General features: G+C 39.1%; 1 long non-coding RNA gene across 2 annotated transcripts; it reads right to left on the bottom strand.

Annotated features, from left to right (window-relative positions):
- Positions 1-140,394: 140,394 nt before the first annotated feature.
- On the bottom strand, positions 140,395-261,357 carry LOC126298985 (uncharacterized). Of its 2 annotated transcripts, none has more exons than XR_007552702.1 (3): positions 261,271-261,357; positions 144,126-144,175; positions 140,395-140,516 (listed from the first exon to the last, which is right to left on the bottom strand). It is a non-coding gene; the product is annotated as an uncharacterized LOC126298985 (long non-coding RNA). The 2 variants fall into 2 exon arrangements; XR_007552701.1 differs by lacking the exon at positions 261,271-261,357 and adding an exon at positions 148,044-148,130.
- Positions 261,358-288,358: the final 27,001 nt, after the last annotated feature.

Here is a 288,358-nt window from a genome sequence, read left to right as displayed (position 1 = left end):
CACTGTCATCGGCAGCCCCAGCGACCTCTGTCGGAAGCCGCAAGCAAAAATGCGCATCTACGCAAGTGCCTTTATTATCCTCCCATTGCCAACAGAATATTTATGTTCCTGGCGAATTGTCATCCGTCTTATGACCAATAGTACTCCTGTCTGCTCTAAGCGACTTCAATATGGCCAGTGCTGGATCCCAAGCTGTACTAAGCTGTCGCAGTACAGGCCATTCTATGAATTATCAACATACAAAAATTCTCACACAAACGAGTTCATACTGGGACAGTGTTATTAAGGAAACAGTGGAAATATGTAGCTCAACGAATCTTGTAAACAGAGACACAGGCTTTCAGCTTAGTACAGCTTGGGGCAGAGAGGAGTACTATTGATCATAAGATGGATGACGATTCGCCAGCAACATAAATATTCTGTTGACAACAGGAGGATAATCAAGGCGCCTACGTGGAGGCGCATTTTTGCTTACGGCTTCTGACAGAGGTCGCTGGGGTGGCAGATGGCAGCGCAGAGCAGTGGCGGCAGCCTCCGCGCATGTGCCGAAGTCTTTGGTTCTTCAACCTGTAGGTCCTTCCAGCTCTCGGTTGATATTGTCGCTATTGGCCATCTAATTTGGTGCCTCCACGCATGCATACTTCCTGCCTAAGACTGGCATAAATATGGGGCTCTGGTCCTGCCTTAGCAGTGTGTTCATCTCACCAGAAGATGTCGGCCAGTTGCGCTGACAAAATATTGTGGAGTTTTCACTATGACATCCGACATCTCACCCGAGAGCCATATATACAACATGTCCATTGGGAAAGCCTCAAGCAACACAAGTATTGTAGTAGTTCTATTATATGTTTATTACCTTATAAATAAAAAAAACATTTTTTTAAATATTAAATTCAGTACATTAATGTGATCTTAGTAAATGAGTGTTTGTAAAATGATTCTTTCATATAGTGTTCATTAAAAAAGTGACAATTATTCAATCTGTGCAAGGTACATGAGCTTATATGTTTCAGTTGTAAATATTTCTCATGTATTATTGTTTTTCTGACATGTTATACATCCTGGAGGACCTCCTCACTATGGATCAATTGGAATGAAAGAAATCTGTCCTAATCTAATCTAATCTCTCTCTGATTTTTACCCCCCCCCTCCCCCCCGGCCTTCCACACACAACACACACACACACACACACACACACACACACACACACACACACACACACACACCCTTCCCTTCAATACTAAATTGGTGATTTCTTGGTGCCTTGGAATGTGTCCTGTCAACGGAGCCCTTCTTTTGGTCCATTTGTGACACAAATTTCTTGTCTCTCCAGTTATATTCAGTACCACCTCATTAGTTACACTACTGACCCATCTAATCTCTTAAAAATTATTCTGTATCACCATATTTCAAAAGGTTCTATTTTGTTATTGTCTAAACTGTTTATCATCCACATTTAACTTCCATACATGGCTATGCCCTAGACAAATATCTTCAGAAAATCTATATTTGATGTTAACAAATGTCTCTTCTTCAGAAATGCATTTCTTGTCATTGCGAGTTTACATTTTATATCATCTATACTTTGGCCATCATCAGTTATTCTGCTGCCCAAATAGCAGCCAAGCTCATCTACTACTTTAAGTGTCTTATTTCCTAATCTAATTCCTTTAGCATCATCTGATTTAATTCAACAACATACCATTATGCTTGCTTTGTTTTTATCAACGTTCATCTTTTTAGAAAGACACTGTCCATTCTGTGGAACTGCTCCAACAAGTTCTTTGCTGTTTCTGACAGAATTACAATGTCATTGTCTTACCTCAAAGCTTTTATTTCTTCTCCTGAACTTTAATTCCATCTCCAATTTTTTCTTTGGTTTCCTTTACTGCCTGTTGAATGTACAGACTGAATAATATCAGAGACAGGTTACAACTCTGTTTCACTTCCTTCTCAACCACTGCTTAACTTTCATGCCCCTTGAGTGACTTCTGTACAAGCTGTAAATAGTCCTTCACTCCATGTATTTTACCCCAGCTACCTTCAGAAATTCAAAGAGAGCATTACCGTCAACATTGTCAATAGCTTTCTGTAAGTCAACAAATGCTATAAATGCATAAGTCATAGGGTCAGTATTGCATTGTGTGCACCTATATTTCTCCAAAATACAAACTGATCTTCAATGAGGTCTTCTTCTACCAGTTTTTCTGTTCTTATGTAAAGAATTCATGTTACTATTTTGCAACCATGAGTTATTAAACTGATAGTTAAGTAATTTTTACACCTGTCAGCAACAGATTTCTTTGTAATTGGAATTACAAAATTTTTCTTGAAGTATGAGGGTCTTTAACTGTCTCATACATCTTGCACACTAGATGGAGGAGTTTTGTCATAGCTGCCTCTATCACGGCTGTCAGTAATTCTGACAGAATATGATCTACCCTCAGGGCCTTGTTTTGACCTAGATCTTTAAGAAATCTGTAAAATTCTTATTGCAGTATCATATCCCCCATCTCATATTCATCTACATCCAGTTCCTTTATGCAATATTGCCTTCAAGTTCATGCCCCTTGTATCCTTCCACCTTTCAACATTCCCTTGTTGCTTGAGACTGGGAAAGTCTGAGCCGTTGATATTTGTACAGCTACTCCTCTTTTCCCAAAAGGCCTCTTTATCTTCATGTGGTTGGTATGTATCTTTCCCAAAGTCAAATATGTTTCTAAATCCTTACATTTGTCCTCTAGTCATTCCTGCTTAGCCATTTTGCACTTCCTGTCAACCTCATTTTCTAAACATTTGTATTCCCTTTCATCTGCTTCATTAGCTGCATTTTTAAAATTTTCTCCTTTAATCAGCTAAATTAAATATCTCTTGTGTTATCCAAGGATTTCTATTAGGTCTTGTCTTTTTAGATATTTGATCCTCTGCTGCTTTCACTATTTCATCTCCTAAAACTACTCACATGTGTCTTCTAATGTATTTTTTCCTCAGTTCTAGTCATCTGTTGACTAATGCTCCCTCTGAAACTCTTAACAACCTCTGGTTCTTTCTATTTATCCAGGTCCCATCTCCTTTTTGTAATCTCTTCAGTTTTAATCTATCGTTCATAACCAATAAATTGCAGTCAAATTATACATCTGTCCCTGTAAATGTCTTGTAATTTAAAATTTGGCTCCTAAATCTCTGCCTAACCATTATATCATCAATCTGAAACCTTCCAATGTCTCCAAGTCTCTTTCATGTAAACAACCTTCGTTTTATCATTCTTACACCAAGTGTTTGCAATGATTAAATTATGCTCTGTGCAAAATTCTACTGGGCATCTCCCTCTTTCATTCATTTCCTCCAGTCAATATTCACCTTCTATTTTTCCTTTTCTTATTTTTCCTACTACCAAATTCCAGTTCCCCATCAAATTACATTTTTGTCTACTTTAACTAGCTGAATAATTTCTTTTATCAAATCATACATTTTTTCAATCTCTTCATCATCTGAGGAACTTGTTGGCACATAAACTTGTATTAGTGAGGTAGGCATTGGCATGGTGTCTACACTGGCTACAATAATGCATTTACTATGCTGTTCATAGCAGCTTATTTACATTCCTGTTTTCTTATTCATTATTAAACCCATTCCTGCATTATCCCCGTTTGACTTTGCGTCTATAACTCTTTATTCACCTGACCAGAAGTCCTGTTCCTCCTGCCCCTGAACTTCACTAATTCTCAGTATATCTAACTTCAGCCTATCCATTTCCCTTTTTAAATTTTCTAACCTACCTGCCTGAGTAAAGGGTCTAAAATTCCACACACGGTTCAGTAGAACAGCAATTTTGTTTCAACTGATGATGACATCCTTCTGAGTAGTTCCATCCCAGAGATCCAAATGGGGGATTATTTTCCTTGTGGAATATTTTACCCATGAGAATACCATCATCATTTAACCATACAGTAGTGCTGCATGCTCATTATATGGAAAATATCTTTATAACTTATAGTTTAATAAATTAATTTGGCACTCTCTCTTCCTCTTAGTCCAAAAACTATTATATATTTCATACAGTACACTGTCCTAATGGTCAATCACAAACAATGTTTACTTATTGACTTAACTCAGTATCCCTCATGATGACTTAATTTCTGGAGGAATCACACAAATGGTGTGCGAGCACTTTGGGAGGTGGACACTCTGACATATGTTAATCTGGATAGGTCTCAGAGGCATGCACAGATAGCCAAAATGGTTATAGTGACTATACATGATAAGCAAGAAATCTGTGTTCATCTCCCAGTCTGGTATAAATTTTTCATGTAAACCATGCAGCTGGTGTAATAAAATATTCATGATTTGTGAATACATTTCATAATTTAATATGACCATAGATCATCAGTGTCTGTTCCTTCACATATGCATGCAAGTCTGCAAGACATTTGCATCAAACTATACACTCATGGTCAAATATAGACACTGCACTAACTGCAAGAGATACGTGTTTCCCACTAGGTCATTTATCAATATCAAGTGAGTGGTAAGATACAGTGTTTTTTTTTTTGGGGGGGGGGGGGGAGGGAGACAGCTGTTTAATTCATGATATGGCCATTCAGATGTGGGTTTCTCACAGTTTCCCCACACTGCTTAAGGCAACTGTAGGCAAACTGTCAGCAACAGAAAATCCAAATTTAGTCTTCCTTCCTCTAATTTATATACCTCTTTCACTATATCTGGAATGATGACTTAAGCTCTTCATCTCCACGCTCATGTTATGAGCAAGAATTACAGTTTACATTAAGTCTTTTAATATCTTTGATGAGTCACTTGTGTATTCCAACATCATTAGTGGTCCAAGTGCCAAACCTTAAGGGAAGCAACAAAATATGTTCCCTGACACTATGTCTTCGTTCCACAGAGAAACATTTAATATTAAGTAGGTTAAAATTCCAGATCAGTATTTTGTGTAAGGTTTATACAACAAAAAATTAGTATATAAATGTTAAGTACTCTTAACCCAATAAAACTGCTTCATTATTAACAAATCATCTATTGGAAAGACATAGTTAAAAGTAACTATTTTATTATGCTGTTTTAATAAGTGTGCTTGATGTACTTACTTTTTCAACACACAGAAATGGCACAGATAAATTGTTTGTTTCATTGTCATCAGCAAACCAAATAAATCGAATATTTGATAGGACAAATGTACCACATGGTTTCTGAAAAAGTGATTAAAGGTGGTTAAATTATTGTTATAATGTACTTGAAATGGCTAATAGTCATTTGATTGTGCACACATGATACCTCAACATAATTCAAGTTCCACACTCCATCCACACTACCAAAAATTTGCTCGTATGGTAGAACTCTTAGTTGCCTGTTTTCAATGAAGTCAGAGTAATACAGAACATCGCGGTAGGATCTTGTAGAAGTGTATGACCTGTAAGTTTGAGTTATTCCGGACCATTAATACAAAAATTTACCATACATTTACAACTGTAATTGTAGTATCTTATGTTCATAATTACAATAACTAGAGCTTTAAAATAGTACATAATCATAAATACACACACTTGGTAATGATGGGTTACTGTCCCCACACAGTGTACATCTAATGAACAGGAAAAACAAGTACACAAATTATCCACATAAATAAGAGGAAAAACAAGTGAATATTCTTGTACCATTACAGACACAGACTTTGCCAACATGATTTATTTGGATTGAGAAATATCTGCCAATACAGCATAGAAAAATGGCTGATTACTGAACTAAACATGAAATTACCTAGTGACTCTGGAAACACACTACAACCATAATCATAAAAGCTTGGACAGGAATCCACACAAAATACAAAGTCACACAACACTTTCCTCATCATCAACTAAATCAAACTGTTTCAGGTGAGTTCTGCCCTCATATCAGAATAAAGAAAACATGTTAACATGTAATACACAGCATTTCATAAGCAATGTACACTTCATGTTGTGGTATCCATATGTGGTATGTGATGTATACTAGATACTAAGATCCACTCTGAATTTCAGAGATAAAAACTTTATGTGGCATTGTGGACTGTGTGAGCACATCATGAGATGAGTGCTGCATGGAGGATTTTAGTGCAATATTTATGTTGTTGGTGATGATGAGAGGGAAGTATGAGAGGGAAACAAATACCAACATATGGTACAATCCTATCCAATAGCATCAATTCAGTTTCTCCATACAACACAGTGTCAGGTACCCTCACCTACGGTACAGATAATTGACTCTTTTCCTCAACACAATGGTGAGAGTCATAAAGGAAACTGAAAGTTGCATTTCTTTCTAATTCTAAGGGTATGCTTTGTTCATTTCCCCAGTTTTCTGTGAACATAGTTCCCAACAAACATACTTCTACTTCCATTTTGGACAAATAAACAATTTCATTTACACGTAACATCTCCACAGCCATCAAGCTCAGTGGCCATGACAATAAATGTGTGGGGAAGCTGAAACCTGAAGATGGAGTCAGCGGAATTGTGCTGAGCAGCCATTTGCATTCCAAACATGTTCATGTATATAAAACTATAACACTGATTGCTAGATAATGCTTACCGACTGAAAAATGAATAAGCTAAAAAGTCTCCAAATTGCCAAAACAGGAATATCACAAACACTAGTGTTACTTTTTGTCAGTAGTAGCCTGCTTGATCCCTTGCTTACATTTATAAAGTATAATAAGAAATTATTACACTCAATATCTGTCATAGACAATACTTCCCCCAGTGTTCCATCATTCTTAATTTGAGAACAGGGGTGGGGGCATGGGGGAGGGGAGGACATAGTCAGTCATTTGGATAGACAAATGGAAAAGCAGGGAGGGTATAGTGAAAGTCAGCAGTATCTTAGTGTTCCTCATGTAAAGAGAAAGGAAGAATAACATGTGCAATGATTGTTAATGAAATATGTATGAATGTATAACAAAACATTACTTTCTCTACAATCAGTTAAATTCCTTGGAAATACAAAAAGAGCACAGTACCACTCAACAACCGAGCTAGGTTAATAATTGGCACCTTTTACCAACCTCCCAACTCAGCAGCATTAGTGGAAGAACAACTGAGAGAAAATCTGGAATACATTTCACATAAATTTCCTCAGCATGTTATAGTCTTAGGTGGAGATTTCAATTTACCAGATATAGACTGGGACACTCAGACATTTAGGATGGGTGGTAGGGACAGAGCATCAAGTGACATTATACTGAGTGCACTATCTGAAAATTACCTCGAGCAATTAAACAGAGAACCGACTCATGGAAATAACATCTTGGACCTACTGATAACAAACAGACCTGAACTTTTTGACTCTGTATGCGCAGAACAGGGAATCAGTGATCATAAGGCTGTTGCAGCATCCCTGAATATAAAAGTAAATAGGAATATAAAAAAAAGGCAGATTTCAGAGTACCTAACAGATCAAAACAAAAATTCCTGTTCTGATACTGACAATGTTGAGTGGTTATGGAAAAAGTTCAAGGCAATTGTAAAATGCGTTTTAGACAGGTACGTGCTGAGTAAAACTGTGAGGGACGGGAAAAACCCTCCGTGGTTCAACAACAAAGTTAGGAAACTACTGCGAAAGCAAAGAGAGCTTCACTGCAAGATTAAGTGCAGCCAAAACCTCTCAGACAAACAGAAGCTTAACGATGTCAAAGTTAGCAGAAGGAGGACTTTGCGTGAAGCGTTTGGTGAATTCGAAAGTAAAATTCTATGTACCGACTTGACACAAAATCGTAGGAAGTTATGGTCTTACACTAAATCAGTAAGTGGCTCGAAACAGCATATCCAGACACTCCAGGATGATGATGGCATTGAAACAGGGGATGACACATGTAAAGCTACATACTAAACACATTTTTCCAAAGCTGTTTCACAGAGGAAGACCGCACTGCAGTTCCTTCTCTAAATCCTCACACAAACAAAAAATGGCTGACATCAAAATAAGTGTCGAAGGAATAGGAAAGCAACTGTAATCACTCAACAGAAGAAAGTCCACTGGACCTGACGGGATACCAATTCGATTCTACACAGAATACGCAAAAGAACTTGTGCCCCTTCTAACAGCCGTGTACTGCAAGTCTCTAGAGGAACGGAAGGCTCCCAGTCTTCAAGAAGGGTCGTCGAGCAGATGCGCAAAACTATAGACCTATATCTCTGATGTTGATCTGTTGTAGAATTTTAGAACATGTTTTTTGCTCACGTATCATGTCATTAATGGAAACCCAGAATATACTCTGTAGGAATCAACATGGATTCCGGAAACAGCGATCGTGTGACACCCAACTCGCTTTATTTGTTCACAAGACCCAGAAAATATTAGATGCAGGCTTCCAGGTAGATGCCATTTTCCTTGAATTCCGGAAGACGTTCGATACAGTTCCGCACCGTCGCCTTATAAACGAAGTAAGAGCCTACGGAATATCAGACCAGCTATGTGGCTGGATTCAAGAGTTTTTAGCAAACAGAACACAGCATGTTGTTCTCAATGGAGAGATATCTACAGACGTTAAAGTATCCTCTGGCGTGCCACAGGGGAGTGTTATGGGACCATTGCTTTTCACAATATATATAAATGACCTAGTAGATAGTGTCGGAAGTTCCATGCGGCTTTACGCGGATGATGCTGTAGTATACAGAGAAGTTGCAGCATTAGAAAATTGAAGCAAAATGCATGAAGATCTGCAGCGGATGGGCACTTGGTGCAGGGAGTGGCACTGATCCTTGACATAGACAAATGTAATGTATTGCGAATACATAGAAAGAAGGATACTTTATTGTATGATTATATTATAGCGGAACAAACAACGGTAGCAGTTACTTCTGTAAAATATCTGGGAGTATGCGCACTGAATGATTTGAGGTGGAATGATCATATAAAATTGGGAGAGTCCTTAGAAAATGTAGTCCATCAACAAAGGAGTTGGCTTACAAAACACTCGTTTGACCTGTTCTTGAGTATTGCTCATCAGTGTGGGTTCCGTACCAGGTCGGGTTGATGGAGGAGATAGAGAAGATCCAAAGAAGAGAGGCACATTTCATCATAGGGTTATTTGGTAAGCGTGATAGCGTTACGAAGATGTTTAACAAGCTCAAGTATCAGACTCTGCAAGAGAGGCGCTCTGCATCGCGGTGTAGGTTACTGTCTAAGTTTCGAGAGGGTGCGTTTCTGGATGAGGTATTGAATATATTGCTTCCCTCTACTTATACCTACCAAGGAAGTCACGAATGTAAAATTAGAGAGATTCGAGCCCGCACGGAGGCTTTCCGGCAGTAGTTCTTCCTGCAAACCATATGCGACTGGAATAGGAAAGGGAGGTAGTGACAGTGGCATGTAAAGTGCCCTCCACCACACACTGTTGGGTGTCTTGCGGAGTATAAATATATATGTAGATGTAGATGTACCGTCCCAAATCTTGCCCACCTGCCTGTTAAGTGTGCACTCATGATCTTACTTACAGTTATTGTGTTATGATCCATTTTTGGCTGCATCTTTTAAAACTAAATCCCAAAAAGTTATTACATGGTACATAATTCTTACCTTTCAAAACAATATTTGTTAGATATTGTATAGCCAATGTATTACCATTCCTAAATTATCTGGCATAATTGTTTTATATGTCACATGTGTTAAGCACAGGTGTGCACATTGTTACAGCACAGAAGAGTAAGATGTAGGAAATGATAAATTTTTATTCAAACTCGTTTACATTACCCGAAGCAATATCGAGTTAAGCCAGAGACAGAGGCTGATGCAGGCAGCATGCCAGTATGTCACAAGTGGATCAGATCTTTGACACATTATGACACTCTCCACCAAGTATGAATACACATTCAGCAGAAAGAAGACTGTGACAGGAAACCAAGGGAATTGAGACGAGCATATTCATTAGCTCCTAAGACGTGCTACAAGAAACTCTATTTCTTACAGATGTACATGTAGCAAGGACCTGATACAGCAGTTAGCAACCTGTTAAGAGAATATGGCACAATAAGGAGGACACATACGATCATACTGAACTAAGCCTTGTGTCATACTCTCATAATAGCACCCTTTAAATGCTCCACTTTTATACAGTTCTCGTTAGCTAATCACTGGGATCGATGGCATACATGGTAATAGCACTCAATTCCACCATTTCGGTATTGGCATGAATCTATGTCCTACATGCCCCAGAACAATTTATGAACTAGTTAAAGATGTATTCAAGACAATGGTCTTTGCCTCATGAACTGTACGCTGCTCACAGTCTACCATCTACTGAAGGAGAAAGTGTCTTTCAACAACACCACATCACAGAATTCTGCCAGCACCTAACTTGGGGTCCATGTTCCTGCTCAACACTCTGGCATCTATGGGTGCTGAAATCTACCAGGTCAGTAGGAAGAAGGTCAACTGACCACACGACTACCAACGCCAGGGTATCACTGATGGATCATCAAGGTTTGTTGTAGAATCTGGAGTGTTACTGAGAACACTCCAGAAACCAGTGTAAGGTCACTTTGTACAAGGCAACAACTGCATTTGCTCACTCGCCACCTGCTGCAGCACCATGGTCACTTACACCATCTCCTGGGTTTGTTGATGCTTAACTAACTGGATGGATGTGTGGTAGAAGCCAACACAATGCTAAATGAGTAACAGATGAGGCTGGTTCAGGAGACCACCAAATTGTAAACACTGTGAATAAAGGATTGACCTCAAATAATGTTTTGTTAGTGTTGAAGACACTTCACAGGTTGCCAACAGCTATCCTGACTTCATGCAGAGGTGTCTCCACTCAGTTCCTATGTAAATTTGTGCAGAAGTGTGCGCTTTGATGCTGGCAACAGAGAATTTGGCATTGGAAGTGTTAGATTCCTATATCTGGAATTTGAAGACAGTGATCAGCACATTGAAGAAATAACCACAATGCAGTATGCACCAAAGACATTTTTCCTTTCTTTGGTGTGATATGGCAGAGTCTAGGCATACTGATTGACATTCTACACACATCAAAAAGCATTTTACTCCTGAAGATAGACATTGGCTGTGGATATTTTATCACAGACAGTGTGCCTTTGACTGTTCAGAGATGTCACCAAACTCACCCAAAGATGTAAACAACTATACATGAGCAGTTCCTATTACATGCAGGGGGTCCGACAGCCCATCACTTCCATTTATTCCATCAGGAAGGAGGTATGTGACTAATTTTGTCTGTAGTTCAACCATGCCTAGACAGTCAATACTGTGTTTGTTACTTTGTGCCAGGAAGGACTCTCAACAACGGGAGTGTCCAGACATCTCAGAGTGAATCAAAGCGATGTTGTTCAGTCAGGGAGGAGATACAGAGAAACAGGAATGCTTGATGACATGCCTTGCTCAGGCCACCCAAGGGTTACTATTGCAGGGGATGACCGCTACCTATGGATTATGGCTCGGAGGAACCCTGAAAGCAATGCCACCATGTTGAATAATGCTTTTAGTGCAGTGACAGTATGTTGTGTTATGCATCATGCGCAACTTCACTTTCGACGACCATGGCGAGGTCCATCTTTGCAACCACAACACCATGCAGTATGCTGATGAGTGCCACATATGCTTTCAACCAGACAATCATTGGAGACATGTTAGGAAGCAACCCGATCAGGTTGAACGCCTTAGACACACTGTCCAGTGAGTGCAGCAAGGTGGGGGTTCCCTGCTGTTTTGAGAATGACTGTAAGATATAAGAATGCCTTACTCTGACCTCTAGTGCAACCATATTGGTGAGGCATTCATCTTCATGGACAATAATTCGTGTCCCCATCATGTACATCTTGTGAATGACTTCCTTCAGGATGACGACACCGCTCGACTAGAGTGGCCAGCACATTCTTCAGACATGAACCCATTGAACATGCCTGGGATAGATTGAAAAGGACTGTTTATGGATGACGTGACCCACCAACTACTCTGAGGGATCCATGCCGAATCATCATTGAGGAGTGGGACAATCTGGAGCAACAGTGCCTTCCTGAAGTTGTGGATAGTATGCCACGACAAATACAGGCATGCATTGATGCAAGAGGATGCACTACTGGGTATTAGAGGTATCGGTGTGTACAGCAACCTGGACCACCACCTCTGAAGGTCTCGCTGGATGATGGTACAACATGCAATGTGTGGTTTTCATGAGCAATAAAAAGGGTGGAAATGATTTTATGTTGATTTCTTGTAATTAAGAAGGTCTTGATGAATCATGCACTAAATTTGTACCTGTAATTTGTTCTACTTGTAGATGGTATGGTAATGCAGCTCACGAGTGTACTGAGTGTTGCTGTGTGATGACCAGCCAAATGAAGTAGTTGAGTCTAGTTTCAAACATTGTACATGGTGTTTTTCTTGTTTGGAATATGTTGTTCTGTTTTATGCAAATGTTTTCTGTATAAATGTAAGATAGTGGTAAAGTGCACAAAAATGCTAGACACAAGGTCAGCTGATGTTAGTGACAGAATAACCACTCTGATGGAGCAAGTGACTCAACTGTCCACCTGTCTTGAACAAATGTGTGAAATATGTCAGTGCAGCCTGGAGAAGATCATTATCAGATGTCATGTTAGACCTATGTGTTATTGTGTTTATAACATTTTTCTTATTGGGAAGATGATGATACAAACAATTCTGATCATATTGTTCACAAGAAAGCTGCCTTAAAAAACTGCATAGTGATGTTGAAAGCATGGGAATTTATAATTCAATTGAAATGGCTATTAAAACTAAAGGCCTTCAACAGGTCTGTAAGTAGTCACAGGTCACACTATATATGGATTACTTTACTTTTATTTATGAATTACCCATGCATTAATCTGCTTCATGTAACATCAAAGTAAAACTGATAAACTGATGTGGTGGTAAAGAAATTGTGTCTCCTATATTCTCTAATAAACAAATGTTTAACTGCAGTTGAAGTTTACTACAATCTACTATTGTTATATCACCTTATTGATATTCAACCCACAATGGTACTATCTGCCATGATGGTGTACAGCACTGGCTATTGGTTGGAATAATATATGTTGCACACTGAATCAGTCATACTACATCATATATAACATGGTACAGTTACTGGCAAAAAATATATTTTCAAGTTCCTATAATAACTATAACTTTAGGTTGCAGACATTGAGTGAAATCTACAAGAGACTTATGCCCAGCAGGGCAGAAATGAATGCTTGAATCTTTTTCTTGATACATATATATGATGGTTGGCTTGCAGTAGATGCATTTGGAGTTTTCTATCACTTCTTTTAATGCTTACTTTCAAATTGTTATGTTATCTTCAACTTTATATTCTACTATAGAGTGTGTTTTTAGAAGCATGTTGCTCATTCTATAGGGCACCTGTGGCATCTCAGACTTTCCCATTTGTTCGATAAATATATTCAGTGTTTCTTACTGTCTAACTAAATATGCTCTGACTTTGTTAGAATTAAAAAGGAATTGTAATAGTAAGTGGTCATTATAAAATCTGTGGAGTAATCTCACAAACTGCTGTTACAGACTGTGAAATTTGTTTTATTGTCCCTGAGTAAAAAGGGAGAATCAAACTGACAGATATATAAATCAGATGCCAATACTGCATGTATGAAAGTATTATATTAATGATCTCTGGTTTACAATTACATAAGAAAAAAAACTCCAGTACATTAAAGTTTAATGCAAATTAACAGTTATAGATACATCACGACCTTATTTATTCCTGGCCAGGTAGGGGATTTTATCTTCCTTGGGACTGGGTGTTTCTGTTGTCCTCATCAACGCATCATCATCATCATCATCATAATTCATGACAGTGGCTGTGTGATGTTCTCCTGCTTTATTTCTTCATTGATTGTTCTCAGTGTTGACATACTGGGTTGCTATACTGTCTGAAAAATGGTGGGTGGAAGTTCAACACTGACTACTTTAAATGATGTAGTCAGCAAGTGCATATTTGTGTTTCACAGTTCTTTACTTTCACTGTTCACAACCCCTGCCCCCCAATAATACACAGTTATATGGTCAGTGCAGTATTGTTTAACTTTCGATAAGCTTCATTAATAGTTTGCAGGCATATGTCAACATACTGCTACCACAGTTCACTGTTGATTATCTATCTAACCACACAGTTCACAGTTCTTGCAGAATGAAACAGTATTTATTGAATAGACACTGTGACTGTTTTAGCACATGGCCTAATTGTGTTACACTTATTTCACAGTTAAGTTGATGCATTGTTGTTGATCTAACCAATATGGATTCCACATCTGAAACTTGACCGTGGACTGACTGTCTCGAGACCAAAAATCAGGCCTTCATATATCATCACAATAATAGGCAATGAAACTATACATTGTTTGATGTTTCATGTACAGAAATTACAATTAAAACATATCTCATTCAATCAACTGAAAACATGGACAAGTTCTTTTTTTTTATATAGGTTTCTTCTACTACAAGGGTTAAGCCAAATTGTTTGTTTAACTCATGAAACTAACAGATATAGTTGTTCAAATGATACTTTTGACAGATCTGGTAATTACTTTGGAATTAATTAAGGAATGGCTTTGCTAACATGTTTTTGAATAGAACCAAATAAATACTTTAAGAATCCTAGTGATTCTTTTTCCAAATGTTTATCATTATTACTGAATTTATATATGTTTGTAAGCCAACAATAAAATTTAAGTTATGAAACAATTACTGATTTCACCCTATAACAAAAGATACTAATTAGGAATAGTCAAAATAAATTAGAAAATCAATTACATATATAAAACTAAGCACAAAATTATTTCTGGTGTTATATTCTTTAAAACTGAGGGCGAACCTTTCTCTTTTATGAAAATACAGGTTATACTCATGTATGTTAATGGTAATTAGCCAGACATAAAAAAATGGATTTTAAGGAGGCAGATGCAAATAAAGATGCTGAGGTGGATGCTCGGGTGAGATACACCAAACAACACTTTATACTCAGGAGTTCATTTATTTACATCTTCACACAAGTAAGGCTTACAGAGAAGTGGATGGCGGATGCACAAACACCAGGGTTGGCTAAATTATGCAGTGCGTTGAAGACAGCTTGACGGAGCATGGTTGGGATGAGGGGGCATAACATGCCCGTACTGTTGTTGCACCAGATCTCACCAGAAATGCCAGGGAAGGTGGTGCGGAAGTGTAGTGAAGAGGTAGAATCTGAAATCAGGTTTTGTGTCTCCTCATCAGCTGGTTGGTGGCTAGGCAGGTCAGAGAGGTCTAACAGTGAATGAATGGCGTTGACTCGTGAAAGGAAATCAGCAACTATATTGTTAGCACTCTTTATGTGTCTGACATCGGTGGTGAACTGAGATATCAAGTTCATGTATCTGAAACGGCAAGGAGGCGGGTCAGCTGGCGGGTTTGAAATGGCTGCAGCCAGGGGTTAGTGGTCTGTTGAAACATAGAAAGGGCATCCCTCAACGTCGATCTTAAAATGCTTGATAACTGCGAGCAACTCCATCTCAAATGGGGAATATTTCTGTTGTGCATTGGTGAGCTTGCGCAAGAAGAACTGAAGAGGCAAAGTTTGGCCATCTACTGTCTAGCTAAGGACAGGGCCGATGGCAGTATCACTCGTGTCTGTGGTGATGGAAAGCTGCGCATTGGGATGAGGATGAGCGATGGTGCAGGCCTCAGCAAGAAGATTTTTGAGGTCAGAGAAATAGTCAGTCATAGAAGGGGTCCACGGAATGGGCCAAGATCCAGAAGTTGTGGTGCCTGCCAAGGCATCCATCAGTGGAGCCTGAGTCTCCACAGCCCGAGGTAGATGACGGCGATAATAATTAACTGTGACATGACATTTCCTGCGCTGCAATTTGTCCTGGTTGGTCTTGATGCTAGGTGCCGTGAGAGTGTCCGTAACAGTTTGCACATGTCAAATGTTGTCCTCAAGCTGAACACAAGAATGTCATCAAGATATGCAAAGCAGAATTTTAGGCCAAATACCACTTCGTTGATGAAGAATTGACAGTTCTGGGTTGCATTTTTTTTAGCCCAAAGGGCATGAATTGAAACTGAAATAATCCAATTGGAGTGGTGATTGCTGTCTTCTCGATGTTCCATGAGCCATGGGGATCTGGTGGTAGGCCCGTTTGCAATCAATGGTCACACCTGCGAGGGAACTGGTAAAGTTGGCAATGTTGGGAATGGGATAGGTGTCCATAATTGATCATGCGTTTAGTCGATGGTAGTCTCCCCACATGCTCCAGGACCTGTCTTTCTTGGATGTCATATGAATGGGCATAGACCAGCTGCTGGCAGAGGGTTCGATGGCGCCAGAGCTTAGAAGTTCAGAAATCTGATTTTTAAGGTCGGAGAGGCGCTCAGGACAAAGTCGACATGGTTTGTTGGACATCGGAGGTCCTGGCATTAGGTGAAGCTTGTGAACCATGCGGTTGGTGATGACGGAAATGTTGCCGGCGGCATGGGAGGTGGTTTTCTTATAATGTGAGGCAGGCAGGACAGGCAAGGCAAGGTCGTGGTATTCGGAGCCATTCTGTGGATCTGACAGGAGCTGAGGTGGCGAAGTATCCCAGGAGTCAACATGACAAGATGGCCGCTGGTCCGAAGCAGTGGCACCGTGCTCAGGTAAGCTCGTCAAGCATTAGTGAGTCCATTGTCTGAGGATGCAGTCTAATGCAGCACGGTCGCGAGCAAAGCGCTAGGCACGAGTGCACTGTTTGTGTTGTCAGTGGCGGTCCTACGGCAGTTCGCAGGAGCCGAAGTTGCATAGTTTGAGTTGCTGTCGGTGAGGGAAGGGGTAGGATCTATCAGTACAGGAGCACGTGATGCTCGTCACGCATGCGCACTTGTGTCCAGCCAAGTGTCAAATGCTGCTGTGTTAGGGGTGTGTGGTCCTGTGGCACTATCAGTACTCGTTATGATAGACTTGATAGCACAGTTGTGAGGGGTAGCAGGAGGTAAGCACACAGAGGCTCGATTGCTGGGACTACAAGCAGATTCGGCACACTTACTGACCTTGCTTTGTCCTTCCTGAAGAGTCTGTAATTCCTTTGCTGCTGTGGATAGCTGGAGCTGAGTTTTGTGGAGCCGGAGGGAAAATTTGAAGTTTTCCTTGCTTAGGCGAGTGACTTTTTGAAGCCTGAAAAGGCACTTGTGCGTTGTTTCTTGTAACATCATCGATATAGCCAAGCGTGTACAGATGAGATGAGCCCAGACCGACGTGTCACATGAGGGGTTTGCTGGACGGAGCACAGGGGAAGTGAGTTTTGGATGGGTGAAAGTTTGTTTTGTCACAAGAAGTCAGTGCATAGTATAGGTTCCTCAATACTGCACACTAAAAAAGTCCACTCGAGTTTGCTGTTTGTGGAGAGTGAGATGATGTGGGAGGTTGAACCCGACCATTATAGTTTAGTAGAATTCACAGATTGCAGTGAAGTTTGCTGAGGGCAGATGTTTGACGACACTAAGGTCAAAAATCAAGTCCTCCTGGTCGTGCAGGGGGGTGATAAGGCACAGAAATCGGGTTGATTCATCAAGTTTGAAATGGTCGAACACTTCATCCACAATTCTGAACCAGGTTTTTGTCCTGTCGGAATTGAACGGTGGCAGCGTCGGTAAGCGTTGTAGAACGTTCGGAAGAACAGGGTGAGTAATTTGTCGGGGCACTGCCTGAAACGAGCTGTTGTTGCTGCAGTATTCCAGGAGAGTGTGTCTCCAGAGTATGTGGCGACAACGCCAAGTCGGGTGGCAGCATGAAGGTAATGCGTTGTTGTTGAGCGTGATCCGTCGCGACACAGAAGATCGACGCGGGTGAGACACTGTAATGTGTCCATTGTGGTTGTCGAAGTTCGACTGGAGGCGGCACGGGGGCGACAGGTGAGAACAAGTTCAAAGTTTGAAAACACGTGCCAGTCCACGGAAAACTTGATGTGCGATCAGAGTCGGAGTTACTTGCATTGCAGGGAGGCTGCAGAGGTACGGGCTGTCCAAAAACACAGTGAGGAAAATGATGTCGAACATTGGGCGGAATCTGTTAATGTTTACTGTTCATAGTCACTTCACTTCAAACGGTGTGTGGAGACAGTTAATGTCATGGCACAAAACGCTAGGGTGTAGCAGTAGGACAAAGATGGAGGTCAGTCACAGATAACAAGCCATTGTTCCTGTTGCAGGCCGATGTATTGAAGCAGGAAGGCACATGCTGATGCTGAACCGAGACAGGCGTGGACGTGGACGGATGCTGAGGAGGTTGACCTGTGAACAAAGCCGTTCCGGCCACATGGCAGGAATCCGCATGGTACTGCACAGATTGCGGCATGGCAAACTGTTGTCCTGGGGTTGGTAGGTTAATCAACAGAGAATTTGCAGATATCGGCATTGATCCACCACTGCAAGGAGATCCGTAAGAGGTAACTGCACCGTCGATGAGGGAGGGCACATGTGAAGGGAACAAAGGCGTCTGATAGCTGGAGTCATGCACACTCCTAACCTCACTTATTGTTGCAGGCATCAAAACGTTCAGCGAAATTGGTGTAATCGATGAGTGAGAGGCATCGTGTTGCACTCCTGTCGGGTGTACTACACCCGCAACATGTTGCATGTCAATCACAAAATCCTGTGTTAGGCATTGGGGTGAAGCCATTGTTCACATGTTGTGTTGATGTAATACACGCAAAAATAACTGACGCGGAGGCCGCGGACACAGTAAAATGGCGAAAATGTAACACGTTACAACTCAGGGTCACCAATGAGTTGGATGCTCAGGTGAGATACATCAAACAACACCTTATAATCAGGAGTTTATTTATTTACCTCTTCACACAAGTAAGGCTTACAGAGAACTGGATGGTGGAACTACACAAAGATAAGGTTTTGCTTAGTTCAAAGATGATGCTCAGTGTCGATCTCATCGGCACCACAAGGGAAAACAAAAATATCCCAGCTTGCTTCATCACATCACCCCCTCATTGGATTGAACAGATAAATATTGCAAATAGCTAACTAGGCAATTCAATGACTACAAGTGACCAGAGACAGTGGTTTAAAAATCTACACACAAAAAAATTACATAAGAAATCTTATCAAAAACTACACTACATATGTTTTAAATTCCAATGTATATGAACTAGAAATATCAAAAACCACATAATAAATATTTACTTAGAGCATATTGTACAATGACACCAAATGTCTACAAGTTATAGTTTTGATGAGCTTTTAATGAGCTTTTACACATTTTCTCACCAAGTTGTCCATGCCTTCAACACAAACAAGTGGCGGTAAGTAAGAAATGCACTGCTATCAGTTCCCTTGGAGGTGGTTGTTCTCTGCCACAGTACATGAGAAAATTAGACAAACTATCCTACTTTAGTACACTTACTTTTTCTTCTAACTGAAGTGTAAGAAAAAAGTGGTTCACACTGAAAATGATAGTCATAACTTCATAAATAGATATGTTACATAGTTCTCATAACATCATAATAACTAGCTCTGAAATTGACTATAGCCCAGAAAGTGTGGACAAGTAAAAATTTAAAAGAAACTGCACATTACACTACACAACATTACTGTAAGTCATAACTGTCAGAAACTGGTTAAACTGGAAAGATCTGGGTCTCTTTCCCATTTGCAAAATAGCAAAAACTTGATGTTCACTAGCATAGTTTTACTAATCATTACATTATGAAAAAAGAATAGAGTCACCATGACATAACTTAATTACTACTCAATTCAAAATTAAGGTGGATGGAAGTTGTACCAAATCATAACCCCACTTCTCTAATCAACTGTGAGCACTTCTCTCATTCACCCAGAAAATTAAATCCTCACAAAATCACAAAATGTTGCCAAATAGTTGACCTGTCAGAATATTCACATCAGTCTAGCAGCATAGTCATCATTTAATCAACAAAATTACTTTTCTTTGTTCCAGTATTCTTCAGAACACAAATAGAAGTTTTCAGATAACCTATAGATCCAACGATGCAGCATTATATAACTTGTACCTCACTAAGTGTTTGCCCTTTCTGTTAAACTCTCATTCTCAGCTGCAGTGTCATGAATTGCACAGCATACACAGTACCCAAGGTTGCCTAGTTCAAAAATAGATCATCAGTATAGTTACACCACATTTGTTTGTATACAGTGAACTTTTTCATTAATCAGTCATATCTGTCAGCTCCATTATTTTACTTACACTTCTTACCTCGTTAGCCAGGGGAGTGCATTCTCACAAAATATCCCTGCTGCAGAGACAGGCTCCCAACCATTAAGACCCCTAACATTAGTCATTATTTCATTATTGCTAGATTGTCTAATAAATTAACACTTGCTCTGTTTATCCAATGCAAATTTGACTCTACTGAAAAACACTAATTTGACTCTACTGAAAAACACTCCACAGTAACAGATCCTTATGCTATAACAAACTTAACTCTCATTACTGATCAGACAAAATTATCACCTAGAAAAACTATTATTTCACTGAATTCCATGAAACAGCTTGATATTCTGGCTTAAATGGAAGATATACATAGAAATCTTGCTTATTATTTCCACGCATTACTCCAGGCAACTATGTTTAAATTTCTATTTCCTTGATATTGGAAAATGCTGTATCATGACATGGATAGATAGTTATATCTACATACTGATGGAACTGAACACAAAACACTTTTATTATATCACAATTAATGTTAAGACCTAGTATTCAAGGTGGTTTTTACTGCATATTGCCTCTGATGCTGCACTCATGAGCTGTTTACTTCAGATGTTTATTATCATCCACATATGCTGACTCCTTTCATTTTTATTTTCACCTTATCTCTTTATTTGACAGAAATTGTTTAACCATGGTACCAATTTACTTTATTCTGTCATCTTGTGATTCCATTACTTATCACTAACACAACATGATATAAATATATATCACTGGAGAAACCGTTTGAAAAATATTCCTATGCTAAAGTACAAAATCACATGAAAGTCAAAGTTAGAATGGTTCTGATTCACTTATAAACTACAGATAGGATAGGATAAGAGTTTGATTGCCTCAGGAAACATCAAAAATCAGAGAGACAGCTGGGGTAAGCATTACCAGCACATAATGTATCCAATACAGAAAGTTGAACCCCCTGATTGATTGTAAGTCTTACTTCTGGTTCAATGCATATTACAGTAAGTTCCTCCTCTCCTTTTATGGAATAAACTTTGCTACCAACACATCATCATTCAACATCTCACTAGAATTAGAATTTACGCTTGTCTTACTACTGTCATTTACATTACTGTTACCTGTGATTACAGAAAATTTATATACAAGTGGTTCTTCATCACTACCTGCTCTAGTGCAAGCCAAAGCTGGAGCATTGCTTAGTTTAAAACGTTTAATCCAGAATTAAAATCATCTCCTCCACTTCTGCTACCTGAATTTCTCCTACTATTTCCATGCCCATTATGGCTATCCTCCACCCAACCATTTCTTGAATTTCTATTAGAATTAATCCTATTCATCCTATTTACCTGAAATTCTCTCCCTGATTGATTATTGTCATCAAAATTCCTCCTACAGTCTTCCACTGAGGCCTTCACCCTCTCCACTTTACCAACACAATTCAAGAAATCACTAATATTACCTCTAGGGGCAGATACAGGGAATCCTCTAACTTTCTGAGGCAACTAAGTATCTAGATCCATAATTATTGATTCACTACCTAGCTCTTTGTCCAAATATTTCAGTTTGTTAGACAGAAACCTTTCACAGTACCCTCCCTAGAGTCAAATTTCTCTCCTCCCCAAAATCCATTCAAAAATCTCTGCTGCTTCTCTTTGGACCAATATTCATCTAAAAACGCTTCCTCAAAGCTGTGCCATGAAGTACAACTATCAGCTACCTGAGCTGCGTGTCCTTAAGCACCTACTTTCAAAAAACCTCTCACAAATGACATTTTCTCTTTGTCACTTCATGTTTCAGGCAAATCATTAAATTCTCTAATGAAATCCAGTGGATAAACTTCTTCATACGATTCACAAGTATACACCTTTTTCTCCATTTCAGCCAATGTTGAGTCTATATTTTTATTTACTTTTACCAGTTTTTCCTCTATCACTAATGTACACAAGGCTTCTACCTCCATTTCTAAATCACTTTTAATATTTGTATTTATATATCTTTATTCATCCTGTAAATCGTGTTTAGGTACATATTTTGTGCACACGATGTAGGACAAGTCAGGCAGGTACAGTATATACATCATACACATTGTTATTTTAAAAAGATAAATAATTAAAAATTATTCAGTACATGTCGACTACTGATGACAAAACTAATATAATTGAAATAAAATGATAGATTGGTTTAGAATATTTGAGCAGTTACACTATACTTTTCTGGTGCTCTAAATACTCAGAAATAGAATAGAAGCCGTGGTCAAGCAAGTACTCTTTCACAGTTTCACTTCTATCCTGTACTAATTTCTTTTTCTTTTCATCAAAATCTTTCCATACTGCCTCAACCTTCTTATTTAATTCTAAAAGGCTAGAGCTACCTACCTTAATTTCCTTTTTAATTTCTTTCTTCAGTTCATCTTCTAAGCTAGTCATGTCAGTTTTAGTACAACTAATGTCTACTTTCATACTACTAATGTTTCTTTCATACTATTTTCCACCCTACTAATCTCGTTTTTCATACTACTAATGTATTTTTTCGAACTCATATTACTCAAACTACTCATAATTTGCCTTAACATTACTACCACTTTTCTGTCTGCCATAAACTTTGCCCTTGCTGACTTTTGCTGATAGATTCGTCGACCTTAACCATAATGATCTCATCCACTTCAGTACAGTTTTCGACCATTTTGCTCACATCACCATACTATGTATATGACACTTTTATCATTCCATTTACAGCAGGACTTTCATCCCTGCCGGCTGCGGTGGTCTCGCAGTTCTAGGCGCGCAGTCCGGAACAGTGCCACTGCTACGGTCGCAGGTTCGAATCCTGCCTCGGGAATGGATATGTGTGATGTCCTTAGGTTAGTTAAGTTTAAGTAGTTCTAAGTTCTAGGGGACTAATGACCACAGCAGTTGAGTCCCATAGTGCTCAGAGCCATTTTTGAACTTCCATCTCTATCATCCAAAGTTACATTCATGTCTGATTTATAGGCACTATCATCTACAGAACCAGTTCAAATTAAGTCCTTCTGTTCATTTAAAAGCTTAACCTCCACAGCTTTGTTATCAATTTTCACATTACTTTCCTGTTCATTAAGGCCACTCATTAGGTACCACTTACTATAAAACAGCTTGTGCTATGAAATTACCTTATCTTTATTCACTCTTCTTCTTCTTCTTCTTCTTCTTCTGCTGCTGCTGTAGTTGTCATCTCGATTCATTGTCTGCATAGCGGCTGCAAGTTGTAATTCTCTTGGCAAGGAGTCTTGTTTATCCAAGTCAGCTGTGCTGATTGGCTGCTCCTGTACTCTATGGCTGCTTCCATAGAATCCGCCCACTTATTGGCTGCTTTCCTACTGTGGCCATGAAACCCATGTGCTGATTGGCTGTTGCGTCTCCTTTGTTAAAACTGTACTGTAAACTGCTCTTGAGTTCACTGTTCAAAGTTTGCGAGTCCTAGTTTATTGTGCCCAGTTACAATATTCCTCAGCCGGGGCTGCATATGTGACGTTGTCCTACTTTATTTCTTCGTTTATTGTCCTCTGTGTCAATGTGCTGCATTGCTATACTGGCTGAAAAATGAGAGGTGGTAGTTCAACACTGACTACATTAAATGATGTAGTTGACAGCTACACATTTGTGTTTCACAGTTATTTACTTTCACTGTTCACAATCCCCCCCCCTTTCCCTGACCCTCAATACTACACAGTTATATGGCCAGTGCACTATTGTTTAATTTTCGAAAAACGTCATTAATAGTTAGCAGGCATACGACAACATACTGTTACCACAGTTCACTGTTGATTATCTATCTAACCATACAGTTCACTGTTCTTGCAGAATAAAACGGTACATGTTGAATAGACACTGTGATTGTTTTAACACATGGCCTAATTGTGTTACACTTCTTTAACAGTTAAGTTGATGCATTGTTGAAAAGTAATTACATATGTAAGACTAGGCACAAAATTATATCTGGTGTTGTATTCTTTAAAACTGAGGGCCAACCATTTTCTTTTATTACGAAAATTCAGATTATACTCACACATGTTAATGGTAATTAGTCAGACATGAAAAAATGATTTTTAAGGAGACACATGGTAAAACAAGGGGGGAAGTTAAAATATCCCAGCTTGTTTGTCGCATCTGGATTGGATGGTGCACAAAGAATTTGACTGTGTAAAAATTGGGTCTTTGCATGGACACTGACGACCACACAGTTTAGTACCCCACAAACCGAACATCATCATCACAACGTTGTTTGGAAAACCCACATCCTAAAAATAATGAGTCATCTTAGTTCAGAAAAATCTGTAGGAGTTGTGATTCAAGAATGGGGAAGCTAATGTATTTTGGATTCTTTCATTCTTATGAAAAATCATTCACCCCTGCACAGAGTCTTTCTGAAACTGTCAATCTTCTTCTCACAGAAATGTGCAGGAGATTTTTCTATTTTTAATGTATAAATTACATGAAGAAACATCTAGTAAAAGAAAAATGTATGTCCTAAAAATATGAAGTCATTGCAATGGAATATATCAAAGCTTATATGAAGCAAGAATAAATTTACATTAAAAATGGTAAATTGTTATATAGCCATACCACAAAATAACATAAAAAATCATCCCACCCTCAGCTCCATCCCCTAGAATTACAGTAACTTTACTTAACATTAATAATACAGTGCAATTTTTACACATTTTATTGAACAGCACAGCTGTTTTTGTAAATTACACAGTTGGAAACACTGCAACCAACACAAGGATTTTTGAAGTGATTTTTTTGTACCATAAGTAGTTTCTGACCTGAGCCCATCGTCAGATGGTAGTGTTGATTTCTTTGCCGAGTTTTACATTTGTGTACTAAAATGTAACAAAGTTTTTGTGATGCATAGTTTACAAAAGGTTTTACCTTTGCATCCTAAAATAGGATAAAGTTTTTATGATTACATAGTTTTTCATGTGTATATGCTTGTTCTGTACACTGTACTTGGAAAGCCTTCCTTTATATGTTATAAAAGAGGTTGGATTTTTATTATTTATTTTTTTTAAAGGAAAATCCAACCTCTGTCTTACAATATGTAAAGAAGCATGTTCCAGGAAGTAAGTACAATGTATAGAACACATATGTGTGAAAAACAATTTAATCATAGAACCTTTGTTATATTTTAGGACAAGAATGTAAAACTTGCAAAGAAGTCAATGCTACCATATGACAATGCCTTTTTGCCTGAAACTAATAATGGTACAATGAAATCATTTAAAACAGAACTTGTGACTGTCTATAGAGTATTTCCTACAATATAATATGGTGCTACCTACTGGTGCATACAAAAGGTTGGGTCATGACATTCACCTTCCCCTCCCCCTACTAAACAAGATTTTACTAAAAGAATTTATATTCTTACCTACATCCATTTCTCAGGTAACTATTTAAAAGTAAAGCAGCATCAATACTTGTGTCTCTAAAATGGCAAGGAATCTAGAAAATTACATAAAAGGCTATGTTGAACATAGCAACTTCTCAGCTGCTAGCTCACGTGGATGACCTTGTAGGAAGTGAACAGCGATTACTGTTAAATAAGCACCCTGACTTTTGTTTTGTGTTAATTATGACAGTGTTAAACTTGTGAGGATATCTTGCTATTATAGCTTTTTAATGAACTATATATCTAAAATTTTCAGATGAATGCGTTACAAACTATGTATTTTCTTAACTGTAATTCCTAGGAGGTTATATTACCTTAATGTGCTGAGTAGTAATGTAAGCTTATTATTAAACATTTTACTCTTATTGTTATTAAAATCCTAGGTGTCTGTGGTGAGTAACAAGTAATTATAAGAATATCTTATATTTAGGGGATGGGAGTCAGTTAAAAAACCATCACGCCTCCCTCTCCACCACAACCACACCCTAAATCTGTCCCAGGCTACCTGTCAGTTCTGTAATTGTCTCACATAAAGTATGAGAACAATAAAAGGGTCACAGAAACATCTACAAAGATGTATAGGGCTTAACATTTACACAAATATTGTAAATTTTTTTACCATATATCAGATACTTAATTACAGGATAAGGTTGTGTATTGAATATTAACAAACTTTTGCCTGTGTATGAGGTCTTCACTAGAAATTAGCGTGCTATCATTGGCATATTATATCCTTATATGAAGAAATAAACATCAGGATATTATCTCTGTCATTTATACTCATTTAATTTTAGCCTATATTCTTGAAAGTTAATAAACAAAAGAAAGTTTTCTGATGAAATGTAATCACACCCATGTTTTTGACATGCAAATATCTAAAGATAGGACAACACTTGAGTCATTTAGATCATAACCAAATCTTACAAAAGTAACCAAAAAACCATCAAAACCATTACAGAGCACAAAATGAAACATAATTTGACAAAATATCTAACGTGAAAATGTTATATAATCCTGAAAAGTCATGAAATTTGGAAAATCTACTAACCAAGCCATTCTTGTACATTCTACTTTCCAAATGCCAAAAACACTTGCCTGTCCACCTGTCACAAGTAACACTTCTGGGAAAAACAATATCACAAGAAATGACTTAGATGGAGCCCACACAGCGATCAGATTTCAGTAAGTTTTTTGTATTTACAGTATGTAAAGTTCAAAAGATAAATATACTTCTTCCAAAGCAGTTTTATGCAATACTAAAAAATACCTGAGGAAATGACTTTACAGTTTTCCTAACATTTTTAATCAAGATATGCTACACAATGCTGCCGTTCTTTTGACAAACAGTGCGGTTATGTAGTAGAGTGCTCATGTGACATGCAGGTGGCCTCTGTTCAAATCCTTTCAGAATCAAACTTTTAAACAAAGGTGTCATTGTACGAGAATTTGTCTGAAGCATAAAACACAAAAAGACAAAAATAAGCATTTTACATTTTTTTTAAATTATTAAATATTGATTAATATTCATTTACAAAAATTGGTAATTAAGAATTTTTGTTTGCAAAGAAAACTAGATTTTCATGTGAACTATATAAATAGAAATAAGGAGATGTGTATTTTTGATACAAATGACGTTTTGGTGTGTTAATATGCATATATCTGATAGATTTTACATTTACATTACTTAGGTATTGAAACTGAAAGAAAAATGGAAAAAAATAATGATTGAAATCAGACAACCTAATGGTTACCACTCTTGTGCACTTTATGTATTCTATTCTTAAATGCTCATAGAACATGTACCTGTTTTTAAAAACTTGATTCCACCTTGAATCAAACCCACACTGTTACTCATTTTGCAAGCACTCAACCACGGAGACACATTGATCATTAAAAATGTTTACCTTACTGTAACATATTACACCTGGTTGGAAAACTTCAAAGTCATTTTTTCTTGAGAATTTTTGAGAGCTGCATCAAATTGCTTTTGGAGAGATATATTAGAGTTCTGAACTTCCCTTATAATGAATATAAAATGTTACAAAACTTTGATCACAATGAGGTCCCCTGGTTAGACAAAATCAATGGTAGTGCTAAAGAAGGATAATTATTCAGATATCATTTCCTGTAATCTTGGCTGTGAAACAGGGATGGATTCTGATTAATAAACTGAAAAGTTATGCTATTAATCAAGTAGCCATCACCTTCATTTCACTGTGGATACAGTTTCACTTTAATAAGAAACAGAAGAATATAACATTATAAGAATGTGCCACAATGAGGCAACATACAATTTAAGAATGAAATGGTATTCTACTGTATGCCATTGTCACTGAGGCACAATTTGTCACAATGTAAGTGAAACACCTTACTTTCACTGACCACAGTTTTTGGTGTGCAATTTGCCACAACCGACATGGATTTTCAGTGGCCCAATAATGCACTATGCAGATTAACATTTTCATGGTTCATAATTGTGACCATGTCAGTAAATAAAATCAAATTAATAATTGTGTCATCCCTCTGAATCTGAAGTTGAGCCCATCGGCAGAATTCAATGCGACACATACAATCCGTTAATTCTTGGTGGAGACTGATATGGTAAGCATGATATTTATGGTGATGCAGAACACAAACAATACTACTCTAGCTCATGTCAGATTCCCATGTGATGTGACGCAAACCAACACAAGGATCTTGAACCACAGTAGCAAGAGTACCAATTTCCGTTTCCTCATCAGTAACTTTACCTTGCCAGAGATGTTTCTGATACGTTACAGATGCAGTTGTTCTCAATTTATCATACATATATTTAAATATATGATGTGTAGGGTGAGCACATTGAGGATACCTTTCAGTGTTTAGGTTTCTAGTTCTCAATAAATTTCGTTGGCATTCTCGGTAAATGAGAAGCCTATCGAATTGTTCTTGGAAGGAATACGTCATTCACATTTGCTTGATTCAATGATACTAGTCTTACCATTCCTATTAGTGTTGTATTGCAAAACCATCGATTGGTGTTTACATGTCAATGGCACGCTAGATAGATACGCCATATTTGGCGAATATATTACTATTTGCCCGATATACGAGGGAGAATTGTCAGAGCATGTGCTTTGATAGGTGTCAGTGTGATAAGGAATACCACTCAATTGATGATAAGAAGATTGGAGTACTGCATTGATACTAATGGTCAGCACTTCAAACACCTTCTGTAAATGGAAGTTCATGCCACCTTTTTGACCTTCACTGGTCTTCAAAGACCTTACTGTTTGTTACACATCATTGGATTCATCTCAATAGCTGCTATCAGAAAATAAGTACCAAACTATAGGATCCCATTCAAAAAAACATGCAACATTTGTCCCACAAACGTTTCAGCTACTTTCATACTTTCGGAGTTATTCTACGTGGCAATAGTTAGTGACTCACCCTGTATGATGTATCAGAGCTGTGGATTCCGGGTGGAGTATGTTCTTTCAGACATGTCATCTTACATAAACTGAAGGTTGCTGATAAGTGGGATATTCGATTTCTATGGTCACACAGGTTCTAGCCTTTTAATATGAGCTTGTTCTAAGGATGTTTGCTCAGTTCCTCAATTTTGAGAAGAATACAGTCACTGACAAAGTAAAGTGCCATGATCAACATTTTGGATACAGAGCTTTCCATCAGAACAACTGAGCGACGTGGTGCAGTGGTTAGCACACTGGACTCGCATTCGGGAGGATGACGGTTCAATCCCGTCTCCGGCCATCCTGATTTATGTTTTCCGTGATTTCCCTAAATCATTTCAGGCAAATGCCGTGATGGTTTCTTTAAAAGGGTAGGCTGATTTCCTTCCCAATCCTTCCCTAACCCGAGCATGTGCTTCGTCTCTAATGACCTCATTGTTGACGGGACGTTAAACACCAACCACCACCACCACCATCAGAACATGAATGTAATTATAGATTATCAAATCACTGTGCAGAAAATCACTTGCAATTTCAATGATGGTGGCACCATGTGAATACATTGACGACCACATTAGGTGATGTGCCTTTTTGGCAATTGGTGAACCACTCAGGCAGATGTGCGGTACTTTCATCTGGGAGATGTTTGAGACTAAATGGTACGTGTCATATATCTGCCATCATCGCTTGCTGGTGAATATTATACTATTACACTATGCTGTTATGTGCAAACATTGTTTGTCTGCATGACTCAGAATGTGACCTATACATTTCAGAAGACAATGCACTACCAGAGTGCTTCCAAATAGTGTCAGAATGGATTGATGAAAAGTAGCAGTGTGGCCATCCAACACATCTCATATCAGTCCTAGTGTTCCGCCTGAGTTTCCATTGAATGAACTGTGTCCATTTTAGCTTATCAATGATATGGAGAGGGCATGCCATTTTCCCTTTCATTACTGATGTTGGGAGCAAAATGTAAAAATTAATCAAGATTTTTAAATTAGTGTGTTTTGTATTTGGAAGTATTACTCATGACTGTAACTTGAAGTGAAACATTGCAAGTTTTATTGTGTGATTTAACTCCCTGTTGTACAGTGTGATTTGCTTTTGCAGCAGTGACGTTAGACAAAATAAACTAATCTTTTGGCAATAGATAGCCATGGTAATATTAGTATCTTATATTTAGTTCATATATCTACCAAAGACTATATAACACAGAAATGTTGTCTGATCCTTGATGAAGTGGGTAGATTTTGTTCCACATCCTTGTGGTTCATCACTATATGGATTCATGGAATTTGAAATAAAAAAAAAATTTATAAATACTTTTGTTATTGCTGAGATATACCATGTTTTATTTCTTATCCCACAGGGTTATCCTGAATAAAGGAATCTAAATTCTACAGGAAGATGAATGAACAACTGATTGAATTAATGGTTTGGTGTAAAGAAAGTGCTTTTGTTAGGTATCGTGAGAGAAGCATGTGTACGAGAATTGCATACAACGATGTAGTCAGAACAGATTTCTGTCAGCATGGATCTTTTTATTGTTGTCAGAACTATAAAATTTCAGTTCTGTCAAGCATTTGGACAGCTTTGTTGCCAGTGTTTCATGCATTTCATTAAATATAATGCCAAGTTTTATTTCACTAATTATATTACCAGTTTCAGCAACAACCCACATACATTACCAGCAGTAAAGCCACCAAAATGCAACTGTTATTTTCAACTGAAGAGCAGCAAGTGTTATGGTCCATTTAGGGCTTAGACTGTCAAACAGTTAACATCAATTTTAATCAAGTAGGGCATATCTGTAAAAAAAGTGAATTCTTTCCTTCAAAGGAGAATAGAAAAATTCCCATTTCTTTATGATAAGGTTCATAACAAAAATGAAGTAAATGAATGCATCAGAAGTTTCAGTAGCTAGATGCTCAGATGATCCAGTTTCATCATCAAACAGAGTTAAGTCAATGGTTACATACACTTCAGAAGAAATTGCAATCGAAGAAGAAAAGGCAGCAGTTCCACCCTTTGAACCTACAGAAACACTACTTGTGCACCAACCTATGTGCACTTCATCAAAAATATCGTCATAAGCAGAAAGGCCAGCTGCAACAGCAGTAAGACCCCTGGAACCCACAGTAACAGCAATCTTATCCCTACTTACAGTCAAGTCAATAGCATCATCATCTTCAAGGGAAATGACAGCATCAGCTCAAGGTAAATCACCAAGCAAGTCAACACCTTCATCATCTTCAGTAATGAAGGCAGCAAGTTCTGAGAAAAATCAACATCCTCTCAGACAACAGCAGGTAAACGTAAAGTTGTGCATCCTCCTCATTTGAAGGATTCTTTAACCAAATGTAAAGTTGTGTGTCCTCGTCATTTGAAAGATTTTTAACCACAGGCTTGAGAAAGAAGAAACCACCAAAATAGGTAATAACCCAAACACCTTCCCCATTTTTCATCAAAACTTAAGGGGAATAAGAAGCAAACTAGATCAATTAGAAGTTAACATAAATGACAAAAACTTTATGAACATCAGATCTTATGTTTCTCAGAACACCATATTACAGAAAGAATTGAAATGTTACTTATACAGGGTGGTCCATTGATTGTGACTGGGCCAAATATCTCACGAAATAAGTGTCAAACGAAAAAACTACAACAAACGAAACTTGTCTAGCTTGAAGAAGAAAACCAGATGGTGCTATGGTTGGCCCACTAGATGACATTGCCACAGGTCAAACGGATATCAACTGCAATTTTTTAAAATAGGAACCCCCATTTTTATTTCATACTCTTGTAGTACGTAAGGAAATATGAATGTTTTAGTTGTACCACTTTTCACTTTGTGATAGATGGTGCTGTAATAATCACAAACATATGGCTTACAATTTAACATGAACAGTAGGTAACAGGCAGGATTTTTAAATTAAAATACAGAATATAGGTATGTTTGAACATTTTATTTTGGTTGTTCCAATGTGATACATGTACCTTTGTGAACTTATCATTTCTGAGAATGCTTGCTGTTACAGTATGATTACCTGTAAATAACACATTAATGCAATAAATGCGCAAAAAGATGTCCAAAAACCTCAATACATTTGGCAATACATGTAAAGACATTCCTCTCAACAGCGAGCAGTTTGCCTTCCATAATATTCACACGTGCATTGACAAAGCACTGACGCATGTTGTCAGGCATTGTCGGTGGATCACGATAGCAATTATTTTTCAACTTTCCCCACAGAAAGAAATCCTGGGACGTCATATCCGTTGAACATGTGGGCCATGGTATGGTGCTTCGACGACCAATCCACCAGTCATGAAATATGCTATTCACTACTGCTTCAACCACACGCAAGCTCTGTGCTGGGCATCCATCAAGCTGGAAGTCCATTGCCATTGTCATGCAGTGAAACATCTTGTAGTACCATTGGTAGAACATTACATAGGAAATCAGCATCCACTGCACCATTTACATTGTCATCGATAAAATGGGGTCCAATTACCCTTCCTCCCATAATGCCACACCATACATTAACACACCAAGATTGCTGATGTTCCACTTGTCGCAGCCATTGTGGATATCCTGTTGCCCAATAGTGCATATTATGCCAGTTTACGTTACCGCTGTTGGTGAATGACGCATCATCGCTAAATAGAACGCGTGCAAAGAATCTGTCATCATGCTGTAAGTTCTCTTGTGCCCAATGTCAGAACTGTGCACGACGTTCAAAGTCATCATCAGGCAATTCCTGGTGCATAGAAATATGGTATGGGGGCAATCAATGTTGATGTAGCATTCTCGACACCCACGTTTTTGAGATTCTTGATTCTTGTGCAGTTTGTCTGCTTATGAGGTGCAGATTAGCCGCGACACAGGCTAAAACACCTACTTGGGCATCATCATTTGTTGCAGGTTGTGGTTGACATTTCAGATGTGGCTGGACCCTTCCTGTTTTCTTAAATAACGTAACTATCCGGCGAACGGTCCAGACAGTTGTATGATGTTGACCAGGATACCGAGTAGCTTACATAGTACATGCCCGTTGGGCATTTTGACCACTATAGCCATACATCAACCCGAAATTGACCTTTTCCGCAGTTGGTAAATGGTCCATTTTAACACGAGTAATGTATCATGAAGCAAATACTGTCCACACTGGCGGAATGTTACATGATACCACGTACTTATACGTTTGTGACTATTACAGTGCCATCTCTCACAAAACAAAAAAAGTGGTCCAACTAAAACATTCATATCTCTTTACGTACTACACGAATAGGTAATACAAAATGTGGGTTCCTATTTTAAAAAATGCAGTTGATATCCGTTTGACCTATGGCAGCGCCTTCTGGTGGGCCAACCATAGTGCCATCTGGTTTCCCCCTACAAGCTAGACAGATTTCGTTCTTTGTAGTTTTTTCGTTTGATGCTTATTTCATGAGATATTTGCCTGGTCACTATCAATGGACCACCCTGTAGACAGTTACAGCCTTGCCACCTACTACTGTGGAGATAGCATGGGAAATGGTGGAGTAGCTATTTTCATTCAAAGTAACTTAATTTTATATATGTAGATGTAAGGAAATATTGCACTGACCAACAGTTGGAAGTATGTGCAGTAGAAGTGACATTAAATGGTTGAAAATTATTAGTGGTTACAGTCTACAGGGTACCAGGAACCAATTTCGTAGTCTTTGTGGTGCAGTTAGAATTGATACCATCAAGTGTATTTTTTTTTAAAAAATAATGACATTATTTTACTTGGGAACTTTAATGTCAACTTTGTAATCAAATGCAACAACAAAGTAGAGCTCCAGAATTTCCAGAGTTCCTGCAATCTTACATCAGTGGTTGACTTTCCTACTAGGATCACGCCTCACTGTCAATCTCTGATAGACAATATCTTTTTAGATGTAAGTTTATACCAGAACTTCATTATCATCCCAATCTTAAATGGCATACCAGACCATGATGGACAACTCATCCCTCTTCATGACTATAGACCTCTCAAGAAAACAGTCCCATCCTGCAAGGCAATCAGACTTATGAATAAAGAGTCCCTGGAAATTTTTAACCATGAACTGCAGCATGAAGACTGGAATTCAGTGCACAGAGTAGATTATGTTGATACAAAGTTTAACATATTCATAAATGAATTACTATCCTGCTTTGAAGAAGCTTTTCATAAAAAGATCCATAAAGAAGCCATGGATCACAAAGGGTATTAGAGTCTCATTTAAATGTAAGAGGAAACTTTATTTTGCAACCAGATGGTCCAGGGACAGAGAATATATCATCTATGATAAAATGTATTGTAAAATCCTAAAGAAGGTTATTCAGACATCAAAAGCACTGTATTATGTAAAAGAAATTGATAACTACAATAATAAAATGAAGACTGTCTGGCAAATAGTTAGCAAGGAGACAGGGAACAATAAAAAATGACTTGTAGAAAACTTAAAAATTAAACACAAAGGGAATCTTGTTCAAAATCCTGAGATCACAGACTTTGTACAAAATGCTGTCCCTAGGATAATCATTCAAATGCATATTAGACCTATTACAGTATCAGAAACTGAAAGAAAAATTGTCTCCATGAAAACCAAGAACTCCTGTGGAGTAGTCAATATTTCTACAAATTGTTAAAACAGTATTGTACTTCTGTAAGCGGTATACTGTGTCATATATTTTGAATGCCTCTTTGCAACAAGGAATTGTTCCTGATAGACTAAAGTATGCTAACATGAAGGCTCTCTTTAAGAAAGAGGAGAAAACTGATGAAACAAATTTCAGACCAATATCTCTCCTGACTGTGTTTTCAAAGGTACTAGAAAAATTTATGTATGCTAGAACTTTAGAACACCTATACAAATTCAATACCCTTAACAAACATCAGTTTGGTTTCTGGAAAGGTCTGTCAGCTGCACAAGTTATATATGGCTTTATAGATAAGGTTTTGGAATCTCAAAATGAGAAAATGGTGACAACAGGGTTATTTTGTGATTTATCTGAAGGCTTTGAAACTGTGAATCACCAAATACTATTACTGAAGGCAGACCATCTAGGAATAAGTGGTGTGGCAAACAACTGGCTTCAACCATACCTGACAGATAGGAAACAGAAAGTAGCCTTAGATAAGTCACACAATTTGTGTGGTGGAATGATTTCATTAGAATGGACAGACATAAATTGTGGAGTTCCTGGGCCTTTACTGTTTGTTCCTGTTATTTATAAATGATTTACCCTATTCTACCAAGATACAGTGTAATTTTAGCATCTTCACAGATGACACGAACACAATGGTTAATGGTCATAAATGGGAAAACGTCCAAGAGTCTGTTAATATTATAGATTTAAGGAAATGGTTTACTGCAAATGGTCAAACCTTAGTAAGACTGATTATATTCAGTTCATCCCACCTGCCAAAACTGAGGAAGAAATGACTGTTAAATATGCCACACAGGTCATAGAAAGAGTGTAATTAACAAAGTTTTTAGGCGTGAAGACTGACTGTAGAGTAAACTGGTCCCATAGCATTTTAGATCTTTACAACAGACTCAGCTCTTCAATTTTTGCAATGCAAATCATCTCTGATGGTACAAACTTAAGCATTAAAAAAGCAGCATACTATGGGTACTTCCATTCTTTGATGTTGTATGGAATTATTTTCTGGGGAATCAACCTCTTGCAAAGAAAATATTCATTGCTCAGAAGCGTGTCATAAGAGTGATGTGTGATGTAGACCCTAGATGAAGTTGCAGAAGCCAATTCCAGAGTCTCGGATTTCGTACAACTACTTCTCGTTACATATATTCACTTATGTGTTTCAGAAGTAAAAACACTGATTTATACAAACAGTGAATACCATCAGTACAACACAAGGAGGAAACATGATTTCCACACTGAAGGTAAAAATTTGTAGGTTGTGCAGAAGGGTGTACAGTACATTGGTATAAAGTTATTTAATGCTCTTCCTCCAGAAATCAAATGTGAAATAGGCAACAAATCTACATTCAAAGAGCTTCTCAGGCAATTTCTTTTAGCCATGTCTTTTTACAGTTTGGAAGAGTTTATGAAACACAGAGAGGAACTGCCTTAACACAAAATAAGATGTATTAGCATATAAATTGAACATTAAACTGTACATTCTTGCCACATATGTAACTCTTTTAGTGTTAATTGCTTATATTTAACTCTGTGGGTTATATGACGTTTTCACATTTAATTTACTATGTTTTATACTTTGTAATCTGTAGGCCAAAGGTTCCTCATTTCATCATATTGTGTTATGTATCATTATAGTAGTTACGTAACTTTCTAATCTTTATGTGTGAACATAGTGTATAAGTACTTGTCACTGGCAATGTAAAAACTGACACACACTACAGCCATGTGAAATTACCACCGTTGGATCCATGGTGTAAGAAATAAAATAAATAATAAATAAATGATGCTGCAGTAATGGTTTGGAAAGTTCATAAGGATCTAAAGTATGCAGCTTCATTATATTTTTGACTTTTTGTGCAATTTGGGAAATTCTGTAATATGTATGTCTTAAGTCATCATTCAGTATCACAAATTTTCACAAGTATCAATCAGTTGATGACATAACTTACCATTGTTGATAGTCTAGAACATGGTGCACTTATAGTAGACTGGAAAAATATGAAGTATTAATTTGTGATATTATTAACACATGATGACAGTACAGATAATGCTTTTGATGTTCAGTGTTCCTCTTCAGACAACTAAATGGAGACTCATAAACACTGGTTAATAAAGAAGTTTGTAAGTTATATCCTAATTAAATGCTTCTGATTCAACATATGTAACACTACAAGTTTAAAGAATAATAAAAAAGGTTTTAAATGTTCATAGAGTCCTTAATATGAATATTTTCGAGGTGGACTAAATGCTAAATATCAGAAAAAAGGTTATACAAGGATGATGATATACCTTCAGTATGTAATAGAAGCCTTGCATACAATACACAATATTACTCACCTAAAAATATCCGGAAGTACTTTAATATGATCTAGATTATACACATCCTTAGCATTTTTGAACACATATTCTCTGTGGAATGGGCTATCATATGTGAGTAAACGCAACCCTGTTAAATGAAATTTACAGTTACAAGACATGCAAAAAGCCATAAAAGTAACAAAATAATCATGTGCAATGTTACTTATTATTATTATTCATCACTGAATAATATTATATTTCAAACTTGAGACATCAAAAGTACTGTACAGTAGATGATTAATATTACACTATTTTGCTAGTACTCAACAAATGTAGTAGAGACCAATATAGTTGAGGAAATGGAGCTTCGCTAGAGGCTATATGCCCCCCAGGGGCTCAGCATTCACTTGCTGAGTACGGGCTTGGCGACCCCGGGGTCCTGAGCTGGGGACTGGTCTGCGCCGCCAGTGTCCTGTCACCGTAACCCCCGGACATGCTTCAGCGACCACCGTACGGCGCGGCGGTGAAATGTTGTGTGCTGCGGGGAATGGTAATCTTGGCTTGACCGCCTGGATTGCGAGGAAGGCCAACCTCTATAAAAACCCCTCAATCTTTCGGTGTGCTCCGCGCCTAGAAGATGCATGGCTGTTGGGGTGGAACAGTCGCAAGCGGGCAACCTCTGGGGCACCTGCCGCACCCCAGTTGTATAAGGCTTACTCAGGCACGCGGGGCTCTGTCTGAGCGGACTTTTAGTTCCCTAGCTGCTCGTGGGACCACAATGGACCCTTCGACCTCTACATTTCCCCCTACCAGTGGCTTGGGTGGGCCGCTGGTAGGAAAACACACCCAATCGAAAAAGCGGCTACGCGCTGCGAGTCCTCCAGGGCCTGGTGTTGCTAGAGATTTAACAGAATGTAGTAACGGAGCACATGCTGATAATCAGAATGTGTTTTTGATTATTAAAAGGAAGGAGGGTAGCTTTGAGAGGGTTTCTCCCTTTTACATCCACAAGGGTCTTGAGGGAATTGCAGGAACACTGAAATCTGTAAAGCGACTGCGCAATGGGACTCTGTTAGTTGAAACTTCTAGTTCCCGTCAAGTCGCTGCCCTTCGGAAAGCAAATTGTCTAGGAGAGTACGCTGTCGAGACCGAGCTCCACTCCACTTTGAACTATAGTAAGGGTGTTGTGACGTGTAGGGACTTGGTGGATATCCCCATAGACGTGCTAAAATCTGAGTGGGCTGACGAAGGAATTGTTGACGTGCAGCACATTATGAAACGAGTCAATGGGGACCTCGTCAAATCTGACTCGTTTATTCTCACATTCAGTTGCCCGAGACTGCCGGAGCATGTTAAAGCGGGGTTCTTACGTTTGTCCGTACGGCCATATTTCCCCAACCCAATGCGCTGTTTTAAATGTCAGCGCTTTGGGCATACTACGTTGGGGTGCAATGGAATAGCCACGTGTGGTAAATGTGGTCAGCCTGCCCATGACGGAGCCGATTGTTCATCTCCTGTGAAGTGCGTGAATTGCTCTGGGAGTCACCCTGTCTGGAGCCGGATCTGCCCCATCTATCTCGAAGAGCGGAAGGTACAGGAGATTAAAACATCTAAGCGCATCCCCTATGGTGAGGCCAAGAAGATCTTTAAAGCCATGCAACCTCCTGTGTTTTCCACATCTTTCGCTTCCGCTCTCAAAAAACCGGTACAACTGGCCACTGTTGCTACACAAACGGAGGTTGCTAGTGTTAGCACTAAAACCTGCGCTTGCCAGTGCACTTGTGCTGCTGCGGTTGTTTTGCAATCTGCGGCTCTCCCCGCTACATCGGACAAGGCCGTGGTTGCTGACATTGAGGTACTTCCAGCCTCCCCCCATATGGCGCCTTCTGCCCAGGCGAGTCAACCTCCAACTGTTGACAAGGCTCTGCATTCCAAGCCCCCCAAGACAAAGCCTCAGAAGATGAAGGTTCTGCCACCTGAGGAGACTAGTCAGCGTCGGTCCGATGATGATGCCATCGTGCTGTCTGACATCTCCCGTGGGTCGTCATCGGATCTTATGGACATTGATGTCGACCGGGGGCGATCTTCTCGCCCCAGGAATAAATCTCCGGCCAGTACGGTCTCTCCTCCAAAGCACAGAGGCAGGGTGAAAGTTCAGCCACCCTGATCACTGGCTCCCATATTACAGTGGAACCTGAATGGTTTCAGGACGCATGTGGCCGAATTACAACTCCTCATACGAGAGTGCCCCTTGTGCTTATGTCTCCAAGAGACACATTTTCGGGCCACTGATTCTCCTTCTTTACGCGGCTATACCGCATATCGAAAAGATGATCTGACGGGGCAAAGGGCAAAGGGTGGTGTTGCAGTTTTTGTCCGTGATGTGCACCCCTCATCTGAGCTCCCTCTCGTCACCGACTTGCAAGCAGTTGCAGTTGACATTCTTGTGGGTCGGAGGCTCACAGTCTGTTCTGTTTATTTACCACCTCCGGATGCGATAGACACTGAGGCTCTCATGGACCTTATTAGCCAACTCCCTCGCCCGTTTCTTCTTCTGGGGGACTTCAACGCTCATAATGTCTTATGGGGCTCTCCGACTACTTGCCCCAGGGGTCGCATTCTGGAAAGCGTCATGATGTCTGAAGAACTGTGCCTCCTCAACTCTGGTGCTCCCACTCATTTCTGTACTGCTTCCGGATCGTCATCGGCTATTGACCTTTCCTTTTGCTCTCCAGCACTCGCGGATTCTGCTCTGTGGGAGGCTGCAGCTGACCTCCATTCTAGTGACCACTTCCCCCTCTGGATTCGCCTCCTGGATGAGGCTGTGGCATTACCAGTGCCGCCCCGGTGGCACCTTTGCAGAGCTGACTGGACACTTTTCAGCCAACTGGCTGTTTTGGAACACCGTACCAGCGTCCACGAATGGGTAGACCATGTTGCAGCCGTGATCTCTCATGCTGCTGAATTGTCCATCCCACGGTCATACGGTCATCCCAAGAGGCGTCCTGTCCCTTGGTGGACCACTGAGTGCCACTCAGCCATCCGCGCCCGCCGTGCAGCACTGCGCCGCTTCAAGTGCCGTCCCTCAGCTGACAATCTTGCGGCCTTTCGAGTGGCAAGGGCCAGAGCGCGGCGGGTGATTAAAGAGAGCAAACGACGGTCATGGCAATCGTTCTTGAATTCCATCTCTCGCTCCACTAGTTCTACGAAAGTATGGGAAGCCATCAGGAGGATTTCCGGGAAACTCAGCCAGCTACCTGTCACGGCATTGCTGCATCAGGGATGTCTCCTCACGGCGCCGAGAGACATTGCCCAGACACTGGCCATGCATTTTGCGGAATCTACCGCCACTATTAACTGTGATCCAGATTTCTGCCGCTACCGCACTGCCATCGAAAGGGGTCACTTGGACTTCCGGTCTCTAAATTCTGAACCCTATAACTGCCCCTTCACAATGTGGGAACTGGATTCTGCGCTGTCTGTGGCTCATGATACTGCGCCTGGTCATGATCAAATCCGGTACAGCATGCTGCGGCACCTGTCGCTGCCATCCAAGGAAGTTCTCCTGAACTGTTTCAATATGATATGGTTATCTGGCACGTACCCTGACTCGTGGAGGGAGGCAATTTTGATTCCCCTCCTCAAACCAGGGAAGGACCGAACGCATCCCAGTAGTTATCGGAGTATTGCCTTGACGAGCTGTGTTGGGAAGACGTTGGAACGCATGGTCAACCGCCGCCTGGTTTGGCTGCTCGAGACCAGGCAGCTCCTTAGCCCCTCTCAGTGTGGCTTTCGGAGATGTCGTTCCACTATAGACAACTTGACCCTGCTTGAGGCCGCCATCCAGCAGGCCTTTCTACGTAACCAGCATTGTCTAGGGGTCTTCTTTGACATTAATAAGGCGTATGACACTACTTGGCGCCGCCTTATCCTCAATCAACTCCATGAGTGGGGCTTTCGTGGCCGTCTCCCCATCTTCATTCGGTCCTTTCTTTCACACCGCCTCTTTCGGTATCGGGTTGGTAATGTGCTATCGGATTTGTACGTGCAGGAGAATGGTGTTCCTCAGGGCAGCGTTTTAAGTGTCACCCTCTTTGCCGTTGCTATTAACAGTATCACGTCCACTATCCGGAGTCCTGCCCAATGCTCCTTGTTTGTGGACGATTTTGCTGTTTTCTGTTCTTCCTCCAGTCTTGTCAGTGCTAGTCGGCAGTTACAGCTTACGATAAAGCGCTTAGAGGCATGGACTGCAAAGACGGGTTTTACCTTTTCTGCAGACAAATCTGTGTGTGTTCATTTTAATCGTTCTCGGCGTCTTTTTACCTCCCCTGAATTGCGTCTGAGGGACACCGTTCTTCCTTTTAGAGACACTGTGAGGTTCCTGGGCCTCACTTTTGATTCCAAGTTGTCGTGGTTGCCTCACCTTAAAGGCCTCAAGGTGCGGGCCCTGAAGGCACTGAATATTTTGAAGTGTCTGAGCCATCGGTCCTGGGGAGCAGATCGGGCGCGTCTGCTGCAGTTTTATAGGGCTTTCGTCCGATCGCGTCTTGACTATGCTTGCACCGTGTATGGGTCAGCAAGGCCTTCGTATCTGAAGATCCTTGACGCAGTACACCATGAGGGTATCAGGCTGGCCACTGGTGCCTTCCGTACCAGTCCCATCCCCAGCCTGTGTGTTGAGGCAGGGGAACCGCCGCTCGCCATCCGGCGGAAACTCCTCATGGTGCGACGGGTGTGTCATTTCCTTGCCTGTCCTACCTCCCCTGCGTACCCTACCGTTGCCCGACCGCCTATGGAACGTCTCTTTTCCAGTCGTCCCAGGGCAACAAAACCATTTGGGATTCGTGCCAAGCATTTGCTTGAGTCCCTTGGTGTGGAGCGTGTGGCCCCCCAACGACAAGGCTTTACTCGCCTGCCTCCCTGGTTGCTCCAGAGGCCCAGCGTCCTCTTAGACTTGTCGGAGAACCGGAGGAACTGCACTCCGGCGTTTGTTTTTACCTCCTTATTTTACGATATTTTAAACCAGCATCCGGACCATGTACCTGTATTCACAGATGGCTCTAAACAGGGGGACACTGTTGGTTGTGCTGTTGTTTTCCCTGATCGAGTAGTCAAGTTACGGCTTCCTGCGGTGTTTACCATCCTCGATGCCGAATTGTTTGCAATACTGCGGGCATTGGAGCAGATGAGATGTGTTCCCAGTATTAAGTTCCTCATCTGTTCTGACTCCCTGAGTGCCCTTCAGACCATTCAACACTTGTACCCAGCGGATACGGTCGTCCAGAACATCCATGATGCCCTACTCCACCTGCAACGGCAGGGGAAGGAGGTTTCCTTCTGCTGGGTGCCGGGGCACGTGGGTATTAGGGGCAACGAACTGGCGGATGTGGCTGCCAAAGATGCATGTTCCCTCCCTCACGTTGTTGAATGTGCCGTCCCCCTCCATGCTGTAACCTCCCTTTTGCGTTTTCGTGTTATGCATCAATGGGAAGAGGAGTGGTTGGCAGTTTCTGACAATAAGCTGCGTCTGGTAAAGGCCACTACGCGACCATGGCGTACGTCCTACCAGTCATACAGGCGGGATGAGGTTCTCCTCACTCGCCTCCGCATTGGACACAGTCCCTTCACGCATGGTTTTTTACTCCGGCGGGAGGACCCCCCAATCTGCAGTGCTTGTGGCGTCCAGATTACTGTCCGCCACATTTTACTTGACTGTCTTTTATTCTCTGACCAGAGGGCGGTGGTTTCCTTGCCACCGGATTTGCCCTCTATTTTGCAAGACGACGCAGCGACTGTGGTTAAGGTTTTACGGTTTTGTGTCCTGTCCAATCTGTTGCCTCGGATTTTAGGGAGAAGGTTTTAATGTGCTGCTGGGTGACTGGCTCACCCAGTTTTTAGGTAAGAGGTCCGCCAGTCACGATTACCTCCTTGTTTCACTTCGGTATCTGTTCTCTTTTCCTTGTGTTTCCTTTCCTTTTTTAGTGTGTTTCTTCTCCTCTTGTTTTGCCTCTGTATGTGCGCATTTGGAACTGCATCAGGCCTGTGTCTTTTAGCCGTTCTCCTTGTTCGGCGTCCGTCTTCGTCCCTTCACCGCCTGTGTTCCTGTTTCTATGCGCTTGGGCGCTGATGACCACGCTGTTTAGCGCCCGTAAACCTCAAACACACACACACACACACACTAGAGGCTATATGGAGAAACTGATGTAGTGTGAGGTAAGGCAATAGCTTGAATAAATAACTGCAGTAATATAATAGACAAAAATTTGTACATAGCGTGCACAGATATAAAACCCTGACATAATGGTAGTGTCATCAGGAATGATGGGAGACCCTATCCTGTACATATTACACACAGAAATTTCTACTAGTTGGTGAGTTTCTTTATATTTTTGAACCAAGATGGATGAAAGGTAAAACAACTGCATTTATATCAATCATTACTTTAGCAAATTTATCTCATCTGCATACTGGTTTAAATATTTAATTTTTTCTGAATATAATATGTGAAAAACCACTTAACATCATTGATGCAAAAATTACAAATGCAGTAGTGTTAAACCAATTTATTTCCTCTTGTCTATACATTAGTGATGTTCATCTTCCACTTTTCAGAAATAAACAAAATTCTGCATCAAACTGCAGACTCTACTTTATCTTACACTTTAACTAAGTCGACCAGCTAGTATTATATACACATAAAGTTTAAAATGGATTCTGACCAATCTGCTGTCAATTCATGTTGCCTACACAAAGAATTGAAAGACTTGTTGGAGGAATAAAAGTCAGGAGAAGTTCCATTACTGCACATGAACTAAATGCTGGACTGTCAATTTTATATTAAGTTACTCACTGAGATAGGGAGATTCATATCACACATATTTTGTATGAGAACAACATACAGCCTTCTTGGTACCCACCCATTCTCAGGTGATGTCTTCTATTGTCAATTTCTGGAATACATTCAGCACAAAGAGTAGAAAACATAGAAGTTGTTGTGACTGACTGAGCCAGTGTGTGCCTGTGTTTTTGTGAGTTTTGTGTGTGTACTCATTGGGTTTTGTTTTATGTTGTAATCTTTCAAAATAACACCTCCTGTTTATCAAGATTATTTAGAACCTCAGGGGGGGAGAATTTCATGATTCTGTATTGAAGGGAGAAATATCTAAGTGGGAGCAGTCTAAAGAAGATTCATATTAAGGTTAGGTGCAGTTTGCTGCAATTCTTCATCACTGATACTGTTGCTACAGACATTGCTATTTTATTTACAGATTCATTTTGTTTTACCTGTCCAAAGCTCTTCTTTTTTACAGATAAGACGTATGATGAATCCCCCCATTCAACATATGACTGGATTCTAAAACTTGTTTCGAGGAGAGGACACAATTTACTTGTGAAGCAAGCAGGAAAGAAACAATGTAGTATTATACTGATTAATACACACCTCTTTGCATGACAGAATACTTCAGACATTTCCATAAAAAAATCAGTTAGGTTCGAAATTTTTCCTTTTTTGTAACGATAACTATAATTTCTGCCATCTTTATTGTAATACATCTATTGTATCAAAGAACTGAAATCAATATGAAAAATAAATCTTCAAGTGTGATATTTTTAGCATGTATTATCCTTTAAGATAGGCAAACACAAAGGCACCAGTAACATTTTAAATAATGGCATAAATGGGTGGATTTCTAATCCGAAAAGCTTTCTAATGGGTTGGACCTCAAAGTGTTAAGAGAATAAACAAATACGAATAGCTCATCCTGTTGGCATGACGCAGATGGCTTCAAAGACCTGTGGTTAGTCAGTATGTACCTTACGTATAGTCAAAATTGCATACACAGTTGTCAAAATAATGAATTATTATGCTACTTCAGATTTAGAAACAGATTCTTGTGATTTAAGGACATCCTGAACATTCACTGAACCAAAATATGGTGTGGCCATGAACCAAATAATAATAATTATAGGAGATGAGGGCTGAGTGGCTAGCATTCCTTGTGCCAATAAACAGACCGCATATTTTGATTAGCTATGAGTGTCATCAAAGTTGGTAGAAGAGTGTTTTGATTTTCTATTTAAGTATCCAAATACTTTTTTTTAATACCTTTTATTTCTGACAAGTATACAAATCATGACTGAGCATGGACTGAGAGGGAGAGACAAAAAAAATTAATTACAGCATTTATGGTTATGAAACTCCTGCTTCTCACAGCATATTGTAACACAGATGGGGTGGAGTAGCAATATATATTATTAGCAATGTAGAGGATAGGATACTACGGAAATGTGGAAGGGTGCAGAAATGTATTATGAAGTGTCCGCTATAGAGATGACAATACAAGAAAGGATGTATTTGCTAATAGAACCATATAGATCTCCAAGCACAGGAGTGGGTTGTTTCTAAAGCAACTGGGCATGATGCTACAAAAGGCTCTGAAGAAATTCTCATACTTAATAGTCATGAAGGACATTAATATTATTACACTAAAAGATAGTTCAATTGACAGACACCTACATGATTGAATCACTAATCAGTATCTAGAAATGCAAGTCAAAAATCCTGCGTGATTCAGCAATAACTCAAGAGTTATTGATACGTGATGTATGAGAAAAGTAAGGTTAATTAAGAACTGACTAAAATCAAGCCTTTAAAGAGAATTACCAAAGTAAATTTGAGAAACTGTAAAACAGATCAATAAGAGTAGCTAAATTACAGTACTTCAAAAATGGTATTGAAATATGTGATAGTGTGGCAAGGATTTGAATTACAAAAACATAAAACTAAATGGAAGCTCTGTCACACTCATGGCAGTACAACTCTGAGAAAGAAAGGCCAAGAAATTTTGGAGCCAAACAAAGTCAGTAAAATTTTCAGTAAAAACTACATAGCACTGGCAGCCAATCTCACATCACAGAATTCCTCAAATGTCACAAACTAAAGGAAAACTGTAAGTGTAACATAATTCAAATTTATGATGTACAGCTGAATGTTTATGGGTTGTTGCTAGAGCATGTGGAAATTGAGAAAAGTATTATTCTGAGCAGTGGCAGTAACAACAAATATTTCAGTGGCAATCTCTCTCACTAATAGGAAGCAAAATAAAAGTTATGGATATAAATGCTACTAGGACAGTCTAAGATGAAAATGCATCAGAATGTATTGTTGTATGAGACAAAAGACTAAATATTTCTGGAAAAAATTGTTAAGACATGCATTACACTGGAGAAACAAACAGACAATGTTTATTCAAAAGTGATTTCAAACATGTCCTTATTGAGGCCAATGTTTACTACAGTGAGTAGGTGCACAGTGCATTTACTATAAGAATCTCTGTAATAATGTGAAGATAAGACATCTGTTTTCAGCTTTCTAGTTCATTGTAGCTCGTCTACCTGAGAGTGCAAAATACTGACATTCAAATTAAGAAATATAAAGAGTAATGGCTCCTAAATGATTTTGACAGCTGTCACATCATCTAGAAATATGTGGAGAAAGAGAGACAGACAGAATTATTAACATGAATGTGTATTTTGTAGAAAAGAACTTAACTTACACAATATATTTTCTGTCTTCCAACTGCAATCACTTTCTCAAAGCCAATAGCTCAAAGGCAAAATTATTTCAGAAATTTATATCAAAACTGTATTAAGTGTCTTAAAGGTAATAGGGCAATGAATGTTAATCTTGGAACAGGCAAAATATTCAAAATATACAGACAAGAGCATGTCATTATATTTATTTATTTACTATTGCATACAATAATATATCAGATACATGTTTACATTTTTTTTACAAAACAAACAGGATGTATAGTAGTGTAATAATATTGTTTCTGTATAGTAAAATAAATTCTATTTTAGTTACTTAGTTAAATGTTGCATAGATCATTTTAATGTTTTACAAAGCAGAGCTTGTTCTGTATAGGAACTGTTCAATACATTGTCCATCTTGAACTTAGGAGAGTGTACAGTGACACATCATCTACAGTCTTGTACATTCAAGTACACATCTAAACTGACATAGAATGTCAACAATTCGTCATTTCCTGCATGTCCCTGATTTGAATTTGTAGTAGTCAACCACATCACTTATGAGAAAATGAAAATATTAATTTTGAGCGTCATGTAATATATGGGAGGCAGCAGAGAAAAGAAGGGAAGGAAGATCATGGGGATGAACATTAATTCATAGAGAAAGAGAAAAAAGTCATGGGGAGAGGAATGGCTGGAAAAGATAGAAAAGCACAAGAGCATTATACGGACCTAGGTAAATCAAACCTATTTTAGGAAGGGATGTTCTGGGCTCATGTACTGTGTTAAAGGAAACGGCTGTTAAAAACAGAGCCGTATCAATCAATCATATTAATGAATGTAGTGCTATAAGTGGAATTGTTTGACAGATGTTGCTGTAAATTAGGTGTCATAACCTACATATTTCAAGAAATACAATATCAGTATGTGAAAGTAAATATCAGTATGTGGATGGTTTGCAAAAGCTATTAGCATATACAGTCCTGCAGCACATACTAGCAGTGTCAGCCATTATGTAAGCAGTGAGCATACAAATGTCATGAAGGTAACAAAATGAGTTATTAGTGCAAACAGTGTGTTTATGTCTAGATCTCATAAACTAGTGCAGGTAGATGTTCATAAGCTAACAATTATAAAATCTAGACCTGCTGGCTGGCTATATATTTCTGTTATTAATGAAGTTGGTTAATTGTTCATTAGAAGTTTGTAAGGAGAAATAGCTTCATACAACATTTGAAATCAATGTTGCTGTTAGACGGGCATTTTATTCTATGGATGATTGATCGAAGAGATTTGGGTACAAGCATTTTGCTAATTGTGGGTGATAGGCTGTTTCACTACAAAGTAGAGTACATAATATTTAATCCTAAAATAGATTTTGCCAATATTTTTACTTCTGACACTCGACACACGAAGTTCATCATTGAACAAATGTACCCTGCACCTGTGGTTCTTACTCACAAATGCTTAAATCAATGCCTACAAGATGTAAATATGTCAAATCCACACTTAAATCGATATATGATCTGTGGTACAATCAGCTGTGTTTTGCCTAAGTAAGTAATTACCATAAAGTATCATTACAAATGAAATTTATTCCTGAAAAAAGAAGCGCATACCTACATGCCAAAAATTGGCAGTTATTCATGTGGGAAATGAACAGGGGCTACATGACCTTTCAGGCCTACTATATGGATTTCCCAGTTGCAATTTCATCAGTATGGACATCAAAGAATTTGAAAAATTCTTCCTTGTTTACTATTTTATATTCTTACAATCTATTATTTGGAAACTGGATGATAATGCAGTTTGAAAGAGGATTAGCCTTGCAGTCCCAAAGGTTCACAGCCAGCCTGTTTGCACAACATTAGTTACAAACTTCCACAATTGAAAAAACGTCATTATCTCTGTTGATGTTTCCCCTTTGCCTTTGACAACAATACTTTTCTTTAAAATGTATTCATTCTGCCATGAGAAGAAATAACAGAAATTAAGAGTAAATAATGATGGAAACCATTGGAATTCTGGCTGTACTTCCTCCCCAAATACATGATGTAGTGTCATTTTGAGAATTACTTGAAAGGCCTACAGTATCTTTCTTCATATTGTTTTTTAAATAAGAACAATATGTCCATCTACTGCATAACAATATAACTCATCTAGTAGAATGTTATGAGTGCTAAAAATGTTAACTTTCAGCCAAAAGACCTCCTTCTAAAGTAGACAGCACAAATTCACACAAGCACAGCTAACACACACATGACCACTGCCTCTGGCCACTGAGTTCTCAGCGGTGAGAAACAGTTGTCATATGTGTGTGAGTTGTGTTCTCTTGTATGTGTAGTGTATTCCTTAGAAGGGCTTTAGGAAAAGGGCTCATGTGTGTACCTGTCTTTTTGTTGGGCGAGTCTACGAACCAACATCTTCTCTATATGGTGAGTAACAATCTATCTTTCTTGTACTACTGTTGCTATTTCACCATGGATTTTTCAGAATATTATGAATGACATATTCAAATCACTTTTATAGCAACAGTTATCCATACAGGTAATACAAAGGCATGTAAAAATTTTATTACTCATTCAATAATTTTATAAATGCCTGTCAGAGTGGAGGTGTGCTAATGAAATAAAAATTTGAATTGTAAGAAGGATTCATGAGTATGGTTTTGAACAAATTTGCAAAACAATGTGAACCTGCAGTTAATGGCATCAGTGTTGGCACACTCTTCACAGTGAGCACAAAGTACAATATAACTTACAAGTGAACAGGCTTATGTATGTTGTATGAAAAATAATATAGGCCCTATAGAGGTGCTATAATCCAAGACAGCCGAGTAGAGTTTTTCACTGATACTAGACTGTAAGTGGCTCACAGCATGTTTAAATAACTTTTCTGACAAATTCCTTTTTGAAAATTACACTAAACTGTCTCCTTTTTGTATGACTAAAAATTATTTACATTACTTTCAAACTCAAAATTCTCTTGAGCCAAGATGACTTCTATTTCCCTCAACTGGTATGTGACAAAGTAAAAGTGCTAGTACATTTAAATTCCTGTAATAATAACTACCTTGATTCACAATTTATTACCGAGATCTGTCACAGCTGAACCAAAAACCTTTTTGTAAGCTTTGTTCGTTTTATGGTTTGAATATTGAGTGGTTATGCACTCCTGGGGTGATGTGAGTGGTTTCATTGACAGCTGTGCCAAGTTTCATTGCACTATTCTTAGGTGTGTGGCATGTGTATATCTCATGAACTTAGAAACTTGTGGCCTGGGTGAGGGTCCATAAATCGTTTTCAGCATCTCAATATTTATTTAGATCCTGCCTGTCTTTAGTAATGGTGCAATTTTCAATCTAATCTTACTGGTTCCCTAAAGATGAAAACACAACTAGCCAGCAAGCACATACACCACAGCATTCTTTTAAAGATGACCAGGCTCACCACATTTCAGTCCATTCTAATACATATGTAAATTCATGTGCAAACACATCCACTAACATTACACATAAAGTTGTACTGTGTATTGCACAAAGTACATTTTCTCATATTAAGAGAGCATAGCTAACATATAATTATTGTGCTAACATGTCAGATAGTTGCTTCATGGAAAATAAGAAGTGCAAAATTTGATATTGAGTCAAATTACTGTGATCACATAGTACGATTCATACAAGCAGCACATATTTGTTATCATTTGACATGATTGCAGATACATACATATAAATGAAGTACAAAGAAACATACAGACAGCAGCTAAAATAGGCACCAGTTCTTCACTTTCCTCAAACATAATGGAGACTTCCATATTAATGTGAGATAATATTTGGTATTATACTAGGCTCTGCTTAATGTAGCAGATGAATGGACAGGGAAATGTGATCCTCTGGCACCCACTTTATAAAGCAAGATACTCACATACATTACGACCAGCGTTGGTCTCAGAATACCAGAACACTCGGAAGTTTGTTGTAAGTAAAGTACCGACATCTCCAGGAAACTTATCCATAATTTCAATTCCCTTAAGACTGCGCCGGACTGATTCCCCAAAGCTCTGCACAAAGCCACTGCAAATAATAAAACCGTATGTAGAAATTCAAAGAACATCAACACAGAACATTAGTTTTTAGTTCATGAAAGCAGTAAATGATAGCACCTCAAAAATTTATTTTAATGTCCAATACATGACATGTTCGTTTTGTTAGTTGGCACTGTACGAACTGATTGTCCTATGCTCTTCATATAAACAAATTGCAAACATTTATCGTTTTCTGTCAAACTACCTAAGTTATCTCCTACTCACAGGAACAAAAGGAAATGACACAAGTGGTCAGAAAAAAAGCTCAGGTATAAAGAATATTTACTACACTTTCAATAAATGGACCCACAGCATAACAGAGATATTTTCTGTATTACAAGTTGTTTGTGTTATCAGACAGTGGAGCGCACAAGGGTGGTACAATAGTCCTCAAAAACAGACAAGGAAAAGAAGGAAGCATTTTCCAATGTGTAATCTTGGACAATGCAGGTATATTATACAGAAGTCCTTTTTTTAAAAAAAAACCATATTTAGCATTTAGTATAGCCTGTGTTTCAATGTAGGGCAGAGGCTGTTTCATTCTCATCACATTTACAACAATTATTACACTATACCATATTTGTACATGCGAGCATCAATTATGTAGGTTTATGTAACATAACTTCAGAAGTTTAAAATGTGAAATGTTTTCATTAAAGGAGAATGATTTTCAGTTTCCAATTACTACAGATTCATTTGATTTACATGTAATAACAGCACCAATATTATCTCTTGCTTCATATTTGTCATACAACAGAGCTATAATAGTTCAAAATGAAATGTAAGTGTGGTAAGAGCTATGAAAATTCAAAACATGTGGACAAGACGGGAAGCGCATCATTGGATCGTGAATGAGATTCTGTAGATCAAAGGGTTAGTTGAATCAGGGGTTATAAGTGGTCAATGTGGTACTTTAATGTTTGGGAAATATGTGGGACATTTTTAATCGTTCATTTTTCTAGTTACATCGCTCTTTGGCTACTGTATAGCGGTGTCAGGTGTTTACTGTCACACTGTGTGGGAAATAATAAAGCTGGACTGGGTAGGAAAATTTTGGAGGTATCTTATGGTTTCTCACAGTGTTGTAATGGCACAATATTATGAACCATTTATTCAGTACTATGTTATGATATGTACAACATTAAGCAGTGTGAAGTTATTAAAAAAAGGTCAGTAGTGTAATATAAACTGAGACTAAAAAAGTTCGATTTAACACTAAAGCTAACAGAAGATTTTTATACCTAGTGCAACCCTCGTAACTGAACCCGATGCTGCAATGTGTTCTAATTACAGTACTATGAGATCTTCTGACAATGTACATGAACATTGTTTGATTTTATAAGAAATACTGCCACTGTGAAGAAATGAGCAATTCTTTCTCTTGCTAACTTATAAATTTTTAAATTTTGAAAGAAGCAGTGGTAACACTGAGCAAAAGTAGCCCAGAGCGCCTCGTAAGTAACCAGACCACACCCGTTTGTAAGTGAAACGGTTATTTTTACAAAAATTAAATAATGTTCACGAGACGTAATTAGCAGTTGACTTGACTACAACTACACCTTTCTAATTGGAGGAATCAACAATTATCATTGAGACTCTTTCCGTCACAGTACCCGTAAGTAGTGAAGAAGCGCAGCCTATTAAAGTTAACTTTTAAAGAAACCTTAATATTCTAAGCAATTTTTCTGAGATGGAGCTTCCTTCAAGTATCGAAGGAGGGATGTACGAAAGCACTCCATGTATGAAATACGGTAATATGACACGGTATATTTGCAGAATCATTTCTGTTCTAAAGACAACAAACGATTCAGATACCTTCGTTATGTTACATAGTAGGTACATTTTGCTAAAAGAATGATGAGTAAATAAATGTAAAAAATGAAATGAAAATTTCTATGTTGTTTGGAGAAACTACTATTTTCGTGTAAGCAAAATTATGACTGAACACTATTTTCTTGCTAGTTTTTCCCGTTATTGTTACATTTATGAAGTAAGTAGTTAAATATAAGTATAATTTGAGAAAACTAACGTACCTCGGCATGTTGTGTCGAACGTATTTGTCAGAGCGAATCTCCATCTCCATTATTATTACAGTTTGGCGACACTGTACATTAACCTACGGTTTGTATTATGGCTGTTGACCTGCTATGAAAGCATCAGCCTACCAGATTTCCCTCTACGTAGAAAAATGATGCGACAGTTATGGGTCAGTCGTTTGTTTTTCAATTGTTAAGACGTTAGGTTGCAGATACAAAACAAAATTTGGCGCTCGTTGAGTGAACACTACATGGGTCACATAACAACCGAAGTAAACGGAAACAAATAAGTTAAAAAGAGTAATATTTGAAAACATTTACGTAACACTTTTTTTACGTTGTAAGTTATTTCGAGAAGAATATTACGTAATTTCAGTTCTTGTATCTCACCGGTTTTCGTCAGAGATGTTGGTCTTTCTGTGACCGTATATAACTTATTTCGAACAGTGAACCCAAACAAAGATAGAGAAGTCAAATTAATAATCCTAAATACCGGTTTGAAATAAAATGAGACCAGAAATGTCATACCTACACTGTAGTCCAATTTCCAGCCACTAGTTCAGTAACACAGTAGGCTATGGCACAATCCTCACCCAAGCCGTCGCTACAACATAGAAACCGACGTGCTCGCGAGTGCCACCCATCGTCGTAGTCTCCAGTGTATTAAACAGTTCCTGAAACGAACCATTCAGCCTCCTCCAGGCACCGAAATCCAGTATACTGCACAAAAAATTCAACAATGCCATGTTTGGACATGTATAATATTCGTCAACACGTAAGAAGTTCCAGACCATAAAATACTGTGTCAGCAAGCTAACAACACCTGTTTCGTGCTTCAGCGCAGTATTTGTTGGATTTAGGCCTACTGCCACCTAACAGAGCTCCATGTAATTATAGCCATTACGCCGTTAGAGGTGTTTGTTTTCTATTTATTTCTACATTCACTATATTGGAACTAAAGTCGTGTTTACGAAGACCAGATAGTCGCCATAGGAATCCGATATGAAAGAATCTCTTAGAAACTGTGAAATTCCTTCTATAACACAATAAAATATCCGACAGTAAAAAGCATCCCATCTTACGCCTCTGTTGCAGACTTTCACAAAGCGGTATCAAGAAATAATTCATGTGACTTGTGCAGTGAGGTACCTTTTTTCACTGCAAAAAAGTTACAGTAAAAGTATCTATTCTAAGACTAAAAAAGAAGGAACAACAACTAGGACAGACAAGAAGGGGGATTAGTCGAGCGGTCTGAGGCGCTGCAGTCATGGACTTTGTGGCTGGTCCTTGCGGAGGTTCGAGTCCTCCCTTGGGCATAGGTATGTGTGTTTGTCCTTAGGATGATTTAGGTTAAGTAGTGTGTAAGCTTACGGACTGATGACCTTCGCAGTTAAGTCCCATAAGATTTCACACACATTTGAACATTTGACAAGAAAGGAGGAAAGAATCTTAGCCTTGTAAAGTATAATAAAGTAAAAGAGGTCGAACAGGCCTTGGCAAAATACGGACCTACCCATAACACAGGATTAGATCCAAAGGAAGAAACAAAATGTAGTGTTTAACGTCCCATCATCGAGCGTATCTTTGAAGGAATACTAGCTTGAATAATACAAGGATGAGGTAAGAAATGGTGCTGTCCGTTTCAAAATAACTATGCTGGTAATTACACTGAGGCGACAAAAGTCATGGTATATCTCCTAATATCAAGTCGGACCTACCTTTCCCCATGACAGAGCATGGACCCTGAAGATATATTGGGCAGTCCTGCGGCTTTTCTCATATTCAATGTTTCGGAAGCCTCATTTACATCTATTTCAGAAATGGGGTCTGATAGTGTGGTGTTATCTTCGAGGTGTCTGTTCACTTCATTCAGTTCGTTCTTTACTGTTTCTTTCATGGTTGGGTCTAGAGGAACCTTCTCAGCTCTTGATTTTATGTGTAGTGCCAGTTCTGATGGTGTTATCTTCGGTTGCTGATTGCGGACGTTGCTTGCAGTGCCAAGTTTTCTTAATAATCTCCATGCCTTTCCGCTTGAATGGGTGAAATTTAAACTAGACGTCAGGTCCACCCATTTCTGCTTTCTTGCTTCATTTAGCTGTTCTAGTATTATTTTACCAGTGTCAGGGTTTTCAATTTGTTGCTATTCTGCACGCAAGTTTTCTATTGTGTCGTCATAGCAAGGGCTGTATTGTTTCCTGAGCCCTCGAGGTATATTACGTTTGGCAGCACCAATTATGACTCCCGCGAATCTTTTGTAGTATTCTGCTTTTGCGGCTACCCAGCGTATGTTGCTGTCAACTTCTCGTGTATATTGGTCCCTGTTAGCTTTCTTGAAATTCCATCTTGGTTTGTTAATGACATTTATTATGGGTATCTCCATCACAGTTTTGTTATTGTTGGCCGGTGCTGGCTTCTTAAAAAGCCGTTGGAGAACTTTCCTAGTATGACTCAAGGGGAGTGTGTTTCTTCGGTGGAGAAGAAACACAGGTCAGAATTTGTGTCAGTGTGCCACCTATAGGAGCGAAAGGTTTTCGGTTCTTTGGCATCACAGCTGAGATAGAGTTTTCCTCCTTCTGCCCAATCCACTAATTTTTCTCCATTTATGTCACTGATTATGTAACCCCAGGTTGTGTGGTGGCTGTTGAAATCACCAAGATATATGCATGGCTGGGGTACAGATGGCAAGAATGGGGTGGGCCACGGGACGACTGGTGCTTTGTAGACTGCGACAACAATTAAGCCACTCAGCTACAGGGTTATCACTTCTATTTCACTGATCACCTGGCAGCACACACCTTTAATATCAGAAACGCTGTTTTTGGCGTACATATAGATGATGACAAGTATCCCATCATTTTGTAACCTGTAACTTTTCCCTTTGCTATATTGTCTTCGTTAAGATGGGATTCCTGGTGGTCTATGATATCAGTGCCATGGTCTGTGAAAACTTTGCTCAAGTAGTCACATTTGTCTTTTGTCAATCCTTTTACATTGATTTCAGAATACTAATAATTTTTCTAAAAATCTTCATACTCTTTGTCTGGCCCTGAGAAGAGCCTTTGTTGTAGTTTGTTTTCTTGAGTTGTTGTCTTGAGTAGCCATGAGAGTCTGATCTAGTATGGTTGCCGGTAGTGTAGACTTTTCGCAGTCCAGCCTTAGCGGTCCTTTGCCCAGGGTACATAAACTTGGAGGTGGTCTACACTTCGCAAGCCATACATTTTTAACAACCCTAGTAAGTAATTAAAAAACAAAAAAAAGGAACTGGCGTATATGTTTAGAGCCATGTGTAGATGATGGCAAGTATCCTATTATTTTGTAACCTGTAACCTCTCCTTTTGCTATATTGTCTTCGTTTAGATGGGCTTCCGGGAAAGCTGTGATATCGGTGCCATGATCTGTGACTAGTTTACTCCAGTAGTCACATTTGTCTTTTGTCAATCCTTCTAGATTGATTTGTAAAATACTAATACTTTGTCCAAAATTCTTCATACTCTTTGTCTGACTCTGAGAAGAACCTTCGCTGTAGTTTGTTTCCTTGTGTTGTTTTCTCGAGTAGCCATGAGAGACTGATCTAGTATGGCTGGCGGTAGTGTAGACTTCTCGCTATCCTGCCTTAGCAGTCCGTTGCCTGTAGTACATAATCTTGGATGTGGTCTACATGTCGCAACCAAGAACTCGTTAAAAACCCTAGGAAGTAAAAAAAAAAAAATATTGGTGTACATGATAGACCTATGTGTTGATAATTGCAGGTAACGTATAATTTTGTAATCTAACAACTTTTCCTTTGCTGTATTGTTATCATTTAGATGGGATTCCTGGAGGGCTATGATATCAGTGCCATCATCTGTTGCCACTTTGCTCAAGTAGTCATATTTGTCTTTTGTCAGTCCTTCTACATTGATTTGGAAACTACTTTGTCCAAAATTCCTCATATTCTTTGTCTGCCTCTGAGAAGAGCCTTTGTTGTAGTTTGTTTCCTTGTCCTGTTGTCTTGAGTAAAAGTGAGATACGGATCTAGTATGGCTCCTGGTAGTGCAGATTTTTCGCTCTCCTGCCTTAGCGGTCCTTTGCCCAGGGTACATAATCTTGGAATCGGTCGACACATCGGACCCAGTAAGTTGTTAACAACCCTAGCAAGTAAGAAAAATTGGAGTAAATGGTAGAGCCATGTGTAGATGATGGCAAGGATCCTATCATTTAGTAAGCTCTAAACTTTCCGTTTTTCTTTATTTTTATCGTTATATGGCATTCCTGGAGGGCTATGATATCAGTGCCATGGTTTGTGGGCAATTTGCTCAAGAAGTCTCATTTGTCTTTTGTTAATCTTTTTACATTGATTTGTAATATTCCAATACTTTGTCCGAAATTCTTCATACTCCTTGTCTGGCTCTGAGAAGAACCTTTGTTATATTTTGTTTTCTAGTGCTGTTGTCTTGAGTAGCTATGAGGGACTGAGCTACTATGGCTGTCGGAAGCGTAGACTTTTCGCCGTCCTGCCTTAGCAGTCCGTTGTGGTACATAGTCTTAGATATGGTCTACACATCGGAGAACGTAAGTTATTATCGACTCTAGCAAGTAAAAAAAATCTTGGGGTACATGGTAGAGCTATGTATAGATGGTGGCAATATCCTATCATTTAGTAATCTGTTAGCTTTCCGTTTGCTATATTGTCCTTGTTTAGATGGGATTCTTGGAGCGCTATGATGTCATTGTCATGGTCTGTGGCCAGTTTTCTCAAGTAGTCCCATTTGTCTTTTGTCAATCCTTCTACATTGATTTGTATTATACTAATACCTTGTCCAAAATTTTTCATTTTCTTTGTGTGGCTCTGATACGAGTCCTTGTTGTAGTTTGTTTTCTTGTACTGATGTCCTAAGGAGCCAAGAGAGACGGATCTAGTATGGCTGCCGTTAGTGTACACCTTTAGCCGTCCTGCCTTAGCAGACCATTGCCAGGGGTACGTAATCTTGGAGGTGCACTACACATCGGACCCAATCAGTTGCTAACAACCCTAACAAGTAAAAAAAAAATGATGTACATGACAGAGCCATGTTTTGATGATGGCAAGTATCCTATCATTTTGGAACCTGTAACCTTTTCCTTTGCTATATTGTCTTTGTTCAGATGGGGTTCATGGAATGCTATGATATGTGTCAGTACCATGGTCAGTGGCTAGTTTGCTCAAGTAGTGACATTTCTGTTTTGCCAACCCTTTTACATCGATATGTAAAATACTAAACTTTCCCCAAAATCCTTCATACCCTATGTCTTGCTCTGGAAAGAGGCTATATTCTAGTTTGTTTTCTTGCTGTGTTTTCTTGAGTAACCATTAGAGACTGATCTAGTTTGGCAGCCAGTAGTGTAGGCTGTAAGTCATCCTGGCTTAGCAATCCCATGCCTGGTGTACACCATCTAGGAGGTTGTCTACATGTCGATCCCAATAAGTTAACAACCCTATCAAGCAAAAAAAAAAAATATCATACGTGATAGTGCCACATATAGATGATGGCAGGTGTCCTATCATTTTGTAACTTGTAAGATTTTCATCTTCTATATTGTTTTCGTCTAGATGGGATTCCTGGAGACCTACGGTAACAGTGCCTTGATGTGTGCCCAGTTTTCTCAAGTAGTCCCATTTGTATTTTGTCAATTCTTCTGCATTGATTTGTAAAATACTAACACTTCGATCAAAAATATTAATATTCTTTGTCTGGCTCTGAGAAGAGCCTTTGTTGTATTTGTTTCCTTGTGCTGTTGTCTTCAGGAACCATGAGAGGCTGAACTAGTGTGACTAACAGTAATGTAGACTTTTGCTGTCCTGCCTTAGCAGTCTGTTGGCCGAGGTACATAACCTTGGAAGTGGCCTACATGTCGCACTCTACAAGTTGTTAACAACCCTAGCCAGTACAAAAAATTGGTGTACATCACACACCCATGTGTTGATGATTGCAGGTATCCTACCATTTTGTAACATAAAAACTTTCTCTTTGCTATTTTGTCTCCATTTATATGGGATTCCTGGAGGTCTATGATGTCAGTGCCATCGTCATTTGTGAGTATGCTGAAGTAGTCACATTTGTTTTTGTCGATCCTTCTACATTGATTTGTATAATATTAATACTTTGTCCAAAAGTTTTCATATTCCTTCTGTGGCTCTGAGAAGAGTCTTTGTTGTTGTTTGTTATCTTGCGCTGTTGTCTTGAGTAGCCATGAGAGACTGATCTAGTATGGCTACGAGTAAAGTAGAGTTTTCGCCGCCCTGCCTTAGCAGTCGATATCTGGGTACATAATCTTGGAGGTATTCTACACGTCGCCCCCTCCCCCCCCCCCCCCCCATAAGTTGTTAACGAAGCTAGCAAGTAAAAAACTTTGCTTCTAACAGCCAGTGACAGTGCAGCACAGTTCTCAATTTCTGTATCATTGCTAAACCAACCTGTGCATAACTTTGCGAGCGTCCTATACATGTGCACATATTGTGAACCCTGTTACATTGCCTACACCACATGACACAAATACTCTTTCTCAGCATAGGACATAGCCTTCAGCAGAGAGAAGGTGCAAAAACACTTGCTTAAATTTGGTAAGATTTTATTATGATTTGCCCCCTTCCCTCACTCTTGATGCTGACGGTAGTCACCAAGTATTCTCACATTCACAGGAAAAAGTCGAAGTTTCAAAGATCTAGTACTCTCTCCTCTATTTCCCAACGAGCTATTCCTTTGTTGAACCTAGCAGCTAAGAATGATGAGAAACACTCTGGGTGGCCTATCTCTAGGCACCTCGTAGCTCTTCCTCTGTCTTTAATGAAACCTCTCTGCAACATTGTCTCCATTTTAATTTGGAACTGACCAAAATGAAAGGGGGGGGGGGGGAGAAATTCGAAGGAACGGACGAGCTGAGTTCCAAGTAAATAATACACTGTGATGAGATTTTCACTCTACAGCGGAGTGTGCGCTGATATGAAACTTCCTGGCAGATTAAAACTGTGTGCTGGACCAAGACTCAACTCGGGAACTTAGCATTTCGCGGGCAAGTGCTCTACCAACTGAGCTACCCAAGCACGACTCACGCCCACTCCTCACAGCTTTACTTAAGCCAGTACCTCGTCTCCCACCTTCTAAACTTTACAGAAGCTCTCCTGCGAGTCTCGGTCGTTCACACAGTTTAAATCTGCCAGGAAGTTTCAATACACTATGATAGTTTGCTTTCACAGAGAGTATAACATGTATTCCAGACTTGTATGGATCAACACGAGTGGTACAGACTAGTACTCTCATTCTAGTAATGTAACTGCATTTCCGTGAAGACTGTTCTGTATGAGTCTGACTCATGTCACTGATCCACTTACACACGATCTCTCTAGATGCTTGCATGATGAGGAATATAGCATTCCTTATTGTCGTATAGTAGATATGAACCTGATACATTTGAGAGTGTTGTGGTGATGTAACAAACAATGAAGAAGAAGAATAAATGTATGATTTATGCATAACTGAGCTCCAGACGGAAGGAGTTTCAAACATTCAACATAAATCTCCTGTGATCTCAACTCTGTGGAATTGTTGTAGTATCTGCGTTCCACACCGTGATGACCGGGTGTTGTGTGATGTCCTTAGGTTAGTTAGGTTTAAGTAGTTCTAAGTTCTAGGGGACTGATGACCATAGAGGTTAAGTCCCATAGTGCTCAGAGCTATTTGAACCATATGAACGTTCCTCTCCGAGAAGGTACTGGGAAGAGAGAAAAAATCATAGAACATGCAGATACACCCCTAAGACTACACAGCTCTACATTTCAGAATGATATAATTTTAAAGCAGTGTGGATCCCGAAATATTAGTTGCATGGAATGAAATGCTGTTAATAATCCAATGCAGGAAATATATTTGCAACACATTACATAAATTGACACTGCAAGGTTTCTATCCCACTCACTATCGTGAGAAATTTTTAGATGATAAAACTACTAACTTCTACACCAAAGAAAAGAAAAACATAGGTTCTCTGTGATCCATGCACTATATAGCTTTCCACAGGTATGTAGGTCACAGACTATGGGTTTCTTTTTATTGATAAATCAAGAAAACGGAATGATAGTAGGTATAAAATGAACTTCCAGAAGTTTCTATATACATAGGTATGAAAAAGTAATTATTATATTAGTATACATAACGCCACAGACAAGTTTGCACAGATGTCAGGTACTCAGCCAGGGAGGATACCTGTGCACATAGACAGAGAATGCGTCTGTCCATAAATGGAAAATTTCAATCCCTTGAACATAATGTTAAGAAGCTAGAGATGTATGCCGAGACCCTTCTGAGACTGATCAATGAATTAGATCCTAGGGTTAAGGAACTAGAGACATACATCCGCATCATTCTGAGAAATAAAAAAGAGGGCTCAGTTGTAAAAGTTGATGGAATTGAAAAAAAAGTACACAACTTAACTGTAAAAGTTAAGTGAAATGTATATAAGGTGCAACCTTTGAAGCAGCCCGCTTAGTACGTAGCAAGCATAAGATCACTGCAGCATGGAAGGCCGTTGCAGAGGTTACGAAATTTGGAGTGAGAGCAGATTCTGCAAGAAACCTTTGAACCACTACTGAATTTCTCGATGAACTCTCATCAAAATTACACAACAACTACCATGATACTATTGCCAATTTCATTAACCATCACAGTTACGCTAGAATAGACAAAACATTTGATGTCAGTGGTGAAAAACCAAATTTGTTGGACATGCAGCCTATGACTTTAAATGAGAAAACAATACAGATGGGGGTTGGGGGATTTCAAAGAACACTAGTTCTACTGAACCTCCTTTTCCTAAAACCCTCAAAAGCAATAAATTTGTTGTCCAAAGATCTGGAGATGTATGGTGAAATACTCTTACTACAATTGACGAGTGTACATAGGAAAGCATTGAACCAATGCTTGCAATATAGAGAGACATTATAAAGCCATTATTATATGACGGTCAGTATAACAGTGATGATGATATTGACATTCAGCTTAAAAGAGTCATTAATCATTATCGTCAGTAGACACACTACGACGATCGCAATGAGCTAATAGATTAACTATGACTGCTAATGGCATCAGCTGCTGCTCATTCCAGTGAAGTTGTCTCAATAACTTCAGAGTATAATGAGAGAGGTATAATCGTATGAGTATGGAGACAGTAGTTTCATGAGCTGCACAAACCAACATACAAAATATATCCTTATAGGCATTTTATGCCTAAAGGTTTGGTTCAAATGGTTCAAATGGCTCTGAGCACTATGGGACTTAACATCTATGCTCATCAGTCCCCTAGAACGTAGAACCACTTAAACCTAACTAACCTAAGGACATCACACACATTCATGCCCGGGGCGGGATTCGAACCTGCGACAGTAGCAAGTCGCGCGCTCCGGACTGAGCGCCTAGAACCGCTAGACCACCGCGGACGGCGTTTAAAGGTTTGAATGACTAATGGCAGGCTGATTTTGTGGATATGAAGGAACACTCGCATGAGAATAATGGACCCAAATATATTTCAATGGTTATTGATACATCCTCCAAATCTGCCTAGGAATTTTCTGTGAAAACAAAAATGAGGAGAAATCTTCAGATGTATTTGAGCGTTTGTTACAGACAGCGACGAATCAGTGCCTGCACAGCCTCCAAACCGATCACGGTGGAGAGTTTTACAATAGATACTTCAAGACCATTATGCGGTGGCATGGAATACATCACTACTTAAAATTCATCCACCTGCAGGTGAGTATCGTGGAACGTTTGAACAGAACAGTAAAGGTTCAATTATGGATATGTTTTAACCTTCACAGCTCGTAGACATGATGGACAGATGTCCTACCAGAAATAACTCTCCGCTATAATCGAACCAAAATTAACACAATAACAGTGAGACCAATCGATGTTCGTGATAATGGACTCCTGGATACTGTCTACTATCGTATTAAAATGCAGCCATGTAGACAGAAATTTAATGTAGGTGATTTGGTACGTATCTCAAAACACAATACAGCATTTGAGAAGTCGTACTTCCCAAACTGGCCGAGTGAGATATTCACAGTTTCCAGAGTACAGAGAATAAATCGCAGAACTTACATCTTAAAAGATAGCAATGGCACTGAAACTTCGGGATGCTTTCACAATGAGGAAATGCAGAAGACCTCAGAACCACATGTGTTTCTCATACAGCATGTCATAAGACATCGAGAGGATAGAGCACCAGTTAAATGACTTACTTTTCCTGCGACACAAAGCAGCTGGATTGAAGCTGATAATTTGCTATATAATAGGGTGCACAGAGCACAACCAGCACAGTAGCATAACATGCGTGATAGGAGAGATCGTGGCATTCTAGACAAACTTCCTCTTGAATTGCATATTCTGAGGTACAAAGCTTCAAAAACGTCTGGCTCCTGGTGATAAGGGTATTAACCTGCTTGACAAGGTGTGTTTGGAACACAACATTGCATATGCAAAACATAAAGCTCTCCCAGGACATCACGCTGCAGATCGAATTTTAGTTGATAAAGTGAAGGCAATACGTTCAAGGAAGGTTATTGGTATACGACAGCGCATTGCAGCATTTGAATTTGATAAAATCATGTGTGGTAAAATTAAGTTGAGCATAGGGGCGATGAATGTCAAGCAAGTTATGAATACTGCATCTCGTGTACTGAATAAGAAGAAGAAGACAACGTTGAAGAAGAAGAAGAAGAAGAAGGAATGTTCAAAAAAACTTTATCCCGACAGCTATGTATGCGGCTGAAATTGCCCTGAAGCATAAAGGACTGGTTAAAGCACTCAGCACCCAGGGTTCTGCCGGTACGTTCATTGGCTGTTTCCAGAACAGTGAAGAACCGACAGAACTCCCAGGAGCAGCTAGAGGAAGCAAGAAGACATAACAGCATGATGGAAGCAGTAGCCACCAGAAAAGGACTATGCCTGAAAATATACAAGAAAGGAATAGATCTTTTCATAAACCAAAAAGTCCGTTAGCTATTCTAACAGACAGATCTCTTACAAATATAGATCTGCACAAGTTTGTGAGGGAAACATTCAGCAGTCCAAGGTTCCGTGCTGTGTTTATGCGGGGTACATTACCGAAGATTATGCGGAAATCCGGAGAATATGGAATTGTGAATATAGATATTGCTGAGGGACCAGGGACCCACTGGTTTTCGTATGTTAAAAAATTCATATAACGTCTACTATTTACTCATTTGCAGACTTTCAGAAGAGTTGCAAAGACACTTCAGCGACAGAAGACGTGAGTTCTACAATTTTATCGATACCAAGACTTAACCTACGAATGCAGGCATCTGTGCATCATGTTCCTCCCAACATTTACGAAGAAGCATATATATATGGTCATGGATTAAGCATCTACCCGTCAGTCAAGGTTCAGATGTAATGTTGTGCATTCTGACTAAAAGAACGATCGTCAGTATTACGAGCGAATTAGTTCCCACCGATTGATTTAAGCAACGGGGAGTGGAGTATTGCGGTGATCGGACTGGAGACTTGCAATAGCATTCCGAATATCACAGAGGCTAACAACAAACTTCATCTTCAAACTAATGGTGGAAAAGAAATTGTGGAATTACAACTTGCTGCATACGATATTGACGATTTAAATGAAGTTTTCAAACAGTCTGGAAATGGGATTGTGCTGCGTGCAAACATCAATACACTGATATCTGAAATAAAGGCGATTGCAAGGATTGACTTTAACCAGAAAGGTTCAATAGGATGGCTGCTGGATCTCACAAAAGGTCAGGTTGACGGATTCTTCCCATCAGTGGGAACATGGCATAAAATCGCTGAAGCCCCTACCAACGCCATTTACCTCCCAGTAACAGTTCAGACAATGGACTATCTGGAGCTGTGTATTGTGGACTAGCATAATCAACTTGTTGATTTTTTCTGGGAGGAAACCACTGTACGTCTACATCTAAAGCAGAACCAGCAGTGACGTTGAACATGAAGAGACCCAGAAGCGGTGGCGACCTTTAACCAGCCGGGACGTGCTGGAGGCACAATCGACAGCCACAACTTCAGGACTGCAAGAGTCGGCGGCGAGCTTCAACTAGTCAGGGTTTACAGCAGCCCTGTGCTGTCAACGAAGATAGGATGGGCGTAAGGTATAAAACCAAAGTGGACATCGTGCAGCGCAGCACTTCACAACAGAACAGCAAGGTGATAACATGTGAAAACTACAAGTTTCTTAAATCAATGGATCTGAAGCCGCGCACTAGCGTCGTCGATGTAGCTAGTGCGTTGGAATATGGCGAGAGTATTTTACGCCAGGAACACTTCTCGCATAAACCTTATGCATCAACCAGATTTGACAAGAACGATGAAATTAGGATTGTCATCCAACACCAAGACTCTTTAACCCTTCCATGTGAGAGTTTCACATATCTTAATGGATCATTTAGGAAAAGAGATGGTGCAGCTACAATGGGATCGAACCTTAATACGTAATGTTTTATCGTTCCTGTTCCATGAGATACGATATAAACTTAAGTGGGTCAAGACTGACCGTACACGCAATGTACTCATAACATCAACTCTTAAAATGTATGTCTCTGATTTACTGCATGTATACCTTTAAAATTAGGTATGGGATACTTTGAGGGCATGCGCCGAATTGTTCTGAATGCTAAACAGGAAGTTATTCTGGTATGGAGGGCAACAGGTAACAACTAATACACTGAAGGAGTTCAAGAGGAGAAAGAGATAACCATCAATAAAATAACATGGTAAATGCCGCACACCGCAGTATTGGATGAGCAGCGCTGGAAGCTTTTAAAAGTTCTGAATGCTGGCGTATTTATACCTCTATCTTTCTGTTCATGGGATGTTTTCGAGTACCAAGTGACACCAACTGCAAGCCGACAAACGTGGTCTACTAAAACCGCCGCTCGGCTGGAGACGCCAAGGTTCATTGTACTTGCGTTTCAGACCAGTAGATTCCATCAAATTGATAATTGCAAGTTAACTAATGAGAGAGTCTACCTGAACTCTGAATTCTATCGTTGGATAATTTACTCTGTAGTAGGATGATAATGTGTACAGTCTAGTACACGACTTGTATGTGAGGTTCTATGCTTCATACGATGAAGAGGATGGATGTCAACTCAGTCAATGGAAATTCAAAGTGCTGCCGCCAATCATCGTAATAATCTGCTCAATACAGAACGAGACAATTAAATCTGGACATAGGTGTACGACTTGAATTTGAATCTTCGTCAAATTTCCCAGAACACACTAGACTGTATGCTCTAGTTCTACATGACCGTGTGATTAACTACTGTCCGCTCATCAGTGTTGTCCAACTAGCTCTACAGAATAACAGGTGCTACACCTTACCTAGGGTATTCCGCAATGGTTTCGCAAGGAATGAAAATCGTTGCAGACTCTCAGGGTTTCTATAGCGATGAGCGTAGACAGTTCATATTTCAAGATGTTGCATTCATAGCGATCATAAAAGATGCCGGACTAACAGAAACATTCTCAGCAAACATCGCGTCACCAAGGCTTTACAAGGATGTGAAGGGCACTGAAACACGGTACAGTGCAAAGTGGTTAACACATTTCTGGGATGATCCTGGGATACCCTATAAGGATATAGTGATGTCGCTTCGATTATTCCACCATACGAGTACCATCATCTATATGAAGTGTAAGGAGAAGATCGCGTCGATGCTGCTATTCAAGGCCTGGAATTCAACGGATGCTTTGTTCTCCATCGACTCAAGAAGAAGATGGGTGGAAATGGCGTTCCTATGTCTGCTTATGAAAATGTAAAATTACTTATAAGTTGAATGAGAAATAAATGAATTTTTACCTCATAATATGCGAGTACTTTTTTACTAATTTCACCCTGTTCCCCCTTTAATAGTATACAGTGTTACCCAGCTACTACACCTGTGGTTTTCTTGATACACAGGAGATATAATTATAGACATATTTGCTATACGTCTTTGGAAGTAGACATGGTCATGTGCCTTTTGCTCTGATAAGGAAATTCATGCTGTATGATAGGTGCAATCCCCGCAACCATTCTATATATTTTGTTATCTTCCATCTTAAACTTTACCTCCTTAATAGCACTCATCTTCACAAAAACTAATGTCATTTGTGTCATGCACAGTCTTTATATGCACAATGAAACAGGGGATAAGTTTCTTTTGTAAATAAAAACATAACGACGTATGGTAACGATTTTTCTCACTTATTCGATCCACATAGATACAATTTGATTTTTGAGATACAGCTCAGTTCTAAACATAAGGTTCAGGTCTTGAGGTACAGTTCAGTTCTTGAGACACAGTTTGACTCTGCTATTTCAATTCAGAGATACTTTTTTTTTCACACGAGGTCTGTGTGTGTGTGTGTGTGTGTGTGTATGTATATATATAGATGTGTACATAGTACACATAAATAAATAAATAAATATTTACACCACACACACATGCACACACAATTACATACACTATGATAAAAGGGTCGACTACTCTGCAGACAGATGCACTCTCTCTGTCATTTATTCCCTCCCTCTCATTCAGTCAGAGTTCCCCATACCTTCTCTCACTACAAGTGAGTAGTGTGAGTATGGGAGAATTTCAATCCCTTCATCACAAATGACTCTTTTATCATAATTAAGCGACAGGCGGATTTTAGACTATGGCACAGTGTACACCTCGTGTCCTCTCAATCAAATAATAGTTTGCTGTACCACAGACAACGGCTGCAGTACAGCACCACGAACACCACTGTACAAGCACAGCAAACTGTCTTCGATAGAGAGATCTCTCGATGCCATATGATGCACACCATTAGCCCACCTCTGGATGCCACCTTCCAATTTGCAATATGCACACATTTTTAGTCACAGATCTGCAAGCTCGACAACCAGCAATCCGTTTCTCTCCTATTTCATAATGCCGATAACCTTCTTGTTCTGTGTAACAATACTGTAAGGATTATCGGCTGTGTTTTAGGACTTGTCGAATTCATCATCATGATACCTCATTATTTTATATGGATCACAGTTTTTCACTCAAAAGATGAGGCTATCCGTATCCATACAAAATAATTTAAGATCTGTGAAATGAGTTTTTGCAAACTCATAATGAAAGCAGTACATGTGGAATTTGGAGAGGTCTGGTATGCACATCCCCACATAAATAGGCTTTGTAAACTGTATTGCAGTCTTCGCCTCTCTACAGCAATAAATCTTCAATTGAACATAGTGACCCGCTTAAAATTTTGTCTGACAACCGATTTTCTCGTCATACACGCACCCCATTCGGTTCTAATCAAAATTTCACGTCGTTCCCTCAAATTCCTCATTGTTTTGCAGAAAATTGAATTATTTATTGATTTATAAAACTCTTTGTCGAAGTCACACGTCGTAGAAGCTCTCTGTCTGGTATTCAAATCAATATACTGCTACAACCAGGGGGACTGCTCGAAGGAGACAGCCCAAGTGATACTAACGATCTCCATCCTCACGCTGTGACACTGCTGGAGATTACGACAATGAATAATGGATCTCCGTTTATTCCCCAGTGTTGTTATCAGTTTTGGGGTGGAGCCTCCTCAAGGAACTAGTTGCTCTGGACACAGTGGCAAATCGGCTTGCTCGTCATGCGAAGTATAGGATATGTGAACTCTGCTTCCACCACATATCCTACATCAGAATCAGCTGCCACACCCCTCTTGCATTAATCTTTGGACACCCATCGAAATTCGCCTATCAGCAGTGATTCTTGCATGGCCTGCCCATAAATATAATTTACGTCGAAGCATGTGATAGAACCTGAATCAAGGAATGTGTTGAACCTGTCACAAATCCGTAGGTTATATGCCTTGGAGTGTCTATAGACACACTGGCAAAGTCTCCCACGGACCCCTTTCTCGAAGAAAAGAAGCATGTCAGCGTCGGTCAACAAAAGGCGAGATCTAGAGGATATGTGGCCATGCATAGACTCTTGAATTTCTCGAAAACGTCCACAAGCAAACAGACTCTCCTAAAGTGGTGATATTGAATTCCCGTCAGACATTCAGGGCATGCTCATACTCTGCGTCCGTTATGGCATTGCCTGTTAAGGTTGCTATAGAATGAAGTCAAGTCGAGTAGCCTGGTTTCGCTGAGTTTTGCCATACTATCCAGACACTCATAAGGGAAAACCCCCTTTCTAGCCACAAGTTGCACTTTTCCCTCGTTGGGAAATGCAGCTAGAGTGATATGCATATCCTCTCGTTCTGAACGCTCATGGGTAGGACACTGACCTGATCTTTCTCCACGCCGAAATCAGCCAAATACTCAGCAAGAAGGTGAGAGTCATACACGCTTAAATTATGGAAGAAAATGGGTATGTGCCTTGCTAGCTGGTACTTCAAACTGCATGTATTGTGAGTTGCATCACTGAACTTCCTGGTAAGATGACAGTGGTTCCCAGGAAGAATCTCCGTTTTTCTGTCTAATGGCAGCCCACAAATATGACACGTCAACCGCGTTATTGTACAAATCTCCTTCGATCTGGTTATGGGAACGTTGTCACTGTAAAGGTAATCAAGCTCCCATGAAAGTATTCTGAGCTATGTGAGCAGCCAAACCGCAAGATTATCCCCGACATAAGATTTGTAACAGTTAAGTCTTAAATCATAGCACGATGCAATTGAGTACGCTGCCACAAATGGTGCGAAGGTTGTGCGTAAATTAAGGCTTCCAGCGACTTTTCACATACCTGACATCATTTTATTGCAAAACCAAGAACAGATTCTGAAAGCTTGGATTTTTAGTTGATTTTCAACGTAATCCCCGTCATGATGGAGGCATTTCTGGAGACGCTCCAGAAGTTGTTTCATACCCAAGTGGTACCACTCTCCTGCCGATTCGTGCAGGAAGGAATGGACAGCTGCCTTCAGCTCTTCATCGCTTCAGAATTTCATCCCCCCCACCCCCACCCTGCTTCAGTGTTGTTTCAAATTGGGGAACAAATCGGGGCTCAATGGAGGATGGTCAATGACTTTCCACCCGAATTTGGCCATGAGATCTCTGTTGTTGCTGGCGAGTTGAGGGCACGCATTGTCATGGTCCAAACAAGCTCCCTTTGTCATCCTACCCTTCCTTTTGTTCTGTATAGCGCGGCATAGCTTTTTTAGTTTCTCACAGCACCTTGCCGCATTGATTGTTGTGCCTCTTTCTAGGTAATCGACCAGGAGAACGTTTTCCTATCCCAGAACACCGAAGCCATTACCTTCCCTACTGACGGCATTTGCTTGAACTTCTTGCTATTTGGAGAACTGTAATGCCGCCATTCTTTTGATTGTTCCTTGGTCTCTGGCGTGAAGTAGTGGGCCCAGGTCTCGCCCCCATTTACAACTAAATCAAAAAATTCCTCATCCTCTTCCCAGCAACGGTGCAGAAACTTGCTGGCACTTTTGATACTCTTATTTTTGTGTTCATCAGTGAGTATCTGCGGCACGTCCCCTTCACAGTCAGACGCTGACCTGCAAGCAAAACTTCTTCGACTTTCGTCACTGTCTCGTCTGAAACTCATGGACGCCCGAAGCCGGTCTCGTCGTGAATGTTTGTATGGCCATCTGTGAACTCCACACACCACCTACGCACATTTCCTACGTCCATATGCTTTTCTCCGTACACATCGGTCAACTGGGGATGGACTTTAATAGGGTTTGACTCCGTAAACCACAGAAATCTAATCAAAGACTGCAATTCACACTTAGTGGGAGCGTCGATTTTCCCTTCCATCGTTAACGACGGCTACGCCAACAATGAGCGTCGCAGAGAGGTGGGGACTGGCAAGAATAGTGGTGTGGGAAGTGAAGAACATGACGCTGTTGTCAGATTTAAGCTAGCTCGCTCCATCTTGACGGGAGCTTGTTGGAGACTTAACTTTACAGACAATCCTTGTATACGTTTTTCTCTAAAGGTGATATGTGAGGCCATACGGTCACCATCACAGTGGGTCACAGGAGCAAAGAGGCATTCGAAGTCGGCATACACTACACACAGGCATTGCTCCTGATGGGAAGCATTTTCAAACTTTGTGAATTTCTGTTCCTCAGTAGCCATAATAACACGTACCACGCGCTTGGAAGTGCAATCTACTAGATGTATTGCCAATAACTTGTCTGAGGAAAAGGCACTGAGCTATCTTAAGCAAATATACTCTTAATCATCATGCTTGCTCAGATGGCCAGAAAGGAGTCAGGACATATCTTTGATCCAAACACAGGGATAATTGTCTTTCTTATTATTCTCATAGCAGAATAAGAGCGTGTTTACATGCATCTTATGCTCGCCAGCAAATTTTGAGAAATGGAGAAGGGCTGGTAACCATATGCTTGTTCTGCTCATCTGTGTTGCTTTTGTTCTCCAGGACATAAATATGACCCAATATTCCGGTATAGTGCACATCAAATTTAGGCATATTCTGGGTCTTGGTCGGGACCTCAGTACCATCAAAGTTATAACACTTATAAATGTCAAGGTATCTATCATATTGATATGTGTGCTGCGGATTTTAAATGTAATTTCGCTCTCAAGCCAGGATTGACCATGCAAAACAAGCTTGAACCTTTTTATTTTCGACATTAATACATACCCTCTTCTCAGTTATATGTCCACAACTCGTGGTCTTGTGATAGCATACTTGCTTCCCGTGCACACGGTTCTGGGTTCGATTCCCAGTGGGGTCAGGGATTTTCCCTGCCTCAAGGTGACTGGGTGTTGTTGTGTTGTCTTCTTCGTCATCATTCATCACCATTATGGTCCGAGGAAGGCAATGACAAACCACCTCCGCTAGGACCTTGCCTAGTCGGCGGTGTGGGTCTACCGCATCGTTCCCTATGCTCAGAGCATGGGACCTCATCATCATCATCACCATTATCAGCTATATCCTCCAGTCAGGCCTAGTAAGCTGCCATTTGAATGTGCACGTAGGTGGGGTAGGAGTCAGCAAATGAATAGCATATGGGAAATCGTCACTTGAGTAGGTGTCAGTAAGATCAGACCACTCGAGATGTTGGGCAAGAAGGGCAGTGCAGGAGGATAGGTCCAAATGGAAATAGGTGTATGAGCAGTCTGAAAGAAACATGGGTGCTCCTGTGTTAAAATGTTAAATTGATTAAAGGGTCAGCGAAGAGAGTATCTCTCAGACAGGTTCTTGGTGAACCCTAAGTGGGATGGTGTGCATTAAAGTCACCGAGCAGCAGAAGTAGGTGAGGTATCTGTCCAACAAGCTGGAGGAAGTTGGCCCTGGTGACATCGAATGATGGAGGGAAGTAATTGGTACAAAGGGAAAAAGTCAAATGAGGAAGGAAAAGGCGAACTGCAACAGCTTGAAGATCGGTGGTCAGGGAGATGGGTCGACTATGAATGTCATCCCATATGAACAGCATGACTCCCCCATGAGATGGAATGCTGACTTTTGGCGGAAGGTCAAAACTGACCAGGAAAAAATGTGAAAGCTCAAAGCGCTCAGAAGGCAGAGTATGAGTGGACACTGAGTTTCTAAAAGCAGCCGTGAATCGTCTTTGTCAGATTGAAGGCCACAAATTTTCCATTCGAGAGGCATCATGACGAGGAAAAAATGAAAAGGTGTCACCTTGGTGACTACAGAGTGCCATCCTGCGAAGACACTCTGCTACTGGACACAGATGTAGGAGCATACTGCTCCATGCGGTCTACATAAAAAAGGGCACCTCCACTAACCTAAGTCATCTGACCACCATCTTCTCCTAGGAATTGGCAGGAAAATGGAGGGTATTCGATTGCTCTGTATTGAATATTGTTTAAACAATTTAGACATAGTATGGAATATATGGAAAGGGTATATTGTTTATTTATAAAAAAATTCAGTTTGTGGGGATTGGATTTCTCTTACTCACCATTCTCTGCCATTTGGAATCATCAAGGTCTTGCAAGAAGCAATTACATGGGGCAAACATGTTGCATACACTAATGTTCGGCACTGTACTCTGGGTGTCTTAACCTAATGTTTGGCCCTTTGTCGGCACTTAACCTATTGTTCTTTTAAGTGGTTTTCCATGTCACCCCCACCCCCTTAAACCATTGTACTGCATTTCACATAAAAATTATTAAAATTAACTTAGTGTTCTGCACTTAACCTGCTGTTCTGCTCCATGTCACTCAGTCACACGCAGCCTACCCTTAACTATTTTACCACTAATACCACGTTGATATAAAAAATTTATGCAAATTAGTTAAATCGATATTCTTGATACGTATGGCTTAGTTTTTTTAAATTAACAGCATCCTATTGGTTCAAAATGGCTCTGAGCACTATGGGACTTAACATCTGTGGTCATGAGTCCCCTAGAACTTAGAACTAATTAAACCTAACTAACCTAAGGACATCACACACATCCATGCCCGAGGCAGGATTCCAACCTGCGACCGTAGCAGCCGTGCGGTTCCGGACTGAGGGCCTGAACATCCTATGGGTCATAGAGTATTGTTTGTCTGTATGGGGGCCCTTACCAGTTGTGTCTGATTAAAGAGATTGAGAAGGTTCAGAGAAGAACTGCAAGATCCTTGATTAGTACATTTAACCATCTCGAGAGCGTTACAACTGTCATTGAAAGTTTGAAGTGGGACACACTTGCAGAGAGATGACATGCTAAATGCAAGGGGCTGCTCACTAAATTCCAAATCCTATGTTCACCGAGGATGTAGAACACATATTACTACCGCCAACATTCATATGGCGCAATGATCTCCATTCAAAGATAAGGAAAATTGGAGCTCGAACTGAGGCGTTCAGACAAATGGAACAGAAAGAGGGAAATATAGCTTTGGTGCGAATAGCGCCCTCCACCAAACACCGCTTGGTGGCTAGCAAATTATATATTTAGATGGAATATAGTTTAAACAAAAGATCGCTAATAATTAAAATCACCTCCTGCCGACCGACTCCTGACTCTGACACCGGAGTCCGGGTGCACTGGCGCTCCCAGCAAAGCTACTCCACGACAGTTCGGCTATGGAAGGATGAGGCGCTGACATTTCTTTCATACTTTACATTTGAGAAATTCCTATCAACATACGTGTTCACCTAGGTACCGTTGCTGGTTTGATGACACATAGCTGTGATTCGGTCCACCGCCTAGAGATGTTGCAATGCTTCAGGACAACCTGTCCATCAGTGTATTTACCCGTTAAATTGCCGGTCTGGGAGCACCATCGGCCGTTGTTATATGCAGACAAAACTTTCAGAGGCAAAATTATTTTGTACAGATTGTTTCATTGCACTGACAGTTAAACCCGGCAAAAGTTGTCTACCGATCATAAAATACATATAAGACTCACAAGAATATTTAACAATCTAACTACAATTAAATATTACGATTGCTGCTGCAGTCTGACACCGATCGACGTACAGGTAATGTTTCCTCTGCAACGAATCTCAGCGCACATAATGTTCCACATAAAAAATCCTCGTGGTTATCAATGTCCTTAATCTTTACGTCCAGCACGATAGGATACACACTCATTTTCTCTGGTCATGCCACAACATAAGCCACAGTAACATTACACTGCAATATATACATATTTTACGCATACAGTGCAGTTATCTTTTATATTTGTACAACGCCAGAAAAAAAATTATGATTTACCTACAGTCCCACTTGCTATATGTCTCCATTCTCCTCAGTCCTAGGAAATTATCTGAGAAAGTCGTTGCATCAGCGCTTCTGGAAGGTGTTGCCAAGATTCTCTCAAACACATGTTATGAAGGACAGGTGTCTGAAACTGTGTTCAAATAATTAATACCGCACCCGCGGCCGTAATGCTTGGAAAGGCATCACCAACGCGGGTTGGTGTACTGTAATCAACATCACTATCGATAGAACAGCAAGGAAAATTCTAGGGTCCACGTAGGGCTGCCGATGAGGGGACGTATTGTTACAGCCGTATTCCCTGTCCGGTTTCTACACTATAGCATGTCCAGTTGAAATCTTGCATTGCTATATTGTGCAGCTGTTTACGAAATGAATCTGTCACCACTTACGTTCGGATGTAATTTCCCCTTGATCACAAAAGCCGCCAAACACATACTAAGTATTGGTTTACTATTTGATCGTTTAGATGACTGCAAAGTGACGATGTGGAAGGAAGGCTCATTCCAAAATACAGTCACCAATTATCCCGGTCCAACATTCTGGCTCCACCAATGCTGACGATTTGCTGTCACCATACTAGGGGGTTCTGCATGCTATCCCACAGATGAACATTACGAAATTTGAAGATCTCAGTCCGCATGAAGGTAGCATCATCTATGAAAAGGATGGATGACAGAAATTACGGGTGCCTGGTGAAGCAACCAGTGACAAAACTGCTTCTGATGCGGAAAGTCGGTCGCAAATAAGGCCAACTACCTGGTACTGACATGGCGGTCGCCTTCCACAGTGTTAATCACATTTTCCTCCAAGTATGGTGTCTGAACATTTCGGATGGTACCTTCATAATTTCCTGCTTCCTGAAATGACCCTGTCGCAGACAAATCGCAAAATGCTGTTGAAAACAATGAATGCTGTGCTTGTTAACAGTGGGGATAGGTTTTTTGACGCATCCTGGCTGCCCGCCTCCCATTGCCATTTGCCTTTCCATAAGTAGACACCATGTCAGCAACCTCTAGATTAAAATATAGAACCGTTGTGTGCAACGCTGTATTGCATCCACTACAAGAAGAGTCAACAAGAGAAGTGAATCGGACACAACATTACCAATTACCTTGGCAGGAGAGGGCAATAGGGCTTGACATATGATGAACAGTACCACCCTATAGGAGAAACCATGCATACTGTAACTGTGGCTGCATGATACAGCACGTATTAGACTGCAGTTACTGTAACAAAATATGATAAAATGATGTGAAAATGGTTAAACTACTTTCGTATCTAGTTATTTTCTAGTTATAACTCGCACTTTATTCAAGTACAACTTTTTAAAGCTACAGAACATTGAAGATTCAAGAAAAACATGTTGTTCTTGCTACGATTTGTTATAATTAAATTTCGGTTAATAACAAATCAGTGTTTAAATTCTTGAAAAGACTGTAACATAAAATAGGTCGTTCATTACAGAGCTTCAGAACAGAGCATCTGGTAGAAGTGCCACATTACAAAACAGCTGGTAGTGGGTTGGTGACCAATTGGGCCCAGATTTTTGTTTCAACTTTCACGTTATCTAATAGGCTAAGGGACTTTCTTATTACATTAACAGATATAGTTTATGTAATATTTCATGTTATGTAAATAAACAAGTGCTCTCTGTAGGAGTGAATTTCTTTGATTGTTTGAACATTTACAAGCTAATATCCTTACTTAATGGACATGTCTCTTCCGTTTTGTCTTATTACACGTTCATGGATATAGAAATTTATATTTAGATGTACCACAGACAGAACAACATGATTAGCACATGGACATGGAAGGAAATGTGCGTTTTAATAGAGCATAAAATGTTTACATACATCCATTTTCGGAAACAAACTGCAAGCCTTGGAAGCTAAATAAAGCTGACAGCTGCCCTTTGCAATGTTGTTGAATTGCCTTTAGTGGAATCCTTCCAATGTGCCAGCTCAGCACATATTGAGCGATTTTTCCAATCAACTTTTTCTAGAAGGGGTGGGGAGAGTGGGAGCGATAGGCAGGAGTGGGAAGTCCTCTGGTGGTGGCACTGTGGACCAACTCGTCCGATCCCCAAATTTTAAAGTGAGCATACACGAAAATTGTCCAATAAGACACAGACTGAGCCTGTCATTTCTCCAGGTAGGTGGTGAGGAGAGGAGAGGAGGGGAGGAGTTGAGCTTTTCCCGCTAATTTCCAAACAGGGTAGCACCTAAAATAAATAAAATAAACTACTTACGTCCTTCCTCTCCAGCAGCTCAGCACAGACTGAGTACTTTCCCGCTAATTTCCAGAGGGGGATGTGGGGGAGGGTGGGCGACAGCTAGGGGTTCTCTAGAGGCAGAGTAGTTAATTACAGTATTTGGTCAGTTCATCATAGTTAATCATATTAATTAGTCAATTAATTTTATAAAAAATGTGTTTTTGCACAAGTGAGGGGGAGTGGGGATTGAGGATTTGCCAGAGGGGAGGTGGTGGATGAAGAGAATGAGGGCGGGGGGGGGGGGGGAGGATGGGAGGTTTTCAGGACAGATTACTTCAAGGGGTTATCAATTCGCATGATGTGTGCATGTATTGGTGAGAGGGAGGAGGGGATTGGGGTTTTTCAGTGGGATGTTGGAACTGAGAGGAATGAGGAGGGGTTGGAGTTTCTCAGAAGGATGGATTATCCCCAGGAGATCATAAATTAGTATTATAATATGTTACATGTAGGAGGAAGAGGGATAATTTGCCCCTGTACGCATGCAAGCCACACAAACAAAATGTGCCCATGCTACTACTACCCCACTATTCATGTTATGCATATTACTGGATCGATCTCCCCATTATGCTGACACGAGCTACAACACTCTACCCTAGAAGTGTCTGAGTTGTTGCATGTACTGTGGCTGTGTGTAACGTTAAGTGTGCTTGTATCAGAGAAGGGGAGGGGCATTTGCCAGAGAGGTGAGGGTTTCCCAGAAGGAAGGATTATCCCCATGGGGTTATAAATCAATTAGCATAACAATATGTTAGGGGAAGGGTTAGAGGGATAATTTGCCCCTAAATGTATCCTTGCACCTGAATCTATACAAGTCACACAAACTCATGTTATGGTTCGTTGGTTGATCTGGGGGAACATACCAAACAGTCACTATCTTCAATCGTTCTCCATACAGTCCTGATTTCACCCCATCTGACTTTCATTTGTTTTCAAAACTTAAAGAACACCTTTGAAGACTTCATTTTGGCAGTGATAAAGCAGTGTAAGTGGAGGTAGGTTGTGCCTCTGACAATGAAGTCAAACATTCTACAGTGACGGTATCAACAAACTGGTCTCTTGTCGGCAGAAACGTGGTTCTTACAGCCTGATCATGTTGGCAAATAAATATGTAAAGATGAAGAATAAAGATGTAGAAAAGTGATGAAGTCGAAAAATCTTTAAGACATTTCCCATAGTCATGTCTGTTTGTGGTAGAAAAGTAGACAGTTTTGGTTTGTCAATAAACTTAAAAGAAAATATGAACTTAAAATGTGCAGTAACCGTTACATTGTGTATATTCATGGAAAGTGTGTCAACAAAATTAGCTTTGTATTTGACTTACCAAGGAAAAGAATTCCACAGATTAATTAAATGAGAGGCCATGGAGACCTCCTGGCTGGTTAGTTCTGCAACATTATTTTGCCTCTTATTGAAAGAGTTTTCTTGATTATTAGTTATATCTGAAAAATTTTAAAGTAATTGTTTTTGAGGTTATATTATTATTTCATACAGATTTATATTTGCGTGTGAAAAAATTATTTTGTTCTCTTACCTTGTTTGTAATATGGACTTTGAATTTTTGGCTGTGATGTAAGTAATTTTAGGATATAAACTGCATATTCACTGAATGATTTTATTAAATGGTATCTAATGATTTGCTACCATGTTCTATTGGACCTGATTAAGACTTTGTAGTTTTTACATATTAATGGGACTTACTTAGTTTGGTTTCCACTGGCATACCATAATAACCAAGTTAATAAACAATATAATACAAATGTCATTAGAGATAATACTGGAAGCACAGATCTGAAGTTTTTATCATGAGTAACAGTATTTTCAGACATTCCTTGTATACTTATAATATGAAGTTTTTATCAGTCACTGCAGAACAACAACTATATGAGAAATCAATATGCTCACATCCTGATCTATATGAACTAGGTGACAAATACGAATGATGTTGAGAATTGTTATCTGTAATATGGTGATGAGGAAGTGAATGTTATTCTAGTGTGATGACATTTCTGTAAGGTAATTTTATTTTTGCTGATGAAATATCATAGTGACTTGTAAAAGAAGAAGATATATGATACTAAAAAGAGAGAAATGCAAATGTGTTATGGCTTTGCATGATGATGATGTTGATTATTGTCATGAAAATGATTATACCTACATACACAGTGAATCACCACAAGTGTTACAGCAATTGAAAGTGATATTGATATACAGTTTTCATACAATTCATTGGTAGGCAGTGGCTCCTATTGTTAGCCAATCAATAGATTGTGATAATACATAGAAAGCATATTTTTTCTGCAAACATATCCTTATTTAAATGGAACAATGTCTATTGACAATAACAGAGAAAAAGTAGGGTAAATCAGAATATCAGTGGTGTTCGTTACAGGATTCTAGTACAAGTCATTTATGAGATATCTCATTTTCAAAAGTTCCCACACCAACAGTTGTTCAATACTTGTGATAGCATGCACTAAAGAACAATGCCAATGCACTCACAAGTTATGTGGATCCTTCCCGCTACAGAGACAGTTGAATATCACAGGTTGTATTCAAAATGAGCACTGACAGAGACAATACATGCTTCCTGTCTGGTATATAATGACTACTGCACATGTGCTAGTATTTCAACAGAGATGCCTGAGCAGGTTGCAGTAATACATTGTCGCGTATCATTGGGTGTAGTTGATATGTCCTTGCTAAGAGCTTTCCCTACAGAAAAAAGTCTATAGGTGTCAGATCCAGTAAACAGGCCAGACAAGGTACAGGTTGAGCTGTGCACGGCTCATGTTTATTCTATTTATTTGTTGTCTTCTTGTGTTATGGTACTGCTGTCTCGTTTCTTATACTATTTACTGGGGTCACTACTTGCTGCCTTAATTGCCCGTAAGCAGCAGGAGCAGTGTGTTTCGATAAGTGTACTGTCATACCACCTATGGAGAAACCGATAGTATTTCGGGGTCGTTGGATGTCTGGCAGTCAGTTTGGGATGGACCAGCAGTGTAGTCGGAATGTGAGGCCCGTGGCTTACCGATATCGGACACAAAAGTTAAGTTATCCTGTCGCTTGGTCCGTTGACTGTCTGTCAGTTGGGTTACCGTCGAATTGTGAATGGTTGGCCCGACTGCCTGTCTCACCTAGGAGAGCATTAGTGTTTGAATTCCAGGCCAACCCTCTAACACCTGAGCGCCCTTGGGTGTACTGCCTTTCTTTTTATTTGTTCTTGTTGTTCGTACATGTATGGTCTCTAGCCGTTATTTTCTTTTTTTATTTAAGGTTGTTTTGCCATTAAGACGTAGAATTCCTTAGGCCTTCAGCTTAATTTAAGGAAAATTTTCATGTAAGACCTTTGGCATTTTAAAAATTTTAATGATGTTGAATTTTAAGTGTTGTGACTTCAGTCAATTTTGAATTTGACTTGTTTTGCTCTTAAGGCCTTCAGCCTAAATTAATGAACTGTTCACATAAGGCCTTTGGTATTTAAAAAATGATTAATGTTATGGAGTTTTAAGTCTTAGGTTTTCAGCCAATTTGAATTTAACTTGTTTGCTCTTGAAGTGTCTGATTCTGCCGGTTTGAATCCTGCCTCACGCATGGGTGTGTGTGATGTCCTTAGATCAGTTAGGTTTAAGTAGTTCAAAGTTCTAGGGGACTGATGACCTCAGACGATAAGTCCCATAGTGCTCAGAGTCATTTCAACTTTTTTTTCTGATTCTTTGGGCCTTCAGTCTAACTAAAGAACTGTTCTAAGATAAGGCTTTTCCTTTTAAATTTCTGTTTTGGTTGACTTTTACTAATGATTTTTTTTAACTAGATGTTGTTTAGCCTTAAGTGTTGGGCTCTGAAAATCTCAGATTCTCTGGGCCTTCAGCCTAAATAAAGCACTGTTGCAAGATAAGGCTTGTCTTTTAAATTTCTGATTATGCTTGCATTTTAATTTATTAGCCATCAGACTTTTTAAATCAGAGAGCGGCTTTCAGCTGATAATTAAGTCCAAAGATTAAAGCTGTGTGTTAAAAAAAAAATACTACCGGTTGCTCCAGAGGTGGCACAACGGTGCACTTATTGATATGCGCTGCTGCTGCTGCTCACAGGCAAGTAAGGCAGGAAGTAGTGACCTCAGTAAATGGAAAAAGACAACGAGGCAGCAGTACCATAACACAAGAAGACAACAAATAAAAAGGGATAAACGCAAGCCGGGCATGGCTCAACCTGTACCTTGGCTGGCCTGTTCACGGGATCTGACACCTATAGACTTTTTTCTGTAGGGAAAGCTCTTAGCAAGGACATATCAACTACACCCAATGATACGCGAAAATGTATTACTGCAACCTGCTCAGGCATCTCTGTTGAAATACTAGCACATGTGCAGACAGGAAGCATGTATTGTCTCTCTCAGTTCTCATATAAATACAACCTGTGATATTCAACTGTCTCTGTAGTGGGCAGGATCTACATAACTAGTGAGTGCATTGGCATTGTTCTTTAGTGCATGTTATCACAGGTATTGAACAACTGTTGGTGTGGGAACTTTTGAAAATGAGATATCTCATAAATGACTTGTACTAGAATCCTGTAACGAACACCACTGATATTCTAATTTACCCTACTTTTTGTCTGTTAATGTCAATAGACATTGTTCCATTTAATTGAGGATATGTTTTCAGAAAAAATATGTTTTCTATCTATTATCACAATCTATTGATTGGCTAACAATAGGAGCCACTGCCTACCAATGCATTGTATGAAAACCGTACATCAATGACACTTTCAATTGCTGTAACACTTGTGGTGATTCACTGTGTATGTAGGTATAATCATTTTCATGACAATAATCAACATCATCATCATGCAAAGCCATAACACATTTGCATTTCTCTCTTTTTACTATCATATATCTTCTTCTTTTACAAGTCACTATGAAATTGCATCAGCAAAAATAAAATTACCTTACAGAAATGTCATCACACTAGTATAACATTCACTTCCTCATCACTATATTACAGACAACAATTCTAGCAACATCATTCGTATTTGTCACCTAGTTCATATAGATCAGGATGGGAGCATATTGATTTATCATATAGTTGTCGTTCTGCAGTGACTGATAAAAACTTCATATTACAAGTATACAAGGAATGTCTGAAAACACTGTTGCTCATGATAAAAACTTCAGATCTGTGCTTCCAGTATTATCTCTAATGACATTTGTATTATTTTGTTTATTAACTAGGTTACTATAGCATGCCAGGCTCTTGTAATGTTTGATGAAATAATAAAGTTGTATGTTCGAGTGTAACTGACAGCAATTATTATGGTCCCTTTACACAATTAAAACTACTTGTCCCACCTGTAAGTAAAGCTGGGGTTTCACTGGCACACCCAAGGCCGCTCAGATCTTTGAGGGTCGGTCTGGAATTCAAACACTATCGCTCACTTAGGTGAGACAGGCAGTCAGGCCAAGCATTCACAATCTGATGGCAAACCAACCGACAGACAGGCAATGGACCAAGCGACAGGATAACTTAACTTCCATGAACGGTTTTGATGAGCCACGGGCCTCGTAGCAATTGGAGCAGCCCCTCATACTCCGACCGTGTGTGGACACTGGCACCTGCCCTGGCCAAACTACATGCTGCAGAGATTTCCTCTCTACTCCACACCAAACGACCAACTGGCCAGGCTCGGAAGTGGTGATTGACCAAATATACATTGGCTGATGAGACAACCAACCAAATGACCAACAAATGGTTGTCCCCCTCCAATCTCCCTCTGTTGGACGTGCATGTTTGTTGCCAATGGTTGGCGAGCACCGGCTGTCGGCACCTCACCGGCACTCCATCCCCAACTTCACTGCTGCTGCCTCCTGACTGCACTGCTGGTCCATCCCGAACTGACTGCCAGGCACACAATGTGCTGGAAATATTATCAGTAGCTACAGAGCAGGTACGACAGTGCACTTATTGATATGTGCTGCTGCTGCCACTAACGGGCAAGTAAGGCAGGAAGTAGTGGCGCCAGTAAATGGAATAGGAAAACGAGGTGGTAGTACCATAATAGAAGATGACAAAAAATAAATGGGATAAACGCAAGCCATGCATTCTTCACAGGTACTCTGTGTCCACCCCAATGATTTCATAACAATTCGTGAAGACACGCTGTAGTACTTATTGCACTACCTGCTGGACAGCCATTGTGTTATTACCACAGGTTCCTCCTATTCAGCTGAGGAATAGCTTCTAGCATCCGTGGAAGGTGTTACATTAGGAGGCTGTGATACTTGTGCACATTCAGTGTTCTGTCTATGAAAAATGTGTCTATGAGCTGAGGGAGCTAACATGCGGTTAAACAGCAACCGCAGCAAAACATTAATTTCCTTGTCTTCTATTGTTGCTTGTTTCCTTCTGTTACATTGTGTAGGTGTTACACTACTGCTTTCACATAACTGTCCGAAGAGTTTGATAAATAACTGCCAATATATTTGTTGTCTATTGGGATATCTTGCCACATACACCCTAGAAGAACAAACTGCATTATTCCTACACTCTCCATACACCAAGAACATTGCCCGCTCATGGTCTACTCCTTGGACTGTCACTCAATAACTGACTAGTATGTCACAATGCACTTATGGAACACACAAGCACACTATTAGCAAATGTAACATTCTACATACCAACTATGCAAGTTGAATGGCACAAACAAATGTTAGTGTGGAAACTTTTCAAAATATGTACCTCATAAATGACTCACACTAGAAACCTGCAGTGAACACCACAGACATTCTCATTTGCCTTTCTTTTATTTTGATAATGCCAATAGGCATTGTTACAATAAAAAAATAATATGTTTGCACTAAAAATACACTTCCTAAGTATTGCTACACTCTGTTTCTTGGGTAACAATGTGAGCCTACGACTACCAATCCATTCTGTGAGAACCAGACATCAATATCACTTTCCATTTCGGAAATATCTGCAGTGCCAGTTTTAGGTAATTCACTGCGTATAGTGCAGACATGTAATGTTGGTTGAGGACGCAATTGCTTAGGGATTTAGTATCAGGTATGGTAGGAAGTTACATTCATTAAATCTTGTGGCATGAACTCATGGTTAAGTATTCATAACTGGAGAAAGTGGTTATCGGGGTGCACTCAGCCTCGTGATGCCAATTGTGAAGCTACTTGACCGAATAGTAGCGGCTCCGGTCAAAGAAAACAATCATTTCGACAGGGAGAGGGGTGTGCTGACCACATGCCCACCTATCCGCATCCTCAGCAGAGGATGACATGGCGGTTGGATGGTTCCGCTGGGCCATATGTGGCCTGATGACCGAGTGCTTTTTTCCCATCCTTTATAAATGAGTTTATGCTTAATTATGTAACAGTTGTTGTATCATATGTAATTATGCCCTGTATTAGATCCACAACATTGTATGAATAATTTTTTTCAAGTTTAGGAGTAATACATATTGCATTACAGACATAGTATGTTGGCTAAACTTTTACGTGTATCTGAATGCTGAGAATGAATGAAACCATAGGCACTGAGATAAGTGCTTGGGAAATGGAGCCATATCTCTGATCTTTGAAATGAGAGGCTATACCTCGCAATAAAGTAAAAATTGTTGCAAAAGGAGTTGTATTTTTTAAAGAAATTTTCAATATGCATATATATGTAATGTCTATAAAACTGTCCAACATTTGTATATCGCCAATTTAATGACATATTTGTGATATTCTTATTATCCGATTAATTGAATTGTCCTTGTTTATTATGACTTTAGAAGAGTATTTAAAAACCAGCCACCTCCCATCGAATTTCCAGTCAGGTTTTGTGAATATCAATCTGTATACATAAAAAAAGGTGAGTGAGGTGAGGGGATGTGATGAAACAGATGATGATGGTGATGATGTTTGGTTTGTGGGGTGTTCAACTGTGTGGTCATCGGCACCCATACAAAGTCCCAATTTTTTCACACTCCTGTGTTTTACACAGACTAATCTAGCCACTATCATGAATGATGATGGTGATGAGGACAACACAAACACCCAGTCCCTGGGCAGAGAAAATCCCCAACCCTGCTGGGAGTGATGACACAGAGCATACTGGAATCTCCCATCTTTTAACTAATTATTAATGCGTTTTCATTCTGATTCTCTGTAACATGTACAGGTAGTCTCAAAACAAAGCTATCCATTTATTATTTCATACAGATTCCTTTCAGTTTCATTAACGTAGTTTTAGTCTTAAGATGAGCTGACTGCATATCTGTAATTACTTTTGTTTAAAAACATGTTTATTAAACACTACTTGAAAATCCATCTCTAGAGTACACAAGGGGGAAAACATTTTGAGTTAATAGATTTCTCTATGTATGGAGACTGACATCCAGACTTTATGGTAACATATTTTGATTTAACTGAAACTAGTTAACTTAAACATGTGGTTCTGTTCTTTTGGAAATGTCCAAGAGGACAGACACCACTTTGATCCAGCAGCCACTATGAATCAAGATGCAAAGGAGTTAATTTCACTAGCGGCTAGTGGACACTGATATAAATCAATGGGGAAAGTTGAAAGTTTGTGCTGGACCAGGATTTGAGCACCAGTCTCCCGCTTACTAGGATGATGCATTGACCACTGCGCCATCTGGGCACAATATTCATCGCAAACTGCGTGGACTACCATAGCACGCCTCCTGTCAGACCCAAATTCACAACCTATCCACACACTACTGATGCAGTGCCCATTGCCAGTTATCCTCATTACTCATGGTATTTTGATGATTCTGGTAAGATTTTGAGCGTGGTGTGCATCTGCACTGAAGTGATCAGAGCCTGTCCTCACCTTAATTATATATGTGACATTTATTCTTTCAGACACATCTGAAAGAACAGACACCACTTATACAGGGTGTTACAAAAATGTACGGCCAAACTTTCAGGAAACATCCCTCACACACAAATATAGAAAAGATGTTATGTGGACATGTGTCTGGAAACGCTTAATTGCCATGTTAGAGCTCATTTTAGTTTTGTCAGCATATACTGTACTTCCTCGATTCACCACCAGTTGGTCCAATTGAAGGAAGGTAATGTTGAATTTGGTGATTGTGTTGACATGTGACTCATTGCTCTACAGTTCTAGCATCAAGCACATTAGTATGTAGCATCAACAGGTTAGTGTTCATCACGAACGTGGTTTTGTAGTCAGTGCAATGTTTATAAATGCGGTGTTGGCAGATTCCCATTTGATTTATGGATTAGCTCGGGGCAATAGCCGTAGCGTGGTATGTTTGTATCGAGACAGATTTCCAGAATGAAGGTGTCCTGGCAGGAAGACGTTCGAAGCAATTGATCGGCATATTAGGGAGCACGGAACATTCCAGCCTATGACCCGAGACTGGGAAAGACCTAGAATGACGAGGACACCTGCAATGGATGAGGCAATTCTTCATGCAGTTGACAATAACCCTAATGTCAGCGTCAGAGAAGTTGCTGCTGTACAAGGTAACGTTGACCACGTCACTCTATGGAGACTGTTGCGGGAGAACCAGTTGTTTCCATACCATGTACAGCGTGTGTAGGCACTATCAGCAGCTGACTGGCCTCCACAGGTACACTTCTGCGAATGGTTCATTCAACACTGTGTCAATCCTCATTTCAGTGCAAATGTTCTCTTTACGTATGAGGCTTCATTCCAAAGTGATTAAATTGTAAATTTTCACAATCAACATGTGTGGGCTGACGAGAATCCGCACGCAATTGTGCAATCACATGATCAACACACATTTTCTGTGAACGTTTGGGCAGGCACTGTAGGTGATGTCTTGATTGGGCCCCATGTTCTTCCACCTACTCTCAATGTAGCACGTTATCATGATTTCATACGGGATATTCTACCTGTGCTGCTAGAACATGTGCCTTTACACGTATGACACAAAATGTGGTTCATGCACGAGGGAACTCCTGCACATTTCAGTCGAAGTGTTCGTACACTTCTCAAAAACAGATTCGGTGACAGATGGATTGGTAGAGGTGGACCAATTACATGGCCTCCATGCTCTCCGGACCTCAACCCTCTTGACTTTCATTTATGGGGGCATTTGAAAGCTCTTGTCTACGCAACCCCTTTACCAAATGTAGAGACTCTTCATGCTCGTATTGTGGACAGCTGTGATACAATACGCCATTCTCCAGGGCTAGCTAATCTCATTCCTTTACATCTTGCTTCATAGTGGCTGCAGGGTCACAATGGGGTTGGTTCTTTTGGAGATGTCAGAATGAACAGACATCACATACATAGCTGAGGTGGGGACACCGAATGATCAGTTCAGTGCATATGCACATAATGCTTGAACTGTTACAGGAATCAATGAAATACTGTGAGTAATGAGGATAATGGGCAAGTGTCACTGCATCAGCAGTGTGTGGAGGAGTTTAGAATAAGGATCTGACAGGATAGATGCTAGAGTAGTCTGTGCAATAGTTATGACAACTGTTTCCTGATGGTGCAGTGGTCAGCACTTCTGCCTAGTGAGCAGGAGACCCAGATTTGAATCCCAGTCTCATACAAATTTTCAACATCCCCACTGTTTTACATCGATGCCCACTGGCAGCTAATATCATTAGTTCCTTTGCCTCTTAGCTAACTTAACACATACTTAATGTTAAAATTAAAACATACCTAGATTTTCCATTTCAAGTTTAGCCATTGTGCTTGTTAGAGTCCAACTTTTACCACCATACTTTTGTCAATTTAAATTTCCTGGACCAAATGATATCCATCACTAGGTTATTAAGCCATTATTTAAGGTTTAGTAGAACTTGGCAGAAACAATTGTAAACATAAATATGTTCCCTGTACTTCTGAGAGGGTTATTCCTAAAATGGCTGCTATAACACTGTTCCATGATCTTTTGTATTTTTCTAAGCCACCACATATTTTAAATAAGATTGCTGTAATTACATATAGTCCATCTGAATTAACTAAATCTACTCTAGCCTTTTTTCAAACCAAAATCAAATTTTCAGAGTCACAATACATTCATAAACCTGTCTTTATATAGCATTCACCACCACATAACAGTCAGGCTGTTGGTGTCACTCACTGTGTTCAAAATCTCTGTGAAAGTCATGGCTGCCAAGCAATGAAGTAAAACATAAATAAAATATACATGAATGTTTCAGTTTGTAACATTATATGAAAGTCAGCCACCAGTATTTTTCACTCAAGATATAAACGTCAGTCAATACATTAACTTTGATAAAGTGTATGATTTTGTACAAACTTGTTTTCAATGTGTGCATTGTTTTATTATTACACAGCCACTGCATTCTTTTATGACTGGGTTAAGAAAGAACTCTGACTTTATAGTGTGCCTACTTCATTAATGCTACTTTTCTGAACAGTAACACAGTAAAGTGATGGTTACCTACTTGCATACTACATCTGAAATGAAACTGGATCTGGTCATCATAATGTTTGTGGTCATAATAAGTGTGGGAAAAGGCACATTACTTGAATGTTTTTGTAGTGTACATTGTTAGTATAATTCCTGGAAATCAATTTACAGCTGTCCTAGAACACTTTGATCATCGAGACTAATGAACAGGATGGACAATGCAGGTAGGCACTATTGTGATGTGGGACACAATTTGTCACCCTCTCTTTTCAAATGTATTCAGCGTGACTGGTATTTCTAGAAGCTGTACATTGCTATTACTTGCATGGGCAAAAGTCTCACTGGAGCACATGAACCTTATAATATGCCACAAAAGGTAGCTTTAATAAGGTGTTGTCCCTTACACACAAAACTTAAGGACTTTGACAATGATAAAGGAACATTTACATTACTATGTCAGAAAATTTACTGTTCTTACTTTCAGAAACGTTTTACTTCAAGAATTTCATTGCAACAGGAAACTACTTCATCAGGCAGTGGCATTAATAATTAAATGGATGAGCTTTCTGATAATTAGTTAAGGATGTGATATTATTCATGTATATTATTGGAAAAGTGGAATTAGAAAAATCAATCAAGATTAGGAGAGATATAGTCAAACTAAATCTTTCACTCGAGTGTATCAGAAGCTGGATAAATCAACTCATAAATTAAAACCTCCTTAAGAGACAACAGCCCAAATATCAGTTACAGTCATTTTTATTGCTTTTTATAAGAATTTTAGTTGCTTACATATTTGCAGCATGAATTTACATGATAATTCTTTAAAAGTAAGTAAATTTTTGTAGTGTACCGAAAAAAGGGTGTCCCCAATTAACCTGCTGCTACATTGTGAGCTACAAGAAAATCATGTGCATCAATAGTGACCACAATGCTATACGCCTTTTTAAATCCATAAATATCATAGCTCACTGCATATTAAACACTAGTACAATCATCAAAGTGTCAATAACCTGTTCCCATTTATTTGCTCATAAAAATTTAATCACATATTCATTAAAATGTGTCAGCAATTACAATAGTGTAAGAAACCTTAAAGATAACTTTGGAAAAAAATAAAAACACAACAAACATACAATTAATCTGTTGAAAGCTACTGTTGGAGCACGCAAGTGTTATTATATCTCACACGGGAGGCACAGAGCTAAAAAATTAGATGAATTTTCAAATAACACTCATAGACAGATGTACTTTAAATAATACTTTGTAACTTAAGTGAATGCAAAAAACAGAAGATACCAGAATGTATTTCTTGCTCAAAACTACACACAATGGTCATATATAATTTTGGTGTGTGATATAACAGGAAAGCAACATAACCTGCACACAAAATGCATTTTTTTAACATCCTACAAATGGATGTTCCTTGAACTGAACGAGGTGGCTACACAAATTTCCTAAAAGAAACTGTTGCTTCTCTTCAGGCTCTGTCTTAAATCTCCATCCATATACTTTATCCTCATCTAAAACTTCTATATGAAATGCATGTCCATATTCTGTTGGTACAACAGCAACCTAGAGAAGTAAACATGTACTAGTTACTTCAGTTGTTGAAAAGGAGGTATGAAATATCTGACAGTTATATCACGGATCTTCACAAATATATTAAGACAAATAAATGACATATGAAGCAGACATACATTAGTTTATATAACAAAGAATGCATTACAATACCACCATTCAGATAATTAGGTTTACATATTAAAATACATCACATAAATGCCAGGTACTTCATGCTGTCAGTAAAATAAATTAATCGACTCTTACTTCAACTCTACCTTACTGAGTGATAGTAGATGACTTAACTCCTCCATCATAGGCTATGTATGTTTAATCCATTGAACTATACTGTTTTGAGTGTCAGCTTAGTTATGTTAATGGGATATACTCTCTTCAAGTGACGATTTTCTCACTGTTATTGAGATAATATGCCAGCCATTAGAACACACACACACACACACGCACACACACACACACACATACACAAATAATCCTGTCAAAGTCGACTTATGCCTAAACCACCAAATACATTAGTTTGGAAGGATAAGTTGTATCCTTCATCTGCCACAAACCTCATTATTTCAGTCAGATACACCTTACTGTGAAGAACCTCAGTTCTTGAAAATAGTTTGACAATGCCATTAAATTATACATTAATGTATCCTATATGTTTGGAGACATACTGGTACTAGATGCAATGATTTTCTGTAGTATGTTTCAGTAACAGAATACAACGAAAGGTTTTATTTAAGGTACTGAGAAAACTGTTGAACAAAATAAAAGAATGTGTCACCAGAAAGATTTTCGTTATAAATGTGAAAAACTGAGATTTCTGTAGCAAGTCCACTCTAAATCAAATGTGAATTGTAATGTGAAAATTATAATCTGCATTAATGACCAATTATTCAAGAGGCAATCAGTTATTAAATTAGTTCCTACTGACTGATTCTTGCAGTTCTCATTAATTGCATTTATGTGATGAACCAGGAATGTAATGATGGAATTAACATAAAGGGATGCAAGAGTTACATTTCTGGTGCACTTGAATACTATTTCAGACATACATCACAAAATGACATACCCTGCTCTTCTGGATGCCTCATTGCCATGTGAATAACATCATCTGAGAATACAAGGACTAACCCTGAAATATAATTCTGCATCATTTAGTGGAAGGAAAACAAGCAGTAAATGATATTTTGTGTTTCTGTGTGGATGATGATAGAGATAATTGTACGATCAAAAAAAAATTCTAATTACTTGATCTCTAGACAGACAGTTAGTGTCACTGCCTTTGGAGCAGAAGGCTCAAGTTTGATTTTTAGTCCTTCCTCAGATTTTTTTCTTGGGTTGGGAGGTCTGTAACAGGGTCCACTCAGACTCATAAGGCCAAGCAAGGAGCTGCCTGAATAAAGAAGCAGTGGCTTCACCAGGATCCATCCAGTAGCAATAATAGCAGGAGGGATTGGCAACATGCCAATTACATGTCCAATGCTCATAGATTGCTCCGAGTACTGCCTTGTAGGCAGCAGTCAGCATAAGGCCTAATCCATGTGGTGTTTATGTAGTTTGTGTTGTTGAGATATTCTCACTATAAGATTTATGAGGGGTTTAACATAAATAGTGGAAACTATTTATTCACAACTCATACAAAAGACTTACATGTTTGCACCTGTCACTGTCCTTCAAAGTAGTCACCAGCATTGTGTAGAACCCTTTGCTAGTGATGTGGAAGGTGTAGTATACTGTTAGCAGAGCCTGTTCTGTTGATGGTGCAAATGGAGCAGTCTAAAGTTATGGTGATTCTGATGTTCGACTGTGATGGTGTTATCGTAATGCATTACATTCCTCCACAGCAGACCATCAATGCACAGTATTACTGTTCATTTTTGGAGCATCACCTGCGAGCAGTTTTGCGAAAGAATTGGCGAAACTTTCTCCGCAAACCACCCATCATATGGCACAACAATGCGCGAGCGCATACAGTGCAAGCTGTGGCTGCTCTGTTCTGTCGATGGGACTGGGAAGTATTGTACAATCCACCATACTCCATGTACTAAAGTCCTTGTGACTTAGGTTTGATTCCAAAGATGAAGGAACCATTTCGTGGCATTCTCTTCAGAACTGTTCCAGAGAGTCGACAGGCAGTAGACCACTCCATTCGCACAATCAACAGAACATGGTCTGATAACGGTATACTATGCCTTCCACATTGCTGACAATGAGTTCTACACAATGCTGGTGACTACTTTGAAGAACAGTAACAGGTGCAAACCTGTAACTCTTTAGTATCGGTTGTGAATAAAAGGTTGCCATTATTTACGTTCCCACCCTCGTATTTGACCCAAAGAGTAAGAGCTTTGTTTCAAATGAAAAGTGAAGTGAATAAGAAAGTGTGTTGATGGCATAGTGTTATCAATAGCATTGTTAACTGAAAATGTTAACACTGACACAAATATATAAACCATATCTTACAGTAACTAGATTGATGTGATTAATGAACTCCTGGTATCATACTCACAGTAACTATATTTTAAACAATTATTCCAGGTGGCACATATGTGGATGACAACTGGGCCAGAAGGATATCTTTATATGGAAGTAGACAATTAGAGTATAACTTTCATTCTCTTTTCTGATATATGTAATGTTATTACTAAAACATGACCTGAAGGAGGCTGTAAAGGAGAGGAAGCACATCTGTCATCTTATAAAATTTACTGGGTTTAACTAAAATGTACAATTATGTGAATCAAAATTAGATCAAATTAGAGTTTTCATAAATCTTTTTATACACTTGTAACTCAGCAGCTTGAACTAAACTCAGGAACTTCAATTTCATGACAAAAATGTTGACATAAGATCCGTAGGCTTAGTTTTACTTTTATTATGCTGAGGTAATACGGGGCTACATACTCATCTTCAGCAATACACCATAAGTATTGTTATGTCACATTAACAGTCTTTAAGACTTGTACTAGAAATGATTTATGTACATCTGTGGCAGCACAAGGTCGCCACAGTTAGAAACAAATTGTGACTAATTATGCACAACTCCACAGGCTTATTATGTGGTACTTTGTGTAGTTAGTCATGATTGTCCGCCATTTGGAAAATAAATCATTTGAATATCTACAAAGATTTTGGTGTCTTGATGGGACATTGATAGAGTTAAACTTCTTTACTTAAGCCTTCATGAGCAAAGTATCAGTACTTTCAAAATTAATTTGGAGCAGGGTGCTCAGTTTCTTGTAGTAAAAAATGATGAGCTTAGTATTGCAATGGTAGTTAAATGGAAATAGTTGTTGCTTCATTTTAATTATTTTCCACACAGACCACTTGGTGAGATTCAAGTTCTTATGTATCAGCATGAATTATATTTTCCAATGAATTTGTGGTGACACAATTAGTTGAACATTAAGACCAAGACAAAAGTGTGGAACATCTTTGTTTTCTTACTGATGAGTTCTTTGTTGTAAACTGTTTGGTTTGTCTTTTCCTGCCATTGTCTTCTCGTTTTGTTCTCCATTGTGTGTTGCATGTATTTTTTTGGTAAATTAATAAAGTGTGTGTCAGTAATCTTGTTCACACTTAATTGTTGATCATTATTCCCACAAACGGTGACCCCAACAAGTGCCATGGCAGATGACAAACATTTCAAAGGTGAGGATACTCTGCCAGCTACTGTGGACACCACTTCATCAGGTCAGTTGTTTTGTATCTCAGAGGGAGTAACTTATTTCCGCCAATGGCAATAAATTTTGGAGAAGGACCAGATACTTTGCATGACTTCCAGCTCATGGACAACTTACAGCATTGCATCCTCCATGCTGTGAGGAAAATGCGGCATCCGTCACACTTGCTGCAACAGCCAGATGCTTCCAGCTCCTAGAACTTTCATTTCCCTCTATGGTATCAAGAGCCTTCAATTTTTTTTGATCATTGTGGATTCTCAAACCTTGCTGTTATTGTCTGATATGCTTGACACTCCACAGCTGTGCAAATACACACACCTTAAAGACAACACATTTTGGTGAGTGTATAAACCAACAGACCTTTAAATACAAGAAGTCTTGACAAGTGAAGTTATCATTGACAAATTGATTACTATATTCTGGCATCATTTCTGGTCTCTAGTGTCCAAATTTGAAGTGTGCCCTGCAGTGCTAAAACAGTGACTTCCTGTGGTCAACACTTCAAATTTGGACTTCAGTTACTCATTGCTGACGAAATATATAGTACACTGTTACATGATAATGCAAGTGGAACCCCACTAACAGAAAATGGCATCGCAATTGCAGCTACACTGGAGGCTGGTAAAATGGAGCAGCTTCCACTGGCAGAACTAGTTAGCTCAGTACAGCACTCTCCAACAGCTATTCCTGCTAGTTCCACTGATCCCAGTAGCCCCCAGCCTACCAGACTATGCAGCACTCACCATGATGTCAGCACTTTAGACAGTGTTGGTATCATTTTCACTTTGGATGGCTGGCTAAAAGATGCACCTCTCTATGCAACTACTCAAATGAAGACAATGACTGAGTATCAGCATGACTGACCAATCTCATGTAAAGAGCCTACAGCACAGCACTACAAGAATTTGTGTTTCATATGGGCTAATGTAAGCTGTGGAACTTAGTCACAAGAAGGTAGATTTCTGACTCTACCAGGCATGTCCGGCTGACATTCCACTGTTAAGAGTTTTATTACACCACACTGCTTGTATGTCCAGGAAAACTGCAGCGTGATTTTCAATCAACTCTGGACTGCATTCAGTGTACTATCAGCAAAATGTGAAGAGTGATCTTCTGGCTCACTGCTGTGAATAACTCAAAGATACTTAGTTTCAGACAATGTCATGAGGTCATGAGTTTGGGATTCACAAAGATCTTGCAGTGAACATTTCTGATTGCTGATGTCACTGACCCTGTTCTTCTTTTCACCATTTTCTCACGGACATGTCTTTAAAGAAGGGCAAACTCTATATGAACAGTGAGACAGTTATAGACAAACCAGCTATTCACATATTGCTCACAAACTGAAAAATACAGCATTTCTGGATACAGCACCCACTGAGCGATGTCTGAATGTTTACCCATCAATACAGAAGTGTCTTTCTTAAAAAAGTCTTACCATAGTGAACATTTTTAGTGAATTACTTGGGAGAGTAGCAACCTTGAAGGAAGAAAAATATGCATTATTGTGGACAATGATGTGTTACATACTCAAATTAACAGATTCAGGATGTCTAAGACTCATATTTTCAATGTTACAAGATGACATTGCTACATGGGTGACCTGCACAACATGAAACAGCTACTGTACCCCTCCCTGGGACACTGCACAGCACCAGAAACCACATTTGTACTATGCCAGGACCACTAGTTGCTTCCAAAATCCACAGGTTGGCACCTCAAAAGTGTGCAGATGACTCCTGACTGTCACCCCATCCCACACCTCCATAACTTTACAGCTGTATTACCACGTGCTCAGCTGTTCAGCATTATTGATTTCCAAATAGCATATCACCAGATACCAGTGGAACTGACAGATCTACCAAAGACAGCAGCACACACATGGCAGTGTTTCATCAGTGAAGTGCTTCATGGCTAGCCCTTCTGTTTCATGTGTCTCAAAAATGTGTTGATTTTTTCAAATTTTGCTATGGAATCTGACAAACATATCAGTTTATTTTTCATAGATTGTCACATTACAGGATGCGAATCAATAGAGACAAATGTCTGCTCAGGCAGAAAGATCACCTGGTTACCTCTTCTGGCATTTTGCCTTTACAAAATAAGGTTGACTTGACTCAGTCTGAGCCTCTTGTACTATTTTTTGGGTATGGAAAACTTCTAGAGCTACCATCTCCCTCACACCACAACCTCTCAAGCCCAACTTCAAGAGGATAACACCCTATCACATGGACTCCAGAGATGCAATCAGCATTCAACAAGGTCAAGGCCTTCTTATTGGATGCAGTGCTTATAGCATATCCTACTCCCTCTGTACCTCTAACTATTGTAGTTAATGCTGGCCACAACATGATAATAGTGGACCTAGAACAGCAAGTAAGTGGTACATGGCAGCCACCAGTGTTATTTGCCAGAAAACTGTAAGAGTCACAAACAAAATGAAGTTCCTGTGGAGTGGAATTTTTGGTAGTCTATGAAGCCGTTAAGCATTTCAGACCGAATGCAGAAGTGCTTAAATTCACAGTTTTTACCATTTGCACATTGGTTTCATTGCCTTCAGCACCTCTCGTCACTCTTTCTCACTTAGACAGTTCCACCATCTGGAATTTATTGGTCAGTATACTACTGATGTCTGTGACGTATGAGGTGCTGATAATGTTATAGCTGATTATTTCTCTAGAATAAATGTGACTTCTACAGGCCTTGACTTTATGCAACTGACTACAGTGCGAGACACTGATCTGTAGATGCAGAACTTATCAAGAAACATAATATGGGGTTACACCTACAGAAGTTAACAATCGCCAGTTTCCTTGGGTACTGTGACATTCTCAAAAATGTTTAAGCCCTTTAGTTCTGATGTGTTTTAGGAAACAAGTCTTTAATGCCATCCATGGACTTGCACATCGTGGAGCCAGCAGGACCATATGAATTGGTACTGACAGATTTGTGTGGCCATGTGTGAGGTGTGATGGCAGGTCGTCATTAAAGACTTGTTTGGTTTGCCTATCTGCTAAGATGGGATACTGTATCCATAAAACTAGTGGTTCCTCCAAGGAGCCTACACAACATTTTTCTCAGATTCAGATCAACCTGGGTAGACCTCTCATCGCTGTGCAAGGCTCTTAGAATATATTTTTGGCTACTAATAGGCCCACCTACTGAGTGGAAGCAGTATCCATCATGGACATTTGGGCAGATATGGTCACACAAACCTTTCTCATGACATGAATCTCACAGTTTGGCTGCCTGAGAAATATAGTGATGGACCAGGGCCATCAGTTTCAGAGCTCCTTCTTTGTAATGTGGTAGATATATCTGATTTTATACATCATCATACCATCACCTACCAACAGCTACCAACACTGAGATCCTCCCTTCTTATATAGGAGATCAAGAACTGCATTTCTCTTCATACACACTATCCCTCCACAGAAACAACCCACATTTCCCAATTTTCATTTACAAAGATCTTAAAATGTTCTCTTACGTCATGCTACATGTGGACGCCACCAAGGGCTCTTCACAAACATTTTGTATGGGATTCATCTGGTATTAGAATGTAGTGTCCACACATTGATGATATTCGTTAATGCCAAACTTATGTGCCAAAACAAAGCTCCCCCCCTCCCACACCCTAATCACCATCTCCCAAGAAAACTATCTTTCTGCAGTATTTTTAGGGTAAGTCAGTGAATTTCACAATTTTCTATGTAGCTTTAATAAAAATGAAGCATTATTATAAATCATTACTTAAACAAACTATTATTGCATCATCTACATCTACATCTACATACATACTCCGCAATCCACCATACGGTGAGTGGCAGAGGGTACCTCGTACCACAACTAGCATCTTCTCTCCCTGTTCCACTCCCAAACAGAACGAGGAAAAAATGACTGCCTATATGCCTCTGTATGAGCCCTAATCTTATCTTTGTGGCCTTTCTGTGAAATATAAGTTGGCAGCAATAAAACTGTACTGCAGTCAGCCTCAAATGCTGCTTCTTTAAATTTCCTCAGTAGCGATTCACAAAAAGAACACCCCCTTTCCTCCAGAGACTCCCACTCGAGTTCCTGAAGCATTTCTGTAACACTCACATGATGATCAAACCCACCAGTAAGAAATCTAGCAGCCCGGCTCTGAATTGCTTCTATGTTCTACCTCAACCTGACCTGATAGGGATCCCAAATGCTCAAACAGTACTCAAGAATAGGTCGTATTAGTGTTTTATAAGCAGTCTCCTTTACAGACGAACCACATCTTTCCAAAATTCTACCAATGAACCGAAGACAACTATTCGCCTTCCCCTCAACTGCCATTACATGCTTGTCCCACTTCATATCCCTTTGCAATGTTACGCCCAAATATTTAATCGACGTTGCTGTGTCAAGCGCTACACTACTAATGGAGTATTCAAACATTCTTTTTCCTATTCATCTGCATTAATTTACATTTATCTATATTTAGAGTTTGCTGCCATTCTTTAGAGCAATCACAAATCCTGTCCAAGTCATCTTGTATCCTACTACAGTCACTCAACGACGACACCTTCCCGTACCCTACAGCATCATCAGCAAACAGCTGCACATTGTTATCCACCCTATCCAAAACATCATTTATGTAGGTAGAAAACAACAGCAGACCTACCACACTTCCCTGGGGCACTCCAGATGATACCCTCACCTCCAATGAACACTCACCACAATGTACTGGGTTCTATTATTTAAGAGGTCTTCGAGCCACTCACATATTTGGGAACCAATCCCATATGCTTGTACCTTAGTTAGGAGTCTGCAATAGGGCACTGAGTCAAACGCTTTCTGGAAGTCAAGGAATATGGCATCCGTCTCATACCCTTCATCCATGGTTCGGAAAATATCATGTGAAAAAGGGCGAGTTGCATTTTGAAGGAGCGATGCTTTTGAAAGGCATATTGATGCATGGACAGCAACTTCCCTGTCTCAAGGAAATTCATTATATTCGAACTGAGTTTATGTTCGAGAATCCTACAACTAAACGATGTTAAGTATATTGGTCTGTAATTTTGAGGATCCATCCTTCTACCCTTCTTATATACAGGCGTCACCTGTGCTTTTTTCCAGTCACTCGGGACTTTACGTTGGGCAAGAGATTCGCGATAAATGCAACCTAAGTAAGGAGCCAATGCAGTAGAGTACTCTCTGTAAAACCGAATTCAAATCCCAACAGAACCTGGTGATTTATTTATTTTCAACCCATTCAGCTGCTTCACAACCCCAGGGATTTTCTATTACTAAGTCCTCCATAGGGGAATCTGTACGAGACTCAAACGGCGGTATGTTTGTATGATCCTCCTGGGTGAAAGATTTCTCAAATGCTAAATTTAAAATTTCAGCTTTTGTTTTGCTGTCTTCTGTTGCCAGGTCAGACTGATCAGTGAGTGACTCGACGGAAGCCTTCGACCCACTTACCGATTTTATGTAAGGCCAGAATTTCCTTGGGTTTTCAGCAAGATCTTTTGCTAAGGTATGATGGTGGTAGTGGCTGTATGCTTTGTGCATCATTATTTTTACAACAGTACGAATCTCTACAAACTTTTGCCTGTCCTCATTCTCTCGATCTTGTTTGTACCACGAGTGTAACTGCCTTTGCTTCCTGAGCATTCTCCGAATTGTGCTGTTAAATCACAGTGGGTCTTTTCCGCCCGTAACCCACTTTTTTGGCACATACTTGTCCAATGCGTGATTTACAATGCATTTAAAATTTGCCCATCATTCTTCCACGTCCATTGTACCGGAAGTACATGAAGTCGATTCATTTACTAAGTGGGGTGCTAACAACTGCGTATCTGCTCTTTCTAGTAAGAATACTCTCCTAGCCTTCTTGACCGAGCGACTTTTTAACTTTCGTAACCATAGTCGTAATGACAACATCACGATCTCTAATCCCTGTCTCAACACTGACACCGTCGATATGGTCTGGTCTGTTCGTGGCTACCAGATCTAAAATATTTCAATTATGCGTTGGCTGTCGATTTAGCTGCTCAAGACAGTTTTCGGATAATGTGTTCAAAAGTAATTAACACCATGGCTTGTCTGTACAACCTGTAATGAATCCATAGACAACCCAGTCTATACTAGTTTGGTTGAAGTCGCCTCTGACTAATTTAGCATGATCCAGGTACTTCCGCAATACAGAGTGTAGACTCGCAATGAATGATTCTAGAACTGTCATGGTGGAACCTGGTGGCAAGTAATAACACCCAACAATTAACTTTATTTTTCCTGGCCCTGTTAAACGTGTCCAGATAACTTCACAATCACACTGTACTTCAAACACAGCAGACAAAATATTTTTGTCAACTGCAATGAAGACACCACCTCCTACAGTGTCTAATCTGTCTTACCGATTCACGTTTCAACCCTCACTAAATATTTCAGAACTTCCTATGTCAGGGTTCAGCCAGGTCTCAATCCCGAGAATAATTTGTGCGCCACACGCTTCCTGGAGGGCGGTAGATTCAGGAACTTTATTCCGAACACTCTGAAAATTTACTGCTAATATATTGATAGCTGAAGTGTCTTTACACTGTATTAATAAATTACAAATTATAAAAATTTTCTAAAAAAACTGAAGGTAAAACAAAATCTATATCCTACTGTTTATGGTGGCTACTGTACATTGATTTTTGAATGATGTATAATAAAGAACAGATATTGTTTGCACCTCACACATTATTTATAATGCATAAATTATTCATTTGAAACAAAAAGGGTTATAATTAAAAACTGAGTAACTATTGCTCAACAGAAATTGCTTTTATTATAATTTTACTTTACATTTCCTTACTTTGATCAAAGCAAACTTACTCATTATGATACTGAAGTCAAGTTTAGCAGATGTGTATAATTCTATGAGCAAGAGATCTAAATCTGATGGTCTGATTTCACACATACTTGGCCTTAAGTTTTTTTTTAAATCTTTAATTTGTTGAAACTGAGTTCACAAGACGCTACAGTCACTGAACTGTCATAATTATACTAAACCTATTTCCATGTTTGACTAAGCATCTCATAACAAGTTCTCCAAAAAGAGTTCAAATATCCAAATTCACTTCATCAACTCCTTCACCTGGATCCTGAAAGAAGCTATTTCATTAACTAGTTTCGCAGTATCAGTATCTATATATCCCATATTTAGCACCAAAATCAGCTTCCCATTTTTCAATGTATATAACACAGAGTCTTCATTTAATGTGTCACCTGATGCAAAATTACAATCAGATGGAATAGTGCAATATATGTGAGATCTGTTTTCCAATTGCGCTATCAAATTCACTGAAGCACTCAAGCTTGACAGTATCACTGCTGTGTTCAGCGGAAGCAAAAGGCAGGAAAAATCAGAAGACTTCAGGTAAGAAGCATATTTACCAGAGCACCAATAGCCAACTTTTACTATTTTACAAAATCACAGTGAAGTTACAGCAAGAACTCCATTATTGGAAATGACAGGGGTTTATCAAAAAATATCCAAACCTCAAGTTAACAGACTCAAATACTCTTTTTGTAATCAACATATAGGATATCATCTATACCATAATAGTACTATTCTTGCTTGGATGGGCACACTTCTGTCTCATAGAATTTCCTGTAAAATTCATTTTCCATTAAATTATTGATTTATCTTGATGAAAGGTCTGTATGACCTCCAAGAATGTAGACTGAAGGTGGTATATATAATATTTCTTTTCCTCAGTAATGAAAATCTGCAGTTATACCATCAAAACATGTTGATCACTTCAGTAGTTTTGTGTGGCTTGACATTTTAATTTTCATCTGCATTTGTGGAGATTTCAGATTTGTTGTATTATCTTTGTGAGCAACTTTTCACTTGAGTACAGCACTCTGCACTGAGCTTTAGGTAAGGCTAAGTTGACTGGTGTTGTTCTGGTCTTCAGTCCTAAGACTGGTTTGATACAGCTCTCCATGCTTCTCTATCCCATGCGAGCCTCTTCATCTCTGAATAACTACTGAAACCTACATCCTTCTCAATCTGCTTACTGTATAAAGTGCTTACCTTATTTGAACACTGTTTCCCCCCAAGATAAGAGCAAAGTCTACAAAGAAGCCATGGATTACTTAAGGAATAGATATATCTTGTAAAACAAAAAGAAAACTGTATCTGTCAATCCGAAACAGTTCTGATGTTGATGCTGTAACACATTACATTAAATACTGCAAAGCAATAAACAATGTAATATGGGCATCAAAGCACATATATTACAAGGAAAAGATAGTTATATCAAATAAAAAATAAAGACAATATGGGATATAGTAAAGGAGGGGACCGAAAGAACCAGACATGAAGAGGGACAAATAGCATTAAGAGTAAATGATACATTGGTGACAGAAATGTATAGTGTTGCAGAACAGAACTTTTTAACAAACATTTTGTAACTGTTACTGAAACTATGGGGTTGTGAGTTTCTGTAGATGCTGCTATGCAATACCTCAGACCAAACATTTCATGTAACTACCATTATATGAATTTGACCTCACTACCCCAGCAGAAGTAATGTCCATCATAAAATCTTTAAAATCAAAAACATCTAGTGGGTATGATGAAATATCAACAAAGTTAATTAAAGAATGTGATTCTGAGTTAAGTAACATATTAAGCTATCTGTGTAACCAGTCATTTATCAGTGGAATATTTCCTGAATGGTTGAAATATGCTGAAGTTAAGCCATTGTTTAAAAAGGGAGATAAAGAAATAGCATCAAATTTCCATCCAATTACACTTTTGCCAGCGCTCTCAAAATTTTTAGAAAAGGTAATGTACAGTGGGCTTTATAACCATCTTATCACAAATAACATACTGTCAAAGTCACAGTTTGGATTTCTAAAGGGTTCTGATATTGAGAAGGCTATCTGCCCTTACAGTGAAAATGTACTTAATTCATTAGACAAAAAACTGGAGGCAATTGGTATATTTTGTGATCTGTCAAATGCATTTGACTGCATAAATCACAATATCCTTTAAAGTAAATTAGAATATTATGGTGTAACAGGAAATGATGCAAAATGGTTCAAATCTTGTATCTCTGGCAGGAAACAAAGGGCATTATTAGAAAAGAGACATGTATTAAGCTATCAGGCATCATCCAACTGGGAACTAATTACATGTGGGGTTCCACAAGGTGCCATCTTAGGGCCCTTTTTCTTGTGGATATCAATGACCTTTCATCAGTAACATTACCAGGTGCCAAGTTCGTTTTGTTTGCCAATGACACAAACATTGCAATAAATAGCAAATCAAGTATAGTCTTAGAAAGATCAGCTAATAAAATATTTGTGGACATTGATCACTGGTTCCTAGCCAATCTTTGTCACTAAACTTTGAAAAAACACACTACATGCAGTTCAGAACTTGTAAGGGGTGTCCTACGACAAGCAGATAGAAGAAGTGGATAATGTTAAATTCTTGGGATTGCAGCTTAATAATAAATTCAACCGGGAGGAGCACACAACAGAACTGCTGAAGCGCCTTAAGAAATCACTATTTCCAATGTGAATTGTGTCAGACATAGGGGATATAAAATGAAAAAGCTGGCATACTATGCTTACATTCATACTATAATGGGATTAATTTTTGGGGTAATTCATCAAGCCAAGCTAGCGTTTTCTGGGCACAAAAATGTGCAATAAGAGTTATATGTGGTGTGAACTCAACAACATCCTGCAGAAAGCTGTTTAGGGAACTAGGGATACTAACTATGGCATTGCAATATATTTGTTCCTTAATGAAATTTGTCATTAAAAATATATCAATTTTTCAAACCAAAAGCTCAATTCATGGAATAAATACTAGAAATAAGAATAATCTTCACAATGATTTAAAGTCAATTACTCTTGTACAGAAAAGGTGTGCATTATTCAGGAACATACATTTTCAATAACTTGACAGCAGCCATAAAAAGCTCAACAACCAATGAAATTCAATTTGAAGCCTAAAGGATTTATTGGTGACCACCTCCTTCTACAGAATATTTATGTTGCATTTCAGTGCAGTAATGTGTTCATTGTATTGTAGTAGTATGTATGGTTCTCGGGCGAGACGCCGGATGTCATAGTGAAAATTCCACAATCTTTCGTCAGCGCAACTGGCCGACATCTTAAGGTGTGATGAACACACTGCTAAGGCAGGACCAGAGCGCCCTATTTATTCCATTCTTAGGCAGACAGTGTGCATGCTTGGAAGCGCCAAATTCGATGGTAAATAGCGACGATATCAGCAGATAGCTGGAAGGACAGCAACGCCACCTACCCAAGCAGTACTAAGCTGTCTCACTTCAGGCCATTCTATAAATTATCAACATACAAAAATTCTCACATCAACGAGTTCATACTGGGACAGTGTTATTAAGGAAGCAGTGGAAATATGTAGCTCGACGAATATTGTATACAGAGACACGGGCTTTCAGCTTAGTACAGCTTGGGATCCAGCACTGGCCATATTGAAGTCGCTTAGGGCAGAGAGGAGTACTATTGATCATAAGATGGATGACGATTTGCCAGCAACATAAATATTCTGTTGACAACAGGAGGATAATCAAGGCGCCTACATGGAGGCGCATTTTTGCTTGCGCCTTCCGACAGAGGTTGCTGGGGTGGCCGATGACAGCGCAGAGTAACAGCGGCAGCCTCCATGCTTGCGCCTACTGACAGAGGTCGCTGGGGTGGCCGATGGCAGTGCAGAGCAGTGGCGGCAGCCTCCGCCCATGCGCCGAAGTCTTTGGTTCTTCATCCTGTAGGTCCTTCCAGCTCTCGGTTGATATTGTCGCTATTGGCCATCGAATTTGGTGCCTCCACGCATGCATACTTCCTGCCTAAGACTGGCATAAATATGGGGCTCTGGTCCTGCCTTAGCGGTGTGTTCATCTCACCAGAAGATGTCAGCCAGTTGCGCTGACAAAATATTGTGGAGTTTTCACTATGACATCCGACATCTCACCCGAGAGCCATATATACAACATGTCCATTGGGAAAGCCTCAAGAAACACAAGTATTGTAGTAGTTCTATTATATGTTTATTACCTTATAAATAAAAAAAAACATTTTTTTAAATATTAAATTCAGTACATTAATGTGATCTTAGTAAATGAGTGTTTGTAAAATGATTCTTTCATATAGTGTTCATTAAAAAAGTGACAATTATTCAATCTGTGCAAGGTACATGAGCTTATATGTTTCAGTTGTAAATATTTCTCATGTATTATTGTTTTTCTGACACGTTCTACATCCTGGAGGACCTCCTCACTATGGATCAATTGGAATGAAAGAAATCTATCCTAACCTAATCTAATCTCTCTCGGTTTTTTACCCCCCCCCCCCCTCCCGCCCCCCCCCCCCTTGATGTCCACACACACACACACACACACACACACACACACACACACTCTTCCCTTCAATACTAAATTGGTGATTTCTTGGTATCTTGGAATGTGTCCTGTCAACGGAGCCCTTCTTTCGGTCCATTTGTGATACAAATTTCTTGTCTCTCCAGTTATATTCAGTACCACCTCATTAGTTACACGACTGACCCATCTAATCTTAAACATTATTCTGTAGCACCATATTTCAAAAGCTTCTATTTTGTTATTGTCTAAACTGTTTATCATCCACATTTAACTTCCATACATGGCTATGCCCTAGACAAATATCTTCAGAAAAGGCTTCCTAACATTTAAATCTATATTTAATGTTAACAAATGTCTCTTCTTCAGAAATGCATTTCTTGTCATTGCGAGTTTACATTTTATATCATCTATACTTTGGCCATCATCAGTTATTCTGCTGCCCAAATAGCAGCCAAGCTCATCTACTACTGTAAGTGTCTTATTTCCTAATCTAATTCCTTTAGCATCATCTGATTTAATTCAACAACATACCATTATGCTTGCTTTGTTTTTATCAACGTTCATCTTTTTAGAAAGACACTGTCCATTCTGTGAAACTGCTCCAACAAGTTCTTTGCTGTTTCTGACAGAATTACAATGTCATTGTCTCACCTCAAAGCTTTTATTTCGTCTCCTGAACTTAAATTCCATCTCCAATTTTTTCTTTCGTTTCCTTTACTGCTTGTTGAATGTACAGATTGAATAATATCAGGGACAGGCTACAACCCTGTTTCACTTCCTTCTCAACCACTGCTTAACTTTCATGCCCCTTGAGTGACTTCTGTACAAGCTGTAAATAGTCCTTCACTCCATGTATTTTACCCTGCTACCTTCAGAAATTCAAAGAGAGCATTACCGTCAACATTGTCAATAGCTTTCTGTAAGTCAACAAATGCTATAAATGCAGGTTTGTCTTTCCTTACCCTATGTCCTAAGATAAGTCATAGGGTCAGTATTGCATTGTGTGCACCTATATTTCTCCAAAATACAAACTGATCTTCACTGAGGTCTTCTTCTACCAGTTTTTCTGTTCTTATGTAAAGAATTCATGTTACTATTTTGCAACCATGGGTTATTAAACTGATAGTTAAGTAATTTTTACACCTATCAGCAATAGATTTCTTTGTAATTGGAATTACAAAATTTTTCTTGAAGTATGAGGGTCTTTAACTGTCTCATACATCTTGCACACTAGATGGAGGAGTTTTGTCATAGCTGCCTCTATCACGGCTGTCAGTAATTCTGACAGAATATGATCTACCCTCAGGGCCTTGTTTTGACCTAGATCTTTAAGAACTCTGTAAAATTCTTCTTGCAGTATTATATCCCCCATCTCATATTCATCTACATCCAGTTCCTTTCTGCAATATTGCCTTCAAGTTCATGTCCCTTGTATCCTTCCACCTTTCAACATTCCCTTGTTTGCTTGAGACTGGGAAAGCCTGAGCCATTGATATTTGTACAGCTACTCCTCTTTTCCCCAAAGGCCTCTTTATCTTCATGTGGTTGGTATGAATCTTTCCCAAAGTCAAATATGTTTCTAAATCCTTACATTTGTCCTCTAGTCATTCCTGCTTAGCCATTTTGCACTTCCTGTCAACCTCATTTTCTAAACATTTGTATTCCCTTTCATCTGCTTCATTAGCTGCATTTTTAAAATTTTCTCCTTTAATCAGCTAAATTAAATATCTCTTGTGTTATCCAAGGATTTCTATTAGGTCTTGTCTTTTTAGATATTTGATCCTCTGCTGCTTTCACTATTTCATCTCCTAAAACTACTCACATGTGTCTTCTAATGTATTTTTTCCTCAGTTCTAGTCATCTGTTGACTAATGCTCCCTCTGAAACTCTCAACAACCTCTGGTTCTTTCTATTTATCCAGGTCCCATCTCCTTTTTGTAATTTCTTCAGTTTTAATCTATCGTTCATAACCAATAAATTGCAGTCAAAGTATACATCTGTCCCTGTAAATGTCTTGAAATTATAATTTGGTTCCTAAATCTCTGCCTAACCATTATATGATCAATCTGAAACCTTCCAATGTCTCCAAGTCTCTTTCATGTAAACAACCTTCGTTTTATCATTCTTACACCAAGTGTTCGCAATGATTAAATTATACTCTGTGCAAAATTCTACTGGGCATCTCCCTCTTTCATTCATTTCCTCCAGTCAATATTCACCTACTATTTTTCCTTTTCTTATTTTTCCTACTACCAAATTCCAGTTCCCCATCAAATTACATTTTTGTCTACTTTAACTAGCTGAATAATTTCTTTTATCAAATCATACATTTTTTCAATCTCTTCATCATCTGAGGACCTTGTTGGCACATAAACATGTATTAGTGAGGTAGGCATTGGCTTGGTGTCTACACTGGCTACAATAATGCATTTACTATGCTGTTCATAGCAGCTTATTTACATTCCTGTTTTCTTATTCATTATTAAACCCATTCCTGCATTATCCCCATTTGACTTTGCGTCTATAACTCTTTATTCACCTGACCAGAAGTCCTGTTCCTCCTGCCCCTGAACTTCACTAATTCTCACTATATCTAACTTCAGCCTATCCATTTCCCTTTTTAAATTTTCTAACCTACCTGCCTGAGTAAAGGGTCTAAAATTCCACACTTGGATCCGTAGAACAGCAATTTTGTTTCAACTGATGATGACATCCTTCTGAGTAGTTCCCTCCCAGAGATCCAATTGGGGGACTATTTTCCTTGTGGAATATTTTACCCATGAGAATACCATCATCATTTAACCATACAGTAGAGCTGCATGCTCATTATATGGAAAATATCTTTATAACTTATAGTTTAATAAATTAATTTGGCACCCTCTCTTCCTCTTAGTCCAAAAGCTATTATATATTTAATACAGTACACTGTCCTAATGGTCAATCACAAACAATGTTTACTTATTGACTTAACTCAGTATCCCTCATGATCACTTAATTTCTGGAGGAATCACACAAATGGTGTGCGAGCACTTTGGGAGGTGGACACTCTGACATATGTTAATCTGGATAGGACTCAGAGGCATGCACAGAATGCCAAAATGGTTAATGTGACTATTCATGATAAGCAAGAAATCCGTGTTCAACTCCCAGTCTGGTATAAAATTTTCATGTAAACCATGCAGCTGGTGTAATAAAATATTCATGATTTGTGAATACATTTCATAATTTAATATGACCATAGATCATCAGTGTCTGTTCCTTCACATATGCATGCAAGTCTGCAAGACATTTGCATCAAACTATACACTCATGGTCAAATATAGACACTGCACTAACTGCAAGAGATACGTGTTTCCCACTAGGTCATTTATCAATATCAAGTGAGTGGTAAGATACAGAGATATATTTTTTTTGGGTGGGGGGGTGGGGGGAAGGAGACAGCTGTTTAATTCTTCATATGGCCATTCAGATGTGGGTTTCTCACAGTTTCCCCACACTGCTTAAGGCAACTGTAAGCAAACTGTCTGGAATGATGACTTAAGCTCTTCATCTCCACGCTCATGTTATGAGCAAGAATTACAGTTTACATTAAGTCTTTTAATATCTTTGATGAGTCACTTGTGTATTCCAACATCATTAGTGGTCCAAGTGCCAAACCTTAAGGGAAGCAACAAAACATGCTCCCTGACACTATGTTTTCGTTCCACAGAGAAACATTTAATATTAAGAAGGTTAAAATTCCAAATCAGTATTTTGTGTAAGGTTTATACAACTACAAAATTAGTATATAAATGTTAAGTACTCTTAACCCAATAAAACTGCCTCATTATTAACAAATCATGTATTGGAAAGACTTATAGTTAAAAGTAACTTTTTTATTATGCTGTTTTAATAAGTGTGCTTGATATACTTACTTTTTCAACACACAGAAATGGCACAGATAAATTTTTTGTTTCATTGTCATCAGCAAACCAAATAAATCGAATATTTGATAGGACAAATGTACCACATGGTTTCTGAAAAAGTGATTAAAGGATGTTAAATTATTGTTATAATGTACTTGAAATGGCTAATAGTCATTTGATTGTGCACACATGATACCTCAACATAATTCAAGTTCCACACTCCATCCACACTGCCAAAAATTTGCTCGTATGGTAGAACTCTTAGTAGCCTGTTTTCAATGATGTCAGAGTTATACAGAACATCGTGGTAGGATCTTGTAGAGGTGTATGCCCTGTAAGTTTGAGTTATTCCGGACCATTAATACAAAAATTTACCATACATTCACAACTGTAATTGTAGTATCTTATGTTCATAATTACAATAACTAGAGCTTTAAAATAGTACATAATCATAAATACACACACTTAGTAATGATGGGTTACTGTCCCCACACAGTTCAGTACAGGGAACGTATTTATTGCACAAAAACGTGTTATCAGAATAATGTCTGGGGCTCATACAAGATCATCTTGTAGACAATTATTTGAAGAATTAGGGATATTGCCAGTAGCTTCACAATATATATACAGCCTAATGAAATTTGTTGTTAGTAACCCAGATCACTTCAGAATTAATAGCACAGTCCACAGCTACAATACTAGGAGACAGGGTGACCTTCACTACTGTTCATTGAATTTGACATGCACAAAATGGGGTGAATTATACTGCCACAAAGATTTTTGGTCACTTGCCAAACAATATCAAAAGTCTGACAGACAACCAATCGGCATTCAAAAGTAAGTTAAGGGAATTCCTGAATGACAACTCCTTCTACTCCATAGATGAATTTTTAGACATAGGCTAAAGAAATACAGTAAGTATTAACAATTGTACCGTATATAAGACTAACAAAGATTATTTGGGATAAATGAATCTTTTGTACTTTGACACGTTCCACATTATTACGAAAGAATCGTGTTCATGATCCTTGGAACAAGTAATATAACTAACTAACTAACTGTACATGTAATGAACAGGAAAAACAAGTACACAAAGTATCCACATAAATAAGAGGAAAAACAAGTGAATATTCTTCTACCATTATAGTCACAGACTTTGCAGACATGATTTATTTGGATTGAGAAATATCTGCCAATACAGTATAGAAATATGGCTGATTACTGAAGTAATCATGAAATTACCTAGTGACTCTGGAAACACACTACAACCATAATCATAAAGGCTTGGACAGGAATCCACACAAAATACAAAGTCACACAACACTTTCCTCATCATCAACTAAATCAAACTGTTTCAGGTGAGTTCTGCCCTCATATCAGAATAAAGAAAACATGTTAACATGTAGTACACAGCATTTCATAAGCAATGTACACTTCATGTTGTGGTATCCATATGTGGTATGTGATGTATACTAGATACTGAGATCCACTCTGAATCTCAGAGATAAAAACTTTATGTGGCATTGTGGACTCTGTGAGCACATCATGAGATGAGTGCTGCGTGGAGGATTTTAGTGCAATATTTATGTTGTTGGTGATGATGAGAGGGAAGTATGAGAGGGAAACAAATACCAACATATGGTACAATCCTATCCAATAGCATCAGTTCAGTTTCTCCATACAACACAGTGTCGGGTCCCCTCACCTATGGTACAGATAATTGACTCTTTTCCACAACACAATGGTGAGAGACATAAAGGAAACTAAAAGTTGCATTTCTTTCTAATTCTAAGGGTATGCTTTGTTTATTTCCCCAATTTTCTGTGAACATAGTTCCCAACAAACATACTTCTACTTCCATTTTGGACAAATAAACAATTTCATTTACACCTAACTTCTCCAGAGCCATCAAGCTCAGTGGCCAAGACAGTAAATGTGTGGGGAAGCTGAAACCTGAAGATGGAGTCAGCGGAATTGTGCTGAGCAGCCATTTGCATTCCAAACATGTTCATGTATATAAAACTATAACACTGATTGCTAGATAATGCTTACCGACTGAAAAATGAATAAGCTAAAAAGTCTCCAAATTGCCAAAACAGGAATATCACAAACACTAGTATTACTTTTTGTCAGTAGTAGCCTGCTTGATCCCTTGCTTACATTTATAAAGCATAATAAGAAATATTACACCCAATATCTGTCATAGACAATACTTCCCCCAGTGTTCCATCATTCTTAATTTGAGAACAGGGGTTGGGGCATGGGGGAGGGGAGGACATAGTCAGTCATTTGAATAGACAAATGGAAACACAGGGAGGGTATAGTGAAAGTCAGCAGTATCTTAGTGTTCCTCATGTAAATAGAAAGGAAGAATAACATGTGCAATGATTGTTAATGAAATATGTATGAATGTATAACAAAACATTACTTTCTCTACAATCAGTTAAATTCCTTGGAAATACAAAAAGAGCACAGTACCACTCAACAACCGAGCTAGATTAACAATTGGCAACTTTTACCGACCTCCCGACTCATCAGCATTAGTGGAAGAACAACTGAGAGAAAATCTGGAATACATTTCACATAAATTTCCTCAGCATGTTATAGTCTTAGGTGGAGATTTCAATTTACCAGATATAGACTGGGACACTCAGACGTTTAGGACGGGTGGTAGGGACAGAGCATCAAGTGACATTATACTGAGTGCACTATCTGAAAATTACCTCGAGCAATTAAACAGAGAACCGACTCATGGAAATAACATCTTGGACCTACTGATAACAAACAGACCTGAACTTTTCGACTCTGTATGCGCAGAACAGGGAATCAGTGGTCATAAGGCTGTTGCAGCATCCCTGAAAATGGAAGTAAATAGGAATATAAAAAAAAAGGGAGGAAGGTTTACCTGTTTACCAAGAGTAATAGAAGGCAGATTTCAGAGTACCTAACAGATCAAAACAAAAATTTCTGTTCTGATACTGACAATGTTTAGTGTTTATGGAAAAAGTTCAAGGCAATTGTAAAATGCGTTTTAGACAGGTAAAAGTAAAACTGTGAGGGACGGGAAAAACCCACTGTGGTTCAACAACAAAGTTAGGAAACTACTGCGAAAGCAAAGAGAGCTTCACTGCAAGTTTAAGTGCAGCCAAAACCTCTCAGACAAACAGAAGTTAACGATGTCAAAGTTAGCATAAGGAGGACTTTGCGTGAAGTGTTCGAAAGTAAAATTCTATGTACCGACTTGACACAAAATCCTAGGAAGTTCTGGTCTTACACTACATCAGTAAGTGGCCCGAAACAGCATATCCAGACACTCCAGGATGATGATGGCATTGAAACAGAGGATGACACATGTAAAGCTATATACTAAACACATTTTTCCAAAGCTGTTTCACAGAGGAAGACCGCACTGCAGTTCCTTCTCTAAAACCTCACACAAACAAAAAATGGCTGACATCGAAATAAGTGTCGAAGGAATAGGAACGCAACTGAAATCACTCAACAGAGGAAAGTCCACTGGACCTGACGGGATACCAATTCGATTCTACACAGAGTACTCAAAAGAACTTATGCCCCTTCTAACAGGCGTGTACCGCAAGTCTCTAGAGGAAAGGAAGGTTCCCAGTCTTCAAGAAGGGTCGTCGAGCAGATGCGCAAAACTATAGACCTATATCTCTAATGTTGATCTGTTGTTGAATTTTAGAACATGTTTTTTGCTCACGTATCATGTCATTTCTGAAAACCGAGAATCTACTCTGTAGGAATCAACATGGATTCCGGAAACAGCGATCGTGTGACACCCAACTCGCTTTATTTGCTCATTAGACCCAGAAAATATTAGATGCAGGCTTCCAGGTAGTTGCCATTTTCCTTGAATTCCGGAAGACATTTGATACAGTTCCGCACCGTCGCCTTATAAACGAAGTAAAAACCTACGGAATATCAGACCAACTATGTGGCTGGATTCAAGAGTTTTTAGCAAACAGAACACAGCATGTTGTTCTCAATGGAGAGATGTCTACAGACGTTAAAGTATCCTCTGGCTTTTCACAATATATATAAATGACCTAGTAGATAGTGTCGGAAGTTCCATGCGGCTTTTTCGCGGATGATGCTGTAGTATACAGAGAAGTTGCAACATTAGAAAATTGCAGCAAAATGCAGGAAGATCTGCAGCGGATGAGCACTTGGTGCAGGGAGTGGCAAATGTAATGTATTGCGAATACATAGAAAGGAGGATCCTTTATTGTATGATTATATTATAGCAGAACTAACAATGGTAGCAGTTACTTCTGTAAAAGATCTGGGAGTATGCGCACTGAATGATTTGAAGTGGAATGATCATATACAATTAATTGTTGGTAAGGTGGGTACCAGGTTGAGATTCATTGGGATAGTCCTTAGAAAATGTAGTCCATCAACAAAGGAGGCGGCTTACAAAACACTCGTTTGACCTGTTCCTGAGTATTGCTCATCAGTGTGGGTTCCGTACCAGGTCGGGTTGATGGAGGAGATAGAGAAGATACACGGAAGAGAGGCACATTTCATCATAGGGTTATTTGGTAAGCGTGATAGCGTTAAGAAGATGTTTAACAAGCTCAAGTATCAGACTCTGCAAGAGAGGCGCTCTGCATCGCGGTGTAGGTTGCTGTCTAAGTTTCGAGAGGGTGCGTTTCTGGATGAGGTATTGAATATATTGCTTCCCCCTACTTATACCTACCGAGGAGGTCACGAATGTAAAATTAGAGAGATTCGAGCCCGCACGGACCCTTTCCGGCAGTCGTTCTTCCTGCAAACCATATGCGACTGGAACAGGAAAGGGAGGTAGTGACAGTGGCATGTAAAGTGCCCTCCGCCACACACTGTTGGGTGGCTTGCGGAGTATAAGTATATATGTAGATGTAGATGTACCATAAATCCTTGTCAAAATTCTCAAAATCTTTTGCAGCAGCAATCTTTGGTTTTGTTCCAGGTCCCAAATCTTGCCCATATGCCTGTTAAGTGTGCACTCCTAATCTTAGTTACAGTTATTGTGTTATGATCCATTTTTGGCTGCATCTTTTAAAACTAAATCCCAAAAAGTTATTACGCGGTACATAATTCTTACCTTTCAAAACAATATTTGTTAGCCAATGTATTATCATTGCTACATTATCTGGCATAATTGTTTTATATGTCACATGTATTCAGCACAGGTGTGCACATTGTTACAGCACAGAAGAGTAAGATGTAGGAAATGATAAATTTTTATTCAAACTCGTTTACATGCTCCAGTTTTATGCAGTTCTTGTTAGCTAATCACTGGGATCGATGGCATACATGGTAATAGCACTCAATTCCACCATTTCGGTATTGCCATGAATCTATGTCCTACATGCTCCAGAACAATTTATGAACTAGTTGAAGATGTATTCAAGACAATGATCTTTGCCTCATGAACTGTACACTGCTCACAGTCTACCATCTACTGAAGAAGAAAGTGTCTTTCAACAACACCACATCACAGAGTGCTGCCAGCAACTAACTTGGGGTCCATGTTCCTGCTCAACACTCTGGCATTTATGGGTGATGAAATCTACCAGGGCAGTAGGAAGAAGGTCAACTGACCACATGACTAACAACGCCAGGGTATCACTGATGGATCATCAAGGTTTGTTGTAGAATTTGGAGTGTTACTGAGAACACTCCAGAAACCAGTGTAAGGTCACTTTGTACAAGGCAACAACTGCATTTGCTCACTCGCCACCTGCTGCAGCACCATGGTCACTTACACCATCTCCTGGGTTTGTTGATGCTTAACTAACTGGATGGATGCGTGGTAGAAGCCAACACAATGCTGAATGAGTAACAGATGAGGCTGGTGCAGGAGACCACCAAATTGTAAACACTGTGAATAAATGATTGACCTCTAATAATGTTTTGTTAGTGTTCAAGACACTTCACAGGTTGCCAACAGCTATCCTGACTTCATGCATAGGTGTCTCCACTCAGTTCCTATGTAAATTTGTGCAGAAGTGTGCGCTTTGATGCTGGCAACAGAGAATTTTGCATTGGAAGTGTTAGATTCCAATATTTGGAATTTGAAGGCAGTGATCAGCACATTGAAGGAAAAACCACAATGCAGTATGCACCAAAGACATTTTTTCTTTCTTTGGTGTGATTTGGCAGAGTCTAGGCATACTGATTGGCATTCTACACACACCAAAAAGCATTTTACATCACCACAGTTCCCAGAACTCCTGAAGATAGACATTGGCTGTGGATATTTTATCACAGACACAGTCCCTTTGACTGTTCAGAGATGTCACCAAACCCACCCAAAGATGTAAACAACTATACATGAGCAGTGCCTATTACATGCAGGGGGTCCGACAGCCCATCACTTCCGTTTATTCCATCAGGAAGGAGGTATGTGACTAATTTTGTCTGTAGTTCAACCATGCCTAGACAGTCAATACTGTGTTTGTTACTTTGTGCCAGGAAGGACTCTCAACAAGGGGAGCGTCCAGACATCTCAGAGTGAATCAAAGCGATGTTGTTCAGTCATGGAGGAGATACAGAGAAACAGGAACACTTGATGACATGCCTTGCTCAGGCCACCCAAGGGTTACTATTGCAGGGGATGACCGCTACCTATGGATTATGCCTCGGAGGAACCCTGAAAGCAATGCCACCATGTTGAATAATGCTTTTAGTGCAGTGACAGGATGTTATGTTATGACTCAAACTGTGTGCAATAGACTGCATCATGCGCAACTTCACTTCCGACGTCCATGGCGAAGTCCATCTTTGCAACCACAACACCATGCAGTATGCTGATGAGTGCCACATATGCTTTCAACCTGACAATCATTGGAGACATGTTAGGAAGCAACCCGATCAGGCTGAACGCCTTAGACACACTGTCCAGTGAGTGCAGCAAGGTGGGGGTTCCCTGCTGTTTTGAGAATGACTGTATGATACATGAATGCCTTACTCTGACCTCTAGTGCAACCATATTGGTGAGGCATTCATCTTCATGGACAATAATTTGTGTCCCCATCATGCACATCTTGTGAATGACTTCCTTCAGGATAACGACACCGCTCGACTAGAGTGGCCAGCACATTCTTCAGACATGAACCCATTGAACATGCCTGGGATAGATTGAAAAGGACTGTTTATGGATGACGTGACCCACCAACTACTCTGAGGGATCCATGCCGAATCATCATTGAGGAGTGGGACAATCTGGAGCAACAGTGCCTTCCAGAAGTTGTGGATAGTATGCCACGACAAATACAGGCATGCATTGATGCAAGAGGATGCACTACTGGGTATTAGAGGTATCGGTGTGTACAGCAACCTGGACCACCACCTCTGAAGGTCTCGCTGTATGATGGTACAACATGCAATGTGTGGTTTTCATGAGCAATAAAAAGGTTGGAAATGATTTTATATTGATCTCTATTCCAATTTTCTACACAGGTTCCTGAACTCTCAGAACCGACGTAACTTTTTTTAAACCTATGGAATCTGTTAATTTATTATAATTCAGAGGAAATTGTAAAATAAAAACATTTGGTATGAGTGAGATGTACTATTTGTAATTAAGCAGGTCTTGATGAATCATGCACTAAATTTGTACCTGTAATTTGTTCTACTTGTAGATGGTATGGTAATGCAGCTCACGAGTGTACTGAGTGTTGCTGTGTGATGACCAGGCAAATGAAGTAGTTGAGTCTAGTTTCAAACATTGTACATTGTGTTTTTCTTGTGTGGAATATGTTGCTCTGTTTTATGCAAATGTTTTCTGTATAAATGTAAGATAGTGGTAAAGTGCACAAAAATGCTAGACACAAGGTCAGCTGATGTTAGTGATAGTATAACCACTCTGATGGAGCAAGTGACTCAACTGTCCACCTGTCTTGAACAAATGTGTGAAATATGTCAGTGCAGCCTGGAGAAGATCATTATCAGATGTCATGTTAGACCTATGTGTTATTGTGTTTATAACATTTTTCTTATGGGGAAGATGATGATACAAACATTTCTGATCATATTGTTCACAAGAAAGCTGTCTTAAAAAACTGCATAGTGATGTTGAAAGCATGGGAAATTACAATTCAATTGAAATTGCCACTAAAACTAAAGGCCATCAACAGGCCTGTAAGTAGTCACAGGTCAGTATATATGGATTACTTTACTTTTATTTATGGATTACCCACGCATTAATCTGCTTCATATAACATCAAAGTAAAACTGATAAACTGATGTGGTGGTAAAGAAACTATGTCTCCCATATTCTCTATTAAACAAATGTTTAACTGCAGTTGAAGTTTACTACAATCTACTATTGTTATATCACCTTACTGATATTCAACCCACAATGGTACTATCTGCCATGATGGTGTACAGCACTGGCTATTGGTTGGAATAATATATGTTGCACACAGTATCAGTCATACTACATCATATATAACATGGTACAGTTACTGGCAAAAAATATATATTCAAGTTCCTATAATAACTAAAACTTTGGGTTGCAGACATTGAGTGAAATCTACAAGAGACTTATGCCCAGCAGGGCAGAAATGAATGCTTGAATCTTTTTCTTGACACATATATATGATGGTTGGCTTGCAGTAGATGCATTTGGAGTTTTCTATCACTTCTTTTAATGCTTACTTTCAAATTGTTATGGTATCTTCAACTTTATATTCTACTATAGAGTGTGTTTTTAGAAGCATGTTGCTCATTCTATAGGGCACCTGTGGCATCTCAGACTTTCCCATTTGTGGGATAAATACATTCAGTGTTTCTTACTGTCTAACTAAATATGCTCTGACTTTGTTAGAATTAAAAAGGAATTGTAATAGTAAGTGGTCATTATAAAATCTGTGGAGTAATCTCACAAACTGCTGTTACAGACTGTGAAATTTGTTTTATTGTCCCTGAGTAAAAAGGGAGAATCAAACTGACAGATATATAAATCAGATGCCAATACTGCATGTATGAAAGTATTATATTAATGATCTCTGGTTTACAATTACATAAGAAAAAAACTCCAGTACATTAAAGTTTAATGCAAATTAACAGTTATAGATACATCACGACCTTATTTATTCCTGGCCAGGTAGGGGATTTTATCTTCCTTGGGACTGGATGTTTCTGTTGTCCTCATCAATGCATCATCATCATCATCATCATCATAATTCATGACAGTGGCTGTGTGATGTTCTCCTGCTTTATTTCTTCATTGATTGTTCTCAGTGTTGACATACTGGGTTGCTATACTGTCTGAAAAATGGTGGGTGGAAGTTCAACACTGACTACTTTAAATGATGTAGTCAGCAAGTGCATATTTGTGTTTCACAGTTCTTTACTTTCACTGTTCACAACCCCTGCCCCCCAATAATACACAGTTATATGGTCAGTGCAGTATTGTTTAACTTTCGATAAGCTTCATTAATAGTTTGCAGGCATATGTCAACATACTGCTACCACAGTTCACTGTTGATTATCTATCTAACCACACAGTTCACAGTTCTTGCAGAATGAAACAGTATTTATTGAATAGACACTGTGACTGTTTTAGCACATGGCCTAATTGTGTTACACTTATTTCACAGTTAAGTTGATGCATTGTTGTTGATCTAACCAATATGGATTCCACATCTGAAACTTGACCGTGGACTGACTGTCTCGAGACCAAAAATCAGGCCTTCATATATCATCACAATAATAGGCAATGAAACTATACATTGTTTGATGTTTCATGTACAGAAATTACAATTAAAACATATCTCATTCAATCAACTGAAAACATGGACAAGTTCTTTTTTTTATATAGGTTTCTTCTACTACAAGGGTTAAGCCAAATTATTTGTTTAACTCATGAAACTAACAGATATAGTTGTTCAAATGATACTTTTGACAGATCTGGTAATTACTTTGGAATTAATTAAGGAATGGCCTGCTAACATGTTTTCGAATAGAACCAAATAAATACTTTAAGAATCCTAGTGATTCTTTTTCCAAATGTTTATCATTATTACTGAATTTATATATGTTTGTAAGCCAACAATAAAATTTAATTTATGAAACAATTACTGATTTCACCCTATAACAAAAGATACTAATTAGGAATAGTCAAAATAAATTAGAAAATCAATTACATATATAAAACTAAGCACAAAATTATTTCTGGTGTTATATTCTTTAAAACTGAGGGCGAACCTTTCTCTTTTATGAAAATACAGGTTATACTCATGTACGTTAATGCTAATTAGCCAGACATAAAAAAATGGATTTTAAGGAGGCAGATGCAAATAAAGATGCTGAGGTGGATGCTCGGGTGAGATACACCAAACAACACTTTATAATCAGGTGTTCATTTATTTACATCTTCACACAAGTAAGGCTTACAGAGAAGTGGATTGCGGATGCACAAACACCAGGGTGGGCTAATATATGCAGTACGTTGCGTTGAAGACAGCTTGACGGAGCATGGTTGAGATGAGGGGGCATAACATGCCCGTACTGTTGTTGCACCAGATCTCACCAGAAATGCCAGGGAAGGTGGTGCGGATGAAGTGTAGTGAAGAGGTAGAATCTGAAATCAGGTTTTATGTGTCCTCATCAGCTGGTTGGCGGTTAGGCAGGTCAGAGAGGTCTAACAGTGAAGGAATGGCGTCGACTCGAGAAAGGAAATCAGCAACTATATTGTCAGCACTCTTTATGTGTCTGACATCGGTGGTGAACTGAGATATGAAGTTCATGTATCTGAAACGGCGAGGAGGCAGGTCGGGTCAGCTGGAGGGTTTGAAATGGCCGCAGCCAGGGGTTTGTGGTCTGCTGAAACATAGAAAGGGCATCCCTCAACGTCGATCTTAAAATGCTTGATAACTGCGAGCAACTCCCTCTCAAATGGGGAATATTTCTGTTGTGCATTGGTGAGCTTGCACAAGAAGAACTGCAGAGGCAATGTCTGGCCATCTACTGTCTAGCTGAGGACAGGGCCGATGGCAGTATCACTCGTGTCTGTGGTGATGGAAAGATGCGCGTTGGGATGAGGATGAGTGATGGTGCAGGCCTCAGCAAGAAGATTTTTGAGGGCAGAGAAAGAGTCAGTCATAGCAGGGGTCCATTGAATGGGCCAAGATCCAGAAGTCGTGGTGCCTGCCAAGGCATCCATCAGTGGAGGCTGAGTCTCCGCAGCCCGAGGTAGGTGACGGCGATAATAATTAACTGTCCCCAGAAAGCACTGCAATTTGTCCTGGTTGGTCTTGATGCTAGGTGCCGTGAGAGTGTCCGTAACAGTTTGCACATGTCAAATGTTTTCCTCGAGCTGAACACAAGAATGTCATCAAGATATGCAAAGCAGAATTTTAGGCCAAATACCACTTCGTTGATGAAGAATTGCCAGGTCTGGTTCGCACTTTTTTTAGCCCAAAGGGCATGAATTGAAACTCAAATAATCCGATTGGAGTGGTGATTGCTGTCTTCTCGATGTCTCCATGAGCCATGGGGATCTGGTGGTAGGCCCGTTTGCAATCAATGGTCGCACCTGCGAGGGAACTGGTAAAGTCGGCAATGTTGGGAGTGGGGTAGGTGTCCATAATTGTTTATCCGTTTAGTCGACGGTAGTCTCCGCACATGCTCCAGGACCTGTCTTTCTTGGGTGTCATATGAATGGGCATAGACCAGCTGCTGGCAGAGGGTTCGATGGCGCCAGAGCTTAGAAGTTCAGAAATCTGATTTTTAAGTTAGGACAGGCGCTCAGGACAAAGTCGACATGGCTTATTGGAGATCAGAGGGCCTGGCATGAAGTGAAGCTTGTGAACCGTGCGGTTGGTGATGACAGAAATGTTGCCGGCAGCATGGGAGGTGGTTTTCTTATAATGTGCGGCAGGCAGGACAGGCAAGGCAAGGTCGTGGTATTCGGAGCCATTCAGTGGATCTGACAGGAGATGAGTTGGCGAAGTATCCCAGGAGTCAACAAGACAAGATGGCCGCCGGTCCGAAGCAGTGGCACCGTGCTGAGGTGAGCTCGGTAGAGCTCGTCAAGCGTTAGTGAGTCCATTGTCTGAGGATGCAGCCTGTGGCAGCAAGGTCACGAGCGAAGCGCTAGGCACGAGTGCACTGTTTGTGTTGTCAGTGGCGGTCCTACAGCAGTTCGCAGGAGCCGAAGTTGCATAGTTTGAGTTGCTGTCGGTGAGGGATGGGGTAGGATCTATCAGTACAGGAACACGTGACGCTCGTCACGCATGCGCACTTGTGTCCAGCCGAGTGTCAAATGCTGCTGTGTTAGGGGTGTGTGGTCCTGTGGAACTATCAGTACTCGTTATGATAGACTTGATTGCACAGTTGTGAGGGGTAGCAGGAGGTAAGCACATGGAGGCTCGATTGCTGGGACTACAAGCAGATTCGCCACACTTACTGACCTTGCTTTGTCCTTCCTGCAGTGTCTGTAATTCCTGCAGTGTCTGCGGCGGATAGCTGGAGCTGAGTTTTGTGGAGCCGGAGGGAAAGCTTGAAGATTTCCTTGCTTAGGCGATCGACGTTTTAAAGCCCGAAAAGGCACTTGTGCGTTGTTTCTTGTAACATCATCAATAGAGCCAAGCGTGTGCAGATGAGATGAGCCCAGACCAACGTGTCACATGAGGGGTTTGCTGGACGGAGCACAGGGGAAGTGAGTTTTGGATGGGTGAAAGTTTGTGGTGTCACAAGAAGTCAGTGCCTAGTATAGGTTCCTCAATACTGCACACTAAAAAAGTCCACTCGAGTTTGCAGTTTGTGGAGAGTGAGATGATGTGGGAGGTTGAACCCAACCATTATAGTTTAGTAGAATTCACAGATTGCCGTGAAGTTTGATGAGGGCGGATGTTTGACGACACTAAGGTCAACAATCAAGTACTGCTGGTCATGCAGGGGGGTGATAAGGCACAGAAATCGGGTTGATTCATCAAGTTTGAAATGGTCGAACACTTCGTCCACAATTCTGAACCAGGTTTTTGCCCTGTCGGGATTGAACGGTGGCAGCTTCGGTAAGCGTTGTAGAATGTTCGGAAGAACAGGGTGAGTAATTTGTCGGGGCACTGCCTGAAACGAGCTGTTGTTGCTGCAGTATTGCAGGAGAGTGTGTCTCCAGAGTATGTGGCGACAACGCCCGGTCGGGTGGCAGCATGAAGGTAATGCGTTGTGGTTGAGCGTGATCCGTCGTGACACAGAGATCGACGCGGGTGAGACACTGTAATGTGTCAATTGTGGTTGTGGAAGTTCGACTGGAGGCGGCACGGGGGGCGACAGGTGAGAACAAGTTCAAGTTGATGTGCGATCAGAGTCGGAGTTACTTGCATTGCAGGGAGGCTGCAGAGGTACGGGCTGTCCAAAAACACAGTGAGAAAAATGATGTCGAACATTGGGCGGAATGTGTGAATGTTCACTGTTCATAGACACTTCACTCAAAACGGTGTGTGGAGACAATGAATGTCATGGCACAAAACGCTAGGGTGTAGCAGTAGGACAGAGATGGAGGTCAGGCACAGATAACAAGCCATTGTTCCTGTTGCAGGCCGATGTATTGAAGCAGGAAGGCATGTGCTGATGCTGAACCGAGGCAGGTGCGGACGTGGTCAGATGCTGAGGAGGTTGACCTGTGAACAAAGAAGTTCCGGCCACATGGCAGGAATCCGCATGGTACTGCACAGATTGCAGCATGGCAAACCGTTGTCCTGGGGTTGGTAGGTTATTCAACAGAGAATTTGCAGAAATCGGCATTGATCCCCCACTGCAAGGAGATCTGTAAGAGTTAACTGCACCGTCGATGAGCGAGGGCACATGTGGCGGGAACAGAGGCGTCTGATAGCAGGAGTCATGCAAACTCCTAACCTCACTTATTGTTGCTGGCATGAAAACGTCCAGCGAAATTGGTGTAATCGATGAGTGAGAGGCATCGTGTTGCAGTCCTGTCGGGTGTACATCACCCGCAACACGATGCATGTCGATCACAAAATCCGGTGTTAGGCATTGGGCTGAAACCATTGTTCAAATGTTGTGTTGATGTAATACACGCAAAAATAACTGACGCGGAGGCCGCGGACACAGTAAAATGGCGAAAATGTAACACGTTACAACTCAGGGTCACCAGTGAGTTGGATGCTCAGGTGAGATACATCAAACAACACCTTATAATCAGGAGTTCATTTATTTACCTCTTCACACAAGTAAGGCTTACAGAGAACTGTATGGTGGAACTACACAAAGATAAGATTTTGCTTAGTTCAAAGATGATGTTCAGATCGATACTGGTGTCGATCTCATCGGCGCCACAAGGGGAAGTAAAAATATCCCAGCTTGCTTCGTCACATCACCCCCACATTGGATTGAACAGATAAATATTGCAAATAGCTAACTAGGCAATTCAATGACTACAAGTGATCAGAGACAGTGGTTTAAAAATCTACACACACAAAAATTACATAAGAAATCTTATCAAAAACTACACTACATATGTTTTAAATTCCAACGTATATGAACTAGCCATATCAAAAACCGCATACAAAATATTTATATAGAGTGTATTGTACAATGACACCAAATGTCTACAAGTTATAGTTTTAATAAAAATTAGGCATCTTCATCATAAGCGATGTCCTTTTTGTGTAACAAGGATTGCATTCTAAGATACATATCACTTTATACAAGTCATGTCTTGCTTAAAAAAGTAAATCCTAATGGGTTGCAGAAAGTTAAATTACACTGTGCATTGAAATTCACTTTTTAGACAGAAAATTTCACTTGCTCAATCTTTAGTATTTTTCACAAACACTTTCACGCTTTTAATGAGCTGTTACACATTTTCTCACTAAGTTGTCCATGCCTTCAACACAAACAAGTGGTGGTAAGTAAGAAATGCACTGCTATCAGTTCCCTTGGAGGTGGTTGTTCTCTGCCACAGTACATGAGAAAATTAGACAAAATATCATACTGTAGTACACTTACTTTTTCTTGTAACTGAAGTCTAAGAAAAAAATGGTTCACACTGAAAATGATAGTCATAACTTCATAAATAGATATGTTACATAGTTCTCATAACATCATAATAACTAGCTCTGAAATTGACTATAGCCCAAAAAGTGTGGACAAGTAAAAATTTAAAAGAAACTGCACATTGCGCTACACAACATTACTGTAAGTCATAACTGTCAGAAACTGGTTAAACTGGAAAGATCTGGGTCTCTTTCCCATTTGCAAAATAGCAAAAACTTGATGTTCACTAGCATAGTTTTACTAATCATTACATTATGAAAAAAGAATAGAGTCACCATCACATAACTTAATTACTACTCAATTCAAAATTAAGGTGGATGGAAGTTGTACCAAATCGTAACCCCACTTCTCTACTCAACTCTGAGCACTACTCTCATTCAACCAGAAAATTAAATCCTCACAAAATCACAAAATGTTGCCAAATAGTTGACCTGTCAGAATATTCACATCAGTCTAGCAGCATAGTCATCATTTAATCAACAAAATTATTTTTCTTTGTTCCAGTATTCCTCAGAACACAAATAGAAGTTTTCAGATAACCTATAGATCCAACGATGCAGCATTATATAACTTGTACCTCACTAAGTGTTTGCCCTTTCTGTTAAACTCTCATTCTTAGCTGCAGTGTCATGAATTGCACAACATACACAGTACCCAAGGTTGTCTAGTTCAAAAATAGATCTTCAGTATAGTTACACCACATTTGTTTGTATACAGTGATCTTTTTCATTAATCAGTCATATCTGTCAGCTCCATTATTTTACTTACACTTCTTACCTCGTTAGCCAGGGGAGTGCATTCTCACAAAATATCCCTGCTGCAGTGACAGGCTCCCAACCATTAAGACCCCTAACATTAGTCATTATTTCATTATTGCTACATTGTCTCATAAATTAACACTTGCTCTGGTTATCCAATGCAAATTTGACTCTACTGAAAAACACTCCACAATAACAGATCCTTATGCTATAACAAACTTAACTCTCATTACTGATCAGACAAAATTATCACCTAGAAAAACTATTATTTCACTGAATTCCATGAAACAGCTTGATATTCTGGCTTAAATGGAAGATATACATAGAAATCTTGCTTATTATTTCCACGCATTACTCCAGGCAACAATGTTTAAATTTCTATTTCCTTAATGTTGGAAAATGCTGTATCATGACATGGATAGATAGTTATCTCTACATACTGATGGAACTGAACACAAAACACTTTTATTATATCACAATTAATATTAAGACCTAGTATTCAAGATGGTTTTTACTGCATATTGCCTCTGATGCTGCACTCATGAGCTGTTTACTTCAGATGTTTATTATCATCCACATATGCTGACTCCTTTCATTTTTCTTTTTACTTTATCTCTTTGTTTGACAGAAATTCTTTATCCATGGTACCAATTTACTTTGTTCTGTCATCTTGTGATTCCATTACTTATCACTAACACAACATGATATAAATATATATCACTGGAGAAACCTTTTGAAAAATATTCCTATGCTAAAGTACAAAATCACATGAAAGTCAAAGTTAGAATGGTTCTGATTCACTTATAAACTACAGATAGGATAGGATAAGAGTTTGATTGCCTCAGGAAACATGAAAAATGAGAGAGACGGCTGGGGTAAGCATTATCACCACATAATGTATCCAATGCAGAAAGTTGAACCCCCTGATTGATTGTAAGTCTTACTTCTGGTTCAGTGCATATTACAGTAAGTTCCTCCTCTCCTTTTATGGAATAAACTTTGCTACCAACACATCATCATTCAACATCTCACTAGAATTAGAATTTACGCTTGTCTTACTACTATGATTTACATTACTGTTACCTGTGATTACAGAAAATTTATATACAAGTGGTTCTTCATCACTACCTGCTCTAGTGCAAGCCAAAACTGGAGCATCGCTTAGTTTAAATGCTTTCATCCAGAATTAAAATCATCTCCTCCACTTCTGCTACTTGAATTTCTCCTACCATTTCCATGCCCATTCCGGCTAACCTCCACCCAACCATTTCTTTAATTTCTAGTAGAATTAGTCATATTCATCCTATTTACCTGAAATTCTCTCCCTGATTGATTATTGTCATCAAAATTCCTCCTACAATCTTCCACTGAGGCCTTCACCCTCTCCACTTTATCAACACAATTCAAGAAATCACTAATATTACCTCTAGGGGCAGGTACATTAAATTCTCTAATGAAATCCAGTGGATGAACTTCTTCATACAATTCACAAGTATTAAATTTCTTACAGTTAACAAATGAAGGACTGCTTGGGACGCTGCATACTCAATGCTTTAGATTTTTTACCTCTTACTCCTTTTTCTCCCCTTCAGCCAATGTTGAGTCTATATTTTTATTTACTTTTACCAGTTTTTCCTCTATCACTAATGTACACAAGGCTTCTACCTCCATGTCTAAATCACTTTTAATATTTGTATTTATATATCTTTATTCATCCTGTAAATTGTGTTTAGGTACATATTTTGCACACACGATGTAGGACAAGTCAGGCAGGTACAGTATATACATCATACACATTGTTATTTTGAAAAGATAAATAATTAAAAATTATTCAGTACATGTCGAATACTGATGGCAAAACTAATATAATTGAAATAAAATGATAGATTGGTTTAGAATATTTGAGCAGTTACACTATACTTTTCTGGTGCTCTAAAAACTCAGAAACAGAATAGAAGCAGTGGTCAAGCAAGTACTCTTTCACAGATTCACTTCTATCCTGTACTACTTTCTTTTTCTTTTCATCAAAATCTATCCATACTGCCTCAACCTTCTTATTTCATTCTGAAAGGCTAGAGCTACCTACCTTAATTTCCTTTTTAATTTCTTTCTTCAGTTCATCTTCTAATCTAGTCATGTCAGTTTTAATACAACTAATGTCTGCTTTCATACTACTAATGTGTCCTTTCATATTACTTTCCACCCTACTAATCTCTTTTTTCATACTACTAATGTCTTTTTTTCGAACTCATATTACTCAAACTACTCATAATTTGCCTTAACATTACTACCACTTTTCTGTCTGCCATAAACTTTGCCCTTGCTGACTTTTGCTGATAGATTCGTCCTCCTTAACCATAATGATCTCATCCACTTCAGTACTGTTTTCGACCATTTTGCTCACATCACCATACTATGTATATGACACTTTAATCATTCCATTTACAGCAGGACTTCCATCCCTATCATCCAAAGTTACATTCATGTCTGATTTATAGGCACTATCATCTACAGAACCAGTTCCCATTAAGTCCTTCTGTTCATTTAAAAGCTTAACCTCCACAGCTTTGTTATCAATTTTCACATTACTTTCCTGTTCATTAAGGCCACTCATTAGGTATCACTTAATATAAAACAGCTTGTGCTATGAAATTACCTTATCTTTATTCACTCTTCTTCTTCTTCTGCTGCTGCTGCTGCAGTTGTCATCTCGATTCATTGTCTGCATGGCGGCTGCAAGTTGTAATTCTCTTGGCAAGGAGTCTTGTTTATCCAAGTCAGCTGTGCTGATTGGCTGCTCCTGTACTCTATGGCTGCTTCCATAGAACCCACCCACTTATTGACTGCATTCCTACTGTGGCCATGAAACCCATGTGCTGATTGGCTGTTGCGTCTCCTTTGTTAAAACTGTACTGTAAACTGCTCTTGAGTTCACTGTTCAAAGTTTGCGAGTCCTAGTTTATTGTGCCCAGTTACAATATTCCTCAGCTGGGGCAGCATATGTGAAGTTCTCCTACTTTATTTCTTCGTTTATTGTCCTCTGTGCCAATGTGCTGCATTGGTATACTGGCTGAAAAATGGGAGGTGGTCGTTCAACACTGACTACTTTAAATGATGTAGTTGACAGCTGCACATTTGTGTTTCACAGTTATTTACTTTCACTGTTCACAATGCCACCCCCCCCCCCCCCCTTTCCCTCAATACTACACAGTTATATGGCCAGTGCACTATTGTTTAATTTTCGAGAAACCTCTTTAATTGTTTGCAGGCATACGTCAACATACTGCTACCACAGTTCACTGTTGATTATCTATCTAACCACACAGTTCACAGTTCTTGCAGAATAAAACGGTACATGTTGAATAGACACTGTTATTGTTTTAACACATGGCCTAATTGTGTTACACTTCTTTCACAGTTAAGTTGATGCATTGTTGAAAAGTAATTACATATATAAAACTAAGCACAAAATTATATCTGGTGTTATATTCTTTACAACTGAGGGCCAACCATTTTCTTTTATTACGAAATTGCAGATTATACTCACGTATGTTAATGGTAATAAGTCAGACATGAAAAAAAGGTTTTTAAGGAGACACATGGCAAAACAAGGGGGAAGTAAAAATATCCCAGCTTGTTTGTCGCATCTGGATTGGATGGTGCACAAAGAATTTGACTGTGTAAAAATTGGGTCTTTGTATGGACACTGATGACCACACAGTTTAGTACCCCACAAACCGAACATCATCATCACAACGTTGTTTGGAAAACCCACATCCTAAAAGTAATGAGTCATCTTAGTTCAGAAAAATCTGTAGGAGTTGTGATTCAAGAATGGGGAAACTAATGTATTTTGGATACTTTCATTCTTGTGAAAAATCATTCACCCCTGCACAGAGTCCTTCTGAAACTGTCAATCTTCTTCTCACAGAAATGTGCAGGAGATTTTTCTATTTTTAATGTTTAAATTACATGAAGAAACAACTAGTAAAAGAAAAATGTATGTCCTAAAAATATGAAGTCATTGCAATGGAATATATCAAAGCTTATATGAAGCAAGAATAAATTTACATTAAAAATGGTAAACTGTTATATAGCTATACCACAAAATAACATAAAGAATCATCCCCCCCTCCCCTCCCTCCCCTAGAATTACAGTAACATTTATGATACAGTGCTATTTTTACACATTTTATTGAACACCACAGCTGTTTTTGTAAATTACACAGTAGGAAACTGCAAACAAAACAAGGATTTTTGAAGTGATTTTTTTGTACCATAAGTAGTTTCTGACCTGAGCCCATCGTCAGATGGTAGTGTTGATTTCTCTGCAAGTTTTACATTTGTGTACTAAAATATAACAAAGTTTTTGTGATGCATAGTTTTCAAAAGGTTTTACCTTTGCATCCTAAAATAGGATAAAGCTTTTATGATTACATAGTTTTTCATGTGTATATGCTTGTTCTGTACACTGTACTTGCCTCCTGGAAAGCCTTCCTTTATATGTTATAAAAGAGGTTGGATTTTTATTATTTATTTTTTTAAAGGAAAATCCAACCTCTGTCTTACGATATGTAAAGAAGCATGTTCCAGGAAGTAAGTACAATGTATAGAACACATATGTATGAACAACAATTTAATCACAAAACCTTTGTTATATTTTAGGACAAAAATGTAAAACTTGCAAAGAAGTCAATGCTACCATCTGACAATGGCTTTTCGCCTGAAACTAATAATGGTACAATGAAATCATTTAAAACCGAACTTGTGACTGTCTATAGAGTATTTCCTGCAATATAATATGGTGCTACCTACTGGTGCATACAAAATGTGGGGTCATGACATTCACCTTCCCCTCCCCTTACTAAACAAGATTTTACTAAAAGAATTTATATTCTTGCCTACATCCATTTCCAAATTTCTCAGGTAACTATTTAAAAATAAAGCAGCATCAATACTTGAAGTCTCTAAAATGGCAAGGAATCTAGAAAATTACATAAAAGGCTATGTTGAACATAGCAACTTCTCAGATGCTAGCTCACGTGGATGACCTTGTAGGAAGTGAACAGCGATTACTGTTAAATAAGCACCCTGACTTTTGTTTTGTGTTAATTATGACAGTGTTAAACTTGTGAGGATATCTTGCTATTATAGCTTTTTAATGAACTGTATATCTAAAATTTTCAGATGAATGCATTACAAACTATCTATTTTCTGAACTGTAAATCCTAGGAGGTTATATTACCTTAATGTGCTGAGTAGTAATGTAAGCTTATTATTAAACATTTTACTCTTATTGTTATTAAAATTCTAGGTGTCTGTGGTGAGTAACAAGTAATTATAAGAATATCTTATATTTAGGGGATGGGAGTCAGTTAAAAAACCATCACACCTCCCTCTCCACCACAACCACACCCTAAATCTGTCCCAGGCTACCTGTCAGTTCTGTAGTTGTCTCACATAAAGTATGAGAACAATAAAAGGGCCAGAGAAACATCTACAAAGATGTATAGGGCTTAACATTTACACAAATATTGTAAATTTCACTAGAAATTAGCATGCTCAATCATTGGCATATTATATCCTTATATGAAGAAATAAACATCAGGATATTGTCTCTGTCATTTATACTCATTTAATTTTAGCCTATATTCTTGAAAGTTAATAAACAAAAGAAAGTTTTCTGATGAAATGTAATCACACCCATGTTTTTGACATGCAAATATCTAAAGATAGGACAACACATGAGTTATTTAGATCATAACCAAATCTTACATAAGGAACCAAAAAACCATCAAAACCATTACAGAGCACAAAATGAAACATAATTTGACAAAATATCTAATGTGAAAAGTTATATAATCCTGAAAAGTCATTAAATTTGGAAAATCTACTAACCAAGCCATTCTTGTACATTCTACTTTCCAAATGCCAAAAAGACTTGCCTGTCCACCTGTCACAAGTAACACTTCTGGGAAAAACAATATCACAAGAAATGACTTAGATGGAGCCCACACAGCGATCAGATTTCAGTAAGTTTTTTGTATTTACAGTATGTAAAGTTCAAAAGATAAATATACTTCTTCCAAAGCAGTTTTATGCAATACTAAAAAATACCTGAGGAAATGACTTTACAGTTTTCCTAACATTTTTAATCAAGATATGCTACACAATGCTGCCGTTCTTTTGACAAACAGTGCGGTTATGTAGTAGAGTGCTCATGTGACATGCAGGTGGCCTCTGTTCAAATCCTTTCAGAATCAAACTTTTAAACAAAGGAGTTATTGTATTAGAATTTGTCTGAAGCATAAAACACAAAAAGACAAAAATAAGCATTTTACATTTTTTTAAATTATTAAATATTGATTAATATTCATTTACAAAAATTGGTAATTAAGAATTTTTGTTTGCAACGAAAACTGGATTTTCATGTGAAATATATAAATAGAAATCTTCTTATCATGGATTGAGTGGTGTTCCTTATCATATTGGCACTTATTGAAGCACATGCTCTGACAATTTTCTCTCACATATCTTCAGTTGTAGTTGGAATGTCTTTATAAACAATGTCTTTTACAAATGTTCACAAGAAAAAATCCAGAGGCATCAAGTGTGGTGAATGAGCCTGCCGTGACACATCTCCTCCGCATCCAATCCAACGATTTGGAAATAGTCTCTGCAACTTATTCCTAGCCATCAGCGAAAAATGTGCTGGACACACATCATATTCATACAACATACTGTTCCTTGTTTGTAAAGGTATTTCTTCCAATAACAGACCTAATGTTTCTTTCAGGAATGTGGTGTACTTACTACCATTAAGATTTCTTTCGATGAAATGGGGCTCTATAATTCTGTCCTCCAGAATCCAACACCATACTATCACTGACCACAGTTTTTGGTGTGCAATTTGCCACAGCCGACATGGATTTTCAGTGGCCCAATAATGCACTATGCAGATTAACATTTTCATGGTTCATAATTGTAGCCATGTCAGTAAATAAAATCAAATTAATAATTGTGTCATCCCTCTGAATCTGAAGTTGAACCCATTGGCAGAATTCAATGCAACACATACAATCCGTTAATTCTTGGTGGAGACTGATATGGTAAGCATGATATTTATGGCGATGCAGAACACAAACAATACTACTCTAGCTCATGCCAGATTCCCATGTGATGTGACGCAAACTAACACAAGGATCTCGAACCACAGTAGCAAGAGTACCAATTTCCGTTTCCTCATCAGTAACTTTCCTTTGCCAGAGATGTTTCTGATACGCTACAGATGCGGTTGTTCTCAATTTATCGTACATATATTTAAATGTATGATGTGTAGGGTGAGCACATTGAGGATATCTTTCAGTGTTTAGGTCTCTAGCTGTCAATAAATTTCGTTGGCATTCTCAGTAAATGAGAAGCCTATCAAATTGTTCTTTGAAGGAATACATCATTCTCATTTGCTTGATTCAGTGATACTAGTCTTACCATTCCTATTAGTGTTGTATTGCAAAACCATCAATTAGTGTTTACATGTCAATGGCACGTTAGATAGATACGCCATATTTGGCGAATATTTACTATTTGCCTGATATACGAGGGAGAATTGTCAGAGCATGTGCTTTGATAGGTGTCAGTGTGATAAGGAATACCACTCAATCCATGATAAGAAGATTGGAGCACTGCATTGATACTAATGGTCATCACTTCAAACACCTTCTGTAAATGGAAGTTCATGCCACCTTTTTGACCTTCACTGGTCTTCAAAGACCTTACTGTTTGTTACACATCATTGGATTCAGCTCAATAGCTGCTATCAGAAAATAAGTACCAAACTATAGCATCCCATTCAAAAAAACATGCAACATTTGTCCCACAAACGTTTCAGCTACTATCATACTTTCGGAGTTATTCTACGTGGCAATAGTTAGTGACTCACCCTGTATGATGTATCAGAGCTGTGGATTCCGGGTGGAGTCTGTTCTTTCAGACATGTCATCTTACATAAACTGAAGGTTGCTGATAAGTGGGATATTCGATTTCTATGGTCACACATATTCGAGCCTTTTAATATGAGCTTGTTCTAAGGATGTTTGCTCAGTTCCTCAATTTTGAGAATAATACAGTCACTGATAAAGTAAAGTGCCATGATCAACATTTTGGATACAGAGCTTTCCATCAGAACAACAGAGTGACGTGGCGCAGTGGTTAGCACACTGGACTCTCATTCGGGAGGACGACGGTTCAATCCCGTCTCCGGCCATTCTGATTTATGTTTTCCGTGACTTCCCTAAATCGTTTCAGGCAAATGCCGGGATGGTTCCTTTAAAAGGACACGGCTGATTTCCTTCCCAATCCTTTCCTAACCCGAGCTTGTGCTTCATCTCTAATGACCTCATTGTCGACGGGATGTTAAACACTAACCACCACCACCACCATCAGAGCATGAATGTAATTAGAGATTATCAAATCACTGTGCAGAAAATCACTTGCAATTTCAATGATGGTGGCACCATGTGAATACATTGACAACCACATTAGGTGATGTGCCTTTTTGGCAATTGGTGAACCACTCAGGCAGATGTGCGGTAGATGTGAGACTAAATGGTACCTGTCATATATCTGGCATCATCACCTGCTGGTGAATATTATACTATTACACTATGCTGTTATGTGCAAACATTGTTTGTCTGCATGACAGAATGTGACCTATACATTTCAGAAGACAATGCACTACCAGAGTGCTTCCAAATAGTGTCAGAATGGATTGATGAAAAGTAGCAGTGTGGCCATCCAACACATCTCATATCAGTCCTAGTGTTCCGACTGAGTTTCCATTGAATGAACTGTGTCCATTTTAGCTTATCAATGATATGGAGAGGGCATGCCATTTTCCCTTCCATTACTGATGTTGGGAGCAAAATGTAAAAATTAATCAAAAATTTTAGATTAGTGTGTTTTGTATTTGGAAGTATCACTCATGACTGTAACTTGAAGTGAAACATTGCAAGTTTTATTGTGTGATTTAACTCCCTGTTGTACAGTGCGATTTGCTTTTGCAGCAGTGACGTTAGACAAAATAAACTATTCTTTTGGCAATAGATAGCCATGGTAATATTAGTATCTTATATTTAGTTCATATATCTACCAAAGACTATGTAACACAGAAATGTTGTCTGATCCTTGATGAAGTGGGTAGATTTTGTTCCACATCCCTGTGGTTCATCACTATATGGATTCATGGAATTTGAAATAAATAAAAATTTATAAATACTTTTGTTATTGCTGAGATATACCATGTTTTATTTCTTATCCCACAGGGTTATCCTGAATAAAGGCATCTAAATTCTACAGGAAGTTGAATGAACAACTGATTGAATTAATGGTTTGGTGTAAAGAAAGTGCTTTTGTTAGGTATCGTGAGAAAAGCATGTGTACGAGAATTGCATACAACGATGTAGTCAGAACAGATTTCTGTCACCATGGATCTTTTTATTGTTGTCAGAACTATAAAATTTCAGTTCTGTCAAGCATTTGCACAGTTTTGTTGCCAGTGTTTCATGCACTTCATTAAATATAATGCCAAGTTTTATTTCACTAATTATATTACCAGTTTCAGCAACAACCTACATACATTACCAGCAGTAAAGTCACCAAATTGCAACTGTTATTTTCGACTGAATAGCAGCAAGTGTTATGGTCCATTTAGGGCTTAGACTGTCCAACAGTTAACATCAATTTTCATCAAGTAGGGCATATCTGTAAAAAAGTGAATTCTTTCCCTCAAAGAAGAATAGAATAATTCCCATTTCTTTATGATAAGGTTCATAACAAAAATGAAGGAAATGAATGCATCAGAAGTTTCAGTAGCTAGATGCTCAGATGATCCAGTTTCATCATCAAACAGAGTTAAGTCAATGGTTACATACACTTCAGAAGAAATTGCAATTGAAGAAAAAAAGGCAGCAGTTCCACCCTTTGAACCTACAGAAACACTACTTGTGCACCAACCTATGTGCAGTTCAATAAAAATATCATCATAAGCAGAAAGGCCAGCTGTGACAGCAGTAAGACCCCTGGAACCCACAGTAACAGCAATCTTATCCCCACCTACAGTCAAGTCAATAGCTTCATCATCTTCAAGGGAAATGACAGCATCAGCTCAAGGTAAATCAACAAGCATGTCAACACCTTCATCATCTTCAGTAATGAAGGCAGCATGTACTGAGAAAAATCAACATCCTCTCAGACAACAGCAGGTAAACATAAAGTTGTGCATCCTCCTCATTTGAAGGATTCTTTAACCAAATGTAAAGTTGTGTGTCCTCCTCATTTGAAGGATTTTTAACCACAGGCTTGAGAAAGAAGAAACCACCAAAATAGGTAATAACCCAAACAACTTACCCATTTTTCATCAAAACGTAAGGGGAATAAGAAGCAAACTAGATCAATTAGAAGTTAACGTAAATGACAAAAACTTTATGGACATTAGATCTTATGTTTCTCAGAACACCATATTACAGAAAGAATTGAAATGTTACTTATACAGGGTGGTCCATTGATCGTGACTGGGCCAAATATCTCACGAAATAAGCGTCAAACGAAAAACTACAACAAACGAAACTTGTCTAGCTTGAAGAAGGAAACCAGATGGTGCTATGGTTGGCCCGCTAGATGACATTGCCACAGGTCAAACGGATATCAACTGCATTTTTTAAAATAGGAACCCCCATTTTTATTACATATTCTTGTAGTACGTAAGGAAATATGAATGTTTTAGTTGTACCACTTTTTTCGCTTTGTGATAGATCGTGCTGTAATAATCACAAACATATGGCTTACAATTTTAGATGAACAGTAGGTAACAGGTAGAATTTTTAAATTAAAATACAGAACATAGGTATGTTTAAACATTTTATTTTGGTTGTTCCAATGTGATACATGTACCTTTGTGAACTTATCATTTCTGAGAATGCTTGCTGTTACAGCGTGATTACCTGTAAATAACACATTAATGCAATAAATGCTCAAAAAGATGTCCAACAACCTCAATGCATTTGGCAATACCTGTAAAGACATTCCTCTCGACAGCGATTAGGTTGCCTTCCGTAATATTCACACGTGCATTGACAAAGCACTGACGCATGTTGTCAGGCATTGTCGGTGGATCACGATAGCAAATATTTTTCAACTTTCCCCACGTCATCTCCGTTGAACATGCTGGCCATGGTATGGTGCTTCGATGACCAATCCCCCTGTCATGAAATATGCTATTCACTACGGCTTCAACCACACGCAAGCTCTCTGCTGGACATCCATCATGCTGGAAGTTCATTGCCATTGTCATGCAGTGAAACATCTTGTAGTAACATTGGTAGAACATTACATAGGAAATCAGCATCCACTGCACCATTTACATTGTCATCGATAAAATGGGGTCCAATTACCCTTCCTCCCAAAATGCCACACCATACATTAACACCCCAAGATTGCTGATGTTCCACTTGTCGCAGCCATTGTGGATTTCCTGCTGCCCAATAGTGCATATTATGCCAGTTTACGTTACCGCTGTTGGTGAATGACGCTTCGTCGCTAAATAGAACGTGTGCAAAAAATCTGTCATCATGCTGTAAGTTCTCTTGTGCCCAATGTCAAAACTGTACACGATGTTCAAAGTCATCATCAGGCAATTCCTGGTGCATAGAAATATGGTACGGGGGCAATCAATGTTGATGTAGCATTCTCGACACCCACGTTTTTGAGATTCTCAATTCTTGTGCAGTTTGTCTGCTTATGAGGTGCAGATTAGCCGCGACAGCAGATAAAACACCTACTTGGGCATCATCATTTGTTGCAGGTTGTGGTTGACATTTCAGATGTGGCTGGACCCTTCCTGTTTCCTTAAATAACGTAACTATCCGGCGAACGGTCCAGACACTTGGATGATGTTGTCCAGGATACCGAGTAGCTTACATAGCACATGCCCGTTGGGCATTTTGACCACTATAGCCATACATCAACCCGAAATCAACCTTTTCTGCAGTTGGTAAATGGTCCATTTTAATGTATCATGAAGCAAATACCGTCCACACTGGCGGAATGTTACATGATACTACGTACTTATATGTTTGTGACTATTACAGTGCCATCTCTCACAAAGCGAAAAAGTGGTCCAACTAAAACATTCATATCTCTTTACGTACTACGCGAATAGTTAATACAAAATGTGGGTTCCTATTTTAAAAAATGCAGTTGATATCCATTTGACCTATGGCAGCGCCATCTGGTGGGCCAACCATAGTGCCATCTGGTTTCCCCCTACAAGCTAGACAGATTTCGTTCTTTGTAGTTTTTTCGTTTGATGCTTATTTCATGAGATATTTGGCCTGGTCACTATCAATGGACCACCCTGTAGACAGTTACAGCCTTGCCACCTCCTACTGTGGAGATAGCATGGGAAATGGTGGAGTAGCTATTTTCATTAAAAGTAACTTAATTTTATATATGTAGATGTAAGGAAATATTGCACTGACCAACAGTTGTAAATATGTGCAGTAGAAGTGACATTAAATGGTTGAAAATTATTAGTGGTTACAGTCTACAGGGTACCAGGAACCAATTTCATAGTCTTTATGGTGCAGTTCAAATTGTTACCATCAAGTGTATTTTTTTTAAAAAAAATAATGACATTATTTTACTTGGGAACTTTAATGTCAACTTTGTAATCAAATGCAACAACAAAGTAGAGCTCCAGAATTTGCAGAGTTCCTACAATCTTACATCAGGGGTTGACTTTCCTACTAGGATCGCGCTTCACTGTCAATCTCTGATAGACAATATCTTTTTAGATGTAAGTTTATACGAGAACTTCATTGTCATCCCAATCTTAAATGGCATACCAGACCATGATGGACAACTCCTCCCTCTACATGACTATAGACCTCTCAAGAAAACAGTCCCATCCTGCAAGGCAATCAGACCTATGAACAAAGAGTCCCTGAAAATTTTTATTCATGAGCTGCAGCATGAATACTGGAATTCAGTGCACAGAGTAGATTATGTTGATACAAAGTTTAACATATTCATAAATGAATTCCTATCCTGCTTTGAAGAAGCTTTTCATAAAAAGATCCATGAAGAAGCCATGGATCACAAAGGGTGTTAGAGTCTCATGTAAATGTAACAGGAAACTTTATATTGCAACCAGAGGGTCCAGGGACAGAGAAGTTATTATCCATGATAAAATGTATTGTAAAATCCTAAAGAAGATAATTCAGACATCAAAAGCACTGTATTATGTAAAAGAAATTGATAACTACAATAATAAAATGAAGACTGTCTGGCAAATAGTTAGCAAGGAGACAGGGAACAATAAAAAATGACTTGTAGAAAACTTAAAAATTAAACACAAAGGGAATCTTGTTCAAAATCCTGAGATCACAGACTTTGTACAAAATGATGTCCCTAGGATAATCATTCAAATGCATATTAGACCTATTACAGTATCAGAAACTGAAAGAAAAATTGTCTCCATGAAAACCAAGAACTCCTGTGGAGTAGTCAATATTTCTACAAATTGTTAAAACAGTATTGTACGTCTGTAAGTGGTATACTGTGTTTTATTTTCAATGCCTCTTTGCAACAAGGAATTGTTCCTGATAGACTAAAGTATGCTAACATGAAGGCTCTCTTTAAGAAAGAGGAGAAAACTGGTGATACAAATTTCAGACTAATATCTCTCCTGACTGTATTTTCAAAGGTACTAGAAAAATTTATGTATGCTAGAATTTTAGAACACCTATACAAATTCAATACCCTTAACAAACATCAGTTTGGTTTCTGGAAAGGTCTGTCAGCTGCACAAGCTATATATGGCTTTATAGATAAGGTTTTGGAATCTCAAAATGAGAAAATGGTGACAACAGGGTTATTTTGTGATTTATCTGAAGGCTTTGACACTGTGAATCACCAAATACTATTACTGAAGGCAGACCATCTAGGAATAAGTGGTGTGGCAAACAACTGTTTTCAACCATACCTGACAGATAGGAAACAGAAAGTAGCCTTAGATAAGTCACACAATTTGTGTGGTGGAATGATTTCATCAGAATGGAAAGAAATAAATTGTGGAGTTCCTGGGCCTTTACTGCTTGTTCCTGTTATTTATAAATGATTTACCCTATTCTACCATGATACAGTGTAATTTTAGCATCTTCACAGATGACACGAACACAATGGTTAATGGTCATAAATGGGAAAACGTCCAAGAGTCTGTTAATATTATAGATTTAAGGAAATGGTTTACTGCAAATGGTCAAACCTTAGTAAGACTGATTATATTCAGTTCATCCCACCTGCCAAAACTGAGGAAGAAATGATTGTTAAATATGCCACACAGGTCATAGAAAGAGTGTAATTAACAAAGTTTCTAGGCGTGAAGACTGACTGTAGAATAAACTGGTCCCATAGCATTTTAGATCTTTACAACAGACTCAGCTCTTCAATTTTTGCAATGCAAATCATCTCTGATAGCGCAAACTTAAGCATTAAAAAAGCAGCATACTATGGATACTTCCATTCTTCGATGTTGTATGGAATTATTTTCTGGGGAATCAACCTCTTGCAAAGAAAATATTCATTGCTCAGAAGCGTGTCGTAAGAGTGATGTGTGGTGTAGACCCTAGATGAAGTTGCAGAAGCCAATTCCAGAGTCTGGGATTTCGTACAACTACTTCTCGTTACATATATTCACTTATGTGTTTCATAAGTAAAAACACTGATTTATACAAATGTAACAGTCAATACCATCAGTACAACACAAGGAGGAAACATGATTTCCACACTGAAGGTAAAAATTTGAAGGTTGTGCAGAAGGGTGTACAGTACTTTGGTATAAAGTTATTTAATGCTCTTCCTCCAGAAATCAAATGTGAAATAGGCAACAAATCTACATTCAAAGAGCTTCTCAGGCAATTTTAGCCATGTCTTTTTACAGTTTGGAAGAGTTTATGAAACACAGAGAGGAACTGCCTCAACACAAAATAAGATGTATTAGCATATAAATTGAACATTAAACTGTACATTCTTGCCACATATGTAACTCTTTTAGTGTTAATTGCTTATATTTAACTCTCTGGGTTATATGACCTTTCCACATTTAATTTACTATGTTTTATACTTTGTAATCTGTAGGCCAAAGGTTTCTCATTTCATCATATTGTGTTATGTATCATTATAGTAGTTACGTAACTTTCTAATCTTTATGTGTGAACATAGTGTATAAGTACTTGTCACTGGCAATGTAAAAACTGACACACACTACAGCCATGTGAAATTACCACCGTTGGATCCATGGTGTAAGAAATAAAATAAATAATAAATAAATGATGCTGCAGTAATGGTTTGGAAAGTTCATAAGGATCTAAAGTATGCAGCTTCATTATGTTTTTGAATTTTTGTGCAGTTTGGGAAATTCTGTAATATGTATATCCTAAGTCATCATTCAGTATCACAAATTTTCACAAGTATCAATCAGTTGGTGACATAACTTACCATTGTTGATAGTCTAGAACATGGTGCACTTATAGTAGACTGGAAAAATATGAAGTATTAATTTGTGATATTATTAAGACATGATGACAGTAGAGATAATGCTTTTGATGTTCGGTGTTCCTCTTCAGACAAGTAAATGGAGACTCATAAACAATGGTTAATAAAGAAGTTTGTAAGTTATATCCTAATTAAATGCTTCTGATTCAACATATGTAACACTACAAGTTTAAAGAATAATAAAAAAGGTTTTAAATGTTCATAGAGTCCTTAATATGAATATTTTCCAGGTGGACTAAATGTTAAACATCAGAAAAAAGGTTATACAAGGATGATGATATACCTTCAGCATACAATACACAATATTACTCACCTAAAAATATCTGGAAGTACTTTAATATGATATAGATTATACACATCATTAGCATTTTTGAACACATATTCTCTGTGGAATGGGCTATCATATGTGAGTAAACGCAACACTTGTGTTTCATCTGGTTCACCCTGTTAAATGAAATTTACAGTTACAAGACATACCTAAAATCCATAAAAGTAACAAAATAATCATGTGCAATGTTACTTATTATTATTATTCATCACTGAATAATATTATATTTCAAACTTGAGACATCAAAAGTATTGTGCATTAGATGATAAATATTACACTATTTTGCTAGTACTCAACAAATGTAGTAGAGACCAATATAGTTGAGAAAATGGAGGTACGCTAGAGGCTATATGGAGAAACTGATGTAGTGTGAGGTAAGGCAATAGCTTGAATAAATAACTGCAGTAAAATAATAGACAAAAATTTGTACATAGCGTGCACAGATATAAAACCCTGACATAATGGTAGTGTCATCAGGAATGATGGGAGACCCTATCCTGTACATATTACACACAGAAATTTCTACTAGTTGGTGAGTTTCTTTATATTGTTGAACCAAGATGGATGAAAGGTAAAAAAACTGCGTTTATATCAATCATTACTTTAGCAAATTTATCTCATCTGCATACTGGTTTAAATATTTAATTTTTTCTGAATATAATATGTGAAAAACCACTTAACATCATTGATGCAAAAATTACAAATGGAATAGTGTTAAACCAATTTATTTCCTCTTATCTACATATTAGTGATGTTCATCTTCCATTTTTCAGAAATAAACAAAATTCTGCATCAAACTGCAGACTCTACTTTATCTTACACTTTAACTAAGTCGACCAGCTAGTATTATATACACCTGAAGTTTAAAATGGATTCTGACCAATCTGTTGTCAATTCATGTTGCCTACACAAAGAATTGAAAGACTTGTTGGAGGAATAAAAGTCAGGACAAGTTCCATTACTGCACATGAACTAAATGCTGGACTGTCAATTTTATATTAAGTTACTCACTGAGATAGGGAGATTCATATCACACATATTTTGTATGAGAACAACATACAGCCTTCTTGGTACCCACCCATTCTCAGGTGATGTCTTCTATTGTCAATTTCTGGAATACATTCAGAACAAAGAGTAGAAAACATAGAAGTTGTTGTGACTGACTGAGCCAGTGTGTGCCTGTGTTGTTGTGAGTTTTGTGTGTGTACTCATTGGGTTTTGTTTTATGTTGTAATCTTTCAAAATAACACCTCCTGTTTATCAAGATTATTTGGAACCTCAGGGGGGGGGGGGGGGGAGAATTTCATGATTCTGTATTGAAGGGAGAAATATCTAAGCGGGAGCAGTCTAAAGAAGATTCATATTAAGGTTAGGTGCAGTTTGCTGCAATTCTTCATCACTGATACTGTTGCTACAGACATTGCTATTTTATTTACAGATTCATTTTGTTTTACCTGTCTAAAGCTCTTCTTTTTTACAGATAACACGTATGATGAATTCCCCCATTCAACATATGACTGGATTCCAAAACTTGTTTTGAGGAGAGGACACAATTTCCTTGCGAAGCAAGCAGGAAAGAACAATGTAGTATTATACTGATTAATACACACCTCTTTGCATGACAGAATACTTCAGACATTTCCATAAAAAAATCAGTTAGGTTCGAAATTTTTCCTTTTTTGTAACGATAACTATAATTTCTGCCATCTTTATTGTAATACAGCTATTGTATGAAAGAACTGAAATCAATATGAAAAATAAATCTTCAAGTGTGATATTTTTAGCATGTATTATCCTTTAAGATAGGCAAACACAAAGGCACCAGTAACATTTTAAATAATGGCATAAATGGGTGGTTTTCTAATCCAAAAAGCTTTCTAATTCGTTGGACCTCAAAGTGTTAATAGAACAAACAAATACGAATAGCTCATCCTGTAGGCATGACGCAGATGGCTTCAAAGACCTGTGGTTAGTCAGTATGTACCTTATGTATAGTCAAAATTGCATACACAGTTGTCAAAATAATGAATTATTATGCTACTTCAGATTTAGAAACAGATTCTTGTGATTTAAGGACATCCTGAACATTTCACTGAACCAAAATATGGTGTGGCCATGAACCAAATAATAATAACTATAGGAGATGAGGGCTGAGTGGCTAGCATTCCTTGTGCCAATAAACAGACCGCATATTTTGATTAGCTATGAGTGTTATCAAAGTTGGTAGAAGAGTGTTTTGATTTTCTATTTAAGTATTCAAATACGTTTTCTTAATACCTTTTATTTCTGACAAGTATATAAATCATGACTGAGCATGGACTGAGAGTGAGAGACAAAAAAAATTAACTACAGCATTTATGGTTATGAAACTCCTGCTTCTCACAGCATATTGTAACACAGATGGGGTGGAGTAGCAATATATACTATTAGGAAAGTAGAGGATAGGATACCACTGACATGTGGAACCGTGCAGAAATGTATTATGAAGTGTCTGCTATAGAGATGACGATACAAGAACGGCTGTATTTGCTAATAGAACCATATAGATCTCCAAGCACAGGAGTGGGTTGTTTCTAAAGCAACTGGGCATGATGCTACAAAAGGCTCTGAAGAAATTCTCATACTTAATAGTCATGAAGGACATTAATATTATTACACTGAAAGATAGTTCAATTGACAGACACCTACATGATTGAATCAATAATCAGTAACTAGAAATGCAAGTAAAAAACCCTGCATGATTCAGCAATAACTCAAGAGTTATTGATACGTGATGTATGAGAAAAGTAAGGTTAATTAAGAACTGACTAAAACCAAGCCACTAAAGAGAATTACCAAAAGAAATTTGAGAAACTGTAAAACAGATCAATAAGAGTGGCTAAGTTACAGTACTTCAAAATTGGTATTGAAATATGTGATAGTGTGGCAAGGATTTGAATTACAAAAACATAAAATTAAATGGAAGCTCTGTCACACTCATGGAAGTACAACTCTGAGAAAGAAAGGCCAAGAAATTTTGGAGCCAAACAAAGTCAGTAAAATTTTCAGTAAAAACTACATAGCACTGGCAGCCAATCTCACATCACAGAATTCCTCAAATGTCAAAAACTAAAGAAACTGTAAGTGTAACATAATTCAAATTTATGATGTACAGCTGAATGTTTATGGGTTGTTGCTAGAGCATGTAGAAATTGAGAAAAGTATTATTCTGAGCAGTGGCAGTAACAACAAATATTTCAGTGGCAATCTCTCTCACTAATAGGAAGCAATGTAAAAGTTATGGATATAAATGCTACTAGGACAGTCTAAGATGAAAATGCACCAGAATGTATTGTTGCATGAGACAAAAGACTAAATATTTCTGGAAAAAATTGTTAAGACATGCATTACACAGGAGAAACAAACAGACTATGCTTATTCAAAAGTGATTTCAAACATGTCCTTAATGAGGGCAATGTTTACTACAATGAGTAGGTGCACAATGCATTTACTATAAGAATCTCTGTAATAATGTGAAGATAAGACATCTGTTTTCAGCTTTCTAGTTCATTGTAGCTCGTGTACCTGAGAGTGCAGAATACTGACATTCAAATTAAGAAATATAAAGAGTAATGGCTCCTAAATGATTTTGACAGCTGTCACATGATCTAGAAATATGTGGAGAAAGACAGACAGATAGAATTATTAACATGAATGTGTATTTTGCAGAAAAGAACTTAACTTACACAATATATTTTCTGTCTTCCAACTGCAATCACTTTCCCAAAGCCAATAGCTGAAAGGCAAAATTATTTCAGAAATTTATATCAAAACTGTATTAAGTGTCTTAAAGGTAATAGGGCAATGAATGTTAATCTTGGAACAGGCAAAATATTCAAAATATACAGACAAGAGCATGTCATTATATTTATTTATTTACTATTGCATACAATAATATATCAGATACATGTTTACATTTTTTTTACAAAACAAACAGGATGTATAGTAGTGTAATAATATTGTTTCTGTATAGTAAAATAAATTCTATTTTAGTTACTTAGTTAAATGTTGCATAGATCATTTTAATGTTTTACAAAGCAGAGCTCGTTCTGTATAGGAACTGTTCAATACATTGTCCATCTTGAACTTAGGAGAGTGTACAGTGACACATCATCTACAGTCTTGTACATTCAAGTACACATGTAAACTGACATAGAATGTCAACAATTCGTCATTTCCTGCATGTCCCTGATTTGAATTTGTAGTAGTCAACCACATCACTTATGAGAAAATGAAAATATTAATTTTGAGCGTCATGTAATATATGGGAGGCAGCAGAGAAAAGAAGGGAAGGAAGATCATGAGGATGAACATTAATTCATAGAGAAAGAGAAAAAAGTCATGGGGAGAGGAATGGCTGGAAAAGATAGAAAAGCACAAGAGCATTATACGGACCTAGGTAAATCAAACCTATTTTAGGAAGGGATGTTCTGGGCTCATGTACTGTGTTAAAGGAAACGGCTGTTAAAAACAGAGCCGTATCAATCAATCATATTAATGAATGTAGTGCTATAAGTGGAATTGTTTGACAGATGTTGCTGTAAATAAGGTGTCATAACATACATATTTCAAGAAATACAATATCAGTATGTGAAAGTAAATATCAGTATGTGGATGGTTTGCAAAAGCTATTAGCATATACAGTACTGCAGCACATACTAGCAGTGTCAGCCATTATGTAAGCAGTGAGCATACAAATGTCATGAAGGTAACAAAATGAGTTATTAGTGCAAACAGTGTGTTTATGTCTAGATCTCATAAACTGGTGCAGGTAGATGTTCATAAGCTGACAATTATAAAATCTAGACCTGCTGGCTGGCTATATATTTCTGTTATTAATGAAGTTGGTTAATTGTTCATTAGAAGTTTGTAAGGAGAAATAGCTTCATACAACATTTGAAATCAATGTTGCTGTTAGACGGGCATTTTATTCTATGGATGATTGATCGAAGAGATTTGGGTACAAGCATATTGCTAATTGTGGGTGATAGGCTGTTTCTCTACAAGGTAGAGTACATAATATTTAATTCTAAAATAGATTTTGCCAATATTTTTACTTCTGACACTCTAATAAATACAGCTGATGACAAAGTTCATCAGTTAACAAATGTACTCTGCAGCTGTGGTTCTTACTCACAACTGCTTAAATCAATGCCTACAAGATGTAAATATGTCAAATCCACACTTAAATCGATATATGATCCTGTGGTACAATCAGCTGTGTTTTGCCGAAGTAAGTAATTACCATAAATTATCATTGCAAATGAAATTTATTCCTGAAAAAGAAGCGAATACCTACATGCCAAAAATTGGCAGTTATTCATGTGGGAAATGAACAGGGGCTACACGACCTTTCAGGCCTACTATAGGGATTTCCCAGTTGCAATTTCATCAGTATGGACATCAAAGAATTTGAAAAATTCTTCCTTGTTTGTTATTTTATATTCTTACAATCTATCATTTGGAAACTGGATGATAATGACATTTTGTAAGAGGATTAGCCTTGCAGTCCCAAAGGTTCACAGCCAGCCTGTTTGCACAACATTAGTTACAAACTTCCACAAATGAAAAAACGTCATTTTCTCTGTTGATGTTTCCCCTCTGACTTTGACAACAATACTTTTCTTTAAAATGTATTCAATTTTCCATTAGAAGAAATAACAGAAATTAAGAGTAAATAATGATGAAAACCATTGGAATTCTGGCTGTAGTTCCTCCCCAAACAAATGATGCAGTGTCATTTTGAGAATTACTCGAAAGGCCTACAGTATCTTTCTTCATATTGTTTTTTAAATAAGAACAAAATGTCCATCTACTGCATAACAATATAACTCATCTAGTAGAATGTTATGAGTGCTAAAAATGTTAACTTTCAGCCAAAAGACCTCCTTCTAAAGTAGACAGCACAAATTCACACAAGCACAGCTAACACACACATGACCACTGCCTCTGGCCACTGAGTTCTCAGTGGTGAGAAACAGTTGTGATATGTGTGTGAGTTGTGTTCACTTGTATGTGTAGTGTATTCCTTAGAACGGCTTTTGGCCAAAAGCTCATGTGTATACCTGTCTTTTTGTTGGGCCAGTCTACGAACCAACATCTCCTCTATATGGTGAGTAACAATCTGTCTTTCTTGTAGTACTGTTGCTATTTCGCCATGGATTTTCCAGAATATTATGAGTGACATATTCAAATCACTTTTATAGCAACAGTTATCCATACAGGTAATACAAAGGCACGTAAAAATTTTATTACTCATTCAATAATTTTATAAATGCCTGTCAGAGTGGAGGTGTGCTAATGAAATAAAAATTGGAATTGTAAAAAAGATTCATGAGTATGGTTTTGAACAAATTTGCAAAACAATGTGAACCTGCAGTTAATGGCATCAGTGTTGGCACACTCTTCACAGTGAGCACAAAGTACAATATAACTTACAAGTGAACAGGATTATGTATGTTGTATGAAAAATAATATAGGCCCTATGGAGGTGCTATAATCCAAGACAGCCGAGTAGAGAGGTTTTTCACTGATACTAGACTGTAAGTGGCTCACAGCATTTTTAAATAACTTTTCTGACAAATTCCTTTATGAAAATTACACTAAACTGTCTCCTTTTTGTATGACTAAAAATTATTTACATTACTTTCAAACTCAAAATTCTCTTGAGCCCAGATGACTTCTATTTCCCTCAACTGGTATGTGACAAAGTAAAAGTGCTAGTACCTTTAAATTCCTATAATAATAACTACCTTGATTCACAATTTATTGCCGAGATCTGTCACAGATGAACCAAAAACCTATTTGTAAGCTTTGTTGGTTTTATGTTTTGAATATTGAGTGGTTATGCACTCCTGGGGTGATATGCGTGGTTTCATTGACAGCTGTGCCAAGTTCCATTGCACTATTATTAGGTGTGTGGCATGTATATATCACATGAACTTAGAAACTTTTGGCCTGGGTGAGGATTCATAAATCATTTTCAGCATCTCAATATTTATTTAGATCCTGCCTGTCTTTAGTAATGGTGCAATTTTCAATCTAATCTTACTGGTTCCCTTAAAGATGAAAACACAACTAGCCAGCAAGCACATACACCACAGCATTCTTTTAAAGATGACCAGTCTCACCACATTTCAGTCCATTCTAATACATATGTAAATTCATGTGCAAACACATCCACTGACATTACACATAAAGTTGTACTGTGTATTGCACAAAGTACATTTTCTCATATTAAGAGAGCATAGCTAACATATAATTATTGTGCTAACATGTCAGATAGTTGCTTCATGGAAAATAAGAAGTGCAAAATTTGATATTGAGTCAAATTATTGTGATCACATAGTACGATTCTTACAAGCAGCACATATTTGTTATCATTTGACATGATTGCAGATACATACATATAAATGAAGTACAAAGGAACATACAGACAGCAGCTAAAGTAGGCACCAGTTCTTCACTTTCCTCAAACATAATGGAGACTTCCATATTAATATGAGATAATATTTGGTATTATACTAGGCTCTGCTTAATGTAGCATATGAATAGACAGGGAAATGTGATCCTCTGGCACCCACTTTATAAAGCAAGATACTCACATACATTACGACCAGCGTTGGTCTCAGAATACCAGAACACTCGGAAGTTTGTTGTAAGTAAAGTACCGACATCTCCAGGAAACTTATCCATAATTTCAATTCCCTTAAGACTGCGCCGGACTGATTCCCCAAAGCTCTGCACAAAGCCACTGCAAATAATAAAACCGTACGTAGAAATTCAAAGAACATCAACACAGAACATTAGTTTTTAGTTCATGAAAGCAGTATATGATAACACCTCAACAATTTATTTTAATTTCCAATACATGACTTGTTCGTTTTGTTAGTTGGCACTGTACGAACTGATTGTCCTATGCTCTTCATATATACAAATTGCAAACATTTATCATTTTCTGTCAAACTACCTAAGTTATCTCCTACTCACAGGTACAAAAGGAAATGACACAAGTGGTCAGAAAAAAAGCTCAGGTATAAAGAATATTTACTACACTTTCAATAAATGGACCCATAGTATGACAGAGATATTTTCTGTATTACAAGTTGTTTGTGTTATCAGACAGTGGAGCGCACAAGGGTGGTACAATAGTCCTCAAAAACGGACAAGGAAAAGAAGGAAGCATTTTCCAATTTGTAATCTTGGACAATGCAAGTATATTCTACAGAAGTCCTTTTTTTTAAAAACCATATTTAGCATTTAGTATAGCCTGTGTTTCAATGTAGGGCAGAGGCTGTTTCATTCTCATCACATTTACAACAATTATTACACTATACCACATTTGTACATGCGAGCATCAATTATGTAGGTTTATATAACATAACTTCAGAAATTTAAAATGTGAAATGTTTTCATTAAAGGAGAACGATTTTCAGTTTCCAATTACTACAGGTTCATTTCAGTTACATGTAATAACAGCACCAATATTATCTCTTGCTTCATATTTGTCATACAACAGAGCTATAATAGTTATGAAATGTAAGTGTGGTAAGAACTATGAAAATTCAAAACATGTGGACAAGACGGGAAGCACATCATTGGTTCGTGAATGAGATTCTGTAGATCAAAGGGTTAGTCGAATCAGGGGTTATAAGTGGTCAATGTGGTACTTTAATGTTTGGGAAATATGTGGGACATTTTTAATCGTTAATTTTTCTAGTTACATAGCTCTTTGGCTACTGTATAGCGGTGTCAGGTGTTAACTGTCACATGGTGTGGGAAATAATAAAGCTGGTCTGGGAAGGAAAATTTTGGAGGTATCTTATGGTTTCTCACAGTGTTGTAATGGCACAATATTATGAACCATTTATTCAGTACTATAATTAATGTTACGACATGTACAACATTAAGCAGTGTGAAGTTATTAAAAAAAGGTCAGTAGTGTAATATAAACTGAGACTGAAAAAGTTCGACTTAACACTAAAGCTAACAGAAGATTTTGATACCTAGTGCAACCCTCGTAACTGAACCCGATGCTGCAATGTGTTCTAATTACAGTACTATGAGATCTTCTGACATTCTACACGAACATTGTTTGATTTTATAAGAAATGCTGCCACTGTGAAGAAATGAGCTATTCTTTCTCTTGCTAACTTATAAATTTTTAAATTTTGAAAGAAGCAGTGGTAACACTGAGCAAAAGTAGCCCAGAGCACCTCGTAAGTAACCAGAGCACACCCGTTTGTAAGTGAAACGGTTATTTTTACAAAAATTAAATAATGTTCACGAGACGTAATTAGCAGTTGACTTGACTACAACTACACCTTTCTAATTGGAGGAATCAACAATTATCATTGAGACTCTTTCCGTCACAGTACCCGTAAGTAGTGAAGAAGCGCAGCGTATTAAAGTTAACTTTTAAAGAAACCTTAATATTCTAAGCAATTTTTCTCAGATGGAGCTTCCTTCAAGTATCGAAGGAGGAATGTACGAAAGCACTCCATGTATGAAATATGGTAATATTACACGGTATATTTGCAGAATCATTTCTGTTCTAAAGACACCAAATGATTCAGATACCTTCGTTATGTTACATAGTAGGAACATTTTGCTAAAAGAATGATGAGTAAATAAATGTAAAAAATGAAATGAAAATTTCTATGTTGTTTGGAGAAACTATTATTTTCCAGTAAGCAAAATTATGACTGAACACTGTTTTCTTGATAGTTTTTCCCGTTACGATTACATTTATGAAGTAAGTAGTTAAATATAAGTATAATTTGAGAAAACTAACGTACCTCGGCATGTTGTGTCGAACGTATTTGTCAGAGCGAATCTCCGTCTCCATTATTCTTACAGTTTGGCGACACTGTACATTAACCTACGGTTTGTATTATGGCTGTTGACCTGCTATGAAAGCATCAGCCTACCAGATTTGCCTCTACGTAGAAAAATGATGTGACAGTTAAGGGTCAGTCGTTTGTTTTTCAATTGTTAAGACGTTAGGTTGCAGATACAAAACAAAATTTGGCGCTCGTTGTAGTGAACACTACGTGGGTCACATAACAACCGAAGTAAACGGAAACAAATAAGTTAAAAAGAGTAATATTTGAAAACATTTCCGTAACACTTTTTTTACGTAGTAAGTTATTTCGAGAAGTATATTACGTTATTTCAGTTCTTGTATCTCACCGGTTTTCGTCAGAGATGTTGGTCTTGCTGTGACCGTATTTAACTTATTTCGAACAGTGAACCCAAACAAAGATAAAGAAGTCAAATTAATAATCCTAAATACTGGTTTGAAATAAAATGAGACCAGAAATGTCATACCTACACTGTAGTCCAATTTCCAGCCACTAGTTCAGTAGCACAGTAGGCTATGGCACAATCCTCACCCAAGCCGTCGCTACAACATAGAAACCGACGTGCTCGCGAGTGCCACCCATCGTCGTAGTCTCCAGTGTATTAAACAGTTCCTGAAACGAACCATTCAGCCTCCTCCAGGCACCGAAATCCAGTATACTGCACAAAAAATTCAACAATGCCATGTTTGGACATGTATAATATTCATCAACACGTAAGAAGTTCCAGACCATAAAATACTGTGTCAGCAAGCTAACAACATCTGTTTCGTGCTTCAGCGCAGTATTTGTTGGATTTAGGCCTACTGCCACCTAACAGAGCCCCATGTAATTATAGCCATTACGCCGTTAGAGGTGTTTGTTTTCTATTTATTTCTACATTCACTATATTGGAACTACAGTCGTGTTTACGAAGCCCAGATAGTTGCCATAGTAATCTGACATGAAATAATCTTTTAGAAACTGTGAAATTCCTTCTATAACACAATAAAATATCCGACAGTAAAAAGCATCCCATCTTACGCCTCTGTTGCAGACTTTTACAAACCGGTATCAAGAAAGAAAAACACCTACCCCCGGTCATCTGATTCATGTGACTTGTGCAGTGAGGTACCTTTTTTCACTGCAAAAAGGTTACAGTAAAATTATCTATTCTAAGACTAAAAAAGAAGGAACAACAACTAGGACAGACAAGAAGAGGGATTAGTCGAGTGGTCCGAGGCGTTGCAGTCATGGACTTTGTGGCTGGTCCCTGGCGGAGGTTCGAGTCCTCCCTTGGGCAAGGGTGTGTGTGTTTGTCCTTAGGATGATTTAGGTTAAGTAGTGTGTAAGCTTAGGGACTGATGACCTTGTGGGCACTAATTTCTCTGATTTTATCCTCTTGGTTTCTTCGCAAGATATACGTAGGAGGGAGCAATATACTGCTTGACTCCTCGGTGAAGGTATGTTCTCGAAACTTCAACAAAAGCCTGTACCGAGCTACTGAGCGTCTGTCTCTCAGATTCGTCGACTGGAGTTCATCTATCATCTCCGTGACGCTTTCGCTGTTACTAAATGATCCTGTAACGAAGCGCGCTGCTCTCTGTTGGATTTTCTGTATCTCTTCTATCAACCCTGTCTGGTATGGATCCCACACCAGTGAGCAGTATTCAAGCAGTGGGCGAACAAGTCTACCGTAACCTACTTCCTTTGCTTTCGGACTGCATTTTCTTAGGATTCTTCCAATGAATTTCAGTCTTGCATCTGCTTTACCGACGATTAATTTTATATGGTCATTCCATTACTCCCAGATAATTTATGGAATTAACTGCTTCCAGTTGCTGACCTGCTATATTGTAGCTAAATGATAAAGCATGTTTCTTTCTATGTATTCGCAACGCATGACACTTGTCTACATTGAGGTTCAATTGCCATTCCCTGCACAATGCGTCAATTCGTTGCAGATACTCCTGCACTTCAGAACAGATTTCCTTTGTTACATCCTCTCGATATACTACAGCATCATCCGCAAAAACCCTCAGTGAACTTCCGATGTTATCCACAAGGTAATTTATATACAATGTGAACAGCAACGGTCCTACGACAGTCCCCTGTTGCGCACCTGAAATCACTCTCACTTCGGAAGACTTCTCTCCATTGGGAATGATATGTTGCGTTCTGTTATCTAGGAGCTGTTCAATCCAGTCACACAATTGGACTGATAGTCCACATGCTCTTACTTTGTTCATTAAACGACTGTGGAGAACTGTATCAAACACCTTGCGGAAGTCAAGAAACATGGCATATACCTGGGAACCCATGTCTATGGCTATGTGAGTGTGGTCTACGAATAGCACTAGCTGGGTTTCACACGATCGTCTTTTTGAAAACCATGCTGATTCCTACAGAGTAGATTTCTAGTCTCCAGAAAAGTCATTATACTCGAACACAATACGTGTTCCAAAATTCTAAAACTGATCGACGTTAGAGATATAGGTCTATAGTTCTGCACATCTGTTCGACGTCTCTTCTTGAAAACGGGGATGACCTGTGCCCTTTTCCAGTCTTCTGGAACGCTACGCTCTTATAGAGACCTACGGCACACCGCTGCAAGAAGGAGGGCAAGTTCCTTCGCGTACTCTGTGTAAAATCGAACTGGTATACCATCAGGTCCAGCAGCCTTTCCTCTTTTCGCCGATTTTAATTGTTTTTCTTGCCCTCTGTCATCTATTTCGATATCTACTATTTTGTCATTTGTGCGACAATGTAGAGCAGGAACTACAGTGCAGTATTCCTCTGTGAAACAGCTTTAGAAAAAGACATTTACTATTTCGGCCTTTAGTCTGCCATCGTCTGTTTCAGTACCATCTTCGCCACAAGGTGTCTGGACATTTTGTTTTGATCCACCTACCACTTTGACATGTTGTTGTTGTGGTCTTCAGTCCTGAGACTGGTTTGATGCAGCTCTCCATGTTACTCTGTCCTGTACAAGCTTCTTCATCTCCCAGTACCTACTGCAGCCTGCATCCTTCTGAATCTGCTTAGTGTAGTCATCTCTTGGTCTCCCTCTACGATTTTTACCGTCCACGCTGCCCTCCAATACGAAATTGGTGATCCCTTGATGCTTCAGAACATGCCCTACCAACCGATCCCTTCTTCTGGTCAAGTTGTGCCACAAACTTCTCCTCTCCCCAATCCGATTCAATACTTCCTCGTTAGTTATGTGATCTACCCATTTAATCTTCAGCATCCTTCTGTAGCACCATATTTCGAAAGCTTCTATTCTATTCTTGTCCAAACTATTTATCGTCCACGATTCACTTCCATACATGGCTACACTCCATACAAATACTTTCAGAAATGACTTCCTGACACTTAAATCTATACTCGATGTTAACAAATTTCTCTTCTTCAGAAACGCTTTCCTTGCCATTGCCAGTCTACATTTTATATCCTCTCTACTTCGACCATCTTCAGTTATTTTGCTCCCCAAATACCAAAACACCTTTACTACTTTAAGTGTCTCATTTCCTAATGTAATTCCCTCAGCATCACTCGACTTAATTCGACTACATTCCATTATCCTCGTTTTGTTTTTGTTGATGTTCATCTTATATCCTCCTTTCAAGACACTATCCATTCCGTTTAAATGTTCTTCCAATTCCTTTGCTGTCTCTGACAGAATTACGATGTCATCGGCGAACCTCAAAGTTTTGATTTCTTCTCCATGGATTTTAATGCCTACTCCGAATTTTTCTTTTGTTTCCTTGCTCAATATACAGATTGAATAACATCGGGGAGAGACTACAACCCTGTCTCACTGCCTTCCCAACCACTGCTCCCCTTTCATGTCCCTCGACTCTTATAACTGCCATCTGGTTTCTGTACAAATTGTAAATAGCCTTTCGCTCCCTGTATTTTACCCCTGCCACCTTCACAATTTGAAAGAGAGTATTCCAGTCAACATCGTCAAAACCTTTCTCCAAGTCTACAAATGCTAGAAACGTATGTTTGCCCTTCCTTAACCTAGCTTCTAAGATAAGTCGTAGGGTCAGTATTGCCTCACGTGTTCCAACATTTGTACGGATCTTCCCCCGAGGTCGGCTTCTACTAGTTTTTCCATTCGTCTGTAAAGAATTCGTGTTAGTATTTTGCAGCTGTGATTTATTAAACTGATAGTTCGGTAATTTTCACATCTGTCAACACCTGCTTTCTTTGGGATTGGTATTATTATATTCTTCTTGAAGTCTGAAGGTATTTCGCCTGTCTCATACATCTTGCTCACCAGATGGTAGAATTTTGTCAGGACTGGCTCGCCCAATGCCGTCAGTAGTTCCAATGGAATGTTGTCTACTCCGGGGGCCTTGTTTCGACTCAGGTCTTTCACTGTTCTGTCAAACTCTTCACGCTGTATCGTATCTCCCATTTCATCTTCATCTAAATCCTCTTCCATTTCCATAATATTGTCCTCAAGTACATTGCCCTTGTATAGACCCTCTATATACTCTTTCCACCTTCCTGCTTTCCCTTCTTTGCTTAGAACTGGGTTTCCATCTGAGCTCTTGATGTTCATACTTGTGGTTCTCTTATCTCCAAAGGTCTCTTTAATTTTCCTGTAGGCAGTATCTATCTTACCCCTAGTGAGATAAGCCTCTACAACCTTACAATTGTCCTCTAGCCATCCCTGCTTAGCCATTTTGCACTTCCTGTCGATCACATTTTTGAGAAGTTTGTATTCGTTTTTGCCTGCTTCATTTACTGAATTTTTATATTTTCTCCTTTCATCAATTAAATTCAATATTTCTTCTGTTACCCAAGGATTTCTACTAGCCCTCATCTTTTTACCTACTTGATCCTTTGCTGCCTTCACTACTTCATCTCTCAAAGCTACCCATTCTTCTTCTACTGTATTTCTTTCCCTCATTCCTGTCAATTGCTCCCTTATGCTCTCCCTAAAACTCTGTACAGCCTCTGGTTCTCTTAGTTTATCCAGGTCCCATCTCCTTAAATTCCCACCTTTTTGCAGTTTCTTCAGTTTTAATCTACAGATCATAACCAATAGATTGTGGTCAGAGACCACATCTGCCCCTGGAAATGACTTACAATTTAAATCCTGGTTCCTAAATCTCTGTCGTACCATTATATAATCTATCTGAAACCTGTCAGTATCTCCAGGCTTCTTCCATGGATACAGACTTCTTTTATGATTCTTGAACCAAGTGTTAGCTATGATTAAGTTGTGCTCTGTGCAAAATTCTACTAGGCGGCTTCTTCTTTCATTTCTTTGCCCTAGTCCATATTCACCTACTACGTTTCCTTCTCTCCCTTTTCCTACTACCGAATTCCAATCACCCATGACTATTAAATTTTCGTCACCCTTCACTATCTGAATAATTTCTTTTATTTGATCATACATATCTTCAATTTCTTCGTCATCTGCAGAGCTAGTTGGCACATAAACTTGTACTACTATAGTAGGTGTAGGCTTCGTATCTATCTTGGCCACAATAATGGGTTCACTATGCTGTTTATAGTAGCTTACCCGCATTCCTATTTTCCTATTCATTATTAAACCTACTCCTGCATTACCCCTATTTGATTTTGTGTTTATAACCCTGTACTCACCTGACCAGAAGTCTTGTTCCCTCTGCCACCGAACTTCACTAATTCCCACTAAATCTAACTTTAACCTATCCATTTCGCTTTTTAAATTTTCTAACCTACCTGCCCTATTAAGGGATCTGACATTCCACGCTCCGATCTGTAGAACGCCAGTTTTCTTTCTCCTGATAACTACATCCTCTTGACTAGTCCCCGCCCGGAGATCCGAATGGGGGACTATTTTTCCTCCGGAATATTTTACCCAAGAGGACGCCATCATCATTTAATCATACAGTAAAGCTTCGTGCCCTCGGGAAAAATCACGGCCGTCGTTTCCCCTTGCTTTCAGCCGTTCGCAGTACCAGCACAGCAAGGCTGTTTTGGTTAATGTTACAAGGCCAGATGAGTCAATCATCCAGACTGTTGGCCCTGCAACTACTGAAAAGGCTGCTGCCCCTCAACAGGAACCACACGTTTGTCTGGCCTCTCAATAGATACCACTCCATTGTGGTTGCACCTACAGTACGGCTATCTGTATCGCTGAGGCACGCAAGCCTCCCCACCAATGGCAAGGTCCATGGTTCATGGGGGGGGCACTTTGACGTAAGATCAAAATTTCTTAGGATTTTCTGCCAAGTCAGTACATAGAACTTTACTTTCGAATTCATTGAACGCATCTCGCATAGCCCTCCTCACACTACATTTCGCTTTGTGTAATTTTTGTTTTCTGCAAGGCTTTGGCTATGTTTATGATTGCTGAGAAGTTCCCTTTGCTTCCGTAGCAGTTTTATAACTCGGTCGTTGTACCTCGGTGGCTCATTTCCATCTCCTACGATCTTGCTTGGCACATACTCATCTAATGCATATTGTACGATGGTTTTGAACTTTGTCCACTGATCCTCAACACTATCTGTACTTGAGATAAAACTTTTGTGTTGAGCTGTCAAGTACTCTGTCTGAAATCATCGATGCTGTAATCGCTTTATGATCGCTGATTCCCTGTTCTGCGTCAACTGTTTCAAATAGTTCGGGTCTATTTGTCACCATAAGGTCTAATATGTGTCGCCAGGAGTCGGTTCTCTGGTTAACTGCTCAAGGTAGTTTTCAGATAATGCACTTAAAAAAATTTCACTGGATTCTTTGTCCCTGCAACCCGTTATAAACTTTTGAGTATCCCTGTCTATATCTGGTACATTAAAATCTCCCCCCAGAAATATAACATGATAGGGACATCTACTCGAAATATTTTGCAAATTATCCTTCAGGTGTTCTGCCACAACAGCTGCTGAGCCAGGGGGTCTATAGAGACATCCAGTTACCATTTTTGAGCCTGCTTTCACCGTTAATTTCACCTAAATTATTTCACATTTCGGATCTCCGTCAATTTCAAATGGTTCAAATGGCCCTGAGCACTGTGGGACTCAACATCTGAGGTCATCAGTCCCCTAGAACGTAGAACTATTTAAACCTAACTAACCTAAGGACCTCACACACATCCACGCCCGAGACAGGATTCGAAACTGCGATAGCAGTCACTCGGTTCCGGACTGAAGTGCCTAGAACCGCACGGCCAATGCGACCGGATTCTTCAATTTCCTTCGATACTATTGCACTTTTTATCGCTATAAACACGCCTCACCCTTCACTGTCCAGCCTGTCTCTGCGGTATACATTCCAATCTGAGTTAGGATATAATTACTGTTTACATTTGGTTTCAGCCAACTTTCCGTCCCTAGTACTATGTGGGCATTGTGGTCGTTTGTTAATGAGAGCAGTTCTGGGACCATTCTAGAAACGCTTCTACAGTTTAGTATTGCCACATTAATATTGTCATTCCCTGTAGCGTTTTGCCTACTGCTACCTTGTCGCGTCTCAGGAGGCATCTTGTCGGGCCTAGGGAGGGAATTCTCTAATCTAAAAAACCCACATGTGCCCTCCACACGTACTCCGCTACCCTTGTCCTCTCCCTGCGTGTAGTGCACGCCTGACCTATTCAGGAGGACCCTACATTTCTCTACTCAATAGCAGAGGTCGAGAAATCTCCACAGAATTGTCTGAGCCTTCAACTTGGCTCCAAACCAGAGGACTACGATAGGGTTCTGGGAACGATACTACAAATAGTTAGCTCAGACTGCACCCCACGTGCGAGGCTTTCCACCTTCACCAACTACGCCAACCACGTGTATGACCTGAGGATGACCTCTGAATCCAGATGGCACCAGTCGTTGGTGCCGACATGAGCAATCATTAATTTGCGGTCGGGTGCACCCAGTGCTCTCTATCGCCGCCGGCGGGGCCTCCTCCACATCTCGGATGAGACCCACTGGCAAGCAGACAGAGTGAACACTCGCTTCTTCCCAGACCTTTCCGCTATTCCCCTAAGGGGCTTCATCACCCGCCTAACATTGGAGTTCCCCATCACTAATAAACCCCTCCCTCCGTGTTCATGTTCGGACCTTGCTCAAGGAGCGGCTATATGTCTATTCACAGGCGAAGCAGGCAATGCCACACGGCCAGCCTCCACATTGACCCTCCGCCTCGTGCGACGCTAAGGCAGTCGAACCCGCCAATCCTCTTGGGGAGAGGTTGGCCCAACTGCGCCCAGTACCCGCGAAGATGACTCGACAGCAGGGACCGTGGGTGAAGCATTAACACCTGGGGTGTACCATGCGAGGCACCAGACTCCCCACTGCCATTACACTCCGAGGCAGCAGCCTGAAGACGGCTGCCCCGGCCATCAGCACGTTCAGCTGTTTGCGAACAGTGACCAGCTCCTCCTGCGTCCGTACACAGCAGTCACACATCCTATCCATCCTAAGAAATCAACAATTTACTCTAGAGAGTTAAGTAGTCAACTTTTAACTAAACTGCTAATTCACTAAAGGTGGCTGATAGCTGACTAAACTGTGGTTACTAGTCACTTCTTCTTGGCAACAATGAAAATAAGCACTAACTGTCTCTGGACTATATTCAAAACAAACACGAAATCTATGGAACACTATTACTAGTACTCGAAAATTAAAGCTTCCTAAAAGCAAAAACACGTGGAAAAAGAAGTGACAAGTTAGAAAAACACAGTTAATACTTATATTCACGTAGCTTGCTGCACAGGAGATTTGAAGCAGACGGCAGTTACGACGACACTAGCACTACTGGCACTACATGGCTTCATTGAGCGAGGTGGCACAGTGGTCAGCACACTTGATCCGCATTCTGGAGGACGACGGTTCAATCCTGCGTCCGGCCATCCTGATTTAGGTTTTCTGTGATTTCCCTGAAACGGTTCAGGCAAATGCCGGGATGGTTCCTTTGAAAGGACATGGCCAACATCCTTCCCTAATCCGATGACACCGATGACCTCGCTGTTTGGTCTCTTCTACCAAATCAACCAACCAGTCCATTGCTTTGTGGGGTCTGCACCACACTCGAAACCTATTATCGGCTCTTACAAAATAAAATTTTAACTTATGTGACCAGGCTATGGATTTGCAGCCGTTTAGGGTCCAAGCGATATGGTCACGAGCCCAGGTAAGGCTCTGCAGGTGATGTCGTGCTGTTAGAAAAGGCACTACTTGTCTCAGTCGTGTGCTGCCATTGTCCATTAACGCCAAATTTCGTAGCACTGTCATTGATTTCTGCCGTCATTTCATGGTAGTGTTGCTTGTCTGTTAGCACTGACAACTCTACGCAAACGCCGCTGCTTTTAGTCGTTATGTGAAGGCCGTCGGCCATTACGCTGTTTATGAAGAGAGGTAATGACAGAAATTTGGTATTGTCAGCACATTCGTGACACTCTGAATCTGTGGATACTGAATTCCCTAACGATTTCCGAAATGGAACGTCCCATGCGGCTATCTCCAACTATCATTTCACGTTCTAGTGTGTTAACTCCTTTCGTGTGGCCATAATCATGTTAGGAAGCTTTTCATATGAATCACCTCAGTAAAAACGACAGCTTCGCCAATGCACTGTCCTTTTATACCTAGTGTACGCAATGCTCACGCCATCTGTATATGCACATATATCTAGCCCATGACTTTTATCACCTCAGTATGTTAGAAAAATCACAGAAACCTGAATCTGGTTGGCAAGTCACGGAGTAGAAACCAGATCCTCCCAAATCAACATTTAGTTCTTGGTCTTTTGTTTGCTCCCGAAACTTGGATTAAATGAAGTGGCCGAAAAATTGACAGCATCATTACTTTCGACATGAAATCATTCAGTGTGACTGTGACCACGTTTGGCTCACCAAAATTATTTTAATTTTTACTCATGATATGCTTCTCTACACAGCATTTTTAGATCTTAATGGGTATGTAGTATGTTGTAAACATTGAACATCGTTACCTAACATTATCAGCCAAATTGACAATAAATAGACAACATGTACAATATGGAGAACGATCACCTACGGGTTCAACAGAAGTTATACAAATGTGAGACAAGTACCGCAAAGTTACTTGGGATTTTCTATTGTCTCTTGTGGTTAAAGGGTAAGGTACAAGAAAGAAGCATTCCAAGGACGAGAATCTCATCCTTTTTCTCGTACAGAGAAGAAAATGTATTGACAGTTGTTTTAGGAGAGGGTAAAGATAATATCATTTCCTGAAGACTGATGCTACTTTTATTAGTTTTGGTTTCAGCCAACCATAAAACAGTTGTAAATTTATTGTAAGTTGCAGTGCACTACTATGGCATTATTTTCCCCACTTAATGGAAGATCGGAGAGAGACGTATGGGGATATTTCTCTATCGAACAACGACTTGTTGCGCGGTGAGAAATTGCAATACTTGCTCAGCAGCAGGTGGAATAAGGCACGGGCGTTCATTTGGTTGGTTACAGGTCCAAAAAATGCAATAATTTACGTTTACATAATGCCACTCGACAACATTAACCGTACCATGGACACATATGCATGTGGTAACCGGCACAATAATTGACAATAAAGTTCTAAGTGCTAATGGTTCGTAACCGTTTTGATGAGGACTCCTTTGTGATGATATTAGATTTTACAACACCAAAAACAGTTGCCGATGCATCTTATAAAATTAAGTCTATTTAAACTGATCATCTATTCTTTTAAGCATACACAACCTGATGCTATGACACAAAGAGGGCCAGTTCGAGAACAAGTGATGATCATTCATTTGCACCCCCCCCCCCCCTAACCCTCTTTCCCCTTTTTACCTCATGCATTTTCGCCTGTGTCAATTTTCGTTACTAACTGTGATACACATTGTATTACAAATCTTGCCTTTCGGAGTCTCTAGCACCAGTCTCATCTTGGCGCACCAAGAGGCCGCCACTAATAATGACACATCTTATATACTGAAATCTTAGCAGTTGTGGCACCTTAGGCACCTCCTCAGCTTGGCGCCCCAAGTGGCTGTCTGGTCGCTTGGCCCTTGAAACGGCCTTGGATACATCAATGTGTGCTGCACTAATTGTGGTGGCATCGAGTGTGAAATGTACGTGATACATCATTTCCCAAACTATGACAGTATTTTGATTAAGCGGCAAGAAAATAAGTCACTGTTACTCGACCTTTGATTGGAAGAAATGGTGTTTCTGTATCTTACAATGTAGAACCACCTACTGTCCCTAGATGGTAGCCGATAATATCGCTACAAGCCAACCTGAATGTTTATGACCTTGAACATTCGTGAATGTTCACCAAGAACTAGCCCAAAATACTCGCCCACGAAAGTAATTTAGGAAATGTAGTAACTGTGAGTTAAACGGAAAAACAGCTCCATTGGGCATGTCAAAGTCTGTATACAAATCTTGGACTGCAAGTTGAAAGCAACTTGAATGTACTACGGGTTACCAGGAACACAACACATTGGTGAAGAACAATCATTGATCAGGCTGTACCTTAGCTTAAATGCATCACATAACTCCATACTGTCAGGCAAGTGACCTACTTATGAGTTGTTCACTTATGAGTGATAGGTGTGGAATACACAAGGATAGGCGAAAGTTGGGAATGAGTAAGCACTTAGTATTTTATGTCTTGGTGTAATACATGAGAAGGTTAAAACAGACTTTTCTTATAAAAAGTATTTATATTGTATTCAGAAACTACATATATCAGTTACAGCTGCTTAACTTTTAACACAATCGTTATATGTCAACATATGTGAGACACTGCTCGTTCGTACTCTTAGCCGCACGATTTGGTAAGAGTACGTGACATGTAGCCAAAGAGTATGTACTAATATAAGTGACTAGAAAATACACCTTGTCCTTCATAACCTGTGGATTCTTCTTGCCACCATTGGAAGCAATTGTCACACTTAATCCAGTCGTCGGTGATAGGCTCCTTGTATCCTTCACCCTGGGCAATTCAAAACATCAGATCCCTCCTTGGATTGGCGACTAGTTGACCCTGAAGCTGATGGAGCTGTTAAGTCCAGATCGTCGCAAGAGATTCTGCGTTGTTGGTACTGGTATTTTGTCTCTTCTTGGTTTTGTCTGGTTTAGCTTGTTTGTCTAACAAGGCATTTTTGTACTGAGACCCAGACAAAATCTCAAATTTCTTTGCAATGTACATCTATGTTGTGGGTCGATTAAATTTAGGCAGTGGATAAATACTGGATAGGCCTTCAGCTGTTCGTACATTAGCTCTCTGAACATCATTTGTGTCACGTTCTTGGTTTTTCCCAGTGACTGCACAGAGAAATCATCTGTGACTGAGGAGCGGTATATGTGCGTGGGCTTCTGTTGAACTCCTTTTCCTTTCTTCAGTTGTTCGAAATTCGGCTCTCTCAGTGATTTCTGATTGAGAAAATTCTTCTGCTGTGAAGAAATTCGTATTGAACGGTAATACTCCGGTTGCCTCGAAGTATTTTTCAGCTCATTGAGTTACGATTACTCTAGAATGTGCATCTCGAAACAAAACACATCTGTCTGCCTAATGGGTCTTCCTGCAATAGTAACCGTTGGAAACGAAGTGGGAAGTGGGGAGGGGGGAGGAGGGGCCATTAGGAGTACACGCTTGGTCTTTCCCTCCATCTTACAGCGTACTCTTAACCGATGCGCCACACAGTTTAAAAAAATATCACAAATGGTAGTCATTCTTCGTTTCCCTCTTTGTCATGCCATGGTTTGTTCCTCGCAGAAAGGTGATTCTCTTGAGAACTACTTTTATTTTCTAGTGCATACCTAGCTAGTGCTTATTGCTTACGATATACAACTTAGCCATTACATTATTTGATACAAAAATTTCCATTTACATGCTACAAACAATAAATCTGGCGGAGCTCTTCAAGATAACATGTGATGGGGTCGCTCTAGAACCAACAACTGAATGTAGTTTTTTGTTGTCGGTCAGTATTGCCAGTGTAGAGAAAATGCCATTGCAAACCCTTTATCAGGCCTATACTCTTACCCGACCTTACCCTGTGATATGAAATACGACTCATTCGAAATTATCTTCTGAGAACTCAAATGGATTATTCGAATCCAACCCAAAAATATTCTGAAGACGTAAGAAGAAAACTGCATTTTAGAAATGAAATGTACTTACAGCACGTTGTTTCCGAAAACGAAATTTGTTGAACACATAGTGTCGTGCAATAGGCCTACAGTGTTCAACATGCTATCTCTGTTAAGTGGCCTGCAAACTGAAAAATAATTGTACTGATGATACCTCGATATTGTTTATATAATTTATTACTGTTTCAAAATAATTTTTCAGTATTAAAGAAATACGATACCTGTAGTCACATCCATTTCCATTCTGATATGCAAAAAGGAAAAGTAACAGAACCATATTTATCACTATAACATACGGCAAAAACAACAGGCTGACATCACAGCTGTCACACTTAGAAAAAATCAAGACAATTACTCATGCATGGGGTTACAATTACTTACCTTCTTGCCAAATCAGGCAAGTGGTTTGTCACATACAGCATGAAAACGGCTTAGAAAACTTTAGTTTCATTCAGTAGAACAAATAACAATTTTCCCTGAATATGATAGAAAGTACCAGTCTTGCGGTATCTACAATATACATATGTGTGTGTGTGTGTGTGTGTGTGTGTGTGTGTGTGTGTGTGTGTGTGGAACGTTCAAATGGTTCTGAGCACTATTGGACTTAACATCCATGGTCATCAGTCCCCTACAACTTAGAACTATATAAACCTAGCTAACCTAAGGGCAGCACACAACACCCAGTCATTACGAACCAGAGAAAATCCCTGACCCCGCCGGGAATCGAACAAGGGAACCGGGGCGTGGGAAGCGAGAACGCTTCCGCACGACCACGACTCCGGACTGATTAGTAACAGTAATGGCAAATAACTGTATGTAATATGCGTCTTTCTGACAATGTACAGGATGGGTCAAAAATCATGAAGGGGCTATAACTGTGAATAACGTTTCTGTTTATCATTAGATTAATTGATATTTCACAGACATAAAGACCAAGGATGGGTCAATCTCCAGTCCTTCTTCTGTAACAATATGAAGACATAATGCAGAAAAGATTAAATAAAAGCGTTATTCATAGGTATAAACCTTTCATGACTTCTGGCCCACCTCTGTATGTATGTGTTTGTAGAAGCTGAAATGTGCACTGCTGTGTTGAAGATCGCTGGCCTGAGTACGATGTGCTGGAGCTCGGCAGTGGAGAGTGCTATTTGCTACACTGACGTGCTCAATACTCAAACAATACCAATTTGTTGTATGCCTTATATTGCCTTAACCCACTATATTGTTTTACTTATCACAGTAATTGAAAAAGCTCTGTCATCTCAGGAATGTATGAATGCGGATGAGAGCAGTTATCATTAGTCATTTCTCATACAAATTAATTGAATTTCGTATCATATAGACATTGTTCCCTGTAGGGGCACCTGCTTTACAACGAAATACCGTCAAGTAAGAGCATAATTCGGTTATACAGAAGATATCGGTTATATTTGTTATTTAATGAGGGTGGCGTGACCTGGACTGTTGTAAGACAATAAAAAAGGGGGAAAACAAATAAAGTGTTTTAAATACCGGATTTATTTTCTCTCAATTGCTTCACAATTAAAAATGAATATTTATTCGTAATTGAGGCATAAATGATTGCTTACTTGAAGCTCAATGAAAGAGCAATTATCTCTGAAAAATATAACTAATTATATTCCACAGTGGAATGCGCACTGATTGCTAAAAAATACAATAAATTATTGCTTGAACGAAGCTTACTTGGGACGGACTGTTCTCTCAATATGTGGTGAACAGAAGAATGCTACGGTGCCACGACTAACTTTCCAAAATCTGCGGAGCTCGCAAACGCAATCTGAAACCGGATCATAGATTCAAATAAGTAAAGACACAGACAAGCAGCACAAGTCGTGGAATTGCTCTCGGCAGTTCTGAGCTGCTCAGATCAAAAGCAGCACTAACGCTAAAAAAAGACACTTACTCGATCGATTCAGCGACAACTGTGTCAGGCCGCAACTAGAGGCTTCTCCCTCCCATTGCCCTCTCGGCCAGGCATCACCTTACAGACTTCGACTCTCTCGCGTTCTATTCAGTTCCCAGAAGTAAACAGCTCGGAGGCGACGATTCATAAGTTTCACCACAGAGACGACCAAGAATTCCTATCAAAACAAGCTAAAAGGCAAGGGAAACCTGCCAAAAAAATCTGCACTCTTCTTACTGTATATGCATTAACTGGTCAGAGGTTGGTACACTGTATATGCTGTGCCGCCACCCATCGGTTCAGACATTAACGCTATAGCAACTGTGCTGATGACCCTTCTGATTTACTGACCTCATCTGGATGGCTGGATTCCGGAACTTTCCCACACTGAACATGGCATAATGGTGTCGCGTATTTGCAACCGCCAACAGTAAATGCAGATTCGTCGCACTAGAAATGCTCAAGTTAGCAGCAGTCGCCTTGCTATAACTTCCAAGACCGTGCCACGTCGCGGGTCAACGATAACCGGCTAGCGTGCGGCTATAACACTTCTGCAAACCAGCAGCCCAGAAGAGGAGGGGGATGCGTGAGGGGCCCTTGAGCCGTCCCATTTTCATAGCGTTTCAGTCAACCAGGTTCGTCACCGAATTCTCTCAGATCTGCCTCAGCAAAAGAAAATTTACGGATCTTGCGTGCTTACACTATGTGATCATAAGTATCCGGACACCTGGCTGAAAATGACTTACAAGTTCGTGGCGCCTTCCATCGGTAATGCTGCAATTCAGTATGGTGTTGGCCTGCCCCTAACCTTAATGACAGGTTCCACTCTCTCAGGCATACGTCCAGTCATGTACTGGAAGGTTTCTTGGGGAATGGCAGCCCATTGTTCAAAGAGTGCTGTGCTGAGGAGAGGTATCGATGTTGATCGGGAAAACCTGGAACCAAGTCGGCATTCCACAACTCCCCAAAGGTGTTCTATAGGATTCAGGTCAAGACTCTGTGCACGCCAGTCCATTACAGACATGTTATTGTCGTGTAAGCACTCCGCCACAGGCCGTGCATTGTGCACAGGTGCATGATCGTGTTGAAAGATGCAGTCGCCATCCTCGAATTGCTCTTCAACAGTGGGAAGCAAGAAGGTGCTTAAAACATCAATGTAGGCTGTGCTGTGATAGTGCCACGCAAAACAACAAGGGGTATAATTCCCCTCCATGAAAAACACGACCACACCACAACACCACTGCCTGCGAATTTTACTGTTGGCATTACATACGCTGGCAGATAACGTTCACCGGGCATTCGCCATACCCATACCATGCCATCGGACTGCCACATTGCGTACCGTGATTCGTCACGCCACACAACGTTTTTACACTGTTCAGTCGCCCAGTGTTTACGCTCCTTACACCAAGCGAGGCGTCATTTGGCATTTACCAGTGTAATGTGTGACTTATGAGCAGTCGCTCGACCATGAAATCCAAGTTTTTTCACCTCCCGCCTAACTGTCTTAGTACTTGCAGTGGATGCTGATGCAGTCGAATTCTTGTGTGGTGGTCTGGACAGACGTCTCCCTATTGCACATTCGATACTCTTCGACTGTCGGCGGTCTCTGTCAGTTAACAGACGAGGTCGGCCTGTCCGCTTTTGTGCTGTACGTGTCCCTTCACGTTTCCACTTCACTATCACATCGGAAACAGTAGACAGAGGGATGTTTATGGAGTGTGGAAATCTCGCGTACAGGCGTATGACGCAAGTGTCACCGTATCACCTGACCACGTTCGAAGTCCGTGAGTTCCGCGGAGTACCCCATTCTGCCCTCTCACGATGTCTGGTGACTACTGAGGTCTTTGATATGGAGTTCCTGGCAGCAGGTGGCAGCACAATGCACTGAATATGAAAAAATATTTTTCTAGGGGTGTCCAGATACTTTTGATCACATAGTGCACATAGTGTAGACCAAGTTAAACCATTTCCGAACAAACAAGGAAACGAAAACGTACCTCTTGCAGGTGGAGTATTAAAGTTACTCGTAGATTTACGTCAATAGACCGCCAATAGTTATAAGTTGTTAATTTATTTGTTATTTATTTATCGTACGTCAACAACGGCAATCATTGACAAGTACACAAAGTTTAATTTTCAATCGTATGTCTAGTTAAGTATTTACATATACTTTAGTTTCACTTTTTTGACACTAATTTTATACACATTTTTAAGTAGTGAAGATTACTAACTTAATATTACTGACTATCCTCGACTGATATAATTGCAAGTTGAAAAAGGCAGATACATTTAATCATAGTTCAATATCTAATGATTGAAGCCAACTAACAACAGAGGGAGTAATAAAGTCACTATATGGTCCAGGATACTTCCTCTGAGGAGAGTCTCTAGCGGTATGTTGAACAGTTTGTTCTTGGGCCCCACAATCACAGGCTGGAGAATCTCGGAGTCCCCACTTGTGCATCATAGAGTTGCACCTGGCGTGGCTAGTTCTTATTCTGTTCAGCCTGGTTCACTCACTTCTCTGCAGATGAAATCCTGATAGGTTGGCAGTTGGGTCTTGAATACCTTGATGTGCTATTGATGCAGGATTCCACTCCTTGCGCCACTCATCTTTAATGTAGAACTTCTAATCATTCCTTCCTTTACGCCACAGTGGTTTGCGAGATTTTAAGCTGTCTGGGAGAGGGTTGTTTAACGTCTGTTTGAATTGGGAGGTCTTGTGGGTAGTCGGGGTGGTGTAGTTTCCTCCATTCTCGATCGATTGCTTCTTGGCGTCGTAATTCAAGTGGTGGGATGTTCCTGATGGTGTGCAGCCAGGGGGTCGGGGTGGATTTTAATGTGCCTGTAATAATCCTCATTGTCTAGTCCAGGCGGAGGTACATCTTCCTTGCGTGGGTACTATGTTGTCACACTGGAGCACAGCATTCGGCAACTGGGTACACCAGCGTTAGTACTGTGGTACGTAGAGTCGATGCGTCCGTACCCCATGTTGTACCAGATAGTTTATTTACGATGTTCTTTCAGGTCTTTAGTTTTGGGCTTGTTTTTCCCAAGTGTTTTTTATACGTCAGAGACCGCTCTAGTGTGACACCAAGGTATTTAGGCCATAAATTATATCTAACCTTTTGTTGGCAGAAGCTCACACTCAACTGCTGGTTTGCAATTCTGTTGTTTAGATCAAATGCGCAGACTTCTGTCTTTACTGCATTTGGATGGAGACTCCATGCTTTGCAGTATAAGTCTCTAGATAACATAGCTTCTCCTTCCTCAAGTGTGCTGGTTTGTACCGCTATGACAAGTTCGTTGGCATAGCAAAACTTTGCACTAGCCGTGTTTGGCATGTCACTGGTGTGCAGGTTGAAGAGTAGGGGTGGTAGGACGAGCCCTTGGGGGAGCCCATTTTCAAAGTAAATGACTTGCTCCGTTTTTGCCCAACGCTAACTTTGAAGTAGCAGGTGGTTAACGTATTTCCCACAAGTGTCGTCATTTGCTTGCTTGGGACATGCTTTTTTAACTTCAGCAGGAGTCCATCTAGCCACTGAGAGTCATATGCTGCGACATATCAACAAATGCCACTGATGTCTCTAGTTTCTTTTGCAATCCAGCCTCAATATAGGATGTCAAGGTTAGGACCTGCTCACATCAGCACAGCTTGCTTCTGAACCAAGTCAGATATGTTGGGGCTATGTTGTTTATTATTCTTTGTATTCTGTTATGGATGAGTCGTTGCAGTAGTTTGATACACACGCTCAGCAGTGAAATTGGCCGGTAACTTGCGGGGTCATGTACTGGTTTTCCAGATTTGAGGATTGTTAATGTGTGTGTGATCTTGTCCTGTTGAGGCACCCTTCCGGTCTTGAGTATATCGTTGTATAGCTTCTTCAGCCAAGTTCTTCCATGTTCCCTTATGTGTTTTATAAATTCAGGGAATATGATATCCAGTCCTGCGGCTTTTCTCATTTTCAATGTTTCGGAAGCCTCATTTATATCTATTTCAGAAATGGGGTCTGATAGTGTGGTGTTATCTTCGAGGTGTCTGTTGACTTCATTCAGTTCGTTCTTTGCTGTTTCTTTCATGGTTGGGTCTATAGGAACCTTCTCAGCTCTTGATTTTATGTGTAGTGCCAGTTCTGATGGTGTTATCTTCGGTTGCTGATTGCGGACGTTGCTTGCAGTGCCAAGTTTTCGTAATAATCTCCATGCCTTTCCGCTTGAATGGGTGAAATTTAAACTAGACGTCAGGTCCACCCATTTCTGCTTTCTTGCTTCATTTAGCTGTTCTAGTATTATTTTACCAGTGTCAGGGTTTTCAATTTGTTGCTATTCTGCACGCAAGTTTTCTATTGTGTCGTCATAGCAAGGGATGTATTGTTTCCTGAGCCCTCGAGGTGTATTACGTTTGGCAGCACCAATTATGACTCACACGAACCTTTTGTAGTATTCTGCTTTTGAGGCTACCCAGCGTAGGTTGCTGTCAACTTCTCGTGTATATTGGTCCCTGTTAGCTTTCTTGAAATTCCATCTTGGCTTGTTAATGACATTTATTATGGGTACCTCCATCACAGTTTTGGTTATTGATGGGCGGTGTTGGCTTCTTAAGAAGCCGTTGGAGAACTTTCCTAGTATGACTCAACGGGAGTGTGTTTTCATCGGTGGAGAGGAAACACGGGTCAGAATTTGTGTCAGTGTGCCACCTACAGGAGCGAAAGGTTTTCGGTTTTTTGGCATCACAGCTGAGATAGAGTTTTTCTCCTTCTGCCCAATCCACTAATTTTTCTCCATTTATGTCACTGATTATGTAACCCCAGGTTGTGTGGTGGCTGTTGAAATCACCAAGATATAAGCATGGCTGGGGTACAGATGGCAAGAATGGGGTGGGCCACGGGACAACTGGTGCTTTGTAGACTGCGACAACAATTAAGCCACTCAGCTACAGGGTTATCACTCCTATTTCACTTATCACCTGGCAGCACACACCTATAATATCAGAAACGCTGTTTTTGACGTACGTGTAGATGATGACAAGTATCCCATCATTTTGTAACCTGTAACTTTTCCCTTTGTTATATTGTCTTCGTTAAGATGGGATTCATGGAGGGCTATGATATCAGTACCATGGTCTGTGAAAAATTTGCTCAAGTAGTCACATTTCTCTTTTGTCAATCCTTTTACATTGATTTCAGAATACTAATAATTTTTCTAAAAATCTTCATACTCTTTGTCCGGCCCTGAGAAGAGCCTTTGTTGTAGTTTGTTTTCTTGAGTTGTTGTCTTGAGTAGCCATGAGAGTCTGATCTAGTATGGCTGCCGGTAGTGTAGACTTTTCGCCGTCCAGCCTTAGCGGTCCTTTGCCCAGGGTACATACTCTTGGAGGTGGTCTACACTTCGCACGCCATACATATTTAACAACCCTAGTAAGTGAGTAAGTAAAAAAAAAAAGAGAACTGGCGTACATGATAGAGCCATGTGTAGATGATGGCAAGTATCCTGTTATTTTGTAACCTGTAACCTTTCCTTTTGCTATATTGTCTTCGTTTAGATGGGCTTCCAGGAAAACTGTGATATCGGTGCCATGGTCTGTGACTAGTTTACTCCAGTAGTCACATTTGTCTTTTGTCAATCCTTCTAGATTGATTTGTAAAATACTAATACTTTGTCCAAAATTCTTCATACTCTTTGTCTGACTCTGAGAAGAGCCTTCGCTGTAGTTTGTTTCCTTGTGTTGTTTTCTCGAGTAGCCATGAGAGACTGATCTAGCATGGCTGGCGGTAGTGTAGACTTCTCGCTATCCTGCCTTAGCAGTCTGTTGCCTGGGGTACATAATCTTGGATGTGGTCTACATGTCGCAACCAATAACTCGTTAAGAACCCTAGCAAGTAAAAAAAAAAAAAATATACTGGTGTACATGATAGACCCATGTGTTGATAATTGCAGGTAACGTATCATTCTGTAATCTAACAACTTTTCCTTTGCTGTATTGTCATCATTTAGATGGGATTCCTGGAGGGCTATGATATCAGTGCCATCATCTGTTGCCACTTTGCTCAAGTAGTCATATTTGTCTTTTGTCAATCCTTCTACATTGATTTGGAAACTACTTTGTCCAAAATTCCTCATATTCTTTGTCTGGCTCTGAGAAGAGCCTTTGTTGTAGTTTGTTTCTTTGTCCTGTTGTCTTGAGAAGTGAGATACTGATCTAGCATGGCTGCTGGTAGTGCAGATTTTTCGCTCTCCTGCCTTAGCGGTCCTTTGCCCAGGGTACATAATCTTGGAATCGGTCGACACATCGTACCCAGTAAGTTGTTAACAACCCTAGCAAGTAAGAAAAATTGGAGTAAATGGAAGAGCCATGTGTAGATGATGGCAAGGATCCTATCATTTAGTAACCTCTAAACTTTCCGTTTTTCTATATTGTTATCGTTAAGATGGCATTCCTGGAGGGCTATGATATCAGTGCCACGGTTTGTGGGTAATTTGCTCAAGAAGTCTCATTTGTCTTTTGTTAATCTTTTTACATTGATTTGTAATATGCCAATACTTTGTCCGAAACTCTTCATACTCCTTGTCTGGCTCTGAGAAGAACCTTGGTTATAGTTTGTTTCCTTGTGCTGTTGTCTTGAGTAGCTATGAGGGACTGAGCTACTATGGCTGTCGGTAGTGTACACTTTTCGCCGTCCTGCCTTAGCAGTCTGTTGCCTGTGGTATATAATCTTAGATATGGTCTACACATCGGAGAACGTAAGTTATTATCGACTCTAGCAAGTAAAAAGAAATAAAACTTGGGGTACATGGTAGAGCCATGTACAGATGGTGGCAAATATCCTATCATTTAGTAATCTGTTAACTTTCGGTTTGCTATATTATCCTTGTTTAGATGGGATTCTTGGTGTGCTATGATGTCATTGCCATGGTCTGTGGCCAGTTTTCTCAAGTAGTCCCATTTGTCTTTTGTCAATCCTTCTACATTGATTTGTATAATACTAATACCTTGTCCAAAATTTTTCATTTCCTTTGTGTGGCTCTGACACGAGTCTTTGTTGTAGTTTGTTTTCTTGTACTGATGTCCTAAGGAGCCAAGAGAGACGGATCTAGTATTGCTGCCATTAGTGTACACCTTTAGCCGTCCTGCCTTAGCAGACCATTGCCAGGGGTACGTAATCTTGGAGGGGCACTACAGATCGGTCCCAATCAGTTGCTAACAACCCTAACAAGTAAAAAAAAAGAAAGATGTACATGACAGAGCCATGTTTTGATGATGGTAAGTATCCTATCATTTTGGAACCTGTAACCTTTTCCTTTGCTATATTGTCCTGAAAGGTCTCTGCTGGATTCCTTTCATGTTAATTTCTTAAATCTGTTGCCATTTACGGCACAAATTCCTCTTCTAAATTCACTGTGGTGTTTCTGACTATCTGGGAGGAGACTGAGCAGTGATACCTTTACACATAAACAAGAACGATCTGTCACACTACTACACTTTAAAACACAGTTTATCTCTAATTCATATATGTAATTTATGTCACACAGTCTCATATGGAACCTACATCCGCTTTCTTTTATGTACTGTATATGATAAGATACTGTCATCCCCCTTCCCTTCTGTGTGAGAGGATGAATGAGCAAATGTATTTCTAGTTGCATGCTTCAGGGTAGCAGATAAGCCTGTCTGCTAGAGAACAGTAGGACCAACGTCGGAACAGGTAGCTATGCTTTCTAAAAGCAAAGAGGTTTCTATCCTTAGTATGGTTCTGTCCGTCCCTTGTCATGTTGGTTTAGGAAGCTGCCTCTCTGGTCACTTTCGTTTTGTATACGAAAGCACCCTTGTTAGGAACGCAGGTCAGTCTGTCCGCGGCGAGCGTCTGAAGTGGTAAGATCTACGGCTAAGCGCGTGTCTGCTAAGTCTGCAAGACAATGGATTTCTTAAGTTCAGCCTAACTGAAAATTTAACAACTTTATTTCAGGTTTAGCTCTAAAATATCTAATGTTATCTTAAATTGCAACGCAGTGTATTTCGAGTGTGAACTTCAGAATATTTTACAGTAGTTGCTGTGTCACTACCTTGTGAGTAAAGTGGAACCACGTGTTGATCAGTAACTCTAACTAAGATCATCAATCTTAAATGCAAATGTGCGTGAGATTATAACGTCTCGCCTTAACAATATTTTTCAACATAGCACCTTTTTTTATGTTCAACCCACGTGGGGTGTACTTCTTGAGACCAGTACCACGTGCTTATACAATTGTTTGACCCATCAGGTTAATAGTAAGACGATAGTAGCCAGTTCGAGGTTTTTCTTTTGTAAATTGCTTTTCGATCTAATTTATTTTAATTATCAAAATTATTGTGGAGTTACACTCTTTGTGTAAACCAAGTTAACCACGTGAAGCATGTGGTGTAATCATCAAAGTAGCTCTCAGCTATTCTTTTCGGGAAGATTTCACAGAGAGTTAGTATGAATTTAGTATACCAGTGTGTGGTAATTACATGACGGACAGGATTGCGCTACGAACGTTACTTCTTTGGGTAAAAATTGAATCGGTTGGTTGTGGTTTTACATATGTTTCAATGTTCTTCGTGTGTTATTTTATGAATGTAGTGTTGTATGCAGTCTCCCAATCTTGGCTCCCTATTTGATGTGTTCCGTAAGATTACAAACTCACATTTTCACAATCCTAAATAAGGCACCAGCTTAGTTACGACTCAAGTTTAATATGCTGAAATTTCAATGATCAATGTTAAAATAAATTTCCAAATATAAACTGATTTATTTATTGTTATTTAAATTCTCTTTTTTATATAAGTATCACCGGTTTACGTATGACTATTAAAAGATTATAATTAATGTTAGTCTGGTTGGAAATTTGGTAAGCTAGACTGGATACCTGGTGAAAGAGTTGCTCAGTAATGCAACGTTAACTTCCTCATATAGCTCACAGCTTTTAACCCTCTTTTATTGTCTATCAGTACCGCTTTCACATAACAAATTAAAGCAACAACATTACAGTCTTTGTTCAGATGGGGTTCATGGAATGCTATGATATGTGTTAGTGCCATGGTCAGTGGCTAGTTTGCTCAAGTAGTGACATTTCTCTTTTGCCAACCCTTTTACATCGATATGTAAAATACTAAACTTTCTCCAAAATCCTTCATACCCTATGTCTTGCTCTGAAAAGCGGCTATATTGTAGTTTCTTTTCTTGCTATGTTTTCATGAGTAGCCATTAGAGACTGATATAGTATGGCAGCCAGTAGTGTAGGCTATAAATCATCCTGGCTTAGCAATCCCATGCCTGGTGTACACCATCTAGGAGGTTGTCTACACGTTGATCCCAATAACTTAACAACCCTATCAAGTAAAAAAAAATATCATACGTGATAGTGCCACATGTAGATGATGGCAGGTATCCTATCATTTCGTAACCTGTAAGATTTCTACCTGCTATATTGTCTTCGTTTAGATGGGATACCTGGAGGCCTGTGGTAACAGTGCCATGATGTGTGCCCAGTTTTCTCAAGTAGTCCCATTTGTATTTTGTTAATTCTTCTACATTTATTTGTAAAATACTAACACTTTGACCAAAATTATTAATATTCTTTGTCTGGCTCTGAGAAGAGTCTTTGTTGTAGTTTGTTTCCTTGTGCTGTTGTCTTGAGGAACCATGAGAGGCTGAACTAGTGTGACTGCCAGTAAAGTAGAGTTTTCGCCGCCCTGCCTTAGCAGTCGATATCTGGGTACATCATCTTGGAGGTATTCTACATGTCGCCCCCCCCCCCCCCTCCCCATAAGTTGTTAACGAAGCTAGCAAGTAAAAAACTTGGCTTCTAACAGCCAGTGACAGTGCATCACAGTTCTCTATTTCTGTATCATTGCTAAACCAACCTGTGCATAACTTTGTGAGCGTCCTATACATGTGCACATATTGTGAAACCTGTTACATTGCCTACACCACATGACACAAATACTCTTTCTCAGCATAGGATATAGCCTTCAGCAGAGAGAAGGTGCAAAAACACTTGTTTAAATTTGGTAAGATTTTATTATGATTTGCCCCCTTCTCTCACCCTTGATGCTGATGGGAGTCACCAAGTATTCTCACATTCACAGGAAAAAGTCGAAGATTCAAAGATCTAGTACTCTCTCCTCTATTTCCAAACGAGCTATTCCTTTGTTGAACCTATCAGCTAAGGATGATAAGAAACACTCTGAATGGCCTATCTCTAGGCACCTCGTAGCTCTTCCTCTGTCTTTAATGAAACCTCTCTGCAATATTAGTCTCCAGTTTAATTTGGAACTGACCATAATGAAGGGGGGGGGGGGATGGGGAGAAATTCGAAGGAACGGACGAGCTGAGTTCCAAGTAAATAATACACTGTGATGAGATTTTCGCTCTACAGCGGAGTGTGCGCTGATATGAAACTTCCTGGCAGATTTAAACTGTGTGCTGGACCAAGACTCAACTCGGGAACTTAGCATTTCGCGGGCAAGTGCTCTACCAACTGAGCTACCCAAGCACGACTCACGCCCACTCCTCACAGCTTTACTTCCGCCAGTACCTCGTCTCCCACCTTCCGAACTTTACAGAAGCTCTCCTGCGAGTCTCGGTCGTTCACACAGTTTAAATCTGCCAGGAAGTTTCAATACACTATGATAGTTTGCTTTCACAGAGAGTATAACATGTATTCCAGACTTGTATGGATCAACACGAGTGGTACAGACTAGTACTCTCATTCTAGTAATGTAACTGCATTTCCGTGAAGACTGTTCTGTATGAGTCTGACTCATGTCACTGATCCACTAACACACGATCTCTCTAGATGCTTGCATGATGAGGAATATAGAATTCCTTATTGTTGTATAGTAGATATGAACCTGATACATTTGAGAGTGTTGTGGTGATGTAACAAACAATTAAGAAGAAGAATAAATGTATGATTTATGCATAATTGAGCTCCAGGCGGAAGGAGTTTCAAACATTCAACATAAATCTCTTGTGATCTCAACTCTGTGGAATTGTTGTAGTATCTGCGTTCCACACCGTGATGACTGGGTGTTGTGTGATGTCCTTAGGTTAGTTAGGTTTAGGTAGTTCTAAGTTCTAGGGGACTGATGGCCATAGATGTTAAGTCCCATAGTGCTCAGAGCTATTGGAACCATATGAACGTTCCTCACCGAGAAGGTACTGGGAAGAGAGAAAAAATCATAGAACATGCAGATACACCCCTAAGACTACACAGCTCTACATTTCAGCATGATATAATTTTAAAGCAGTGTGGATCCCGAAATATTAGTTGCATGGAATGAAATGCTGTTAATAATCCAATGCAGGAAATATATTTGCAACACATTACATATATTGACTCTGCAAGGTTTCTATCCCACTCACTATCGTGATAAATTTTAAGATGATAAAACTACTAACTTCTACACCAAAGAAAAGAAAAAACATAGATTCTCTGTGATCCATGCACTATATAGCTTTCCACAGGTATGTAGGTCACAGACTATGGGTTTCTTTTTATTGATAAATCAAGAAAACGGAATGATAGTAGGTATAAAAGGAACTTCCAGAAGTTTCTATATACATAGGTATGAAAAAGTAATGATTAAATTAGTATACATAACGCCACGGACAAGTTTGCACAGATGTCAGGCACTCAGCCAGGGAGGATACATGTGCACATAAACAGAGAATGCGTCTGTCCATAAATGGAAAATTTCAATCCCTTGAACGTAATGTTAAGAAGCTAGAGATGTATGCCGAGACCCTTCTGAGACTGATCAACGAATTAGATCCTAGGGTTAAGGAACTAGAGACATACATCCGCATCATTCTGAGAAAGAAAAAAGAGGGCTCAGTTGTAAAAGTTGATGGAATTGAAAAAAAAGTACACGACTTAACTGTAAAAGTTAAGTGAAATGTATATAAGGTGCAACCTTTGAAGCAGCCCGCTTAGTACGTAGCAAGCATAAGATCACTGCAGCATGGAAGGCCATTGCAGAGGTTACGAAATTTGGAGTGAGAGCAGATTCTGCAAGAGACCTTTGAACCACTACTGAATTTCTCGATGAACTCTCATCAAAATTACACAACAACGACCATGATACTATTGCCAGTTTCATTAACCATCACAGTTACGCTAGAATAGACAAAACATTTTATGTCAGTGGTGAAAAACCATGTGTTGGACATGCAGCCTATGACTTTAAATGAGAAAACAATACAGATGGGGGTTAGGGAATTTCAAAGAACACTAGTTCTACTGAACCTCCTTTTCCTGAAGCCCTCAAAAGCAGTAAATTTGTTGTCCAAAAATCTGGAGATGTATGGTGAAATACTCTTACTACAACTGATGAGTGTACATAGGAAAGCATTAAACCAATGCGTGCAATATACAGAGACATTATAAAGCCATTATTATTTGACGGTCAGTATAACAGTGGTGATGATATTGACATTCAGCATAAAAGAGTCATTAATCATTATCGTCAGTAGACATACTACGACGATCGCAATGAGCTAATACATCATTTATGACTGCTAATGGCATCAGCTGCTGCTCATTCCAGTGAAGTTGTCTCAATAATTTCAGAGTATAGTGAGAGAGGTATAATCGTATGCGTATGGAGACAGTAGTTTCATGAGATGCACAAACCAGCGTACAAATTATATCCTTATAGGCATTTTATGCCTAAAGGTTTGGTTCAAATGGCTCTGAGCACTATGGGACTTAACATCTATGCTCATCAGTCCCCTAGAACGTAGAACTACTTAAACCTAACTAAACTAAGGACATCACACACATTCATGCCCGAGGCGGGATTCGAACCTGCGACAGTAGCAGTCGCGCGCTCCGGACTGAGCGCCTAGAACCGCTAGACCACCGCGGCCGGCGCTTAAAGGTTTGAATGACTAATGGCAGGCTGATTTTGTGGATATGAAGGAACACTCGCATGAGAATAATGGATACAAATATATTTCAATGGTTATTGATACATCCTCCAAATCTGCCTAGGAATTTTCTGTGAAAACAAAAATGAGGAGCGTTTGTTACAGACAGCGACGAATCAGTGCCTGCACAACCTCCAAACCGATCACGGTGGAGTGTTTTACAATAGATACTTCAAGACCATTATGCGGTGGCATGGAATACATCACTACTTAAAATTCATCCACCTGAAGGTGAGTATCGTGGAACGTTTGAACAGAACAGTAAAGGTTCAATTATGGATATGTTTTAACCTTCACAGCTCGTAGACATGATGGACAGATGTCCTACCAGAAATAACTCTCCGCTATAATCGAACCAAAATTAACACAATAACAGTGAGACCAATCGATGTTCGTGATAATGGACTCCTGGATACTGTCTACTATCGTATTAAAATGCAGCCATGTAGACAGAAATTTAATGTAGGTGATTTGGTACGTATCTCAAAACACAATACAGCATTTGAGAAGTCGTACTTCCCAAACTGGCCGAGTGAGATATTTACAGTTTCCAGAGTACAGAGAATAAATCGCAGAACTTACATCTTAAAAGATAGCAATGGCACTGAAACTTCGGGATGCTTTCACAATGAGGAAATGCAGAAGACCTCAGAACCACATGTGTTTCTCATACAGCATGTCATAAGACATCGAGAGGATAGAGCACCAGTTAAATGACTTACTTTTCCTGCGACACAAAGCAGCTGGATTGAAGCTGATAATTTGCTATATAATAGGGTGCACAGAGCACAACCGGCACAGTAGCATAAAATGCGTGATAGGAGAGATCGTGGCATTCTAGACAAACTTCCTCTTGAATTGCATATTCTGAGGTACAGTTACCGTGGACCTGGTACAAAGCTTCAAAAATGTCTGGCTCCTGGTGATAAGGGTATTAACCTGCTTGACAAGGTGTGTTTGGAACACAACATTGCATATGCAAAACATAAAGCTCTCCCAGGACGACACGCTGCAGATCGAATTTTAGTTGATAAAGTGAAGGCAATACGTTCAAGGAAGGTTATTGGTATACGACAGCGCATGCAGCAATTGAATTTGATAAAATCATGTGTGGTAAAATTAAGTTGAGCATAGGGGCGATGAACGTCAAGCAAGTTATGAATACTGCATCTCGTGTACTGAATAAGAAGAAGAAGACAACGTTGAAGAAGAAGAAGAAGAAGGAATGTTCAAAAAAACTTTATCCCGACAGCTATGTATGCGGCTGAAAGTGCCCTGAAGCATAAAGGACTGGTTAAAGCACTCAGCACCCAGGGTTCTGCCGGTACGTTCATTGGCTGTTTCCAGAACAGTGAAGAACCGACAGAACTCCCAGGAGCAGCTAGAGGAAGCAAGAAGACATAACAGCATGATGGAAGCAGTAGCCACCAGAAAAGGACTATGCCTGAAAATATACAAGAAAGGAATAGATCTATTCATAAACCAAAAAGTCCGTTAGCTATTCTAACAGACAGATCTCTTACAAATATAGATCTGCACAAGTTTGTGAGGGAAACATTCAGCAGTCCAAGGTTCTGTGCTGTGTTTATGCGGGGTACATTACCGAAGATTATGCGGAAATCCGGAGAATGTGGAATTGTGAATTTAGATATTGCTGACGGATCAGGGACCCACTGGTTTTCGTATGTTAAAAAAATGCATACAACGCCTACTATTTACTCATTTGCAGACTTTCAGAAGAGTTGCAAAGACACTTCAGCGACAGAAGACCTGTGTTCTACAATTTTATCGCTACCAAGACTTAAGCTACGTATGTAGGCATCTGTGCATCATGTTCCTCCCAACAGTCAAGGTTCAGATGTAATGTTGTGCATTCTGACCAAAAGAACGATCGTCAGTATTACGAGCGAATTAGTTCCCACCGATTGATTTAAGCAACGGGGAGTGGAGTATTGCGGTGATCAGACTCGAGACTTGCAATAGCATTCCGAATATCACAGAGGCTAACAACAAACTTCATCTTGAAACTAATGGTGGAAAAGAAATTCTGGAATTAGAACTTGCTGCATACGATATTGACGATTTAAATTAAGTTTTAAAACAGTCTGGAAAAGGGATTGCGCTGCGTGCAAACATCAATACACTGACATCTGAAATAAAGGAGATTACAAGGATTGACTTTAACCAGAAAGGTTCAATAGGATGGCTACTGGATCTCACAATAGGTCAGGTTGACGGATTCTTCCCATCAGTGGGAACATGGCATAAAATCGCTGAGGCCTCTACCAACGCCATTTACCTCCCAGTAACAGTTCAGACATTGGACTATCTGGAGCTGTGTATTGTGGACCAGCAAAATCAACTTGTCGATTTTTGCTGGGAGAAAACCACTGTACGGCTACATCTAAAGCAGAATCAGCAGTGACGTTGAACATGAAGAGACCCAGAAGCGGTGACGACCTTTAACCAGCCGGGACGTGCTGGAGGCAGAATCGACAGCCTTAACTTCAGGACTGCAAGAGTCGGCGGCGAGCTTCAACCAGTCAGGGTTTACAGCAGCCCTGTGCTGTCAACGAAGATAGGATGGGCGTAAGGTATGAAACCAAAGTGGACATCGTGCAGCGCAGCACTTCACAACAGAACAGCAAGGTGATAACATGTGAAAACTACGAGTTTCTTAAATCAATGGATCTGAAGCCGCGCACTAGCGTCGTCGTTGTAGCTAGTGCAGTGGAATATGGCGACAGTATTTTACGCCAGGAACACTTCTCGCATAAACCTTATGCATCAACCAGATTTGACAAGAACGATGAAATTAGGATTGTCATCCAACACCAAGACTCTTTAACCCTTCCATGTGAGAGTTTCACATATCTTAATGGATCATTTAGGAAAAGAGATGGTGCAGCTACAACGGGATCGAACCTTAATACGTAATGTTTTATCGTTCCTGTTCCATGAGATACGATATGAACTTAAGTGGGTCAAGACTGACCGTACACGCAATGTACTCATAACATCAACTCTTAAAATGTATGTCTCTGATTTACTGCATGTATACCTTTAAAATTAGGTATGGGATACTTTGAGGGCATGCGCCGAATTGTTCTGAATGCTAAACAGGAAGTTATTCTGGTATGGAGGGCAACAGGTAACAACTAATACACTGAAGGAGTTCAAGAGGAGAAAGAGATAACCATCAATAAAATAACATGGTAAATGCCGCACGCCGCAGTATTGGATGAGCAGCGCTGGAAGCTTTTAAAAGTTCTGAATGCTGGCGTATTTATACCTCTATCTTTCTGTTCATGGGATGTTTTCGAGTACCAAGTGACACCAACTGCAAGCCGACAAACGTGGTCTACTAAAACCGCCGCTCGGCTGGAGACGCCAAGGTTCATTGTACTTGCGTTTCAGACCAGTAGAAGAGAGAATATAACAAATGATTCCGTCAAATTGATAATTGCAAGTTAACTAATGAGAGAGTCTACCTGAACTCTGAATTCTATCGTTGGATAATTTACTCTGTAGTAATGTGTACAGTCTAGTACACGACTTGTATGTGAGGTTCCATGCTTCATACGATGAAGAGGATGGATGTCAACTCAGTCCATGGAAATTCAAAGTTCTGGCGCCAATCATCGTAATACTCTACTCAATACAGAACGAGACAATTAAATCTGGACATAGGTGTACGACTTGAATTTGAATCTTCGTCAAATTTCCCAGAACACACTAGACTGTATGCTCTAGTTCTACATGACCGTGTGATTAACTACTGTCCGCTCATCAGTGTTGTCCAACTAGCTCTACAGAATAACAGGTGCTGCACCTTACCTAGGGCATTCCGCAATGGTTTCGCAAGGAATGAAAATCGTTTCAGACTCTCAGGGTTTCTATAGCGATGAGCGTAGACAGTTCATACTTCAAGATGTTGCATTCACAGCGATCATAAAAGATGCCCGACTAATAGAAACATTCGCAGCAAACATCGCGTCACCAAGGATTTTCAAGGATGAGAAGTGCACTGAAACACGGTAAAGTGCAAAGTGGTTAACACATTTCTGAGATGATCCTGGGATACCCTATAAGGATATGGTGACGTCGCCTCGATTATTCCACCATACGAGTACCATCATCTATACGAAGTGTAAGGAGAAGATCGCGTCGATGCTGCTATTCAAGGCCTGGAATTCAACGGGTGCTCTGTTCTCCATCGACTCAAGAAGAAGATGGGTGGAAATGGCGTTCCTATGTCTGCTTATGAAAATGTAAAATTACTTATAAGTTGAATGAGAAATAAATGAATTTTTACCTCATAATATGCGAGTACTTTTTTACTAATTTCACCCTGTTCCCCCTTTAATAGTATACAGTGTTACCCAGCTACTACACCTGTGGTTTTCTTGAAACACAGGAGATATAATTATAGACATATTTGCTATACGTCTTTGGAAGTAGACATGGTCATGTGCCTTCTGCTCTGATAAGGAAATTCATGCTGTATGATAGGTGCAATCCCCGCAACCATTCTATATATTTTGTTATCTTCCATCTTAAACTTTACCTCCTTAATAGCACTCATCTTCACAAAAACTAATGTCATTTGTGTCATGCACAGTCTTTATATGCACAATGAAACAGGGGATAAGTTTCTTTTGTAAATAAAAACATAACGACGTATGGTAACGATTTTTCTCACTTATTCGATCCACATAGATACAATTTGATTTTTGAGATACAGCTCAGTTCTAAACATAAGGTTCAGGTCTTGAGGTACAGTTCAGTTCTTGAGACACAGTTTGACTCTGCTATTTCAATTCAGAGATACTTTTTTTTTTTCACACGAGGTCTGTCTGTGTGTGTGTGTGTGTGTGTGTGTGTGTGTGTGTGTGTGTGTGTGTATATATATATATAGATGTGTACATAGTACACTTAAATAAATAAATAAATATTTACACCACACACACATGCACACACAATTACATACACTATGATAAAAGGGTCGACTACTCTGCAGACACACGCACTCTCTCTGTCATTTATTCCCTCCCTCTCATTCAGTCAGAGTTCCCCATACCTTCTCTCACTACAAGTGAGTAGTGTGAGTATGGGAGAATTTCAATCCCTTCATCACAAATGACTCTTTTATCATAATTAAGCGACAGGCGGATTTTAGACTATGACACAGTGTACACCTCGAGTCCTGTCAATCAAATAATAGTTTGCTGTACCACAGACAACGGCTGCAGTACAGCACCACGAACACCACTGTACAAGGACAGCAAACTGTCTTCGATAGAGAGATCTCTCGATGCCATATGATGCACACCATTAGCCCACCTCTGGATGCCACCTTCCAATTTGCAATATGCACACATTTTTAGTCACAGATCTGCAAGCTCGACAACCAGCAATCCGTTTCTCTCCTATTTCATAATGCCGATAACCTTCTTGTTCTGTGTAACAATACTGTAAGGATTATCGGCTGTGTTTTAGGACTTGTCGAATTCATTACCATGATACCTCATTATTTTATATGGATCACAGTTTTTCACTCAAAAGATGAGGCTATCCGTATCCATACAAAATAATTTAAGATCTGTGAAATGAGTTTTTGCAAACTCATAATGAAAGCAGTACATGTGGAATTTGGAGAGGTCTGGTATGCACATCCCCACATAAATAGGCTTTGTAAACTGTATTGCAGTCTTCGCCTCTCTACAGCAATAAATCTGCAATTGAACATAGTGACCCGCTTAAAATTTTGTCTGACAACCGATTTTCTCGTCATACACGCACCCCATTCGGTTCTAATCAAAATTTCACGTCGTTCCCTCAAATTCCTCATTGTTTTGCAGAAAATTGAATTATTTATTGATTTATAAAACTCTTTGTCGAAGTCACACGTCGTAGAAGCTCTCTGTCTGGTATTCAAATCAATATACTGCTACAACCAGGGGGACTGCTCGAAGGAGACAGCCCAAGTGATACTAACGATCTCCATCCTCATGCTGTGACACTGCTGGAGATTACGACAATGAATAATGGATCTCCGTTTATTCCCCAGTGTTGTTATCAGTTTTGGGGTGGAGCCTCCTCAAGGAACTAGTTGCTCTGGGCACAGTGGCAAATCGGCTTGCTCGTCATGCGAAGTATAGGATATGTGAACTCTGCTTCCACCACATATCCTACATCAGAATCAGCTGCCACACCCCTCTTGCATTAATCTTTGGACACCCATCGAAATTCGCCTATCAGCAGTGATTCTTGCATGGCCTGCCCACAAATATAATTTACGTCGAAGCATGTGATAGAACCTGAATCAAGGAATGTGTTGAACCTATCACAAATCCGTAGGTTATATGCCTTGGAGTGTCTATAGACACACTGGCAAAGTCTCCCACGGACCCCTTTCTCGAAGAAAAGAAGCATGTCAGCGTCGGTCAATAATTCAATGTGGCACTTCATTTCCTTGAGCATTGCGTCCTAAAACAAACCAGGTGCTGTGTAACAAAAGGCGAGATCTAGAGGATATGTGGCCATGCGTAGACTCTTGAATTTCTCGAACACGTCCACAAGCAAACAGACTCTCCTAAAGTGGTGATATTGAATTCCCGTCAGACATTCAGGGCATGCTCATACTCTGCGTCCGTTATGGCATGGCCTGTTAAGGTTGCTATAGAATGAAGTCAAGTCGAGTAGCCTGGTTTTGCTGAGTTTTGCCATACTATCCAGACACTCATAAGGGAAAAACCCCCTTTCTAGCCACAAGTTGCACTTTTCCCTCGTTGGGAAATGCAGCTAGAGTGATATGCATATCCTCTCGAGGTAGAATTTCAACGAGTATCTGGTATGGTGTCTGCGTAAAACGTAGCTGAGCGTAATTCTTGGCGTCATTCGTTTGGAGTATGATATATACTTCTGAACGCTCTTGTGTAGGACACTGACCTGATCTTTCTCCACGCAGAAATCAGCCAAATACTCAACAAGAAGGTGAGAGTCATACACTCTTAAATTATGGAAGAAAATAGGTATGTGCCTTGCTAGCTGGTACTTCAAACTGCACGTATTGTGAGTTGCATCACTGAACTTCCTGGTAAGATGACAGTGGTTCCCAGGAGGAGTCTCAGTTTTTCTGTCTAATGGCAGCCCACAAATATGACACGTCAACCGCGTTATTGTACAAATCTCCTTCGATCTGGTTATGGGAACGTTGTCACTGTAAAGGTAATCAAGCTCCCATGAAAGTATTCTGAGCTATGTGAGCAGCCAAACCGCAAGATTATCCCCGACATAAGATTTGCAACAGTTAAGTCTTAAATCATAGCACGATGCAATTGAGTACCCTGCCACAAATGGTGCGAGGGTTGTGCGTAAATTAAGGCTTCCAGCGACTTTTCACATACCTGACATCATTTTATTGCAAAACCAAGAACAGATTCTGAAAGCTTGGATTTTTAGTTGATTTTCAACGTAATCCCCGTCATGATGGAGGCATTTCTGGAGACGCTCCAGAAGTTGTTTCATACCCAAGTGGTACCACTCTCCTGCCGATTCGTGCAGGAAGGAATGGACAGCTGCCTTCAGCTCTTCATCGCTTCAGAATTTCATCCCCCCCCCCCCCCCTCCTGCTTCAGTGTTGTTTCAAATTGGGGAACAAATCGGGGCTCAATGGAGGATGGTCAATGACTTTCCACCCGAATTTGGCCATGAGATCTGTGTTGTTGCTGGCGAGTTGAGGGCACGCATTGTCATGGTCCAAACAAGCTCCCATTGTCATCCTACCCTTCCTTTTGTACTGTATAGCACGGCATAGCTTTTTTAGTTTCTCACAGCACCTTGCCGCATTGATTGTTGTGCCTCTTTCTAGGTAATCGACCAGGAGAACGTTTTCCTATCCCAGAACACCGGAGCCATTACCTTCCCTGCTGACGGCATTTGCTTGAACTTCTTGCTATTTGGAGAACTGTAATGCCGCCATTCTTTTGATTGTTCCTTGGTCTCTGGCGTGAAGTAGTGGGCCCAGGTCTCGCCCCCATTTACAACTAAATCAAAAAATTCCTCATCCTCTTCCCAGCAACGGCGCAGAAACTTGCTGGCACTTTTGATACTCTTATTTTTGTGTTCATCAGTGAGTATCTGCGGCACCCACCTGGCGCACTCCTTGTGATACTTCAAAATGTCCGTCAAAATCTTGTCCACAGTAGTCTTAGATACGTCCCCTTCACAGTCAGACGCTGACCCGCAAGCAAAACTTCTTCGACATTCGTCACTGTCTCGTCTGAAACTCATGGATGCCCGAAGCCGGTCTCGTTGTGAATGTTTGTATGGCCATCTGCGAACTCCACACACCACCTACGCACATTTCCTACGTCCATATGCTTTTCTCTGTACACATCGGTCAACTGGGGATGGACTTTAATAGGGTTTGACCCCGTAAACCACAGAAATCTAATCAAAGACTGCAATTCACACTTAGTGGGAGCGTCGATTTTCCCTTCCATCGTTAACGACGGCTACGCCAACAATGAGCGTCGCAGAGAGGTGGGGACTGGCAAGAATAGTGGTGTGGGAAGCGAAGAAAATGACGCTGTTGTCAGATTTAAGCAAGCTCGCTCCGTCTTGACGGGAGTTCGTTGGAGACTTTACTTTACAGACAATCCTTGTATACGTTTTTCGTCGATCGATACCTAGAGTTTGTACAAGGTGGAAAAAATCACCCAGTATACTATTTCTAAACACCAGTACACTGAATCTCTCTAGAACACATCATTTTTGGTACGATTTGTTGCAATAAAATGATGTGAAAATGGTTAACCTACTTTCGTATCTAGTTATTTTCTAGTTATAACTCGCACTTTATTCAAGTACAACGTTTTAACGCTACAGAACATTGAAGATTCAAGAAAAACATGTTGTTCTTGCTACGATTTGTTATAATTAAATGTCAGTTAATAACAAATCAGTGTTTAAATTCTTGAAAAGACTGTAACATAAAATAGGTCGTTCATTACAGAGCTTCAGAACAGAGCATCTGGTAGAAGTGCCACATTACAAAACAGCTGGTAGTGGGTTGGTGACCTATTGGGCCCAGATTTTTGTTTCAACTTTCACGTTATCTAATAGGCTAAGGGACTTTCTTATTACATTAACAGATATAGTTTATGTAATATTTCATGTTATGTAAATAAAAAAGTGCTCTCTGTAGGAGTGAATTTCTTTGATTGTTTGAACATTTACAAGCTAATATCCTTACTAAATGGACATGTCTCTTCCGTTTTGTCTTATTACATGTTCATGGATATAGAAATTTATATTTAGATGTACCACAGACAGAACAACATGATTAGCACATGGACATGGAAGGAAATGTGCGTTTTAATAGAGCATAAAATGTTTACATACATCCATTTTCGGAAACAAACTGCAAGCCTTGGAAGCTAAATAAAGCTGACAGCTGCCCTTTGCAATGTTGTTGAATTGTCTTTAGTGGAATCCTTCCAATGTGCCAGCTCAGCACATATTGAGCGATTTTTCCTATCAACTTTTTCTAGAAGGGGTGGGGAGAGTGGGAGCGATAGGCAGGAGTGGGAAGTCCTCTGGTGGTGGCACTGTGGACCAACTCGTCCGATCCCCAAATTTTAAAGTGAGCATACACGAAAATTGTCCAATAAGACACAGACTGAGCCTGTCATTTCTCCAGGTAGGTGGTGAGGAGAGGAGAGGAGGGGAGGAGTTGAGCTTTTCCCGCTAATTTCCAACAGGGTAGCACCTAAAATATATAAAATAAACTACTTACGTCCTTCCTCTCCAGCAGCTCAGCACAGACTGAGTCCTTTCCCGCTAATTTCCAGAGCGGGATGTGGGGGAGGGTGGGCGACAGCTAGGGGTTCTCTAGAGGCAGAGTAGTTAATTACAGTATTTGATCAGTTCATCATAGTTAATCATATTAATTAGTCAATTAATTTTATATCAAATGTGTTTTTGCATAAGTGAGGGGGAGTGGGGATTGAGGATTTGCCAGAGGGGAGGTGGTGGATGAAGAGAATGAGGGCGGGGGGGTGGGGGGGAGGATGCGAGGTTTTCAGGACAGATTACTTCATAGGGTCATCAATTAGCATAATGTGTGCATGTATTGGTGAGAGGGAGGAGGGGATTGGTGTTTTCCAGTGGGATGTTGGAACTGAGAGGAATGAGGAGGGGTTGGAGTTTCTCAGAAGGATGGATTATCCCCAGGAGATCATAAATTAGTATAATAATATGTTACATGTAGGGGGAAGAGGGATAATTTGCCCCTGTATGCATGTAAGCCACACAAACAAAATGTGCTCATGCTACTACTACCCCACTATTCACGTTATGCATATTACTGGATCGATCTCCCCATTATGCTGACACGAGCTGCAACTCTCTACCCTAGAAGTGTCTGAGTTGTTGCATGTACTGTGGCTGTGTGTAACGTTAAGTGTGCTTGTATCAGAGAAGGGGAGGGGCATTTGCCAGAGAGGTGAGGGTTTCCCAGAAGGAAGGATTATCCCCATGGGGTTATATATCAATTAGCATAACAATATGTTAGGGGAAGGGTTAGAGGGATAATTTGCCCCTAAATGTATCCTTGCACCTGAATCTATACAAGTCACACAAACTCATGTTATGGTTCGTTGGTTGATCTGGGGGAACATACCAAACAGCGAAGTCATTGTTCCCTTCGGATTAAGAAATAATGGGGAAGGAAGTCAACTGTGCCCTTTCGAAAGACCATCCCAGCTTTTGTCTAAATCAATTTAGGGAAATTACAGAAAACCTAAATTGGGATGGCTGCACCTATGCACATTACTGCATCGACTTCCTCATTATGCTGACATCATATGCAACCCTCTGCCCCTAGAAGGCTCTGAGTTGTTGAATGTAACGTGGCAGTGTGTAATGTAACTATGTCAGTACATTAGAAACCCTCAGAGGAATGAAAGCATGAATTTGAAGAGTTCATACACGCATGGAGTATCCTCTCCTTTAGCATGATAATACTAGACCATACACAAGTGGTGTGACATCCGCAACAGTGCCATACATTGGGTTCACTATCTTCAATCGTTCTCCATACAGTCCTGATTTCACCCCATCTGACTTTCATTTGTTTTCAAAACTTAAAGAACACCTTTGAAGACTTCATTTTGGCAGTGATAAAGCAGTGTAAGTGGAGGTAGGTTGTGCCTCTGACAATGAAGTCAAACATTCTACAGTGACGGTATCAACAAACTGGTCTCTTGTCGGCAGAAACGTGGTTCTTACAGACTGACCATGTTGGCAAATAAATATGTAAAGATGAAGAATAAAGATGTAGAAAGGTGATGAAGTCTAAAAATCTTTAAGACATTTCCCATAGTCATGTCTGTTTGTGGTAGAAAAGTAGACAGTTTTGGTTTGTCAATAAACTTAAAAGAAAATATGAACTTAAAATGTGCAGTAACTGTTACATTGTGTATATTCATGGAAAGTGTGTCAACAAAATTAGCTTTGTATTTGACTTACCAAGGAAAAGAATTCCACAGATTAATTAAATGAGAGGCCATGGAGACCTCCTGGCTGGTTAGTTCTGCAACATTATTTTGCCTCTTATTGAAAGAGTTTTCTTGATTATTAGTTATATCTGAAAAATTTTAAAGTAATTGTTTTTGAGGTTATATTATTATTTCATACAGATTTATATTTACGTGTGAAAAAATCATTTTGTTCTCTTACCTTGTTTGTAATATGGACTTTGAATTTTTGGCTGTGATGTAAGTAATTTTAGGATATAAATTGCATATTCACTGAATGATTTTATTAAATGGTATCTAATGATTTGTTACCATGTTCTATTGGACCTGATTAAGACTTTGTAGTTTTTACATATTAATGGGACTTACTTAGTTTGGTTTCCACTGGCATGCCATAATAACCAAGTTAATAAACAATATAATACAAATGTCATTAGAGATAATACTGGAAGCAGAGATCTGAAGTTTTTATCATGAGTAACAGTATTTTCAGACATTCCTTGTATACTTGTAATATGAATTTTTTATCAGTCACTGCAGAACAACAACTATATGAGAAATCAATATGCTCCCATCCTGATCCATATGAACTAGGTGACAAATACGAATGATGTTGAGAATTGTTATCTGTAATATGGTGATGAGGAAGTGAATGTTATACTAGTGTGATGACGTTTCTGTAAGGTAATTTTATTTTTGCTGATGAAATTTCATAGTGACTTGTAAAAAAAGAAGATACATGATAGTAAAAAGAGAGAAATGCAAATGTGTTATGGCTTTCCATGATGATGATGTTGATTATTGTCATGAAAATGATTATACTGATATACACAGTGAATCACCACAAGTGTTACAGCAATTGAAAGTGATATTGATATACGGTTTTCATACAATTCATTGGTAGGCAGTGGCTCCTATTGTTAGCCAATCAATAGATTGTGATAATACATAGGAAGCATATTTTTTCTGCAAACATATCCTTATTTAAATGGAACAATGTCTATTGACAATAACAGAGAAAAAGTAGGGTAAATCAGAATATCAGTGGTGTTCGTTACAGGATTCTAGTACAAGTCATTTATGAGATATCTCATTTTCAAAAGTTCCCACACCAACAGTTGTTCAATACTTGTGATAGCATGCACTAAAGAACAATGCCAATGCACTCACAAGTTATGTGGATCCTTCCCGCTACAGAGACAGTTGAATATCACAGGTTGTATTCAAAATGAGCACTGACAGAGACAATACATGCTTCCTGTCTGGTATATAATGACTACTGCACATGTGCTAGTATTTCAACAGAGATGCCTGAGCAGGTTGCAGTAATACATTGTCGCGTATCATTGGGTGTAGTTGATATGTCCTTGCTAAGAGCTTTCCCTACAGAAAAAAGTCTATAGGTGTCAGATCCAGTGAACAGACCAGCCAAGGTACAGGTTGAGCTGTGCACGGCTCACGTTTATTCCATTTATTTGTTGTCTTCTTGTGTTATGGTACTACTGTCTCATTTCTTATACTATTTACTGGGGTCACTACTTGCTGCCTTAATTGCCCGTAAGCGGCAGCAGCAGTGGGTATCGATAAGTGCACTATCATACCACCTATGGAGAAACTGATAGTATTTCGGGGTCGTTGTATGTCTGGCAGTCAGTTTGGGATGGACCAGCAGTGTAGTCGGAATGTGAGGCCCGTGGCTTACCGATATCAGACACAAAAGTTAAGTTATCCTGTCGCTTGGTCCGTTGACTGTCTGTCAGTTGGGTTATCGTCGGATTGTGAATGGTTGGCCCGACTGCCTGTCTCACGTAGGAGAGCATTAGTGTTTGAATTCCAGGCCAACCCTCTAACATCTGAGTGCCCTTGGGTGTACTGCCTTTTTTTTATTTGTTCTTGTTGTTTGTACATGTATGGTCTCCAGCCGTTATTTTCTTTTTTTAATTAAGGTTGTTTTGCCATTAAGACGTAGAATTCCTTAGGCCTTCAGCTTAATTTAAGGAAAATTTTCATGTAAGACCTTTGGCATTTTAAAAATTTTAATGATGTTGAATTTTAAGTGTTGTGACTTCAGTCAATTTTGAATTAGACTTGTTTTGCTCTTAAGGCCTTCATCCTAAATTAAAGAACTGTTCACATAAGGCCTTTGGTATTTAAAAAATGATTGATGTTATGGAGTTTTAAGTCTTAGGTGTTCAGCCAATTTGAATTTAACTTGTTTCCTCTTGAAGTGTCTGATTCTGCCGGCCGGTGTGGCCGATTGGTTCTAGGCGCTACAGTCTGGAACTGCTTGTCCGCTACGTTCGCACGTTTGAATCCTGCCTCACGCATGGGTGTGTGTGATGTCCTTAGATCAGTTAGGTTTAAGCAGTTCAAAGTTCTAGGGGACTGATGACCTCAGAAGTTAAGTCCCATAGTGCTCAGCGTCATTTCAACTTTTTTTTCTGATTCTTTGGGTCTTCAGTCTAACTAAAGAACTGTTCTAAGATAAGGCTTTTCCTTTTAAATTTCTGTTTTGGTTGACTTTTGCCTAATGATTTTTTTTTTAACTAGATGTTGTTTAGCCTTAAGTGTTGGGCTCTGAAAATCTCAGATTCTCTGGGCCTTCAGCCTAAATAAAGCACTGTTGCAAGATAAGGCTTGTCTTTTAAATTTCTGGTTATGCTTGCGTTTTAATTTACTGGCCATCAGACGTTTTTAAATAAGAGAGCGGCTTTCAGCTGATAATTAAGTCCAAAGATTAAAGCTGTGTGTTAAAAAATACTACCGGTTGCTCCAGAGGTGGCACTTATTGATATGCGCTGCTGCTGCTGCTCACAGGCAAGTAAGGCAGGAAGTAGTGACCTCAGTAAACGGAATAAGACAACGAGGCAGCAGTACCATAACACAAGAAAACAACAAATAAAAAGGGATAAACGAAAGCCGGGCATGGCTCAACCTGTACCTTGGCTGGCCTGTTCACTGGATCTGACACCTATAGACTTTTTTCTGTAGGGAAAGCTATTAGCAAGGACATATCAACTACACCCAATGATACGCGACAATGTATTACTGCAACCTGCTCAGGCATCTCTGTTGAAATACTTGCACATGTGCAGACAGGTAGCATGTATTGTCTCTCTCAGTTCTCATTTTGAATACAACCTGTGATATTCAACTGTCTCTGTAGTGGGCAGGATCTACATAACTAGTGAGTGCATTGGCATTGTTCTTTAGTGAATGTTATCACAGGTATTGAACAACTGTTGGTGTGGGAACTTTTGAAAATTAGATATCTCATAAATGACTTGTACTAGAATCCTGTAACGAACACCACTGATATTCTAATTTACCCTACTTTTTCTCTGTTAATGTCAATAGACATTGTTCACTTTAATTAAGGATATGTTTTCAGAAAAAATATGCTTTCTATCTATTATCACAATCTATTGATTGGCTAACAATAGGAGCCACTGCCTACCAATGCATTGTATGAAAACCGTACATCAATATCACTTTCAATTGCTGTAACACTTGTGGTGATTCACTGTGTATATCAGTATAATCATTTTCATGACAATAATCAACATCATCATCATGGAAAGCCATAACACATTTGCATTTCTCTCTTTTTACTATCATATATATTCTTCTTTTACAAGTCACTATGAAATTGCATCAGCAAAAATAAAATTACCTTACCTAAACGTCATCACACTAGTATAACATTCACTTCCTCATCACTATATTACAGACAACAATTCTAGCAACATCACTCGTATTTGTCACCTAGTTCATATGGATCAGGATGGGAGCATACTGATTTCTCATATAGTTGTTGTTCTGCAGTGACTGATAAAAACTTCATATTACAAGTATACAAGGAATGTCTGAAAATACTGTTGCTCATGATAAAAACTTCAGATCTGTGCTTCCAGTATTATCTCTAATGACATTTGTATTATTTTGTTTATTAACTTGGTTACTATAGCATGCCAGGCTCTTGTAATGTTTGATGAAATAATAAAGTTGTATGTTCGAGTGTAACTGACAGCCATTATTTTGGTCCCTTTACACAATTAAAACTACCTGTCCCACCTGTAAGTAAAGCTGGGGTTTCACTGGCACACCCAAGGCCACTCAGATCTTAGAGGTTCGGTCTGGAATTCAAACACTATCGCTCACTTAGGTGAGACAGGCAGTCAGGCCAAGCATTCACAATCTGATGGCAAACCAACCGACAGACAGGCAATGGACCAAGCGACAGGATAACTTAACTTCCATGAACGGTTTTGATGAGCCACGGGCCTCGTAGCAATTGGAGCAGCCCCTCATACTCCGACCGTGTGTGGACACTGGCACCGGCCCTGGCCAAACTACATGCTGCAGAGATTTCCTCTCTGCTCCACACCATACGACCAACTGGCCAGGCTCGGAAGTGGTGATTGACCAAATATACATTGGCTGATGAGACAACCAACCAAATGACCAACAAATCGTTGTCCCCCTCCAATCTCCCTCCGTTGGATGTGCATGTTTGTCGCCAATGGTTGGCGAGCACCGGCTGTTGGCACCTCACCGGCACTTCATCCCCAACTTCACTGCTGCTGCCTCCAGACTGCCCAACTTCACTGCTGCTGCCTCCAGACTGCACTGCTGGTCTATCCTGAACTGACTGCCAGACACACAATGTGCTGGAAATATTATCAGTAGCTCCAGAGCTGGTATGACAGTGCACTTATTGATATGTGCTGCTGCTGCCACTAACGGGCAAGTAAGGCAGGAAGTAGTGACGCCAGTAAATGGAATAAAAAAATGAGGTGGTAGTACCATAATAGAAGATGACAAAAAATAAATGGGATAAACGCAAGCCGTGCATTCTTCACAGGTACTCTGTGTCCAGCCCAATGATTTCATAACAATTCGTGAAGACACGCTGTAGTACTTATTGCACTACCTGCTGGACAGCCATTGTGTTATTACCACAGGTTCCTCCTATTCAGCTGAGGAATAGCTTCTAGCATCCGTGGAAGGTGGTACATTAGGAGGCTGTGATACTTGTGCACATTCAGTGTTCTGTCTATGAAAAATGTGTCTATGAGCTGAGGGAGCTAACATGCGGTTCAACAGCAACCGCAGCAAAACATTAATTTCTTTGTCTTCTATTGTTGCTTGTTTCCTTCTGGTACATTGTGTAGGTGTTACACTACTGCTTTCACATAACTGGCTGAAGAGTTTGATAAATAACTGCCAATATGTTTGGTGTCTATTGGGATATCTTGCCACATACACCCTAGAAGAACAAACTGCATTATTCCTACACTCTCCATACACCATGAACATTGCCCGCTCATGGTCTACTCCTTGGACTGTCACTCAATAACTGACTAGTATGTCACAATGCACTTAAGGAACACACAAGCATACTATTAGCAAATGTAACATTGTACATAGCAACTATGCAAGTTGAATGGTACAAACAAATGTTAGTGTAGAAACTTTTCAAAATATGTATCTAATAAATGACTCACACTAGAAACCTGCAGTGAACACCACAGACATTCTCATTTGCCTTTCTTTTATTTTGATAATGCCAATAGGCATTGTTACAATAAAAAAATAATATGTTGGCACAAAAAATACACTTCCTAAGTATTGCTACACTCTGTTTCTTGGGTAACAATGTGATCATATGACTATCAATCCATTCTGTGAGAACCAGACATCAATATCACTTTCCATTTCAGAAATATCTGCAGTGCCAGTTTTAGGTAATTCACTGTGTATAGTGCAGACATGTAATGTTGGTTGAGGAAGCAATTGCTTAGGGATTTAGTATCAGGTATGGTAGAAAGTTACGTTCATTAAATCATGTGGCATGAACTCATGGTTAAGTATTCATAACTGGAGAATGTGGTTATCAGGGTGCACTCAGCCTCGTGATGCCAATTGTGAAGCTACTTGACCGAATAGTAGCAGCTCCGGTCAAAGAAAACCATCATAATGACCGGGAGAGGGGTGTGCTGACCACACGCCCCACCTATCCGCATCCTCAGCTGAGGATGACATGGCGGTTGGATGGTTCCGCTGGGCCACATGTGGCCTGATGACCGAGTGCTTTTTTCCCATCCTTTATAAATGAGTTTATGCTTAATTATGTAACAGTTGTTGTATCATATGTAATTATGACCTGTGTTAGATCCACAACATCGTATGAATAAATGTTTTCAAGTTTAGGAGTAATACATATTGCGTTACAGACATAGTACGTTGCCTAAACTGAATGCTGAGAATGAATGAAAACATAGGCACTGAGATAAGTGCTTGGGAAATGGAGCCATATCTTTGATCTTTGAAATGAGAGGCTATACCTCGCAATAAAGTAAAAATTGTTGCAAAAGGAGTTGTATTTTTTAAAGAAATTTTCAATATGCATATATATGTAATGTCTATAAAACTGTCCAACATTTGTATATCGCCTATTTAATGACATATTTGTGATAATCTTATTATCCGATTAATTGAATTGTCCTTGTTTATTATGACTTTAGAAGAGTATTTAAAAACCAGCCACCTCCCATCAAATTTCCAGTCAGATTTTGTGAATATCAATCTGTATACATAAAAAAGGTGAGTGAGGTGAGGGGATGTGATGAAACAGATGATGATGGTGATGATGTTTGGTTTGTGGGGTGTTCAACTGTGTGGTCATCGGCACCCATACAAAGTCTCAATTTTTTCACACTCCTGTGTTTTACACAGTCTAATCTAGCCACTATCATGAATGATGATGGTGATGAGGACAACACAAACACCCAGTCCCTGGGCAGAGAAAATCCCCAACCCTGCTAGGAGTGATGACACAGAGCATACTGGAATCTCCCATCTTTTAACTAATTATTAATGCGGTTTGATTCTGATTCTCTGTAACACGTACAGGTAGTCTCAAAACAAAACTATCCATTTATTATTTCATACAGATTCCTTTCAGTTTCATTAACATAGTTTTAGTCTTAAGATGAGCTGACTGCATATCTGTAATTACTTTTGTTTAAAAACATGTTTATTAAACACTACTTGAAAATCCATCTCTAGAGTACACAAGGGGGAAAACATTTTGAGTTAATAGATTTCTCTATGTATGGAGACTGACATCCAGACTTTATAGTAACATATTTTGATTTTACTGAAACTAGTTAACTTAAATATGTGGTTCTGTTCTTTTGGAAATGTCCAAGAGGACAGACACCACTTTGATCCAGCAGCCACTATGAATCAAGATGCAAAGGAGTTAATTTCACTAGCTGCTAGTGGACACTGATATAAATCAATGGGGAAAGTTGCAAGTTTGTGCTGGACCAGGATTTGAGCACCAGTCTCCCGCTTACTAGGATGATGCATTGACCACTGCGCCATCTGGGCACAATATTCATCGCAAACTGCGTGGACTACCATAGCACGCCTCCTGTCAGACCCAAATTCACAACCTATCCACACACTACTGATGCAGTGCCCATTGCCAGTTATCCTCATTACTCATGGTATTTTGATGATTCTGGTAAGATTTTGAGCGTGGTGTGCATCTGCACTGAAGTGATCAGAGCCAGTCCTCAGCTTAATTATCTATGTGACATCTATTCTTTCAGACACATCTGAAAGAACAGACACCACTTATACAGGGTGTTACAAAAATGTACGGCCAAACTTTCAGGAAACATTCCTGACACACAAAGATAGAAAAGATGTTATGTAGACATGTGTCTGGAAACGCTTAATTTCCATGTTAGAGCTCATTTTAGTTTCGTCAGCATATACTGTACTTCCTCGATTCACCACCAGTTGGTCCAATTGAAGGAAGGTAATCTTGAATTTGGTGATTGTGTTGACATGTGACTCATTGCTCTACAGTTCTAGCATCAAGCACATCAGTATGTAGCATCAACAGGTTATTGTTCATCACGAACGTGGTTTTGTAGTCAGTGCAATGTTTACAAATGCGGTGTTGGCAGATGCCCATTTGATGTATGGATTAGCTCGGGGCAATAGCCGTGGCGTGGTATGTTTGTATCGAGACAGATTTCCAGAATGAAGGTGTCCTGGCAGGAACACGTTGGAAGCAATTGATCGGCATCTTAGGGAGCACGGAACATTCCAGCCTATGACCCGAGACTGGAAAAGACCTAGAATGACGAGGACACCTGCAATGGATGAGGTAATTCTTCATGCAGTTGACAATAACCCTAATGTCAGCGTCAGAGAAGTTGCTGCTGTACAAGGTAACGTTGACCACGTCACTCTATGGAGACTGCTGCGGGAGAACCAGTTGTTTCCATACCATGTACAGTGTGTGTAGGCACTATCAGTAGCTGATTGGCCTCCACAGGTACACTTCTGCGAATGGTTCATCCAACACTGTGTCAATCCTCATTTCAGTGCAAATGTTCTCTTTACGTATGAGGCTTCATTCCAAAGTGATCAAATTGTAAATTTTCACAATCAACATGTGTTTGCTGACGAGAATCTGCACGCAATTGTGGAATCACATGATCAACACAGATTTTCTGTGAACGTTTGGGCAGGCACTGTAGGTGATGTCTTGATTGGGTCCCATGTTCTTCCACCTACTCTCAATGTAGCACGTTATCATGATTTCATACAGGATATTCTACCTGTGCTGCTAGAACATGTGCCTTTACACGTATGACACAAAATGTGGTTCATGCACGAGGGAACTCCTGCACATTTCAGTCGAAGTGTTCGTACACTTCTCAACAACAGATTCGGTGACAGATGGATTGGTAGAGGCGGACCAATTCCATGGCCTCCATGCTCTCCGGACCTCAACCCTCTTGACTTTCATTTATGGGGGCATTTGAAAGCTTTTGTCTACGCAACCCCTTTACCAAATGTAGAGACTCTTCGTGCTCGTATTGTGGACAGCTGTGATACAATACGCCATTCTCCAGGGCTGCATCAGTGCATCAGGGATTCCATGCGATGGAGCGTGGATGCATGTATCCTGGCTAACGGAGGACATTTTGAACATTTCCTGTAACAAAGTGTTTGACGTCACACTGGTACGTTCTGTTGCTGTGTGTTTCCATTCCATGATTAATGTGATTTGAAGAGAAGTAATAAAATGAGCTCTAACATGGAAAGTAAGTGTTTCTGGACACATGTCCACATAACATATTTTCTTTCTTTGTGTGTGAGGAATGTTTCCTGAAACTTTGGCCATACCTTTTTGTATACAATTAAGGTGGGTGGCCAACTACCACTTCAGTGGGGATGCACACCATGCTTGAAACCTTATGGGAATTGGTGAAATGCCACAAGTAATGGGAATATTGTGCAACGATCACTACATCATTAGTGTTTGGACAAGTCTGACGGGAGGAATGCTAGGGTAGTTCGTGCAATTGCAATGACCACTGTGTCCTGATTGTAGACTGGTCAGTAGTTCTGCCTATTGAGCAGGAGACCTAGGTTCAAATTGTAGCCTGCCACAATTTTTCAACTGTTCTATTGATTTATATGAGTGCCCACTGGCAGCTAAAGCCATTAATGCCTTTGCATCTTGATTCATAGTGGCTATAAGATCAAAATGGTGTTTGTTCTTTCAGACACACCTGAAAGAACAGACACCACATACATAATTAAGGTGAGCGCAAAGAATGATCATTTTAGTGTGGATGCCCACTCACTCAATCTCTTATGGGAATTGGTGAAATGCCACAAGTAATGAAGAAAATGGGCAAGGGGTGTTATGTCAGTAGTGTGTGGATAGGTTGAGAATTTAGTTCTGATGGGAGGCATTTTAGGTTGGTCTATGCAGCCGCAATGACCACTGTGTCTGGATGGCGCAGTGGTCAGTGTATTGGCCTAGTAAGCAGGAAACCTGGATATGAATCCTGGTCCAGCAAAAATTTTCAATTTACCCCAGTGATTTACATCGATTCCCACTGACAACTAATCTCATTCCTTTGCATATTGCTTCATAGTAGCTGCAGGGTCACAATGGGGTTGGTTCTTTTGGAGATGTCAGAATGAACAGACATCACCCACATAGCTGAGGTGGGGACACCCAATGATCACTTCAGTCACTTCAGTGCATATGCACATAATGCTTGAACTGTTACATGAATCAATGAAATACTGTGAGTAATGAGGATAATGGGCAAGTGTCACTACATCAGTAGTGTGTGGAGAAGTTTAGAATAAGGATCTAACAGGATAGATGCTAGAGTAGTCTGTGCAATAGTTATGACAACTGTTTCCTGATGGTGCAATGGTCAGCACTTCTGCCTAGTGAGCAGGAGACCCAGCTTTGGATCCCAGTCTCATACAAATTTTCAACATCCCCACTGTTTTACATCAATGCCCACTGGCAGCTAATATCATTAGTTCCTTTGCATCTTGGCTAACTTAACACATACTTAATGTTAAAATTAAATCATACCTAGATTTTCCATTTCAAGTTTAGCCATTGTGCTTCTTAGAGTCCAACTTTTACCACCATACTTTTGTCAATTTAAATTTCCTGGACCAAATGATATCCATCACTAGGTTATTAAGCCATTATTTAAGGTTTAGTAGAACTTGGCAGAAACAATTGTAAACATAAATATGTTCCCTGTACTTCTGAGAGGGTTATTCCTAAAATGGCTGCTGTAACACTGTTCCATGATCTTTTGTATTTTTCTAAGCCACCACATATTTTAAATAAGATTACTGTCTTACATATAGTCCATCTGAATTAACTAAATCTAACCTAGCCTTTTTTCAAACCAAAATCTAATTTCCAGAGTCACAATACATTCATAAACCTGTCTTTATATAGCATGCACCACCACATAACAGTCAGGCTGTTGGTGTCATTCACTGTGTTCAAAATCTCTGTGAAAGTCATGGCTGCCAAGCAATGAAGTAAAACATAAATAAAATATACATGAATGTTTCAGTTTGTAACATTATATGAAAGTCAGCCACCAGTATTTTTCACTCAAGATATAAACGTCAGTCAATACGTTAACTTTGATAAAGTGTATGATTTTGTACAAACTTGTTTTCAATGTGTGCATTGTTTTATTATTACACAGCCACTGCATTCTTTTATGACTGGGTTAAGAAAGAACTCTGACTTTATAGTGTGCCTACTTCATTACTGCTACTTTTCTGTACAGTAACACAGTAAAGTGATGGTTACCTACTTGCATACTACATCTGATATGAAACTGGATCTGTTCATCATAATGTTTGTGGTCATAACAAGTGTGGGAAAAGGCACATTACTTGAATGTTTTTGTAGTGTACATTGTTAGTATAATTCCTGGAAATCAATTTACAGCTGTCCTACAGCACTTTGATCATCGAGACTAATGAGCAGGATGGACAATGCAGGTAGGCACTATTGTGATGTGGGACACAATTTGTCACCAGTGGCATTAATATTAAATGGATGAGCTTTCTGATAATTAGTTAAGGATGTGATATTATTGATGTATATTATTGGAAAAGTGGAATTAGAAAAATCAATCAAAATTAGGAGAGATATAGTCAAACTAAATCTTTCACTCGAGTGAATCAGAAGCTGGATAAATCAACTCATAAATTAAAACCTCCTTAAGAGACAACAGCCCAAATATCAGTTACAGTCCTTTTTATTGCTTTTTATAAGAATTTTAGTTGCTTACATATTTGCAGCATGAATTTACATGATAATTCTTTAAAAGTAAGTAAATTTATGTAGTGTACCGAAAGAAGGGTGTCCCCAATTAACCTGCTGCTACATTGTGAGCTACAAGAAAATCATGTACATCAATAATGACCACAATGCTATATGCCTTTTTAAATCCATAAATATCATAGCTCACTTCAAATTAAACACTAGTACAATCATCAAAGTGTCAATAACCTGTTCCCATTTATTTGCTCATAAAAATTTAATCACATATTCATAAAAATGTGTCAGCAATTACAATAGTGTAAGAAACCTTAAAGATAACTTTGGGAAAAAAAAAATAAAAGCACAACAAACATACAATTAATCTGTTGAAAGCTACTGTTGGAGCACGCAAGTGTTATTATATCTCACACTGGAGGCACAGAGCTAAAAAATTAGATGAATTTTCAAATCACACTCATAGACAGATGTACTTTAAATAATACTTTGTAACTTAAGTGAATGCAAAAAACGGAAGATACCAGAATGTATTTCTTGCTCAAAACTACACACAATGGTCATATATAATTTTGGTGTGTGACATAACAGGAAAGCAACATAACCTGCACACAAAATGCATTTTTTTAAAATCCTACAAATGGATGTTCCTTGAACTGAACGAGGTGGCTACACAAATTTCCTAAAAGAAATTGTTGCTTCTCTTCAGGCTCTGTCTTAAATCTCCATCCATATACTTTATCCTCATCTAAAACTTCTATATGAAATGCATGTCCATATTCTGTTGGTACAACAGCAACCTAGAGAAGTAAACACGTACTAGTTACTTCAGTTGTTGAAAAGGAGGTATGAAATATCTGACAGTTATATCACGGATCTTCACAAATATATTAAGACAAATAAATGACATGTGAAGCAGACATACATTAGTTTATATAACAATGAATGCATTACAATACTACCATTCAGATAATTAGATTAACATATTAAAATACATCACATAAATGCCAGGTACTTCATGTTGTCAGTAAAATAAATTAATCGACTCTTACTTCAACTCTATCTTACTGAGTGATAGTAGATGACTTAACTCCTCCATCATAGGCTATGTATGTTTAATCCATTGAACTATACTGTTTTGAGTGTCAGCTTAGTTATGTTAATGTGATATACTCTCTTCAAGTGACGATTTTCTCACTGTTATTGAGATAATATGCCAGCCATTAAAACACACACACACACGCACACACACACACATACACAAATAATCCTGTCAAAGTCGACTTATGCCTAAACCACCAAATACATTAGTTTGGAAGGATAAGTTGTATCCTTCATCTGCCACAAACCTCATTATTTCAGTCAGATACACCTTTCTGTTAAGAACCTCTGTTCTTGAAAATAGTTTGACAATGCCATTAAATTATACATTAATGTACCCTGTATGTTTGGAGACATACTGGTACTAGATGCAATGATTTTCTGTAGTATGTTTCAGTAACAGAATACAATGAAAGGTTTTATTTAAGGTACTGAGAAAACTGTTGAACAAAATAAAAGAATGTGTCACCAGAAAGATTTTCGTTATAAATTTGAAAAACTGAGATTTCTGTAGCAAGTCCACTCTAAATCAAATGTGAATTGTAATGTGAAAATTATAATATGCATTAATGACCAATTATTCAAGAGGCAATCAGTTATTAAATTAGTTCCTACTGACTGATTCTTGCAGTTCTCATGAATTGCGTTTATGTGATGAACCAGGAATGTAATGATGGAATTAACATAAAGGGATGCAAGAGTTACATTTCTGGTGCACTTGAATACTATTTCAGACATACATCACAAAATGACATACCCTGCTCTTCTGGATGCCTCATTGCCATGTGAATAACATCATCTGAGAATACAAGGACTAACCCTGAAATATAATTCTGCATCATTTAGTGGAAGGAAAACAAGCAGTAAATGATATTTTGTGTTTCTGTGTGGATGATGATAGAGATAATTGTACGATGAAAAAAAAATTCTAATTACTTGATCTCTAGACAGACAGTTAGTGTCACTGCCTTTGGTGCAGAAGGCTCAAGTTTGATTTTTGGTCCCTCCTCAGATTTTTTTCTGGGTTTGGAGGTCTGTAACAGGGTCCACTCAGACTCATAAGGCCAAGCAAGGAGCTGCTTGAATAAAGAAGCAGTGGCTTCACCAGGATCCATCCACTAGCAATAATAGCAGGAGGGATTGGCTACATGCCAATTACATGTCCAATGCTCATAGATTGCTCCGAGTACTGCCTTGTAGGCAGCAGTCAGCTTAAGGCCTAATCCATGTGGTGTTTATGTAGTTTGTGTTGTTGAGATATTCTCACTATAAGATTTATGAGGGGTTTAACATAAATAGTGGAAACTATTTATTCACAACTCATACAAAAGACTTACATGTTTGCACCTGTCACTGTCCTTCAGAGTAGTCACCAGCATAGTGTAGAACCCTTTGCTACTGATGTGGAAGGCGTAGTATACTGTTAGCAGAGCCTGTTCTGTTGATGGTGCAAATGGAGCAGTCTAAAGTTATGGTGATTCTCATGTTCGACTGTGATGGTGTTATCGTAATGCATTACATTCCTCCACAGCAGACCATCAATGCACAGTATTACTGTTCATTTTTGGAGCATCACCTGCGAGCACTTTTGCGAAAGAATTGGCGACACTTTCTCCGCAAACCACCCATCGTATTGCACAACAATGCGCGGGCGCATACAGTGCAAGCTGTGGCTGCTCTGTTCTGTTGATGGGACTGGGAAGTATTGTACAATCCACCATACTCCATGTACTAAAGGCCTTGTGACTTAGGTTTGATTCCAAAGATGAAGGAACCATTTCGTGGCATTCTCTTCAGAACTGTTCCAGAGAGTCGACAGGCAGTAGACCACTCCATTCGCACCATGAACAGAACATGGTCTGCTAACGGTATACTATGCCTTCCACATTGCTGACAATGAGTTCTACACAATGCTGGTGACTACTTTGAAGAACAGTAACCGGTGCAAACCTGTAACTCTTTAGTATCGGTTGTGAATAAAAGGTTGCCATTATTTACGTTCCCACCCTCGTATTTGACCCAAAGAGTAAGAGCTTTGTTTCAAATGAAAAGTGAAGTGAATAAGAAAGTGTGTTGATGGCATAGTGTTATCAATAGCATTGTTAACTGAAAATGTTAACACTGACACAAACATATAAACCATATCTTACAGTAACTAGATTGGTGTGTTTAATGAACTCCTGGTATCATACTCACAGTAACTATATTTTAAACTATTATTCCAGGTGGCACATATGTGGATGACAACTGAGCCAGAAGGATATCTTTATATGGAAGTAGACAATTAGAGTATAACCTTCATTCTCTTTTCTGATATATGTAATGTTATTACTAAAACATGACCTGAAGGAGGCTGTAAAGGAGAGGAAGCACATCTGTCATCTTATAAAATTTACTGGGTTTAACTAAAATGTACAATTATGTGAATCAAAATTAGATGAAATTAGAGTTTTCATAAATCTTTATATCACTTGTAACTCAGCAGCTTGAACTAAACTCAGGAACTTCAATTTCATGACAAAAATGTTGACATAAGATCCATAGGCTTAGTTTTACTTTTATTATGCTGAGGTAATACGGGGCTACATACTCATCTTCAGCAATACACCATAAGTATTGTTATGTCACATTAACAGTCTTTAAGACTTGTACTAGAAATGATTTATGTACATCTGTGGCAGCACATGGTCGCCACAGTTAGAAACAAATTGTGACTAATTATGCACAACTCCACAGGCTTATTATGTGGTACTTTGTGTAGTTAGTCATGATTGTCTGCCATTTGGAAAATAAATCATTTGAATATCTACAAAGATTTTGGTGTCTTGATGAGACATTGATAGAGTTAAACTTCTTTACTTAAGCCTTCATGTGCAAAGTATTAGTACTTTCAAAATTAATTTGGAGCAGGGTGCTCAGTTTCTTGTAGTAAAAAATGAAGAGCTTAGTATTGCAATGGTAGTTAAATGCAAATAGTTGTTGCTTCATTTTAATTATTTTCCCCACAGACCACTTGGTGAGATTCAAGTTCTTATGTATCAGCATGAATTATAGTTTCCAATGAATTTGTGGTGACACAATTAGTTGAACATTAAGACCAAGACAAAAGTGTGGAACATCTTTGTTTTCTTACTGATGAGTTCTTTGTTGTAAACTGTTTGGTTTGTCTTTTCCTGCCATTGTCTTCTCGTTTTGTTCTCCATTGTGTGTTACATGTATTTTTTTGGTAAATTAATAAAGTGTGTGTCACTAATCTTGTTCACACTTAATTGTTGATCATTATTCCCACAAACGGTGACCCCAACAAGTGCCATGGCAGATGACAAACATTTCAAAGGTGAGGATACTCTCCAGCTACTGTGGACACCACTTCATCAGGTCAGTTGTTTTGTATCTCAGAGGGAGTAACTAATTTCCGCCAATGGCAATAAATTTTGGAGAAGGACCAGGTACTTTGCATGACTTCCAGCTCATGGACAACTTACAGCATTGCATCTTCCATGCTGTGAGGAAAATGCGGCATCCGTCACACGTGCTGCAACAGCCAGATGCTTCCAGCTCCTAGAACTTTCATTTCCCTCTATGGTATCAAGAGCCTTCAATTATTTTCTGATCATTGTAGATTCTCCAACCTTGCTGTTATTGTCTGATATGCTTGACACTCCACAGCTGTGCAAATACACACACCTTAAAGACAACATATTTTGGTGAGTGTATAAACCAACAGACCTTTAAATACAAGAAGTCTTGACAAGTGAAGTTATCATTGACAAATTGCTTACTATATTCTGGCATCATTTCTGGTCTCTAGTGTCCAAATTTGAAGTGTGCCCTGCAGTGCTAAAACAGTGACTTCCTGTGGTCAACACTTCAAATTTGGACTTCAGTTACTCATTGCTGACGAAATATATAGTACACTGTTACATGATAATGCAAGTGGAACCCCACTAACTGAAAATGGCATCGCAATTGCAGCTACACTGGAGGCTGGTAGAAGGGAGCAGCTTCCACTGGCAGAACTAGTTAGCTCAGTACAGCACTCTCCAACAGCTATTCCTGCTAGTTCCACTGATCCCAGTAGCCCCCAGCCTACCAGACTATGCAGCACTCACCATGATGTCAGCACTTTAGACAGTGTTGGTATCATTTTCACTTTGGAAGGCTGGCTAAAAGATGCACCTCTCTATGTAACTACTCAAATGAAGGCAATGACTGAGTATCAGCATGACTGACCAGTCTCATGTAAAGAGCCTACAGCACAGCACTACAAGAATTTGTGTTTCATATGGGCTAATGTAAGCTGTGGAATATAGTCACAAGGAGGTAGATTTCTGACTCTACCAGGCATGTCCGGCTGACATTCCATTGTTAAGAGTTTTATTACACCACACTGATTGTATGCCCAGGAAAACTGCAGTGTGATTTTCAATCAACTCTGGACTGCATTCAGTGTACTATCAGCAAAATGTGAAGAGTGATCTTCTGGCTCACTGCTGTGAATAACTCAAAGATACTTAGTTTCAGACAATGTCGTGAGGTCATGAGTTTGGGATTCACAAAGATCTTGCAGTGAACATTTCTGATTGCTGATGTCACTGACCCTGTTCTTCTTTTCACCATTTTCTCACTGACATGTCTTTAAAGAAGGGCAAACTCTATATGAACAGTGAGACAGTTATAGACAAACCAGCTATTCACATATTGCTCACAAACTGAAAAATACAACATTTTTGGATACAGCACCCATTGAGCGATGTCTGAATGTTTACCCATCAATACAGAAGTGTCTTTCTTAAAAAAAGTCTTACCATAGTGAACATTTTTAGTGAATTACTTGAGAGAGTAGCAACCTTGAACGAAGAAAAATATGCATTATTGTGGACAATGATGTGTTACATACTCAAATTAACAGATTCAGGATGTCTAAGACTCATATTTTCAATGTTACAAGATGACATTGCTACATGGGTGACCTGCACAACATGAAACAGCTACTGTTCCCCTCCCTAGGACACTGCACAGCACCAGAAACCACATTTGTACTATGCCAGGACCACCAGTTGCTTCCAAAATCCACAGGTTGGCACCTCAAAAGTGTGCAGATGACTCCTGACTGTTACCCCATTCCACACCTCCATAACTTTACAGCTGTATTACGACGTGCTCAGCTGTTCAGCATTATTGATTTCCAAATAGCATGTCACCAGATTCCAGTGGAACTGACAGATCTATCAAAGACAGCAGCACACACATGGCAGTGTTTCATCAGTGAAGTGCTTCATGGCTTGCCCTTCTGTTTCATGTGTCTCAAAAATGTGTTGATTTTTTCAAATTTTGCTATGGAATCTGACAAACATATCAGTTTATTTTTCATAGATTGTCACATTACAGGATGCGAATCAATAGAGACAAATGTCTGCTCAGGCAGAAAGATCACCCGGTTACCTCTTCTGGCATTTTGCCTTTACAAAATAAGGTTGACTTGACTCAGTCTGAGCCTCTTGTACTATTTTTTGGGTATGGGAAACTTCTAGAGCTACCATCTCCCCACACCACAACCTCTCAAGCCCAGCTTCAAGAGGATAACGCCCTATCACATGGACTCCAGAGATGCAATCAGCATTCAACAAGGTCAAGGCCTTCTTATTGGATCCAGTGCTCATAGCATATCCTACTCCCTCTGTACCTCTAACTATTGTAGTTATTGCTGGCCACACCATGATAATAGTGGACCTAGAACAGCAAGTAAGTGATACATGGCAGCCACCAGTGTTATTTGCCAGAAAACTGTAAGAGTCACAAACAAAATGAAGTTCCTGTGGAATAGAATTTTTGGTAGTCTATGAAGCCGTTAAGGATTTCAGACCGAATGCAGAAGTGCTTAAATTCACAGTTTTTACCATTCGCACATTGGTTTCATTGCCTTCAGCATCTCTCGTCACTCTTTCTCACTTAGACAGTTCCACCAGCTGGAATTTATTGGTCAGTATACTACTGATACCTGTGACGTATGAGGTGCTGATAATGTTATAGCTGATTATTTCTCTAGAATAAATGTGACTTCTACAGGCCTTGACTTTATGCAACTGACTACAGTGCGAGACACTGATCTGTAGATGCAGAACTTATCAAGAAACATAATATGGGGCTACACCTACAGAAGTTAACAATGGCCAGTTTCCTTGTATACTGTGACATTTCTCAAAAATGTTTAAGCCCTTTAGTTCTGATGTGTTTTAGGAAACAAGTCTTTAATGTCATCCATGGACTTGCACATCGTGGAGCCAGCAGGACCATATGAATTGGTACTGACAGATTTGTGTGGCCATGTGTGAGGTGTGATGGCAGGTCGTCATTAAAGACTTGTTTGGTTTGCCTATCTGCTAAGATGGGATACTGTATCCATAAAACTAGTGGTTCCTCCAAGGAGCCTACACAACATTTTTCTCACATTCAGATCAACCTGGTTGGACCTCTCATCGCTGTGCAAGGCTCTTAGAATATATTTTTGGCTACTAATAGGCCCACCGACTGATTGGAAGCAGTATCCATCATGGACTTTTTGGCAGATATGGTCACACAAACCTTTCTCATGACATGAATCTCACAGTTTGGCTGCCTGAGAAATATAGTGATGGACCAGGGCCATCAGTTTCAGAGCTCCTTCTTTGTAATGTGGTAGATATATCTGATTTTATACATCATCATATCATCACCTACCAATAGCTACCAACACTGAGATCCTCCCTTCTTATATAGGAGATCAAGAACTGCATTTCTCTTCATACACACTATCCCTCCACAGAAACAACCCACATTTCCCAATTTTCATTTACAAAGATCTTAAAATGTTCTCTCACGTCATGCTACATGTGGACGCCATCAAGGGCTCTTCACAAACATTTTGTATGGGATTCATCTGGTATTAGAATGTAGTGTCCACACATTGATGATATTCGTTAATGCCAAACTTATGTACCAAAACAAAGCTCCCCCCCTCCCACACCCTAATCACCATCTCCCAAGAAAACTATCTTTCTGCAGTATTTTTAGGGTAAGTCAGTGAATTTAACAGTTTTCTATGTAGGTTTAATAAAAATGAAGCATTATTATAAATCATTACTTAAACAAACTATTATTGCATCATCTACATCTACATCTACATACATACTCCGCAATCCACCATACGGTGAGTGGCAGAGGGTACCTCGTACCACAACTAGCATCTTCTCTCCCTGTTCCACTCCCAAACAGAACGAGGAAAAAATGACTGCCTATATGCCTCTGTATGAGCCCTAATCTTATCTTTGTGGCCTTTCTGTGAAATATAAGTTTGCAGCAATAAAACTGTACTGCAGTCAGCCTCAAATGCTGCTTCTTTAAATTTCCTCAGTAGCGATTCACGAAAAGAACACCCCCTTTCCTCCAGAGACTCCCACTCGAGTTCCTGAAGCATTTCTGTAACACTCACATGATGATCAAACCCACCAGTAAGAAATCTAGCAGCCCGGCTCTGAATTGCTTCTATGTCCAACCTCAATCTGACCTGATAGGGATCCCAAACGCTCAAACAGTACTCAAGAATAGAGCGTATTAGTGTTTTATAAGCAGTCTCCTTTACAGACGAACCACATCTTTCCAAAATTCTACCAATGAACCAAAGACAATTATCCGCCTTCCCCACAACTGCCATTACATGCTTGTCCCACTTCATATCCCTTTGCAATGTTACGCCCAAATATTTAATCGACGTGGCTGTGTCAAGCGCTACACTACTAATGGAGTATTCAAACATTCTTTTTCCAATTCATCTGCATTAATTTACATTTATCTATATTTAGAGTTTGCTGCCATTCTTTAGAGCAATCACAAATCCTGTCCAAGTCATCTTGTATACTACTACAGTCACTCAACGACGACACATTCCCGTACCCTATAGCATCATCAGCAAACAGCTGCACATTGCTATCCACCCTATCCAAAACATCATTTATGTAGATAGAAAACAACAGCAGACCTACCACACTTCCCTGGGGCACTCCAGATGATACCCTCACCTCCAATGAACACTCACCATCGTGGACAATGTACTGGGTTCTATTATTTAAGAGGTCTTCGAGCCACTCACATATTTGGGAACCAATCCCATATGCTCGTACCTTAGATAGGAGTCTGCAGTAGGGCAATGAGTCAAATTCTTTCTGGAAGTCAAGGAATATGGCATCCGTCTAATACCCTTCATCCATGGTTCGGAAGATATCGTGTGAAAAAGGACGAGTTGTGTTTTGAAGGAGCGATGCTTTTGAAAGGCGTATTGATGCATGGACAGCAACTTCTCTGTCTCAAGGAAATTCATTATATTCGAATTGAGTTTATGTTTGAGAATCCTGCAACATAACGATGTTAAGGATATTAGTCTGTAATTTTGAGGATCCGTCCTTCTACCCTTCTTATATACAGGCGTCACCTGTGCTTTTTTCCAGTCACTCAGGACTTTATGTTGGGCAAGAGATTCGCGATAAATGCAACCTAAGTAAGGAGCCAATGCAGTAGAGTACTCTCTGTAAAACTGAATTCGAATCCCAACAGAACCTGGCGATTTATTTATTTTCAACCCACTCAGCTGCTTCACAAGCCCAGGGATTTTCTATTACTATGTCCTCCATAGGGGAATCTGTACGAGACTCAAACGGCGGTATGTTTGTATGATCCTCCTGGGTTAAAGATTTCTCAAATGCTAAATTTAAAATTTCAGCTTTTGTTTTGCTGTCTTCTGTTGCCAGGTCAGACTGATCAGTGAGTGACTGGACGGAAGCCTTCGACCCACTTACCGATTTTATGTAAGGCCAGAATTTCCTTGGGTTTTCAGCAAGATCTTTTGCTAAGGTGTGATGGTGGTAGTGGCTGTATGCTTCGTGCATCGTTCTTTTTACAGCAGTACGAATCTCTACAAACTTTTGCCTTTCCTCATTCTCTCGATCTTGTTTGTACCGCGAGTGTAACTGCCTTTGCTTCCTGAGCATTCTCCGAATTGTGCTGTTAAATCACAGTGGGTCTTTTCCATCCGTAACCCACTTTTTCGGCACATACTTGTCCAATGCGTGATTTACAATGCATTTAAAATTTGACCATAATTCTTCCACGTCCATTGTACCGGAAGTACATGAAGTCGATTCATTAACTAAGTGGGGTACTAACAACAGTGTATCTGCTCTTTCTAGTAAGAATACTCTCCTAGCCTTCTTGACCGAGCGACTTTTTAACTTTCGTAACCATAGTCGTAATGACAACATCACGATCACTAATCCCTGTCTCAACACTGACACCGTCGATATGGTCTGGTCTGTTCGTGGCTACCAGATCTAAAATATTTCAATTATGCGTTGGCTGTCGATTTAGCTTCTCAAGACAGTTTTCAGATAATGTGTTCAAAAGTAATTCACATGATGGCTTGTCTGTACAACCTGTAATGAATCCATAGACATCCCAGTCTATACTAGTTATGTTGAAGTCGCCTCCGACTAATATAGCATGATCCAGGTACTTCCGCAATACAGAGTGTAGACTCACAATGAATGATTCTAGAACCGTCATGGTGGAACCTGGTGGCAAGTAATAACACCCAACAATTAACTTTATTTTTCCTGGCTATGTTAAACATGTCCAGATAACTTCACAATCACACTCTACTTCAAACTCAGCAGCCAAAATATTTTTGTCAACTGCAATGAAGACACCACCTCCTACGGTGTCTAATCTGTCTTACCGATTCACGTTTCAACCCTCACTAAATATTTCAGAACTTCCTATGTCAGGGTTCAGCCAGGTCTCAATCCCGAGAATAATTGGTGCGCCACACGCTTCCTGGAGGGCAGTAGATTCAGGAATTTTATTCCGAACACTCTGAAAATTTACTGCTAATATCTTGATAGCTGAAGTGTCTTTACACTGTATTAATAAATTACAAATTATAAAAATTTTCTAAAAAAACTGAAGGTAAAACAAAATCTATATCCTACTGTTTATGGTGGCTACTGTACATTGATTTTTGAATGATGTATAATAAAGAACAGATATTGTTTGCACCTCACACATTATTTATAATGCATAAATTATTCATTTGAAACAAAAAGGGTTATAATTAAAAACTGAGTAACTATTGCTCAACAGAAATTGTTTTTATTATAATTTTACTTTACATTTCCTTACTTTGATCAAAGCAAACTCACTCATTATGATACTGAAGTCAAGTTTAGCAGATGTGTATAATTCTATGAGCAAGAGATCTAAATCTGATGGTCTGATTTCACACATACTCGGCCTTAAGTTTTTCTTAAAATCTTTAATTTGTTGAAACTGAGTTCACGAGACGCTACAGTCACTGAACTGTCATAATTATACTAAACCTATTTCCATGTCTGACTAAGCATCTCATAACAAGTACTCCAAAAAGAGTTCAAATATCCAAATTCACTTTGTCAACTCCTTCACCTGGATCCTGAAAGCAGCTATTTCATTAACTAGTTTTGCAGTATCAGTATCTATCTATCCCATATTTAGCACCAAAATCAGCTTCCCATTTTTCAATGTATATAACACAGAGTCTTCATTTAATGTGTCACCTGATGCAAAATTACAATCAGATGGAATGGTGCAATATATGTGAGATCTGTTTTCCAATTGCGCTATCAAATTCACTGAAGCACTCAAGCTTGACAGTATCACTGCAGTGTTCAGCGGAAGCAAAAGGCAGGAAAAATCAGAAGACTTCAGGTAAGAAGCATATTCACCTGAGCACCAATAGCCAACTTTTACTATTTTACTAAACCACAGTGAAGTTACAGCAAGAACTCCATTATTGGAAATTACAGGGGTTTATCAAAAAAATATCCAAACCTCAAGATAACAGACTCAAATGCTCTTTGTGCAATCAACATATAGGATACCATCAATACGACAATAGTACTATTCTTGCTTGGATGGGCACACTTCTGTCTCATAGAATTTCCTGTAAAATTCATTTTCCATTAAATTATTGATTTATCTTGATGAAAGGTCTGTATGACCTCCAAGAATGTAGACTGAAGGTGGTATATATAATATTTCTTTTCCTCAGTAATGAAAATCTGCAGTTATACCATCAAAACATGTTGATCACTTCAGTAGTTTTGTGTGGCTTGACATTTTAATTTTCATCTGCATTTGTGGAGATTTCAGATTTGTTGTATTATCTTTGTGAGCAACTTTTCACTTGAGTACAGGACTCTGCACTGAGCTTTAGGTAAGGCTAAGGTGACTGGTGTTGTTCTGGTCTTCAGTCCTAAGACTGGTTTGATACAGCTATCCATGCTTCTCTATCCCATGTGAGCCTCTTCATCTCTGAATAACTACTGAAACCTACATCCTTCTCAATCTGCTTACTGTATAAACTGCTTACCTTATTTGAACACTGTTTCCCCCCAAGATAAGAGCAAAGTCTACAAAGAAGCCATGGATTACTTAAGGAATAGATATATCTTGTAAAACAAAAAGAAAACTGTATCTGTCAATCCGAAACAGTTCTGATGTTGATGCTATAGCACATTACATTAAATACTGCAAAGCAATAAACAATGTAATATGAGCATCAAAGCACATATATTACAAGGAAAAGATAGTCATATCAAATAAAAAAATTAAGACAATATGGGATATAGTAAAGGAGGGGACCGAAAGAACCAGACATGAAGAGGGACAAATAGCATTAAGAGTAAATGATACATTGGTGACAGAAATGTATAGTGTTGCAGAACTTTTTAACAAACATTTTGTAACTGTTACTGAAACTATGGGGTTGTGAGTTTCTGTAGATGCTACTATGCAATACCTCAGACCAAACATTTCATGTAACTACCATTATATGAATTTGACCTCACTACCCCAGCAGAAGTAATGTCCATCATAAAATCTTTAAAATCAAACACATCTAGTGGGTATGATGAAATATCAACAAAGTTAATTAAATAATATGATTCTGAGTTAAGTAACATATTAAGCTATCTGTGTAACCAGTCATTTATCAGTGGAATATTTCCTGAATGGTTGAAATATGCTGAAGTTAAGCCATTGTTTAAGAAGGGAGATAAAGAAATAGCATCAAATTTCCATCCAATTACACTTTTGCCAGCGCTCTCAAAATTTTTAGAAAAGGTAATGTACAGTGGGCTTTATAACCATCTTATCACAAATAACATACTGTCAAAGTAACAGTTTGGATTTCTAAACTCTGCTAGCATGAGTTTCTTAGAAGAAGATACCTTAGGGGTTGCGAAGCAACTCAAATCGCTTGATACGGGCAAGTCTTCAGGTCCAGATTGTATACCGATTAGGTTCCGTTCAGATTACGCTGATACTATAGCTCCCTACTTAGCACTCATATACAACCGCTCGCTCACCGATAGATCTGTACCTACAGATTGGAAAATTGCGCTGGTCGCACCAGTGTTCAAGAAGGGTAGTAGGAGTAATCCATTTAACTACAGACCTATATCATTGACGTCGGTTTGCAGTAGGGTTTTGGAGCATATACTGTATTCAAACATTATGAATCACCTCGAAGGGAACGATCTATTGACACGTAATCAGCATGGCTTCAGAAAACATCACACTTGTGCAACGCAGCTAGCTCTTTATTCGCACGAAGTAATGGCCGCTATCGACAGGGGATCTCAAGTTGATTCCATATTTCTAGATTTCCGGAAAGCTTTTGACACCGTTCCTCATAAGCGACTTCTAATCAAGCTGCGGAGCTATGGGGTATCGTCTCAGTTGTGCGACTGGATTCGTGATTTCCTGTCAAGAAGGTCACAGTTCGTAGTAATAGACGGCAAATCGTCGAGTAAAACTGAAGTGATCTCAGGTGTTCCCCAGGGAAGCGTCCTGGGACCTCTACTGTTCCTGATCCATATAAATGACCTATGTGACAATCTGAGCAGTTCTCTTAGACTGTTCGCAGATGATGCCATAATTTACCTTCTAGTAAGGTCATCCGAAGACCAGTATCAGTTGCAAAGCGATTTAGAAAAGATTGCTGTATGGTGTGTCAGGTGGCAGTTGACGCTAAATAACGAAAAGTGTGAGATGATCCACATGAGTTCCAAAAGAAATCCGTTGGAATTCGATTACTCGATAAATAGTACAATTCTCAAGACTGTTAATTCAACTAAGTACCTGGGTGTTAAAATTACGAACAACTTCAGTTGGAAGGACCACATAGATAATATTGTCGGGAAGGCGAGCCAAAGGTTGCGTTTCATTGGCAGGACACTTAGACGGTGCAACAAGTCCACTAAAGAGACAGCTTACACTACACTCGTTCGTCCTCTGTTAGAATATTGCTGCACGGTGTGGGATCCTTACCAGGTGGGATTGACGGAGGACATCGAATTGGTGCAAAAAAGGGCAGCTCGTTTTGTATTATCACGTTATAGGGGAGAGAGTGTGGCAGATATGATACATGAGTTGGGATGGAAGTCATTACAGCATAGACGTTTTACGTCGCAGCGAGACCTTTTTACGAAATTTCAGTCACCAACTTTCTCTTCCGAATGCGAAAATATTTTGTTGAGCCCAACCTACATAGGTAGGAATGATCATCAAAATAAAATAAGAGAAATCAGAGCTCGAACAGAAAGGTTTAGGTGTTCGTTTTTCCCGCTCGCTGTTCGGGAGTGGAATAGTAGAGAGATAGTATGATTGTGGTTCGATGAACCCTCTGCCAAGCACTTAAATGTGAATTGCAGAGTAGTCATGTAGATGTAGATGTAGAGGGTTCTGATGTTGAGAAGGCTATCTGCCCTTACAGTGAAAATGTACTTAATTCATTAGACAAAAAACTGGAGGCAATTGGTATATTTTGTGATCTGTCAAATGCATTTGACTGCATAAATCACAATATCCTTTTAAGTTAATTAGAATATTATGGTGTAACAGGAAATGATGCAAAATGGTTCAAATCTTGTATCTCTGGCAGGAAACAAAGGGCATTATTAGAAAAGAGATATGTATTAAGCTATCAGGCGTCATCCAACTGGGAACTAATTACATGTGGGGTTCCACAAGGTGCCATCTTAGGGCCCTTTTTCTTGTGGATATCAATGACCTTTCATCAGTAACATTACCAGGTGCCAAGTTCGTTTTATTTGCCGACGACACACACATTGCAATAAATAGCAAATCAAATATAGTCTTAGAAAGATCAGCTAATAAAATATTTGTGGACATTGATCACTGGTTCCTAGCCAGTCTTTGTCACTAAACTTTGAAAAAATCACACTACATGCAGTTCAGAACTTGTAAGGGGTGTCCTACAACAAGCAGATAGAAGAAGTGGACAACGTTAAATTCTTGGGATTGCAGCTTGATAATAAATTCAACTGGGAGGAGCACACCACAGAACTGTTGAAGCGTCTTAAGAAATCACTATTTGCAATGTGAATTGTGTCAGACATAGGGGATATAAAAATGAAAAAGCTGGCATACTATGCTTACATTCATTCTATAATGGGATTATTTTTTGGGGTAATTCATCAAGCCAAGCTAGCGTTTTCTGGGCACAAAAATGTGCAATAAGAGTTATATGTGGTGTGAACTCAAAAACATCCTGCAGAAGGCTGTTTAGGGAACTAGGGATACTAACTATGGCATTGCAATATATTTCTTCCTTAATGAAATTTGTCATTAAAAATATATCACTTTTTCAAACCAAAAGCTCAATTCATGGAATCAATACTAGAAATAAGAATAATCTTCACAAGGATTTAAAGTCACTTACTCTTGTACAAAAAGGTGTGCATTATTCAGGAACATACATTTTCAATAACCTGACAGCAGCCATAAAAAGCTCAACAACCAATGAAATTCAATTTGAAGCCTAAAGGATTTATTGGTGACCAACTCCTTCTACAGAATGTTTATGTTGCATTTCAGTGCAGTAATGTGTTCATTGTAAATAAGTATTGTAGTAGTACATATGGTTCTCGGGCGAGACGTCGGATGTCATAGTGAAAACTCCACAATATTTCGTCAGTGCAACTGGCCGATATCTTCAGGTGTGATGGACACACTGCTAAGGCAGGACCAGAGCCCCCTATTTATTCCATTCTTAGGCAGACAGTGTGCATGCATGAAGGCGCCAAATTCGATGGTCAATAGCGACGATATCAGCAGATAGCTGGCAGCCTCCGCCCATGCGCCGAAGTCTTTGGTTCTTCATCCTGTAGGTGGCGTTGCTGTCCTTCCAGCTATAGGTTGATATCGTCGCTATTGGCCATCGAATTTGGTGCCTCCACACATGCATACTTCCTGCCTAAGACTGGCATAATTATGGGGCTCTGGTCCTGCCTTAGCAGTGTGTTCATCGCACCAGAAGATGTCGGACAGTTGCGCTGACAAGATATTGTGGAGTTTTCACTATGACATCCGACGTCTCGCTCGAGAGCCATATATACAACATGTCCATCGGGAAAGCCTCAAGCAACACAAGTATTGTAGTAGTTCTATTATATGTTTATTACCTTATAAATAAAAAAACATTTTTTTAAATATTAAATTCAGTACATTAATGTGATCTTAGTAAATGAGTGTTTGTAAAATGATTCTTCCATATAGTGGTCATTAAAAAAATGACAATTATTCCATCTGTGCAAGGTACATGAGCTTAAATGTTTCAGTTGTAAATATTTCTCATGTATTATTGTTTTTCTGACATGTTCTACATCCTGGAGGACCTCCTCACTATGGATCAATTGGAATGAAAGAAATCTATCCTAATCTAATCTAATCTCTCTCTGATTTTTACCCCCCACCCCCCGGCCATCCACACACACACACACACACACACACACACACACACACTCTTTCCTTCAATACTAAATTGGTGATTTCTTGGTATCTTGGAATGTGTCCTGTCAATGGAGCCCTTCTTTTGGTTCATTTGTGACACAAATTTCTTGTCTCTCCAGTTATATACAGTACCACCTCATTAGTTACACGACTGACCCATCTAATCTTAAACATTATTCTGTAGCACCATATTTCAAAAGCTTCTATTTTGTTATTGTCTAAACTGTTTATCATCCACATTTAACTTCCATACATGGCTATGCCCTAGACAAATATCTTCAGAAAAGGCTTCCTAACATTTGAATCTATATTTGATGTTAACAAATGTCTCTTCTTCAGAAATGCATTTCTTGTCATTGCGAGTTTACATTTTATATCATCTATACTTTCGCCATCATCAGTTATTCTGCTGCCCAAATAACAGCCAAGCTCATCTACTACTTTAAGTGTCTTATTTCCTAATCTAATTCCTTTAGCATCATCTGATTTAATTCAACAACATACCACTATGCTTGCTTTGTTTTTATCAACGTTCATCTTTTTAGAAAGACACTGTCCATTCTGTGGAACTGCTCCAACAAGTTCTTTGCTGTTTCTGACAGAATTACAATTTCATTGTCTTACCTCAAAGCTTTTATTTCTTCTCCTGAACTTTAATTCCATCTCCAAATTTTTCTTTGGTTTGCTTTACTGCTTGTTCAATGTACAGATTGAATAATATCAGGGACAGGCTACAACCCTGTTTCACTTCCTTCTCAACCACTGCTTAACTTTCATGCCCCTTGAGTGACTTCTGTACAAGCTGTAAATAGTCCTTCACTCCACGTATTTTATCCCTGCTACCTTCGGGAATTCAAAGACAGCATTACCGTCAACATTGTCAATAGCTTTCTGTAAGTTAACAAATGCTATAAATGCAGGTTTGTCTTTCCTTACCCTATGTCCTAAGATAAGTCATAGGGTCAGTACTGCATTGTGAGCACCTATATTTCTCCAAAATACAAACTGATCTTCACTGAGGTCTTCTTCTACCAGTTTTTCTGTTCTTATGTAAAGAATTCATGTTACTATTTTGCAACCATGGGTTATTAAACTGATAGTTAAGTAATTTTTACACCTGTCAGCAACAGATTTCTTTGTAATTGGAATTACAAAATATTTCTTGAAGTATGAGGGTCTTTAACTGTCTCATACATCTTGCACACTAGATGGAGGAGTTTTGTCATAGCTGGCTCTATCAAGGCTGTCAGTAATTCTGACAGAATATGATCTACCCTCAGGGCCTTGTTTTGACCTAGATCTTTCAGAGCTCTGTCAAATTCTTCTTGCAGTATCATATCCCCTATCTCATATTCATCTACATCCAGTTCCTTTCTGCAATATTGCCTTCAAGTTCATGTCCCTTGTGTCCTTCCACCTTTCAACATTCCCTTGTTTGCTTGAGACTGGGAAAGTCTGAGCCATTGATATTTGTACAGCTACTCCTCTTTTTTTCCCAAAGGCCTCTTTATCTTCATGTGGTTGGTATGTATCTTTCCCAAAGTCAAATATGTTTCTAAATCCTTACATTTGTCCTCTAGTCATTCCTGCTTAGCCATTTTGCACTTCCTGTCAATCGCATTTTCTAAACATTTGTATTCCCTTTCATCTGCTTCATTAGCTGCATTTTTAAAATTTTGCCCTTTAATCAGCTAAATTAAATATCTTTTGTGTTATCCAAGGATTTCTATTAGGTCTTGTCTTTTTAGATATTTGATCCTCTGCTGCTTTCACTATTTCATCTCTAAAAACTACTCACATGTGTCTTCTAATGTATATTTTCCTCTGTTCTAGTCATCTGTTGACTAATGCTCCCTCTGAAACTCTCAACAACCTCTGGTTCTTTCTATTTATCCAGGTCCCATCTCCTTTTTGTAATTTCTTTAGTTTTAATCTATGGTTCATAACCAATAAATTGCAGTCAAAGTATACATCTGTCCCTGTAAATGTCTTGTAATTTAAAATTTGGTTCCTAAATCTCTGCCTAACCATTATATGATCAATCTGAAACCTTCCAATGTCTCCAGGTCTCTTTCATGTAAACAACCTTCGTTTTATCATTCTTACACCAAGTGTTCGCAATGATTAAATTATGCTCTGTGCAAAATTTTACTGGGCATCTCCCTCTTTCATTCATTTCCTCCAGTCAATATTCACCTACTGTTTTTCCTTTTCTTATTTTTCATACTACCAAATTCCCGTTCCCCATCAAATTACATTTTTGTCTACTTTAACTAGCTGAGTAATTTATTTTATCAAATCATACATTTTTTCAATCTCTTCATCACCTGAGGAGCTTGTTGGCACATAAATTTGTATTACTGAGGTAGACATTGGCTTGGTGTCTACACTGGCCACAATAATGCATTTACTATGCTGTTCATAGAAGCTTATTTACATTCCTGTTTTCTTATTCATTATTAAACCCATTCCTGCATTACCCCATTTGTCTTAGCATTTATAACTCTTTATTCACCTGACCAGAAGTCCTGTTCCTCCTGCCCCAGAACTTCACTAATTCTCACTATATCTAACTTCAGCCTATCCATTTCCCTTTTTAAATTTTCTAACCTACCTGCCCGAGTAAAGGGTCTAAAATTCCACACTCGGATCCGTAGAACAGCAATTTTGTTTCAACTGATGATGACATCCTTCTGAGTAGTTCCCTCCCAGAGATCCAATTGGGGGACTATTTTCCTTGTGGAATATTTTACCCATGAGAATACCATCATCATTTAACCATACAGTAGAGCTGCATGCTCATTATATGGAAAATATCTTTATAACTTATAGGTTAATACATTTATTTGGCACCCTCTCTTCCTGTTAGTCCAAAAGCTATTATATATTTAATACAATACACTGTCCTAATGGTCAATCACAAACAATGTTTACTTATTGACTTAACTCAGTATCCCTCATGATCACTTAATTTCTGGAGGAATCACACAAATGGTGTGCGAGCACTTTGGGAGGTGGACACTGTGACATATGTTAATCTGGATAGGTCTCAGAGGCATGCACAGATAGCCAAAATGGTTGAAGTGACTGTTCATGATAAGCAAGAAATCCGTGTTCAACTCACAGCCTGGTATAAAATTTTCATGTAAACCATGGAGCTGGTGTAATAAAATATTCATGATCTGTGAATACATTTCATAATTTAATATGACCATAGATCATCAGTGTCTGTTCCTTCACATATGCATGCAAGTCTGAAAGACATTTGCATCAAACTATACACTCATGGTCAAATATAGACACTGCACTAACTGCAAGAGATACGTGTTTCCCACTAGGTCATTTATCAATATCAAGAGAGTGGTAAGATACAGTGATATTTTTTTTTTTGGAAGGGGGGGAAGGGGGGAGGGGAAGGGAGACAGCTATTTAATTCTTCATATGGCCATTCAGATGTGGGTTTCTCACAGTTTCCCCACACTGCTTAAGGCAACTGTAAGCAAACTATCGGCAACAGAAAATCCAAATTTAGTCTTCCTTCCTCTAATTTATATACCTCTTTCACTATATCTGGAATAATGACTTAAGCTCTTCATCTCCACGCTCATGTTATGAGCAAGAATTACAGTTTACATTAAGTCTTTTAATATCTTTGATGAGTCACTTGTGTATTCCAACATCATTAGTGGTCCAAGTGCCAAATCTTAAGGGAAGCAACAAAATATGCTCCCTGACACTATGTTTTCGTTCCACAGAGAAACATTTAATATTAAGAAGGTTAAAATTCCAAATCAGTATTTTGTGTAAGGTTTATACAACTACAAAATTAGTATATAAATGTTAAGTACTCTTAACCCAATAAAACTGCCTCATTATTAACAAATCATGTATTGGAAAGACTTATAGTTAAAAGTAACTTTTTTATTATGCTGTTTTAATAAGTGTGCTTGATATACTTACTTTTTCAACACACAGAAATGGCACAGATAAATTTTTTGTTTCATTGTCATCAGCAAACCAAATAAATCGAATATTTGATAGGACAAATGTACCACATGGTTTCTGAAAAAGTGATTAAAGGATGTTAAATTATTGTTATAATGTACTTGAAATGGCTAATAGTCATTTGATTGTGCACACATGATACCTCAACATAATTCAAGTTCCACACTCCATCCACACTGCCAAAAATTTGCTCATATGGTAGAACTCTTAGTAGCCTGTTTTCAATGATGTCAGAGTTACACAGAACATCGTGGTAGGATCTTGTAGAGGTGTATGCCCTGTAAGTTTGAGTTATTCCGGACCATTAATACAAAAATTTACCATACATTCACAACTGTAATTGTAGTATCTTATGTTCATAATTACAATAACTAGAGCTTTAAAATAGTACATAATCATAAATACACACACTTGGTAATGATGGGTTACTTTCCCCACACAGTTCAGTACAGGGAACGTATTTATTGCACAAAAACGTGTTATCAGAATAATGTCTGGGGCTCATACAAGATCATCTTGTAGACAATTATTTAAAGAATTAGGGATATTGCCAGTAGCTTCACAATATATATACAGCCTAATGAAATTTGTTGTTAGTAACCCAGATCACTTCAGAATTAATAGCACAGTCCACAGCTACAATACTAGGAGACAGGGTGACCTTCACTACCGTTCATTGAATTTGACATGCACAAAAGGGGGTGAATTATACTGCCACAAAGATTTTTGGTCACTTGCCAAACAATATCAAAAGTCTGACAGACAACCAATCGGCATTCAAAAGTAAGTTAAGGGAATTCCTGAATGACAACTCCTTCTACTCCATAGATGAATTTTTAGACATAGGCTAAAGAAATACAGTAAGTATTAACAATTGTACCGTATATAAGACTAACAAAGATTATTTGGGATAAATGAATCTTTTGTACTTTGACATGTTCCACATTATTACGAAAGAATCGTGTTCATGATCCTTGGAACAAGTAATATAACTAACTAACTAACTGTACATGTAATGAACAGGAAAAACAAGTACACAAAGTATCCACATAAATAAGAGGAAAAACAAGTGAATATTCTTCTACCATTATAGTCACAGACTTTGCAGACATGATTTATTTGGATTGAGAAATATCTGCCAATACAGTATAGAAATATGGCTGATTACTGAACTAATCATGAAATTACCTAGTGACTCTGGAAACACACTACAACCATAATCATAAAGGCTTGGACAGGAATCCACACAAAATACAAAGTCACACAACACTTTCCTCGTCATCAACTAAATCAAACTGTTTCAGGTGAGTTCTGCCCTCATATCAGAATAAAGAAAACATGTTAACATGTAGTACACAGCATTTCATAAGCAATGTACACTTCATGTTGTGGTATCCATATGTGGTATGTGATGTATACTAGATACTGAGATCCACTCTGAATCTCAGAGATAAAAACTTTATGTGGCATTGTTGACTCTGTGAGCACATCATGAGATGAGTGCTGCGTGGAGAATTTTAGTGTAATATTTATGTTGTTGGTGATGATGAGAGGGAAGTATGAGAGGGAAACAAATACCAACATATGGTACAATCCTATCCAATAGCATCAGTTCAGTTTCTCCATACAACACAGTGTCAGGTCATCTCACCTATGGTACAGATAATTGACTCTTTTCCACAACACAATGGTGAGAGACATAAAGGAAACTGAAAGTTGCATTTCTTTCTAATTCTAAGGGTATGCTTTGTTTATTTCCCCAATTTTCTGTGAACATAGTTCCCAACAAACATACTTCTACTTCCATTTTGGACAAATAAACAATTTCATTTACACCTAACTTCTCCAGAGCCATCAAGCTCAGTGGCCAAGACAGTAAATGTGTGGGGAAGCTGAAACCTGAAGATGGAGTCAGCGGAATTGTGCTGAGCAGCCATTTGCATTCCAAACATGTTCATGTATATAAAACTATAACACTGATTGCTAGATAATGCTTACCGACTGAAAAATGAATAAGCTAAAAAGTCTCCAAATTGCCAAAACAGGAATATCACAAACACTAGTTTTACTTTTTGTCAGTAGTAGCCTGCTTGATCCCTTGCTTACATTTATAAAGCATAATAAGAAATATTACACCCAGACGTTTAGGACGGGTGGTAGGGACAGAGCATCAAGTGACATTATACTGAGTGCACTATCTGAAAATTACCTCGAGCAATTAAACAGAGAACCGACTCATGGAAATAACATCTTGGACCTACTGATAACAAACAGACCTGACCTTTTCGACTCTGTATGCGCAGAACAGGGAATCAGTGATCATAAGGCTGTTGCAGCATCCCTGAATATGGAAGTAAATAGGAATATAAAAAAAAGGGAGGAAGGTTTACCTGTTTACCAAGAGTAATAGAAGGCAGATTTCAGAGTACCTAACAGATCAAAACAAAAATTTCTGTTCTGATACTGACAATGTTTAGTGTTTATGGAAAAAGTTCAAGGCAATTGTAAAATGCGTTTTAGACAGGTACATGCCAAGTAAAACTGTGAGGGACGGGAAAAACCCACTGTGGTTCAACAACAAAGTTAGGAAACTACTGCGAAAGCAAAGACAGCTTCACTGCAAGTTTAAGTGCAGCCAAAACCTCTCAGACAAACAGAAGTTAACGATGTCAAAGTTAGCATAAGGAGGACTTTGCGTGAAGTGTTCGAAAGTAAAATTCTATGTACCGACTTGACACAAAATCCTAGGAAGTTCTGGTCTTACACTACATCAGTAAGTGGCCCGAAACAGCATATCCAGACACTCCAGGATGATGATGGCATTGAAACAGAGGATGACACATGTAAAGCTACATACTAAACACATTTTTCCAAAGCTGTTTCACAGAGGAAGACCGCACTGCAGTTCCTCCTCTAAATCCTCACACAAACAAAAAATGGCTGACATCGAAATAAGTGTCGAAGGAATAGGAACACAACTGAAATCACTCAACAGAGGAAATTCCACTGGACCTGACGGGATACCAATTCGATTCTACACAGAGTATGCAAAAGAACTTGTACCCTTTCTAACAGCCCTGTACCGCAAGTCTCTAGAGGAATGGAAGGTTCCCAGTCTTCAAGAAGGGTCGTCGAGCAGATGCGCAAAACTATAGACCTATATCTCTGATGTTGATCTGTTGTAGAATTTTAGAACATGTTTTTGCTCACGTATCATGTCATTTCTGGAAACCCAGAATCTACTCTGTAGGAATCAACATGGATTCCGGAAACAGCGATCGTGTGACACCCAACTCGCTTTATTTGTTCATTAGACCCAGAAAATATTAGATGCAGGCTTCCAGGTAGTTGCCATTTTCCTTGAATTCCGGAAGACATTTGATACAGTTCCGCACCGTCGCCTTATAAACGAAGTAAGAGTCTACGGAATATCAGACCAACTATGTGGCTGGATTCAAGAGTTTTTAGCAAACAGAACGCAGCATGTTGTTCTCAATGGAGAGATGTCTACAGACGTTAAAGTATCCTCTGGCTTTTCACAATATATATAAATGACCTAGTAGATAGTGTCTGAAGTTCCATGTGGCTTTTTCGCGGATGATGCCGTAGTATACAGAGAAGTTGCAACATTAGAAAATTGCAGCAAAATGCAGGAAGATCTGCAGCGGATGGGTACTTGGTGCAGGGAGTGGCAAATGTAATGTATTGCGAATACATAGAAAGGAGGATCCTTTATTGTATGATTATATTATAGCGGAACAAACAATGGTAGCACTTACTTCTGTAAAATATCTGGGAGTATGCGCACTGAATGATTTGAAGTGGAATGACCATATACAATTAATTGTTGGTAAGGTGGGTACCAGGTTGAGATTCATTGGGATAGTCCTTAGAAAATGTAGTCCATCAACAAAGGAGGCGGCTTACAAAACACTCGTTTGACCTGTTCCTGAGTATTGCTCATCAGTGTGGGTTCCGTACCAGGTCGGGTTGATGGAGGAGATAGAGAAGATACACAGAAGAGAGGCACATTTCATCATAGGGTTATTTGGTAAGCGTGATAGCGTTAAGAAGATGTTTAACAAGCTCAAGTATCAGACTCTGCAAGAGAGGCGCTCTGCATCGCGGTGTAGGTTGCTGTCTAAGTTTCGAGAGGGTGCGTTTCTGGATGAGGTATTGAATATATTGCTTCCCCCTACTTATACCTACCGAGGAGGTCACGAATGTAAAATTAGAGAGATTCGAGCCCGCACGGACCCTTTCCGGCAGTCGTTCTTCCTGCAAACCATATGCGACTGGAACAGGAAAGGGAGGTAGTGACAGTGGCATGTAAAGTGCCCTCCGCCACACACTGTTGGGTGGCTTGCGGAGTATAAGTATATATGTAGATGTAGATGTACCATAAATCCTTGTCAAAATTCTCAAAATCTTTTGCAGCAGCAATCTTTGGTTTTGTTCCAGGTCCCAAATCTTGCCCATATGCCTGTTAAGTGTGCACTCCTAATCTTAGTTACAGTTATTGTGTTATGATCCATTTTTGGCTGCATCTTTTAAAACTAAATCCCAAAAAGTTATTACGCGGTACATAATTCTTACCTTTCAAAACAATATTTGTTAGCCAATGTATTACCATTGCTACATTATCTGGCATAATTTTTTTATATGTCACATGTATTCAGCACAGGTGTGCACATTGTTACAGCACAGAAGAGTAAGATGTAGGAAATGATAAATTTTTATTCAAACTCGTTTACATGCTCCAGTTTTATGCAGTTCTTGTTAGCTAATCACTGGGATCGATGGCATACGCGGTAATAGCACTCAATTCCATCATTTCGGTATTGCCATGAATCTATGTCCTACATGCTCCAGAACAATTTATGAACTAGTTGAAGATGTATTCAAGACAATGATCTTTGCCTCATGAACTGTACACTGCTCACAGTCTACCATCTACTGAAGAAGAAAGTGTCTTTCAACAACACCACATCACAGAGTGCTGCCAGCACCTAATTTGGGGTCCATGTTCCTGCTCAACACTCTGGCATCTATGGGTGATGAAATCTACCAGGGCAGTAGGAAGAAGGTCAACTGACCACATGACTAACAACACCAGGGTATCACTGATGGATCATCAAGGTTTGTTGTAGAATTTGGAGTGTTACTGAGAACACTCCAGAAACCAGTGTAAGGTCACTTTGTACCAGGCAACAACTGCATTTGCTCACTCGCCACCTGCTGCAGCACCATGGTCACTTACACCATCTCCTGGGTTTGTTGATGCTTAACTAACTGGATGGATGCGTGGTAGAAGCCAACACAATGCTGAATGAGTAACAGATGAGGCTGGTGCAGGAGACCACCAAATTGTAAACACTGTGAATAAATGATTGACCTCTAATAATGTTTTGTTAGTGTTCAAGACACTTCACAGGTTGCCAACAGCTATCCTGACTTCATGCATAGGTGTCTCCACTCAGTTCCTATGTAAATTTGTGCAGAAGTGTGCGCTTTGATGCTGGCAACAGAGAATTTTGCATTGGAAGTGTTAGATTCCAATATTTGGAATTTGAAGGCAGTGATCAGCACATTGAAGGAAAAACCACAATGCAGTATGCACCAAAGACATTTTTTCTTTCTTTGGTGTGATATGGCAGAGTCTAGGCATACTGATTGGCATTCTACACACACCAAAAAGCATTTTACATCACCACAGTTCCCAGAACTCCTGAAGATAGACATTGGCTGTGGATATTTTATCACAGACACAGTCCCTTTGACTGTTCAGAGATGTCACCAAACCCACCCAAAGATGTAAACAACTATACATGAGCAGTGCCTATTACATGCAGGGGGTCCGACAGCCCATCACTTCCGTTTATTCCATCAGGAAGGAGGTATGTGACTAATTTTGTCTGTAGTTCAACCATGCCTAGACAGTCAATACTGTGTTTGTTACTTTGTGCCAGGAAGGACTCTCAACAAGGGGAGCGTCCAGACATCTCAGAGTGAATCAAAGCGATGTTGTTCAGTCATGGAGGAGATACAGAGAAACAGGAACACTTGATGACATGCCTTGCTCAGGCCACCCAAGGGTTACTATTGCAGGGGATGACCGCTACCTATGGATTATGCCTCGGAGGAACCCTGAAAGCAATGCCACCATGTTGAATAATGCTTTTAGTGCAGTGACAGGATGTTATGTTATGACTCAAACTGTGTGCAATAGACTGCATCATGCGCAACTTCACTTCCGACGTCTATGGTGAAGTCCATCTTTGCAACCACAACACCATGCAGCATGCTGATGAGTGCCACATATGCTTTCAACCTGACAATCATTGGAGACATGTTAGGAAGCAACCCGATCAGGCTGAATGCCTTAGACACACTGTCCAGTGAGTGCAGCAAGCTGGGGGTTCCCTGCTGTTTTGAGAATGACTGTATGATACATGAATGCCTTACTCTGACCTCTAGTGCAAGCACATTGGTGAGGCATTCATCTTCATGGACAATAATTCGTGTCCCCATCATGCACATCTTGTGAATGACTTCCTTCAGTATTACGACACAGCTCGACTAGAGTGGCCAGCACATTCTTCAGACATGAACTCATTGAACATACCTGGGATAGATTGAAAAGGACTGTTTATGGATGACGTGACCCACCAACTACTCTGAGGGATCCATGCCGAATCATCATTGAGGAGTGGGACAATCTGGAGCAACAGTGCCTTCCAGAAGTTGTGGATAGTATGCCACGACAAATACAGGCATGCATTGATGCAAGAGGATGCACTACTGGGTATTAGAGGTATCGGTGTGTACAGCAACCTGGACCACCACCTCTGAAGGTCTCGCTGTATGATGGTACAACATGCAATGTATGGTTTTCATGAGCAATAAAAAGGGTGGAAATGATTTTATATTGATCTCTATTCCAATTTTCTACACAGGTTCCTGAACTCTCAGAACCGACGTAACTTTTTTTAAACCTATGGAATCTGTTAATTTATTATAATTCAGAGGAAAATGTAAAATAAAAACATTTGGTATGAGTGAGATGTACTATTTGTAATTAAGCAGGTCTTGATGAATCATGCACTAAATTTGTACCTGTAATTTGTTCTACTTGTAGATGGTATGGTAATGCAGATCACGAGTGTACTGAGTGTTGCTGTGTGATGACCAGGCAAATGAAGTAGTTGAGTCTAGTTTCAAACATTGTACATTGTGTTTTTCTTGTTTGGAATATGTTGCTCTGTTTTATGCAAATGTTTTCTGTGTAAATGTAAGATAGTGGTAAAGTGCACAAAAATGCTAGACACAAGGTCAGCTGATGTTAGTGATAGTATAACCACTCTGGTGGAGCAAGTGACTCAACTGTCCACCTGTCTTGAACAAATGTGTGAAATATGTCAGTGCAGCCTGGAGAAGATCATTATCAGATGTCATGTTAGACCTATGTGTTATTGTGTTTATAACATTTTTCTTATGGGGAAGATGATGATACAAACATTTCTGATCATATTGTTCGCAAGAAAGCTGTCTTAAAAAACTGCATAGTGATGTTGAAAGCATGGGAAATTATAATTCAATTGAAATGGCCACTAAAACTAAAGGCCATCAACAGGCCTGTAAGTAGTCACAGGTCACTATATATGGATTACTTTACTTTTATTTATGGATTACCCACGCATTAATCTGCTTCATGTAACATCAAAGTAAAACTGATAAACTGATGTGGTGGTAAAGAAATTGTGTCTCCTATATTCTCTATTAAACAAATGTTTAACTGCAGTTGAAGTTTACTACAATCTACTATTGTTATATCACCTTACTGATATTCAACCCACAATGGTACTATCTGCCATGATGGTGTACAGCACTGGCTATTGGTTGGAATAATATATGTTGCACACAGTATCAGTCATACTACATCATATATAACATGGTACAGTTACTGGCAAAAAATATATATTCAAGTTCCTATAATAACTAAAACTTTGGGTTGCAGACATTGAGTGAAATCTACAAGAGACTTATGCCCAGCAGGGCAGAAATGAATGCTTGAATCTTTTTCTTGACACATATATATGATGGTTGGCTTGCAGTAGATGCATTTGGAGTTTTCTATCACTTCTTTTAATGCTTACTTTCAAATTGTTATGGTATCTTCAACTTTATATTCTACTATAGAGTGTGTTTTTAGAAGCATGTTGCTCATTCTATAGGGCACCTGTGGCATCTCAGACTTTCCCATTTGTGGGATAAATACATTCAGTGTTTCTTACTGTCTAACTAAATATGCTCTGACTTTGTTAGAATTAAAAAGGAATTGTAATAGTAAGTGGTCATTATAAAATCTGTGGAGTAATCTCACAAACTGCTGTTACAGACTGTGAAATTTGTTTTATTGTCCCTGAGTAAAAAGGGAGAATCAAACTGACAGATATATAAATCAGATGCCAATACTACATGTATGAAAGTATTATATTAATGATCTCTGGTTTACAATTACATAAGAAAAAAAACTCCAGTACATTAAAGTTTAATGAAAATTAACAGTTATAGATACATCACGACCTTATTTATTCCTGGCGAGGTAGGGGATTTTATCTTCCTTGGGACTGGATGTTTCTGTTGTCCTCATCAATGCATCATCATCATCATCATCATAATTCATGACAGTGGCTGTGTGATGTTCTCCTGCTTTATTTCTTCATTGATTGTTCTCAGTGTTGACATACTGGGTTGCTATACTGTCTGAAAAATGGTGGGTGGAAGTTCAACACTGACTACTTTAAATGATGTAGTCATCAAGTGCATATTTGTGTTTCACAGTTCTTTACTTTCACTGTTCACAACCCCTGCCCCCCAATAATACACAGTTATATGGTCAGTGCAGTATTGTTTAACTTTCGATAAGCTTCATTAATAGTTTGCAGGCATATGTCAACATACTGCTACCACAGTTCACTGTTGATTATCTATCTAACCACACAGTTCACAGTTCTTGCAGAATGAAACAGTATTTATTGAATAGACACTGTGACTGTTTTAGCACATGGCCTAATTGTGTTACACTTATTTCACAGTTAAGTTGATGCATTGTTGTTGATCTAACCAATATGGATTCCTCATCTGAAACTTGACCGTGGACTGACTGTCTCGAGACCAAAAATCAGGCCTTCATATATCATCACAATAATAGGCAATGAAACTATACATTGTTTGATGTTTCATGTACAGAAATTACAATTAAAACATATCTCATTCAATCAACTGAAAACATGGGCAAGTTTTTTTTTGTTTTAACAGTTTCTTCTACTACAAGGGTTAAGCCAAATTATTTGTTTAACTCATGAAACTAACAGATATAGTTGTTCAAATGATACTTTTGACAGATCTGGTAATTACTTTGGAATTAATTAAGGAATGGCCTGCTAACATGTTTTCGAATAGAACCAAATAAATACTTTAAGAATCCTAGTGATTCTTTTTCCAAATGTTTATCATTATTACTGGATTTATATATGTTTGTAAGCCAACAATAAAATTTAAGTTATGAAACAATTACTGATTTCACCCTATAACAAAAGATACTAATTAGGAATAGTCAAAATAAATTAGAAAATCAATTACATATATAAAACTAAGCACAAAATTATTTCTGGTGTTATATTCTTTAAAACTGAGGGCGAACCTTTCTCTTTTATGAAAATACAGGTTATACTCATGTACGTTAATGCTAATTACCCAGACATAAAAAAATGGATTTTAAGGAGGCAGATGCAAATAAAGATGCTGAGGTGGATGCTCGGGTGAGATACACCAAACAACCCTTTATAATCAGGTGTTCATTTATTTACATCTTCACACAAGTAAGGCTTACAGAGAAGTGGATTGCGGATGCACAAACACCAGGGTGGGCTAATATATGCAGTGCGTTGACGACAGCTTGACGGAGCATGGTTGGGATGAGGGGGCATAACATGCCCGTACTGTTGTTGCACCAGATCTCACCAGAAATGCCAGGGAAGGTGGTGCGGATGAAGTGTAGTGAAGAGGTAGAATCTGAAATCAGGTTTTATGTGTCCTCATCAGCTGGTTGGCAGTTAGGCAGGTCAGAGAGGTCTAACAGTGAATGAATGGCGTCGACTCGTGAAAGGAAATCAGCAACTATATTGTCAGCACTCTTTATGTGTCTGACATCGGTGGTGAACTGAGATATGAAGTTCATGTATCTGAAACGGCGAGGAGGCGGGTCGGGTCGGCTGGAGGGTTTGAAATGGCCGCAGCCAGGGGTTTGTGGTCTGCTGCAACATAGAAAGGGCATCCCTCAACGTCGATCTTAAAATGCTTGATAACTGCGAGCAACTCCCTCTCAAATGGGGAATATTTCTGTTGTGCATTGGTGAGCTTGCACAAGAAGAACTGCAGAGGCAATGTCTGGCCATCTACTGTCTAGCTGAGGACAGGGCCGATGGCAGTATCACTCGTGTCTGTGGTGATGGAAAGCTGCGCATTGGGATGAGGATGAGTGATGGTGCAGGCCTCAGCAAGAAGATTTTTGAGGGCAGAGAAAGAGTCAGTCATAGCAGGGGTCCATTGAATGGGCCAAGATCCAGAAGTCGTGGTGCCTGCCAAGGCATCCATCAGTGGAGCCTGAGTCTCCGCAGCCCGAGGTAGGTGACGGCGATAATAATTAACTGTCCCCAGAAAGCACTGCAATTTGTCATGGTTGGTCTTGATGCTAGGTGCCGTGAGAGTGTCCGTAACAGTTTGCACATGTCAAATGTTTTCCTCGAGCTGAACACAAGAATGTCATCAAGATATGCAAAGCAGAATTTTAGGCCAAATACCACTTCGTTGATGAAGAATTGCCAGGTCTGGTTCGCACTTTTTTTAGCCCAAAGGGCATGAATTGAAACTCAAATAATCCGATTGGAGTGGTGATTGCTGTCTTCTCGATGTCTCCATGAGCCATGGGGATCTGGTGGTAGGCCCGTTTTCAATCAATGGTCGCACCTGCGAGGGAACTGGTAAAGTCGGCAATGTTGGGAGTGGGGTAGGTGTCCATAATTGTTTATCCGTTTAGTCGACGGTAGTCTCCGCACATGCTCCAGGACCTGTCTTTCTTGGGTGTCATATGAATGGGCATAGACCAGCTGCTGGCAGAGGGTTCGATGGCGCCAGAGCTTAGAAGTTCAGAAATCTGATTTTTAAGTTAGGAGAGGCGCTCAGGACAAAGTCGACATGGCTTATTGGAGATCAGAGGGCCTGGCATGAGGTGAAGCTTGTGATCCATGCGGTTGGTGATGACGGAAATGTTGCCGGCAGCATGGGAGGTGGTTTTCTTATAATGTGCGGCAGGCAGGACAGGCAAGGCAAGGTCGTGGTATTCGGAGCCATTCAGTGGATCTGACAGGAGATGAGGTGGCGAAGTATCCCAGGAGTCAACAAGACAAGATGGCCGCCGGTCCGAAGCAGTGGCACCGTGCTGAGGTGAGCTCGGTAGAGCTCGTCAAGCGTTAGTGAGTCCATTGTCTGAGGATGCAGCCTGTGGCAGCAAGGTCACGAGCGAAGCGCTAGGCACGAGTGCACTGTTTGTGTTGTCAGTGGCGGTCCTACAGCAGTTCGCAGGAGCCGAAGTTGCATAGTTTAAGTTGCTGTCGGTGAGGGATGGGGTAGGATCTATCAGTACAGGAACACGTGACGCTCGTCACGCATGCGCACTTGTGTCCAGCCGAGTGTCAAATGCTGCTGTTTTAGGGGTGTGTGGTCCTGTGAAACTATCAGTACTCGTTATGATAGACTTGATTGCACAGTTGTGAGGGGTAGCAGGAGGTAAGCACATGGAGGCTCGATTGCTGGGACTACAAGCAGATTCGCCACACTTACTGACCTTGCTTTGTCCTTCCTGCAGTGTCTGTAATTCCTGCAGTGTCTGCGGCGGATAGCTGGAGCTGAGTTTTGTGGAGCCGGAGGGAAAGCTTGAAGTTTTCCTTGCTTAGGCGATCGACGTTTTAAAGCCCGAAAAGGTACTTGTGCGTTGTTTCTTGTAACATCATCAATAGAGCCAAGCGTGTGCAGATGAGATGAGCCCAGACCAACGTGTCACATGAGGGGTTTGCTGGACGGAGCACAGGGTAAGTGAGTTTTGGATGGGTGAAAGTTTGTGGTGTCACAAGAAGTCAGTGCCTAGTATAGGTTCCTCAATACTGCACACTAAAAAAGTCCACTCGAGTTTGCAGTTTGTGGAGAGTGAGATGATGTGGGAGGTTGAACCCAACCATTATAGTTTAGTAGAATTCACAGATTGCCGTGAAGTTTGATGAGGGCGGATGTTTGACGACACTAAGGTCAACAATCAAGTACTGCTGGTCATGCAGGGGGGTGATAAGGCACAGAAATTGGGTTGATTCATCAAGTTTGAAATGGTCGAACACTTCGTCCACAATTCTGAACCAGGTTTTTGCCCTGTCGGGATTGAACGGTGGCAGCTTCGGTAAGCGTTGTAGAATGTTCGGAAGAACAGGGTGAGTAATTTGTCGGGGCACTGCCTGAAACGAGCTGTTGTTGCTGCAGTATTCCAGGAGAGTGTGTCTCCAGAGTATGTGGCGACAACGCCCGGTCGGGTGGCAGCATGAAGGTAAGGCGTTGTGGTTGAGCGTGATCCGTCGCGACACAGAGATCGACGCGGGTGAGACACTGTAATGTGTCAATTGTGGTTGTGGAAGTTCGACTGGAGGCGGCACGGGGGCGACAGGTGAGAACAAGTTCAAGTTGATGTGCGATCAGAGTCGGAGTTACTTGCATTGCAGGGAGGCTGCAGAGGTACGGGCTGTCCAAAAACACAGTGAGAAAAATGATGTCGAACATTGGGCGGAATGTGTGAATGTTCACTGTTCATAGACACTTCACTCGAAACGGTGTGTGGAGACAATGAATGTCATGGCACAAAACGCTAGGGTGTAGCAGTAGGACAGAGATGGAGGTCAGGCACAGATAACAAGCCATTGTTCCTGTTGCAGGCCGATGTATTGAAGCAGGAAGGCATGTGCTGATGCTGAACCGAGGCAGGTGCGGACATGGTCAGATGCTGAGGAGGTTGACCTGTGAACAAAGAAGTTCCGGCCACATGGCAGGAATCCGCATGGTACTGCACAGATTGCAGCATGGCAAACCGTTGTCCTGGGGTTGGTAGGTTAATCAACAGAGAATTTGCAGAAATCGGCATTGATCCCCCACTGCAAGGAGATCTGTAAGAGTTAACTGCACCGTCGATGAGCGAGGGCACATGTGGCGGGAACAAAGGCGTCTGATAGCAGGAGTCATGCAAACTCCTAACCTCACTTATTGTTGCAGGCATGAAAACGTCCAGCGAAATTGGTGTAATCGATGAGTGAGAGGCATCGTGTTGCAGTCCTGTCGGGTGTACATCACCCGCAACACGATGCATGTCGATCACAAAATCCGGTGTTAGGCATTGGGCTGAAGCCATTGTTCAAATGTTGTGTTGATGTAATACACGCAAAAATAACTGACGCAGAGGCCGCGGACACAGTAAAATGGCGAAAATGTAACACGTTACAACTCAGGGTCACCAGTGAGTTGGATGCTCAGGTGAGATACATCAAACAACACCTTATAATCAGGAGTTCATTTATTTACCTCTTCACACAAGTAAGCCTTACAGAGAACTGTATGGTGGAACTACACAAAGATAAGATTTTGCATAGTTCAAAGATGATGTTCAGATCGATACTGGTGTCGATCTCATCGGCGCCACAAGGGGAAGTAAAAATATCCCAGCTTGCTTCGTCACATCACCCCCTCATTGGATTGAACAGATAAATATTGCAAATAGCTAACTAGGCAATTCAATGACTACAAGTGATCAGAGACAGTGGTTTAAAAATCTACACACACAAAAATTACATAAGAAATCTTATCAAAAACTACACTACATATGTTTTAAATTCCAACGTATATGAACTAGCCATATCAAAAACCGCATACAAAATATTTACTTAGAGTGTATTGTACAATGACACCAAATGTCTACAAGTTATAGTTTTAATAAAAATTAGGCATCTTCATCATAAGTGATGTCCTTTTTGTGTAACAAGGATTGCATTCTAAGATACATATCACTTTATACAAGTCATGTCTTGCTTAAAAAAGTAAATCCTAATGGGTTGCAGAAAGTTAAATTACACTGTGCATTGAAATTCACTTTTTAGACAGAAAATTTCACTTGCTCAATCTTTAGTATTTTTCACAAACACTTTCACTCTTTTAATGAGCTTTTACACATTTTCTCACCAAGTTGTCCATGCCTTCAACACAAACAAGTGGCGGTAAGTAAGAAATGCACTGCTATCAGTTCCCTTGGAGGTGGTTGTTCTCTGCCACAGTACATGAGAAAATTAGACAAAATATCATACTTTAGTACACTTACTTTTTCTTCTAACTGAAGTGTAAGAAAAAAGTGGTTCACACTGAAAATGATAGTCATAACTTCATAAATAGATATGTTACATAGTTCTCATAACATCATAATAACTAGCTCTGAAATTGACTATAGCCCAAAAAGTGTGGACAAGTAAAAATTTAAAAGAAACTGCACATTGCGCTACACAACATTACTGTAAGTCATAACTGTCAGAAACTGGTTAAACTGGAAAGATCTGGGTCTCTTTCCCATTTGCAAAATAGCAAAAACTTGATGTTCACTAGCATAGTTTTACTAATCATTACATTATGAAAAAAGAATAGAGTCACCATCACATAACTTAATTACTACTCAATTCAAAATTAAGGTAGATGGAAGTTGTACCAAATCGTAACCCAACTTCTCTACTCAACTCTGAGCACTACTCTCATTCAACCAGAAAATTAAATCCTCACAAAATCACAAAATGTTGCCAAATAGTTGACCTGTCAGAATATTCACATCAGTCTAGCAGCATAGTCATCATTTAATCAACAAAATTATTTTTCTTTGATCCAGTATTCCTCAGAACACAAATAGAAGTTTTCAGATAACCTATATATCCAACGATGCAGCATTATATAACTTGTACCTCACTAAGTGTTTGCCCTTTCTGTTAAACTCTCATTCTTAGCTTCAGTGTCATGAATTGCACAACATACACAGTACCCAAGGTTGTCTAGTTCAAAAATAGATCATCAGTATAGTTACACCACATTTGTTTGTATACAGTGATCTTTTTCATTAATCAGTCATATCTGTCAGCTCCATTATTTTACTTACACTTCTTACCTCGTTAGCCAGGGGAGTGCATTCTCACAAAATATCCCTGCTGCAGTGACAGGCTCCCAACCATTAAGACCCCTAACATTAGTCATTATTTCATTATTGCTACATTGTCTCATAAATTAACACTTGCTCTGGTTATCCAATGCAAATTTGACTCTACTGAAAAACACTCCACAATAACAGATCCTTATGCTATAACAAACTTAACTCTCATTACTGATCAGACAAAATTATCACCTAGAAAAACTATTATTTCACTGAATTCCATGAAACAGCTTGATATTCTGGCTTAAATGGAAGATATACATAGAAATCTTGCTTATTATTTCCACGCATTACTCCAGGCAACTATGTTTAAATTTCTATTTCCTTAATGTTGGAAAATGCTGTATCATGACGTGGATAGATAGTTATATCTACATACTGATGGAACTGAACACAAAACACTTTTATTATATCACAATTAATATTAAGACCTAGTATTCAAGATGGTTTTTACTGCATATTGCCTCTGATGCTGCACTCATGAGCTGTTTACTTCAGATGTTTATTATCATCCACATATGCTGACTCCTTTCATTTTTCTTTTTACTTTATCTCTTTGTTTGACAGAAATTCTTTATCCAGGGTACCAATTTACTTTGTTCTGTCATCTTGTGATTCCATTACTTATCACTAACACAACATGATATAAATATATATCACTGGAGAAACCTTTTGAAAAATATTCCTATGCTAAAGTACAAAATCACATGAAAGTCAAAGTTAGAATGGTTCTGATTCACTTATAAACTACAGATAGGATAGGATAAGAGTTTGATTGCCTCAGGAAACATGAAAAATGAGAGAGACGGCTGGGGTAAGCATTATCACCACATAATGTATCCAATACAGAAAGTTGAACCCCCTGATTGATTGTAAGTCTTACTTCTGGTTCAGTGCATATTACAGTAAGTTCCTCCTCTCCTTTTATGGAATAAACTTTGCTACCAACACATCATCATTCAACATCTCACTAGAATTAGAATTTACGCTTGTCTTACTACTATTATTTACATTACTGTTACCTGTGATTACAGAAAATTTATATACAAGTGGTTCTTCATCACTACCTGCTCTAGTGCAAGCCAAAACTGGAGCATTGCTTAGTTTAAATGGTTTCATCCAGAATTAAAATCATCTCCTCCACTTCTGCTACTTGAATTTCTCCTACCATTTCCATGCCCATTCCGGCTAACCTCCACCCACCCATTTCTTGAATTTCTAGTAGAATTAGTCATATTCATCCTATTTACCTGAAATTCTCTCCCTGATTGATTATTGTCATCAAAATTCCTCCTACAATCTTCCACTGAGGCCTTCACCCTCTCCACTTTATCAACACAATTCAAGAAATCACTAATATTACCTCTAGGGGCAGGTACATTAAATTCTCTAATGAAATCCAGTGGATGAACTTCTTCATACGATTCACAAGTATTAAATTTCTTACAGTTAACAAATGAAGGACTGCTTGGGACGCTGCATACTCAATGCTTTAGATTTTTTACCTCTTACTTCTTTTTCTCCCCTTCAGCCAATGTTGAGTCTATATTTTTATTTACTTTTACCAGTTTTTCCTCTATCACTAATGTACACAAGGCTTCTACCTCCATGTCTAAATCACTTTTAATATTTGTATTTATATATCTTTATTCATCCTGTAAATTGTGTTTAGGTACATATTTTGCACACACGATGTAGGACAAGTCAGGCAGGTACAGTATATACATCATACACACTGTTATTTTGAAAAGATAAATAATTAAAAATTATTCAGTACATGTCGAATACTGATGACAAAACTAATATAATTGAAATAAAATGATAGATTGGTTTAGAATATTTGAGCAGTTACACTATACTTTTCTGGTGCTCTAAAAACTCAGAAACAGAATAGAAGCAATGGTCAAGCAAGTACTCTTTCACAGATTCACTTCTATCCTGTACTACTTTCTTTTTCTTTTCATCAAAATCTATCCATACTGCCTCAACCTTCTTATTTCATTCTGAAAGGCTAGAGCTACCTACCTTAATTTCCTTTTTAATTTCTTTCTTCAGTTCATCTTCTAATCTAGTCATGTCAGTTTTAATACAACTAATGTCTACTTTCATACTACTAATGTGTCCTTTCATATTACTTTCCACCCTACTAATCTCTTTTTTCATACTACTAATGTCTTTTTTCGAACTCATATTACTCAAACTACTCATAATTTGCCTTAACATTACTACCACTTTTCTGTCTGCCATAAACTTTGCCCTTGCTGACTTTTGCTGATAGATTCGTCCTCCTTAACCATAATGATCTCATCCACTTCAGTACTGTTTTCGACCATTTTGCTCACATCACCATACTATGTATATGACACTTTAATCATTCCATTTACAGCAGGACTTCCATCCCTATCATCCAAAGTTATATTCATGTCTGATTTATAGGCATTATCATCTACAGAACCAGTTCCCATTAAGTCCTTCTGTTCATTTAAAAGCTTAACCTCCACAGCTTTGTTATCAATTTTCACATTACTTTCCTGTTCATTAAGGCCACTCATTAGGTATCACTTAATATAAAACAGCTTGTGCTATGAAATTACCTTATCTTTATTCACTCTTCTTCTTCTTCTGCTGCTGCTGCTGCTGCAGTTGTCATCTCGATTCATTGTCTGCATGGCGGCTGCAAGTTGTAATTCTCTTGGCAAGGAGTCTTGTTTATCCAAGTCAGCTGTGCTGATTGGCTGCTCCTGTACTCTATGGCTGCTTCCATAGAACCCACCCACTTATTGACTGCATTCCTACTGTGGCCATGAAACCCATGTGCTGATTGGCTGTTGCGTCTCCTTTGTTAAAACTGTACTGTAAACTGCTCTTGAGTTCACTGTTCAAAGTTCGCGAGTCCTAGTTTATTGTGCCCAGTTACAATATTCCTCAGCTGGGGCAGCATATGTGAAGTTCTCCTACTTTATTTCTTCATTTATTGTCCTCTGTGCCAATGTGCTGCATTGGTATACTGGCTGAAAAATGGGAGGTGGTCGTTCAACACTGACTACTTTAAATGATGTAGTTGACAGCTGCACATTTGTGTTTCACAGTTATTTACTTCCACTGTTCACAATGCCACCCCCCCTTTCCCTCAATACTACACAGTTATATGGCCAGTGCACTATTGTTTAATTTTCGAGAAACCTCTTTAATTGTTTGCAGGCATACGTCAACATACTGCTACCACAGTTCACTGTTGATTATCTATCTAACCACACAGTTCACAGTTCTTGCAGAATAAAACGGTACATGTTGAATAGACACTGTTATTGTTTTAACACATGGCCTAATTGTGTTACACTTCTTTCACAGTTAAGTTGATGCATTGTTGAAAAGTAATTACATATATAAAACTAAGCACAAAATTATATCTGGTGTTATATTCTTTAAAACTGAGGGCCAACCATTTTCTTTTATTACGAAAATGCAGATTATACTCACGTATGTTAATGGTAATTAGTCAGACATGAAAAAATGATTTTTAAGGAGACACATGGCAAAACAAGGGGGAAGTAAAAATATCCCAGCTTGTTTGTCGCATCTGGATTGGATTGTGCACAAAGAATTTGACTGTGTAAAAATTGGGTCTTTGTATGGACACTGATGACCACACAGTTTAGTACCCCACAAACCGAACATCATCATCACAATGTTGTTTGGAAAACCCACATCCTAAAAGTAATGAGTCATCTTAGTTCAGAAAAATCTGTAGGAGTTGTGATTCAAGAATGGGGAAACTAATGTATTTTGGATACTTTCATTCTTGTGAAAAATCATTCACCCCTGCACAGAGTCCTTCTGAAACTGTCAATCTTCTTCTCACAGAAATGTGCAGGTGATTTTTCTATTTTTAATGTTTAAATTACATGAAGAAACATCTAGTAAAAGAAAAATGTATGTCCTAAAAATATGAAGTCATTGCAATGGAATATATCAAAGCTTATATGAAGCAAGAATAAATTTACATTAAAAATGGTAAACTGTTATATAGCCATACCACAAAATAACATAAAGAATCATCCCCCCCTACCCTCCCTCCCCTAGAATTACAGTAAAATTTATGATACAGTGCTATTTTTACACATTTTATTGAACACCACAGATGTTTTTGTAAATTACACAGCAGGAAACTGCAAACAACACAAGGATTTTTGAAGTGATTTTTTGTACCATAAGTAGTTTCTGACCTGAGCCCATCGTCAGATGGTAGTGTTGATTTCTCTGCAAGTTTTACATTTGTGTACTAAAATATAACAAAGTTTTTGTGATGCATAGTTTACAAAAGGTTTTACCTTTGCACCCTAAAATAGGATAAAGCTTTTATGATTACATAGTTTTTCATGTGTATATGCTTGTTCTGTACACTGTACTTGCCTCCTGGAAAGCCTTCCTTTATATGTTATAAAAGAGGTTGGATTTTTATTATTTATTTTTTTAAAGGAAAATCCAACCTCTGTCTTACAATATGTAAAGAAGCATGTTCCAGGAAGTAAGTACAATGTATAGAACACATATGTATGAACAACAATTTAATCACAAAACCTTTGTTATATTTTAGGACAAAAATGTAAAACTTGCAAAGAAGTCAATGCTACCATCTGACAATGGCTTTTCGCCTGAAACTAATAATGGTACAATGAAATCATTTAAACCCGAACTTGTGACTGTCTATAGAGTATTTCGTGCAATATAATATGGTGCTACCTACTGGTGCATACAAAAGGTGGGGTCATGACATTCACCTTCCCCTCCCCTTAGTAAACAAGATTTTACTAAAAGAATTTATATTCTTGCCTACATCCATTTCCAAATTTCTCAGGTAACTATTTAAAAATAAAGCAGCATCAATACTTGAAGTCTCTAAAATGGCAAGGAATCTAGAAAATTACATAAAAGGCTATGTTGAACATAGCAACTTCTCAGATGCTAGCTCACGTGGATGACCTTGTAGGAAGTGAACAGCGATTACTGTTAAATAAGCACCCTGACTTTTGTTTTGTGTTAATTATGACAGTGTTAAACTTGTGAGGATATCTTGCTATTATAGCTTTTTAATGAACTGTATATCTAAAATTTTCAGATGAATGCATTACAAACTATCTATTTTCTGAACTGTAAATCCTAGGAGGTTATATTACCTTAATGTGCTGAGTAGTAATGTAAGCTTATTATTAAACATTTTACTCTTGTTGTTATTAAAATTCTAGGTGTCTGTGGTGAGTAACAAGTAATTATAAGAATATCTTATATTTAGGGGATGGGAGTCAGTTAAAAAACCATCACACCTCCCTCTCCACCACAACCACACCCTAAATCTGTCCCAGGCTACCTGTCAGTTCTGTAGTTGTCTCACATAAAGTATGAGAACAATAAAAGGGCCACAGAAACATCTACAAAGATGTATAGGGCTTAACATTTACACAAATATTGTAAATTTCACTAGAAATTAGCATGCTCAATCACTGGCATATTATATCCTTATATGAAGAAATAAACATCAGGATATTGTCTCTGTCATTTATACTCATTTAATTTTAGCCTATATTCTTGAAAGTTAATAAACAAAAGAAAGTTTTCTGATGAAATGTAATCACACCCATGTTTTTGACATGCAAATATCTAAAGATAGGACAACACTTGAGTTATTTAGATGATAACCAAATCTTACATAAGGAACCAAAAAACCATCAAAACCATTACAGAGCACAAAATGAAACATAATTTGACAAAATATCTAATGTGAAAAGTTATATAATCCTGAAAAGTCATTAAATTTGGAAAATCTACTAACCAAGCCATTCTTGTACATTCTACTTTCCAAATGCCAAAAAGACTTGCCTGTCCACCTGTCACAAGTAACACTTCTGGGAAAAACAATATCACAAGAAATGACTTAGATGGAGCCCACACAGTGATCAGATTTCAGTAAGTTTTTTGTATTTACAGTATGTAAAGCCCAAAAGATATATATACTTCTTCCAAAGCAGTTTTATGCAATACTAAAAAATACCTGAGGAAATGACTTTACAGTTTTCCTAACATTTTTAATCAAGATATGCTACACAACGCTGCCATTCTTTTGACAAACAGTGCGGTTATGTAGTAGAGTGCTCATGTGACATGCAGGTGGCCTCTGTTCAAATCCTTTCAGAATCAAACTTTTAAACAAAGGAGTTATTGTATTAGAATTTGTCTGAAGCATAAAACACAAAAAGACAAAAATAAGCATTTTACATTTTTTTTAAATTATTAAATATTGATTAATATTCATTTACAAACATTGGTAATTAAGAATTTTTGTTTGCAACGAAAACTGGATTTTCATGTGAACTATATAAATAGAAATCTTCTTATCATGGATTGAGCGGTGTTCCTTATCACATTGGCACTTATTGAAGCACATGCTCTGACAATTTTCTCTCACATATCTTCAGTTGTAGTTGGAATGTCTTTATAAACAATGTCTTTTACAAATGTTCACAAGAAAAAATCCAGAGGCATCAAGTGTGGTGAATGAGCCTGCCGTGACACATCTCCTCCACATCCAATCCAACGATTTGGAAATAGTCTCTGCAACTTATTCCTAGCCATCAGCGAAAAATGTGCTGGACACACATCATATTCATACAACATACTGTTCCTTGTTTGTAAAGGTATTTCTTCCAATAACAGACCTAATGTTTCTTTCAGGAATGTGGTGTACTTACTACCATTAAGATTTCCTTCGATGAAATGGGGCTCTATAATTCTGTCCTCCAGAATCCAACACCATACTATCACTGACCACAGTTTTTGGTGTGCAATTTGCCACAGCCGACATGGATTTTCAGTGGCCCAATAATGCACTATGCAGATTAACATTTTCATGGTTCATAATTGTAGCCATGTCAGTAAATAAAATCAAATTAATAATTGTGTCATCCCTCTGAATCTGAAGTTGAACCCATTGGCAGAATTCAATGCAACACATACAATCCGTTAATTCTTGGTGGAGACTGATATGGTAAGCATGATATTTATGGCGATGCAGAACACAAACAATACTACTCTAGCTCATGCCAGATTCCCATGTGATGTGACGCAAACTAACACAAGGATCTCGAACCACAGTAGCAAGAGTACCAATTTCCGTTTCCTCATCAGTAACTTTCCTTTGCCAGAGATGTTTCTGATACGCTACAGATGCGGTTGTTCTCAATTTATCGTACATATATTTAAATGTATGATGTGTAGGGTGAGCACATTGAGGATATCTTTCACTGTTTAGGTCTCTAGCTGTCAATAAATTTCGTTGGCATTCTCAGTAAATGAGAAGCCTATCAAATTGTTCTTTGAAGGAATACATCATTCTCATTTGCTTGATTCAGTGATACTAGTCTTACCATTCCTATTAGTGTTGTATTGCAAAACCATCGATTAGTGTTTACATGTCAATGGCACGTTAGATAGATACGCCATATTTGGCGAATATTTACTATTTGCCTGATATACGAGGGAGAATTGTCAGAGCATGTGCTTTGATAGGTGTCAGTGTGATAAGGAATACCACTCAATCCATGATAAGAAGATTGGAGCACTGCATTGATACTAATGGTCATCACTTCAAACACATTCTGTAAATGGAAGTTCATGCCACCTTTTTGACCTTCACTGGTCTTCAAAGACCTTACTGTTTGTTACACATCATTGGATTCAGCTCAATAGCTGCTATCAGAAAATAAGTACCAAACTATAGCATCCCATTCAAAAAAACATGCAACATTTGTCCCACAAACGTTTCAGCTACTATCATACTTTCGGAGTTATTCTACGTGGCAATAGTTAGTGACTCACCCTGTATGATGTATCAGAGCTGTGGATTCCGGGTGGAGTCTGTTCTTTCAGACATGTCATCTTACATAAAGTGAAGGTTGCTGATAAGTGGGATATTCGATTTCTATGGTCACACATGTTCGAGTCTTTTAATATGAGCTTGTTCTAAGGATGTTTGCTCAGTTCCTCAATTTTGAGAATAATACAGTCACTGACAAAGTAAAGTGCCATGATCAACATTTTGGATACAGAGCTTTCCATCAGAACAACAGAGTGACGTGGCGCAGTGGTTAGCACACTGGACTCTCATTCGGGAGGACGACGGTTCAATCCCGTCTCCGGCCATTCTGATTTATGTTTTCCGTGACTTCCCTAAATCGTTTCAGGCAAATGCCAGGATGGTTCCCTTAAAAGGACACGACTGATTTCCTTCCCAATCCTTCCCTAACCCGAGCTTGTGCTTCATCTCTAATGACCTCATTGTCGACGGGACGTTAAACACTAACCACCACCACCACCATCAGAGCATGAATGTAATTAGAGATTATCAAATCACTGTGCAGAAAATCACTTGCAATTTCAATGATGGTGGCACCATGTGAATACATTGACAACCACAATAGGTGATGTGCCTTTTTGGCAACTGGTGAACCACTCAGGCAGATGTGCGGTAGATGTGAGACTAAATGGTACCTGTCATATATCTGGCATCATCACCTGCTGGTGAATATTATACTATTACACTATGCTGTTATGTGCAAACATTGTTTGTCTGCATGACAGAATGTGACCTATACATTTCAGAAGACAATGCACTACCAGAGTGCTTCCAAATAGTGTCAGAATGGATTGATGAAAAGTAGCAGTGTGGCCATCCAACACATCTCATTTCAGTCATAGTGTTCCGCCTGAGTTTCCATTGAATGAACTGTGTGCATTTTAGCTTATCAATGATATGGAGAGGGGATGCCATTGTCCCTTCCATTACTGATGTTGGGAGCAAAATGTAAAAATTAATTAAGAATTTTAGATTAGTGTGTTTTGTATTTGGAAGTATCACTCATGACTGTAACTTGAAGTGAAACATTGCAAGTTTTATTGTGTGATTTAACTCCCTGTTGTACAGTGCGATTTGCTTTTGCAGCAGTGACGTTAGACAAAATAAACTATTCTTTTGGCAATAGATAGCCACGGTAATATTAGTATCTTATATTTAGTTCATATATCTACCAAAGACTATGTAACACAGAAATGTTGTCTGATCCTTGATGAAGTGGGTAGATTTTGTTCCACATCCTTGTGGTTCATCACTATATGGATTCATGGAATTTGAAATAAATAAAAATTTATAAATACTTTTGCTAGTGCTGAGATATACCATGTTTTATTTCTTATCCCACAGGGTTATCCTGAATAAAGGCATCTAAATTCCACAGGAAGTTTAATGAACAACTGATTGAATTAATGGTTTGGTGTAAAGAAAGTGCTTTTGTTAGGTATCATGAGAAAAGCATGTGTACGAGAATTGCATACAACGATGTAGTCAGAACAGATTTCTGTCACCATGGATCTTTTTATTGTTGTCAGAACTATAAAATTTCAGTTCTGTCAAGCATTTGCACAGTTTTGTTGCCAGTGTTTCATGCACTTCATTAAATATAATGCCAAGTTTTATTTCACTAATTATATTACCAGTTTCAGCAACAACCTACATACATTACCAGCAGTAAAGTCACCAAATTGCAACTGTTATTTTCGACTGAATAGCAGCAAGTGTTATGGTCCATTTAGGGCTTAGACTGTCCAACAGTTAACATCAATTTTAATCAAGTAGGGCATATCTGTAAAAAAGTGAATTCTTTCCCTCAAAGAAGAATAGAATAATTCCCATTTCTTTATGATAAGGTTCATAACAAAAATGAAGGAAATGAATGCATCAGAAGTTTCAGTAGCTAGATGCTCAGATGATCCAGTTTCATCATCAAACAGAGTTAAGTCAATGGTTACATACACTTCAGAAGAAATTGCAATTGAAGAAAAAATGGCAGCAGTTCCACCCTTTGAACCTACAGAAACACTACTTGTGCACCAACCTATGTGCAGTTCAATAAAAATATCATCATAAGCAGAAAGGCCAGCTGTGACAGCAGTAAGACCCCTGGAACCCACAGTAACAGCAATCTTATCCCCACCTACAGTCAAGTCAATAGCTTCATCATCTTCAAGGGAAATGACAGCATCAGCTCAAGGTAAATCAACAAGCATGTCAACACCTTCATCATCTTCAGTGATGAAGGCAGCATGTACTGAGAAAAATCAACATCCTCTCAGACAACAGCAGGTAAACATAAAGTTGTGCATCCTCCTCATTTGAAGGATTCTTTAACCAAATGTAAAGTTGTGTGTCCTCCTCATTTGAAGGATTTTTAACCACAGGCTTGAGAAAGAAGAAACCACCAAAATAGGTAATAACCCAAACAACTTACCCATTTTTCATCAAAACGTAAGGGGAATAAGAAGCAAACTAGATCAATTAGAAGTTAACATAAATGACAAAAACTTTATGGACATTAGATCTTATGTTTCTCAGAACACCATATTACAGAAAGAATTGAAATGTTACTTATACAGGGTGGTCCATTGATCGTGACTGGGCCAAATATCTCACGAAATAAGCGTCAAACGAAAAACTACAACAAACGAAACTTGTCTAGCTTGAAGAAGGAAACCAGATGGTGCTATGGTTGGCCCGCTAGATGACATTGCCACAGGTCAAACGGATATCAACTGCATTTTTTAAAATAGGAACCCCCATTTTTATTACATATTCTTGTAGTACGTAAGGAAATATGAATGTTTTAGTTGTACCACTTTTTTCGCTTTGTGATAGATCGTGCTGTAATAATCACAAACATATGGCTTACAATTTTAGATGAACAGTAGGTAACAGGTAGAATTTTTAAATTAAAATACAGAACATAGGTATGTTTGAACATTTTATTTTGGTTGTTCCAATGTGATACATGTACCTTTGTGAACTTATCATTTCTGAGAATGCTTGCTGTTACAGCGTGATTACCTGTAAATAACACATTAATGCAATAAATGCTCAAAAAGATGTCCAACAACCTCAATGCATTTGGCAATACATGTAAAGACATTCCTCTCGACAGCGATTAGGTTGCCTTCCGTAATATTCACACGTGCATTGACAAAGCACTGACGCATGTTGTCAGGCATTGTCGGTGGATCACGATAGCAAATATTCTTCAACTTTCCCCACGTCATATCCGTTGAACATGCAGGCCATGGTATGGTGCTTCGATGACCAATCCCCCTGTCATGAAATATGCTATTCACTACGGCTTCAACCACACGCAAGCTCTCTGCTGGACATCCATCATGCTGGAAGTTCATTGCCATTGTCATGCAGTGAAACATCTTGTAGTAACATTGGTAGAACATTACATAGGAAATCAGCATCCACTGCACCATTTACATTGTCATCGATAAAATGGGGTCCAATTACCCTTCCTCCCAAAATGCCACACCATACATTAACACCCCAAGATTGCTGATGTTCCACTTGTCGCAGCCATTGTGGATTTCCTGCTGCCCAATAGTGCATATTATGACAGTTTACATTACCGCTGTTGGTGAATGACGCTTCGTCGCTAAATAGAACATGTGCAAAAAATCTGTCATCATGCTGTAAGTTCTCTTGTGCCCAATGTCAAAACTGTACACGATGTTCAAAGTCATCATCAGGCAATTCCTGGTGCATAGAAATATGGTATGGGGGCAATCAATGTTGATGTAGCATTCTCGACACCCACGTTTTTGAGATTCTCGATTCTTGTGCAGTTTGTCTGCTTATGAGGTGCAGATTAGCCGCGACAGCAGATAAAACACCTACTTGGGCATCATCATTTGTTGCAGGTTGTGGTTGACATTTCAGATGTGGCTGGACCCTTCCTGTTTCCTTAAATAACGTAACTATCCGGCGAACGGTCCAGACACTTGGATGATGTTGTCCAGGATACCGAGTAGCTTACATAGCACATGCCCGTTGGGCATTTTGACCACTATAGCCATACATCAACCCGAAATCAACCTTTTCTGCAGTTGGTAAATGGTCCATTTTAATGTATCATGAAGCAAATACCGTCCACACTGGCGGAATGTTACATGATACCACGTACTTATATGTTTGTGACTATTACAGTGCCATCTCTCACAAAGCGAAAAAGTGGCCCAACTAAAACATTCATATCTCTTTACGTACTACACGAATAGTTAATACAAAATGTGGGTTCCTATTTTAAAAAATGCAGTTGATATCAGTTTGACCTATGGCAGCGCCATCTGGTGGGCCAACCATAGTGCCATCTGGTTTCCCCCTACAAGCTAGACAGATTTCGTTCTTTGTAGTTTTTTCGTTTGATGCTTATTTCATGAGATATTTGGCCTGGTCACTATCAATGGACCACCCTGTAGACAGTTACAGCCTTGCCACCTACTACTGTGGAGATAGCATGGGAAATGGTGGAGTAGCTATTTTCATTAAAAGTAACTTAATTTTATATATGTAGATGTAAGGAAATATTGCACTGACCAACAGTTGGAAGTATGTGCAGTAGAAGTGACATTAAATGGTTGAAAATTATTAGTGGTTACAGTCTACAGGGTACCAGGAACCAATTTCATAGTCTTTATGGTGCAGTTCGAATTGTTACCATCAAGTGTATTTTTTTTAAAAAAAATAATGACATTATTTTACTTGGGAACTTTAATGTCAACTTTGTAATCAAATGCAACAAAAAAGTAGAGCTCCAGAATTTGCAGAGTTCCTACAATCTTACATCAGTGGTTGACTTTCCTACTAGGATCGCGCTTCACTGTCAATCTCTGATAGACAATATCTTTTTAGATGTAAGTTTATACGAGAACTTCATTGTCATCCCAATCTTAAATGGCATACCAGACCATGATGGACAACTCCTCCCTCTACATGACTATAGACCTCTCAAGAAAACAGTCCCATCCTGCAAGGCAATCAGACCTATGAACAAAGAGTCCCTGAAAATTTTTATTCATGAGCTGCAGCATGAAGACTGGAATTCAGTGCACAGAGTAGATTATGTTGATACAAAGTTTAACATATTCATAAATGAATTCCTATCCTGCTTTGAAGAAGCTTTTCATAAAAAGATCCATGAAGAAGCCATGGATCACAAAGGGTGTTGGAGTCTCATGTAAATGTAACAGGAAACTTTATATTGCAACCAGAGGGTCCAGGGACAGAGAATTTATTATCCATGATAAAATGTATTGTAAAAAAACTAAAGAAGGTTATTCAGACATCAAAAGCACTGTATTATGTAAAAGAAATTGATAACTACAATAATAAAATGAAGACTGTCTGGCAAATAGTTAGCAAGGAGACAGGGAACAATAAAAAATGACTTGTAGAAAACTTAAAAATTAAACACAAAGGGAATCTTGTTCAAAATCCTGAGATCACAGACTTTGTACAAAATGATGTCCCTAGGATAATCATTCAAATGCATATTAGACCTATTACAGTATCAGAAACTGAAAGAAAAATTGTCTCCATGAAAACCAAGAACTCCTGTGGAGTAGTCAATATTTCTACAAATTGTTAAAACAGTATTGTACGTCTGTAAGCGGTATACTGTGTCATATTTTCAATGCCTCTTTGCAACAAGGAATTGTTCCTGATAGACTAAAGTATGCTAACATGAAGGCTCTCTTTAAGAAAGAGGAGAAAACTGGTGATACAAATTTCAGACTAATATCTCTCCTGACTGTTTTTTCAAAGGTACTAGAAAAATTTATGTATGCTAGAATTTTAGAACACCTATACAAATTCAATACCCTTAACAAACATCAGTTTGGTTTCTGGAAAGGTCTGTCAGCTGCACAAGCTATATATGGCTTTATAGATAAGGTTTTGGAATCTCAAAATGAGAAAATGGTGACAACAGGGTTATTTTGTGATTTATCTGAAGGCTTTGACACTGTGAATCACCAAATACTATTACTGAAGGCAGACCATCTAGGAATAAGTGGTGTGGCAAACAACTGTTTTCAACCATACCTGACAGATAGGAAACAGAAAGTAGCCTTAGATAAGTCACACAATTTGTGTGGTGGAATGATTTCATCAGAATGGACAGAAATAAATTGTGGAGTTCCTGGGCCTTTACTGTTTGTTCCTGTTATTTATAAATGATTTACCCTATTCTACCATGATACAGTGTAATTTTAGCATCTTGACAGATGACACAAACACAATGGTTAATGATCATAAATGGGAAAACGTCCAAGAGTCTGTTAATATTATAGATTTAAGGAAATGGTTTACTGCAAATGGTCAAACCTTAGTAAGACTGATTATATTCAGTTCATCCCACCTGCCAAAACTGAGGAAGAAATGACTGTTAAATATGCCACACAGGTCATAGAAAGAGTGTAATTAACAAAGTTTCTAGGCGTGAAGACTGACTGTAGAATAAACTGGTCCCATAGCATTTTAGATCTTTACAACAGACTCAGCTCTTCAATTTTTGCAATGCAAATCATCTCTGATAGCGCAAACTTAAGCATTAAAAAAGCAGCATACTATGGATACTTCCATTCTTTGATGTTGTATGGAATTATTTTCTGGGGAATCAACCTCTTGCAAAGAAAATATTCATTGCTCAGAAGCGTGTCGTAAGAGTGATGTGTGGTGTAGACCCTAGATGAAGTTGCAGAAGCCAATTCCAGAGTCTGGGATTTCGTACAACTACTTCTCGTTACATATATTCACTTATGTGTTTCATAAGTAAAAACACTGATTTATACAAATGTAACAGTCAATACCATCAGTACAACACAAGGAGGAAACATGATTTCCACACTGAAGGTAAAAATTTGAAGGTTGTGCAGAAGGGTGTACAGTACTTTGGTATAAAGTTATTTAATGCTCTTCCTCCAGAAATCAAATGTGAAATAGGCAACAAATCTACATTCAAAGAGCTTCTCAGGCAATTTTAGCCATGTCAGTTTGGAAGAGTTTATGAAACACAGAGAGGAACTGCCTCAACACAAAATAAGATGTATTAGCATATAAATTGAACATTAAACTGTACATTCTTAACTCTTTTAGTGTTAATTGCTTATATTTAACTCTCTGGGTTATATGACCTTTTCACATTTAATTTACTATGTTTTATACTTTGTAATCTGTAGGCCAAAGGTTTCTCATTTCATCATATTGTGTTATGTATCATTATAGTAGTTACGTAACTTTCTAATCTTTATGTGTGAACATAGTGTATAAGTACTTGTCACTGGCAATGTAAAAACTGACACACACTACAGCCATGTGAAATTACCACCGTTGGATCCATGGTGTAAGAAATAAAATAAATAATAAATAAATGATGCTGCAGTAATGGTTTGGAAAGTTCATAAGGATCTAAAGTATGCAGCTTCATTATATTTTTGAATTTTTGTGCAGTTTGGGAAATTCTGTAATATGTATATCCTAAGTCATCATTCAGTATCACAAATTTTCACAAGTATCAATCAGTTGGTGACATAACTTACCATTGTTGATAGTCTAGAACATGGTGCACTTACAGTAGACTGGAAAAATATGAAGTATTAATTTGTGATATTATTAAGACATGATGACAGTAGAGATAATGCTTTTGATGTTCGGTGTTCCTCTTCAGACAAGTAAATGGAGACTCATAAACAATGGTTAATAAAGAAGTTTGTAAGTTATATCCTAATTAAATGCTTCTGATTCAACATATGTAACACTACAAGTTTAAAGAATAATAAAAAAGGGTTTAAATGTTCATAGAGTCCTTAATATGAATATTTTCCAGGTGGACTAAATGTTAAACATCAGAAAAAAGGTTATACAAGGATGATGATATACCTTCAGCATGCAATACACAATATTACTCACCTAAAAATATCTGGAAGTACTTTAATATGATCTAGATTATACACATCATTAGCATTTTTGAAAACATATTCTCTGTGGAATGGGCTATCATATGTGAGTAAACGCAACACTTGTGTTTCATCTGGTTCACCCTGTTAAATGAAATTTACAGTTACAAGACATACCTAAAATCCATAAAAGTAACAAAATAATCATGTGCAATGTTACTTATTATTATTATTCATGACTGAATAATACTATATTTCAAACTTGAGACATCATAAGTACTGTACAGTAGATGATTAATATTACACTATTTTGCTAGTACTCAACAAATGTAGTAGAGACCAATATAGTTGAGAAAATGGAGGTATGCTAGAGGCTGTATGGAAAAACTGATGTAGTGTGAGGTAAGGCAATAGCTTGAATAAATAACTGCAGTAAAATAATAGACAAAAATTTGTACATAGCGTGCACAGATATAAAACCCTGACATAATGGTAGTGTCATCAGGAATGATGGGAGACCCTATCCTGTACATATTACACACAGAAATTTCTACTAGTTGGTGAGTTTCTTTATATTGTTGAACCAAGATGGATGAAAGGTAAAAAAACTGCGTTTATATCAATCATTACTTTAGCAAATTTATCTCATCTGCATACTGGTTTAAATATTTAATTTTTTCTGAATATAATATGTGAAAAGCCACTTAACATCATTGATGCAAAAATTACAAATGGAATAGTGTTAAACCAATTTATTTCCTCTTATCTATATATTAGTGATGTTCATCTTCCATTTTTCAGAAATAAACAAAATTCTGCATCAAACTGCAGACTCTACTTTATCTTACACTTTAACTAAGTCGACCAGCTAGTATTATATACACCTGAAGTTTAAAATGGATTCTGACCAATCTGTTGTCAATTCATGTTGCCTACACAAAGAATTGAAAGACTTGTTGGAGGAATAAAAGTCAGGACAAGTTCCATTACTGCACATGAACTAAATGCTGGACTGTCAATTTTATATTAAGTTACTCACTGAGATAGGGAGATTCATATCACACATATTTTGTATGAGAACAACATACAGCCTTCTTGGTACCCACCCATTCTCAGGTGATGTCTTCTATTGTCAATTTCTGGAATACATTCAGAACAAAGAGTAGAAAACATAGAAGTTGTTGTGACTGACTGAGCCAGTGTGTGCCTGTGTTGTTGTGAGTTTTGTGTGTGTACTCATTGGGTTTTGTTTTATGTTGTAATCTTTCAAAATAACACCTCCTGTTTATCAAGATTATTTGGAACCTCAGGGGGGGGGGGGAGAATTTCATGATTCTGTATTGAAGGGAGAAATATCTAAGTGGGAGCAGTCTAAAGAAGATTCATATTAAAGTTAGGTGCAGTTTGCTGCAATTCTTCATCACTGATACTGTTGCTACAGACATTGCTATTTTATTTACAGATTCATTTTGTTTTACCTGTCTAAAGGTCTTCTTTTTTACAGATAACACGTATGATGAATTCCCCCATTCAACATATGACTGGATTCCAAAACTTGTTTTGAGGAGAGGACACAATTTCCTTGCAAAGCAAGCAGGAAAGAAACAATGTAGTATTATACTGATTAATACACACCTCTTTGCATGACAGAATACTTCAGACATTTCCATAAAAAAATCAGTTAGGTTCGAAATTTTTCCTTTTTTGTAACGATAACTATAATTTCTGCCATCTTTATTGTAATACAGCTATTGTATGAAAGAACTGAAATCAATATGAAAAATAAATCTTCAAGTGTGATATTTTTAGCATGTATTATCCTTTAAGATAGGCAAACACAAAGGCACCAGTAACATTTTAAATAATGGCATAAATGGGTGGTTTTCTAATCCAAAAAGCTTTCTAATTCGTTGGAACTCAAAGTGTTAATAGAACAAACAAATACGAATAGCTCATCCTGTAGGCATGACGCAGATGGCTTCAAAGACCTGTGATTAGTCAGTATGTACCTTATGTATAGTCAAAATTGCATACACAGTTGTCAAAATAATGAATTATTATGCTACTTCAGATTTAGAAACAGATTCTTGTGTTTTAAGGACATCCTGAACATTTCACTGAACCAAAATATGGTGTGGCCATGAACGAAATAATAATAACTATAGGAGATGAGGGCTGAGTGACTAGCATTCCTTGTGCCAATAAACAGACCGCATATTTTGATTAGCTATGAGTGTTATCAAAGTTGGTAGAAGAGTGTTTTGATTTTCTATTTAAGTATTCAAATACGTTTTCTTAATACCTTTTATTTCTGACAAGTATATAAATCATGACTGAGCATGGACTGAGAGTGAGAGACAAAAAAAATTAACTACAGCATTTATGGTTATGAAACTCCTGCTTCTCACAGCATATTGTAACACAGATGGGGTGGAGTAGCAATATATATTATTAGGAAAGTAGAGGATAGGATACCACTGACATGTGGAACCGTGCAGAAATGTATTATGAAGTGTCTGCTATAGAGATGACGATACAAGAACGGCTGTATTTGCTAGTAGAACCATATAGATCTCCAAGCACAGGAGTGGGTTGTTTCTAAAGCAACTGGGCATGATGCTACAAAAGGCTCTGAAGAAATTCTCATACTTAATAGTCATGAAGGACATTAATATTATTACACTGAAAGATAGTTCAATTGACAGACACCTACATGATTGAATCAATAATCAGTAACTAGAAATGCAAGTAAAAAACCCTGCATGATTCAGCAATAACTCAAGAGTTATTGATACGTGATGTATGAGAAAAGTAAGGTTAATTAAGAACTGACTAAAACCAAGCCACTAAAGAGAATTACCAAAAGAAATTTGAGAAACTGTAAAACAGATCAATAAGAGTGGCTAAGTTACAGTACTTCAAAATTGGTATTGAAATATGTGATAGTGTGGCAAGGATTTGAATTACAAAAACATAAAATTAAATGGAAGCTCTGTCACACTCATGGAAGTACAACTGTGAGAAAGAAAGGCCAAGAAATTTTGGAGCCAAACAAAGTCAGTAAAATTTTCAGTAAAATTTACATAGCACTGGCAGCCAATCTCACATCACAGAATTCCTCAAATGTCAAAAACTAAAGAAACTGTAAGTGTAACATAATTCAAATTTATGATGTACAGCTGAATGTTTATGGGTTGTTGCTAGAGCATGTAGAAATTGAGAAAAGTATTATTCTGAGCAGTGGCAGTAACAACAAATATTTCAGTGGCAATCTCTCTCACTAATAGGAAGCAAAGTAAAAGTTATGGATATAAATGCTACTAGGACAGTCTAAGATGAAAATGCACCAGAATGTATTGTTGCATGAGACAAAAGACTAAATATTTCTGGAAAAAATTGTTAAGACATGCATTACACAGGAGAAACAAACAGACTATGCTTATTCAAAAGTGATTTCTAACATGTCCTTAATGAGGGCAATGTTTACTACAATGAGTAGGTGCACAATGCATTTACTATAAGAATCTCTGTAATAATGTGAAGATAAGACATCTGTTTTCAGCTTTCTAGTTCATTGTAGCTCGTGTACCTGAGAGTGCAGAATACTGACATTCAAATTAAGAAATATAAAGAGTAATGGCTCCTAAATGATTTTGACAGCTGTCACATGATCTAGAAATATGTGGAGAAAGACAGACAGACAGAATTATTAACATGAATGTGTATTTTGCAGAAAAGAACTTAACTTACACAATATATTTTCTGTCTTCCAACTGCAATCACTTTCCCAAAGCCAATAGCTGAAAGGCAAAATTATTTCAGAAATTTATATCAAAACTGTATTAAGTGTCTTAGAGGTAATAGGGCAATGAATGTTAATCTTGGAACAGGCAAAATATTCAAAATATACAGACAAGAGCATGTCATTATATTTATTTATTTACTATTGCATACAATAATATATCAGATACATGTTTACATTTTTTTACAAAACAAACAGGATGTATAGTAGTGTAATAATATTGTTTCTGTATAGTAAAATAAATTCTATTTTAGTTACTTAGTTAAATGTTGCATAGATCATTTTAATGTTTTACAAAGCAGAGCTCGTTCTGTATAGGAACTGTTCAATACATTGTCCATCTTGAACTTAGGAGAGTGTACAGTGACACATCATCTACAGTCTTGTACATTCAAGTACACATGTAAACTGACATAGAATGTCAACAATTCGTCATTTCCTGCATGTCCCTGATTTGAATTTGTAGTAGTCAACCACATCACTTATGAGAAAATGAAAATATTAATTTTGAGCGTCATGTAATATATGGGAGGCAGCAGAGAAAAGAAGGGAAGGAAGATCATGAGGATGAACATTAATTCATAGAGAAAGAGAAAAAAGTCATGGGGAGAGGAATGGCTGGAAAAGGTAGAAAAGCACAAGAGCATTATACGGACCTAGGTAAGTCAAACCTATTTTAGGAAGGGATGTTCTGGGCTCATGTACTGTGTTAAAGGAAACGGCTGTTAAAAACAGAGCCGTATCAATCAATCATATTAATGAATGTAGTGCTATAAGTGGAATTGTTTGACAGATGTTGCTGTAAATAAGGTGTCATAACATACATATTTCAAGAAATACAATATCAGTATGTGAAAGTAAATATCAGTATGTGGATGGTTTGCAAAAGCTATTAGCATATACAGTCCTGCAGCACATACTAGCAGTGTCAGCCATTATGTAAGCAGTGAGCATACAAATGTCATGAAGGTAACAAAATGAGTTATTAGTGCAAACAGTGTGTTTATGTCTAGATCTCATAAACTGGTGCAGGTAGATGTTCATAAGCTGACAATTATAAAATCTAGACCTGCTGGCTGGCTATATATTTCTGTTATTAATGAAGTTGGTTAATTGTTCATTAGAAGTTTGTAAGGAGAAATAGCTTCATACAACATTTGAAATCAATGTTGCTGTTAGACGGGCATTTTATTCTATGGATGATTGATCGAAGAGATTTGGGTAGAAGCATATTGCTAATTGTGGGTGATAGGCTGTTTCTCTACAAGGTAGAGTACATAATATTTAATTCTAAAATAGATTTTGCCAATATTTTTACTTCTGACACTCTAATAAATACAGCTGATGACAAAGTTCATCAGTGAACAAATGTACTCTGCAGCTGTGGTTCTTACTCACAACTGCTTAAATCAATGCCTACAAGATGTAAATATGTCAAATCCACACTTAAATCGATATATGATCCTGTGGTACAATCAGCTGTGTTTTGCCGAAGTAAGTAATTACCATAAATTATCATTGCAAATGAAATTTATTCCTGAAAAAGAAGCGAATACCTACATGCCAAAAATTGGCAGTTATTCATGTGGGAAATGAACAGGGGCTACATGACCTTTCAGGCCTACTATAGGGATTTCCCAGTTGCAATTTCATCAGTATGGACATCAAAGAATTTGAAAAATTCTTCCTTGTTTGTTATTTTATATTCTTACAATCTATCATTTGGAAACTGGATGATAATGACATTTTGTAAGAGGATTAGCCTTGCAGTCCCAAAGGTTCACAGCCAGCCTGTTTGCACAACATTAGTTACAAACTTCCACAAATGAAAAAACGTCATTTTCTCTGTTGATGTTTCCCCTCTGACTTTGACAACAATACTTTTCTTTAAAATGTATTCAATTTTCCATTAGAAGAAATAACAGAAATTAAGAGTAAATAATGATGAAAACCATTGGAATTCTGGCTGTACTTCCTCCCCAAACAAATGATGTAGTGTCATTTTGAGAATTACTCGAAAGGCCTACAGTATCTTTCTTCATATTGTTTTTTAAATAAGAACAAAATGTCCATCTACTGCATAACAATATAACTCATCTAGTAGAATGTTATGAGTGCTAAAAATGTTAACTTTCAGCCAAAAGACCTCCTTCTAAAGTAGACAGCACAAATTCACACAAGCACAGCTAACACACACATGACCACTGCCTCTGGCCACTGAGTTCTCAGTGGTGAGAAACAGTTGTCATATGTGTGTGAGTTGTGTTCACTTGTATGTGTAGTGTATTCCTTAGAACGGCTTTTGACCAGAAGCTCATGTGTATACCTGTCTTTTTATTGGGCCAGTCTACGAACCAACATCTCCTCTATATGGTGAGTAACAATCTGTCTTTCTTGTAGTACTGTTGCTATTTCGCCATGGATTTTCCAGAATATTATGAGTGACATATTCAAATCACTTTTATAGCAACAGTTATCCATACAGGTAATACAAAGGCACGTAAAAATTTTATTACTCATTCAATAATTTTATAAATGCCTGTCAGAGTGGAGGTGTGCTAATGAAATAAAAATTGGAATTGTAAAAAAGATTCATGAGTATGGTTTTGAACAAATTTGCAAAACAATGTGAACCTGCAGTTAATGGCATCAGTGTTGGCACACTCTTCACAGTGAGCACAAAGTACAATATAACTTACAAGTGAACAGGCTTATGTATGTTGTATGAAAAATAATATAGGCCCTATGGAGGTGCTATAATCCAAGACAGCCGAGTAGAGAGGTTTTTCACTGATACTAGACTGTAAGTGGCTCACAGCATTTTTAAATAACTTTTCTGACAAATTCCTTTATGAAAATTACACTAAACTGTCTCCTATTTGTATGACTAAAAATTATTTACATTACTTTCAAACTCAAAATTCTCTTGAGCCCAGATGACTTCTATTTCCCTCAACTGGTATGTGACAAAGTAAAAGTGCTAGTACCTTTAAATTCCTATAATAATAACTACCTTGATTCACAATTTATTACCGAGATCTGTCACAGATGAACCAAAAACCTATTTGTAAGCTTTGTTGGTTTTATGTTTTGAATATTGAGTGGTTATGCACTCCTGGGGTGATATGCGTGGTTTCATTGACAGCTGTGCCAAGTTCCATTGCACTATTATTAGGTGTGTGGCATGTATATATCACATGAACTTAGAAACTTTTGGCCTGGGTGAGGATTCATAAATCATTTTCAGCATCTCAATATTTATTTAGATCCTGCCTGTCTTTAGTAATGGTGCAATTTTCAATCTAATCTTACTGGTTCCCTTAAAGATGAAAACACAACTAGCCAGCAAGCACATACACCACAGCATTCTTTTAAAGATGACCAGGCTCACCACATTTCAGTCCATTCTAATACATATGTAAATTCATGTGCAAACACATCCACTGACATTACACATAAAGTTGTACTGTGTATTGCACAAAGTACATTTTCTCATATTAAGAGAGCATAGCTAACATATAATTATTGTGCTAACATGTCAGATAGTTGCTTCATGGAAAATAAGAAGTGCAAAATTTGATATTGAGTCAAATTATTGTGATCACATAGTACGATTCTTACAAGCAGCACATATTTGTTATCATTTGACATGATTGCAGATACATACATATAAATGAAGTACAAAGGAACATACAGACAGCAGCTAAAGTAGGCACCAGTTCTTCACTTTCCTCAAACATAATGGAGACTTCCATATTAATATGAGATAATATTTGGTATTATACTAGGCTCTGCTTAATGTAGCATATGAATAGACAGGGAAATGTGATCCTCTGGCACCCACTTTATAAAGCAAGATACTCACATACATTACGACCAGCGTTGGTCTCAGAATACCAGAACACTCGGAAGTTTGTTGTAAGTAAAGTACCGACATCTCCAGGAAACTTATCCATAATTTCAATTCCCTTAAGACTGCGCCGGACTGATTCCCCAAAGCTCTGCACAAAGCCACTGCAAATAATAAAACCGTACGTAGAAATTCAAAGAACATCAACACAGAACATTAGTTTTTAGTTCATGAAAGCAGTATATGATAACACCTCAACAATTTATTTTAATTTCCAATACATGACTTGTTCATTTTGTTAGTTGGCACTGTACGAACTGATTGTCCTATGCTCTTCATATATACAAATTGCAAACATTTATCATTTTCTGTCAAACTACCTAAGTTATCTCCTACTCACAGGTACAAAAGGAAATGACACAAGTGGTCAGAAAAAAAGCTCAGGTATAAAGAATATTTACTACACTTTCAATAAATGGACCCATAGTATGACAGAGATATTTTCTGTATTACAAGTTGTTTGTGTTATCAGACAGTGGAGCGCACAAGGGTGGTACAATAGTCCTCAAAAACGGACAAGGAAAAGAAGGAAGCATTTTCCAATTTGTAATCTTGGACAATGCAAGTATATTCTACAGAAGTCCTTTTTTTTTAAAACCATATTTAGCATTTAGTATAGCCTGTGTTTCAATGTAGGGCAGAGGCTGTTTCATTCTCATCACATTTACAACAATTATTACACTATACCACATTTGTACATGCGAGCATCAATTATGTAGGTTTATATAACATAACTTCAGAAATTTAAAATGTGAAATGTTTTCATTAAATGAGAACGATTTTCAGTTTCCAATTACTACAGGTTCATTTCAGTTACATGTAATAACAGCACCAATATTATTTCTTGCTTCATATTTGTCATACAACAGAGCTATAATAGTTCAAAATGAAATGTAAGTGTGGTAAGAACTATGAAAATTCAAAACATGTGGACAAGACGGGAAGCACATCATTGGTTCGTGAATGAGATTCTGTAGATCAAAGGGTTAGTCGAATCAGGGGTTATAAGTGGTCAATGTGGTACTTTAATGTTTGGGAAATATGTGGGACATTTTTAATCGTTAATTTTTCTAGTTACATAGCTCTTTGGCTACTGTATAGCGGTGTCAGGTGTTAACTGTCACATGGTGTGGGGAATAATAAAGCTGGTCTGGGAAGGAAAATTTTGGAGGTATCTTATGGTTTCTCACAGTGTTGTAATGGCACAATATTATGAACCATTTATTCAGTACTATAATTAATGTTACGACATGTACAACATTAAGCAGTGTGAAGTTATTAAAAAAAGGTCAGTAGTGTAATATAAACTGAGACTGAAAAAGTTCGACTTAACACTAAAGCTAACAGAAGATTTTGATACCTAGTGCAACCCTCGTAACTGAACCCGATGCTGCAATGTGTTCTAATTACAGTACTATGAGATCTTCTGACATTCTACATGAACATTGTTTGATTTTATAAGAAATGCTGCCACTGTGAAGAAATGAGCTATTCTTTCTCTTGCTAACTTATAAATTTTTAAATTTTGAAAGAAGCAGTGGTAACACTGAGCAAAAGTAGCCCAGAGCACCTCGTAAGTAACCAGAGCACACCCGTTTGTAAGTGAAACGGTTATTTTTACAAAAATTAAATAATGTTCACGAGACGTAATTAGCAGTTGACTTGACTACAACTACACCTTTCTAATTGGAGGAATCAACAATTATCATTGAGACTCTTTCCGTCACAGTACCCGTAAGTAGTGAAGAAGCGCAGCGTATTAAAGTTAACTTTTAAAGAAACCTTAATATTCTAAGCAATTTTTCTCAGATGGAGCTTCCTTCAAGTATCGAAGGAGGAATGTACGAAAGCACTCCATGTATGAAATATGGTAATATTACACGGTATATTTGCAGAATCATTTCTGTTCTAAAGACACCAAATGATTCAGATACCTTCGTTATGTTACATAGTAGGAACATTTTGCTAAAAGAATGATGAGTAAATAAATGTAAAAAATGAAATGAAAATTTCTATGTTGTTTGGAGAAACTACTATTTTCCCGTAAGCAAAATTATGACTGAACACTGTTTTCTTGATAGTTTTTCCCGTTAAGATTACATTTATGAAGTAAGTAGTTAAATATAAGTATAATTTGAGAAAACTAACGTACCTCGGCATGTTGTGTCGAACGTATTTGTCAGAGCGAATCTCCATCTCCATTATTCTTACAGTTTGGCGACACTGTACATTAACCTACGGTTTGTATTATGGCTGTTGACCTGCTATGAAAGCATCATCCTACCAGATTTGCCTCTACGTAGAAAAATGATGTGACAGTTATGGGTCAGTCGTTTGTTTTTCAATTGTTAAGACGTTAGGTTGCAGATACAAAACAAAATTTGGCGCTCGTCGTAGTGAACACTACGTGGGTCACATAACAACCGAAGTAAACGGAAACAAATAAGTTAAAAAGAGTAATATTTGAAAACATTTACGTAACACTTTTTTTACGTTGTAAGTTATTTCGAGAAGTATATTACGTTATTTCAGTTCTTGTATCTCACCGGTTTTCGTCAGAGATGTTGGTCTTGCTGTGACCGTATTTAACTTATTTCGAACAGTGAACCCAAACAAAGATAAAGAAGTCAAATTAATAATCCTAAATACTGGTTTGAAATAAAATGAGACCAGAAATGTCATACCTACACTGTAGTCCAATTTCCAGCCACTGGTTCAGTAACACAGTAGGCTATGGCACAATCCTCCCCAAGCCGTCGCTACAACATAGAAACCGACGTGCTCGCGAGTGTCACCCATCGTCGTAGTTTCCAGTGTATTAAACAGTTCCTGAAACAAACCATTCAGCCTCCTCCAGGCACCGAAATCCAGTATACTGCACAAAAAAGTTCAACAATGCCATGTTTGGACATGTATAATATTCGTCAACACGTAAGAAGTTCCAGACCATAAAATACTGTGTCAGCAAGCTAACAACACCTGTTTCGTGCTTCAGCGCAGTATTTGTTGGATTTAGGCCTACTGCCACCTAACAGAGCCCCATGTAATTATAGCCATTACGCCGTTAGAGGTGTTTGTTTTCTATTTATTTCTACATTCACTATATTGGAACTACAGTCGTGTTTACGAAGCCCAGATAGTTGCCATAGTAATCTGACATGAAATAATCTTTTAGAAACTGTGAAATTCCTTCTATAACACAATAAAATATCCGACAGTAAAAAGCATCCCATCTTACGCCTCTGTTGCAGACTTTTACAAACCGGTATCAAGAAAGAAAAACACCTACCCCCGGTCATCTGATTCATGTGACTTGTGCAGTGAGGTACCTTTTTTCACTGCAAAAAGGTTACAGTAAAATTATCTATTCTAAGACTAAAAAAGAAGGAACAACTAGGACAGACAAGAAGAGGGATTAGTCGAGTGGTCCGAGGCGTTGCAGTCATGGACTTTGTGGCTGGTCCCTGGCGGAGGTTCGAATCCTCCCTTGGGCATGGGTGTGTGTGTTTGTCCTTAGGATGACTTAGGTTAAGTAGTGTGTAAGATTAGGGACTGATGACCTTGTGGGCACTAATTTCTCTGATTTTATCCTCTTGGTTTCTTCGCAAGATATACGTAGGAGGGAGCAATATACTGCTTGACTCCTCGGTGAAGGTATGTTCTCGAAACTTCAACAAAAGCCTGTACCGAGCTACTGAGCGTCTGTCTCGCAGATTCTTCGACTGGAGTTCATCTATCATCTCCGTGACGCTTTCGCTGTTACTAAATGATCCTGTAACGAAGCGCGCTGCTCTCTGTTGGATTTTCTGTATCTCTTCTATCAACCCTGTCTGGTATGGATCCCACACCAGTGAGCAGTATTCAAGCAGTGGGCGAACAAGTCTACCGTAACCTACTTCCTTTGCTTTCGGACTGCATTTTCTTAGGATTCTTCCAATGAATTTCAGTCTTGCATCTGCTTTACCGACGATTAATTTTATATGGTCATTCCATTACTCCCAGATAATTTATGGAATTAACTGCTTCCAGTTGCTGACCTGCTATATTGTAGCTAAATGATAAAGCATCTTTCTTTCTATGTATTCGCAACGCATGACACTTGTCTACATTGAGGTTCAATTGCCATTCCCTGCACAATGCGTCAATTCGTTGCAGATACTCCTGCACTTCAGAACAGATTTCCTTTGTTACATCCTCTCGATATACTACAGCATCATCCGCAAAAACCCTCAGTGAACTTCCGATGTTATCCACAAGGTAATTTATATACAATGTGAACAGCAACGGTCCTACGACAGTCCCCTGTTGCGCACCTGAAATCACTCTCACTTCGGAAGACTTCTCTCCATTGGGAATGATATGTTGCGTTCTGTTATCTAGGAGCTGTTCAATCCAGTCACACAATTGGACTGATAGTCCACATGCTCTTACTTTGTTCATTAAACGACTGTGGGGAACTGTATCAAACACCTTGCGGAAGTCAAGAAACATGGCATATACCTGGGAACCCATGTCTATGGCTATGTGAGTGTGGTGGACGAATAGCACTAGCTGGGTTTCACACGATCGTCTTTTTCGAAAACCATGCTGATTCCTACAGAGTAGATTTCTAGTCTCCAGAAAAGTCATTATACTCGAACACAATACGTGTTCCAAAATTCTAAAACTGATCGACGTTAGAGATATAGGTCTATAGTTCTGCACATCTGTTCGACGTCTCCTCTTGAAAACGGGGATGACCTGTGCCCTTTTCCAGTCTTCTGGAACGCTACGCTCTTATAGAGACCTACGGCACACCGCTGCAAGAAGGAGGGCAAGTTCCTTCGCGTACTCTGTGTAAAATCGAACTGGTATGCCATCAGGTCCAGCAGCCTTTCCTCTTTTCACCGGTTTTAATTGTTTTTCTTGCCCTCTGTCATCTATTTCGATATCTACTATTTTGTCATTTGTGCGACAATCTAGAGCAGGAACTACAGTGCAGTATTCCTCTGTGAAACAGCTTTAGAAAAAGACATTTACTATTTCGGCCTTTAGTCTGCCATCGTCTGTTTCAGTACCATCTTCGCCACAAGGTGTCTGGACATTTTGTTTTGATCCACCTACCACTTTGACATGTTGTTGTTGTGGTCTTCAGTCCTGAGACTGGTTTGATGCAGCTCTCCATGTTACTCTATCCTGTACAAGCTTCTTCATCTCCCAGTACCTACTGCAGCCTGCATCCTTCTGAATCTGCTTAGTGTAGTCATCTCTTGGTCTCCCTCTACGATTTTTACCGTCCACGCTGCCCTCCAATACGAAATTGGTGATCCCTTGATGCTTCAGAACATGCCCTACCAACCGATCCCTTCTTCTGGTCAAGTTGTGCCACAAACTTCTCCTCTCCCCAATCCGATTCAATACTTCCTCGTTAGTTATGTGATCTACCCATTTAATCTTCAGCATCCTTCTGTAGCACCATATTTCGAAAGCTTCTATTCTCTTCTTGTCCAAACTATTTATCGTCCACGATTCACTTCCATACATGGCTACACTCCATACAAATACTTTCAGAAATGACTTCCTGACACTTAAATCTATACACGATGTTAACAAATTTCTCTTCTACAGAAACGCTTTCCTTGCCATTGCCAGTCTACATTTTATATCCTCTCCACTTCGACCATCTCCAGTTATTTTGCTCCCCAAATACCAAAACTCCTTTACTACTTTAAGTGTCTCATTTCCTAATGTAATTCCCTCAGCATCACTCGACTTAATTCGACTAAATTCCATTATCCTCGTTTTGCTTTTGTTGATGTTCATCTTATATCCTCCTTTCAAGACACTATCCATTTCGTTTAAATGTTCTTCCAATTCCTTTGCTGTCTCTGACAGAATTACGATGTCATCGGCGAACCTCAAAGTTTTGATTTCTTCTCCATGGATTTTAATGCCTACTCCGAATTTTTCTTTTGTTTCCTTGCTCAATATACAGATTGAATAACATCGGGGAGAGACTACAACCCTGTCTCACTGCCTTCCCAACCACTGCTCCCCTTTCATGTCCCTCGACTCTTATAACTGCCATCTGGTTTCTGTACAAATTGTAAATAGCCTTTCGCTCCCTGTATTTTACCCCTGCCACCTTCACAATTTGAAAGAGAGTATTCCAGTCAACATCGTCAAAACCTTTCTCCAAGTCTAGAAATGCTAGAAACGTATGTTTGCCCTTCCTTAACCTAGCTTCTAAGATAAGTCGTAGGGGCAGTATTGCCTCACGTGTTCCAACATTTGTACGGATCTTCCCCCGAGGTCGGCTTCTACTAGTTTTTCCATTCGTCTGTAAAGAATTCGTGTTAGTATTTTGCAGCTGTGATTTATTAAACTGATAGTTCGGTAATTTTCACATCTGTCAACACCTGCTTTCTTTGGGATTGGTATTATTATATTCTTCTTGAAGTCTGAGGGTATTTCGCCTGTCTCATACATCTTGCTCACCAGATGGTAGAATTTTGTCAGGACTGGCTCGCCCAATGCCGTCAGTAGTTCCAATGGAATGTTGTCTACTCCGGGGGCCTTGTTTCGACTTAGGTCTTTCACTGTTCTGTCAAACTCTTCACGCTGTATCGTATCTCCCATTTCATCTTCATCTACATCCTCTTCCATTTCCATAATATTGTCCTCAAGTACATTGCCCTTGTATAGACCCTCTATATACTCTTTCCACCTTCCTGCTTTCCCTTCTTTGCTTAGAACTGGGTTTCCATCTGAGCTCTTGATGTTCATACTTGTGGTTCTCTTATCTCCAAAGGTCTCTTTAATTTTCCTGTAGGCAGTATCTATCTTACCCCTAGTTAGATAAGCCTCTACATCCTTACATTTGTCCTCTAGCCATCCCTGCTTAGCCATTTTGCACTTCCTGTCGATCACATTTTTGAGAAGTTTGTATTCGTTTTTGCCTGCTTCATTTACTGCATTTTTATATTTTCTCCTTTCATCAATTAAATTCAATATTTCTTCTGTTACCCAAGGATTTCTACTAGCCCTCATCTTTTTACCTACTTGATCCTCTGCTGCCTTCACTACTTCATCTCTCAAAGCTACCCATTCTTCTTCTACTGTATTTCTTTCCCTCATTCCTGTCAATTGCTCCCTTATGCTCTCCCTAAAACTCTGTACAGCCTCTGGTTCTCTTAGTTTATCCAGGTCCCATCTCCTTAAATTCCCACCTTTTTGCAGTTTCTTCAGTTTTAATCTACAGATCATAACCAATAGATTGTGGTCAGAGTCCACATCTGCCCCTGGAAATGACTTACAATTTAAATCCTGGTTCCTAAATCTCTGTCGTACCATTATATAATCTATCTGAAACCTGTCAGTATCTCCAGGCTTCTTCCATGGATACAGACTTCTTTTATGATTCTTGAACCAAGTGTTAGCTATGATTAAGTTGTGCTCTGTGCAAAATTCTACCGGGCGGCTTCTTCTTTCATTTCTTTGCCCCAGTCCATATTCACCTACTACGTTTCCTTCTCTCCCTTTTCCTACTACCGAATTCCAGTCACCCATGACTATTAAATTTTCGTCACCCTTCACTATCTGAATAATTTCTCTTATTTGATCATACATATCTTCAATTTCTTCGTCATCTGCAGAGCTAGTTGGCACATAAACTTGTACTACTATAGTAGGTGTAGGGTTCGTATCTATCTTGGCCACAATAATGGGTTCACTATGCTGTTTATAGTAGCTTACCCGCATTCCTATTTTCCTATTCATTATTAAACCTACTCCTGCATTACCCCTATTTGTTTTTGTGTTTATAACCCTGTACTCACCTGACCAGAAGTCTTGTTCCCTCTGCCACCGAACTTCACTAATTCCCACTAAATCTAACTTTAACCTATCCATTTCGCTTTTTAAATTTTCTAACCTACCTGCCCTATTAAGGGATCTGACATTCCACGCTCCTATCTGTAGAACGCCAGTTTTCTTTCTCCTGATAACTACATCCTCTTGACTAGTCCCCGCCCGGAGATCCGAATGGGGGACTATTTTTCCTCCGGAATATTTTACCCAAGAGGACGCCATCATCATTTAATCATACAGTAAAGCTTCGTGCCCTCGGGAAAAATCACGGCCGTCGTTTCCCCTTGCTTTCAGCCGTTCGCAGTACCAGCACAGCAAGGCTGTTTTGGTTAATGTTACAAGGCCAGATGAGTCAATCATCCAGACTGTTGGCCCTGCAACTACTGAAAAGGCTGCTGCCCCTCAACAGGAACCACACGTTTGTCTGGCCTCTCAATAGATACCACTCCATTGTGGTTGCACCTACGGTACGGCTATCTGTATCGCTGAGGCACGCAAGCCTCCCCACCAATGGCAAGGTCCATGGTTCATGGGGGGGGCACTTTGACATAAGACCAAAATTTCTTAGGATTTTCTGCCAAGTCAGTACATAGAACTTTACTTTCGAATTCATTGAACGCCTCTCGCATAGCCCTCCTCACACTACATTTCGCTTTGTGTAATTTTTGTTTTCTGCAAGGCTTTGGCTATGTTTATGATTGCTGTGAAGTTCCCTTTGCTTCCGTAGCAGTTTTATAACTCGGTCGTTGTACCTCGGTGGCTCATTTCCATCTCTTACGATCTTGCTTGGCACATACTCATCTAATGCATATTGTACGATGGTTTTGAACTTTGTCCACTGATCCTCAACACTATCTGTACTTGAGATAAAACTTTTGTGTTGAGCTGTCAAGTACTCTGTAATCTGCTTTTTGTCACTTTTGCAAAACAAAAAAATTCTTCCTACCTTTTTTAACATTTCTATTTAAGTCTGAAATCATCGATGCTGTAATCGCTTTATGATCGCTGATTCCCTGTTCTGCGTCAACTGTTTCAAATAGTTCGGGTCTATTTGTCACCATAAGGTCTAATATGTGTCGCCAGGAGTCGGTTCTCTGGTTAACTGCTCAAGGTAGTTTTCAGATAATGCACTTAAAAAAATTTCACTGGATTCTTTGTCCCTGCGACCCGTTATAAACTTTTGAGTATCCCTGTCTATATCTGGTACATTAAAATCTCCCCCCAGAAATATAACATGATAGGGACATCTACTCGAAATATTTTGCAAATTATCCTTCAGGTGTTCTGCCACAACAGCTGCTGAGCCAGGGGGTCTATAGAGACATCCAGTTACCATTTTTGAGCCTGCTTTCACCGTTAATTTCACCTAAATTATTTCACATTTCGGATCTCCGTCAATTTCAAATGGTTCAAATGGCCCTGAGCACTGTGGGACTCAACATCTGAGGTCATCAGTCCCCTAGAACGTAGAACTATTTAAACCTAACTAACCTAAGGACCTCACACACATCCACGCCCGAGACAGGATTCGAAACTGCGATAGCAGTCACTCGGTTCCGGACTGAAGTGCCTAGAACCGCACGGCCAATGCGACTGGATTCTTCAATTTCCTTCGATACTATTGCACTTTTTATCGCTATAAACACGCCTCACCCTTCACTGTCCAGCCTGTCTCTGCGGTATACATTCCAATCTGAGTTAGGATTTAATTACTGTTTACATTTGGTTTCAGCCAACTTTCCGTCCCTAGTACTATGTGGGCATTGTGGTCGTTTGTTAATGAGAGCAGTTCTGGGACCATTCTAGAAACGCTTCTACAGTTTAGTATTACCACATTAATATTGTCATTCCCTGTAGCGTTTTGCCTACTGCTACCTTGTCGCGTCTCAGGAGGCATCTTGTCGGGCCTAGGGAGGGAATTCTCTAATCTAAAAAACCCACATGTGCCCTCCACACGTACTCCGCTACCCTTGTCCTCTCCCTGCGTGTAGTGCACGCCTGACCTATTCAGGAGGACCCTACATTTCTCTACTCAATAGCAGAGGTCGAGAAATCTCCACAGAATTGTCTGAGCCTTCAACTTGGCTCCAAACCAGAGGACTACGATAGGGTTCTGGGAACGATACTACAAATAGTTAGCTCAGACTGCACCCCACGTGCGAGGCTTTCCACCTTCACCAACTACGCCAACCACGTGTATGACCTGAGGATGACCTCTGAATCCAGATGGCACCAGTCGTTGGTGCCGACATGAGCAATCATTAATTTGCGGTCGGGTGCACCCAGTGCTCTCTATCGCCGCCGGCGGGGCCTCCTCCACATCTCGGATGAGACCCACTGGCAAGCAGACAGAGTGAACACTCGCTTCTTCCCAGACCTTTCCGCTATTCCCCTAAGGGGCTCCATCACCCGCCTAACATTGGAGTTCCCCATCACTAATAAACCCCTCCCTCCGTGTTCATGTTCGGACCTTGCTCAAGGAGCGGCTATATGTCTATTCACAGGCGAAGCAGGCAATGCCACACGGCCAGCCTCCACATTGACCCTCCGCCTCGTGCGACGCTAAGGCAGTCGAACCCGCCAATCCTCTTGGGGAGAGGTTGGCCCAACTGCGCCCAGTACCCGCGAAGATGACTCGACAGCAGGGACCGTGGGTGAAGCATTAACACCTGGGGTGTACCATGCGAGGCACCAGACTCCCCACTGCCGTTACACTCCGAGGCAGCAGCCTGAAGACGGCTGCCCCGGCCATCAGCACGTTCAGCTGTTCGCGAACAGTGACCAGCTCCTCCTGCGTCCGTACACAGCAGTCACACATCCTATCCATCCTAAGAAATCAACAATTTACTCTAGAGAGTTAAGTAGTCAACTTTTAACTAAACTGCTAATTCACTAAAGGTGGCTGATAGCTGACTAAACTGTGGTTACTAGTCACTTCTTCTTGGCAACAATGAAAATAAGCACTAACTGTCTCTGGACTATATTCAAAACAAACACGAAATCTATGGAACACTATTACTAGTACTCGAAAATTAAAGCTTCCTAAAAGCAAAAACACGTGGAAAAAGAAGTGACAAGTTAGAAAAACACAGTTAATACTTATATTCACGTAGCTTGCTGCACAGGAGATTTGAAGCAGACGGCAGTTACGACGACACTAGCACTACTGGCACTACATGGCTTCACTGAGCGAGGTGGCACAGTGGTCAGCACACTTGATCCGCATTCTGGAGGACGACGGTTCAATCCTGCGTCCGGCCATCCTGATTTAGGTTTTCTGTGATTTCCCTGAAACGGTTCAGGCAAATGCCGGGATGGTTCCTTTGAAAGGACATGGCCAACATCCTTCCCTAATCCGATGACACCGATGACCTCGCTGTTTGGTCTCTTCTACCAAATCAACCAACCAGTCCATTGCTTTGTGGGGTCTGCACCACACTCGAAACCTATTATCGGCTCTTACAAAATAAAATTTTAACTTATGTGACCAGGCTATGGATTTGCAGCCGTTTAGGGTCCAAGCGATATGGTCACGAGCCCAGGTAAGGCTCTGCAGGTGATGTCGTGCTGTTAGAAAAGGCACTACTTGTCTCAGTCGTGTGCTGCCATTGTCCATTAACGCCAAATTTCGTAGCACTGTCATTGATTTCTGCCGTCATTTCATGGTAGTGTTGCTTGTCTGTTAGCACTGACAACTCTACGCAAACGCCGCTGCTTTTAGTCGTTATGTGAAGGCCGTCGGCCATTACGCTGTTTATAAAGAGAGGTAATGACAGAAATTTGGTATTGTCAGCACATTCGTGACACTCTGAATCTGTGGATACTGAATTCCCTAACGATTTCCGAAATGGAACGTCCCATGCGGCTATCTCCAACTATCATTTCACGTTCTAGTGTGTTAACTCCTTTCGTGTGGCCATAATCATGTTAGGAAGCTTTTCATATGAATCACCTCAGTAAAAACGACAGCTTCGCCAATGCACTGTCCTTTTATACCTAGTGTACGCAATGCTCACGCCATCTGTATATGCACATATATCTAGCCCATGACTTTTATCACCTCAGTATGTTAGAAAAATCACAGAAACCTGAATCTGGTTGGCAAGTCACGGAGTAGAAACCAGATCCTCCCAAATCAACATTTAGTTCTTGGTCTTTTGTTTGCTCCCGAAACTTGGATTAAATGAAGTGGCCGAAAAATTGACAGCATCATTACTTTCGACATGAAATCATTCAGTGTGACTGTGACCACGTTTGGCTCACCAAAATTATTTTAATTTTTACTCATGATATGCTTCTCTATACAGCATTTTTAGATCTTAATGGGTATGTAGTATGTTGTAAACATTGAACATCGTTACCTAACATTATCAGCCAAATTGACAACAAATAGACAACATGTACAATATGGAGAACGATCACCTACGGGTTCAACAGAAGTTATACAAATGTGAGACAAGTACCGCAAAGTTACTTGGGATTTTCTATTGTCTCTTGTGGTTAAAGGGTAAGGTACAAGAAAGAAGCATTCCAAGGACGCGAATCTCATCCTTTTTCTCGTACAGAGAAGAAAATGTATTGACAGTTGTTTTAGGAGAGGGTAAAGATATTATCATTTCCTGAAGACTGATGCTACTTTTATTAGTTTTGGTTTCAGCCAACCATAAAACAGTTGTAAATGTATTGTAAGTTGCAGTGCACTACTATGGCATTATTTTCCCCACTTAATGGAAGATCGGAGAGAGACGTATGGGGATATTTCTCTATCGAACAACGACTTGTTGCGCGGTGAGAAATTGCAATACTGGCTCAGCAGCAGGTGGAATAAGGCACGGGCGTTCATTTGGTTGGTTACAGGTCCAAAAAATGCAATAATTTACGTTTACATAATGCCACTCGACAACATTAACCGTACCATGGACACATATGCATGTGGTAACCGGCACAATAATTGACAATAAAGTTCTAAGTGCTAATGGTTCGTAACCGTTTTGATGAGGACTCCTTTGTGATGATATTAGATTTTACAACACCAAAAACAGTTGCCGATGCATCTTATAAAATTAAGTCTATTTAAACTGATCATCTATTCTTTTAAGCATACACAACCTGATGCTATGACACAAAGAGGGCCAGTTCGAGAACAAGTGACGATCATTCATTTGCACCCCCCCCCCCCCCCCCACTAACCCTCTTTCCACTTTTTACCTCATGCATTTTCACCTGTGTCAATTTTCGTTACTAACTGTAATACACATTGTATTACAAATCTTGCCTTTTGGAGTCTCTAGCACCAGTCTCATCTTGGCGCACCAAGAGGCCGCCACTAATAATGACACATCTTATATACTGAAGTCTTAGCAGTTGTGACACCTTAGGCACCTCCTCAGCTTGGCGCCCCAAGTGGCTGTCTGGTCGCTTGGCCCTTGAAACGGCCTTGGATACATCAATGTGTGCTGCACTAATTGTGGTGGCATCGAGTGTGAAATGTAGGTGATACATAATTTCCCAAACTATGACAGTATTTTGATTAAGCGGTAAGAAAATAAGTCACTGTTACTCGACCTTTGATTGGAAGAAATGGTGTTTCTGTATCTTACAATGTAGAACCACCTACTGTCCCTAGATGGTAGCCGATAATATCGCTACAAGCCAACCTGAATGTTTATGACCTTGAACATTCGTGAATGTTCACCAAGAACTAGCCCAAAATACTCGCCCACGAAAGTAATTTAGGAAATGTAGTAACTGTGAGTTAAACGGAAAAACAGCTCCATTGGGCATGTCAAAGTCTGTATACAAATCTTGGACTGCAAGTTGAAAGCAACTTGAATGTACTACGGGTTACCAGGAACACAACACATTGGTGAAGAACAATCATTGATCAGGCTGTACCTTAGCTTAAATGCATCACATAACTCCATACTGTCAGGCAAGTGACCTACTTATGAGTTGTTCACTTATGAGTGATAGGTGAGGAATACACAAGGATAGGCGAAAGTTGGGAATGAGTAAGCACTTAGTATTTTACGTCTTGGTGTAATACATGAGAAGGTTAAAACAGACTTTTCTTATAAAAAGTATTTATATTGTATTCAGAAACTACATATATCAGTTACAGCTGCTTAACTTTTAACACAATCGTTATATGTCAACATATGTGAGACACTGCTCGTTTGTACTCTTAACCGCACGATTTGGTAAGAGTACGTGACATGTAGCCAAAGAGTATGTACTAATATAAGTGACTAGAAAATACACCTTGTCCTTCATAACCTGTGGATTCTTCTTGCCACCATTGGAAGCAATTGTCACACTTAATCCAGTCGTCGGTGATAGGCTCCTTGTATCCTTCACCCTGGGCAATTCAAAACATCAGATCCCTCCTTGGATTGGCGACTAGTTGACCCTGAAGCTGATGGAGCTGTTAAGTCCAGATCGTCGCAAGAGATTCTGCGTTGTTGGTACTGGTATTTTGTCTCTTCTTGGTTTTGTCTGGTTTAGCTTGTTTGTCTAACAAGGCATTTTTGTACTGAGACCCAGACAAAATCTCAAATTTCTTTGCAATGTACATCTATGTTGTGGGTCGATTAAATTTAGGCAGTGGATAAATACTGGATAGGCCTTCAGCTGTTCGTACATTAGCTCTCTGAACATCATTTGTGTCACGTTCTTGGTTTTTCCCAGTGACTGCACAGAGAAATCATCTGTGACTGAGGAGCAGTATATGTGCGTGGGCTTCTGTTGAACTCCTTTTCCTTTCTTCAGTTGTTCGAAATTCGGCTCTCTCAGTGATTTCTGATTGAGAAAATTCTTCTGCTGTGAAGAAATTCGTATTGAACGGTAATACTCCGGTTGCCTCGAAGTATTTTTCAGCTCATTGAGTTACGATTACTCTAGAATGTGCATCTCGAAACAAAACACATCTGTCTGCCTAATGGGTCTTCCTGCAATAGTGACCGTTGGAAACGAAGTGGGAAGTGGGGAGGGGGGAGGAGGGGCCGTTAGGAGTACACGCTTGGTCTTTCCCTCCATCTTACAGCGTACTCTTAACCGATGCGCCACACAGTTTAAAAAAATATCACAAATGGTAGTCATTCTTCGTTTCCCTCTTTGGCATGCCATGGTTTGTTCCTCGCAGAAAGGTGATTCTCTTGAGAACTACTTTTATTTTCTAGTGCATACCTAGCTAGTGCTTATTGCTTACGATATACAACTTAGCCATTACATTATTTGATACAAAAATTTCCATTTACATGCTACAAACAATAAATCTGGTGGAGCTCTTCAAGATAACATGTGATGGGGTCGCTCTAGAACCAACAACTGAATGTAGTTTTTTGTTGTCGGTCAGTATTGCCAGTGTAGAGAAAATGCCATTGCAAACCCTTTATCAGGCCTATACTCTTACCCGACCTTACCCTGTGATATGAAATACGACTCATTCGAAATTATCTTCTGAGAACTCAAATGGATTATTCGAATCCAACCCAAAAATATTCTGAAGACGTAAGAAGAAAACTGCATTTTAGTAATGAAATGTACTTACAGCACGTTGTATCCGAAAACGAGATTTGTTGAACACATAGTGTCGTGCAATAGGCCTACAGTGTTCAACATGCTATCTCTGTTAAGTGGCCTGCAAACTGAAAAATAATTGTACTGATGATACCTCGATATTGTTTATATAATTTATTACTGTTTCAAAATAATTTTTCAGTATTAAAGAAATACGATACCTGTAGTCACATCCATTTCCATTCTGATATGCAAAAAGGAAAAGTAACAGAACCATATTTATCACTATAACATACGGCAAAAACAGCAGGCTGACATCACAGCTGTCACACTTAGAAAAAATCAAGACAATTACTCATGCATGGGGTTACAATTACTTACCTTCTTGCCAAATCAGGCAAGTGGTTTGTCACATACAACATGAAAACGGCTTAGAAAACTTTAGTTTCATTCAATAGAATAAATAACAATTTTCCCTGAATATGATAGAACGTACCAGTCTTGCGGTATCTACAATATACATATGTGTGTGTGTGTGTGTGTGTGTGTGTGTGTGTGTGTGTGTGGAACGTTCAAATGGTTCTGAGCACTATTGGACTTAACATCCATGGTCATCAGTCCCCTACAACTTAGAACTATATAAACCTAGCTAACCTAAGGGCAGCACACAACACCCAGTCATTACGAACCAGAGAAAATCCCTGACCCCGCCGGGAATCGAACAAGGGAACCGGGGCGTGGGAAGCGAGAACGCTTCCGCACGACCACGACTCCGGACTGATTAGTAACAGTAATGGCAAATAACTGTATGTAATATGCGTCTTTCTGACAATGTACAGGATGGGTCAAAAATCATGAAGGGGCTATAACTGTGAATAACGTTTCTGTTTATCATTAGATTAATTGATATTTCACAGACATAAAGACCAAGGATGGGTCAATCTCCAGTCCTTCTTCTGTAACAATATGAAGACATAATGCAGAAAAGATTAAATAAAAGCGTTATTCATAGGTATAAACCTTTCATGACTTCTGGCCCACCTCTGTATGTATGTGTTTGTAGAAGCTGAAATGTGCACTGCTGTGTTGAAGATCGCTGGCCTGAGTACGATGTGCTGGAGCTCGGCAGTGGAGAGTGCTATTTGCTACACTGACGTGCTCAATACTCAAACAATACCAATTTGTTGTATGCCTTATATTGCCTTAACCCACTATATTGTTTTACTTATCACAGTAATTGAAAAAGCTCTGTCATCTCAGGAATGTATGAATGCGGATGAGAGCAGTTATCATTAGTCATTTCTCATACAAATTAATTGAATTTCGTATCATATAGACATTGTTCCCTGTAGGGGCACCTGCTTTACAACGAAATACCGTCAAGTAAGAGCATAATTCGGTTATACAGAAGATATCGGTTATATTTGTTATTTAATGAGGGTGGCGTGACCTGGACTGTTGTAAGACAATAAAAAAGGGGGAAAACAAATAAAGTGTTTTAAATACCGGATTTATTTTCTCTCAATTGCTTCACAATTAAAAATGAATATTTATTCGTAATTGAGGCATAAATGATTGCTTACTTGAAGCTCAATGAAAGAGCAATTATCTCTGAAAAATATAACTAATTATATTCCACAGTGGAATGCGCACTGATTGCTAAAAAATACAATAAATTATTGCTTGAACGAAGCTTACTTGGGACGGACTGTTCTCTCAATATGTGGTGAACAGAAGAATGCTACGGTGCCACGACTAACTTTCCAAAATCTGCGGAGCTCGCAAACGCAATCTGAAACCGGATCATAGATTCAAATAAGTAAAGACACAGACAAGCAGCACAAGTCGTGGAATTGCTCTCGGCAGTTCTGAGCTGCTCAGATCAAAAGCAGCACTAACGCTAAAAAAAGACACTTACTCGATCGATTCAGCGACAACTGTGTCAGGCCGCAACTAGAGGCTTCTCCTTCCCATTGCCCTCTCGGCCAGGCATCACCTTACAGACTTCGACTCTCTCGCGTTCTATTCAGTTCCCAGAAGTAAACAGCTCGGAGGCGACGATTCATAAGTTTCACCACAGAGACGACCAAGAATTCCTATCAAAACAAGCTAAAAGGCAGGGGAAACCTGCCAAAAAATCTGCACTCTTGCTTACTGTATATGCATTAACTGGTCAGAGGTTGGTACACTGTATATGCTGTGCCGCCACCCATCGGTTCAGACATTAACGCTATAGCAACTGTGCTGATGACCCTTCTGATTTACTGACCTCATCTGGATGGCTGGATTCCGGAACTTTCCCACACTGAACATGGCATAATGGTGTCGCGTATTTGCAACCGCCAACAGTAAATGCAGATTCGTCGCACTAGAAATGCTCAAGTTAGCAGCAGTCGCCTTGCTATAACTTCCAAGACCGTGCCACGTCGCGGGTCAACGATAACCGGCTAGCGTGCGGCTATAACACTTCTGCAAACCAGCAGCCCAGAAGAGGAGGGGGATGCGTGAGGGGCCCTTGAGCCGTCCCATTTTCATAGCGTTTCAGTCAACCAGGTTCGTCACCGAATTCTCTCAGATCTGCCTCAGCAAAAGAAAATTTACGGATCTTAAGCCAAAAGCCTTTAATTATGTGTTTCCCTCCAGCATGGTTAAGAATATTAAGTTGCCAACTCTACTTCCTAACGCAGAAGCAATATATGTGTGGTACTGTCATAAAGTTCCATTCTGCAGCAATCGAGCTTGTGCTCCATCCTTAATGAAATCGTCATCTACGAGATGTTAAACCCTAATCTTCCTTTCTTCATACTACTAGCTGCGTGCTTACACTATGTGATCATAAGTATCCGGACACCTGGCTGAAAATGACTTACAAGTTCGTGGCGCCTTCCATCGGTAATGCTGCAATTCAGTATGGTGTTGGCCTGCCCCTAACCTTAATGACAGGTTCCACTCTCTCAGGCATACGTCCAGTCATGTACCTGGAAGGTTTCTTGGGGAATGGCAGCCCATTGTTCAAAGAGTGCTGTGCTGAGGAGAGGTATCGATGTTGATCGGGAAAACCTGGAACCAAGTTGGCATTCCACAACTCCCCAAAGGTGTTCTATAGGATTCAGGTCAAGACTCTGTGCACGCCAGTCCATTACAGACATGTTATTGTCGTGTAAGCACTCCGCCACAGGCCGTGCATTGTGCACAGGTGCATGATCGTGTTGAAAGATGCAGTCGCCATCCTCGAATTGCTCTTCAACAGTGGGAAGCAAGAAGGTGCTTAAAACATCAATGTAGGCTGTGCTGTGATAGTGCCACGCAAAACAACAAGGGGTATAATTCCCCTCCATGAAAAACACGACCACACCACAACACCACTGCCTGCGAAATTTACTGTTGGCATTACATACGCTGGCAGATAACGTTCACCGGGCATTCGCCATACCCATACCATGCCATCGGACTGCCACATTGCGTACCGTGATTCGTCACGCCACACAACGTTTTTACACTGTTCAGTCGCCCAGTGTTTACGCTCCTTACACCAAGCGAGGCGTCATTTGGCATTTACCAGTGTAATGTGTGACTTACGAGCAGTCGCTCGACCATGAAATCCAAGTTTTTTCACCTCCCGCCTAACTGTCTTAGTACTTGCAGTGGATGCTGATGCAGTCGAATTCTTGTGTGGTGGTCTGGGCAGACGTCTCCCTATTGCACATTCGATACTCTTCGACTGTCGGCGGTCTCTGTCAGTTAACAGACGAGGTCGGCCTGTCCGCTTTTGTGCTGTACGTGTCCCTTCACGTTTCCACTTCACTATCACATCGGAAACAGTAGACAGAGGGATGTTTATGGAGTGTGGAAATCTCGCGTACAGGCGTATGACGCAAGTGTCACCGTATCACCTGACCACGTTCGAAGTCCGTGAGTTCCGCGGAGCACCCCATTCTGCTCTCTCACGATGTCTGGTGACTACTGAGGTCTCTGATATGGAGTTCCTGGCAGCAGGTGGCAGCACAATGCACTGAATATGAAAAAATATTTTTCTAGGGGTGTCCAGATACTTTTGATCACATAGTGCACATAGTGTAGACCAAGTTAAACCATTTCCGAACAAACAAGGAAACGAAAACGTACCTCTTGCAGGTGGAGTATTAAAGTTACTCGTAGATTTACGTCAATAGACCGCCAATAGTTATAAGTTGTTAATTTATTTGTTATTTATTTATCGTACGTCAACAACGGCAATCATTGACAAGTACACAAAGTTTAATTTTCAATCGTATGTCTAGTTAAGTATTTACATATACTTTAGTTTCACTTTTTTGACACTAATTTTATACACATTTTTAAGTAGTGAAGATTACTAACTTAATATTACTGACTATCCTCGACTGATATAATTGCAAGTTGAAAAAGGCAGATACATTTAATCATAGTTCAATATCTAATGATTGAAGCCAACTAACAACAGAGGGAGTAATAAAGTCACTATATGGTCCAGGATACTTCCTCTGAGGAGAGTCTCTAGCGGTATGTTGAACAGTTTGTTCTTGGGCCCCACAATCACAGGCTGGAGAATCTCGGAGTCCCCACTTGTGCATCATAGAGTTGCACCTGGCGTGGCTAGTTCTTATTCTGTTCAGCCTGGTTCACTCACTTCTCTGCAGATGAAATCCTGATAGGTTGGCAGTTGGGTCTTGAATACCTTGATGTGCTATTGATGCAGGATTCCACTCCTTGCGCCACTCATCTTTAATGTAGAACTTCTAATCATTCCTTCCATTACGCCACAGTGGTTTGCGAGATTTTAAGCTGTCTGGGAGAGGGTTGTTTAACGTCTGTATGAATTGGGAGGTCTTGTGTGTAGTCGGGGTGGTGTAGTTTCCTCCATTCTCGATCGATTGCTTCTTGGCGTCGTAATTCAAGTGGTGGGATGTTCCTGATGGTGTGCAGCCAGGGGGTCGGGGTGGATTTTAATGTGCCTGTAATAATCCTCATTGTCTAGTCCAGGCGGAGGTACAGCTTCCTTGCGTGGGTACTATGTTGTCACACTGGAGCACAGCATTCGGCAACTGGGTACACCAGCGTTAGTACTGTGGTACGTAGAGTCGATGGGTCCGTACCCCATGTTGTACCAGATAGTTTATTTACGATGTTCTTTCAGGTCTTTAGTTTTGGGCTTGTTTTTCCCAAGTGTTTTTTAAACGTCAGAGACCGCTCTAGTGTGACACCAAGGTATTTAGGCCATAAATTATATCTAACCTTTTGTTGGCAGAAGCTCACACTCAACTGCTGGTTTGCAATTCTGTTGTTTAGATAAAATGCGCAGACTTCTGTCTTTACTGCATTTGGATGGAGTCTCCATGCTTTGCAGTATAAGTCTCTAGATAACATAGCTTCTCCTTCCTCAAGTGTGCTGGTTTGTACCGCTATGACAAGTTCGTTGGCATAGCAAAACTTTGCACTAGCCGTGTTTGGCATGTCACTGGTGTGCAGGTTGAAGAGTAGGGGTGGTAGGACGAGCCCTTGGGGGAGCCCATTTTCAAAGTAAATGACTTGCTCTGTTTTTGCCCAACGCTAACTTTGAAGTAGCAGGTGGTTAACGTATTTCCCACAAGTGTCGTCATTTGCTTGCTTGGGACATGCTTTTTTAACTTCAGCAGGAGTCCATCTAGCCACTGAGTGTCATATGCTGCGACATATCAACAAATGCCACTGATGTCTCTAGTTTCTTTTGCAATCCAGCCTCAATGTAGGATGTCAAGGTTAGGACCTGCTCACATCAGCACAGCTTGCTTCTGAACCAAGTCAGATATGTTGGGGCTATGTTGTTTATTATTCTTTGTATTCTGTTATGGATGAGTCGTTGCAGTAGTTTGATACACACGCTCAGCAGTGAAATTGGCCGGTAACTTGCGGGGTCATGTACTGGTTTTCCAGATTTGAGGATTGTTAATGTGTGTGTGATCTTGTCCTGTTGAGGCACCCTTCCGGTCTTGAGTATATCGTTGTATAGCTTCTTCAGCCAAGTTCTTCCATGTTCCCTTATGTGTTTTATAAATTCAGGGAATATGATATCCAGTCCTGCGGCTTTTCTCATTTTCAATGTTTCGGAAGCCTCATTTATATCTATTTCAGAAATGGGGTCTGATAGTGTGGTGTTATCTTCGAGGTGTCTGTTGACTTCATTCAGTTCGTTCTTTGCTGTTTCTTTCATGGTTGGGTCTATAGGAACCTTCTCAGCTCTTGATTTTATGTGTAGTGCCAGTTCTGATGGTGTTATCTTCGGTTGCTGATTGCGGACGTTGCTTGCAGTGCCAAGTTTTCTTAATAATCTCCATGCCTTTCCGCTTGAATGGGTGAAATTTAAACTAGACGTCAGGTCCACCCATTTCTGCTTTCTTGCTTCATTTAGCTGTTGTAGTATTATTTTACCAGTGTCAGGGTTTTCAATTTGTTGCTATTCTGCACGCAAGTTTTCTATTGTGTCGTCATAGCAAGGGATGTATTGTTTCCTGAGCCCTCGAGGTGTATTACGTTTGGCAGCACCAATTATGACTCACACGAACCTTTTGTAGTATTCTGCTTTTGAGGCTACCCAGCGTAGGTTGCTGTCAACTTCTCGTGTATATTGGTCCCTGTTAGCTTTCTTGAAATTCCATCTTGGCTTGTTAATGACATTTATTATGGGTACCTCCATCACAGTTTTGGTTATTGATGGGCGGTGTTGGCTTCTTAAGAAGCCGTTGGAGAACTTTCCTAGTATGACTCAACGGGAGTGTGTTTTCATCGGTGGAGAGGAAACACGGGTCAGAATTTGTGTCAGTGTGCCACCTACAGGAGCGAAAGGTTTTCGGTTTTTTGGCATCACAGCTGAGATAGAGTTTTTCTCCTTCTGCCCAATCCACTAATTTTTCTCCATTTATGTCACTGATTATGTAACCCCAGGTTGTGTGGTGGCTGTTGAAATCACCAAGATATATGCATGGCTGGGGTACAGATGGCAAGAATGGGGTGGGCCACGGGACAACTGGTGCTTTGTAGACTGCGACAACAATTAAGCCACTCAGCTACAGGGTTATCACTCCTATTTCACTTATCACCTGGCAGCACACACCTATAATATCAGAAACGCTGTTTTTGACGTACGTGTAGATGATGACAAGTATCCCATCATTTTGTAACCTGTAACTTTTCCCTTTGCTATATTGTCTTCGTTAAGATGGGATTCCTGGTGGTCTATGATATCAGTACCATGGTCTGTGAAAACTTTGCTCAAGTAGTCACATTTGTCTTTTGTCAATCCTTTTACATTGATTTCAGAATACTAATAATTTTTCTAAAAATCTTCATACTCTTTGTCTGGCCCTGAGAAGAGCCTTTGTTGTAGTTTGTTTTCTTGAGTTGTTGTCTTGAGTAGCCATGAGAGTCTGATCTAGTATGGCTGCCGGTAGTGTAGACTTTTCGCCGTCCAGCCTTAGCGGTCCTTTGCCCAGGGTACATACTCTTGGAGGTGGTCTACACTTCGCACGCCATACATATTTAACAACCCTAGTAAGTGAGTAAGTAAAAAAAAAAAAGAGAACTGGCGTACATGATAGAGCCATGTGTAGATGATGGCAAGTATCCTGTTATTTTGTAACCTGTAACCTTTCCTTTTGCTATATTGTCTTCGTTTAGATGGGCTTCCAGGAAAACTGTGATATCGGTGCCATGGTCTGTGACTAGTTTACTCCAGTAGTCACATTTGTCTTTTGTCAATACTTCTAGATTGATTTGTAAAATACTAATACTTTGTCCAAAATTCTTCATACTCTTTGTCTGACTCTGAGAAGAGCCTTCGCTGTAGTTTGTTTCCTTGTGTTGTTTTCTCGAGTAGCCATGAGAGACTGATCTAGCATGGCTGGCGGTAGTGTAGACTTCTCGCTATCCTGCCTTAGCAGTCTGTTGCCTGGGGTACATAATCTTGGATGTAGTCTACATGTCGCAACCAATAACTCGTTAAGAACCCTAGCAAGTAAAAAAAAAAAAATATACTGGTGTACATGATAGACCCATGTGTTGATAATTGCAGGTAACGTATCATTCTGTAATCTAACAACTTTTCCTTTGCTGTATTGTCATCATTTAGATGGGATTCCTGGAGGGCTATGATATCAGTGCCATCATCTGTTGCCACTTTGCTCAAGTAGTCATATTTGTCTTTTGTCAATCCTTCTACATTGATTTGGAAACTACTTTGTCCAAAATTCCTCATATTCTTTGTCTGGCTCTGAGAAGAGCCTTTGTTGTAGTTTGTTTCTTTGTCCTGTTGTCTTGAGAAGTGAGATACTGATCTAGCATGGCTGCTGGTAGTGCAGATTTTTCGCTCTCCTGCCTTAGCGGTCCTTTGCCCAGGGTACATAATCTTGGAATCGGTCGACACATCGTACCCAGTAAGTTGTTAACAACCCTAGCAAGTAAGAAAAATTGGAGTAAATGGAAGAGCCATGTGTAGATGATGGCAAGGATCCTATCATTTAGTAACCTCTAAACTTTCCGTTTTTCTATATTGTTATCGTTAAGATGGCATTCCTGGAGGGCTATGATATCAGTGCCACGGTTTGTGGGTAATTTGCTCAAGAAGTCTCATTTGTCTTTTGTTAATCTTTTTACATTGATTTGTAATATGCCAATACTTTGTCCGAAATTCTTCATACTCCTTGTCTGGCTCTGAGAAGAACCTTGGTTATAGTTTGTTTCCCTGTGCTGTTGTCTTGAGTAGCTATGAGGGACTGAGCTACTATGGCTGTCGGTAGTGTACACTTTTCGCCGTCCTGCCTTAGCAGTCTGTTGCCTGTGGTATATAATCTTAGATATGGTCTACACATCGGAGAACGTAAGTTATTATCGACTCTAGCAAGTAAAAAGAAATAAAACTTGGGGTACATGGTAGAGCCATGTACAGATGGTGGCAAATATCCTATCATTTAGTAATCTGTTAACTTTCGGTTTGCTATATTGTCCTTGTTTAGATGGGATTCTTGGTGTGCTATGATGTCATTGCCATGGTCTGTGGCCAGTTTTCTCAAGTAGTCCCATTTGTCTTTTGTCAATCCTTTTACATTATTTGTATAATACTCATACCTTGTCCAAAATTTTTCATTTCCTTTGTGTGGCTCTGACACGAGTCTTTGTTGTAGTTTGTTTTCTTGTACTGATGTCCTAAGGAGCCAAGAGAGACGGATCTAGTATTGCTGCCATTAGTGTACACCTTTAGCCGTCCTGCCTTAGCAGACCATTGCCAGGGGTACGTAATCTTGGAGGGGCACTACAGATCGGTCCCAATCAGTTGCTAACAACCCTAACAAGTAAAAAAAAAAGAAAGATGTACATGACAGAGCCATGTTTTGATGATGGTAAGTATCCTATCATTTTGGAACCTGTAACCTTTTCCTTTGCTATATTGTCTTGAAAGGTCTCTGTTGGATTCCTTTCATGTTAATTTCTTAAATCTGTTGCCATTTACGGCACAAATTCCTCTTCTAAATTCACTGTGGTGTTTCTGACTATCTGGGAGGAGACTGAGCAGTGATACCTTTACACATAAACAAGAACGATCTGTCACACTACTACACTTTAAAACACAGTTTATATCTAATTCATATATGTAATTTATGTCACACAGTCTCATATGGAACCTACATCCGCTTTCTTTTATGTACTGTATATGATAAGATACTGTCATCCCCCTTCCCTTCTGTGTGAGAGGATGAATGAGCAAATGTATTTCTAGTTGCATGCTTCAGGGTAGCAGATAAGCCTGTCTGCTAGAGAACAGTAGGACCAACGTCGGAACAGGTAGCTATGCTTTCTAAAAGCAAAGAGGTTTCTATCCTTAGTATGGTTCTGTCCGTCCCTTGTCATGTTGGTTTAGGAAGCTGCCTCTCTGGTCACTTTCGTTTTGTATACAAAAGCACCCTTGTTAGGAACGCAGGTCAGTCTGTCCGCGGCGAGCGTCTGAAGTGGTAAGATCTACGGCTAAGCGCGTGTCTGCTAAGTCTGCAAGACAATGGATTTCTTAAGTTCAGCCTAACTGAAAATTTAACAACTTTATTTCAGGTTTAGCTCTAAAATATCTAATGTTATCTTAAATTGCAACGCAGTGTATTTCGAGTGTGAACTTCAGAATATTTTACAGTAGTTGCTGTGTCACTACCTTGTGAGTAAAGTGGAACCACGTGTTGATCAGTAACTCTAACTAAGATCATCAATCTTAAATGCAAATGTGCGTGAGATTATAACGTCTCGCCTTAACAATATTTTTCAACATAGCACCTTTTTTTATGTTCAACCCACGTGGGGTGTACTTCTTGAGACCAGTACCACGTGCTTATACAATTGTTTGACCCATCAGGTTAATAGTAAGACGATAGTAGCCAGTTCGAGGTTTTTCTTTTGTAAATTGCTTTTCGATCTAATTTATTTTAATTATCAAAATTATTGTGGAGTTACACTCTTTGTGTAAACCAAGTTAACCACGTGAAGCATGTGGTGTAATCATCAAAGTAGCTCTCAGCTATTCTTTTCGGGAAGATTTCACAGAGAGTTAGTATGAATTTAGTATACCAGTGTGTGGTAATTACATGACGGACAGGATTGCGCTACGAACGTTACTTCTTTGGGTAAAAATTGAATCGGTTGGTTGTGGTTTTACATATGTTTCAATGTTCTTCGTGTGTTATTTTATGAATGTAGTGTTGTATGCAGTCTCCCAATCTTGGCTCCCTATTTGATGTGTTCCGTAAGATTACAAACTCACATTTTCACAATCCTAAATAAGGCACCAGCTTAGTTACGACTCAAGTTTAATATGCTGAAATTTCAATGATCAATGTTAAAATAAATTTCCAAATATAAACTGATTTATTTATTGTTATTTAAATTCTCTTTTTTATATAAGTATCACCGGTTTACGTATGACTATTAAAAGATTATAATTAATGTTAGTCTGGTTGGAAATTTGGTAAGCTAGACTGGATACCTGGTGAAAGAGTTGCTCAGTAATGCAACGTTAACTTCCTCATATAGCTCACAGCTTTTAACCCTCTTTTATTGTCTATCAGTACCGCTTTCACATAACAAATTAAAGCAACAACATTACAGTCTTTGTTCAGATGGGGCTCATGGAATGCTATGATATGTGTTAGTGCCATGGTCAGTGGCTAGTTTGCTCAAGTAGTGACATTTCTCTTTTGCCAACCCTTTTACATCGATATGTAAAATACTAAACTTTCTCCAAAATCCTTCATACCCTATGTCTTGCTCTGAAAAGCGGCTATATTGTAGTTTCTTTTCTTGCTATGTTTTCTTGAGTAGCCATTAGAGACTGATATAGTATGGCAGCCAGTAGTGTAGGCTATAAATCATCCTGGCTTAGCAATCCCATGCCTGGTGTACACCATCTAGGAGGTTGTCTACACGTTGATCCCAATAACTTAACAACCCTATCAAGTAAAAAAAAATATCATACGTGATAGTGCCACATGTAGATGATGGCAGGTATCCTATCATTTCGTAACCTGTAAGATTTCTATCTGCTATATTGTCTTCGTTTAGATGGGATTCCTGGAGGCCTGTGGTAACAGTGCCATGATGTGTGCCCAGTTTTCTCAAGTAGTCCCATTTGTATTTTGTTAATTCTTCT

This window comes from Schistocerca gregaria, chromosome X, assembly GCF_023897955.1.
Source record: "Schistocerca gregaria isolate iqSchGreg1 chromosome X, iqSchGreg1.2, whole genome shotgun sequence".
NCBI classification, from domain to species: domain Eukaryota; kingdom Metazoa; phylum Arthropoda; class Insecta; order Orthoptera; family Acrididae; genus Schistocerca; species Schistocerca gregaria.
This window is presented reverse-complemented; position numbering and strand designations above follow the sequence as displayed.